This window comes from Carettochelys insculpta, chromosome 17, assembly GCF_033958435.1.
Source record: "Carettochelys insculpta isolate YL-2023 chromosome 17, ASM3395843v1, whole genome shotgun sequence".
Classification (NCBI taxonomy): Eukaryota; Metazoa; Chordata; order Testudines; family Carettochelyidae; genus Carettochelys; species Carettochelys insculpta.
The window spans coordinates 8,471,708-8,739,188 of NC_134153.1; the positions used below are offsets into that span (position 1 = coordinate 8,471,708).

At 44.1% G+C, this 267,481-nt stretch overlaps 1 protein-coding gene across 1 annotated transcript; it reads right to left on the minus strand.

Moving 5' to 3' along the window:
• Positions 1–65,641: 65,641 nt before the first annotated feature.
• Positions 65,642–184,089, minus strand: NTSR1 (neurotensin receptor 1). Its single transcript, XM_075011969.1, has 4 exons — positions 183,400–184,089; positions 92,502–92,703; positions 73,298–73,388; positions 65,642–65,891 (listed from the first exon to the last, which is right to left on the minus strand). Exons 1-4 carry the CDS (start codon positions 184,087–184,089, stop codon positions 65,642–65,644), a joined length of 1,233 nt encoding a protein of 410 aa, XP_074868070.1.
• Positions 184,090–267,481: the final 83,392 nt, after the last annotated feature.

Here is a 267,481-nt window from a genome sequence, read left to right on the forward strand (position 1 = left end):
CACTCCCCGTGGCAAATGTTTTTGAGGCAAGGAAATGTAACAGATCTCCTCTGCAGTACTTTGCTTACTGTCTGATCCCTGCATATATATAGGGAGCTGAACCAAAAGGTGGCAGTATTAGGACTTGCCTGCACTGTGTTTCTGCAGGACCGAATCACTGTACATGTTTTTGATGCCATCTGTACTGCTGTAAGTCTGAAGTAACTTCCCTGAACCCAGCGGAGTTCCACTGGTGTAAAACCAAGTGAGTGAGATCAGAATCAGGCCCTTTGTGAATCTGAGACATTGCAGTTGTCCTCATGAGTCTGGGCTAGAGCCATCATGCCAGCAGTAATGCTTCTTTCTGATCTCATTCACTAGCGTAAACTGAGTAACACTGCTGGTGGCAATGCAATGACGCTGTTGGAAAGCTGGTTTAGCAAAGAGGAGAATCAGGCCTTTGGAGCTGATACAGGATCCTGGGCATTTTGCTGTGATTTTTAGCGTCTACAGAGGATTCTCCCATAAGCTTCAAAATACACTTTGCTGCTGTTAATGTCATAAGCAGCTCTTCTCCATGTCCACAGGGTCTGTATTTCCTCTCATTTGCACTAGTGCAAGTCAGGAGTAACGCCACTGAAGTCAATGGCCTCATACCATGTACAACGGCCACGTGTCTCGGGTTTTTAAGCAATGTCTTTGGAGCACTCAAGGCGCTGGCTTTCAGAATTGGAAAGTGGGGCTCAGGATATCTCCAGATGACTGGAGATGAATTTGTGCAATGGGTCGGCAACCTTTCCGAGGCGGAGTGGCGAAATTTGACCTCTAAGTCATTAATAGTCCTACTTAAAACAGCTTCATTAATAAATAAATTGGTTGGTAGCATTAACTGGTCTTGATTAATGCACGGGTGGCATGGCTTTGAGCAAGCTCCCAGCTGCATGGGGGAGGAGGAGTGGGGCTGAGCGTCAGCCTCATGTGCCGATGAAAATTGGCTTGTGCCCCCTCTTGGCACCCATGCCAGGCTTTGCTGGTCTCCAATATATAATATCTACACATCACACTGCTCAACTCTTACTTCGTTAGATATTGGCTTAATCCAGGGGTGGGCAATAAGAAGCCTGCAAGCTAGATGTGGTTCTCTAGAGTTAGCCCCTTGCAGGATGCCAGACACTATTTACCTGAGTGTCCACAGGTACAGCCTTTCTCCTGGGTTGGTGTTGAATGCCCCTAGGTACTCATGGGATTCACTAGATTTATGCACTAAATTAACACAGTACAAGACTAAGTAGTACATCATCTCACAGCACAAGGATACCCACTGAAATGGCACACATTACTCTGCGATAAAAGATACTCAATAACAGAAGAGGCTCATCTGTCTGAGGCGAGTTAAACCTGCTTAAATCATGCTGATGTGGAGCTGTACACTTGAATGAAGATGTTACTAGCCCGCAGAGTAGGAGCAAGTGGGCAGGAATCTCCCTGAATGCTTTCTCAGCAGTTGCTGTGGTCAGCAGCTGATCATGAGTGGATCCAAATAACTCTGCTGCTGCCAGAAAAGTCACGATTTTCCAAACTCTTTCACTGCTTTTGTTTTTTTAAGCTGTGAAAGGCTGGCAAATGAAATCTCTTTCTTTGCATGTGGGGTAGGGCAGGAAATAGAAAGACCAAAACCTTGTCTACGCTACAGATGATTTGCCAGGATAAAAGTATCTTTTAGTGTAGATGTAATGTACACCAGCAGAAGGCATTTTGCCATCAGCATGGTAAGCCCCATCTCCTCAAATGCCATCAGCTTTGCCAACAAAAGCAGTCTTCTGCTGGTGAAGCCACATCTACAGTGGGATTTGTGCCATCATAGGTAGAATGGATGGGGATGTGCAGGTTTGTTTTTTTTTTCTCCGCACCTGATTGACATCGCTCTGATGACAAATCTTTGTACGGGTTCCAGCTCCCAAAACCAGTATTCTTTGGTCTGGCAACATTGTGGTAGGGCAGGACCATGGATGTTATTGGGCTGGGAAGCTGTAAGGAAGGGAGACTAGTAGAGTTTCTTTACTGTGGCTGGCGCCATTGGGGCTGGGCCCATGGCCAGCAGCCCAGCCAGGGCTGGAGCCAGACCCCCTGGGCTCAGGCTGGGGTTGTGGCCAGCAGTGTAACTGAAGCTGGAGCCTACCTCTGCAAAGCTGGTGGCTGGGGCCCAGCAGCATCTGGGATTGGGGCCAGCGTAGACTGGGCTAGAGGTCAGGGGGCCACAGAGGCTAGAGGTGTGAGGGGGAGGGCAGGGGCAGAGGCAGGCAGGTCCTGGAGCTGGCAAAGGGAAAGACAGTGATCTGGGGTGCATGGAGACCTCCCTTCATCTGGTAAATTCCTTCATTGGGGGCTGGTCACGTCCCCAGGGTGCCAGATGAGGGAGGTGCAATCTGTAGTATACACCTGGCCTAATTATAGTTCTCCACTCCACCCAAAACACTCCCTAACTTTCCTCTCTGGATGTAAGGCAGGGGCACCATTTCAGATTTTGGTTGGTGGGGGCAACTTTAACCATGATTCCAGGGGCCTTTTAGGCACTTGAAAACACTAGTTTTTTGGCAGATGATTCAGCAGTTAGTTGAAAGGAGACCTGTATCTAATACCTATCTAAAAAGAAAGGCAAATATTAAACCCACACGGTTCTTATAATATGTTCTGACATCTTGTGGCAAGTCACATAAGGGACACTTAGATTTAGAATTTTAATATATCGTCTTACTTTGTTACTAACTCTGCAGAGAGAGAGAGCGCGAGCCTACCAGAACTCCTGGTTTCTAGCTCAGGTCTGGGAGGGGTTAGCGGGTTACAGCAGGCAGATATATCTGGGCTCTACGTAAGAGCATCAGAATGACCATACTGGGTCAGACCAAAGTTCCATCTACCAGTATCCTGTATTCTGACAGTAGCCAAATGCCAGGTGTTTCAGAGGGAATGAACACAACAGGCAATCATTGAGTGATTCGTCCTGTCACCTACTACGTCCTACTCATTTCTGAGTGACTGCAAAGAGACATTCTGCCACCCTTTCCCTGCTTCTGGCAAACAGATGAGGGACCTACAGAATGTGGTATTGGATCTCTGCCCACACCGGCTAATAGCTTTGTGAACTTGTCTAGTTCTCTTTTGAACCCTGCTACAATCTAGGTCTTTACAACATCCTCTGGTAAAGAGTTACATGGGCTGATCTGGCAGATGGAGATGGCAGCACAGTAGAGATCCTCTGGCCACACCCACTTTTCATTAACCCCACCCCTTTCCATGGAGGGGCTAGAGGGGAATAGCCTTAAAATCCATTGTGGGTTGTAGAGTGTAAGGCAGCTTATAAGGTGTTTTGCTCAGTCTGGAGTGGGACAAGGCTCTCAAGTGCTACCAGAGCATTTGATGCATTACTTCTCACTACAGGCTGACTCTCTCTAATCTGGAACTCTTGCACAGCAACATCCATAATCCAGCATGATTTTTACTTAGCTGGATGTCCATTTATCATGCTTGCAGCCAAGTTTTCCATGGTCTCATAAAGTTTGTTTACAGCCCCTCATGTTCTGTGCTTTTCTTTAGCTCTAACTTACCCTTAAATGTCTTCTAAGAGCCCAGTAAGCAATGGAAGTGTTGGCAGTGCTGCTAGACAGTACCAGCCTCCTGTGGGCTGGCAAATCCTCTCGTTTAGCACTGGTAGGGTCCTGAAGGTGCCAGACTAGAGAGGTTCAATCTGTAACAGCTTCATTGTACAGCCTCCCTTTTGTCATAATATTTGAAGTAGTGGGGCACATGGAGTTAAGAGAGAATATTCCATTTCCTCTAACAGCTTGATACATTTGTCTGCTGCTGTCAGTTACACTCACATCAGTTAGCATTTAACAACATTAATCCTACACTGGGATTGGACTTGATAGACAGGAAAATGTTTAGATGTATTCTGTTTACAAGCCTGACAGAAATCTGCATTAACTTCTACCCTGTAGTTTTTTTTCCAGGGTTACATACGCTGTATACTAAATAAACCCCTGTGGCCTGGGGTTTCTGAAGAAAGGAGTTAGCCTGAAGTCTGTTCTTTTCTGATGAAACCAAGAAAAAAGAAGATCCAGAACTTCATCAAGAAATGAGAATTTAAACTCCAATAGAATAAACACCTTCCAAATACACCCTTTCTTATGGACTATATTTACAGTGATTGCCTAGGATAAATAGTTAAGGTTTGTGACAAACTGCTTGACTGTCCCTAAAGGGTCCTCTACTTCCAGGTGGCTCCTTGTGGGTCTCAGAGAGGCCCCCTTCATTGCCCTGGAGCTTCCTGGAGACAAGGATCTCCCTTTACCAAGCCATGTCCATCATAGGCCAGTCCGAATTTGGGGTGGAGGAGGTTCCCTTCTCCTCCTGCCTTGAGCTGTTCTGGCCCTACCCCAGTCGGTCAGCCCTTCCATGGAGGGAAGGGAAGGGAAGGGAGGCAGTCCAGTCCCACCCACTGCCCTGGACTCCAGCCCAGGGATCTTAGGCAGGGAAGGAGCCTGTGGAGCTTTTTGCCCCTGCTCCACAACAGCTCTCTCTCCCTGGGCCTTTTCACCCCACCACCACCTTCTGAGACCTTTCCCCAGTACCATGGTATGGTATGGTATGGTATGGTATGGTATGGTGCGGTGCGGTGTGGTGCGGTGCGGTGCGGTGCTGGGGTCTGGTCTGGTCTGGTCTGGTCTCCACACCTGCAGCCTTGCTCTCTCTGGACACCATGCCCCTCCTGTTGCCTGGGGAGAGCCTTTTGTAGAAGAGCCTGAGAGACTTTATTAGTCCCAGGTGCTTTCACTGCAGCCTGATGCTGCCTGCCCCTGAGGAGCCCCAGCTGCCTATGCAGGCTGCAGGACTGCTCTGTCTGGGAACTGACAAGGGGAACAGAAAGAGGTTCCTCCAATGCCCAAAACATTCCCTTTCCCCCAGGCACCTGTTGGCTGCAGACTGTGATCTGCCCCAGGTTATTTCAACTGTTGTAAGTTTTTCTCTGCTTTGCTTACGACAGAGAATTTAGGAAACACTGCAAACAGTCCAGCAATATTATTTCATTACTGAATGTAACTAGCAACTTTTTAAGGCTGCTCAATCTATAAGTATTTTCAGGGGTATGCGAGACCTGTGACAGTGGGAGTCCTCAGTGGTGCAGCATCGTGTCAGCAATGTGTGCATTTATTGCATGATTGTCTTTTTGTGAAAAAACAGCAAAAGCTATTTTGTTTCTTAACTCGACTGTAAAACTTAACTTAAACCCTTGTAGTCTGCGTGGAGCATAGGTCATCTACAAGTCTCCTCCACTTCACCCTGTCTCAGGACAAAACTTCTTGATGATCCCAGGAGTACCCCAGTTGTTGCCATTCAGTCTCAGTAGATCTTCTCCACGTTGTCCAAGATCTTCCTCTTTCGTGTTTTCCTTGTTGATTCCATTTGAGAGCTTGTGCTGGATGATGGTTTTCTGAGTGTGTGGCCTAGTCATCCCCACTTTCTTCTCTTGATTTGAACGTCCAGTGGTTCGTCTCCTGCTCTGTTTCAAACCTCCTCATTTGTGACCAAGTCTTGCTATTTGATGTGAAGGATGTACCTCAGGCATCTGTTTATGAATGTCTGTAGCTTGTGATATGAAGACTTTTTAGTTTGCCAGGTCTATACTCCATTTAATTCTGACACATGACATTATATTCACATGCATTTTAGGCCCAATCCTCCAATGTACTGGGCAAAGCCCAGAGCCACTGAGTGCTATCAAATTCATGCATGGGTATTTTCCTGTGTTTTGCACCTTCAGGAGTTGCTCAGGTCTATGCAGGATTGAGCCCTTTGCGATTAAAAAAGTGGAGCAAATAATTAAACCTATCAGTGAAAATGTCTAACCAAAGCATGTGGAAATGGACATCTGACCCTTTACATTTGTGCTGACAATTTATCAAATAGATCATAACAGTAGTTTTTCATTATCATCTAGGCAAACTGGAATGCAATAATATTTTAATAAACTGGTTAGTGTGCAAACTGTATGTAGACCACTGCTTTCTAATGGGTGCATTCAAAACTGCTCACCAATTTGCTGTAGGTTTGTATTGCTGACATCTGAGGAAGACTAGATGCCATATAAGAACCTAGGTATATTGATTGATTTTATTTTAGCTCTGGCAGTGTGGGTTGGATTTGGGAGTAAGATGATCACTTTTCTGTTGATGTGAAATTCAAAGCTGTGCCATAGGGTGCTCACAGAAACAACAAAGTGTCCGTAGCTCTGTTACAGTTAATCGTACACAGTAAATATCAACCACTACATTTTAAAAGTGTGTTTTGTGTCAGGGAATTTTACTACACGTCTAAAGGGCAAAATTCTAATCTCTTGTGCTGGGTGCTCATAAGTGGTATAATCTTAAAAAAAAAAAATAAAGTGCATTCCAGAACATACTCCCACACACTTGAAATTCAAATCTGAATGACAAAATTATATTGGAGAGTTTTGGACTATTGCTTTTAAATACAGCCTTATTGTCTTTTTTAAAAATTGTTTGCTGTTAGCGAAATGCTGACCAAGCTTGAGGGGAAGCTGTTGTTCATCATTGTGAAATGAGGTCCTAATCCGTCACAACATCAGAACGGCTAGTGCATTTTCGTGAAGGAGATAAAAAGTTTTGAAATTTTGAAGAGACCTCAGGTTTTCCAGTGAGGAAATGTGGCCTCCACGAAATCCTCCAGCTTCCTAGTTCTGTCAAATGAAGTTTCAATATGTTTCGTTTAGTCTCCAGATATCTGGAAAATTGCATCTCATAGGACCTTGCATTCATGGGTGCCAAGTTTATGTAATTTTTGGTGGTGCCCAGAACAGGTCCAATATAGGCCTGGGAGGGTAGCTGGGGGAGCAGTGAGTGACCTGAGCCCAGCCCACACTGCTGCACCAACTCCCAGTGTCACTAGAGGAATGGGGTGGAAGCTGAAAAGAGGCAGGGCATAGTTAGGAGAAAGGATGGCATTGGGAGTGGAGCAAAGGTGGGTTAGCTGGGACTGGGTAGCTCGCTGCTGCCAGCACCAGGCCCCCCATTAGCCAGCCGGGACCGCACATCCCCCTGCAGTGTGAGGCCCCAAAAAGCAAAGCCCAAGGTGGTTGCCCTGGTTCATCCCAGGGATGGGATGGCTATAAGTCAAAACATCATTGGAACTGGGCCCATGTGTCTACCTGGTGGTGGAGAGTTGACACCATGGGCCCATACAACTCACTGCCTATAACTGCATTTTCTCCAACTTGTGCGAGGCAAACATGAGCTCTGACTATGCAATCATTTTACTAAGATGACAGCCATGCCTGCTGTGCAAATGTAAAACGAGAGACGGTAGGGTGGAAGAAGAACTAACAGAGATTAAGCCCTAAATGTCAATGGGGCTCCAAATAGTGAGTTCCTTGCAGGAGCCGGGCACTAGCAGTCAACAGCATTAAAAAGTGTTTAAATTGATGTAAATATATATATAGCCATTCACCCAAACGATAAGATTAAATTACAAATTATTATTATTATTATTATTGTTATTGTTATTATTATTATTATTAGGGTGGATTATGAGCCTCATATTAATTTCCAGGATTTCCTCATTTCTCTGGTAGGGTAAACAATTCCAGTGGAGCTAGAAATGTAGCAGGTAAGTACATAAGTAAAGGTATCAACATCTGGCCTGTAAGCTTTCAAATACTATGGTGATGGGGACCATTTAAGTACCTCGCTGGCTACTTAGCATTACACTTCCCCCTTGTTATTTTATGTATGCCCTCTGTATTTCTAAGAATGCCTTTGAAATGAAGAGGGCATAAATCAAGTGAAAGCTGTGTTACATGAGTCCTTCCTTTCCCTAAGGCTTCAGGAAAGATTAGAACTAGCGGCACTTATATGACACTTTGGCATATAAGAATAACTACATTCTAAGAAAAAAAAAATGACTTCTAAAGGGATTTTGACTGCTCTCTGTTGCAGGTGGTAGTAAGTTCATCAATAATTAATATAGTGCAATTTAAGTGCTAGCTTGAACAGGGAAAAGTCTCTAGACATTTAAATGTGTCAGTTTTCCATGTCAGACCTGGCAGATTATTCCATATGATTTTATTTCTTTCTTTATATATCAGAAAGTGTGACTTTGCTGCCAATTTGAAAAGTGGGTTTGAAATCTTAGTAAAGTATAAAACTATTCAGAATGGGTGTCAAACAGGCACAGTTTTGGGGTGGGGGGGCAGGAAGATATCTAAGGCACAGGTAACTTCTGAGAATGAACAGACCCATTTTCAAGCAAAAATGAGCCAACGATGAAACACAATTACACCTCGGAATCACGTACAAGTTTCCAGTTTTTGCATGTGTTCAGTGCTAAAATAACCACACTGACAACATTTTACATAACAGGAAATGGGAGGAAGAAGAGGCTGAGACAGAAGGTGTGAATGAAGGCTGGGAAATTGCGTGTGAACAAACAACTACAACTTATCAAACAAGAAGCGTTTAGAATATCACAGTTCTACAGTTCTAGCGTATATTTAGCATGAAAGGAGTTTGACAGATACATAATTTTATACTGCTATTTTCATTCTGCTGTTTACTTCAGGACATGGGAATAGAAGTTAATGATGGCTATGAACCCTCACACATCAGCTGCATCTACACTAGCAAGTTCTTTTGAAAGGGTTATCAAAAGAGGGGGGCTCTTTTGAAAGATCCCATGGAGCGTCTACACACAAAAAGCGCTTTTTTGAAAGTAAATGAAATGAATGAAGTGCTTCTTTCAAAAGCACTCCTCCACTCCCATTTCAGGAAGAAAGCTTTCTTTTTAAAGCTTCTTTCAAAATAAAACATGTGTAGATGCTCTGCAGGGACCTTTCCAAAGAGCAGTCCTCATGGCACCTGATTTTTCTATCCTTGGCCTGTTCTTTTGAAAAAGCAGGGGCTGTGCGGACATTCTCTTTCAAAGGAGCAGATCACTCTTTTGTTCTGCTTTTCTGTGTGTGGCTGCTCTCTTTCAAAAGAAGTTCTTTTGGAAGAGATCTTTTGGAAGGGTTTCTTTCAAAAGATCTCTATACTGTAGACATAGCCATTGTTTCATAACAATTCAGAAATGGAATAAGTACCCCAAAAGTTACTTGAGTAAAAGTGCAGCTACTTTTTACTTCTGGATACTTTAGTACAATCAAGATGTGACACGTGCACGTGCACGCATGCACACACGCACACACTTTACTCAAGTAGTTTTCTAGAGGGGAAACAGGTGACTTGTACTTAAGTACATTCCTCCCTAAGCAGCTGTCCTTGTACTCAAGTCAGTTTTTGGATGCTTTTTCCACCTCTGCGTAACACAGCATGCAGCTTCTCAGCTGTCCAGTATGAAGGCCTTCAAATGCCAAAAACTGTTCAGTTAAAAATGTATTGTTGCCACTGTAGCACTGAAATGCCAAATCACAACATCCTGTGGAAAGCCCTGTGTGAGGGATCTGTGGGAATGGAAAGGCCAGTAAGCTTTCTTGGCAGATTTCCCTCCAAATAACTCCATTCTACACCCCTTGAGTGAGCTGCAATTCTACTGCCACAGTTCTACCTCCAGATGATCCCCAGCAATCTGATTAAGGTCTGGTCTACACACAAAACGATTGTCTACTTGGGGACATACAGGAAAATTAATCTGATTAGTGACTTAGTTAAACCCTGTTAAACCTCTAATTGAACAGCATCATTCAGAATTAAAGTTGGCTTTCATTCATTTTAGTTTAATTCACTTCCAAATTGCATTAAACTAAACTGAAAGAAGGCTGTTTTGACTCTAAATAGCAGCATCCACACAAGTATTTAATGTGGCTCGACTAATCCACTTTAAAGTTGTGCCTTTAATTCAGATTAATTTTCCTGGATGTCTCCACCCAAAGCTGCACTACTCGAACTAAAAATGTGATTTCAAAATAGATTTAGGCTTGGTCTACACTAGGAATTTACTTTGGTATAGCCTACACCAGGAGTGTAAAGAAGTCCACACCCGGAGAGATGTAGCTACATGAGCCTAACCCTAGTGGTAGACCAGCGCTAGGCTGATGGAAGAATTCTTGGGGAGCTGGTTTACCTCTGCTGGAGGGAGAAGCCCTCATGTTGGTGTGGGTAGTATCCACACTGAAGCACTACAATGGTGCACATGTGGACTGCTGTAACATTTCAAGTGTAGATGAGCCCTTAGCTAAACAAGGGAAATTTTGTATGTGAACTTGTACCAACCTGTCTTATGGATTTTTGGCTGTTCCAGTAATTTACCAGGGAAAGCTAAATTGTTATACATTAGGGTAAAACCAATCTAAGTTTCTCCGCACAGTGTGTGGACTGATTTAACTAAATAATTTTTTAAGTTTACTTAAATCAAACTGGAGCAATTTCAGTGCACATACAAGACCTAAGATGCAGGGCCAGCTGCATTGTTACGTTATGTTTCTGCACTGGGCTCAGGATGTGCATCCCCTCTGAGTTCCAAGGAGTGATCATTGTTGGCTGGGTCTCACCCCACCAGCTGTGTTTTTGCCCCGGAGTGCTCCCTTAAATGGAATCTGCCCAGCATGGAGCAGTATTATTTCTTCCAGGTTAATCTTCATGTGGCTCTTGGTGGGAACAAAGTTACTTCTCCTCAACCTGTGCCCACCCAACCCTGCCATGTCCATTCTCATCCTCCACTCCCAATGTTCCACCCTCTCTGCTGCACAGTTCCTGACCCCCTACAGAGAGTTGTCTGTGTGGGCAGGATAGATCAGAGGGGATAGATAATTTCTTTACCCATCTTGAGGTGAGACCTACATAGGGCCCAGTATTAGAAAATGAAAATTCAGAGGTTAATTTTTAACCCTCTTTCAGAAGCTCACATAAAATTAATGTTTTGTGTTATCTAATTCAATAGGATTTTTCCCTCTGCCCTTGGGACCAGTGCTGCTTTTTTAAATAAAAAATGTTAGTGCCACAGTGTGTCATAACAAAACAATTCATTGCTCCATAGACATGCATCATTTCTCTCCACTAGTGCAAACTCTGTATCTATTTAAACTTGTGATTTCTTTTTGCTTTCATCAGTCAGCTTTATTTTCCCACTACAGCATTCTGCTCCAAACAAAGGCTTGCACCAGCATACTTCTTCATGTCCTTACACAAACATTAATTTATTTCCCAAGGTCCTGATGGTTTTCAGTTCTCAGAATCCCATTGCTTCTTTTGTCCTTTTTATCAGAAGCAGCTTAGAGTCAGAGATACTCTTTAGAGGGAACTTGTGCATCAGTCAAGTGGATTATCGTGGGGTTGCCATGTTTGCAAAGCATTATGAAAAATCCTTCTTCGGGAGACAAATAGTTCTCTGAATGGGAGACCCTGCAAAGATGAGTTTGAGAGGAGTTGGTGGTTTCATATAGTTTAATAAGTTTCTACTTAATTTTGCTGGAACTATAGACAACTTATAACTCTAATGAGGAGAAAGTGTTTCCTTTTAACAATCTTAATATTCCATGAATTAGAAAGAGGCACTAAATATTAAATGGAGAGACCACATTTGCCCATTATTATTCTATAAACCTTTCCTTTCCCAGGGACTCTTTAAAATACTAATTAAGGAAATAAAAGTGGCTAATGCATTCACTCAGCACAATGCACCCTGATACTCTATTTTCAACAACAGCACCAAGATTCATTAACATTGTACATTAAGCCGATGAATTCAGTGTGGGATAATGCCATCTGATTAAATATTCCAACCCACTTAACGGTTGCCTTAGTGTGCATTTGACAGACATTTTAAACTCCCTGGAGATCGGATTTTTCCATTTTTCATACCATATGCCAAAGGGCCAGATTCTGCCACTTTTCTCAGATTAAGTCATAAGTGAGTCTGGGGGAAACCTGATTTAAATGGGACTGCCTGCTGAGTGAGGGGCACTTCAGGGTGGTTAAAGGAAGATAGAACAGGACCTCACGGACAAAGTCAGTAAGAACAGTTAGAATTTTGTTACCAAACATGTGCCATGACAGTGAAGAACAGTCTTGTACAAGGCACTAGACAGGATTTGGGGGCTCTTGGTTTAAGGATATATGGAATGATCTTAGAGAAATTGCTTTGTCTCTATCTGTAGATTGGGGATAATTATTCTTCCTTCATCCCAGCCTTTGCCTTTCTTGTCTCTTTGAACTCCAGACACTCGTAAGCTGTCTTTTTTTCTCAGTCATTTGTATAGGGCCCATCACAGGTAGATGTTACTGTAGAACAAATAATTAGTAGAGCACTTGAACCTCTGCAGTCTGACACTCTCTGGTCTGGCAACATCCGTCGCCTAGCGTGATTTTAGTTAGCTGGATGTCCACTTATCATAAGTGTGACCAAGTTTCCTGTGATCCCACAAAGTTTGTTTACAGGAACCAGTCCTGGCTCTCAGTGTTCCATGCTGTTATTTAGCTGTAATTTACTCCTAAATATCTTCTAGGAGCCCAGTAAGCTGTGGATGTGTTGGTAATGCTGCTAGACAGTTTTGACTGGCAAAATTCTCCATTAGGCACTAGTCAGATCCCGAGGGTGCTGGACTAGAGAGATTCAACCTATAACTACTACCCTGGCTGTGAAAGGCTCAGATAATTTGGTTATGCTACCTTCTTGTTTAACACATATGCTTCAGTATACACTTAATTCCCATTTTGGATCAGATTCTGACCCCATTTGCTCAGTGAAATACCAGACTAATTAAAACAAAAAGCAGTCAAGTAGCACTTTAAAGACTAGCAAAATAGTTTATTAGGTGAGCTTTCATGGGACAGACCCACTTCTTCACTGGTCTGAAGAAGTGGGTCTGTCCCACGAAAGCTCACCTAATAAACTATTTTGCTAGTCTTTAAAGTGCTACTTGACTGCTTTTTGTTTTGATAGTGCATAGACTAGCACAGCTTCCTCTCTGTTACTATTGAACAGACTAATTAACTTACTCTGGACTCACAATGGCAGAAACAGAATCAGAAGCTCGCCCAGTCTTGTGTTATAGTGCCTGGAAACCTGCCATAGAAACAGGGCTTTTTGTTGAAAATGTTATATTTGTTGAAAAGGCAACTTGTCCTTTGCACCATGAAAGTGTTTTTTCAACAGCAATGGAAAAGAAGATCAACGTGTATCATAAGCATTTATGAAGAGTTTCAGCTAAGTTCTGTGTATGTCCTTGATTTCCTTCCACAAATCATTACAAGCCAGGTCAGGATGAAAATGGTGTGTAGAATCTTCAGACTTTGCTCACTTAAAGAAATATGTCAGAACTTTTAACAAGGACATTGCTTCATATCAGGAATCATGGATGGAGTCCCAAGTTGGAAAGATTTCAGTGGTATTGCTACACACACTGTGTTGTTATGTAAGAAGGGAGTGGGTTAGTCAACTTGATTGATTCTCTTTGGTTAGCATCCAGATCCGCCCATAGAGTCTCTGTAAGAGAGGAATGGGTTATACATGCATGAAGCAAGGAAGTTCACAATGTTAACTCCAAAACTAGATGTACGGTGAAAAATGAATGCTAGGAGCCCTCTAGCTGGAAAGGGAGCAGTATTGAGTCTGAATACCAGAACATGGTGAGAAGTATATTGGTTTGCTTACATCTCTCTGGGTCTTTTCTTTTCTGAGTTAGATGAATCTCCACTGGCATGGCCCTGTTAAAAAGATCTAACTTCCCCCACTTGTCTCTAATAAACAAAACAGAGATATGAGTCTTGGAATCCAACTCAGCTGGTAATGGCAGGATGAAAGTGTCCTCATATTATAGGGATCATTACCTATAAAGACCCAACCAAACCCCAGTCTGGACAGAAACCTGCCACAACTACCAGCTCAAGGTTACAGATAACAAGGGCATAACAACTTAAGAGAGTCTCCATTCTGCTACATGGAGTTTATTACTATGGCAGAGACATAAACAGGAACGTTTACTTGTGGGCAATCGCTATGCCACTTCAATCAAATGTACAACTAGGACGGCATTTGTCATTACACTCTATTGTTTATTCTGCCACTGTATTTCTATGTTGGAAAAAAAAATAACCCAGATTACACGTACTACATGATGGGGTCAAATTTAGCTACAACAGATCAGGAAAGGGATCTTGGAGTTATAGTGGATAGTTCTCTGAAGACATCCACGCAGTGTGCAGCGGCAGTTAGTAAGGCAAATAGGATGTTAGGAATTATTAAAAAAGTGATCGATAATAAGACAAAAGATATCATACTTCCCCTATATAAAACTATGGTACGCCCACATCTTGAGTACTGCGTGCAGATGTGGTCTCCTCACCTCAAAAAAGATATATTGGCATTAGAAAAGGTTCAGAAAAGGGCGACTAAGATGATTAGGGGCTTGGAACGGGTCCCATATGGGGAGAGGCTAGAGAGACTGGGACTTTTCAGTTTGGAAAAGAGGCGATTGAGGGGCGATGTGATAGAGGTATATAAAATCATGAATGGTGTGGAGAAAGTGAATATAGAAAAATTATTTACCTTTTCCCATAATACAAGAACTAGGGGACACCAATTGAAATTAATGGGTAGTAGGTTCAAAACTAATAAAAGGAAATTTTTCTTCACACAGCGCACAGTCAACCTGTGGAACTCCTTGCCCGAGGAGGCTGTGAAGGCCAGGACTCTATTAGGGTTTAAAAAAGAGCTTGATAAATTTTTGCAGGTTAGGTCCATAAATGGCTATTAGCCAGGGATAAAGTATGGTGCCCCTAGCCTTCAGAACAAGGGCAAGAGATGGATGGCAGGAGATAAATCACTTGATCATTGTCTTCTGTTCTCCTTCTCTGGGGCACCTGGCATTGGCCACCGTCGGCAGATGGGATGCTGGGCTGGATGGACCTTTGGTCTGACCCAGTATGGCCATTCTTATGTTCTTATGTACTTCATTGTGGTGTTTTGCTGTACTTCCAGGGAGTATAGTAGTGGAGGAATAGCTGGTGTTTGTAATAGCATTTCTTGCACCTGCTAATATTAGTTCTTTGGCCTGAGTGGTTAAGCCAATATTTGAGGCTTTGCAGAGTTGTTTGGATTACGATGAGGAATGATGTGTGGCTGGTATATTCTCTGGTAATATCTTGTTTGTTTACAAAAACACATATACAAAGTTCTGCTGAATACAGTAGAAACAAATGATGACTGGCAGTTTCCATGCTGAGAAATCCCCAAGTCTAGCAAGGTCTATGTCCAAGGTCCTGCCTCTTGGCGTCTTCCTGCAGAGCCATAAATATAACTTCTCCTTTAAGCTTTCTGCCTCCAACACACACAGTCTACAACCCAGAGTCCTAGCCCCTACATCTGCAGGCACAGAAACCCTGTACGCCACAGGTTTTATATCTGTCTTGCCATATGCCTTGGGCAGTCTCTTTTATTTATAGCTCTGTCTACTATATTAAGGGGCTCAATTGCACCTTCTAGTAAAATGAAATTGTGCATGGCATACCCATGGATCTTTAATGAGATCTGTGACTGTCTTTGGATCAAAGACTTGCCCTATGACAGCCAATAGCTCCTTTCAACATAGCATGATAAAAGGAATGCAGGAAGTCAGCTACTGAATAAATTACGCTCTAGTTGTGTACCATCACCATGATATCTGGGTGCTAACAAAGGGCCTGAGTACAGGACAATCACAAGTTGCACCAATCCAGCCAGAGTAGCCGCTAGAAGCATGATCCAGACACAACTCTCTTTATTGTAGAGGAGAGACAGGTCGGCTGTCGTTAAGACCAGTTTTCTTTGTAGTTTCCTCATTTTTCACTGCCCATGAATGGACTAAAATAAAGTGTTCACTTTTTGGGTCTCTTCGTATGTTTGCCAAGGTTTTAGACTATTTTGTTGATAGGTTAACATTTGCTTCCTGGCTCAGAGATAATATTGTCAAGGTTTTCTGCGCTGTGCATGAATATGCTTATGCATTCATTTGAAGGGAGACAGCTCCAATGGCAAAAATCCTTGGCTTATCTGCTGGGAAAACTGAAAATGTGCCGTTTTTGAGATATGACAACACAAGAGCAAAGGAAGGTTGCCCAGTCAAGTAGAAGATAAGCTTCTGTTTGTTATGACAACTGCTGGAAAATACAATGTCAATACAGAGCCATATGAATCTTCTACCTTCTTCAGAATTACATGTTTCAAGATCATGTTTATTTTAATGTGCTGGTCTATCCAAGATCCTGCAGATAATGAAGCGTTGCTGTGATAGTGATAGGGCTGACTGTGCATAGCTGATAAGGTCTGCTCAGACATGTAGTCCTCTCCAGACTAAGTCTTGATCCCCTGACTTCCAGAGTCTTCAACACACAAAGCAGTAGAAACAATTAAAGACAAGAATTGGGACAAAGGAGAAGAATAAATATTGAAAGGTGCATATATTCAAATAGATTTCTGCAAACAAACAAAAACAGGTAAAATGAATAGTAACAGACATCACCTTTCTGTCCAAGTGCAAGAAAATGGACATTGTACCCAAGGGACTGACAGTGAAAAACCCATTAAAATCAACGTACTACACTGACAACAGTGAGCATCTATGCAACATGCTCTCTAAGAAAATGAGGAACCACTTGATCAAAATCCTTTACAATAAACAAAAGATGATCAAAAATGAACTCTCTGAACTTGAAATTATCATCAACAAACAGGCATCCACGCAAGACCCCACAGTACTAGGCTTTACCAGTGCCAGACAAGATATTTATAAAACACACTTCCACTTCCTATAAAAAAGAAAAGAGAATAAATTTTCTTCATTCCTTCATTCCTCAGGATACTTTAACCACAATAACAACAGCTCAACCAACAACATTGTTAACCTTTCAAACTACCAACTCAGCCCAGCAGAGGAATCTCTCTTATCCCAGGGTCTTTCCTTCTGCCCTACCTCCTCCACAAGGTAAAATGAAGTTATTGGGACAGCTTGTGTTTCTGAAATGAAGCTTGTATGAGGGGTACTTAGTCCTGCCTTAGAACATGGAGTAGGAGTACGTGGCCTCTCCAGCTCTGACCCTGTCCTACATTTCTGTCTATGATTCTGTGTAAGCATGTGCAGGATCAGGCCCTAGCATCCAATATATGTAAGGTGCTTTACTAAATCCTTGCCCCAAGGAACTCACAATCTAATATTAACTATTATCTAAAAGTGGGTCCACATTGCCAAATTTCAGTGGCGCAGTGTTCCTGTGTCTAGAAATTCTATTCAGTAGGCCCATGTCTCACTGTATACTGGATTTCCTGCTTTAATCATTACCAGTCTCATGTCTTCAATCAACGAGTCAACCTGTGAAGTCTTGCCTTTTTGGTATAATCTAGGTAACACAGTTAGTTCTCAATATAAGTCGCTGATGTAAGTTGTTTGGCATTTACATTTTTGCCTTATAGCATGGTCCGATGCATCTACCTACGTGCCTATGTGGCCTATGTGGCCTCCCCAATGCAGTAGCTTAATGCCCCACAAATATTAATACATTTATTATCATCATGCAACTGTGAGGTCAGGAGATACTATCATCTTGATTATTATTATTATTCATGCTGATGGGAGATTGTATAGGCTCCTGAAAGGGGGAGGCCAAACCCAAACTGTCAAAAATCCCCTGTCCCCTTTACATCCTCCAAACCAACTCTAGGCCAGCTGAGTTCCTAGTTTTCTTATTGTCCCAGGAGCTGGGCAGCCCTTCTTCCTTTTCTGTAAGTAGCAAGTCAGGTGAGGAGCTGTTTAATCCATTCCACAAGGACCTCACCTCAGAGCCTTGCCTCAGAGCAACCAAAGTAAGAATCAGCAACATGGAGTCTCTGGGGGAAGGCCTGTGACCTGTTGCACTGCAACCTGTGGCAGCCAGCCTAGGATCTGGTCCCTCTTTCACTGTCTTAGTTTCCTTTTCCAATTTATATGGCTCAGCCCCCAGGGCAAGGCAAGGTTCTCCTTGATTGAACTGGAGCTGTCTTGGCTGTAAGCTGCAGACTGCCTCTTACAGTGCACTCTGGCATGCCCGCTCTCCAGATCCCAAAACACATTCTGTTTTCCAAGTTGGAGGAAGGAAAGAGGAGCATTGGGGGCCAGAGAAAGCAATTGAAGGACATGCTAAATGCACACATGAAAAAATGTGGCATTGGTGTTGATATTTGGAGAACCATCCTCAGTGGAGAGTAGTAATCTGTGAGGGGGTGGCACAGTTTGAGAAGTCCCACTGCAGTGCAGATAAGGAGAAGAGGAGAAGGAGAAAAGAGTGGCAAAATCTGTCCCACGCCCCTCCAAAAGCTACCAGCACCTGCCCTTTCCATGATAAGACCTGTGACTTCACAACAGGGCTGGTCAGCCATCAACGGACTCACAGATAGGAGGATGACATGAAGACATCCTACTCATCATCAAGTGACCGCCAAGAAGATGACTCTGACACAGAAAGAATACAGATTTGTTCATGGTCTTACTGAAAGTTTCGCGCAGAGCCAGTATCTGGAACTTGCTCTTCTGATTCTCGGTTCAGTGTCTTAACTACAAGGCCAGCCTTCCTCCTGATGTGCTGGATGAACACCCTCTCTGATGAGATTTTAATGTATTTCGTGCTGTCTTTTCAGTCTGTCCCTGGATCTTCCATGGAGTGGACCACACAAGTGACTGGGTCTGTTGCAGCATTATGTCTACGGTATAATGGCAGTGCCTTTACTACCTACCTCATCTCTGTCTGGTTTTCAAAGCTCTGCAGTACATTGTGTGATAGGAAACTATTGACTGTATCGTAGCTGTCCATTCTACTAATTCCAACTACACATAAAGGTCTTCTAAACCAGTGATAGGTAGAGCTTAGATAATTCAGAGATCCAAGGATCATCCAAATGTTTTTGTTCTGGAAGGAAGATTGAGAAAGACAATGACATTGGCTGAAACTTTACTTCCTTGCCATAATAAATGGCATTTCCCCTGTAGTAATGTAAACCCATTGTTACCAGGCCAGAACAGCTAAATTAGGGTATTTCTAAGGTGTACCTCCATGACTGTTTATTGAGGGTATTTCTAATTTAAGAAAGAAATCTGACCCATCCAGCATCAAAAAATGAGAACTGTGTCCTCTAAAATCTGGAACCATTGAGAGAGAATTCGCTTTTCCCCATTCTGAAATCCCTTCTTTGCTCCTCTCTTGCCATGAATAGCAAGTGGAAGCCACTGCTTCAGCCCCAGTGGATCTGTAATGAGAATCAATAAATTTAATTATTTCCACTCTCTCCTTTTGTATTATGTCTGTAGCAATAGCCTTCCTCTTTCAAACAACCTTTGCTGACAGCAGCCCATTATTGTAAGATGCACATACACTGAGTACAAATTCAAGTTAATAGGTTGTGATACTGTATAACTGCGTTCAACTTAATTTAATCTGATGTGATGTAGGTGGCACCAGGGCACAACTCCATACTTTAGCATAGGATGTATTATATTGTACTCAGAGGATTCACTTAAAGAGACAGAGTCTTTCCAATGAATTAGGGCCCCTCTGTGCTTCCCAGCCAGTGTAAAGAGGCCATAACTTAGCTGCAGATATCCAGAAGAGATCTTCCCTGATGTGTATTGCTGCTGATGTAACTGTGTGGCTGGTGGATCCTGTGTTGTCAGCTGGTGCCCTCCAGCACTGAGGGTGTGTTAGGTGAAGGAGACAGAGCAGTGTTTACTTATTCCCGTCTTCCACTGACAAGCTCCAGAGATAGCTGTACTTATCCCCTTCAAAGCCAAATAGGCAGCCCTGACATCAGGCATCTTAAGGACAGCAGCAACACTGCCACTTCCATTCACGTGGCCATTGATGACCATTTGCCAGCATCTCCTGTCCCAGATGATCTTTTCCAGTTCTGACCAGGTGTATGCCATCTTTTTCGTGTCATATTCCCTTGAGACAAGGGCCCTTTTTCTCCCAGGAGCGGACTCTGTTGAACTGTCATCAGTGTTTCTGTTGCAAGGATTGTTTTATGGAATAAGGGGGCTAACTCTATGCCCAACCCTCATTCTTTCTCATTTGAGCTTGGGGCCAGCCATGGAGGAGTTAACTTAAGGACAAGGGGGACTTTAAAGGGGTAGAATTAAAAATGGGAGATCCTAGAGAACACTGCACCTGCCTACCGGCAATATATTAAATGAGAGGAGTAATATTAATTTGGTTGGGGTGACAGAGGGTGGTCAGAAATGCTACATGAACTCCCCAAGCCCATGTGCACTGCATATGCTTTGCGAAGGAAGAGGAGCTCCATGGGTCTGGAGAACTGTGGTGGCTAAGCCTAGAAAAGAATATCAAAAATGCTTCGGTTGCTCTCAGGCTACACCTAATACAGCAAAAGATTTTATTCAAATTATGCCAGATGCTGTGAGTTTGTGCGAGACAGGGGCCTGGGCTTTCTGATGTTTGTTGGTACTCTAATGGAAGAGTAGCCTTGTGCCCAGCCTAGAGGAGCCATACTTGGACCTTTCTGAGCCACAGGCAACAAAGCACTAGTTTATTAACAGAGAGAGCAATTACAAGAAATAAAACGATTTTGGAGCCTGTTTCTTAGTACTTTTGGATAAAGAATGCCAAGATAGCTCAGATAATGCCAGCCTTCTATTAACTTTGGCCTCTCTGCTTTTTCCTCTCCGTGACCACCCTCCCATCACCACTGTCTTTTCTTTTCCTTTTTTGGCATATTCATACAGATGTATTATTATTATTTTTATTATTACGATTATTATTATTATTATTAAACATCGGAATCAGAAAGGCAGCTACGTTTTTGGCAGACTTACGAAACGAACATGGAACAGTCCCATGCTGACAGTGAAAACAAAGATACTAATCTACCAGGCGTGTGTATTGAGTATCTTGCTATATGATTCTGAGGCATTGCCCACCCACCTGAACCAGGAGAAAAAAATTTACAGCTTCCATCTTCACTGCCTCCACAGAATTATTAATATCATCTGGCAAGGTAAAGTTTCAAATGCAGATGCCCTGTCAAGATCTGGCATACCCAGCCTCATAGCGTTCCTCAACAGCAGAAGACTACGATGGCTTGGTCATGTGAGAAGAATGGGTGATGAATGTCTTCCCAAAGAAATTCTCTTTGGTGAACTGTCATGTGGGTTGAGAACAAGAGGAAGACCAAAGCTATGATACAAGGATACATGCAAAAATGCCATGAAAAAATTCAACATCTATCCAAAATCCTGGGAATCTACATTATCAGCTCGAAATACCTGGTGACGATTGCTATGACAGGGCACATCATCCTTCAACAGTACATGTGCAAGCCATGCAAAAGAACTTTGTCTTAGAAGGAAAAACACAGACTCAATAATTCGGAAATAGACTGACGTGTGGTTATTGTAATTGACCGTGCAAATCCAATATTGAATGGATAAGCCATGAGAAAAGCTGCAGACTCAAACACTGCCCATAGATCCTCACCACCACAGCTAACCACTGTCTCTGGCGATGAAAAGGGGCCATACCACTACTACTACTAATAATTACCTCAGAATAACATGTTACATCATCTGGTTTTGTAGTGCCTAGTCTTGCAGGTGTGATAAGTTTTAAAGCTGCACAATGGCATAATGCTACTGGATATGCTGTAAAACGTGTGGTTTTGGGTAGAATCTGTAGGTCATTTATCATTTTGTATTTTCAGTGTTCCTTTATGAAAATTAACTTTAAAAAATCACAGGAAAGTCAAAGGCGTGAGCACCAAAAAAAAGAAATCCCTAGCAAGCAGCTTTCTCACATTTGCAATGATAGCAGCTAAGACCTTAATTAAAGCCACTTGCTGTTGCAGTGCAACCCACTTTCATCTCACAGCTATTACATCCAATGTGATGCTCTCTGAGCAATCAGAATGGGCCATAACAGCATCTTTTCCCCTAGAGGAAACAATAAACTCACATATCCAGGCACATATGGTGAGGCACGGTGTCTTTGTTTCAATCTGAATACCCTTTGCTATGTTTTCCCATTTTCCTTTGAAGGGGGAAGACATAGACCCAATCCCAGGGCTTTGTCCATTAGATTCTGTCTTTCAGTCTCGTACACCCCTTGAGAAGTCTCTGCTGTCCCTGTTGATTTTATTTAAGGCATGGGGAAATATATATGGAAACATACAGATGACTATTATAACTCAACCTCTGTCTTTGGTCCTGAAACAAACCAGATTCACAGCTACTGCTCCACTCACTTTGTGGGGCTTTGGCATATTCAGTTAGATCTACGCCTCTCACTCTGGGACATCAGTAATCCTAGTCTGGTGGAATGGCCCAGGGATATTCCAGCTGGCACAATTGAGAGCTGCTCCAGTCAGATGTCCCTTGGATCCAGGAGTCATGGGAAGGTGGCAAGATGTCACCTATCCTCCCCCAACTTTTCTCAGATGTACCACTGAGCCTGTTCTTAGGATTGAGTTGGATGGTCACTAAAATATTTTCTGATCCCCTCTGTAGAGCTCCCTCATTGAGAGTCGTGTGCTTCTGTGAGCATTGCAACACCAAGGTGTTCTTCATACTGGAGAAGTTATAATTTAAACTGACAGATTTCTAAGCCCTTTTCAAGTTCTACGTTAAATAATTTTGAGAGACCTGGACCGTTATATTTACAATGGCACAGAACCATCAGCATTTTCTCAGTTAAACTGCCTCCACAAAGTCTCCCCACCTCTTCTTGGTTCAGAATCAGACCGAGGCTGACTAAAAATAATATGTTTCCGAGGTTTCTGGATCTCATGCGTACTTCAAATAATTAAAAATGTTTCCTACCCACTCGTTGCCCCAGAGTAGGTTCAATGCATATGATTTCCCATATGGTATAGAGAAGAAGACTGCCTGAACTTCTGGGCACAGATGGTAGGAAGAAACAGCTGTAGAATACACAGATCCAGTGAGTAAATAAACAAATGAAAATATTTGCAACTTACATGCAGTGTCATAGCTCAAATCCCATAGGTAACAGATCCTTCAAATTCATCTGATAATCCTAATGAGTTCATGAAGCAAGAGAATGTGTCCAAATGGCACTTTGGCCTTACATTTCTGCCACACTAGCTGTGTAATTTCCTTTTGTGGGAACCAGCAGCAATATTTTCAGCGCTGGGACAGTATCACAAATGGTTTACAAGAAAGCCCATTTCTCTCCAAACGAGCATCTCACTTCACTCTAACCATCTAACTGCCAAATGTGCAATTAATTGCCCGTGTCCTAGCTTCCCAGAGACACCACCATATTGCTCTTCCCTCATGTGTGAACGACATCCTTCTCCAAAACTTCCCAGTCAGTAACAACATAGAAAAAATGGGTTTAAAATGGTAGCACAGAAGAAAGATTTAAAGAGCCCCAGGAACTGTATTACCCACCACAAACCACATAATATCTCCCTAGTGTTTTCCTTTCAGTTAAATCTTTGATAAAGCTCAAGGAAATCCCATAGATTAACAAGAAAATAAGCAACAAAGGCATTTCTGCTGCTGAGATGCAGCTCTGGCTGGCTCCATACACACACCATTGCCTGCATTATTATGAGGAGGGCTGGACAAAGCTTTCTATTCCAGTGAAAAGATCCTATCCTTTAGGCGTGTATACTCCTACGTGAGAACAATGCCGAAGACAATACTGGATCGGGTGAGGGGGAATCCCCTGTACATTTCTATAAAGAAGTGATAGCCTGCTGACCCCAGCAAGAATCAATTGTTAAATTGGCCACTATCACAGTCAGGCTGGGTTTCTGATGTAGCGGTTCACATTTGGTTGAACCTGTTTTTGGTACCAGATGTTGCTGCAGTTCTGCTAATCGCCTTGATTATAGCTAAGGCATTATTTTCTATTATGGAGTTGATCCAAATACCTGTCTGCTGCAGTAGCCTGTTTGAATGTCTCCTGGTGCCTATGAAACCATTTAGTGGTGGGCTTTAGTATGGATGAAATTTTGCTTCCCCAGTCATTCTATTTCCTTCCTATTGCCATGTGGCTGATCAGAGGCCTGTGTTGAAATGCTCTCTATATCCAAATCCATGTTCCTGTCAGCTTTCCTTTTATCCTCATGTGTCACTTTTGACTGATTCACAAAGTAGCTCTTCTTCATTACACAGAAAAGACATGTAAAAATGTTGCAGGTGTGAACCATAGCACATCAACCCAGAGGGTGCACAGACTCCCAGAAGCCACTCTTGCGATAGTGGCTTCAGCCTAAAGGGCAAGGTAGCCATCACCGTTGACCATGGGCCAGACTTTCTGGGCTGGTTGAGCTCTGCCTGGCATAGAAGCTGGGGAGAGGCAACTCATGGAGTTGTTCTGTGTTATATCCAGCTTCCTGTGGCTTATGAATGCTGTACCAACAGTGAAGGAAAAGCAAGATGCAGCAACTTCCTAGATGCAGCTGTCCCTCTAGCCTATCCACACGCACTGCCTGTGGGGCTGTGAAAATGCCATTATGACACCAGCGGATGCTCCTATGCGAGGGGAATCTACTGCTGCCTGGATCTGCTTGAGAGCAGACCAGTAAAAAATTGCTGCATCACAGCCAGGACTCAATGTGGAACTCACGTAGCTTGTGTATGGCTTGTAATGGAATTACAATAGCTTACCCTCATTGGTCACTGAACATCAGGGGCCGCCCATGCTGGCTATCTAAAGTGCCAGTCAGAGCTCCTCAGTGCAACAGCTGCCTGTCTCCTTCCCCAGCAGGTGCTGTGTTGTGTTCTTGGATTGAAGCCTAAAGCTGCTTCACCTGAATCTGAGTCCATCATCTTCTTCCATACCACGAGTGCTCTCCCTGAGATGGGTTGTCCACTCCTCCCTATTGTTACCAGACCATAGGCTGACAGCCACCGAGGGCCCGAGGGCAAGCTGGGAGGCGGCCTGGCTCCCTGCCCCCGGAAGAGGTGGGGCCGAGGGCAGAAGGGGCAGGGAGTCAGGCCTCAGGCAGTCACCCTTAGTGCTGTTCAGACTCTAGAGCTGGCCCCAGGCCTCCCTCAGAGCTGTACAGCGCAGTGGAGCAGTGCTGTCATGGAACTTCAAAGGGCCCTCAACCTCCGGCCACTGTCCAAGGAGCAGTGGTACTGGCTGAAGCTGTGTGTCCCTCAGAAACGCCAGGCACTGGGGAAACTGCCCCCATTGTCGTTCCCCTCTCCCACTGCAGTGGCAGGCCTGTTAGGCCAGAAGAAGCAATAAAGCAGACCCTGTACTGGCTGGTTTTGGGACTTGAATAGAAGGCCAGGTTCCCCTCTCCCTTACAACAGTTTGGTAGTGGTTTAAGGCCATTGATGTCAGAACAGTCACTCTTGGTTTCGACCAGGGTTGGGCTCAGACTCTCCAGCTAGAAGCTGAATAGCCAACTCCTCCTTGTGGAGCCTGTTTTCGCAGAGAGAGGGATTGATGATGGCTGCTGTCATCCCTGTATTTTTAAAGCAGATTGTTCATTTAGACAATACATTCCATTCAGATCCAGACAGAGCGGCAGGGCGTAGCAGAGCTGACAATCATTCCTCTTGCAGAGACAGACCAAGAGACTGACTAAACAAAAGACACCTCCTCCTAAAGTTTCATTACAACTTAGTCTGACAGTTGCTAAGAACACCTCCGACTGGGACAATGGGAAAAGGAGCCCTATGCCTGTCTGTTACAAAGCTTGTGCAAAGTGAATTGTGTGACCCTCCTGGAATGCTGGTGGTTTGGAAAAAGTGGCACCCAAAATGATGTGGTTCAACCAGACTCTTCTAGTTTTTCTTCTTTCCATTGCATGGCAGCTGTTAACCTTTATCCACTACAGCAGCTGCTGGAAAAAAGCGTCAAAGGATTAAAGGCGAGAGACAGCCTGCTCCTTTGGGCAAGGAGCTCAGGGTTCTGCTGTTGACCCAGCTGCCTGACCAAGCCTAAGTCACTTTTCCTCTCTGCATGGTTCCCCTCTTTTGTCTGTCTTGTCGACTTAGGGGGCTGGAGCACATGAACTACATGGAGAGGCTGAGGGATTTGGGCTCATTAAGTTTGCAGAAGAGAACAGTGAGGGGCAATTTGGGTGTGCTCCAGCCCCCTAAGCAGCCTCAAACTTCCTGAAGGGGGGCTGTAAAGGGGATGGAAAGGGGCTGTTCTCAGTAGTGATGGATGGCAGAACAAGGAGCACTTGTTTCAAGTTACGGAGGGAAGTCTAGGTTGGATATTAGGAAAAACTATTTCACTAGGATGGTGGTGAAGCACTGGAATGTGTTACCTAGAGGGGGTGGAATCTCCATCCCTAGATGTTTTTAAGTCCTGGTTTGACAAAGTTTTCGCTGGGATGATTTAGTTGAGGCTGATCCTACTTTGGGCAGGGGGCTGGACCCGATAACCTTCTGAGGTCCCTTCCAGCCCTAGGATTCTATGACTGGAAGCTCTTGGAGCAGGAACTTTTAATACGTGTTAGTCTATCAGCTGAGGCCCTAATCTTTGTGCGGGTTCTCTGGTCCTACTATAACATAAATAATAATAAAAAGTGGAGCTAGGTTCTCCCTGTCATCCAGCTGGTGGGGGTCCTTAGCCCCAATCTCCTCTCTTATTATTAGCTTGACCAGAAAAGAAAAGGGAACTCAATCTCCCTGGCCCATTTGCTCCTTGGCCTCTCTGCTGGGACTTTCTTCAGAAGTATCAGTTAGTGACCTTGGCTGTGTGTATTTGTGATGTGGCCACCAATTCCCCAGGAACTGAATGGTCATTAACAGCAGAAAAACACAGAGATGCATTGAGGGCATCACAGCTGAAGAAGACCCAGTGCCTCTACTTTGACCAAAAGACCTTGCTGCTTTCAATAGGAGAAAAGCCAAGGACCTGTCTAGATGTGTCAGATTATGGTGGTGAAGAAGGAGATACACTGAGGGTGCATCTACACTAGGAACTAACTTCAAAGTTAACTTTGAAGACAGGCACTAATTTGAAGTAGCCAGCAGATAGTCTACACACTTTCCCTTACTTCGAAGTTAACTTTCAAGTAGGGAACCCAAATTCGAAGTTGTTACTCCATTCCCAGGAGTGTGTAGATACTCAGCTTCCAAATTGCTTACTTTGAAGCTGTAGTTCAAAGTGAGCAACTGCGAAGTTATTTTTGTAGTGTAGACACAGCCTGAGAGAGATAAGGAAAGAGTACATAGTGTAGAGGTTTCATTTTTCTGGATGAAGTATCAGATTCCTCCACTCTCTGCATATTGATCTGGCGTGGTTGTAGGGTGGCCTGTGACAGACGTTGTCCTGTGTAATACTTCCAGCAAGTGCTGACCCTGATGGAGAAGAACAGAAGGGGAAATGGAAGAAAAGGTGGCTCAAAGAACAAAACATCATCTCCAGCCCTCTCTGCTCCCCTCTATAAGCCCTGTTTAGATTTAGAACATAAAGCAGTGATCTCCCTCAATCCACTGTAAATTCTAGTCTCTTTTATTAAAGTTGCAAAAAGCTAAACGGCTTTATCATCTTGGAGGGTCAAATGGTAATGCTTTTTTTCCCTCCATGCTTGCCTAATGGATCAATCTCATGTCAAATAAGCCAAGTGAATGGCAGAAAGCTCCAGGGTTCAGTGACTCCTGCTAAGAATGTCACTCGGAATCTGAGAAAGGCAACAATGCTGAGAGACAGGCTGATAGATTATAGAAATTTTAAAGGGCAACTTTTTCCACTAATGCAACCTGTCCTTTCTGGGCCCACCTTGGTCCCTGTAACTCAAATCTGGAAATTTTGTAACATGCAGCACAATGTTTTCATTCTATTTAGTGATTAACTCTTTTTGCTTTGTAACTTTTGGAGTTTTAATCTGTGCAGTTAGAATATAGAGCTGTGGCTCAGATAGGCATTAAAAGAACAATAATAATCTGCAGTCACACAGGCCAGCCCCAAGATCTGCTTAGTGGAGTAAATAATTGTGAATTAGGTTGGATTTAATAGATGAAGACTTGACATTTGCATATCATAGGAGACCTGATGTCGTGGCCACTGAAGTTAATGGGAATACTGACTTCAAAGAATATTGAAATAGTCCTTGGTGAATGGGTTTTAGACAGAGTTATGGTAGCAGCAGATGTTTTTAAAAAAACAAACAATTAATGCTACAAAATGTTTTAGTACAGCAATATTATTGAATCTGTACATGGCAGGAACTATTGGGGTCATCAGAACTGAGGAGGCAGCTGGAGCCAAAGATATATTTGGCAAACACTTTATTTTAGGGACACAGATTCAAAACTGGGGCATTCACTTGTCTCCACACCACTTTGCTCACAGAGCACTATCTCTGTGGCAAACCCAGAACCTACAGAAATTAAGTGACACTGGGTTTTATGCACATATTTGCTGTTATCTGCATGAACTGAGTGTGCAAAAAGTGTGTGCGGAAGTAAGTGACAATGAGTTGTGTGACCCCAGAGGCGGACATAAACCCCTTTGACAATTTGGTCTTGATCTCTCATCTGTGCAAGTTTTGTCCTCCCCTTCCCAATACAAAGCGTGCATATTGAGGAATCACTAGTGTACATGAGGTGCTGAAGGATTTAAATAATGACCATGTGTTAGACAGAGTATGGTGGAACAGAGTAGCAAAGAGCTTGGAGGATCTCGTCAGAGTTGTGAAAGTGCAGCTGTGAAGGCAAGGTTGGTAGTCAAATCAGTCGATAAGTGTAAATTACAGCATACTGGACAATCTTCCCAATTTCTCTGTGCAGCTAGATGGACAACCTGTCTGGGTCAACAAGGTCATGAAAACCACTTGGTCAGTTTTTCAAGGACAGAACTGAAACCAGATCACAACTCACTACAGATGTAGAACATTGACACAGTATTTCTGTGACTAAAATGCTACAAGCCATATCATGTTCCTCTTTCTTTTTGAAGTAAGTCACATTGATTATAAATCAAGCATCTTTTTTTTGCTCCACTTGACTTTTGATGTTTCTAAAGAGCCACACTAACACACATACGAGCACACACAGAGTCTAAATGCAGTTTTTCTACGGGAGCACAGCTGATAACAATTTGCATCTTGAAACAATGCTACAGACAACAGAGAACATCAGGTGAGACCCTTCACTAGGTACGAAATATAATGATGGGCTGACTGGAAAAAAAATTGGCTGCTGTCCTAATTAGCAAGCAAATCCTAACTGATGCTACACACTGAGTTGTCATTTTGCCCTGTAACTTGCCAATTGCCAGAGACCTGACAATATAAACTGAGCTTGATCTAAAGCTCATTGAAGCTCATGGAAAGAAGCCAACTGACTCCAATGCGCTTTGGATGGTGCGTTTTAGGAGCAGGTCTTTTGGAGGGCTACAAATTGTACTATTTCAGACAGCACCAGTCATGCCTATATATGACATCCTAACATACTGGCTCCAAGTCTAACTCTGTAGTTGTTAATAAGTAGAAGAACTGACACAGGACTCATTATATGTTTGGGTGCCATTCTGAATATGATCTAAATAAGCACTGATATTACTATTCCTGTGTTGCTCCTTCCAGATTCTTATGCTTGAAATGGTATAATTTTGTGGTACAGAGCTATCAGTCACTTGGCTATGGGCCCTGGCCGGTAAGGGGCTGGGTAGAGAAAGTGAGCAGGAGAGAAAACAATAATAACCAGGCAGAAGACAGGCATAAGGACACAGCGCCTGAGGAGAAACTATGATAATACCTAACTCTAATATATCCTTCCGACACCCAGCTATTATTCCCATTTTACAGATGGGAACTGAACCTAAGGACACATTTACATTGTAAAAGATCACCCGGCAGGGAGTCGCTGAGCTTGAGTCAGCTGACTCAGGCTGAAAACAGCAGCTTAGATGTTTGGCCTGGTACTAGGTCTCTCAAACTCTGTGAGGTGGGACTGGTCTCAGAACCGAGACCCAGGCCGAGTTTGAATGTCTTTACTGCTATTTTAAGTCCTGTTGCATGGATGAGGTGAGCTGGAGTCAGTTGACCTGGGCTCTGAAACTCACTGCTGTAGAGTTTATTTTGCTGTGTAGATCTACCCTAAGTGAGGTGGAAAGACTAAGGCCATGTCTACACTACGCAGTGGATTGATGCCACAGTGATCTATCTACTAGCCGTCAATTTATCATGCCTGCTTAGATGAGATAAAGCAGTCTCTGAGCATCCTCCTGTCGATGCCAGTTCTCCACCCAGGCAAGAAAAGCAGCCAGCATCAATGCGAAAGCAGCCTCTGTCAGCCTCATCACACTCAATGTGACACAGTATGTATGTATGTCAAATTCATTGATACTTTATGCAGAGCTGAAGAGGATCGACAGAGCCGGTAAGTGTAGAGAAGACAATGCCTGAGCGGGCACTGAAGACCAAGCCTGGCACAACCTAATGCCCTGATTATTGGGCCATCCTTCCTCTTCAGGGAAGCAGGCTTAGAAAAATAAGCAAAACTAAATGTTTTTGGATCAGACTGTCTAGCCACAGTGAGAAATGACTTTTATGAGCAGAACCTCCCACATTTCCCGTATGCAGCATCCTGATGTACCAAAATATTAGTTTCTTCAACCATGATAAAATGTTATTAGTTAAAGATGTAGCTTGATTTTTTGCATGGATGGTGCAAAAAAGGTGGTGTTTTAGCAGCCTCACCCCAGCATTGCTTTGCCATTCCAGCATCCCTTTAAAAGATCCCCAAAAGAGATACAATCTAAGGGACAGTTGGGGTGGCAGAGAAGAGAATATGGTGTTCATATGTGTGCCCTAGGCTAGGATGGGGAGAGTGAACAGAGCTGATAAAGGATGCACTTAATTAGATCCAGGGCATGGTAAATCAGGTAAAGAACAGACCTTGGCCCTGAAGCCTTTATTGTTGTTGGAGAAAGGAAGAGAGATTTGATATAATTCAATGCACTGCTGCATTTACTCACTTTTCTGCTCTTCACCAACAAAGACACGCATGCCAGCTGTTTCAGCTGAAATAGGAACATGCTAATCGCATTTGCTATGCACACCAAAAGTCAAAATTCTGGCATCTGAGTAACAAAAAGAATCAAAATTGTCTGTTCCTTTTCTGCATAATTAAATTCTAAGTTTAGAAAGCTGACTTTTTCACCGAATTTCCCCCAAGGGTGGCCTCCAGCTGGTTGTTATAGCAGTGCATGCATCTCAGATAAATTCTGTCTCTGTGGCAGAAGTTAATTAATTTCCCTCCCCACCTTGTTTGTGTAAAAATAAAGCTACAGAGCAGTGGGTTTTTCACTCATACTGCACCCGATCCTGTGCCAATGGGATCTGTGGAAATTCAGGTCTACTAAAAAGCTGCTGCTTCCAATGGGGCCAAGCAAATTGCTGACTCTCTGTAAAAGGCTAACAAATTATTGAGCTATCAGTTCATGAGCTAGTGTGTTGTTGACCCGCTGAGAAATCATCACACTCAATCAATGTACCAAAAGTGATAAAGGTTGTGCTGGATCAAAGTACAGGTTGAACCTTTCTCATCTGGCACCCACGGGACCTGACTGGTGCTGGATGACAGAATTTGCTGGATGACAGGAGGTCAATATCTTCTAGCACATTACCAACATTTCCACTGTTTACTGGGCTCTCAGAAGACATTTAGGAGTAAATTACAGCTAAATAACAGCACAGAACACTGAGCCAGGAGTAGTGGCTGTAAACAAACTTTATGGGATCACGGGAAATTTGGTCACTCCTGTTTAGGTCATCCAGCTAACTAAAATCATGCCAGAATACAGAGTTTGCCAGATGAGAGATTTCCAGATTAGAGATGTTCAACCTGTAGGAATATTAGATAACATGCATGTTCTATTTTATACCTGTACACAACTTTCCTTAGTGGTTAATGTGTTATTGTCCTTAAATATATGGCAAATAAGTGGTGATAGATAACAATGGTGTACTGTCCTGGTGCAATAATCTTATACTATGATGTTTCTCCAGTGATGCAAAACAGTAGCATCCCAGTCATTTTCCATGGTTTATGCAGTACATACTACAAGGGGCAGCATCCCATTCATTTTATATGACTCCTGATAGGTTGACATGCCACAAAATATTTAGAACTGTTGCATGAGGTTTTCTAACAGGCACACAATGCTTTCACTGTTTTCTGCTACGTGTGCTGCTGGGTCACAGGACCGCAATGCTTAATTGACAGTGTTGATGATTAGTTACTAAACTTTCACACAGTGCTTGAGAGACGATAGATGAGCCACAGTCGCTGCCTGGAAGCATACACTCTAATTCCACTGTCCATCACACTGAACAATAGTCTCGCATTGTTTACTTGTATCCTCCCATCTGTCCCATCTTGTTTTGTACTTATACTGCAAGCCCCAGGGGGCAGGCACTGTTCTTTTGTTCTATGTTTGTACAGCACCTAGCACTAAGGATTCCTGGCTCATAACTAGGGTTCCCAGGTGCTACTGTAATGCTAATAATAAACTACATACCATAAATATCAGTGGAGTTGCTGCTGATTTTAAAAGCTTTCTTGGAGCTAACCCTCACTTAGCGCTCAGAATCTAACTACTGTGCTAATCACATAGTGTCATCAGTGGTAATTTTAGCTGTGCAAGGACTGTTGGACTGGCCCAGGTAAGGGCAAAAATGTAGTGGATGATTGCCACTGGTGAAGCCTATGGTAATGCAAAAGATTTTGTTTCTTTCATACAAGTTATCTATCAGACCATTTCCCAGAGCTAATGACAACTACAGATTGCTACAGATTTCAACAGTAGATAAGAGCTAAAGGAGAAAGCAATGGAGTACCGCTCGTGAGGGAGAAATGTCTCCAGAGCCAATCTGAAAATAGATGGAGAAACAATTAAACTTAAAACAATTTTATGTAGCGTCCTTCGCAGGGAGCATCAGCAAATGTTTGGCTGAATCAGTGTGCAGTGATTTATGTGCTTTACCTAATGGATTCCTTAATCATTTTTTGTCTTTGAGTGAAACCAACAAACTTCTTATCTGTGATGCATTAGCCACTAGGCCTACGTTCAGGGGCATCTGGATAATTGGGGGGGCCCTAGAAAATTGGGCACCCCCCATCCTGACCCTCTCTGTCCAGCACTCCTGCCAGGGAACTTGGGTCCAGGCTTACATTGCTCTGCCTGCCTGGCACTCCCACCAAAAGCAGGAAAAAGCCCCCCATACCTTGATGCCACTCTGTGGCAGGTGCACTGGATGGGCAGGGGATGCCCCTGCACCAGCACCTTGGCAGCAGTACCATGTCAGTACCTTGGCACCAACCCCATTTCCCCAGCAAGAGCACCAGGGAAGAGAGCAGGAGGGGACTTCAGACAGAAGTGATGGAGAGGGGACCCCATTTGCTCTGGGTCAGGACCCCACAAACACCTAATCTCCCTCTGCTGCCAATATAAGTCACCCCCCAGGAAGGTTAAAATATGCAGCCAAAATATGCTGTGTGGAGCAAGTAGCATGTAATTAAATTTTCATATTTAGGGGAATCTGTCAGGAGTATGGTTTCCATTTTTCCTTTCATGAATTCAGCTCAAGTACTAATTCCAGACTTCAGATTGAATTGGGAGGGCAGAGGAGAATGCTCCTGCAGATACAACACAATATTCATGTGAAAGTTGCACAGCTCACAACTGACACAGCTTTTCATTTTGGCCACAAACTAGACCACCAGTTCTCAAAACTTTTGCAACCTGAGGATCCCTATTTTGACTTAATATTTTGCAGATCTCAAGCTGACTTCTGTTTTTCCAGGGGGTGGGTGCTCCACCCCTGTATGCCCCCAGGCTCTGCCACCACAACTCCACCCCTTTCTCCCAGGCCCCACCCCCCATCACACCTCTTTCCTCTGCCTCTTTCTTACCCCTTCTCAGAGCAGCCTCTGTCCCCACTCCTCCTGGTGCCTCCCAGCCCATCCTGCACGCTGCTGTACACTGTTCTGTGGTGTGTGGGAGGCTCTGAAAGGGAGCGGGAGGAGTTGATCAGTGGGACCTGCAGCCCTAGACACGATTCATGAACGCTTTGTGGTACTTTGGGGTCCTCAGTCTGAGAACTGCTGCTCTAGATCATGGTGAGTCACCACTAAATGCTCCAGAGAAATGAACAATCACCTGCACAAGAAAAGGGCTAAGGCTTGCTTTTCTTTTGGAGGTTGCTATTTGCTCCTTACATTAGCATCCACCTTTTGGTGCCTGTGAAATGAATTGTGGGTACAAATTGTAGGTCTTATATCTCTGAGTGCCCCATTTGCTAATGCTGTCTTGGTAAAGGTGAAGCCAAATAAGTACACCTGGAACTCACTGGCATGCTACAGTGTCTCTGGATATTTTCTCCCACACCTCTGCTCCTTCTCCTGGCCTTTAAATGTCTTACAACATCAGCCCATCACATGGGGACAGTCTGAGTCAAGGCACACTGTTTCCAGTTTCATAAGGGAGGCCAAGCTTTTCCATGCCCATCTGGTGTAGACTCCCTGGGAAAAGAGCGAATAGCTGGCACAATACACTGGGTTCAGAGTCTGCCTTCAGGAATAGCTTAGAGCAACTGGCAAGGTTTGACATCTCACTTTGAAGATACCTTATACATGGTAGTACTATGGTCCATATTCCCAATCCCTTCCCTAAACCATCTTAGTTTTCTATAAGGGCTCTAACTGGAGTTTAAGGAGTCTTGTGTTTGACTGATGATAATCTCCTAATTCATCCACTTTACACAGGTTCTTAGGCAGGCCTATAGATGGAAAGTTAGTTCTGACTTTCATAGCTTGTGACTTACATCTGAATCCCTTTCTACATGGAGGAAGATCAGGGTTCATACCTTATCATGTAGTGTACAAGGTGGTGGTGGAGGTGGGGAAGCAATCATTACAAGACATTTATCAGCTGTTACATTCAGGAGCACCAGACTGACTTACTGAAACCCCTGAGAGGAGGGAAATGGGATAAAATTGCGTGAGTATGGACTCTGAGACATGGGCAAATACGACCTCTTGTCAGTCATTATTTGACAGATCCGTTCTCAGGAGGCAGTGGACAGAGTGAACCTGTGTGACTTACAAAGAGGCTGGAAATGTCAGTAGTATGGTGCAATGCCAAGTGATAAATAGGAACTAAATGAATGTGCTTTGTGCTCGAGTAGGGGACAGGCATGACAACAATGAGATCTTGTTATCCAAGGTGATGGAGATGGATTCCATTCGACAAAGCAGCTGAGCAGGCTCAGGTACACAGAAGTTGTGGGCAGGGAATGCTCAGTGGGCACACATCTAGGATAGCAGTTTCATAATTATTAGACTGGCATCGCTAATGGGCTTGTGAGTGAGCATGGATCCCTTGGCAGGGTGCTGAAGGGTGGGAAAGAAGGTCATGGCTGGCACTCCGGAATCCGAAGTAAGACAGAAAGGCTGGCAAACCTTTGAGTTCTTGTGGGTGAGATCCCTGGAACTATTTGCCAAAAGAACCAAGGACATTTTTTCTCTGTCATATTTATAGTCGGGCTTTCTATGTCAAGAGATCTGTCGGCTTTCCGAAGAGTAATGAATTATAGCCCCAGGAGCATTCTTAAGAAGCTGTCTCATCGTTCTCATTTGATTGATAGAGAAACTAAAGGAGTTATGTGGTTCACCCAGAACTCAAAGGAAATCTATGTTTAATCCAGAAGTACACCCCCAGGACCAGGCCTGTAACAAATGTGCAAGCCCAGATCTCTTTGACTCCCAGGCTTTTACTTTAGTCACATGACTCTGCCTGCCTGTTCCACATAGCTCTTGCTGTGAGGGAAAACCTCATACAGAAGGCAGAGGCCTGTCCACTCCTGCTTGGTCAGTGTAACAGCTGATCCTGATGGTATCTATCTTTACCATGGAACACTGAACAGAGGCCATTTCCGTTCCTCTCCGGTGTGTGTGTGTTGGGGGGTGGGGGCTTGTGTGGTGTGGTGTTTCAGGCTTCATTTTTTTTAAAGAGTAAGTGACAAGCTTGATTGCCTGGATACCATTACCCTGTGCATGCAGAGTCCCATTCTGTGGTGATCTGAGTGCCCTCAATCCACAATGAATGGGAATTGAAGACATTCAGAATCTTGTGGTGAAAACCCCCCAGAGAGGTTTTAAAACACAAGGATGGGTATGGTTTGTGTGTGCTGTCCCAGTAATTTCACACACAAGCTGCGTCTACACGTGCACGCTACTTCGAAGTAGCGGCACCAACTTCGAAATAGCGCCCGTCGCGTCTACACGCGTCGGGCGCTATTTCGAAGTTAACTTCGACGTTAGGCGGCGAGACGTCGAAGTCACTAACCTCATGAGGAGATAGGAATAGCGCCCTACTTCGACGTTCAACGTCGAAGTAGGGACCGTGTAGACGATCCGCGTCCCACAACGTCGAAATTGCTGGGTCCTCCATGGCGGCCATCAGCTGGGGGGTTGAGAGATGCTCTCTCTCCAGCCCCTGCGGGGGTCTATGGTCACCGTGGGCAGGAGCCCTTAGCCCAGGGCTTCTGGCTGCTTCTGCGGCAGCTGGGGATCTATGCTGCAGGCACAGGGTCTGCAACCAGTTGTCAGCTCTGTGTATCTTGTGTTGTTTAGTGAAAGTGTGTCTGGGAGGGGCCCTTTAAGGGAGCGGCTTGCTGTTGAGTCCGCCCTGTGACCCTGTCTGCAGCTGTGCCTGGCATCCCTATTTCGATGTGTGCTACTTTGACGTGTAGACGTTCCCTCGCTGCGCCTATTTCGATGTTGGGCTGAGCAACGTCGAAGTTGAACATCGACGTTGCTGGCCCTGGAGGACGTGTAGACGTTATTCATCGAAATAGACTATTTCGATGTCGCAACATCGAAATAAGCTATTTCGATGTTGGCTGCACGTGTAGACGTAGCCACAGTGTTTACAAGTATCAGAGAGATAGCTGTGTTAGTCTGTAGCTTCAAAAACAACAAGAAGTCCCATGGCACCTTATAGACTAACAGATATTTTGGAGCATAAGCTTTCATGGGCAAAGACCCACTTCGTCAGTTGCAATGTTTAGTTGCAAGTGCACATGACTTTGGCACATACAACTGCATACTCAACCAGTTTACAAACCAGGTCTATGATGGCTACCGTGTGTGAAGTTCTGTATCCAGACATGTGCCCTGTAGTCCACATAGTCATCATTTTTACATAGCTGTGATTTTTTTTCATAATGCATGCCATTTCTGGTACCATGGAAAAGGTTATGAGCTGCTGAAAGCCATTGTTCTGCCTAAATATATCACTAATGCATATGAAATTATGAGCTTGTGTTGTATGGTTTTCACTGAACTATGTTGTACATTTGGGAATCACCCAGATACTAGATCCCCAGACACAAGAATAAGGATCAGCCTGACCAACCCATCAATAGCCATTGTCCAGCAATGGAGTTACAGTTCAGTGACTCACTTGCATTAGGTCACATCAATGGAATTGCTCCACCTGGGGACTCAGAAGTGCCCACCACATATGTCTGTACTTAAGTTCCAAACACACGGAAAAAGGGTATAGAACAGAACGCAGTGGCTCCATGCTTTGTCCTTTCTCTTCTCTCCCACCTATGCTGACAGCAATGAGAATGCTGGAGCTGAGAAGGCTGGTTCCCAGGATAAGAGGAAAAAGTCTGCTTATGAAAGACTGTAACCAACCTTCAATATCCAGTAGGAGCAAGGAAAAACAGCTTAACCTAGAGATTAAGCTGCCTGCTTATGTTTGGAAACCACTCTGACTTTTTGTTTGTCACTTGTGATCTTTTAATATCTACCTATTGTAATAAATATACTTGTTTCATTGTGTGTCTTTACCAGTGAGTTTACCTGAAGTGTTTGCTAAATGTGCTTGGCTTACTAAGGTGTTTGAATACACACTTTCCATTGATGAATTGGTGAACCAAATAAACCTGCGTTGGTCAAGAACGGGTCATGAGCACCGCAAAACAGTATATTCCTAAGGTACAAGTCTGGGAGTTGGGGAGATATGGTTGGGACCTTTTTCTGTGTGATTCATGAGTGCTTTTGGGAGCATCCATGCAGCCTCACTGGGTGTGGGGGCCACATGAGGGTGTACTGAGTGGTAATGACATCTGGAGGGGTTTGCTGCTTGCCATCAGTAAGGCATTGTGAAAGACAACCCAGAATAGTGAGTAAAGAAGGCACATTCTGAGGTTGCACCCCGGGATCACGTCACTCTGCGTTTATCTACCCAGCTGCTGCCCCAGAGCTAGTTACTGGGAAAGTTCTTTTAGAGAGGCCTTGCAAAGAAGGGTCCTGTCTAAAATCCATGCTCTCTCCTGGATGACGAAGGAGCTCACCCTCTCATCTTGTGCTGAGACTGATTTCAGATGCCCTCGTCAGGGGGTGGACTTGCTGACAGGTCTTCACTCTCTGGCACAGCAATTACAGCTCAGATCCTTTACAACTTCTGATCTCAACTGAGTTTTCCAAAGCAAACTATGCCAGCTTGTCTCACTTATCCTTCCCCTAGGTGTGTCCCCTGGTATATATCATGACGAGCCAACAAGAAACAGCCTACCTCATCCTAGGGATACCTTAAGACTTTGATTAGCTTTCCCCAGGAAAGACTTAAGGAAAGTGATTGAAACTAACCACTGTAGTCAACATATTGATGGGAACACCTACCAGTTAACATAGGCAGGGATGTGGGGGCGGAGAGGGAGAGAAACGTGTAAATTCTCTTCCCACAGCAGCAGGGCAGGTATGAGCAGGAGGGTTTTAATTGGTGTCAGCTTGTCAGAAATGTCAATGGCAAATGCAGATATTTGAAAAGAGAAGAAATTCTCTCTCCACCTTTTCTTCCAGCCCATCTCTGAGGGTTGACTTGATATTTGAGCATGTTTATTTCAGCATTTACTGTCAGCAGGCATGGAGGCGTGTGTGAGGACAGGCATCCCACGGCCCAGCTTCCTAGTTTGTGTTTTTTTTCTCTGATTTATCTAAGGGAGACATTTCGTTCTAATGCTTCTAAAATATGTCATTATTCATTTCCAAAGACACATTCTCCTGTCGCTTCCAACTAGGACAGGTGCTTTAACTACAGCTTTGTCAATATTGTACCAGCGAGGCAGGATAATCCATCAATCTTAAGAAAAGTCCCAAACACCAATAGCACATATTTTTGTTCAGTGTCTTTAATATGGAAATATCAGAGAATACTAAATGTAGCAAATGTAGTTACTGCAATATGCATAGTTACAGTATTTCTCACTTACAGATTCCATGGATACAGTAATGGGATTAGCCAATGGAAGCCAAGTAAAGCGGGATGGCTCATACATTAGTAATTATGTCAAGCAGAGATAAGGTTAGGAAGCACAGATTGTTATGTATATAGCTCTGATCTGATTCTCTTTTCCCTGCTCTTAGTAGGTGTTTGTCTGGCTACATACTGTGGAGCAGAGCTGAAACTTTATGTTTGTTGTTTTTTCCTTTGCTGTTTTACTTAATTTAAAAAAACAAGCCATCTAATCTGGGAGTCCCATTATGAGAGGGAACGTTATGAACCAAAGCCAGAAGATAGATGGTGAATCTTGACATGGCCTCTGAAAAGAAGGAGTATGACAAAAGCAGCAGTTATATTAAATCAGCATATGTAAGATATCAATGATATTTGTCATATACAGTTTTCTTTGCACAGCAAGTGAGCGAGAGCAGGAGAGAAGAACCTTCTTGGGAAAGGAACTCTAGCACTTTGATGTAAAACATACAACAACGAAGAGCATTTTTAAAATGATGTGTTGCACAAGCTGCCAAAACAGCAACAGCAACAAATCTAAGCAAAATATTAGAGAAATAACCCACAGTCACTGCCCTAAAACTGTTTGACATTCTCCAGTTTCTCCATCTTCTTATGGAAGAGTTAGAGGAAAAACAAATAAAAAACCTAGAACAGAATCAAGTCAAATCCCATAGAGGACACCTGGAAAAAAGAGGAAGATCTTCTTCCTTAAGTGGTGCATCTCATAAATACACTTAGAAGTATTTGGGTTTTTTTATTTTGACATGTGAAATTGACAATTTGTGCTTTAATTTAAATGCAAAACCAAGAAGATAAATTCACATTTAAAATTTAAACACAAGTGTTAGGCCCTAAGTCAGGAAAGCATCTCTGCTCAGTACAGTACTTAAGCATGAGTAATGGGAATTAAGGATATGTTTAAAGTATCTGCTTAAGTGCTCTCTGAATGATGGATTTGAGAATTTAGGGCCAGATTTTAGAGGCAGTTATGCATTGTGTGGGATTTTCAAAAGCACCTCAGTACTGAGCTCAGGTACCTATTTGCATCTATAGGTGACAAATACATTTAAATATAGGCCTATGAGTTTTCCTAAGCTGGGCCTTTAAGTAATTACAGTTTGCATATTAAAAACTATCACTGTGTAACCTGGGCTGTATTTTTCAAGATAGAATATGTTGTGGAGCTTTAATTCAAGGACATATGGTAGAACTTCTGTGCTTTCTGAAGGCACATGCATATTACACTGAGAGGTCATGCTGGTGGGAATCCACCCAATTTACTACAAAGCAATAGTAAAACCTGAAGCAAAGTTCAATTTTCCCCATCATTCTGGTCATAATCAGAAAACTTCAAAGAGATAAATTTATAAATTGTTCATAGTCTTGGGCTTCAGGGACATGTAATCTTTCCTACAAAATCATTCGCCCCTCCATTGCTTGGAAGAAATCTATAGTCCTGTGAATCAAGGAACTTACGGCTGAGATGTGAACTGCCCCTAAGACGAGAATGCTTGTGTAAAGTGAAAAACAGGACTGAGGCAGACATGGTGCTTTGGAGCTATTGCCTATGGTGAAATTGTTGTTTAGATAATCTAGTAGCCACTTGAGCAGTGGAACAGGCCACTCGGATAGGTTTCATAAGGTCATTTTGCCGATGAAGCTGCTTCCCTCATTGAATTCTAAGCTTCAGACTCTACAGAAGTAAAGCTGTCATGGAAATATTGTATTTGCCTTTGCCCATTCAGGTGGACATATCATTTAACATTTGTATTAATATGTATATTATTGGGGTGCCAACAGACTTTCAGGACCCCTGGGCAAAGCTGTGGGTGGGGCCTTGGGTGGTAATGGTGGGCTGGGGTTAACTGCTCCCAAGCACTGTCTGAGCTGTTTGGAGCAGTTTCTCACAGTTCTGAACACACCCTCCTAGTCTTGTACTAATTACTGGAAACTTCAAGGTGGGAAAAACCCATATTTGGTAGAAACAAAACGAAAGCAGATCACAACTTTTAGACTGAAGGGAAAATGCTCTTGATAGTCAGTTGGTCTAGTTACTAAGAAACCAAAATTATCTTGTCTATCAATGATATCTGAGAGTCTTCTACTCAATGAAAATTGGCCAGATCACTGAGACAGAGAATATATCAGCCCATTTTGTGCTCCTAGTATTTCTAGGTCAAAAATGTCATTTTGAATTAAAAAATCATAAGGCACAAGCAGTACTGTTTACAGACAGGCGTCAGGACTAACACATCCCCTTCACAAATATTTGTATCAGTTTTGAATCCACAATGGAAATAAAGGCTAAACAATTACCTTCTAAGAGTAGGTCTGTACAGCAAAGTTATTTAGAAATAACAGCTGTTATTTTGACATAACTAACCTAGCATCTATACAATGCAACACTATTTCGAAATGAGTTCAAAATAGGAGCCATCTTATTCTGAAATTGGTAAACCTCATTTTACAGGGAATGGCACCTATTTCAAAATAGTTTTTTTTAATTAGGTGCAATTAAGACAGGGAATAGCACCTATTTCGGCATAAGCCATAAGCCCAGTGGCTCCATTTTGAAATAGGTTCTATGTGCGTAGAGGCTGGATTTCAAAATTGCTAAGTGCTGTTTCAAAATGCATTTTTGTGTATAGCAACATTATTTCAAAATAAGCTACTTTGGAATATCTATTCCAGAATACCTTGTTTTAGAATAAGGATGCTGTGTAGACATACCCTTATATGCTCCATCCTTTTTCATTAATGTGGGTGTGAAAAGCAACTCAGTTATCTTTGTCTTTACAGTTGCACCAAGGTTTAGTAGATATTCATCCCCTCTCCAAACAGAGTAGTCAATTTTTATTCCCATATCTGTTTGGAGTTAAAAGCCTGGTTGGCTCAAGGTGGTTAGTACATTGCTGCCAAACACAGAATGGGCTCCTTCACTCTCTTTTGTCCATTAGCAGACTGTGCACAGAATATCATCTCCAAAGGCAGGAACTGTATAATTTGTTCTAATCACAAATCCCCATTGGTTTCAATGGCATGACTTTCTTACAAATAGATGGGATACTGTGGCCAATGGGAAGTTTCAGATCTGGACAGCCCTCCTGCAAAAATAATTGTTTCTATAGGGAGTTTGGATGTAATCCAGGCCTTGCATTTTGCGACTATTCCTCGTCACTGGCACGTGTTTTAATCTATGTGTACATTAGGGAGAACATCTTGCAACCGGCATGCCCTGGTTTCCTAGCCAGCTTCATCAACCCTGGACAGCTACAAAAAAGCAGTCCTGTAGCACTTTAAAGACTAACTGTGTAATTTATTAAGTGATGACCTTTCATGGGACAGGCCCACTTCTTCAGATCTGGAAAATCCATGGACAACTAATGCATCCACGAGTTATCACTTCACTGCATCATTGATCTTTCCTGTTTGAAGAGTCTGTCTCTGGAAGCTAAGGGTCTTGTTCTGCAAACACTTGCACATGACTTTACTTGTGTGAGTCCCATTGCCTACAGGGGAACTCCTCTTCATAATAATGCTATGGTCTTAAGTATTTGTAGCATTCAGTTCCAAGATTAGGGCTGGTTCTAGGGGTGGGTGAGCAAAGTGGCTTCCCTGGGTGCCAACCTACAGGGGGCACCAGTGGGGAGGACAGCCACCCTGGGCCTGGGGGCAAGGTGGGATAAGGATCTGTCTCCCAGCCCCCAGAAGAGGTGGGGCCCAGGGCAGAATGGCCATGGCTTAGGGCAGTCAGCCCTGCCCCGCCTCGCTCCCTCAGAGTCACTGCCATGGCATCTCAGTGGGGCCTAGAAGGCTAGCCACCACCACTGCTACTTTGGCTGTGACATTGGTCAGCGCTCTGGGTCCTTTTGAAAGGCTGGGCTCTGGGGCAACTGCTCCCTTCGCCCTGCTACCCATCTGCATCATTAAAGTACTTTTATAAGACTGGATGCACAAATATTTTAAATGAAAGACAAATAAAGTAGCAGCTGAATACCAATCTCTTTTCCCTGCTGCAGAAGGCAGGGCAATTGCAGTTAAACAGCATTTCAGTGAAAATGTTTGTTTTATTTGATGGCAGATTTCTTTGCTTGGAGGAAATGTACTTTTATTAAATAAATAATTTACACATTACCAGAGTGAATAGGTGAAAAACTGCGGGGAGAAAATTGGCTGATGTTGCGTCATCTGCTTTCCTCTGTTACTTTGACTCCTGTGATGCTCTGCTCCTTTATCAGACTTTAAGCAATGAGTTTCCAGCTTTTTTCTCGCATACCTGAATTTCCAGTGCTTTCTTCCCCACTTCAGCCACACCATCTTCGGAAAGGGTATTTGCTGCATCTCTCAAACTAAGGACTGGTCTGTGCTAGGGACAAAAGTTGATCCCTGCTACGCAATTCTAGCCATGCCATTTGCATAGCTAGAATTGACGTATCAGGAACAACTTTCTTCCCTGGTATAGATCGGGCCTCTTTGGGCTCGCATTGACATCCCTTCCTCTACACATCAGTGTGGAGTACCAGGTAGATGGCCTACTCCAGAGAGACCAATCTTGCCACGTCTTCACATACATGGCAAAATTGATTCACAGATCAATTACAGTGCGCCAGGCCCCTACCCCCTGAGTAAGTATAGACAGACCCTAAGAAGGGCTTGAGGCAGTCGGTGCTTGGAGGCAGACTGACAAAATTAAAGCCAAGCTCGTGCAGGTGACTGAGGGTATGTCTTGACTACCTGGAAGATTGACCCAGTCAGGGCCTATCTTTTGAGGTTTAATTTCATGTGCGTAGAGGGGATGTAGAAAATTGAACTATTGACCCCTGTACTCCTCAATATTGTGAGAAATAAGGGAAGTTGACAGAAGAGTTTCTCCTATTGACCTCCCTGTGTGAGGAGGGCCAGGTAAGTTGATTGTACATAAGTTGATTCCAGCTATGCAATTTCTGTAGCTGGAATTGCATATCTGCAATTGACTTTAAGGTCTAATGTGGACCTGGCCTAAAAAAGCAACATTCTCAGTTTTCATGTATTAACTTTCTGTACATAGGCTCTTGTAGCTGCTCTGACTGAAGTCCACAATATCTATTCTTTTTGGTGGCAACGCACTTCTCCTATATAAATGCCAAAGTAATCAGGTTCTGCATGGCGGATGTGGGGAGATGTATTCCACCCTCGTAGTCTCAGCCTCTTTCTTGCTACTGACATTGGATATTGGGGGGCAATGGGTCATTAAAATTCCCACTTTGGTAAGTCCGTTCTTTTCATGTTCTTGTGTATTCATGTTTGCCTCTGTAATTTCCTCTCTATGCATCTGATGAAGTGGGTATTTGTCCATGGAAAGCTTATGCCCAAAAAAATTTGTTAGTCTTTAAGATACCACAGGACTCCTCGTTTTTGAAGATACAGACTGATATTGCTACCCTTCTGATGTTTGGTGTATGGGGGCCTGGAACCTGAATTCTGGGCTAAGTGTGGGAGAATGCACCCCAGGGCAGGTGAAGATAGGAGGTGATATATCTTGAGCTGTCAGGGGAGAGGGATGCTCTCAGAGGGATCAGAGTGTTTGAAGGTGTAGTTGGCGTTTTGACTGTACCAGAGATGAAAAAGGATGCTAGAAGAGGAGATATGAGCTCTGTGATTTATATTCCTGTGACAATTTATCCTCAGCTTGAAACCAGCCTGACTGGACCAAACACAAAAACCAGAATACTGTAGCTGGAAAAAGGGAGAAAACTAGAAATAAATTAATCAAAGTCTCAGACTTGTAGTAACGTTGAAATGTGGTTTGCAAAAATTTTCTGCTACTCTGTAGCCTATCCAATGATGACACATGTAACCTGAAGCAAGGAAAGGGGAGATAAGGTTTGATTTCTGCGGGACCCCTAGCATTTTTCTCTCTTCTAGAATAATTCTGTGCTAACACCCAGAACAAATTTGCTTTGGGAGGATATTGAAAAATACCATTTATGCCATCTGTTTCACATGCCAGCTACTACAGAAAGAAGTGTGAATATTAACTAGAAATATATAGGTAAACCAATAACTTCCTGAATGTAGAGCAAAACACAACCAATGAATGAATTACTGTTACAGAGCACATCTATAAGAAATCGGTATCTTGGTAAGTTTTTCTCTGAATGACATCTCTGTGTCACAGAGCTTCAGCATGGCTGTTTATTAGATCTTTACAGCACTTAGGTCATCTGAGAAATCCACATGGACACTGGTATAGTTGGTTACTCAATCTGTGCCTGCAAACACAATATTTTTGATGCACCAGCAAGATACACGCATTTTTGCAGTGCAACTATTGTGTTACGCTTTTGAAATTTGGCCCTTGAAACACAGGAATATGTATCTTAGCAACATAGAGCAGTTTAGCTGAAGCTAGGGACTTTAGCAATGAATATTTATGTGACATCATATTCTTAGAGTTGAATTGTATTTGAGATTGCACTTCATCTAGTGCAGTTAGATAAGAGCGTGGCAGGCAATGTAATAGGAATTTTGTTTCTTTTGAGTTTAGGCCCAGTGAGGAAAATATCTGCAGTCAAATACACAGTAGTTTTCATTTTTTAAAGAAGTTCCCTCCAATTTGGTTTTTGGAAGAAGGAGCTTTTGTAGTCCGGGGGGGTCGTTTTGAAAGGCCCCCAGGTACACAAGTGGTGTGCATTCCGAAAGCGGCACTTTTGGATTGTGCGTGGCTGCCATGATGCTAATGAGGTGCTGCATATTCATGTCAGTGTCTCATTAGCATCTTCCAAAATCCCTCATTAACATTCCCCATCTGAAAGTCTCTGTGTCCAATGTGTGACAGCCATCTTGGACTGGCTTACAGCTGACATGTTTACATATAAAGGTGTGATAAACAGAAAGCCTTCAAGTCACATAGCTTCATATGTTCATTAAGTTCCTGTCACAAAAACAAAGACTGTCCAGGTAATCAGTGAGCTTACTGATTGTGAATTACAAATGGTAATCGGAAACTGCTAAATATTTTCTATGAATATTTCAAAAGAAAATAAAAATGCTATTTTTAAGAAACCCTCTTTTTTAATTTTCTGTTTTTAAAATGGAAAAATGGGATTATACATAGAGAAATACAAGAAAAAATTGAAATTTTTTGTTTAAAAGAAAAAGGCAATTTATTGTAAAAATAAAAAATAAGAATTACCCAGATCTATTATTACAATTTATAACTCAGTGATGGGCAAATTTAGAGACCTCGCAAAGTACATGTCCACACTGGAGTGTAGTTGGAGTGGAATAGGTTGAGGATATCCACCTCAGTATATACCAGGGGTCTGGAAGAATTTATACCCAGTCGGCAAGCCTGAGCTGATGCCCAGCTACACTGCTATTTTTAGTGTGCTAGCTTAAGCAGACCCAGCTCTTGTCTATCTACCCAGGCTGGGACGAGTCCTCACAGCTGCAGTGTAGATATATTCAATGACTAGATGCTTATCTTAATCTTTGAAGTTCTCTCTCCCCCTTCCTAGCGGGCCATCCTTCTTCCTCCCTCCTCCAAAACTAACCAGACCCTTGTTCCATTTCGCGGTCCTTTTGACCTGCACACTGATCTTCTCTTTTCTTTGTGTCCCAATCCCATTTTTTACCACTTACAATGTAACTTTCTTCTGGGTCATAACAAATGTCATGAAATTACCTGTAAGCTCAGTACATTTCTCTAGAGACCAAGAAGTGATGGAATGCTTCTAGCTGGTCCAAAGAGATATTGTGAAGCTGAGCAAAGATAAATTAAATCTGAACAGTAGGAAAAAATGTGCTTTCAGTCATATCTGTTGGGTTGCAATAACAGTGACAGAAGAAACACATTGGTCGAGCCATTTAAAACTAGCCTGGACACAGTGCTATGAATGCTGTTGGGAAACATCTTGAGTTGGTTGGGAGTGGTGAATAGTCTGACCAAATGGACTTTTTCTTCTGTGGTTTAATGTGTCTCTTTGAGCACCTTTGAGTTCATTAACAGTGGCATATAAAGCATGAGGCCTGTGTTGCATTATCATTGTGTGGAATGATGATGGATGGATTTTAATGCTCAGGAAGAGAAGGGACTAAGAACAATGATTATATATGTGCACAATGCTGCAAATGACCTTGGGAGTTGTCTCTGGAGAGCATGACCATCCTACATCGTTCTGCCCTGAAGTGCCAGCTGCTTTTGCAGTCCTGGGCACTTTTGTGTCCCAACCTCCTTCTCTCATGTTGCACGTTGATCATAGTCCTATATTCTTTTTCTGTCAGCATTCAAGAGCTTCCGTAGATAGCTAACTTCTCTAAAATAGGGTTTAGGTTCTAGCTGCACCCCATGAAATAAACATGAGCAAATAGAGAGGATTGAAAATAAACAGACTAAAGGCTCATCATTTGCATTTCCTGCCCCAATCAAACATTTTATCTACCATGTTTGATTCAGTATTAAATATCAGTCCTACAGCTCATTGTTTGTTATGACTTTGATGCAGATTGCCAGAGAAATATATCCACATAGTTGAAATCTGTCAGTGAAACACACACCTGCCTGCCTTCCATAAAACAGTCTTTTCTTGTCGATCGAGACAACCAAGGCTAAGACATAATGACATCTAGTAGATGATGAGTATGAAAGAGTGACCCGTAGAAATGATCTGAAGAAAATGAATAGTGCAGGCGGATAAAGTATTTTAAATGAGTGGAGGAGAAATTTCAGCTGGGGAGATATTTCATTTGATTAACATGAATCTATGAAATTGTGGGAGAAGAATGAAATAGGAAGACAGTGTTTCTCATTAGAGGAAAATACTGGTAACCCAGCTGTCCTTTGTGCTGGAAAAAGCACCCGGTTCCTCTTAACAATAAAATGTATATAGGAATATTAATTAAAAATAAGTAGAGTATCTTAATGCTTCTGTTTATCCCTAGCTTTTCTCTGACAGCACTTAGAACCCTTTGCGATTTTGTCACGCTGTATAGATTTGTGTAGCAAAATATTTCCTGATGATGAGCATAAAAAGAATCCAGTTTTCAAAAAAAACTTTCACCAGTCTGCAGATTTTCTATCCTGACAGTAGAAGTAAGCCTCTACCATTCCTACATCTTGGGGTCTGGCCCACTGATGACCTTTCGCCATAATCCCTCATCCTGGGCAATCTTTTCAAGTTCTGACCATGCATATCCTGACTTTTTAGTGTCTGTCTAGAACATACAGTATAAGTACCCACACTCTCTTTCTCATACACATTAAAAAGAAGGCAACTGGCTTCTTCACTACTGTTGTGGCCTGACAAGCACTGGGTTTTGTACATGACCTGTGCTGATGGAAGTGCATATGGCCAAATTATCTTCAAGACAGTGAGGAAACGCAAAGGAATCATAATTTGCTTGTAGTGCTCCAGTTCAGAGTCCTCCTTCTGGGTGAGGAACCGTCATTGCAGGTGGCTCTTGGGTGACCCATAATACCAAGGAAGAGGGCAAGGGGTTTGTTGGGGTGAAGAACAACTGTGCCATGCCAGTCCTCAGTTTTACAGGTTGCTTTAACTCACACAAGTGCAGATTATCCCATGGGATCAGGGAGCCATCGCTGGCTTCCTAACAAACACCATCCCTACTCCTGTCACTCTCTTGTCTTGAATTTGTCTTCATGGAGCACATGTGGCCCGTAAAGTACAAACAGAATTATATTTGACTCTTAGCTGAATGAAAGCTTATTGAAATGCAGTGAATAAGATAGCTTGGACAGTCATTCCACTGTAGTATGAATGGCTTCTCTTTGTACACTACTGTCAGGTTGCTGTTATCATTTTAGCAGTGCAGCAAATGACAGACATTTGCTTGGACAAAGCACTCAAATGTTCTAGAATTATCCATCACTGGTAGGTTGATAGGCTAGTGCTAGGTCTTTTCTCTCTCCAGTTACTATCATTAATCTGTTTGCCTGCCAGCAATACAGTCCAGAAGCTACAAAGCACAGACGCAGTGGGATAAACAGCAGAGCCAATGTTTTCTTTCCTCCCAAGATTCTTCCTCTTCTTAAACTCTTGTACTCCAAGTGGAGCATAGATCATCTACAAGTCTCCTCCACTTCACAGTGGATCTTCAACACAAACGTGAAGAATATGCTCGTGTATGGATGTGAGGCCTGGGGTACTAAAAAGGCTTCAAATCACAAGCTACAGACATCCATAAACAGATGCCAGAGGTATATCCTTCACATCAAATGGCAAGACTTGGACACCAATTGCAATTTGCGTTCTCTGCGCCTGCTTTGTACCCTTTAAGCATTTTGGGGTGAAGGGTGGTCTGCCTTTATTTTGGATGGAAACATTAGGCAAATAAGTGCCTAACTCTCTTAGGCTAGGTCTACATGGGCCCACAGTTATAGTGGCCACTTGCACATCCCCTGAACACTAGGCAATCTGTTACTTCTGAGGATGGAATAAGCCCAACCCTAACTGTGTGACCCTGCCTCCCCTTGGTGTGACTTCTCATGAACATAGCATGTGAGATTGTGGGGACAGGACAGTGCTCTCTTCAAATGGCATCCCCTATGGATCCAAACATGGTTTTGTCCTGGACAGGGGACCAACATCAGAAAAGCAGGACTGTCTGAAAAACAGGTCAGATTCTGGGGCGGTGGCCAGGGGTGGTGATGGCTTTGCAGCTCCCATTGATGCTCTGCATTGCAACTACACCTTGTGGATGCTCCTGGCTTGAACTGAGAGATAGGTAGTTTGTGTTAATGTGATCTTCTTTCAGCCATATTCAAGACAAGCCCTTAGGCTGTGATGAAGTTTGCAGCCTTTATGCCATGAGCAACAGTGAACCCAATATTGCTCTTTAACAAATAAATCTCAACAACAATCAGGGCATGGGAGTCAAATATCTGGCATGTGAGCCTTTCGTATTTCATTATAAAAAGAAGGGTATTGATTTTGGGTACATATTCACCTTATCCCTCACCAAGAGATCAGTCTTGATAAGGTGATTTGGCAGCGCAGGAACAGCAACTATTTCTCCAGCCCGGTCTCTTAAAATCAATATGAACTTACTAGAGCAATGAAACAATACAAGGAGACAACACATTATATTAAAAGACCACTGAACTGTGCGCTGATAAATGATCTCCCGCTTCCTGTTGTAATGCACACAGTAGAGGGAGGGAGAGCAGCTCCATTCAGTCAAACTCAGGACTGGAGTCTTTGTTTCTTCCAAGCACCAACTACAAAATGCAATTTCTGTTTTAATCTGGTAAGTGCTTCCAGCATTTAGGAACGCAGCAGCACTGCTAACATAATGAAATTTGTCCTTTTTCTTCCTAAATGGTATTTTTAAAAAAAAAAAACCTTGAAAGAGGAGCAATCAGAACTAGACCAGTTTACTAAAAGAATTGTGGGTTAGATCACCCAGCTGATAGGCACTTATTTACAGCAGCTGTGGACCTGGGTCTGTATCCTACCAGTGCTCTAAGCTGTAACTATTTTCTTCCATCCCAAGACTCCACTGAGGCAAGGGCAGGTATTGCTATCCTGAATCAGCAAAGCGCTTTGAGTCTGGGCTAGAAGGCAAGCATGCGCTCAGATGCATTGCTGAATCAGGGCCTCAGGAAGATGCTGCCTTTAGTAGCTAAGGTAATTAACAAACCTGTTCACCTGCTTGGTACTAGTGAAAGGTTTATTACCTTGCCCTTTCTCTTCTAACAACCCCATACTGAGGGGGTCAACCTGGTATATACTCCGTGTCCAAGAGACAGTCACCCTGCAGCAGCCTTTCAGAATGTCTCAGTGCAGGCACAAAATCTGACCAGACACTCTTTACTATCTGTGTAATCAAGAGAGACAAGCAATGTGTTGCTCACCCATAAAAACCCCAAAGTCACCCTGCCTGGAAGAGTTTACTCACTGCTGGTGTGGCACCTTGTGGCTGGGCATGGCATAGCAGACTCTCGTCATCTAGTGCCCCTTACTGACAACCACTAGAATCTTCAGTAGCCTGTCTCTTCTGGTGTCTCAGTCCTCTAAACAGGTCACTTATACTCCCACTCCTTTGGAGATCACTGGCAGTTTAACACTTTTAGAGCATGTCAGTGACCTCTGACTCTGGGCCTTGTGGTCCTCACACCATCGTGTTCCAGGTCTTTCAAAAGTCCTTACTCCCTTGTATCGAGGGGCTTCAAGCCACCTTCCCCAGCATAAGATACAGTTCATGGGGCGGGGTCGAAGTTGCAGCAGCATATGGAATATTATATGTTATTACAGCATAGCTTGCAAAGCCAGGAGCTGAGGGGGAAGTGGAACATAGAGACTTCTGAAAAGTCGGGGCGGGGAGGCAAGTCAAGGTCAGTGGGAAATTGCCCCTTTCCACATTGCAAATGATGTCCCTGTTTGGAAGCGATCAAACGTCATGCCAATTTTTTCGGGTTACCACCATCAAGCTGATTTTGAGGTACTGTAACAGATTGTTTTGGAGAAGTGCTAGGATTTGAACAGGGGTCTTCTCAGCCTCTGTCAGAGCTGCAGAAATTGAATGTGGGTCTTCCAGATTCCTGGTGGGTACTCTCACTATTGAGATACACGCTACGAGGTAGGCAGTGGCAGCAGCACCACCTTCTCCTCTTGCTTAACTCTTTCCCACAAAAAACACATTGGGCACCTGGCTACGCCTCCACTACAGCAATCTGTCAACAGAAGGGACTGTTGGAAGAGATCTTCTGGCAAAACTTCTGTTGACAGATTGCGGCCGCACACAAATGCGGATCAAAAGAGCAATCTGCTCTGTTGACAGAGAGTGGCCAGCCTGCCCAGCCACTCTCTCAACAGAACAGTCAGCTGAAAGCTCAGCAAACAGGGCTTTCAAGTGACCCAGAAGCCCCGTCTGTTGACACAGGACCCCCCCCCCCAGAGCATCTACACAGCTTTTTTGTTGACAGAAACTGTCGACAGAGGTGTTATTCCTCGTTGAGGGGAGGCAGAACGCTGTCAGCAGAAGTGCCACACTTTGCTGACAAACTGTTGACAAAACACATTTTGTGGGTAGATGCTCCATGAGTTTTGTTGACAAAATCCCAGTTTTGTTGACAGAACTCTCTAGTACAGACATCGCCCCTGAGACCAGTCATCAGGATCCTATTGTGCAGCGCTAAGCAGAGCCAAGTGCCTCCCAGCAGCCCAGACTTAGGGTGTGGTCTGACAGCGGGGTGCAGGCTCAGCACCGCCATCTTCTGCTTTTCCCATTGGGTAGCTCAGACAGCTCCTTGCCGCATAAAAGCCAGCATGCTGGGCACCTTCCATGGCACCAATCTCTCCCCATTCATCGTATAGGCAACCTGGGTGTCTAACTCAGGCTTTGCAGACCCCAGAGGTGTTCCTGTGATTTTTTTGTCTAGTCACCTAAAAATTAGGCTCTGTGATGTTCAGCCTTACAATGGCTAAATCCCTTTATGGATTCCACCCAACTTGACTGAGGACTGTAATAGATGTTGATTATGCTACTGAAGCCTGAATTCAGATAGAGATTCTTATTAAAAGCAAAACGTACATGTATGGATGTTATACTCCAAGAAGCCACAACATGAGAGCAAGCATATTGGATCATTCACACTTTACAACAGGCCTTTACATTTTTATAGTGAAGAAGGGGGCACTGCTTTCCTGTCCTTCAGACATTAACATTTTCACTGACAAGCAGCCAAGCGCATTAAACGATGTATTTTTAACTAAAAACAGCTGAACCAACTAGTTTTTTCAAGCAAAAGGAAGAAGGACCCAGTTGTGGGACTGAAATAGTATCTTGAGTGTATTACAAAGTTTAAGTATTTGAGTTAAATGCATTCTAATGGGAGCTCTGACTGACTTGCAATCTTGTATACTAACCACTATCTTTACCCTATCTTTACACTATCTTTATCTTACTTTAAATAAGAATTAGGCACTTAATTCCTGAAGACCACCTTGCAAATTCCAGGCTTGAAGTCTTATGGGAAGATGGCACTATAAACACAGCAATGATAAATATGGGGTGAAAATTTGTACCCACCAAGATGCTTAGTCCCATGGAAGACCATGGAACTTAGCCTTGATTTCAGGTGGGGTTTCACAAAGCACATACCAGGACAAAGTTTGTTCCAACTGTGCTGGGAACACAAGGGCTGCAGTAGAATAATTTACAGTGATATCTAGTCAGTGAGATTCACCTGAGGTTCCCTGGGGTGAAAAGTTTGCAAGACAGCAGCAAGCACTACACTTTCAGGAGACTGAAGGGGGAAAGCACAGATCTAACAGTGAGTAGAGCTCACCTCTACCCCTTGACTTGTCTGTGAGTGGGGCTCCTAAGGAACTGTAATGATAAAGCTCCTTTGGAATGTAAGTTCCTGGTGGAATACCATTCCTGCTTTTCATTGGTGGAGACTCCCAGGGAAGTAGCAGGCAAAGCACACCTGCAAGGTCCGTCCTAGCCAGAATGCAGCAGGCCAGCCACATGCACATTCAGTCTGTATATCTCTGCATCAGAGAGAATAAATCAAACATTTTAAAAGCTGAACCAATTAACCCTCATAACCAAGATGTAGATAATATTGTGCCCATTTTCCAGATGGGCAAATCAAGCCAAAGAGTAGTTCAAGGACTTGTCCAAGGCCATAAAGCATGTCAAAAGTAGGGAAGGGAATAAAAGATAAAGCTAAGTTGCTTGCCTGATATAACAGATAATATGTTATTCTTGGGTGATTCCCATTAATTCATTATGTACAATACATCAGGTATGATCAACGTTTTTGTGTCGGGCCCCACTTTTTGTCCCTGCAGTTAGCAGCCCCCTCCAACCTGTCTAAGGTAATCCAAACTGATGGAAATTTCAGTTACACCCATATGAAAAAAATAAACCTTTTGGCAGTTGTAAGAAAATATGTGAACTTTACAAAATTAATTAATTGGTATATAAATGTGAATACACATACTTAAAACAGTAACATATTTCAACATTTTAATGAGATGCATGAGCCTGAGACTCAGCAGCCGATTATGCTGTGCTCTTCCTTATGAAATGTCATGCCCCCCGCTTTGCCCACCCCTGCAATACATATAAAATCACAGTATGTATCCTTGATAAGGTATTCATTGTAGGTATTCACAACTATCAAAAGCATTAATCTGTAACACAAGAAACCTGAAGGCCTGGATCCTGCATCAACAGCTAAAGCACGTTGACAGAGTAAGTTAGCATAAGTGACCTTTGTCCTAAATAAAGAAAAATGCTTATTCTGTTTACTGCTCCATAAGTTCTGGGGGACCAGATAAGGGAACTGGCCCTCAAAACTGTGCTGGTTCATCGAGTGCCAGAACTAGTTGGTAGCTGCGTCCCAAAACATCAGGGTGGAGAAGTTTTCAAAAGGGTCAAAGTAATGGTTTCCAGATGAAATAGCCTTCAGTAATATGTAGTAATAAGCTTCATAATGGACTAAACTATAAACTAAGGGTACCTGAGAATTTCTCAGGGTGAGGAAATGAAATATGAGCATAGTAGGCTGGTTGGAATTAAGTGATGCCAAGACTCTATGAATATATAGGCTTTTGACTGGAGGTTTGATTAACGTTTTCTGTTTGTGTGAGGTTTTCTCCTGCAAGTTTTTTGGTTAACTCTATGTTAGTTCTTTTGTTCATTGTTCACTTCTTCTTCTTCTTTATCTTGTATCAACTATTAGCTGAATTTTATGGTATGGTGTAGCCACCCAACTTTCTACTTGCTGAGACCTTCAACTTCCTTGGGCATGCCAGGAGTGAGGCTGGGCCTTCATCTTTTAACATCAGGTCTTCAGGAAGGGGTGTGGGTATGCCAGGCTAAGTAATTCTTTATAGAATCATAGAATCCCAGGGCTGGAAGGGACCTCAGGAGGTCATTTAGTCCAGCCCCCTGCTTCAGGCAGGATCAACCCCAACAAAGTCACCCCAGCCAGGACCTTGTCAAGCCAGGACTTAAAAACATCTAGGGATGGAGAATCCACCACCTCTCTAGGCAACACATTCCAATGCTTCACCACCCTCCTGGTGAAGTAGGTTTTCCTAATATCCAACCTACACCTCTCCTTCTCTAACTACAGATCATTGTTCCTTGTTCTGCCATCTGTCACCACTGAGAACAGTCTCTCTCTGTTCTCTTTAGTGCTCCCCTTCAGGAAGCTGAAGGCTGTTATTAAATCACCCCTCAGTCTTCTCTTCTGCAAACTAAATAAGCCCAAATCCTTCAGCCTCTCCTCATAGGTCATGTGCTCCTGCCCCTTAATTATTTTTGTTGCCCTCCATGGAAACTGCTCTAACACATCCACATCCTTTTTATACTGGGGGCCCAAAACTGGACACAGTATTCCAGATGTGGCCTTACCAGTGCCAAAAAGAGGGGAACTACCACTTCTGTAATAGTTTTTATGCCAGTAATGTTACCAGAAGACGTCCCTGGATTGTGTTATGTTGTGGTAACCTTATGCTTTCTAATGTTTGTTACTCTTTCATGCATTTTAAAAAAAAGTTCAATAAATTGATATTGTCCTGAGTTTGGATGCACTTGCTGTGTGCCCCAACACCTGCCTTGTGAGACAGCTCTCTGGGTCCTCTTTCTCCATGTGACGTGAACTGGGATAAGAACCTAAATATCTTCTGGGCAGGTGTGGCCGATGGGAAGCCAGAACACCTAGCAGTTGCTTGCTCATTCTACCAGCTATGCTCCCTCCTTGGGACAGGCTGGCATTAAAGTTACGCCCACAGGTGGCGCATATCTTAGCTGGCAAATAGCATTTTATACAACTCAGTAGCACTCTGGGTGGTACATTTCTACAGGTGTTTTACACATGAGTGCGCAAGCTCACTTTGTACTTGGTTTCATGTTTCACAGCCGATCCCAGGCCTGCAATAACCACTTGTCCAAGACAGGCAGCCTGGCCTGGCATGGCTTTATGGTTTAAATAATTTATTCCAACCTGATCTGCAGCTCAAATAATACATTCAATAAGGCAGAGGGGCATTTAAAAGCATTGTAAATAAATTAACTTCTTGATGCATGCCTATTATATTTTATGGAGCCGTTTAAACACTATAGCATTTGTTTCAAAAGGACAAGGAAAATTTCCTCTTGTACAACATGAACATTTGATAATTGAAATGAGAAATAGAGCCCGATTCAAAACGTTCCTCACTCCTTGATACAGATTTTTTTTCTGTCTCTATGAAAAGAAATAGCAATTTTGATTAGCCTTCTGGTTTCCTTCACTTTGACTAGCCTGATTCTTGATTGTGTGCATTGGTAGGGGAGAGGTTTGCGTATTATTGAGCACTGTCCTGTAGCTTCCATGTATTTGGTATTTAATAGAATAAAGTGGCTGTGCTGAACCACAGTTATATGGCACTGGTACAAAAGTAGTATTTTCAAGGGGGCATGAACCTGCTAGCTATCAATGTACATACAACTTTGCCCAATGCAGAGATCCCAGAGGCTGCATCCTTCTCTGTCTGGAAATTTAATCCCATTGGGAGAGAATTTTTTTTAATATGCGAGAGAATTCTTAGAAGAATTTGCTGCTAATTCCTTGTGCATTGCACCGAGCATTCATTTTCTTAATAAATCCCCAAACCCAGAACTGATTGGACATTAGAAAAATTGATTTGTCTAATAAATTATTGACCCTTTAACAACTGATGATATTGGGGAAACAGTTGCTTCTTGTTGGCCTCATCATAAAGCAACTGTAAAATGTGTTCTTCCAGTTCCAAGCAGCTGCTGAATTCAACCATGATTTAGATGTAAATTTGCCAACCCTGAATGCCTCCAGATGTTAATAAGATTTTTTTTATGCTTCCAATCAAATTTTGTTGCACACAGAACTCAAATCGCTAGGATTGATTGGCTGAAAAAAAAAGCAGCCTTTTCAGATTTTTCTCATGCATATTTGAGGGACTGATACCCGCTTTTGGTGAGATGTGACAGAGACAAGGCCTGTAGGGTACTTAAAGTGGAAAGTTGAATGTGTGGCATTAGGTTTATGGGCACTATTTTGCATGTAGGGAAAGAAAGGAGTGCTTTACTGACATGGAATAAATGTGTGTTACAAAAAGTGCCATTGAAAGGGTAAAAACAGAGAATGACATTGGGAATAAAGCAGATTAATCAAATAACTGAAAGAACAAGGGACATGAGGATGAGCTGGTGCTTAAGGCACTAACCAGAAACAAAGAAGGTCTGGGGCCAATATCCACAGAATTCTTGTGTAACTTTAGGCCAGTTACTCCATCTCTCTGCAGCGCAGATCTTCACCATTCCCATTCAAATCTTCCGACCCACTTGATGCCTGCTTCATTTAGCATTCCATTTCTGGCTGCTTCTACATTTGCCTACTCCCATCAGAGAGGGCATGGCAATGAGGCAATTCGAAGCAGGCTAATGAGGCTCTAACGTGCATATTCAGAGTTCATTCGCATAATGGTGGCTGCACAGATTTTGAAGTGCAGACTTCAAATTGCAGCTTGACTGTGTAAATGAGGGCAATCTGCAATTCAAAATCTGCACTTAGAAATTTGCATGGCTGCAATTATGCTAATGAGGCACTGAATATGCACATTAGCTCCTCATTAGCCTGCTTCGAATTGCCGGATCACCATGCCCTGTCCAACGGGAGGAGGCAAGTGTAGAAGCAGCCTAAAACTGTCTCTGTTGAGTGGCCGGCACTTGAAAATTTGGAATTTAGGGGGTTTGGACTTGTCTTTCCCTCAGGAAGTTACTCCATCTATAAAGTAGTTCATAGATTCATCAATTTCTAAAGCCAGAGAGCGTAACTATGGTCATCTAATCTGACTTCGTGTATGGCACAGACCAGAGACCTCCCCTGTTTGAATTAGAGCCAATTTTTGAGAAAAACACCCTAGCCTGTGTTAAAAATAGCCAGTGCTGGAGAATTCACTACAGCCCTCGGTAAATTGTTCCAGGGATAAATTACTCTCACAGTTAGAAATCTGCCAGTTATTTCTAATCTGAATTTGTCTGATTCTCATTGCCAGTAATTTGGTTTGATAATACCTTTGTCCACTAGACTGAAAAGCCTATTAGGCTGTGCCTACACTACAAAAATAACTTTGAAGTTGCTTACTTCGACGGACAACTTTGAAGAAACAGACGTCAAAGCTGAGCGTCTACACACACCCTACTTCGAAGTTAACTCCTGGGAATGGAGTAAGGACTTGGAAGCTGGGTTCACTACTTTGAAGTCAGCTTTGAAAGAAGGGAAAATGTGTGTAGACTCTCTGCTGGCTACTTCGGAGTAGTGCCTAACTTCAAAGTTAACATTGAAGTGAGTTCCTAGTGTAGGCACAGACTTACTGAATGGTATTCTTCATGTAGGTACTTATACCTCGCAATCAGATCACTCTTTAAGCTTCTCTGTCACTGTGAGGGAGGTTTTCCAATTCGTTAGTTGTTCTCTGAATCCTCTCCAATTTAATAAGTTCTTCTTGAATTGTGGGCTCCAGAACTGGATGCGCTATGCCAGCAGTGGTGCATCAGTGCCAAACACAGGGATAATATAACATCCCCATGGCTATTTATACAGCCTAGAATCATATCAGTCCTTTTGGCCATAGCACTACTAAGGGAACTCATGGTTAGTGACCTGTCCACTTCTTATTATTACTCCTCCACTCCTTTATTTTCATCATTTGCTATCATAATCAGTAATTATTTAAGGGGATTTTTAAGTTCTTTAATAAAAATGTTAACAATAGAGGGATACATCCTATGGGGCTCCCTATAGGGCCAACAGCCACTGTGGGCCCCAGACAAAGTGGGTTGGGGGCCCAGATCCATGCCCCTGGAAGATGCAGGGCCAACAGCTGTCACCCTTAGCACCATCAGTCAGCCTCAGCTGTGGCCCTCATAGCTGTGTGGAATAGTTCTATTGGCACTTCAAAGGGGGCTGGAGCTGCAGGCCCCATTGAAAGGCTGGGCCCTGGGGCAACTGTCCTATTTGTCACCTGCTATCGGCAGGCCTGGAGTCCCTTCTGGAAACATACCTGTTTAATGAAGTTTCCCTGTTTACAATTACATTCTTAGTCCTGTCATTTAACCAGTTTTTAAATCCACATCATATGCTAAACTCTTTCCTGTCTGGCATTCTATCATTCAGAACTCCCAAATAACTGGCATTTTAACCATGCGTAAATTTGAGCTACATTTTCCATAAGTACAGTACGGTGAAAGTAAACACAAATAAATACAGCAAATGCAGTATAAGTTTACAGTGTACAATACTGCTGTTGATAAATAAAGTACTCTGCATGCACTTTATTTCTTAACATCTAGTCTTATTTTTCTTCAATGTTCTGCATTAGTAGGAATACCTCTCTATTATCCCGATTATTTGAATATCTGGCAACCTCTCCATCCTGGGTTGCCAGATATGAGTTTACTGTATATAAGTGTATCATTCCAGATTTTAATCACACTGTTGTGTGGTAGTAAGTCAAACTCCTTAAAGAAGCCTAAGCGTATTGTGTCAACACTATTACCTTCATCAACCTAATTGATAATCTCATCAGAATGAGATATCAATTTAGCTTGAGGAGATCTATTTTCCATAAATCCATATTGATGAATATAATTATGTTAGCTTCCTTTAACTCCTTAGCTGCTTCTGCACATGCCCCTTCTTCCAGAAGGGGCATGATAATGAGCAGCCCGGAAGATGCTAATGAGGTGTGGATGTAAATTTCCTGCATCTCAATAGCATATGGCCATATGATTCTGAGTCCAGAAGAAGCTCTTCCAGACTCCAGAATAAACATGTAGACACGTGGCTCAGAAGAAAGAGCATGTGTAGAAGCAGCCTTTATGAATAAAGTCTTATACCAGCAGTTCCACTGTTTTGCCTGGGACTGATGTCTGGCCAAACTGCTATGTTGGGTTGAAAATTAATTGAATTTCACATGCCTAGACCAGAGCTGAATGGTCCTCTAACCCCTAAGCAAGGTTTGTCATTAACCCAGATCTGCCAGTTAAACATGAGCCTTCAAAATCTTAAATTTGATTATTTATTTTTTAAGATCAATGAATTAAAAAAACCAAAACAAAAGATCACCATACAATACAAAGGTTAATATCAGAAAGTATCCTTTTCATTACAAGTTTGGTCATAAAATACAATATAAATAATAGCATGTTACATTTAAATAACATTTTAGATTGCTACATAAGGGGATTTCACACCCCACTCCCTTCCCTTTGCCAGAGTATCTGTTAGAAATGAGATTCTGACATGCTCTTAACATTCATTGTTTCTGACACATGACAGGCCACATAAAATAAAGCGCATACAAATTCTCATTTTAAAACAATGCACTTTTGTATTTTCACCACAAGTACAACATGTCAAGTTGCTCATCTTACGGGATTCTTGAGCACAAAGCCGGGATATCATAATGATATTTTTGGATTTGTCATTTAGCTGCTAAAAAAACATCCAGACTAAGACAGACAAACTTGTGCAGCTGCAGTTTCATAAAGGGAAATAATTTTAAGCAACACAATTTTTTTCTAACAGAATTACCATACAATTCCATAATCAGCAAAATAATATTCAAATCATTGCACATACAAACTCTGCGCTGTCATGCTGTATGAATGTGTCATCTTTTCACGAAGGGTGTACGCTCTGGTAATCAGCCAAGCTGAAGGACCTTCAATATAAATCTGTAACACAAATCGCCTGCAGCAGTAACATACCTTTCTTTTGTGTTTTGTTATACGTTTGATGCTATAAGTGAAAAGGTCCAATTTTCTAACCCCGCCTAGATGATGCTTCTGTTTTGTTCAGGTTTTCAAAGGGCGAAGTCATTGAAGCGAAATCTCATGAACCTTACAAAAAGACAAGATCAGCAGAGCATTAAAATATTGATGAGTGCTGGATCTTTGGTGATAAAGTCCTATCGAAGGGATATTTCTGACTAGCAGAATGACACTGGAAATGTGATTTTACACACTGACAAAATGGACGATGCTGTTAAGAACACTGTGAAGATAAAAGAAACCTTAAAATTACATTTAAAGAGGTTGCCTGGTGGAGTCTCATTAGACTTGAGTCACTTTGAATCTAAGCTGACATTTCAGGTCTTTGGGTTTTAAGGCTTCTTTGAATAGAAATGAGCGTTGTCCATTGCTAGTAGGAAACTCATAGATCCAGCATCTCAGATGTGCTCTCTCATCTGCTCTTATATATAATTTAGAAGTAAACAAGTATTACAAATAATATGATACAAAAATAAGGATGAGTTGATTAACTGTGCCCCATGTCAAACCCATTTCATCTTTGTCAGTTGTAGAGTTCAGTTCATCCCCAAATCTTAGGTTAGCCTCAGCTGTAGTTAAAAAGGAGCAGAAAGGGAAACAGAAAAGTTCTAATAAAGTTCATTTGCCTGTCCCATACAGGTTGCACCATTTTCTTGTGCCATCCAGTGTTCTCTCTTTAATACACAGTGAGAACATCTCTCCAGCTAGAAGAATGCATGGTTGCCTTAACATGAGTGTTCGAAACTGCCTGCTCACTCCCATGAGTTTCCATAGAACTGAGGGACCTGAAATCATGTTCCAAACTGGATATGGTCAGCTGAAGAAAGACTTGGGCTGCAATTACTCATCAGGGCTTTTGATTTAGTCCCGTCTCTGTTTTCAAATGCAGGAACAAAAATTGGGCAAGATCACTTTTTTTTTTTTTTCAAATCTCTGCAAGGTTAGTCTGTCCAAACTCAGAATCCTTAAAGGTCTTTCCTAGACCAGGTCTATACTAGGTAGTACGGTTGATTTTAGATGTGCAAGTCTACTTACAGTAATTGCATAACTAGAATAGACATACTGAAATCCACTTACCTGATTGTCTTCACTGAGGGAGGTTGACAGGAGCATTTCTCCCATCGACCTCCCTTACCCCTCACAATAGCGAGGAGCACAGGGGTCAACTGCTGACCCCAGACAGACTGATTTTGCACATCTCTACCAGAAATGCAAAATCAAACTCCGGAAAATCAACCTTGACCGGGTTGATCTTCCTGGAAGTTTAGATATGCCCCTAGTGATGAGCTTTTGTGGGCAAAATCCACTTCTTCAGATGAAAGGCTTGAAAACAATGATTTAAATGAAAACTTGTTTGAAGCTGCACACAGAAATGCTGTAAAGATTAATTATGCGGGGTAAAATTTTCAAAAGTACCTTGGGAAGATGAGCACCCAGCTTCCTTTGAAAGTCCCTATATATCTCAAAGCCAATGAGTTGATTTTCTTTCTTTTTTTTTACGTGAACTGGCCCTGTTTTGCTTTAACTGTTTTTGAAAATCTAATTTTTTTAAAAAAACTAAGCATTATAATAGAATGTTTCTTCAAGTATCTCAATATTTTTTTGAACTTTCATAATTTTTCTTTACCTATGATGGTGACACTTTATATTCATGTTACATGTGCAAATAGATAATAAAGGGTTAAAGAACAATGAATGGACATTTTAAGAAATGGCTGGTTGATTACTAAATATTATTACAGAATCCAAAAGAGGAATAGGTTGCTTATCACTTTGGTTTATAAACATCTCTGATGCCTTCTACTGATGTATAGCACATACTGCTCAGGTCTGTAAACATGTTATAATATTTGTTGATTATTCATAATCTGTTTATAAATGAAACATTCATGTAAAGTGAAATCATCCTACCTTTTGATTTTTCTAGGTAAATTTAATAAACTGTTTTTATAACTAGATAGAAGTGCACTGTATGTAAACAGTTTAAGATGATAATTCAAAAGTAATTCTTGTACTGCTTCTGGGATTACCCTGGGAATAAAATAAAAGAACACAGAGCAGAGCTTACATTTTGGCAGAGTCAAATGAAGCTAAAACCACAAAAATTTCCATTTCACTCTGCTCACTGGTATGATACCAGAGATACTCTTTTAGCTTGTTATATTATATGGGGTCTGTGTTTTTGGTGTCTTGTATTGCATTACATGATTGTCTGGTAGAAATGGGAACATTTATTCAATCCCTAAAGTAACACAGCCCTTTAGAATAAAAGATTTGTAATTCAAAATCTAGAGTTAGCTCTGCTCCAGGTCCTGCTTTTCATCTGACTATCGCTTAGGTTTGCTGTCTGTGTGCAGCCAGGGTTCAATACAGATTAGCTGCTCCCAGCTAGGCTGAACTTTCTATATTAAGCACTCATTTAACACAGAGGATTTATACCCTATAACAATTTGTATGTATGCCCCTTCTGTTGGACTGCAACAAGACCAGCCACCTCCTGTGCAGCTCTTTGTGGCTAGACCTCACTCAGTGGTGCCTGACTACCAATTTCTCTCCTATCCAGGGCCTCTTAAGAGCTCACCAACCACAGGTCATTACAACATTCCCCTCCAGGGGTCCCATTTATTGAGTCTTCACACCTTTGACCTCCTGGTCTCAACATCATGTAGTCACATGCTCCTAATCAGGATCTCCAGTAGGAGCTAAGCCCATCCTCCCAGACTTTGCCTAACTGAACCTCAGCTTCCCGGCTCTGGCTTTGAGGCTCAAACCCTTCTTTCAGCCAGGGATCCCACCAGTAGCCTCAGGATTATGGCCTTTTCTCTCTGTCACAGCTTTCTTAGTTTCACAGTTTTTCTTAGAGATTTTCCATTCACTACCATTCCCTGCCCTACCAGTGCTCTTTCTACGTCATTGCATCCTCTTGGTGCTCTCTATAGTGTTTGAAACTGCCTGCATCATATTCCCCATGTATTCCTCAGTCTGTAATCAACATTGGCTAGCTCCAGCCCTTAAAAGGCAAACCATCCTTTTACAGTAGACTATTCAGACCCAACAGTTTTTTCTGCTGCCCCCTCTAGTCTATCAGGCAGGGACCAGGTTTTGAAACTGGGAGGCTATCTTGTTTTCCGTTAATTCTTCAGTTGTGTTGCTTGTGCCTAGAGATTGGTAAAGACACCAGTTAAAAATGACAGGAAATATGGCTTATTAAGTTCATACAATAAGAAAACTCTTCTAGAGTTTCTCTGTGATCCTTGTACATCACACATGAGCTTACCTTTAGGGATATCAGAAAATGCTCTAATCAAAAAGAAATTATGCAGATTGAGAAATAATGGAAAAAGAATGTCAAAGAAATCAACGATCTGTTCTGCACAAAATTCAGGATATGCTGTTCTTTGTCCCTTCTTCATCCATTACTAACCTCACTCATCACAGTGCAGGCATTTGCCCACCTCTTGATATGGCTCGACTTTTTACCTATTTCAAGTGGTAAAAATGGGATTTGGCTAAGAAGCAAAGGTAAGGTTGCCTCTTGTTTATTTTTCACAATTCGATTTGCCTCGATTTAAGCATTCACAACTTTGTCATTATTATTATTATTATTTACAATGTTATTTATTTTTGTCAGAGCTGGCGGTGGGTGGGGCCCAAGACAGCCTGCTGATAGTGGGGCACGGCCAGTGGGCTGGTGGATGCTATTTTCAACTGAAGCACCAGGTCCTGAAGGTATAAGACCCAAGGCAACTGCCTTGCTCACCTCGCCTTAAAGCCAGGCCTGGACTTTGCTGAAAGGACCTAGTAGGAACTGAGGCCCCATCATACTAGGCACTACACATACACCTAACCAATAGATGTTCCTTGCCCCCTAGGAGCACAGACCGGTTTTCTCCAAGAAGACCCTTGTTGTCATTCTAATCTAGGTAAGGCATTATTGTTATTTCAGTATTTAATTTAGGGACACTAAATTGGCTTTCCAGAGCAGCCTGGTCTAATTAATCAGATTTCAGAACGAGTTCTGTAAATAAGTGCCTTACTCCCTGAGTGCACTATTCCCTTCTGAGACCATTACTTCCATTCCTCTTTCTTTTAAAACCTCTCAGATTATTACTCCAGCCCTCAGAAAACATCATCTCTCTCTCCAAAGTGGCTTGCTCCTCATTAATGTCTCAGCTCAGTGCCAAGAAGAGAAGTTAAATTGAGCTCATAGACTTTAGCATGGCATATCTGAATGGAGAAAAGGATGAAGCACAATATGAGTTGCCTAAGCTTGACACTTATAGGCTGAAGAAGTGCTGTGCCTTCCCAGATAACACTGCATCTGAATCTATGCCAGACTGAAGTTACAAAATGCGTAGACATTATTCACAAGAGACAAGGCCAATGCTTTAAATTAACCCCAAAGTTACTGGCTGAAGGAAGCCTATTTGTTCCAACAAAAAGGACTCTGTTAAACACATTCTTGCTATGGTGAATTTAGAGACCATGCATGAAGGTCCCAGAGGTCTCTCTCACATCCTAAATCCACACTGAAACATGTTCTCCCTTCCTTTGGCTTCTCTTGGGTCTCAGTATGTAGTTTCCCTTGTGACTTGACTGGAAAACGTATGGTTGCTAGAGATACTGTTGGACTTCCTGGTGAAGTTGGGTCTCTTTTTCTTCTTCCTCCATGGCAGGCATAGGAACATAAGTGTGGAGAGGAAGATTTGGCGGAAGTTTGCAGACACCAGGTTGTAGAGGATGGGGTTGATAGCAGAACTGACATAGAAGAGGACATTTGTCAACATGTAGAAGTAGTGGTAGAAGTTATAGAGGAACCTGATGGAACAGAACAAAGAGAGAGAGGAAAGTGTGAATAACTTACAATTCCAAGGCTGGAGAAAATGGGAGCTCAATTTTCAATGGCTGGACTCCTTAGAAACACAGGTTTGCCATACTAGATATGATCTGTGGTACATCCACTACAACAGCGGCCAGCACCAGATATTTCATAGGAACCTTAACCCTCCAACAGCCACCAACGACAAGGTGGGAGGGGGGTCTGGCTTCCTGCTTTGAAAGGGGTGGAGCCAAGGGCAGAAGGGGCAGGGCCTAGGGCAGTTAGCCCTTATCATTGCTCAGATGGTGGTGCTGCATCTCCCCGACCCCATCAGAATCACGTGGTACAGCACTGCCATGGCATTTCAAAGGGGCCCAGAGCTACAACCCCTTTGAAATCCTGGGCTCCTGTGCAACTGCCCTCTTTGCCACGCCCCCGGCTGGCAGGCCTGACTCCTCCCATCCAAAACCCCTATTATTAGATAGGTGTCGAATAATCACCTCCTCACAAACCTCTCAGTTTAGTCCCCAAATACTCTGAAACTGGTTTAAACCTCAAACCATGTGATTTTTATATCACAGTCGTATTTGCTGCATCTATAGACAAACTTGAAATTAAAAGGGCTAAACTAAAATGTTGCCCTACTGATGCACAAATATGGCCATGTGTCCCAAAAAAGCCTTATAAGTGGGGCTGCATCCCCTGCAGTATCCATGGCAGAGCTGAAACATAACATATGCTGCCACCTTCCCAATGAGAACAGCATTGACTTACTGAATCGGTCTCTGTGGCAGAGTAAGTATGTATGGGTGACAATAACAGGATTTTTCAGTGAATTGTAGACGTGAAAGGTACTAAAGAGAGTAAGAGGGTTACAAAATAGAGCTGGTTGAAGTTTGTCAGACTCCAGGGTTTTTTGGTTAAAAAATTGGACTTTTGTGGAAAGGCACATTTTTGTGTATTATTAGAAGATGTCCAGATTTTCAGTGAAAGGCTCCACATTTTTCAGTTTTCAGAATTGGAAAAATGTTTGCCTTTTGGTTGTTTTCAGTTTTCAAATACTAGAAAATATTCTGGTTTTGGTTGTTTTCAGATTTTGAAAAACAGAACATCTTTCGTTTTCCTTTGAAAATCTCAACATTTTCCTTGAAGTTGTTTTCTTTCTTTTTTTTTTTGGGGGGGGCGGTGGGGAGACAGGGGGGAAGGGCTGGTTCCCAAAATGTATGTGCACAAAATATATGGTGTTTCCTCTCCACCTCTGTTAAAACAAAGTTGTACATAAAGTGCATGATTCAAAACCTATTAAGGTCAATAAAATGGCTATTGACTTTAAGGTGTGTTGGATGTGGCCATTGGGAACAACAGTGCTATCTGATGAGGAGCTTGTGTAATGGTAATAACATATAGTTTTGGTCAATATTATTTGCAAAATTTGTTGTTCATGTTTTAAAAATGGGTCTTTTTTCTGAAAATGAAGCTTCTTGCTGAAAAACTGACAGTTTTTTTATTTTTTTGCTACTTTTTCAGCATTTCTCATCAATATCTTTACTGATTTATTTTTAAAGAAATTATTTTCACTTTTACTTAGCAGAACACCATCTCTCACCTATCCAAAGTTTTCACTGATGACTTTGAAAACACTTAGGTTTGCAGTTGTAGCTGTATTGTTCCCAGAATAGGAAAGATCAGGTTATATCTTTTGACGTAGCAAATTCTACTGATGGAAGAGACACCTGAATAAGAGCTCTGTGCAGGTTGAAAGCTTGTTACTTTCTGCAACAGACATTGAGTCATTAAAAGATATTATCTCACCAAACTTCATAGTGAAATTGTCCACCTGCTTTTCAACTAGATCTTACTATAACCCACACAGACGTTCCATCCTGTTCCCCTTCCATTGCTTATAGGTATGTAGGTTCAAGACAATGGCTGGGAACTCATCAACTTGATGATGTTGATTTTCATGTGATGTGCAAACACTGCAGAGGTAAAAAGCACAGAAGTGTTTACAGACTGAAGACCTGTGTCCCTCATACTGCAACTGTTCTCTCAAATTGCTTTTGAGAGCTGCCATAGGTATATTCCAAGCTTTGTAAAGTCAGGATGGTTATTTTTAGTGACATGGGAAGTTGTGCACCATTCTAAGGCTGTCAACATGATACTGTAGCATGAATCCCAGTTGAAAGGTATTTTTCCTGTGCAAAAAGTTTTGAAGGGTTAAGCTGCACAGAACTTCACAGAAGAGCACAGTCTATTGCAGAACCCACATCAGCATCTCTGATTTAATGGCCACAGATTGCTAGGATATGGTAGCAGCTCAACGCAGCCAGAGGTGCAGTTGTGTGGGAAAGTGCACATCTCCCGAACTGAAAGAACTTGTCACTTAGTTACCGATGGTGCCAAAAATTACAAAGAAAATGTGAAATTCTAGTAGCCTGCTGTGCTGGTCTCCTTTGTTCTGGCCAAAGGAAGTGCTGTGAAAGTAAGCACCCTTTCAAGCACTTCCTTTCTAAAAGTTCTTAAAGAAAGACAAGTGTTAACTTTGATCTATTCAGTCCTCTGGGCTCACTTTAACAGATTCTTTACTGTGGTTTATCCCTACAGAAATGTAAGAGATTGCTGATGCCCCCATACAGAAAATCTTCCTTGGTTCCTGTTCACTAAGGTTTCAGTGACTTGAGATTTTAGGCGCCTTAATTTTTGGTTGCCCAACTTCAGACATTACAAAGAGGCCTGTTCTAAGGTGAGTACCCACAAACAGGTCTCTTTTGCAAAACCCCTGGGCTGTGTCTACACTTGCCTCAACTTCAAAGGGTGCCTGGTACTCAGGGACATGAGAGATTACTAATGAAATACTGTGGTGAATTACCAGAACTTCATCAGGCTAATTTTCCCCCACGGCAACTTTGAAGTGGCAAAGTTCGAAGTGTAGGCATGTGTGTAGCTGTGGGTATTTTGAAGTTCAAAAATTTTGAGGAGTAAAGGGACTTCAAAGTAGCACGGGCACTTCAGAACGCCCACGGCGACATGCAAGCCAGCTTCCAAGTTGCTGTAAGGGGAAAATTAGCCTAATGAAGTGCTGCATATTCACCGCAGCACTTCATTAGTAAGCTCCTGTGGCCCTGATTACTACGCTCCCTTCGAAGTTGGGGGCAAGTGTAGACACAGCCATAGTCTCTAAAAACAAGGATGCTGCTTAGGGTCATACTTGATGTTAAGATTCCCTTTGTAAAGGGAGTGGAAGAGCGCTCTCGAAAGGACTGCTGCTTTCCTTCAGTTTCGTCTCAAAAGAACGCGTTGTGGGTACAGACGCTCCCCTAGGTGTTTTGAAAGAGCCACTTCTTTCAAAAACTATTTAGAAAAAACTTGCTAGTGTAGACATGGCCTGTGTGTTAAGAACTGGCAGCCCCATTCCAATCATTCCAAATGCATCCTGGATCTGTAGCTATGAAATGTTAATGCAAAAGAACAAGATATACATTTCTTAATTTTATGCTCAAACATTATCAGCAATTAATTAACCAGCAATATAAATAGCTCCCCCTTCATAATGTAGCCATGATTTCAGAACCTTCTGAAAATTAATCATGGCTTTTGAAAATATTAAAATGCAAATGCAAGACATCACTCTTTGTGAATTGCTGACAACACTGTCTCAGTGCAAATGTTATTGTTACGTAACTGCTTGCTGCTTTAAGTGCTTTTCTTATAGTAGAGTAAACAAGACATAATGGTTTGCTTCAATGCATGCCCAGAAGTCTGTCTTCACAATTACATGTAAAGCCTGGTTCCTTCCAAGGCAGGATATATACTTTGTTCCGGTGGACTGTTCTACTGTAAACCACTGCTTCTTGAGTTTGGAATTTATGAAATTTTAATAAACTCTTAGTTTAGCTGCATTTTAGCATTGTAGAAGTTTCCTTCACTCCACATCTATCTCATTCTGTGCAGGAAACAGAAGTATTTTTAGAAAAGAAAGGATATAATATTGTACAAGAATTACCTGAGTAATGGTTAGATTTGTCACTGAATGTATCTCTGGCCATCTCTGCCTCAAGGAATCTGAGGCTAAATTTTCAGGAAGTTCAGACATGAAACTGCATGTGCAAAATGTATTGTCTATTATGTACCTTATTTGTATGTGCACTTGCCATGAATATGCGAAAAGTTGGATAGTTGCAAGTGAATATAGTTAATAGGATGTATTTACATGTGCTGTTTTCATCTTTTATGTGAGCAATGTCAATACATGCGTATGAATTGTCCACTTTAGCTGTCTGAAGCCTGGCCTGTGGCCCCTGTAAATCAATGATAACCCCTCTATGTTAATTCTGGTCTTTTACCACTCACCTTAATAAATAATCTACTATACTCTTACAATACACTGTTGACTGTAAGGCCAGAAGGGACCATCTTGCTCATTCAGTCTGACCTCCTGCACGCTGGCCACTGCCCATGACCCTTAACTTGCTGCCAGAGCCCAGGGACCTATATTCTGGGGTGACACTGAGAGATGGTTGGTCCTGGCCCTGCCCCTTCCCGGAGAGCAGAGCCACCTCCCTTGCCCCAGGGCTCAGCAAGTCTATTGGCTCCCCCAACTACAGGATACAGAACGTGCCCCCCACACCTACTTCTATAGTAAAAGCATAAACTTTGGATGAGTCATGAAGTTCTCAGTCAATTAAAGATCTGAAGTCACAGAGAATCCAGAATTTACTCTCGTTCTGACCAGCCAGTGGTTCTTGCCCCAAGCTGTAGAGGAAGGTGAAGAAACACCAGGATTTCTTCCAGTCTGACCTGGGGAAAAATTCCTTCCCAATACCAAATATGGGATTCCTTTAGACCCTGATCATGTGAGCAAGACCCAGCAGTTGGATACCTGGGAAAGAATTCTTTACAGTAACTTACAGTTCTCCCTCTCTAGTGCTAATGGCAGTCACAGATTTCCCACAATGACCTGTGGCTCACCATCCTTCCATAAACTTATCAAGCTCAGTCTTAAAACAATGTTTTTGCCCTCTTTACTTCTCTTGAAAGGTTCTTCCAGAACTTTATTCCTCTGGTGGTTAGAAACCTTTGTCTAACGTCAAGTGTAAATTTATGGATGGCCAATTTACATCCTTTTGTTCTTGTGCCAACAGTGACTCTTGAATTACTCTTCTCCCTTCTGGCTTCTTATCCCTCCAGAATATTTATAGAGAGCTATTCTAGCTTCCCATAGCCTTCATTTTGTTAGGCTAAACTAGCTAAGCTCATTGAGTCTCCTCTCATATGATAGGTTCTCTAGGGCTATGTCTACATGGTGCCCCACATCAATGCAATGCTCCCATCATTTTAAAATATTTTTCAAAGCAATGGGCATGGTATTTTGACATCCCTGTACACTTCATCATAGGAGGAGTAAGGGATGCCTCAAAATAGTGCTTTATTTTGACATGTGGTGCTGTTTAGATAGTGCCACAGGCTGAAATAGCCTATTTCATAATTGACTCGAAATAAGCTATGCAATTTGCATAGTGCAAATTGTGTAACTTATTTTGAATGTGTCATGTGGATATAGCCTGGTACCTCTTCTTTGCACCTAGTGTTGCATAAATTCATCTTTCTCAAATGTGGGAGATCAGAATTGCACACAGTATTCCAGATAAGGGTTCTCCTTGTATAACAGTAATGACACTTCCCTATCTCTACTGAAAATACCTCACTTGATGAGTCTAAGGATGACATTAATGGCTTTTGCGCAGCCACATCACATTGTCAGCTCTTAGTCATCCTGTGATTGAGCAATCCATCCAGGTCTTTTTTCTCCTCTGTCACTTCCAAACAATACATCCTCACCTTATAGCAAAAATTCTTGTTGTTCGTCCTTGTGCTGATTAAGCCTCAACTGGAGCATTGTGTCCAGTTCTGCGCACCACATTTCAAGATTTGGAAAATGTTGAGAGAAGAACAACAAAAATGACTAGTGTTCTAGAAAACTTGATTTATGAGGGATGATTTAAAGAATTAAGATTGTCTCTTTTCCAAATTAAATATTTTGAAAGGGGACATAACAACTTTAAAGTACCTAAAAGGTTGATACATGGAGGAGGGAAAAATACATTCCGTAAACTCTGAGGATAGGACAAGAAACAATGGGCTTATATTGTAGCAAGTGAGAGGCAGGCCTGACATTAGGAAAAACTTCCTAGCTATCATGGTGGTTAAGCAATGGAATAAATTACTTAGGGAGATTGTGGAATCTTCATTGCTGGAGATATTTAAGATCAAGGAAGATAAACATGTGTCAGGGATGATCTAGATGGTGCTTGGTCCTGCTGTGAGTTCATGGGACTGGACTTGAAGACCTCTTGGAGTCCCTTCCAGTTGTAGTATTGTATGATTCTAGGTACATGACTTTGCATTTTTAAATTTTATCCAATGTCTATTACTTCAGTTTTCAAGGTCATCCAGATCTTATATATTCCAATCCACCTCCATATTGGCAATACCTTCCAATTTTGAGTCATCCACAAATCTTATTCACTCACTCCCTTTTTTTCTGCCAACTTCATTAATGGAAATGTTAAATGAGATTGGTGCCAAGACTATTCATTGAGGAATTCCACCAGTGGCCTCCCTCCAGCTTGACATTTGACTTTTCAGTATGGACAATTGTGGTCCCCCTTTTAACCAATTCCTTATGCACCTGTCATTTGCCATATTACTCCCCATATTCTCCAGTTTAACAAATAATTTCCCCTGTGGAACTGTGCCATGCTTTATTGATGCCCACGTGGATTAGACCTACTATATTTCCTTTATTTAAAAAATTTGTTATCTTCTCAAAGAAAGATCAGGTTGGTCTGGCATGATCTACTTTTTCAAACACTAAGTTGCATTCTTATGTTGAAATGATGCAACTGGAAAATTTAGTGTTTTGGAACTAAATCGTATTTTGGCATGAACTGCTCCATCTATTATCACTGTGTCTTAGATACATACCAAATATCCACTTAAAATAAAAAACTGGTCCCATCAAGGATTTGTTAGGGAGTGGCAGAGGTGAAAACTGGTCACTGTACCAGTAACAGGTGGAATTTTTAACTGGTGATTGTCAAGATGAGATTATCAGATACTATTCAAAGATAAGCTAATGTTTTTCCGTCATTGGGATCCAGCTGTTAAAATCTAATAAAAAATTCAATCTGAAGACAATTTTGAGACCTCCTTTAGTTCATATTTCCCTGAAAAATGTTGGGGCCAGGTTCCTCCTTCTTAAATATCACCATACTCCCTATTGACTTCAAAGGTGCTAGTAATTGTATAATGTGGAGCTCAACAGAAGAAAGGGGACCACAGCCTGGCCTTTAGACTTCTGCAGTGGCATAGTACAATTGCATTCTACTCAAAAATAATGACTCACTCTGTCCAGTGATCTGATGGAACATAGCAAAACATGAGACGGCGTACATGATAAGGAAGCCAGCAGACCACAAAGGCAATTACAACAGCACCTGCAAGGTACAAAAATTTCCATTATTTTTAGCAAGTGTTGTGCTCTTCTTTACTACAAATAAAACCCAAACACTTATTTTGTGCATGGTAACAGAGAGGTAGCCATGTTAGTCTGCACTCCAACAAAACAAAGCAGCAGAAGTTTAGCACTTTAAAGACTAACAAAATGATTTATTCGGTGATGAGCTTTCATGGGACAGACCCATGAAAGCTCATCGCCGAATAAATCATTTTGTTAGCCTTTACAGCGCTACATATCTACTTTTTTGGGGTTTTGTGCACGTTTAACACTGTTTTACCTTTAAAAGCACCAGAATGCTTTTAAGTGCCATTGTGCAAATCAATAACATTCCAGAGGGATAAACATGGCTTTTAACTTTTGTGGTAGAGCAAGAAAATGGAAATAATAGAAATTGGTTACAACCTATGGGGGAGTAGCTGGGTATAAATAAAAGAAAAGAGATATAATGCATGAGAAGACAACAAAGGACACCTCACATTATCCATTTCAGACTCTGCATCAAGCAAAATTTGTCTCCACACTTATATGTATGTTTTATCTAAATGGAATAACCACAGCATTTTTCTATCCAGTAGCAGGAATACTATGAGCAGGAATACTGTAGTATCACCCAGCAGCAGGAATACTATGGTAGCAGTAGTTCATAGCATATACTTGCATCCCATTTGTATAAAGCCATAGAATTACCAGGAGTCCCATCGTGTTAATGATCATCAAATGACTTCTAATGAAGATCTGGCTCTTGGAAGTGGGATCCATCTTTTTGTGCTGATTGTACATCACCTAGTGGTCCTAGTCCATGGCTGGAACTCTGAGATGCTATCACAATCCAAACAATGCATATTACTATTACTAATAAAAATCAGCAATCAGGTGTTTCTACCCAAGGCAGTTTTATTCCCAAGAGACACCTTTTCAGCAGGAGTTTGCAATATACCTGTCAGCACACACACCATTAGATTTGTCAAACTATAAATTTGACAGTTCTGGTGGAAATCTTCTGACATGAATGCAGTGGCATGGAGGGATCGGCATTTTTGCACAGAATCTATGTTAGGGTATGATCCTTTAGTACCTATTGTGGCAAGGTGTCCCCTCCGCTTTGGCTCAGGCCCCTTCCCTCTTCCCCTAACAGATCTGCTGGCCTGGTTTGTAGAGGGGAGGGGAGCCCACTGCTCCTTCCTCCCCAGCCTTGCTGTTGGCACCCTCTTCCTGATATGCTCTTGCTAATTTTACATCCCTCACAGTGTCTCTCCTACTCCTCTACCTTCTCTCCCTCCTCTTGCTCTGTTTGTCTCCCTGCTTTTAAACCTTCTGTCACTTAGCTCAGCTGAACCTTGCTAACTGATTACCTGTACCACAACCTATTGCCTCCACCTGGGAGCTTAATCAACTCCTCCTGTCTTTTCTCTAGCTCAGGCAGGGTTCTGGGCTCCCTTCCACCTGGGGTCTGCTGCCCTGACTCTGTTACATTATGCAACCAACTGCTGAGGGCCTGAGCTTATCAGGTGCTGTGTGCCCTCTGCTCACCACTTTGAGGCACTGAAGTCAGAGGTGGAGGCTGGCAAGGCAGGAGCCCAAGCAGACGTATCAGGGACTGATGGTTGCCAGTGGCAGACTGGAAAATTGCCTCCCTCTTGCTGTGCAAACCAAACCCTTCCTTCATGCACTCTTCTTACCTGCTGTTTTCCAGCTCTGACCACACAACTTCCCTCTCATCAGTGCTTCTCCTCTCTTTTGTCCTTCAATCTACTAATCCCCTCCCTAACCCTAGTCTCCAAGAATCATGGAACATATTCCCATCACTCTCTGTTTGTGTGTTCTACTCTCAGCACCCAATGTCTTTGTTTTGCCTATTGGTAAGCTCTTCAGGACAATGCCTGTCACAATGTGGCCCCCATCTTGGTTGGGCCCTAGTCACCTGCATAATAAATGGATTAATCATGTTCAAAAAGTGAGCCGGGAAAGAGCCTCCCCCCAACCCCCAAGGTTTTAGCCAAGATACAACAGAAAATAAAATGGAACATGAACAAATCATGGACAATAAGGCCCAGTGGGGACCTTCATTAGTCTATATTTTGTTAAAATTGGGGATTTGAGGGAAAGATTTTTTCCTTATAACCTGTTTCCAGCGCTGTAAAAAATGGCAGGTGCCTGGCAGAACCCCAGCAGGAAACTGCAGTCAAAACAGCAAAAAGTAACAGTCATAGAAAAAAGTCAGAGCTAAATATCACTTTGCATCCCAAATGTGCTTCACGGGTGGTAAAGGCAAATTGTTCTCGGTCTTAATGTGGACTTCTGTGGGGATGGTAGACAGGAAAGATCTCTTATAACAGCCAGGTGGGGTTTGTAGCCCCTGTATTCAGGGAGGCGCCACTTCTCCCTAGGTGTGAACAGTACCCCAAAGAGTGGGGAGTTGTTCTTAAACTCTTTCCCTCTTCACCAAGAGGGCTGGTGCACAGAAGGGAGTAGGCTGGGCCTCATGAGATGGATAGACTATATTCCTCCTGAGCAATGGAGTGCATAAGGAGTTCTGCCTTCAGAATATAGATTAATTCTCCAGAAGCTGCTCCATTCAAAACACCCTGTTCTATGGGTGTATAGAGAGAGGTACAATTGGGCCTTCAGCAACTAACTGTCTTTATGCAAGCAAGAAAGTAATGATACCTTCCTGGAATGGGTAGATAAAATGAGGTGGAAGCATCTTGCCCAAAGCCATCGAGAGAGTCAGAATTTGTGCTGGTATCTGAAGTCAAGACGGATGGGCACTCCAAGCTTTAGGAAAGTGGCCAACGGCTGCACATTTCGGTCGAAGTGGTGTGAGGCCTGGGATGGAGTTTGGGTGCAGAAGAGAGCTTGGGTAAGGGATTGGGGTGCAGGACAGGGTGTAGAGTTTGAGGAGTTTGGATGAAAAGGGGGCACGAATTGAGGTGACCTGAGGCAGGGTGTTGGGGTGCAGGATCCAGAAGGGGGCATGGGTGCAGGAAAGGATTCTGGCCTGAGGCAGAAGGGATGGAAGGGAAGAGGGTTTGAGTGATGATCGGGGGCAGGATGGGATGCTGACCTGGGACAGGGAGTTGGGGTGCAGGAGGAGGTGGGGTGTCCAGTGCAGGCTCTGCCTGGGAGGCGCTTACCAATGCAGCTCCTCAGTGGGACCCTCAGAAAGGTTCCCTTCCTGCTGCTGCAGCCCTAGGCCACTCAAAGCAGCTGGCTGCTGGGCTATTTCCTTCAGGGGTGTCTTTTTAAAGCGTGAGTCACAGTTACTGCTACGCTCCCACAAGTTTCCCAGTCCTTCTCGATGGTAGCATTCTGCCAGCAGCAGTTGTATTGTGGACTGCCCTCTTCAGAGCAGATTGAGAACTGGACTACAGGTGTCCTCAAAGCCTGTAACAAGGTGGATGGAAATTCTGTAGCTAAGTGTCCAGATTCTACCGTTCACTGATGTAGCTGACTGGAAATTTTGCATCAGCTCCTCTGAATAAAACCAGAGCCTTTTTATTGCATATGAAAATAAATGATTTGCTCATTTATGTATCCTCTGTGCTATTCATTTTGATATTTAATTCAATGAATTTATGCTGCCCCCCTGTCTACTAACACTATGTAACTGCACTTTAGAAGCAGCCAGGAAGAAAACAATTTTTGTACTGAGTCTCCAAATGCTGTTACTTGCATGCATGTTTTTATACACACACACACACACACACACACACACTTTTCAGGTGTTAACAACGTGCTTTAAAAATGGTTTCCAGTAGATTCTTTTGGAGCAGAGTTTAAGACTTGTGCATGCAATGATTTTGTACTTATTCAGAGACACTTAGGCTATGTCCACACTAGAGAGTTTTGTAGACAAAACTGGCATTTTCTTGACAAAGCTTGGAGCATCTACACACAAAATGCATTTTGTTGACAAACTGTAGACAAAAAGACTGTGTAGTTGCTCTGGGGGTCCCTTTTGTCAACAGAGCGAGTCTAAAGATCGATCCGCTTTTATGTGTAGACTTGATACATTGACAGAAATTTTGTCAAAACATCTCTTCCGCCTAACTTCTGTAGACAGATGCTTCTAGTGTAGTAGCCTTCGGGTTTGACTTTAAATCACAGACACGTGCCATCTCAGAAAAAAAAATGCCTCTGCACTGCTATTTATGATGTGTGACTTTGTGCAGCTCAGCTGAGAAGCACCTCCTTTGTGTTTGTCACCTTTAATTCTCATTTAGCTTTACTATCAACTGGCTCAAGAATACCGAGGGTAACAATCCAGCCCATCTCTATCCATTCTGTGGAGTCCCATTCCGAACAGAGGCATACACCAGTCTTCATCTAAAAACATTAGGTAAAAAGCCTCTTCTTTTAGCTCACTCTCTTTCAGACCCCTCTAATGCTCCTTCTTTTTTCATCATGCCTTGCGGAGCCAGATTCTTACTAGGGAAAAGATGTTGTTGTAAAATGAATGCTGGACAAAGGAGATATTGAAACTATTTCTATTAGACCAAAAAAGCTACGTACAGTCTTTTGGGCTCATTCAAGGACTGCTGCTTGAAGAGGCAGAGGTCGTTAATTACATGTTGCAATTCAGCCTGGGGGAACCCCACTGTGTTGTTTTCTTAAAGAGACACAGTGAGAGAGTTCATTCAAGATCACAGCAGACTACAAAGGCCAGAGTAGGGCACAGAGGGTGACACTGCCATGGGGACTGATTCAACAGGAAAAGTTACCCTGATATCCATTAAAGTTATTCAGCAAACTGCAATTTGGGTGTGATGAAGAGGCCCCAGTCTTGCTCCCAATGAACTCACGGGCTGCTGTTAAAGTAAGTTTAACAGGTGCAGTATTTGGCCAATTAACTGCTGATATTTCACAGTGGATAAAAACAGGATTCAACACCTGGAAAGAGAACCATAGGGAAGCAGGCTGGGAGAACACAAACACATTCCCCCAGGAACTGATAAAGACTGCAACAGATTCTTCCATTTGTTTGGTCTGTTATTTACTTTTCCCTTGTTTCTACATCTAACTTCTTATTGCAAAGCTTTTCGTTTCCAAATTATTACAGCTGAGGTTTTCTGATTTTGTTAAACTTATGACAGCTTTATTTCTCTGTTTGAAATGAATTACAAGAGCTTAATACTGTTGCTGCAATATTAGCTTTTAGCCATAGTTTTGCCTTGGGGTACTTCAGCTTATTTATGAAAATTAAATCTGCAGTTCTGAAAGAAACCTCACAGGATTTAGAGAGTCAATTCTGATTAAAATGAATTACACCCCAAACCGCTACGCAGTTTTATAAAAGCTCAGTCTAAAAGTTTATTAAACCTTTCAAACAAAACCTGAAATGAACGCAGAGAGTGCTGCATTTGACAGTTTGCCTGAAGGTTTAATAGAGCAGGGGTGAGCCAATTTTTTATGTGGGGCCCCATTTTTCATCCCTGCAACTAGCAGGGGCCCCCAACATGTCTAATGTAATCCAAATTGATGGAAATTTTCATTATGTTCATATAAAAAAACCCCCCAACCTTCTGGCGTGTGTAAGAAAATAAGTATGCAGAATGTCAAAACTTTATTAATCTCTATATAAATGTGAATACACATACTTAAAAACAGTAACATATTTTAACAAGCTGGATAAGCCTGAGAACCAGCAGGTGATTGTGCTGCACCACCCCTTATGAAATTTCATGCCCCCTGAGATGGCCTGCCCCCCCACATTGTGCCCCCCCGTAATAGAGTACAGGAAGTCCCCAGCTTGCACACAGGTTGAGTTCTAAACTTTCGTTAAGTCAGTTGTTTGGAACTCAGAATGCATTTTCCCATAGAGATAATGTTATAAACGGTATTTAGGTTCTCAGGCTAGCCCGCAAAAGCCTAGTTAGCCCACAATGTAGCTGAACTACTGTATACCTGCAACGAAAAATAGAAGAAATAGTTTTTTTATTTAAGTTTGAATGCTGTCCTTGAGGAAGGGAAGGTTTAACTAGAGGAGGATGAGGATGTAGGATGAGATTCTGAAAGGGACTTTTGGGCATCTCCCAGCCACCTGCGCCACTCCAGGTGTTGTGTCCGCTCCTGCAGACAGCCCCATGCCCTGGCCATGATCCTCTCCCCACCTACCCAGGCTGAACCCAGTCTCTGCTCATCAGCAGGCAGTAAGTGGCATGAGCACTGACTGGCGGTCTCCAAAGGAACTGGGGAAGATGGTACAGTCAGTGGCTGGAGGGAAGTGTTGGTTTCCACTTCAAAATAGCACTTCTCTCCAGCTGCTATCTGCCAGACTGCCTCCAGCTCCTCCAGAGTTGTCCGGCTAGCACTTGTGCTGCTCTTCACCCCCTGTGCCTCTTGCATGATTTCCAGCTGCAAGGGAGCTTTTGTTGCTATGCACGGATGTTCCTAAGTCGGCTCTGCCCATATTGCCAGATAACAAGTGCATTCAGTGGATGAATGCATCCAAAATGTAGCAAACCTTTGTTTTGCATTATGGAATCTAAACTGTTTAAAGACACAGTTGGACATTCTATTCTCCACTAGAATTTTAAATTTGTAGTGTGGATACCCAGCCCCAAATGGGAAACTGACACTGTACTCAGAAGTATCAGTTGTCCCTTTGACATACCCTAGTAGGCAGTCAGGCAAAGACAAAATCAATTAGACAGAAAGAAAGAAAGAAAGAAAGAAAGAAAGAAAGAAAGAAAAAAGAGAATTTATATGCAGAGGAATCTAGAAATTTTGATGGACATTTTTTATTTTGTAAAAGAAGATTTAAAAGATTCCATTTTTACTTTCTCAATAACATGCTAAACTAGATATGAAGACAATTTAAGGACATACTGGTATTCGTTTACATACAGGATTTTATCTTAGCCTACGTTTATCCTGCAGCACCTAGGAGATAGTCTAAATCATTTTTTCTTAAACTTTCTGAGACCATGGAACACCATATAATATTTTTATGCTGAACATGTATGAACATTTTCTTCAGAAAACTATTGTCAGACAAAAGAAAAAAACAAACACCAACATATGCAGCAAAAACAAAATGAAGTAATTGAATCAGATACCATAGCAATGAAGAAGTAACATCATATTTGTTTTTTAATAACAGAAAATATAGACTATCAGTGTATCAAAAAAGTGCCAGACACTCGTGACACACATGCAAGTTGTTCACAGAACAACAGTGTTCTGCAGAACATAGTTTAAGAAACACTGATCTAAATGACCTAGCAAGTTGTTTCCATGTCTAAGTTCTAAGAGTGCGCACATAGTGTAAGTATAAACATGGGAACATGAATCGTCTCTAGACTGGCACCAACCACTGTTTAATGGCCTCAGTTCTCATTGAATGTGCTGACTGAAGGAATTACAAGAGGAAAAAGGCTCTTTAAACCACCTCGGTACTACCTGTATTTTGGGGCCATCTGGGAACTTGTATGGTCCCAGCCTCCCAGGATTAGTGAAAGCAGCCCCTGGGCTGTTCTAAGTGATGCTCTGCACCTAAGGGGAAGAGGAGAGTTGTTGGAGAGCAGTGTATTTGGCTGCATCTCCTGACCTCATCCTGCCATTCCCAGCTCAGTTGGTCTTCATTCTTTCTGGGGGCCAAAACCGCACCCTACATTTACATAAGAACATAAGAACAGCCATACTGGGTCAGACCAAAGGTCCATCTAGCCCAGTATCCTGTCTGTTGACAGTAGCCAGTGCCTGGTGCCCCAGAGGAGGTGAACCGAAGACAATTATCAAGTGATTTGTCTCCTGCCATCCATCTCCCGCCTTCGACAAAAGGCTAGGCACCACACCTTACCCCTTGCTAATAGCCATCTATGGACCTAACCTCCAAATATTTATTGAGCTCTTTTTTAAACTCTGTTAGAGTCCTGGCCTTCACAGCATCCTCTGGTAAGGAGTTCCACAGGTTGACTGTGCGCTGTGTGAAGAAAAACTTTCTTTTATTAGTTTTGAACCTGCTACCTATACTGGGGGTGTTCCCTAGAGCTTGTTTTTGCCCTTTTAATGGCCCTTGGTGCCATCAGAGTGGTCTAGACAGGCCTTAAAGGACTCCAGATCCTGCCTCCATAATTTTATTCTTTACTCTCCATTGCTGCTAATGATTTTGTAGGCGCTCAGTGCTAGTTTTCTTTACTGATTCTTTGGCTGATAGCGATGAACCAAAATTATTTTCTTCCTTTGTTTGTGAGTGGCGCTGAAATGACTGTGGTTGGTGGACACTGAAGTACTGTGGCTACACAGCTTGTTTCCCAACATCATCTGAATGAAGCCTCTCAGCCCCTGGCGAGCCAGTCAGTAGCCACTGGTCCCCAGCCCCACACAAGGAGTACGTACTCTGTTATGCAGTGACATCTTCTCTTGTGTGATGTGGCTTACATTAAATCACTGGGCCCCAAGGCAACTACCCACTTTCTCCCTGCAACATTGGTGGCCCTGGCACAGAGTTAGATGTGCAGCATACCAGGCAACAAAGCGGCACAGAAATGTCATACTTCTTGGAACATCGTTCAGAGGTAAAGAGGTTAATTTTTTCAGCACCATTTAATAATTACAATTAATCATAATTAATAATCAGAGCACTGGAAGGATAATTTATGCAGAGGGGATGCAAAATTCCATGCATTCTAGCCACGGAGATGTAGAGTGAATGTGCTGACACACAGAGGAAATTACCCAGAACTGTCCCCATAAGATACTGGAAAGAAGCCAGCGCTCTCAGCTCTTGGAATTTTGATTTTCACACCCACACTGGCAGCTGGGTAGAGTGACTATGAGAAATCCACACATTCAATGAGGTACCAGTCTGGTTTACATAACAACCCAACTTATACATCCTTTGGCTCCAAACATCCTTATTCTTTAGGACAACTAAAATTAAATGTAGCCAAGAAAGGAGGTAAATGTCAGCAAAGACTGTGAATCATGTTCTAATTCTTGGGCTAGTGTTTCTGAGTGCCATCGGCCTCTTTTGGTAACATACTGCTCTAATTATTCTGCGGAGTGAATTCGGAACTAGTCTAAAGTCTAGTCTACGATATTTCTGAGGGTTGAATGAAAACGTGATTTCTGACCATGTTTAGGAGTCTTAAAGCAACAAAATTAGAACATCAGAATGGTCACACTGGGACAGACCAAGAGCAGATGTAGTATGCCTCTAGCTCCCAGACACCACCACTGCTGCATTAGCAGTAGCAGCTAGGAGCTCCCACCCCACTTTAAAATGACACAGGAGCATCACTCCACCACTCCACATGTCTTCTGAGGGCTGGGATGGAGAGCCCAGTACCATGCTGCAGGTGGTCCCAAGGGTCGTGTGCCCTTGGCCCCTGCCCTTTTGACTGAAGCTGGGCTCCTTCCAAGGGTATGGAGATGCTCCCACATCTTGCCCTGGGCTTGCGACGGCTGTTGGTCCCACTGACAATCACTGAGTTGTCCAGTCCCAGCTTGTGACAGCCAGAGATTTAGGGACACCTTGCATATGGAGTAGCATCACTTGACCAGCTTGGGTAATTACATGATGTGAAGAGCAGCGACAGGTCTCATTCACGGTTTCCCAATGAACAAGCAATATAGGCATTGCTGTTGGTGAAAAGCTGTAGGATGGCAACTTAATGGCACATCAGGGAGGTGGGAAACATTGAAGAGGCGTGCATGAGGTATAGCTTTTCTCAGGAAGGAAAATGCAAATATTGATCTCTGTGTCAGAAAATAGGCTGCAAAACCTGGAGTGGATTCAACACACTCCATAGATCAGGTGTGTCTGGGGTTTTGGTTCAGCCCATGATAAAGAGAGAAGCTGCTTGCAAACTCCAGACCTAGGTTTGCACTCCCCCAAAGTCTACAGTGATGAGATCATGGGGTTTACCCCGGGCACCTCTCCAACTGTATTTTTCTTCCTGGGTTTCTGTTCTTCGGACCTGTAGGGACCCTGGACAACAGCACAGAACTTTTTCTAGGGCCAGGTTGAGGCTAGAGGATAAGTTTGAATGAAGATATGCATTTCCAGTTGTGTTAATTGTGTAAATGGAGTCAACATAACTTGATTTGAACTTTGGCAGCATCTCCACAGTGCCAGGTCAATCAGAGAAATGCTCCTTGCAACTTCCCTTTCTACTTCAACTCGAGGAGTACCAGAATCAATGGGAATGCCCTCAACATTCAATTTAGCACATCCCTACTGGAAGCGCTAAGTCAAACCCTAGAAGAGCAAAGTCCAAAGTGTCAGTCCAGGCATAAGAAGAGACGTGCCCTTAGATTGTAGGGATTTACTGATTTAGTTCAGCCAAAAAGGTGTATTGCTGACATTGGTGGATGTGAAATATGGGCAACAGTAAGACAAGCTCCACCATGCAGCCCCAGTCCTATGTGTCCCATGAGCTGGAACTGTCACCTCCAGGAATAGCAAAGTCATTCACCCTCCTTAGTCCATTCAATCATTGGCTTCCCTTTTGCCCTCATTAGTAAAGCTGTCATTAATATGCAGTGTAGTGGCAATTTAGGTGATGTTGTGTCCACTGGGGGTAGAACTGAGAGTAACCATTTATTTCACAGGGTTTTAGAGCAGGTTGGGATTGTGTAATTTGTTAATGGTTACTTTTTTGCTGCTGGGGAGGGAAGGGTTATCTTTCATGACAGAAAATCTAATTATTTACAAAGGCACCTGAAGCTTTTTACAGCAGCATTTTTAGTTGCTATTTGAATCTAAATAAATCTGTAGTCTAATTTTTTCCAGGGTAAAACCATAACCAGCAAACACAACTTTCCACAGTACAAATTGCCAACTTACTTTCCTGAGCAAACCTAACTTTTCATGTACTCTAAACTAATCCTTGCATCATGCCAACACTGCAGCAGCTAGGTTTATTTCAGAGAAATAGACACCTCACTGCCTTCTTGCCCCCAAAGTGAAAAGACAGTTGCCTGCCTATAGACCTGAAAAATGCTTCCATTTATTCATAACTCTAACTTCAGCCCAACTTCACTTGTATAAAGAGGGTTTTTTTTTTTTCAATTTACACTGTCTGCCTTCCATAGGCTTTTGCAGGCTGGGTGCACACTTTCACTTATGACAGAATCTAGGTAACCACTTGGATGCTTGTTTATGTTTGTTATATTTCCGACAGCTGGAAAGCGTGGTTTGTAAATGAAATACTAGGATTGAGAGATGGAAACCAATTAATCAAGTAAACCCCCAAATCACATAAAGGGAATTTTAAATTCAGTTAAGCTTATTGATTAAAAGAACCTTACAACCATGGTGTCCAAGTCATTAGCCACTAGCCACATGTGGCTATTTAGCTGGTTGAGTGTAGCTAGTTGACTTGGTCAATAAATATATTTTTAGAATAAACTGGCTAGCTCACAATATCACTAGTGCAAATAGTGCACTGTAGTGGCTACTGCTTCAAGACAATAGATGTCATAGCACCCAAAGCGTTTCAGCTTCTATCAAAGCAGTGACATGAGTGGGCTGTATGAACAGCTATCAGACCACTGGAAGGCTATGTCTAGACTAGAGGGATTTGTTGGCGAAAGTTTGTGTCAGAAGATTTCTTTTGACAAAACGTCCGCCAACAGATCACGTTCAGACTGCCAAAGAGTATCACAAGAGCAATCTGCTCTGTTGACAGAGAGCATCTGGACTGCCTGACCGCTCTATCGGCAAAACAGCCAGCCAGAAGTACAGCAGACAGGGCTGCCCAGTTTCCTCCAGGCCTTTTCTGATGTCAGAAAGCCCCTAGGAATGTCCAGCCTGGCTTTTTCTTGACAGATCTGTGTCAAGAGTGGCATTCTTCCTTATGGTGAGCAGTGTACAGCTTTCAACAAAAGTGCTGTGTTTTGCTGATTTACTGTCCACAGAATGCACTTGGGAATCTGGACGCTCAAAGGCTTTTGTTGACAAAATAGCCATCTTGCAGGCAAAACTCTCGAGTTTAGACATAGCCCCACATTCATGGTACCTTATGTCCTTATTAGAATATTTTCTGTGCTGTTTTTGAACTTATTCCGTTTTACAATCCCCCAGTTTGCACTTCAGATGCCTTTGCTTTTCCCTTCCTTGTCCCATTAAGTTAAGACATCGAGTCTGCCATAGTTTGTGGTATTTCTAGGTTCAGGATCTTTGATTTGACCTGTGTCTGAATCACAGCTCTGCACAGAAGTAGAGAGGACAAAGCAATTTCTGTACTGCCTGAAGTCTTATTGACTAAACCTTTTCCCATTAAAATGCTGTCAGCAGTTTTGCTCTTGGCTTCATTTATAAACTCTGCCGCCAAGAGTGTGTACATAGGAACACATGTATTGAATAGATTTATGGACTCTGTGCAGCAAAGTAGTAGATAAATTGTGTTAACCACAACAACACAACAATGAGCAATCAGAAACTCTCAGCATCACTTCAGAAGGCACCCACAATAGCCTAATTTCTCCAGGTAATTATCATGAATGCACCTGCAAATGACAGCTTTGACATCTTACTTAGGCAATTGTCTGTGCAACTTCAATAATTGTGTGCAAATGCAATTCCATTACTGCACATGAAAATTTGCCTGGGTATGTTTGCAAAAGCTGGACCTGGATGTCTACCTGAAACATATTTAAATTATTCAGACCTCTAGCCACTGCAAAATGTAGCTGGAAATTGCACAAGCTTTTCTGTGAGATTTCTGATACATCCCACTTTAACGTGGCGGTAGAAATTGTCTTTTTTCTGGTGTTTTGGCTGGAGCTGCTGAACAGCATCTGCAACTTAATCAATCTCACTCTGCAAAATCTTGTGGGACCAAACACAGGGAAACCTAGATTTGTTGCATATATTGCCTCTCCTGGAATGGTTCCCTGCACCCATTGTGGATTCACCCTAAGAAAAAAATCACACATCTTGTGGTTTCTGCAAGGGGCTAGCCCTAAGTTATACCAGAGCCTCTCTCTTGGTACTCTGACTAGACAGCCTGCTCAAAGAATGCACCGATTCAGCACATCCCCAATCTACTGTGATCATACATTCTGTTTGTCTTCTACTGCCTGCTTATGGGACAGTGCTTCCCTGTGGCACAGGGGAAATTGCCACTCCTTTCTATCCAAGCATTCTGGATATGTCATAGTTTAAACAGAAATTATTTCATGGAAGTTCTATGGCCTGTGCCAGGCAGAAGGCCACACGAATTGTTTACGCTGGTCCATGTGGGCCTCAGAATCCTCGTTCCTGTGCCAGTGGCTCCCAAGAACAGGTACTCAGGTGGAACCAAATTCATCCTGGTGTAACTCTATAGTTAGCTTATGGAATCCTATTATCCCAGATACTGTGTCCTCACCAGATCTTTTCCTGTAGTTTATTGAAACTCACAGTTTATTGGAAGTTTCCCTATATGGTCTGAAATGAGAGTAGCTGATTTTCTTAGTGTAGTGGTAGAAGTTCAGATTGCGCCTTTCCTGTGTATGAATACACAATATGAGCTGCAGGAAAGGGTGAATAATACAGACACAAATGCAATCTTCATGCTTGCCTGAGTGTGTGGGCTTAGTGTTTTCCCTGCTCTCCAAAGGGAGCAGAAGATAGGTAGGTGGTGAAGATAAGAATGGTCATACTGGGTCAGACCAAAGCTCCATCTACCCCAGTATCCTGCATTCTGACAGAGGCCAATGCCTAATGCCTCAGAGAGGGTGAACAGAACAGAGAATCTTAAAATGATCCCTCTCCTGTCATCAAACAGAGGCCAGAACCACCATTCCTACTCTTCCTGGCTAACAGCTGTTGAGGGACCTATCCTTCATCATCATCATTATCATCATCAACCATGGGCTCAGCGCCCATTGGCGTCCGATGCCTCCCTTAGTATGTCTCTCCACCTTTTCCTATACAGTATGGAATGGCTTAGCTTCCGTAGACTAGCTCTGCAACAATCTGCTATATCATCTATTCATTCTCTGTGGTGTCTGCTTCTCCTATTCAAACTGTTCCTTATGTTGAATACCAGGGTCTTGACTTTTCACTCATTGTTCACTCTGCAGATATGCCCAAATATCTGTAACTTCCATTGTATGACCTTCTGCACTAAGTTATCTTATGGTGGTATCTTCCTATATAATTCCTCATTGGTGATCTTCTGCATCCATCCTATTCTCAGGATCTTTCTATAACAACTCTTGAACATCTATACACTTCTCTTCAAATCTTTTCTTATCACCCATGTCACATCTGTACAACATTCTGCTGAAAGCACATGTTTTGAAGACGCTCAGCTTCATTCCTAAACAAATCACTTTTCCAGATCTTATCCATCACCATCAAACTCACTCTTCCTTTTGCTATTCTAGTCACTATATCTTTCTTGCAGTCTAGATCATACATCATGTTGCTCCCCAGATATGTGAACTTCTCTACGTTATCTAGTTTGATATCATCTAAACTGATCTTCCTTCCTACTTCCTTATCTCCAAATACCATTGTCTTCATTTTATCAATGTTCATAATCAATTTGTGCCACTTCCCTTCCTCATTTAACGCATGCACCGTTCTCTCTAGCTTCTCTTCATCTTCCTCAATGATAACTATCTGCAAACCTCAAGTTGTTAATTCTCATCCCATGCACCAATATCCTTTCGACTGCCTCCTTGATCTTATTCATTGTTCTTTCTAGGTGTATGACAAAGATACTTGGCAGTATTGGATCTCCTTGTCTCATACTTCTACTCATTCTAAACCAACTTGCCAACTCTCTGCATGTACTCACCACTGCCTTTGCACTGTTGTTGATATCCTTCAACAACCATATCAGTCTGCTATCCACTCAGTATGACTCCAACACCACCTAAGTCACTTTCTGATCTATACTGTCAAATGCCTTCTGAAAATCGAAAAAGCAAATATAGATGTTCTTGCTCTTTTGTTGAGCTTTCTCTGCTATCAATCTTAGTGCCAATATCTGCTGTATGTTACTTCTACCTTTCCTGAATCTCACTTGCTCATCTGCAAGATGCTCTTCTATCTGTGATCGCAGTCTCTCCATCAGTACCATCATCAGCACCTTGCCTAGATGACTTGTGAGGGCAATCGTTCTGTAGTTCTTGCACTCTACCATGCTTCCTTTCTTGTATATTGTCACTAGTATAGATCTTGTCCATTCCTTAGGTGCCTTCCCATCTTTCCATGCTTTATTACATGGTCGGTGTATTTCCTGAATCATATTTTCTCTGCTGTATTTGATCACCTCTCCTGTGATCTTATCATTTCCAGGGCTCTTGTTGCTGTTTAGTCATTTCACTGCTCTTTCCACTTCCTCCTTCAAAATATCAGTCTCGCTTTCGATGCTCAGTGGAGATCTCTCTTTCGGCTCTCCTCCATGACTTTATCTAATTCTTTTTTGGATCCTGTTAAAGCCCTGGTCTTCAAAACACCCCTTGGTAAAGAGTTTTACGGGCCTACCATGAACTGCATGAAGAAAAACTTCCTTTTGTTAGTTTTAAACCTGCTACCCATTAATTTCATTTGGTGATGCCTAGTTCACCATCACTTAGTACAGGGGTGCACAAAGTGGGGAGGTGAGCCCCCTCGGGGGGGCATGAAATTTTATAAAGGAGAGGAGCAAAATCAGCTATTAGGTCTCAGGCTCTTCCATCTAATTAAACATGTTGAACTAGATTACAGCTTTTACATATGTCCTATATTCACATTGCTATATCAATTAATACAGTTTTTACATTCTGCATACTTATTTTCTTACATGTGCCAAAAAGTGTTTTTGGTTTTTTTCATATGAACATAACTGAAATTTCCATTGGTTTGGATTACAGTAGACAGGTTGGGGGCCCCTGCTAATTGCAGGTTTGAAAAGTGGGGTCCAATCTAAAAAATTTGCTCATCCCTGACCTAGTAAACCATCAGGTGCTGTCCATGACACATAAAAGGGGTGTCCTTGGGAGTTCTGGAAGATGCACTAGTTTGGATGGCCTCTTGGATATCACAACTCAGCAAAACCTTCAGTGTAGGATGGTACCTATATAGCACAACTGCACTCTGAGTAGCATTAGAGGAAATGTGCAGATGGAGCCATTCCTGATGCTTTACAATGCAGTCCTTCTGTCTCCATCCTGCTATCGAGTGAATGCTGGAACGCTGTGCGGCCACAGATCCCATAGACAGGACCCCAAAGTGAAACCTCAGCGGCTAAAGTATTTTTAATAATGTGGAAGGTGCTGACTTTGATAGCTATTCACCACTGCCAAGGAGGAGAGAGAGGTCATAACATTATCCAATCCTTCCAATGGAATTAAAAAACCTAATCGGTCTTCAGGGACTTAAACATTCTCCTTTGACTCCTCACATCAGAAAAGCAGAAGCAGTGAAAAAATGGGCCAAGTGCATTTGTGGTGAAATCAGTGGAACATAATTGTTTCAAAACAAAAAAGCAGTCCGGTAGCACTTTAAAGACTAACAAAATAATTTATTAGGTGGTGAGCTTTCATGGGACAGACCCTAATAAATTATTTTATTAGTCTCTAAAGTGCTACTGGACCACCTTTTAATTTTGCTAGTATATAGACTAACACGGCTTTCTCTCTGTTACTATTCATAATTGTTTCAAAGGTGCTGTGAAAGCACAAGCCAATTTTTGCAGGTGGAAAAATTTTTCATCAGATGTCTGAATGCATGAAAATTTGTGATTTTATCCAAAGTTTAGGAGTCTGTCATTTTCAATGTTAAACTCAGGATCAAAGCTGTGAATAACTGTCAAAGACAAAGCAGGTGAAGTGATATCTTTTATTGGACCAACTTCTGTGGGTGAGAATTAAAAGATATCTCCTCACACACCTTGTCACTATAATATCAAGGGACTTGTACAACTGCAATAATGCAACATACTATATCTGTCAAAGTCTCTTCTTACACGCATATGTGTTTTAAGTGAAAAATTGATTCTTTCGTACAGCCTCAATACAGTGAAGAATATTTTCACAACGGTTACAGATTTTATTATGTGATAAGGAAAATAAATTGGATGAGGAAATACTACAGGATGGGTTTTGAGAAGATGTTCCATCCAAAAACTGTTTTGCCTTTGCATGCACAATTATGGTGACTGCACACACAGAAACCATTAACTGTATATGCAATTGAGATAATAGTGCACTTATTTTATATTCACTCTATTGTGGCTAGGTCAACGGTTTTCAACTGGTGTGCAGTGACACACTGGTGGTCTGGGAGAACTGTTAAAGTGCGCCGTGACATTTCAGCAATGGTGGCTCGTTGCAGAGGATTTCCTACTCTCTGGAGCTGCCCTTTCTCCCCTGCCCCACAGGCAACTGGGTAACTCAATTAAACAGCATCCCTCGCATGACACTTTTCCACCTTTTTCTCAACCTGTGGGAGATGGTGTATTCTGTGGTGGATATAAAACATTAAAACATTTAATTTTTGGTTAGCTTGTTGTGTGCACTACTATGTTTGCAAACCTCTCTAGTAAGACTGTAACCATAGTAAATGCGATGTTTATGAGCAGTTGATTCAGGTGAAAAAAGAGTGTGTCCCATGCAATTTTTTGTCTCATTGAAGTGTGCCCTATTACTGAAAAGGTTGTGAACCACTGGCATAGGCTATCCAAAGTACAGATCCAAATCTTTGACTGTACAGGTTATTCTTAGCATCTTGCTGCTTAACTCATGATCTGTTGGTAAAACCACTAGTTATAATTAAAATGAATTTAGTATTCGGGCAACTGTTTGGGACGGCACTTTAACACAGGCTTAACTTTAAGTGCATGCTTAAGTGTTCTTCTAAATAACTACTGACTTAAAAATGTTCTGAGATGCTTCTACAAATTACTTTGCAATTAAAACCTGATCTTTCATAGAATCATAGAACAATAGAGCTGGAGGAGACCTTAAAAAGCCATCAAGTCCAGCCCCCTACCCTAAGCAGGACCAAACCCATCAAACCCATTTGTCATCTACTAGATAGTAATGAGACACAAAACAAGTAATGCATTCAGCTACAGTTGGCCAAAAGCAAGAAAAAAAATTCTGCAGGAAACTCAGAAGTTGTTTTCATTTCACAGAGTTTGAAACAGAATATTTGCTTTTTTTTCCTACTTTCAAAATTTTGATTTTTAACTCTGAGCACAAGAAAAGAAGTGATATCCAAGAGGCTGGTCTTCCATGTTACTCCAAGTTTTCTAACTTCTCTAATCTTGAATACCTATGGGAAGCACAGTCACAAAATTTTATTTTTCTGTTTGCAACTTATTAACTTTTCCAAGGTGGAAGACATGGAAAAGTCAGTGTGTGGCAAAAGAAAACATAAAAAAAGAAAAGAATGAAAAACTCTCAAAGGCCTAAATAGTATTCATTGTACTGCATTCATTGGCAAACACTGGAAAAAGGGGAAAGGTAAAATGAAAGGACAAAACCAAAACAAAATAACGTCCCTGTGTCTACATGAGCCCCTTCCTTTCGGAAGGGGCATGTTAATGAGTGGGTTCGAAAGATGCTAATGAGGCACTGCAATGAATATGTAGCACCTGATTAGCATAATGGCAGCTGCGGTGATTTGAAAGTGCGACTTTTCGAATCGCGCGCTGCCCGTGGAGACGGGACCTTCTGAGAGGACACCTCCCCAGTTTTCGAAAGCCCGTCTTCCTATCTGCTGTTAGGAAGACGGGCTTTTGAAAACTGGGGGGGGTCCTTTCGGAAGGTCCCGTCCCCACGGGTGGCACGTGATTCGAAAAGCTGCACTTTCAAGTCACCGCAGCTGCCATTATGCTAATCAGGCGCTGCATATTCATTGTAGCGCCTCATTAGCATCTTTCGAACATGCTCATTAACATGCCCCTTCCAAAAGGAAGGGGCTCACATAGACCCAGCCTGTGTGAGATTTGTGAATGTGAGATTTAACAAAAAGCTAGAAAAAATTGTAAATCTAAAAATTTTTTGTGGATGTTTTGAGCTTCAAAAGAGGCCATTTTTAATTAAAAATAAGATCTGGGGGAATTTGCAACCAGATCTAATGTTGGTATCTGCAGTTCCACAAGGTAGAGCCCAGAAGATGTGTCTAACTCATTCAATGTTTAACATCACAGATACATACGTAGGACTCTCACTCCGTGCTTCAGAGCTTGCACACGGCTGGGCTCCATAGACATGCTGAGCATCGTCTGCTGTCCTCCAATAATGCAGACCTGGTTTTCTTGTGCCGCTTGCTTGAACATGACAATGAGCTGGTTTGCGATGATACTATTCAGGACAGAAATGACGACCATTGGAAACACAAAGGAGATGAACGTGTTCACCTGCAGGAGATACAAATGGCAAACCCAAAGGCGATTTCAGTCAGGAGATCATATTTTATTTCACAGGATATCAGACAAACAGTCATCTGCTTAGTTCTACACAATGAGCTTTTGGAATGTGGGGCTTATTTTACAGGGGGCGACACAACCCACAGTGAAGGAAATTCACTCAGGTGGCAGAAAACTGGATGCAGAAGGCTAAATCAATATTTCTCCAGTTATGGTGTCTTGCCCCTATAACAATAAAAGGTATCGATGGAAGTAAGTTTATCCACATGCCCAGCAGGATACTTCTCAGCATTCATAGTACACAGTAGCTCTTAGCAGCGTTTTCTGTTTTTATCATGGGCAAATCTTGGGTTCATTTTTCTTCTGTCTATTTCCGAACACTGGCCTTTCCTTGTAGATGTAATGAGAGATTTTTGCTAGCTGGTGATCAAATTATCCAATAACCCCTGTGTTCTAAAGGATTAAAATGGATCAGAATAACAAGTGGAAGTTGTATTGTTTTTAAGAGAAATTATTTGATTCCTGGGGTTTTGATAAAATTGAATGGGAGATTAAATTAACTGGTGATGGAATCAAGTGGAAGGCATTGTTAACATCAAACGGAAACATTTGTGAATTCTCACCAGGCCCAGTGATGGAAAGGTGGGGCAAAGGGGACAATTGAACAGGGGCCCAGCAATTCAAACGGGTCCACTCTGCTGCTCTGAGTGGCACTCAAAGACAGGTGTGGGAAAGGGTCCTGCACTGTTCTGCGGGTAGTTCTAAGGGCTGACTGTTCTTAGCCCCACTTTCTCTGCCCAAGTCTCTGCCCCCTTGCTTCCTGGCCTACAATGGCTGTTGGCACCACTGACTCTCACTGTGGTATCTACAAACTCAGCCAGGAAGTGAATTTATCAAGCAACAGCTTCAAGAAAATTAGAAGCATCTCCACCTTGAGAATGCCCTTTTAATTCATGCCATGGCTCATTGTGATGGGGTCACAGACCCTTTACATGGCCTCTCCCATGTCTTAAAATTCTGGCTTATCTGCACCAGAATGAGAGAAAGTACAGTGGCCACGAAGATTTGAGCTGAAACCAGACAAGTGTATATCAGATTAAAGAGCCTCTGCGTCCTACAGATTTGAACCAGAAAGCTCATTATGTATTTCCCACCATAATTACACACCAATCAGTATAACTTCTGTATTCAGGAAGACAATGGCCCATAAAATAAAATAATCAATTTTCAACCATCTAGAAGATTATATGGTGATAAACAATTGTCAGCATGGAGTTATCAGTTAACCCATCAAACCAACCTGATAGCTTTCTTTCACCAAGTAACAAAACACGTGGCTAGAGGGAAGGTGCTAGATGTGGTAAATCTTCACTTTCGTGCGGCTTTTGATACTCTTTTGCATGACCTTCACATAAACAACCTAGATTGGGGCAGGCAATTTTCTATGTCTAGATTGGGGTGGACCTCCTGAGGCCCCTTCCGGTTCTATGAATCTATGATTAGTAGGGCCTGATTCAAAGTCCATTGAGGTTTTATTACTCCTAGACTATGGAGACTTCATATTTGTTGGAACTGAAAGTGATATAGTTCTAGGGGTAGGTAGTTAGCATTTATATTGAACCCTACATTGTTGGCAGTACTGCAAAAGAAACATTTAGCTGTTCAGTGCCTGTCATAATTGGCTCTTTTGAAATCTTTGTCCAGAAGGCTCAGATTTCTACTTGCTCTTTTTTATTTGGTGACAAACAGAATGGAAGATGAACTACAGTGGTTGGAAGGAAAACATTTAAATGGGGGGTTTAATTGTTATCATAAACCACAAGAGCAGTGCCCGAGTAGTTTATGATACGCATGTGGAATTATTTCTGTCTTAGTGTTCTGTGAAGCATCCCAGCCTTAAAAAAATTAATGAATCTAACAGTTTGAAAATTTCAAAACATTTATCATATTTAAATCTTTTGCTACAAATGACTGAAAGGATTAAAACCATTTAATTAAGACTGAAAATTATAGGGATTTTTGGCTGTGTCAGAATTAGAATTTTAACAGAGCTCATTCTGACTTAATTTCCCAAAATGGTCAAGTCTCCATCGCATCTGAATGGTCTAAAAAAAGAAAATCAAAATACATGCTTTGAAGGGCAAACAAATGGATGTTAACCTATTAAAGAGTGGTTTCATATGCTGTTATTTCCACCTGCTATTGCTCAATCTAATACAGACATGCTGACTACCCATTTGGATAAGGAGTGGATTATAAATGTCATGAAGGGATGGATAGATACATACCAGTTAGTTTTATGAATTATTTATACGACCAGTAATGCAAAACAAAGTACTGCATGAACATTCAAATAACAGGTACAATGCAGCTGGTAGTACAGTAGAAGCTTGATTATCTGGTATCCCTGGGAAACAGGGGTTGCTGCATAATCAAATTTTCCAGTTAGTTGAGTGGGACTGCTGGCCCCACTGCTGCTGGCAGTAGGGTAGTCGGCCCTGCTCAACTGACCCTGTCTGGGAAGCCAGCCCCACAGTAGCTGGCCCTGTCTGAGAAGCCAGCCCTGTGGCATCTGGTCCTGGCCGAGGAGCTGGCCCCACAGCAATTGGCCCTAGCGAGGCAGCCAGACGTGGAGTAGCTGGCCCCAGGAAGGCTCCTGGCCCTGTCAGGGCAGCTGGTCCCAGTCAGGAAACCAGCCCCATGGCAGCCAGCCCTGGCAGAGCAGCTGGCCCCATGGCAGCTGACCCTGGCTGGGAATGTACAGTTAACAGAGTGTGCCAGTTATCCCAGTGCTGGATAATACAGTTTTTACTGTATTCACTTTTTGGATTCTTAAATTTAACAAAGACGTACATCTTATTGTGGAGGAGAGAGAAAGAAACATTCTTACATACTTTTCTTTAGCTAGACCAAAACCCTGTATGTAATGCATAACAATTTGCTCCAGAGCCTAATGTACTTGAACAAAATAACCAGCCCCCTTTCATCTCTGGACATCCACACAATAAACTCTTTCTTGGATAATGGTAGCAATAATAATAGAGTTCCTCTAAAGTCAGTTTCTTGAGGAAACTCCTACATAAGCCTCACTGTAGACTATATGCTAATTTGTCCTCCTCTAAATAATAGTCATTTTCTAAGGAGGACTCCTGGATTTCATCTTCTGAGGCTTTAAAAATGCCTCTGCTTTGGAAACCTGCCCCTCCCCCCACCTCCAAATGCATATGCGTACTAAGGGTCAGATAAGAGTTTCATCTGGTTCAACCTGGTACAGTTCCATGGAAATGAATGGAGCTGAGATGATGAACATTCAGTAAGCATCTGGATCTCGTTAGATAAGCCTCACAGTGCACCTCAGTGGTAGGGACATAGAAAGCTAAAATGACTTGCCCAGATTCACACAGTCAGACAATGGAAGAGTTAAGAGATGATCCCAGGCATCCTGACCCCCATTCCTGTTTCTCTAGCTGCTGAATACATTTCTTTCTTACCTGATGTATAGCTACTGCAGCCAATAAATGGAAAATACTTTACCCACTCACCTGTGTTTCAGTGTTTATTATCTTTATGCTAGAAATTTTTGCTCCTCCCATAAATTGGCCATCCACAGATCAATCACACAGGAATCATATAATTCTTGCTTACACCTAATTCTTTGGTACACACTTCAGAAAGCCTGTGCGTATCTGGAAACTTACTGATTTTCCATTTAAAGAATTATATTGGCAAAGCAAGAATATCAGCTACTTGGCGAAAGGCAATTTACTTGAAAGACGATTTTTCCCACTTGATTTATGCCAAAGCTCTGATGATTTAGAAATTATCGACAGAATCAATGCTTCCCCCAGAGGCAGAAAATTTTAATTTCTGTCCAAAATTATTTACAAGCACATCCTCCTGAAAGCGATGAATGCTTCTAAAAGTCCATTTCCTTCATCCTTGCCCTTAAGTAGTCCGTAGTTTTATTCTAATTGGGTTTCTTTTTAATCACATTTTATGAGCTCAGCCTCGAAACTGAGCTGAATGCTAGTCCAGCATCATATCCCTTTCGGGGGAGAGAATGATGTTACTCAAAATGCCTGATTCTACTGCCATTGTGGACATGGGAAACCTGCCATTGTCTGTATGTATTTGGCTAAACTCACCTGCATGCATGCTGGGGTCTGTGCATCTTGTGCTTTGGGCATGGAGGGTTGAAATGCAAGGAAAGAAGCCTCTGAACATTTGGCTATAAGTGATTTAAATATTTTTCCAAGCACACTTCTTCTTCAGGGGCATGATGCCACTGTTCTCATTGACTCTGACAGAGGTAGGAATAGCCCCATTATCCATGACAGTGCTGAATGCACACAAAGTTCAGACTAATTCTTATGCAGGTCTGCTGAGGGGTGGGGGCATAAGAAGGCAGTTGCCCCCTGGCCCAGCCTTTCAAGGAGGCCCAGAGATCCTGTTGTTGCTGCTGCCAAAGTAGCCAGAGCGGATAGAGCTTTGGGCCCCTTTGAATTGCCACGACAGTGCAGCACCAGCTGGGGAGGCCCAGCAGGGCAGACCAGAGCCACAGTCCTGGCATCGCTAAGGGCCAAATGCCCTAAGCCCTGCCTCTTCTGCCATTGGCCCTTCCCCTTTCAGGTCGTGGAGTTGCCCCACACCTTGCCCCAGAGCCTGCGGTGGCTCTGGACAGCACTGCTCTCATGAGCAATACTGAGGCAGCATTTGTAGCACTCTTCCTCAGTGCTGTGTAAAATGCACCAGCAATTCAACTTCCATAATCCCCTACCTCTGCTAGCTGGTGTACTAAAGCAAGCACTCTTATTTTATCTGAGCAAACACAGAAGTCTCTCCTTCAGGACAGGAGCAAATAAAACAGACCAGGACTACCAAGTTTTGAACTCAGATTCGATTTGGATCCAATTTGCTCCCATCTTCGGTCTCAGCCTTGTTTTGGTCCCTGAGCAAAACAGGACCAAGCTGAAATATTTGGCCCTCAGTATGAACTCCCTCAGCCTTCAGGTGTGCGTGGATCTAGAGCAGGGGTGGAGGACTCAGTGTGTGCTGGCTGCATGTGGGCTGGTTCACTTCCTGAAGTTACATTGGCTATGAATTGCAAACCATGGCCACTGGAAACTGTGGTGGCCATACCTGTGAATGCTCTGGTAAACAATGCATCTGGTAGCCTAAAACCCTACTGAACTCCACCTGGTCTGCAGGCTGCAAGTTTCCCACCCCGGATCTAGAATGGAGGTTCACAGACTGTGTCTACCATCACCAGCAATCTTCTGAACAGATTCTGCTCTGGCTTACATTGGTGTAAATCAGGAACAACTCCAGTGAAGCCCATGGATTTTTGTCAGTCTGGGATCAGAATCATACCCAATGTCTGTAGCCAGTAGCACATCCTTGGGGACATCTTAGCTATAAGGTTTTGCACAAGCACAAAGCAGCATGTAGAAAGTGTCCATGATGGCTTGCTCACTGGCAAAAGAAACCCTGGGCCTGAGAACTAAATCTCCATTAGAAAAAGCCAACGCATTTGCATGGGTGAGAGAGAATGAACCACTAACCCACTTCCAAGCAGAGCATGACTGTTTCTAGCTGATTCACAGATTTGTTTGTCATCTTCAAGCTGAGCTATGTGTTAATTATTAGCCCGCAGGAGGGGTAGTTTTGTGAACTGCCGAAGTCTGTAGCATGCTGGTGTTTTGGAAAATGCTTCATTTCTGAGAGCAGTTGTTGGGGGAGGAACAGCTCAGTGGTTAGAAAATTAGCCTTGAACTCCCACAGTTGTGAGCCCAACCCCTGAGGGGGCTTTTTAAGGTTTTGGGGAAGGTTAGATTAAAAAAAAATGTCAGGGTTGATGATAGGTCCTGCTGTGAGTCCAGGGGACAGGACTTGATGATCTTTCATGGTCCCTTCCAGTTCTATTTGTTGTTGTAATTATCATCGAGTGGAGATTTGAAGATTGTGGTCTATGGGAGTTGATTGTTAAATTGGGGCTCTGGGGCATCTTTTTATGTTTTTACTTAATGGATAAGCCTAAACTCAAAAAGGATGTGTATAAGAAATGGAAATGTGGACAGTTGACTAAGAAGGAGTATAACTATATGGCTGGAGAATGCTGGGCAGTAATCAGGAAAGTAAAAGCACAATTGGAATTGCAGCTGGCAAAGGATGTGAAGGGTAAAAAGAAGGGTTTCTACAGGTATGTTAGCAATAAATGGGTTATCAGTGAAGTTGTGGGGCTGTTACTGTATGAGAGATGTAATGACAGATGATGTAAGAAAAGCTAAAATACTCAATGCTTTCTTTGCCTCAGTCTTCACGGACAAGGACAACTCCCACACTATGGTGCTAGACAGTGCAGTATGGGAGGGTGGAGGGCAGCCATTGGTGGGGAAGGAACGAGTTAAGAGCTACCTAGAAAAACTAGATGTACACAGATCCATGGGTCTGGATTTAATGCACCCAATGACACTGACAGAATTGGCAGATGTCATTGCTGACCCTTTGGCCATTATCTTCGAAGACTCTTGGAAATCAGGAGAGATCCCAGATGACTGGAAAAAGGCAAATGTAGTGCCCATCTTTAAAAAAGGAAAGAAGGACAACCCCCAGAACTATAGACCGGTCAGCCTTATCTCAATCCCTGGGAAAAAAATGAAGGGGATCCTCAAGGAATCCATTGTGGAGCACTTGGAAGAGGGGAAAGTGATCAAGAATAATCAACCTGGATTCACACCAAGGGGAAATCATGCCTGACCAATCTGATTAGCTTCAATGATGAGGTAACAGGCTCTGTGGACATGCGGAAGTCAGTAGATGTCATATACCTTGACTTCAGCAAAGCTTTTGATACAGTCTCCCACAACATTCTTGCCCATAAGTTGAGCAAGTATGGATTGGATCCATGGACTGTAAGATGGATAGAAAGCTGGCATGACAATCAGGCCCAAGAGGTCGTGGTCAATGGCTCAATATCTGGATGGCAGTTGGTTTAAACCAGTGTCCCAAGGCTCAGTTCTGGGGCCGGTGTTGTTCAACACCTTTATTAATTACCTGGATGGGGTTACATCATCAGCAAGTTTGCAGATGACACTAAGTTAGGGGAGAGGTAGATACGTTGGAGGATAGAGATAGGATCCAAAGTGACCTGGATAAATTGGAGGATTGGGCCAAAAGAAACCTGATGTGGTTCAACAAGGAGAAGTGTAGAGTCCTGCACTTGGAATGGAGAAATCCCAAGCATTGTTATAGGCTGGGGACTGACTGGCTAAGCAGCAGTACAGCAGAAAGGGACCGAGGGGTTATGGTGGATGAAACACTGGATATGAGTAAACAGTGTGCCCTTGTAACCAAGAAGGTGAATGGCATATTCAGGTGCATTAGGAGAAGCACTGCGTGCAGATCTAGCGAAGTTGTTGTTCCCCTCTATTTAGCACTGATGAGGCTACACTTGGAATATTGTGTCCAGTTTTGGGCCCCCCGTATAAAAAAGATGTGGATGTGCTGGAACAGGTTCAGCGGAGGGCAACAAAAATGATTAAGGGGCTGGAACACATGACCTAGGATGAGAGGCTGAGGGATTTGGGCTTATGCAGTTTATAGAAGAGAAGACTGCAGGGTGATTTAATAGCAGACTTCAACTTCCTGATGGGGAGCTCTAAAGAGGATGGAGAGAACCTGTTCTCAGTCGTGACAGACAGCAGAACAAGAAGCAATGGTCTGAAGTTAGAGAAGGAGAGGAGTAGGTTGGATATTAGGAAAAACTACCTCACCAGGAGTGTGGTGAAGCATTGGAATGCGTTGCCTAGAGAGGTGGTGGATTTTCCATCCCTAGAGGTTTTTAAGCTTCCATTTTCAGCACTGCAATTAGCTGGACCCCTCCCCAACCTGTTGGAGGACCACCGAATGGGATGTGAGGGTTGACAGAGTGCTCAGGAAGGGGGCACTGCAGCACAGGCAACTGCCAGCTCTATATGCACTCAGCAGTCACTCCTGCCTTAGCCTCCACCACCTACTCAGCCATGCTGACATCATGAGGCCCAGCCACTTGACTCAGGGCCTCTGACTATTTCGATTGGCCCAGTGGAAGGTGGGCATCTCCCTGACGAGGCCACTGGCAGAGGCCATGAGGGAGGAAGCAGAGGGCTGGGGAGGCAGCAGAAACCACGGGGGCAGCGGGGGAGTCAATCATGCTGCACCTCCCCTACAAAATGTCAGGGCCTCTCTGGGGGTAGCACTCCCTCCACTTTGCACACTCCAGTTCTAGGGTACAGGGAAGGAGTCAACTGAATTGCTTTCCTTGCAATGCCACCTTTACTCTCCTGGTTACATCCCTCTGTCTTCCATGTAGTTGTGCTTAAGCAGATTTCAATTTTTTCTTCCCTTATTTAGTACAAGTTGAACCTGTCTAATCCAGAACTCTCATCCAGCAACGTCCATAATCCGGCATGATTTTAGTTATCTAGACAACCATTTACCATGGGTGTGGCCAAGTTTCCTGTGGTCCCATAAAGTTTGTTTGCAGCCTCCAGTCCTGGTTTTCAGTGCTCTGTGCTGTTATTTAGCTGTAATTTACACCTAAATGTCTTCTAAGAGCCCAGTAAGCAGTGGAAAGGCTGGTAATGTTCTTTGACTTCCTGTGGTCTGGCAAATTCTTTCATCCAGCACAAGTCAAGTCCCAAGGTGCTGGACAAGAGAGGTACGACCTACAGGATCGTCTCTCTGCTCATTGTGTCAAACTTTGTTGTCACCACACTAAAATTTAAATCCCAAATCGCACCATTGAAATGAATTTATTCTGGATTTACAGTGGTTTTATGGATAGCAGAAAGCTGGGCCCCTGAGGGGCTGATGGTAGGATCTGAGCTGTGGAGCGTGCATTAATCCTTCTCTGACTGAGAAAATACTCTTTATGAAATGCTGAAGGAAAATATACTGACTAGCAGAATAATTCTGAGCAGGAAGACAAGTCTAGCACAACCAGCCTGCTTGCAGAAGGACAACAACTTCTTAAACACAGTGGTGAATATCTGATTATCTGATGCATACAGATATCTGACAGTCATAGTCATTTTGACTCACTGAACTCCTAAAAATACTTCCTTCTGAACAGGGCCATGGCCTGGGGCAACCCCCAGCCAGTGCCCCAGGCCCTGTCCCTCCCCTGCTCTGCCCCCTACTTCACCCTCTTACTCTCTCTACCAGCTATGGGGCTGGGGAATTAGGAAATTAGCTGGGGTTAGGGGTTGCACATGACAGCGACAGTTGCAGCAGAGGATCACCTCCCCATGCCTCACTCCCCATGCAGGCAGCTTGCTCCGCTCCACCACCCTCCCATCCACCAAAATGAACTCAGACTTCATTGAAGTTTGTCTGAACTCTGTCCAGGCTGCTGTGGCGGTGAGTTTCTTATAATAGAGGAGCAAACCCACAGAGAAACTAAATCAGAGCCCCATCCATCTCGCGGGAGGGAATTTTTCTATGACTGTTGCTTTAATTCCCACCCTCCTGTACTCAATACAGAACCTCCACCGGTCCCTGCTGAGGTTTATTTTGAAGTGTTATTCTTTTGCATAGTCTTCTCCCACACTGCTCGGCTCATGTGGTTTCCCTGGGATACCATGGAGGCTGACTTGAATTTACTTGTCACATCAATCGCTAAGATTGACACATCACTGAGTAACTCTAGGGAGGGCTGAAATGGATTCTGTAAATTAGAAGCCTGAACGTTTATTATGTGACGCACGCACCCGTTGCCCCCCAGTCCCAGGAGCTGTAATAGCAGGGCCACTTTGGGAGCATTCTGCTTTTACATTGGAGAGCCCCTCACACTAACTCTTTGTTGGGCTTTTCTATTTTTGAAGGGGAGGGGGCTGAAGAAATCCCTTCACTTGGACATATTTTATATGTGTGCGTGTCACGGAGAGAGCTGTGCATCGCATATCTTTGCCTAAGGTAAGATGCACTCATCTGAGCAACACTGGGAGTGCATGGGAACCTGACGCTGCATTAATGGGGAGTGCTTCGATGTGGTTACCGAGATACATCCCCCTACCTGAAGGCAGAACTAAAACCTACAAAAAGAGTCAAAACACAAAGCAGTCAAGTAGCACTTTAAAGACTAGCAAAATAGTTAATTAGGTGAGCTTTCGTGGGACAGACCCACTTTTTCAGACCATACCCAGACCAGAAGAGACTCAATATTTAAGGCACAGAGAACCAAAAACAGTAAGCAAGGAGGACAAATCAGAAAAAAAAGATCAAGGTGAGCAAATCAGAGAGTGGAAGGGTGGGGGAGGAAGGTCAAGAATTACATTAAGCCAAGTATGCAGACAAGCCCCTGTAGTGACTCAGGAAGTTCACATCCCGGTTCAAACCACGTGTTAATGTGCCGAATTTGAATACAAAAGCCAGCTCGGCTGCTTCTCTTTGAATAGCAGTGCGAAAGTTCTTTTTCAGTAACACACATACCTTTAGGTCATTGACAGAATGCCCCATTCCATTAAAATGTTGACTAACTGGTTTGTGGATCTGGAGTGTTTTGATGCCTCCTTTATTACTGTTTTTGGTTCTCTGTGCCTTAAATATTGAGTCTGTTCTGGTCTGGCTATGGTCTGAACAAGTGGGTCTGTCCCATGAAAGCTCATCTAATAAATTATTTTGCTAGTTTTTAAAGTGCTACTTGACTGCTTTTTGTTTTGATAGTGTATAGACTGGCACAGCTCCCTCTCTGTTACTACAAAGAGAGTGTGTAGCTAAGCACGCTTCTAGCATCCCTGTCCTGAGAGCCACACTCCTTTTGTTTAAGGAGTTAGAGACAGGCACATAGCATATCTGAGCATTTCTGTTGCTCAGTTAAAATACTACCCCTAGTGCATAGCCTGACTCACAGCCACACCTAACGGAGCGTACATCTTTGCTTGCTGGCAGATCGACCTGATCAGGGTCAATCTTCTGGGGCTTGATTTCATGCACCCAGTGGGGACGTGTGAAATTGAACTATCAGGGCTCGACAGTAGACTCCTGTACTTCTCATTATCATGAGAAGTAAGAGAAGTCAAGAGGAGAGATTCTCCCATTCACGTCCCTTAGTGAGAATGGCCAGATAAGTCGATCCTAGGTAAGTTGATTCGAGCTACACAATTGTTGTAGCTGGCAATGCCTCAATAGGATTGGCTTTCAGGTCCAGTGCAGATGTGCCGTTACACTGGAATGGAACAGTCTTGCAGAAGGACTTGCAAGGATATTTTCTCTACGCCAGTCACAGGGATGACAGCTCATTTGCAAGATATTTGGCTGACTGCCTTAAGCAGCAAAGGGACCAAGCAATGACGGGCACCCTGAAAAACACTGTCAGGACCATTTGTGACACAGGCAGTATGTCTACACTACATCCCCCTTTCAAAAGGGGAATGCAAATGAGTGAGATCAGAAATGCAGCTGAGGAATGGATTTACATATCTTGCATCTCATTTGCATATTCTTGCATGATCTTGCTTTTGGAAGAGCCTTTTCCAGACGCAAAAACAGTCTGAAAATTTTCAGGTTCCAGTGGTTGTGGCTAAAAGAGATGTGTTACTGTCAGCACTGAGAATTAACCAAAATAATACAAGAATTTGGAATGGAAGAATATAATCTTGTATGATTCTAGTTATCTGGACAACCCCATATCGTGGGTGTGATCAAGTTTCCCATGGTCCCATAAAGTTTGTTTCTAGGCACCAGTCCTGGCTCTCAGTGTTCTGTGCTGTTATTTAGCTGTAATTTACCCCTAAATGTCTTCAAAGAGCCCAGTAAGCAGTGGAGGCATTGGTAATGCTGCTAAACAATATTGACCTCTTGTGGTCCATCAAATTCTCTTGTATGGCACCGGTCAGATCTCAGGGGTGCTGGATTAGAAAGGTTCAACCTGTACTTCATTTTCCCTTTCAACAGCCTGCAGCCACAAAACCTCTTAACTGTCAGTCCTGACCATTGAGCACTTTTCCCATTGATGCATCAAAGGGAAATTCAAAGCTGATATTCAAAGCAAAAGGCATTAGCAGGTAGCGGAGTTCTCAGCTTTCACCTTAAGCCATCCTCCTCTTTACGATTGAGACATTTGGTGACTGCATTTATTATAGTAATAGAGAGATAGCCGTGCTAGCCTGTACTCCAACAAAGCAAAGCAGCAGAAATGTAGCACTTTAAAATGATTTATTATAAATAAATCATTTTGTTAGTCTTTAAAGTGATACATTTCTCGTGCATTGTTTTTCTGTTATTATGTTTAAAGAAGGACCTCCTTGCCCTACAGCTGTTTCAAGAAATGTAGATCACCTGATGGGAGGAAGATTGTGCATTCTCTTTATGGAAGCTTGATCACAATGTGACGACCTAAGTCACCTGAATTACATTTAAGTAACAACAATAAAGAGTCTAGCGGCATTTTAAATACTAGCATCTGCCCCACCACACCCACTCTCTGATGTATAAACCCCGGATTCTGTCTTTCCGCTCCAAATCCACCTGAAAAAGTAGGTTTTACCTACAAAAGCTCATGACCTAATAAATTTGTTTGTCTCTAAGGTGCCACAGGATTGTTTGAAATTTATCAGGGCATAAGCTCTTGTGAGATACAACCCACTTCCTCAGAAGCATTAAATTTGTTAGTCTTTAGGGTGCCAGTGGACTCCTTGTTTTTCCTGAAACAGACTAAGATGACCACCTCTCTGAACCCTTTCATTTAAGTGGCAAATTCCAGAATTTCTTTACAAGCTTGATACAATTGTGAACAGCTCCATAGGCCCTGATATAAAATTACCCACCCCCCACATGGGTCTGATAAGCCAACTCATAACATAAAACCATTTTTAAAAAAAAAAAAAAGATCTGAAGTTCTTTACAACTTCTGTTTGGCTGAGGACCCTGATTATTTAGAGGTCAAGCTATCCTGATATCATTTGGACATAGAAAGCTGAGGCATTCAAATATGGGTGGGAAAAGCCAAGAACCATGAGTGCAGAAGCAAGTTGGCTTGAGCAGAAGTATACTGAAAATAAACAATTGCAAAACAGACCAAGACAGATGGTTAATTAGAGCCTTGAGTTATGATAACTCTATCCTGGCAGAGACTGAGGCTCCTATCAAGTCTCAATAGCAAAGTTCAAGTGTGACTCAAGAGAAAGATTTTTTAACCCCTTGCTGCATGATGAAACATGGAGGTCACATCAGAGGCAAATATTTCCGATCTGTTATGCCAAAACTATACCTTCTGAGACAAGGACACAGTCATCTGCCTTGTCAGCTGGCTGAAAAGGAAATAGGGACAAGGAATGGGAAACGGTCAAAATGAGAAATGACTTCCAGCAGAGAATTCTGAGACTAGGAGAAAGCCAATTTTCTTTCCTCTCTGAATGTGGGAACTCTGATGATTGAAATAGAATACAGTGCATAGGAAAACAGTGAGCTGCTAGGAAAGTGTCTAGACAGGCAGCATTTTCCCACCTGTATGTCCTCACATCAGCTATCCCTTCAGGAAGCCATCTTCAGGTGTGAGGGTAACTTTGGCTGTGGAACTCTCAATGGAGCTGGTGAGGGGATTTTAGCACAGAGGTTTTCCACCAACCACTGTTGTATAGTGGATAGAACACAGGGCTGTGGGAGACTTGTATTCATTTCCTTCTCCAATAACAATATCTAGTGTAATTCTCCTATATACTCTCTGTCTTTTAGTTTCCATTCTGTAAAATGGGGATAATCTTGCTTCCCTACCTCACAAGGGTGTTGTGAGGATACATGAAACAAAGAGTGTGAGGTGCATAGATATTACAGAGATGGATGTCATATAATACCTAAGATAGATAAGCCCCCTTAGCCGCGTCTACACGTGCCGGCTACTTCGAAGTAGCTGCGCCAACTTCGAAATAGCGCCCGCCACATCTACACGTGGCGAGCGCTATTTCAAAGTTGAAATCGACATAAGGCGGCGAGACGTCAAAGTCGCTATCCTCATGAGGAGATGGGAATAGCACCGTACTTCGATGTTGAATGTCGAAGTAGGGCACGTGTAGCCGATCCGCGTCCCGCAACATCGAAATAGTGGGGTCCGCCATGGTGGCCATCAGCTGAGGGGTTGAGAGACGCTCTCTCTCCAGCCCCTGCGGGGATCTATGGTCACCGTGTGCAGCAGCCCTTAGCCCAGGGCTTCTGGCTGCTGCTGCTGCAGCTGGGGATCCATGCTGCATGCACAGGGTCTGCAACCAGTTGTCGGCTCTGTGGATCTTGTGCTGTTTAGTGCAAGTGTGTCTGGGAGGGGCCCTTTAAGGGAGTGGCTTGCTGTTGAGTCCGCCCTGTGACCCTGTTTGCAGCTGTTCCTGGCACCCTTATTTCGATGTGGGCCGCTTTGGTGTGTAGATGCTCCCCTGCAGCGCCTACTTCGATGTAGTGCTGCCCAACGTCGACGTTGAACGTCGATGGCACCAGCCCTGGAGGACGTGTAGATGTTATTCATTGAAATAGCTTATTTCGATGTCGCTACATCGAAATAAGCTATTTCGATGTGGCATTCACGTGTAGACATAGCTCTTGAATGCCAAGAGCACCACTTATGAAAAGATCATTAACGTTGCTCTGTTTAAGAACTTCTTGGAAGGTCTGAATACGCGGCTAGAAACTTTCAGCAATCCAAAGAAGCATTTACCTTTTGTTTCCTAGCAAACCAATTAAACTATATCTCTGAGATCCAACAATCTGCCACCCACATTCCATCAGCTCACCTAATTTCCAGAGGCAATTAAAAGTAAATTATTCTCCTTCTGATAGTGGAGATATTTCTTGTTACTGTATGTCAATCAGAAATGTACATTTTCCAAGATCAACATTTGACTGCTAAGAATATTGATAATTTGACTAAATGAACTTTAACAAAATTTCCAATTCTTGCCCATTTGTCTTTTTTTTTGAACTGGTGATTGATTATACTCAGACCTTATTAATGAAAACAAAGTGCAATATCTCAGTCTATGACATTCAGAATATGGCATGCTCCAGAAAAAAGAAAATTACAGAGGAATTACAAAGGAAAATTCATTTGAGAGGGTAGCGATTGTCTCATTTCAACTGCATAGTTGTTACTGGGGTTTTTATTGTAGTGGATGAGGTACATCCGATCTTTTGATGGGTGTGGAGAGGATCGATGGATTTTGAAAGATGTATTGTGGGGGGTGTTGATCACCAAAGGAGCTCTCACAGAAAGATGGTAAAAGACAAAAGCACCTGAGGTGAATTCTGTTCAGAAAGTGATTACTCCAGCTCTGATCTCTCAGTACTCGTATTCTATGGAAACCTACACAACACCCTCAAACAATGAGCCAAAGAGCTTAAATTCATAACTACAAATCATGGACTGAATTTAGACATTGGATTTATGGGTTATTGCAACAATCTATCACCCACTTCCCCCCCTCCACACACAGTCTCCCCCACACTTTTTGTGCTCTGACTGTTTAGGTGTTAACTGCCCAGGTCACCTTGAATGGGCTCTTTTTGTATGTTCTAACTCTTGTGCTAAACAATCTGTTCCACCATGTATTTGGCTGTGACACTCTGAGAACCTTTCCCAGACCTGAAGAAGAGCTCTGTGTAGCTCAAAGCTTCATCTTCTCCCAACAGAAGATGGTCCAGTAAAAGATATTACCTTACACATCACTTCTCTCAAATGGCAATATGGACCATCAGGAACCTTTAGGATGCTGCTTCATTATTTCTTCAGCAATTTGCCTGAGGCTTATTTTTGGACTTTTCTTTATTGAGCAGTATGTTTTAGTACAAATTTGTCAGGCTTCATTGAAACTGTGTTCAGATCCAAAACACCCATTGGAAAGGCTGAAAAAATGTGGGAGTTTCACAATCTTATGGGAGAAAATTTGTAAACAGAGAAGACTGAGATAGTCAAGCACAGCCTAAGAAATACTAACAGGCACTTGCATAGCTGAGGGCAGGTCTACTCTACAGCTGAAGGTCAAATTAAGGTACACCGTTCCAGTTCATTAATTTCATAGCTGGAGTTGATGTACCTTGATATGGGCTTCCACTCCATCTTCACTAGGAAAAGTCAACAAAACCATTCACTGCCATCAACTTCCCTTACTCCTAGTGAGGGACAGGAGTACCGGCACTGACACAGGAGTGCTGTCAGTTTGATTTAGCACATCCCTACTAGGTACAATAAACTGAACTCTGGAAGACTGACCTTGGCAGAGTTGATTTTCTCTGTAGTGAAGATGTACCCTGGGGGTATTGGCATTAGTCTCAGAGCCTGCAGACCTGTATTCGAATCCTTATAGGTTAGAGGTAGAAATGCAAACAAGTCCCAGAATTTGCACAGGGACTCTCAGCTTTAAGGGATGGTTGGATTTAGATTTTTGATCTGAACCCATCTCTACTTATAATTTACATGCATTTGATTGTCTTGTTTCTCATATATACTTGCCTGGTATGTCCAGACATTTTAATGCAAATTGACGTGATTGTCAATCTCTGATCAATACTGTCCCAGGACTATTGTAGGCCAGGTGTGTTGTTCATGGTCATTTATTGTGCATACGGAAGCTAAATTTGGATAATCTGGTTCCTATCATTGCAGTAGCAGTAACGGAGATACTAACAAACATGGTTGATTACAATGCCATTAACACACTATGCTATTACAAACAAAGCAATTAACAATGTTTATTGCTAATTGTTAATGTAACGAGTTTAGCCAAAATATAGAAACAAAGTGAAAAACACAAAGTTCTGTGGCACAGACATTTTGGAGCATAAGTTTTCGCAGGCAAAGACCTGCTTCATCAGATGCAAAGTATTTCACAGTCAGGTAGCGTTTCCCTGTCAACTTGTGATGCTGTGTAGAAACACACTGGTAGGAAACATTCAGAGCTGGGACTATAAACAATTTAAAACCACAGAACATAGAATCCTATCTCAGCATGGGAAGGTGAACTAGGTGATCTCTTGAGATTCTTCCAGCTCTACTTTTCTATGATTCTATTCCCCACACCTTTTATGAAACTCACATAATTCTGTCACTACTTTGTTGTTGTGTAAAAAAAACACCCAACAGCTTCATGCCTCAGTCTTCCCCAGTTGTAAAACAATGGCAATACCACTTTACCATCTTTTTAGAGCACTTAGAGATAGGGCTGCAAAATATCATTGTTAAAATGATTCTATAGGTACTAAGATACTACATGTTTAACTTCTCTTGTGCAGCATCCTCAGGATCTGATGGGTGCCGGAGGAGAGAATTTCCTGGAGGATGGGAGGTCAATATTGTCTAGTACATTACCAATACTTTCACTGCTTACTGGGCTCTTAGAAGACATTTGGGGTAAATTACGGCTAAATAACAGCGCAGAACACTGAGCACCAGGACTGGTGTCTGTAAACAAACTTTATGGGACCACAGGAAACATAAAGATAAACATAAACATAAACACCCATGATAAATGGTTGCCCAGCTAACTAAAATCATGCTGGATTACACAGTTTGCTGGATGAGAGAGTTCTGATTTAGAGAGGATCAACTTGTATAACTAAAAACTCCACAACAATAGTGTCCATATTTTCAATCCTATAAAAGACTCTTCAGAGAACTTGACTTTCTTTACAGGGATCTCAATAATTCCAAAGAGGTCCCCTAAGAATATATCTAAACTACGCAGCTGTTGACACAGCCCTGTTGCTAGAAGTCAGTGTATGTGAATGCTCCTTCTCGCAACTTTTGCTGACAAAAAACCTCCACCCCCAAGAAACAGGTTTCACTTTGTCAGCTGTGAAGTGCTCCTGCCAACCAAAGAGTATTAACAGGTGCACTTGCCACTGCAAAAGCTTGTTGTTCCCAGGGGGTGGGGAGTGAGGGAAGCATCCATGAATGACAAAAGTTTTGTCCAGGAAGTACAAGTATAGTCACAGCCTAATTGTTCTGTTCTGGAAATTATCTGTATAGACCAAGAGGGTTCAGGAGCAACTTAACTCTACTTAAGCAAAACCTTTTTCAACCAAGTGTAAGATATCATCGGGGGACATTTAAAAGAAAGGTTATAATGATGTGACACATTGTTCACATGCACAGCTATCTATTGTCAAAATGTTACAGTTTGCTATGAATTGCAGATGTAACCTTTGAAGTTAGCATGCGCACAACCATGAGGATGGGGGGTATATGACGACATCACACTACATAGCTTAATAAAGAGACAGAAGGGGGAAATCAGCATTAGGGTTTTTTTTTTCTAATTTTATCTGTAGGAAGTAGTTAAAGATCCGCTACATAATTATATAGCAGCCGACAGAAAACATATTGAGGGAAGCTAAAGGCCTGATTCTTCTATCACTTGCACCCAATGAGGAGTAATGAATCCGCTTGAAATCAGTGGAATTATACTAGTGTAAAACTGATGTAAATGAGAAAAGAATCAGGCATCTGATGTCTACATTCCAAGAAGAGGAAACTAAGCAAAATGTGTGTATTTCCCGTCCTCAGCTAGACACATCCTCAAAGCAGCAGGAGTGGGAAAGCTCAGAAAGAACAACACGTTCATATGCTGATTCAGAGCCACTTCACTGATGTAAATTGGTGTAAGTTAAAGGAGCAAGTGGATGAGTATGTATAGCTGTACATCTTACAGTTCAACAGCAGTACCAGTGGGTTATTTTTTTTGTGCTGGTACTTGCTGGTACTGAGTACTGGCACCTCTACAGTGCCAGAGCCAAAGGATTGATGAGGATGTGATGGGGGGTGGGGTCCGCCTGAGTACTGACTCCTCTTTTTTTTTTTTAACAGAAAAAAGCACTGAGCAGTACTACCTTTTTAAAGGCTGTAAGCTGCTAGCTAAGCTTTCAACATTAGACGTATTTCTCTGTACTCCTGCACCGGACAGTTTGCCTAATATCCTGACACAGGGATCGATACTGGCAGTCACATCCCTGCCACTTCTACAGAATAACTGAGCAAAGCTTGCCAGTCGCTGTTGATAGAAAGCAAGGCTATGGAGTAAAATGCAACACGTATTGCGCTTCAGCACACCCTACTGATCAGTTTGGGAATGGCATACACTCCAATGTCAAATCAACTACCGGAGGGGTAGCCGTGTTAGTCTGGATCTGTAACAGCAACGAAGGGTCCTGTGGCACCTTATAGACTAACAGAAAAGTTTTCTGTTAGTCTATAAGGTGCCACAGGACCCTTCGTTAATGTCAAATCAGTACTGCTGTGTGGAACAGAAACTTGACGAACAAAAAAAGAGGAACGTCAAAAAAAAATACAGATATGTAGCAATAACTGCCTCTGTAAAATCCCCCAGATCCACTGGCCATCCAACAACAACCAAGACCTGTGGCAACTGACTTGCCAACTTCCTGACGAAGAAGAAATCAGGAAGAGAAGATGCTGATGGATTGAACACGTCCTCAGAACCCAACTACTAAATCACAGGGCAAGCCTTAAGCTGGAATGCACAAGGGAAAAGGAAAAGAGGGTGCCCAAAAAACACCCAGTGTAGAGACCTGAAGGCAGACACTAAAAAGATGGGATACACCTGGTCAGAACTGGAAAAGATCACCCAGGACAGGGGACAAGGGTGAATGGTCATCCCATGGCCTGAGCTCCAAGATGGAGATGTGTTAGATGCTTACTGTTGCTGTCCCCAGCTCGTTAGAGGCGTCTGACAGGCTCAGTCATGGAACAAGCAAACTAATTTTAATTTGTATTTGCACGGGGGAGGGGCATCAGAGTGGCTTAGACAAAGGATGGAACAAAGTGTGAAGACAACTTCCAAAATTAGCTGGCAATCTGGACACATCCTAGTCTCAGGGATTTTAATGGAATAACTCACACTGGCATCAAAGCACATAGAATTTGATACATTCTTATACAAAGGTAAGTGAAGCTTTGTGATAGGTAACTCCATTTGCCAGGCTCATTCTGCTCACAGTGAGTGAGTGCCTCAGTGATGACTCAGGCACTGACAGATTGCTAACATTTTTCCAGCTGATTTTACATGGTTTCTACCACATTAACAAGTACTATCTGCATTAAAGATGGAACTTCCTCACTGGGTTTTATTAGAGAGGATTTGTTGAGCCTGCTTAAAATATCTGAAGTAATTGGTTTTTTATGAGATTGAAGATGTACTGTATATTCACACTGGTTGTTTGCTTATATTAATGGTATTTTAGTCTCCTTTTGTTGGTTGGGTTTTGTTTGCATTAAAAAATCTGCACATCTCTGAGGAGTTTAATGGCATTGTACAATATTTCCAAATCTCACCTATGGGCTGTGAAACCTATAACATGGAAGAGAGGACATGCTGCACAGTAGGCCTGGTTCTCTATCACTGACTCTGTGGATGGTTAAACAACGCCTATGGCTGAGCTCATCATTCAGATATCTACTCTATTGTCTTCCAGTTGCTAATCCTAATGACAGCTCTGCCTATGGTTTGCACACAGCTATGTAAGTGTTCCACCAGAGTACTTGAACGTGAAAGGACTGGGGGCAACAACATGGTCCAGTGGATAGAGCACAGAGTTGGGTGTGGGGTGAACTGAATTCCTTCCCTAGATATGCTACTGGCCATCTGCAGTCTGTGATTTTGAATGAAGCACTTTATCTCTCAGATTCTTCTGCAGAAAGGCTACGACCCTGCTTTGTAACATGATGTTATTATTTAAGGTGTTAATACACGAATGCAAAAAGCCTGGGAAACAAACAGCAGGAATTAGAGGTCCTAGCACAGGCAAAGAAGTATGAGGTGATTGGAATAATGGAAACTTGGTGGGATGACTCACATAACTGGAGCGCTGTCATGGTAGGGTATAGACTGTTCAGGAAGGACAGGCAGGGGAAGAAAGGAGAAGGAGTTGCGATTTATGTGAGAGAGCAATATGATTCCTCAGAGCTCTAGTTTATGGAGGGAGAAGAGACAGTTGCGTGTTTTGGGGTTAAGCTTAGAAGCGGAAGCAACAGAGGTGATGTAGTGTTTGGTGTCTGCTATAGGCCACCAGATCAGGTAGATGAGGTAGACAAGAATTTCTGCAGACAATTAAGAGAAACTTCCAAATCCAAGGCCCTGGTTCTCCTGGGAGACTTTAATCACCCAGATATTTGTTGGGATACCAATATAGCAGAACATGGACAATCCAGGAAGTTTTTGGAGAATGTTGGGGATAACTTTTGGGTATAAGTGCTGAAGAAGCCAACCAGGGGCCATGCACAGCTTGACCTGCTGCTCACAAACAGGGACAAAATAGAAGAAGCAATAGAAATGGGTGGAAACCTGGGCTGCAGTGATCATAAGATGGTAGATTTCAGGATTCTGACAAGAGGAAGAATGGTGAACAGTAAAATATAGACCCTTCATTTCAGAAGAGCAGACTTTGACTCCTTGAGAGAACTGATGGGCAGGATCCCCTGGGAAGCTAATATGAAGGGGAAAGGTGTTCAGGAGAAGAGGTCTTATGGAAGGCACAGGAACAAACCATCCCAATGTGCAGAAAGAAAAGCAAATATGGTAGGTAACCAGCTTGGCTTATAAGGGAAATCCTTCGTGAGCTTGAACTCAAAAAGGATGCATATAAAAAGTGGAAACTTGGACAGATGAGTCAGGCAGAGTATAAATATATGGCTGGATAATGCTGGGGGGTAATCAGGAAAGTGAAAGCACAATTGGAACTGCAGCTAGCAAGGAATGAGAAGGGCAACAAGAAGGGCTTCTACAGGCATGTTAACAATAAAAGAGTTATCACGGAGGGTATGGGGCTGTTACTGGATGAAGGAGGTAAGCTGGTGACAGATGATGTGGGAAAGGTTGAAGTATTCAATGCTTTTTTTGCATCAGTCTTCACAGATGAGGTCAGCTCCCCGACTATGGCACTCAGTAATGCAGTATGGGAAGGAGGTGGGCAGCCCTCAGTAGGAAAAAACGGGTTAAAAGCTATTTGGAAAAGCTAGATGCATACAAATCCGTGGGTCCAGATTTAATGAATCCAATGATAGTGAGGGAATTGGCAGATATAATTGCTGAGCCTTTGGCTATTATCTTTAAAAACTTGTGGAGACTGGGAGAGGTCCTGGATGATTGGAAAAAGGCAAATGTAGTGCCCATCTTTAAAAAAGGAAAGAAGGACAATCCAGGAAACTATAGACTGGTCAGCCTCACCTCAGTCCCCAGAAAAATCATGGAGGGAATCCTCAAAGAATCCATTTTGGAGCACTCGGAAGAGGGGAAAGGGATCAAGAGCAATCAACATGGATTCACCAAGGACAAGTCATGCCTGACCAATCTGATTAGCTCCTTCGATGAGGTAACTAGCTGTGTGGACATGGGTAAGTCAGTAGAGGTGATATACCTTGGCTTTAGCAAAGCTTTTGATACAATCTACCACAATATTCTTGCCCATAAGATAAGGAAGTACGGATTGGATACATGGACTGTAAGATGGATAGAAAACTGTCTTGACAGATGGGCCCAACAGGTAGTGGTCAATGGCTCAGTGTCTGGTTGGCAGTTGGTTTCAAGTGGAGTGCCCCAAAGATCAGTTCTAGGGTCAGCACTGATCAATATCTTTATTAATGATCTGGATGAGGGGATGGATTGCATCCTCAACAAATTTGCAGATGACACTAAGACAGGAGGTCAGATAGATACATTGGAGGGTAGGGATAAGTTCCAGGGTGATGTAGACAAATTGCAGGATTGGGCCAAAAGAAATTTGATGAGGTTCAACAAAGACAAGTGCAGAGTCCTGCACTTGGGATGGAAGAATCCCAAGCACTGTTACAGGCTGGGGACTGACTGGCTAAGTAGCTGTGCAGCAGAAAAAGATCTGGGGATTAATGTGGAGGAGAGGCTGGATATGAGGCGTCAACAGTGTGCCCTTGTAGCCAAGAAAGCTAATGGCATATTGGGGTGCATTAGGAGAAGCATTTCCAGCTGATCTAGAGAGGTTATTATTCCCCCCTACTCAGCTCTGGTGAGGCCTCATCTCGGGTATTGCGTCCAGTTCTGGGACCTCCAGTATAGAAGATGTGGATGCACTGGAGTGGGTTCAGCAGACGGCAACGAAAATGGTTAGGGGTCTGGAGCACATGACCTATGAGGAGAGGCTCAGAGATTGTGCTTATTTAGTTTGCAGAAAAGAAGACTGAGGGGTGATTTGATAGCAGTCTTCAACTTTCTGAAATGGGGCTGTAAAGAGGATGGAGAGAGACTGTTCTCAATGGTGACAGATGACAGAACAAAGAGCAATGGTCTGTAGTTACAGAGTGAGAGGTATAGGTTAGATATTAGGAAAAAACTATGTCACCAGAGCTGTGTCTACACGTGCACGCTACTTCGAAGTAGCGGCACCAACTTCGAAATAGCGCCTGTCGCGGCTACACGCGTCGGGCGCTATTTCGAAGTTAACTTCGACGTTAGGCGGCGAGACGTCGAAGTCGCTAACCTCATGAGGGGATCGGAATAGCGCCCTACTTCGACGTTCAACGTCGAAGTAGGGACCGTGTAGACGATCCGCGTCCTGCAACGTCGAAATTGCTGGGTCCTCCATGGCGGCCATCAGCTGGGGGGTTGAGAGATGCTCTCTCTCCAGCCCCTGCGGGGCTCTATGGTCACCGTGGGCAGCAGCCCTTAGCCCAGGGCTTCTGGCTGCTTCTGCGGCAGCTGGGGATCTATGCTGCAGGTACAGGGTCTGCAACCAGTTGTCAGCTCTGTGTATCTTGTGTTGTTTAGTGCAACTGTGTCTGGGAGGGGCCCTTTAAGGGAGAGGCTTGCTGTTGAGTCCGCCCTGTGACCCTGTCTGCAGCTGTGCCTGGCACCCTTATTTCGATGTGTGCTACTTTGGCGTGTAGACGTACCCTTGCAGCGCCTATTTCGATGTGGTGCCGCGCAACGTCGAAGTTGAACATCGACGTTGCCAGCCCTGGAGGACGTGTAGACGTTATTCATCGAAATAAGCTATTTCGATGTTGGCTTCACGTGTAGACGTAGCCCAGGAGAGTGTTAAATGACTGGAATGCATTACCAAGAGAGGTGGTAGACTACCCCATCCCTAGAGGTTTTTAAATCCCAGCTTGACATAGTCATGGCTGGGATGATTTAGATGAGATTGATCCTGCTTTAGGCTGGGGGCTGGACTCAATGACCTCCTGAGGTCCTTTCCAGCCCTAGAATTCTACGATTCTATAATTCTATGTGAGGTAAGTTCTAATTTTTGTTACATCCTATGGAGGCTGCTACTGAGCATGTGCAGATGTGGGCACAACCGCTTACTCAGGAGAGAAGCATTTTTGATGCCAGAAATGAAAGATACCATAACAGCATTAGAGCCCAATCCTGCCCCAAGGATGTTGAAATTCAGTTCAGAGCAACGGACACTGAATGCTGGCTACAAAGAGTTTGCAAACAACACATTTGGTGTCTGTTTTCTATATGACTGCTCCACACACATTAATGAGTCTGGGGTCTGCTTCTGGGACATATAAATTACATCTTCATCAGTATGGCTCCAATGCAGTGTTGTTTTACTGGTTACTATAGCTTATTGCTTCATAAAAATGAGCAATTAAAGACTGAGTGACTGGTTGATGCCATTTTAGATGCCATTTAAGAATACACAATGTGGAGTCCTTAAAAACCCTATGCGTCCTACTTGATGAGAATGCAAAGCAGTTAGTCAGGAGAAGGCATCTGAATTATACACACATCAGGAGTTAATTATACACTGAGCCCATAAAAATAAACTCCTCTGCCATCAAGGATCCAACATGTTGATGGTGCATACATTCTGCCAGCCTTTCCAGTCATAAATCCCCCTTTATGGAGAAGTCACTTGCCCATATGAAAGAGCAGCTGATGCAAAACAACTCAAATGTACCTTTTGCTAAGTAATGGATTTGCAAAGCCATAAAGATGCAGAGAAGTGGTAGCATTCGTGGGCTTGACTGAATACCTGTGGACATAATTTCCGTGCATGGTTAGGATTTTGAGGTCTAAAGCAATGATCTCAAGTTGCAGTGAAGGAAATCTAGGTTGGATATTAGGAAAAACTGTTTCACTAGAAGGGTGGTGAAGAACTGGACTGGGTTGCCTAGGGAGGTGGTGGAATCTCCATCCTTAGAGGTTTTTAAAGCCGGACTTGATAAGGCCTGGCTGGGATGATTTAGTTGGGGTAGGTCCTGCTTTGAGCAGGGGGTTGGACTAGATGACCTGCTGAGGTCTCTTCCAGTCCTAATCTTCTATGATTCTATGGCACTGACAATATCTACATTGACTGTGACTTTACTTCTCAGGGTCTTGTTTTTGAGAAGCCATTTGCTTACATTTGCTGCATTACTTTTGGCTGAACTGGAACTTAACTTAAACATTTTCTCCTCGGTCAATGGAAGCCTTTGTTGCCACCAATTTTTTCCCATAAACAGCCAGTTTCTAATATGTGGGAGAGAGAACATCAGCAGATGTTGATATTAAACCTTTAATACTTTAAATGGTTTCACTTTCTATTCTTTAACAAGAAGGTAACAGTATTTTAATGATAACAAGCAGTCCAGTGGCACCTTAGAGACTAACAAATTTATTAGTCTTTAAGTTGCTACAGGACTGCTTGTTATTTGTGAAGCTACAGATTAACATGGCTACCTCTCGGAATATTTTCATGGTAGACATGTTTAACAGGGTGCAAGGCAATAGGCAGGCTGAAGACTCTGTATGCCAAACTAAGGGGCTGACAGATGTACCGAGACTCTGGGCAAGTTGCGGGGCTTGTGGGGAGGAGGGAAGCTCAAATGGCTTTGACAAAGAGTAGGGAGGAAAATGTCAATGCAACATTGCTTAGGACTTTTAAGACCAATTTTTAAAAGGAGGCTTATGGTCCATACATAATTGTGCTCTTACATTTGAGTGATTACTGTGATGAGGGTACAAAACAGGTGGCTGCACATGCAAATAGGTACTCAAGTGTCTGTGTATCACTTACATGTGAAATACCTCTATCTGCATATGCATTTGAGATAATTACCCATGCAAATGTGCACAGACCTCAGGCTTACTTTTTAAAAATCTGCCCCATTGGTCTGTCATAGTACTGTAAATGCACTCTCTGCAGCTGCTACGAAAGAACCACAGAAAGCATCAACCAGTGTCTGGGTAACTCCTGAAAAAGCTCTACAGCCATAGAGACAAGAGATAGTTGTGCAGAGGCACAGGATTTCCTTTGATTGAGGGTTACCTACTGATTCCGGAGCTTATTCTCTTATTGAAATCATGAACAAGAAACTCCACAAGTAATCTCGTAGGGAAGCAGAAGAATGTGCCCTGTGATTGGAAGAACTTGCTCACTGAACTGGGAAGAAGTAGAATGTGTGTATGTGCGCATGTGTGGGCACATGTATAAGTGTGTTTTTTCAGACACAGCAGTCTTAAACTTGGCCCAGACTAAGGCTTGGTCTACACTAGGAAATTAAGTCAATTGCAGATACACAATTCTAGCTACAGCAATTGTGCAGCTAGAATCAACGTATCTGCAACCAACAATATGAAACAGCAGAAATGTAGCACTTTAAAGACGAACAAAATGATTCATTCGGTGATGAGCTTTCATGGGACAGACCCACTTTATCAGATCAATCTCATTTCCAATACAGACTGACACCTATAAGTACAGAGAACAAAAAAAAAAAGTTCAATAAAAGCTGTCAAATACAAGGAACTAAAGGAGGGGTTTGAGGGGATGTTAATTGTCCTGCCTGAGATAATGACGAGCATCAAAGAAAGGGAAGCAGTCCTTGTAATGCATGAGGTAATTGATGTCTCTGCTCATACCACATGTTAATGTGTCGAATTTAAATATGTATTCCAACTCATTAATTTCTCGCTATAATCTGTTTTTAATTTTTTTTGCTCAGCACACAGATTCTCAGGTCTTTAACAGAATGGTCCACTCCATTGAAGTGTTCACTGACTGGCTTACATGTATTGAATTTCTTGATGTCTGCTTTGTGTCCATTTATTCTTTGGAGAAGGTTTTGCCCAATCTGGCCAATGTACATAGTGGCAGGAAATTTTTGGCACATGACGGCATATATAATGTTGCTGGAATTGCTTGAGAATGTGCATTTTTGCACACACCACATGATCCATTGTTTATAATCAAGCCCTTAGATACAATCACATCTGCTCTGATCCTTCTGACAGAGACCAAAAACTACAACACCTCTACCAAGCATTCATAAAACTGACTTATCCACTGGGAGAAGTAAGAAAAACAAACTGACAGGGCCAGACAAGCCCAGAAACCAGCTACTTCAAAATAGGCCCCAGAAGATCAATAACAGAAGACCACTTGTAATCACCTATAGCCCCCAACTCCAACCCCTGCAACGCATCATTAAAAACCTACAACCTATTCTGGATCAGGATGCTACATGCCAGGGGACCGTAGGTGATCGGCCTGTTCTTTCCTATAGACAACCTTCTAACCTAAGAAAGATTCCCACCAGCAATCACAGGCTGCACCACAGTAATACTAATCCTGGAACTTTTCCTTGCAACAAACTCCTCTGCCAACTTTGTCCACATATTTATTCTGGGGATACCATCACTGGACCTAACCATGTTAGTTATTAAATCAAAGGCACATTCTTGTGCTCTTCCAGCAACATTATATATGCCGTCATGGACCAAAAATTTCCTGCCACTATGTACATTGGCCAGACTGGGCAAAACCTTCTCCAAAGAATAAATGGACACAGAGCAGACATCAAGAAACTGAATACACGTAAGCTGGTCAGTGAACACATCATTGGAGTGGACCACTCTGTTAAAGACCTGAGAATCTGTGTCCTGAGCAAAAAGAATCTAAAAGCAGATTAGAGTGAGAAATTAGTGAGTTGAAATACATATTTAAATTTGACACATTAACATGTGGCATGAACAGAGACATCAATTACCTCATGCATTACAAGGACTGCTTCCCTTTCTTTGATGCTTGTAATTATCTCAGGCAGGACAATGAACACCCCCCCACCCCTTATCCCCCTCCTTCAGTTCTTTGTATTTGATTTGCCTGTTTTTATTGCAATTTTTTTTTTGTTCTCTATACTTACAGATGCCAGTCTGTATGAGAAATGAGATTGATCTGATAGAGTGGGTCTGTCCCATAAAAGCTCATCACCGAATAAATCATTTTGTTAGTCTTTAAAATGCTACATTTCTGCTGTTTTATTTTGTTGGTGTACAGAATAATGTGGCTATCTCTCTGTTACTTATCTGCAACCAGTTTACCTGGCCATCTTTACTGAGGAAGCTTAATGGGAGAAATTCTCCTGTTGACCTCCCTCTCTCTTCATGATAACAAGGAGTACAGGGGTTGACTGCTGATCCCTCATAGGTCAATTTTGTGTGTCCCTATCTGGCATGCAAAATAAACCCTGGAAGATCAACCCTGAGTGGGTCAATCTTCTGGGTAACGTAAACATGGCCTGAAAAGCATATAGACTGGACAACCAAGCCGGGGATTGGAGAATATTTCTAATTCTCATAATGAGGAGGAGACAATGTTAATTATGTGGTTAAAAATCTCCTGCATCGAAAAGATGAGTTCCAGTGGGACTCAGCCAGGTGTCAGAGCTATAGATATTGATGTCTTAACAAGTAGGTAGAGGGAGTGTGAAAGAAAAGCGACAGCACTGGAATCCTTGTGAGGTTTGAAGAAAGCTCATCATCCTTGAGGTTAAAAACACAAACCCAGTGCAAAACTAACACCAGGAGCTGTAGAAGGTCTCAACAATTAGCTGCAAATAATAAATAAACCTTAGATAATAACAAAATAGGTTTTATTCTGCAGCCATATTTCCCCTCTCATTTTCCTAAAGGAAATGCCCTTCCCCGCAAATGTAATGTATAATTAACCCGTGGAACTCATTGCCACAAGAAATCAGAGGGGGTGGGGCAAGAAACTGGAAGGTTTTAAAAACAGATCAGACCCACATTATAAGATACAACATTTATAAGAGATATAAACCTTCATGCTGCAGGGAATAATCTAGTTGCTGACTCTTTGGAGTTAGGAAGAAACCTCTTCGATGTGCAAGTTAATTCTCACTACAGAATTTGCATCTTTCTTTGAAGCCGTTTTGCACCTTACTCGAAGAGTGACCATTGTCTAAGATGTGTACAAGACCACATGGTTTACTGGTCTGATCCAGTATGACATTTCCTGTGGCCCAATACGTCACTGATTTCAATGACAGAAGTTCAACCGACTTCAAAGATGCAGAAATGGGATCTCGTCAGAGAAAATGAAACTCGCTTTTCCTAAATTGGTGTTAGTTTTTAATGTGTTTAAACTAGAGATGGAGCAGACATTATCTTCTGGTGGCAAACACAGCCCAGCTTAAGTAAATTTAGAATCAGCAGCCACACATCACAGCTAGGGCCATCCTGAGGGGAGAGCACAGCAACCATGCCACACTGCCCCACGCGTGGGGCTCCGGGCAACACCCCTACTACCCCCATGCTGCAGGCCCTGCTCTTCTCCTGCTCTGCCCCACCCTCCTCCCTTACCCCATCCCCAATCAACCAGGCTGGGGACTACCGGGGCAGGTGAAGTAGAGGCAGCAGTGACAGCAGCAGGGGCTCACCAGCCCCCAACCCTCTCCCACACACAGTACACGGTATGAGCGACATCCAGGCCTGCCGACTCCCGCTTCTCTGCGGGCGTCGGGGAGTGGGCGACTGCTTCCAAGTGCCTTGGAGAAGTGGGGCTCAGTGGACGGGAGGGCACAGAGCAGCAAACTGAAGCAGTCTGCTGCTCATGCTGCCTGTGTGGTGAGTGTGGGGGTAGGTGACCCCCTGCTACTATTGCTGCAGGTGAATCACAGGTAATCGTCTCCCTGTCCCGTCCATTTGATGGCTGAAGTGGCTTCTGCAGGGTTCCCAAAAGCATGAGGGCCTGCGGCGTCAGCCCCACCTCATCTATGGATGACACAGCTCTGAGTGCTGCTCATGCTTGTGTGGAGTAGCTGTCGGCGCTATATGAAGGTCTGAAGTACAGCTGTAGTGAACGTAAACCATTCTCTATTTGGCAAAGTGGTGTGCAGAATAGACTTCAGCTCCTTGCAGGTTACAGAAGGCCCTTATTACTGCACATAAAGCAACATCCATAAAACAATATTCTTTTCAAAGGAAAGCTTTAATGCACAGGTTCATCGCTCAGGCATCGCCCAAAACAGGAACAGATGCTGGCACAAAATATTCCTCCCAAAATAGTCTCGGAGACAGAACTCTTTCAGACAGGAGGTGATCTAGCATCATCAAGTATGCAGCCAGGTTCTTCCAGCTAATTAGTTAGCTAAGAAATAAGCAGCCAGATTATTTTTTAATAAAATAATTGTCATCTTCCTAAAATAGCTGGCTCAAAGGGGAATTGAACAAAAATGTTATTGTGCTGGGGAATTCTCTGAAGACCAATGAGGCTTATTTTCTAGTGTTATGATGGGCAATCAAGAATCTTTTCTCTGATTCATCCACAAAAGGTAAGACTTTACACTATTTATGACATTTAAATTACTCCAGATTTGCAAGTCCAATATTGTCAGAAATATTCATAACCTCAAATTGACTATCTAGCAGGGGGTTATTTTTAATTTATTTTCCCCAACTAACAAATAACTTCAGGGCATGAAATGCAAAATGGAAATGCCTTTGTTTGTTTATTTGTTGCCCCACAACAACCAGTGAGCAAATTACATGTATGGCTTTTGTTATTATTTGTTAGTTTGCAAGCCAAAAAATTAATGGTGACCACTTCCCTAATCCCCTTCATTACGGCCATTAGTGATAAGCTTGTGCTGTTTGGATGTTGCTGGATAGCTTCACTCTAATTTTAGTGTTTGTCATATCCATTACTGTGGGAAACAAGAGAAATTCTGTGCCAATTTCTGCCAGCTACAGACGCACGTCAACACACAGTAGATAGCAATCAAGGAGACAATCACAGCCACTGGCTATACAGTGGATGGTCCATTCTATTTTTCACTGTTGGCCAGTGATAGCTTGTTTACCTCCCCATTATGTAAATGAGGAGGCTTTGGATTTGGCAACACAGCCTTTGTGGGCACCAAATGGAGCTTGGCAAAGATAATTGACCATATTTTTGGAAACTAGAAACTGTGCCACAGATATGGTTACAAAGGAACTAGCAAAAGAGTACTTAAAACCTTTGAGGTGTAGCTGTGTTAGTATGCATCTGTAAAAACAACAAGAAGTCCTGTGGTACCTTAGAGACTAATAGATTTATTTGGGCATAAACTTGCCAGGGTTAAAAATACTTCATTAAATGCATGGAGTGGAAATCACACACACACATATATATATATATATACACACATATATATACACACACACACACTAGCACATCAGAAGGAGGGAATTCCTTTTCAAGTGTAGGACCAGCGTTAACAAAGCCAATTCAGTCACAGTGATGTGGCTCACTCCCAGCAGCTGATGAGGAAGTGTGAAAGTTTTGCATCAAAGGATAAATGGACACAAATCAGCCACCAGGAAAGGTAACATACAAATACCAGTAGGAGAATGCTTTAACCTCTCTGGAATCAACACCAGATTTAAAAGTAACCATCCTGTCAAAACAAGACAAAAGACAATGGCAAGAAACTGCAGAGCTGCAATTTATTTTTAAAGTTAACATGATCAAATTAGGATTGAATAAGTACTTAGAATCACCACAAAGGCAATTTTCCCTCGCCTCATAGTCATACATTTGACAAAGTGGTTTCAATCCATGAAAGCTTATGTCCAAATAAATTGGTTAATCTTTCAGATGCCACAGGACTCCTGGTTCTTTATTAAAATCTTTGACAGTTTACATTTGATGCTAAACAGTGGTGAAATTTGCATCCCCCATTAAAGTCAATGGAGATGCATTTGCAAAGTGCAGCTTGACATAAGGACTTTTCCACACCTTCCAAAGCATTTTATAAACTCCAAGCACAGGCCTGAAGTCCTAGGGCAATCCGTAGAGCTGGGTCTATATGGCGCAACCTTCTCAGCAGGTCCATGCCAATGAACGGCCTTGACATTGCAAATGGCTGCTCATTAGCATGGCCCCAGGGCTCATTAGCACAGCCGTGTGAGAGCTCGGTCTCAGCAGAGGGGGGTGCTGGCAGTAAAGAGGCAGTGTGGACAAGCCCTGCTGGCAAAAAGCCCCTCTGTCGCCAGACCCTTACACCTGAAGTTTTTCAGGTGTAAGGGTATGGCAACAAAGGGTTTTTTTTGCCAGCAGGTGCATGTCTACATGGCCTCTTTACTGCTGGCACCCCTCTCTGATGAGACTGAGCTCTCGTGTGGCTATGTTAATGAGCAGTGGGACCATGCTAATGAGCAGCCATTTCGAGGCTGCTCATTAGCATGGACCTGCCGGGAAAGCCATGCCATGTAGACCCAGCCTAGGACTGTTGCCCAGATAGGGATTCCAGGATGAGCCCCTTACTCTCACACTACCCTGACTTACAGCTGAGTGTGGACAGGCTCTGCATCTGCCACATGCTGTAGTTTAATTCTGTGCAACATGGCTCAGTTACGCACCTGAGGAAGGAATAGGAGAGTGGGAATATGATCTGCTGCCTTTTGGTTCCTCTGGCTCATCGGGTATGCACATATGTTAATCAAAGGAGTCTCAGAGAGTGTAGCCCCGGGCTCCATAATTGGAAGTAAAGGGCTTTGATGAGCAGCTGTGTTCCCTCTTAATTTTTTTCATCCATGGGCAGAATAAATTTTATGTGCACTAAGGCATGTGCAGGTATGCACCAGCAATAGAAATACAGGCTGCCAGCTGTGGGTGGCTGTGTGTGGTCTGCTAATCAGTTGGGCAGTACTTGAATTTCTCTTGGGCAGCTGCACAAGTGCTCATCTTACAGGGAACACTGGTGAGCGGTGCTTTGGGCTATTTGCTGTTTGTCTTCAGGAGGACTGCTTGGCTGGGGTTTTGGACCCCTGAACAGTTCAGGTGAGGAAGGTCTGTTTGCTCATGTCTCCACATAGCTAGGAACCTGTGGTCTTGGATCAGACTCAATGTTTGCAACCCCTGCATGGTTAACCCCTCCCTTGTGGTGGCAGGGTGGAGCTAAACAGTGAGACTACTATTAATAAGTTGCCAGGTGAACCCTTTAAAGAAGAAGCACCAAATAAAGGGTGTTTCCAAGAGGGAGTGTGATTCCTCTCATTTAAGTATAGCTGCATGCCAGACAATGGATAAGGACAGTGGGAGAAAAGCTGCTGTAAACTGTCTTGATGTGCCAGGTTTTCCTTTCTCACAATGTATGAAGCACAAACTGGTGGCCATATTGGAGAAATATACGGTATGGAAACTCAAGTTTCACCCCCATGTAGCACTGGAGAAAACACAGACTTCTTGGACAACCAGAGCTAGAAACTTTTGCCCCAGATGCCACAAGAAGAAATATCAGTGATACCAGAACTAGAGAGAGTAGAAACTAAAGAAGCAGAATGGGGACTTGTGACCAAGAGGAGAAAGAGCACCAGGAGGCATGAAACCCACCTGCAAGTATCAACTAATTATCAGATATCCAGCAAGTCAACTACAGCTGTTTTTGGAGGAATGGAACTGAAAGACATAGGGGTCATTCTTCATAGGTGTCAGAGTCAAAGCATGTAGCTACCAAAAGAGGTTCTTCAACTATCTCAGAATAGTAGCCACCATTGGCTAACTCCATACCAAGAAGAATGGACAGAGAATTTCGGAAGGGAGACAAGGAGCTGCTGTTTTTCTGAAACAAAAATAAAAGCTATACTGGCAAGATAGGGTAGGTCTGTGAAATCATCTGATAAGCCAATAGTGGAAATGATACATGCCATAACTGATTTATGGCATCATGTGGAACTACACAGACCACAGAACACATCAAGGACCATGGAAGGGACCTGAAGAAGAGGAAAGTCCAAATGGATCTTCTTCCCCGTTTAGTTCCGTCAGGAAGACAAGGCAGAAGATACTGGTAGTGAACCATTGTCTGCACAAATGATGTAAAGCTGAAAAAATCAGCTTTGTGGAATGCGGACCCATATTCCAATGAACTAGGGGATGTATGAATGGGATTGCTTGAATCTTACAAGGGAAGGGCACTAATTTTCTCAGTTGGAGACTAGCTGGGGAAACCAGATGTACCTTAAACTAGTAATGAAGGAGGAGGGCCCTCAAGTACCAAATGCAGTACAAACTCCAGTGCAGAAGGTCACAAATAAATTGAACCCATGTGGAAAAGAACGCAAAGAGAAATTTTTCAGTTGTTTATATTCCAGTGCTAGGAGGCTGTTCAATAAGCAAGATGAATTTCAAATGGTCATCGATGAGAAGAAATTGGATATAGCTGACATTACTGAATGACTTTGGAATGTTTAAATACCAATCTATAACCTGCACAGAAAGAGAGAGTGTGTAAAAGTGGTGGTCAGGAGGGCACTTTATATTAAAGGCACCATTACAGGCTTTACTGTTACTGATGACATAGAATCCTGAGATTGTTAATGCACATGAATCAATGTGCTAGTTAATGAAGCCCAGGAGAGCGTAGTGAAAGGAATCTATTTCAGACCATTCAGTCAAGCAGGATTATTTACTCCTAAGCACCTGTCTGTAAAGTAGAGAAAGAAAAATTACATTGTTATGGGTGTCACAGAAAAGTTCAAACTGGGCAGTTTGCAGCCATCTCAAAATCAGCAGCCATTGTGTGAAAGCGAACACATCACGTACACAGCAGCCCTGAACTTGTGAACCGCTCCCCCTTCCGCAACCCTGAAGCAGCTAAAACCAGCCTCAAACTGGTTTTTGTTTCTATCTCTGCAAAAGTGATGTTTTGCAAGGATTCTGTTAACTATCAATCAGGTAACGGCTAAGTGCAGCCACTGTATAAAAGATCCCTGGCTCTGTATCCAGGCAGAGTCTTTGTACCAAGGTACTTGGCTCTCCTTTCTTTCTGCAGAAATAAAGAAAACTTCCTTATCCCTGTCTAGTTGTTATTGGCTCTCAGCTAGGTGGACCGAATTTTCGGTAACATGGGGACTTCCATTTGAGCAATCTAGACTGGAGGCCCCAGGGAGCCAGTAGTAAAAAAATCATTAGTTTCTAAAAATTGTAGACTGTTTTATAACACAAAAGGTATTAAACCAAAACCAAGGTAATTCTCTTTTGGACCTCACTATGACATAAAGATTAATTAATCATTGTTGCAGAAGTTAGTAGTTGCCTAGGGAGTAGTGATCATGATCTGATTCAACAGGGCTAACAAGGGACAGTCCTAACTTGTAAGATATATATTTGGTGTATCACCCAAACCTTGATAATATCTTGATGTCTTCAACTGGACAACTTTCTGAAAGATGTATGTTAGCCTAACACAAGTTGTTGGACTTGCTACAAATGTAACTGGGTGAAATCTAATGTTCTGTGATATACATGAGGTCAGACTAAACTGCCTAATGTTCCCTTCCAGCTTTAAACTCCATGAATTTAAGAATTCATCCCACCATGACATGAGGGCACAGAAATGCCAAGAGATACTGTACATCCATTGAATGGTACAAGTGTCTGTATATAAAGGGATTTTATTGCCACTCCTGTGTACCAAAGGCAGGAGGTCGTCTGCAGCGTGGAGCTGGAATCATTGACTGGGCAGCTGTTAGGTGAGCTGTCCACATGGAGCAATCAGGAAATGATGTTTCAAAGATTCTTGGGGCTTTAAGAGAGGAGGGACTTGTGGCCATGTACCTAGCTGCCAGGCAGCAGTATTCAAAATGGTGACCATTGTGGGCACAGTGAGGCATTGTGGGATATCTCCTGGAAGGCCCCTAAGTTCGACATAAGCAACTGTGCCACAACACCATTTCAACTTAATTACCTTGACCAAAGTGCCACATCTCTCATGGTCATGAACTTATTAAGACAACTTAGTGCAAGGGTGGGGAACCTTTGACACTTTGGCTGCACGTAGCTTGTCAGAGTTAACCTCTGGTGGGCTGGGAGATGCTCTGTTTATCTAAGCGTCAGCAGGCATGGTGACTGACAGCTCCCATTGGCTGCAGTTTGCTGTCCCTGGCCAATGGGAGCTGCAGAAAGTGCAGCCCAGCTTGCACCACTTTTTGCATTTCCTGTTGACCAGAAATAGTGAATCGGTACCACAGGAAGCTGCGAACAGCTGTGCTTGCAGATGCTCAGGTAAGCAAAGCATATTATTGCCTACCATTAGCTAATCCTCATGACACATGTCCAGCCTGCAGGCTGGAGGTTCCCCATTCATGGCATAGCATGTGAGTTAAATCAGGGGAAGCCACATTTTAGAGTAGATGGTAACAGAATTAACACAACATAGTCTCAACCAGTCCAACAACACCACCATCACACTGAGAGGGGATGACCTGGAAGATGTGGAACAGTTCACTCACCTGGGGACATTATGGGCAGAGATGGAGCAACAGACAAAGATATCAATGCCAGAACAGGGAAAGCAACAGCTACATTCAAGACTCTTCGACCCATGTAGAGTTCACATATAATATATGCAAAGACAAAACTGCATATCTTCAACATAAATATGAAGAGTGTACTCCTGTATGGGTACAAGACCTGCATACTAAAAAGTTTTCAAATCACAAGCTACAGACACTCATAAACAGATGCCTGAGGTACATCCTTCACATCAAATGGCAAGACTGTCACAAGAGGAGCTTTGGAAAAAAGCAGGACAAGAACCACTTGACTTTCAAATCAAGAGAAGAAAGTGGGGATGGGCTAGGCCACATTCCCAGAAAACCATCATCCAGCAGAGTCTGTCAAGCTTTCCAATGGAACCTGCAAGGAAAACACAAAAAAGGAAGACCTCGTACAATGTGGAGATCTACTGAGATTGAAGGACAACATCTGGAGTACTTCTGGAGTCAGCTAGAAGACAGAGTGAAGTGGAGGGGATTTGTAGATGATCTGTGCTCCCCTCGGAGTACAAAAGTTTAAGTCAAGTGGGTCAAGCTGCTGCATGTTGATCTAACTTTGTAGCATAGACCAGGTTCAAATAACCAAATAGCAATTGCTGTAATCTTATGAATAATTCAGCACTGCTTTCCTGTATTTCTACTTTGACTACCACATATGTCTGGCCTCTTGTGCCTTATGTCAGTGACCAAAAATGAGCTGTATTTCTTATCAGAATATTTGTAAAATGAGTTCATTTTATTCTGTGTTTTAGGAGACCTGGAGTCACTTTGCTGCATGTCAAGTGACAAAGAATTCAGCCTGAACTGTTCAAAATAGCGAGACATCTATTTAAACTCTGTTAAAGGCAGTCCAAGGGAACCTGCTGAGCAAATACCTTTGTACATATATGTCTCAATAAAGTGCGAATTGGTTTTCCAATGAACCATTCTTCTACTTTTCCTGCCTGATCATTGCCTCAAATTTCATTGTCTCATACCTGTTCAAATGCAATTAATTTCACTATTTTTCTTCCTCAGAATAAGGCAGGAATGAAAATTTGGCAGGTTACATTTTCATGTATCTAAAATATATCTGTTTTTCAATAGGCCAGTAAGTTGAAAAAAGAAACAACATTCGTATTGTCCCCTACTGCCCTTAAATTGAGCACTGATTTTGAAGGGTATGTCTACACTGCAGGGAAGATTGACCTTGCCATGGTCAATCTTCCAGCATTCAAGTTAGCGGGAACTTCCTAAAGTGGATTTACAGGGCGCCCCCATTGACCAAGGTACTCCTGACCCCCGTTATGAGTAAGGAAAGTCAGTGGGAGCACAGGCTCCCATCAACCTCCACTAGTGGAGATGGTGCAGAAGCCTGAAGGTATGTCAACGTTAATGGCCTAATTAGTGTAGCAGAAATTGCATACCTTCATTAGACCTTTCTTTGTAGTGTTGACCTGCCCTCAGCCTAAAGACATATTGCTGCTAGTAGGAATTGTCAGTGCTTTAGCTAACACAACAGACAAATAGTCAAGTGCCAATGGATTGCAAAAACATTGTAAACTAAACATTTATTCTTCCCATTTCACAATGAATCACAAAACTAATAATAGACAACACTTCTTCAAACTGGATCCTGGTTTTGCTTTGGGTACTGAGACTTCCACACTTTAGGACATCTACTGACATGGACGTATGGATTTAAGTCTCTCTCTGGCCAAAACCAGGACAGGTTCATCTGGAATTCTTGGTTCTGCTGAGGTCAATAGCAAGTTTCTCATTGACTTCAATGAAACCAAAATGTCACCCCTGGAAAAGGCTGGTTGGCTGGTGCCTGAGAACCTTTTATAAATCAGAGAAGAGTTTCAGGCAGCTTTTTGAGCTAAGTTTGATGAAACTCCTTTGACAAATTTGGGTGATTTGGTCAGAATTTCACATTGGGCATTTGGATTCATTTGACCTGTAAGCTGGAAGGAAGGAAGGAAGGAAGGAAGGAAGGTAGGTATCAATTGATTTCTGATGATTTACACCCACTTAGGATCTGGTCCAGTGTGCACCCACACAAAGCAATGTAACAGAAAAGGTTCTGAGAAGAGCAACAGAAGCTTTTAGAGGTTTAGTTGAAAAATCATTGTCTGAGCAGAGATTTCAACTCTTGAGGATAGACCAGCTAGATACAGGAGAAAACTGTCCAGCACTAATGATTGAAGAGCTATGAGACTTTACAGGATTAGAGAACATGCTTAATGATGATAGACTCATGGAACTTAATTTATTTAACTTAACAATCAGGAGGTTGATGGGTAACTAGATCAGAGTCTATCTACAGGGAGAACAAACAATGAGAATAGGCTGTTCAACCTAACAGACAAAGGACAAGAGTCTAATAGCTGGAAGTTGAACCTAGGCAAATTCAGTTAGCAAATAAACTCTAAATTTTGGACAGTTACGGTATTAACCATTGGAAACATGTACTGAGAATCCTGGTGATTTCTCCATCATGGGCTATTTTTAAACTCAAGTTTGATTTTTTTCTTTTTAGTGATATGATCTTGTTAAAACATGTTTGATTTGGGGAACTTCAATGATCCGTGTTATATAGGAGGTCAGACTAGATGGTCACAGTAGTCTCTTCTGGCCTTGGGATCTATGGACATAAGTGTGCACTTCAGGGTTTTGCTGGATCAAGGTCCTTATGTGCCTAAGCAGACTCACAGTGATCCAATTAATTTGATCACTGTGGTTTGGGCACATTTTGATCACCTTTTAACCCCCAATCTTAATGCTTCTCTCTGATTTGAAGAGCCAAAATGAGATGTTGGCCTTTCAGATATAATGAGAAAAGTTTGTTTGGGTCTGAACCACAAGTTTTACTTGAAATATTAAAGATGCTCATTCAGAACTTTCAGGGATTTGATTCCATCTGTTTCCCAAGTCAACATATCCTGGAGTATAGTAAGAAACAGACCCCAGAGCCAATTTTCCTAGAAGAACATTACAACCCCCTTTAATTTCGGATTCAGTAAAACATATGGACAGCCTTTCAAGTGACAAGTTTTCATAAATAATTCTACCTAATGGAAGATATTTTTGTAATTGCAGCATTTTAATTTCAGCCTTCAAGGGTGGAAAATTCTCATCAGCTCACATGTCCAGACGCTAATAAATTATTGTAGAGGATATGTAGGGAATGGAGATAAAGGCTGAATTTATCCAGCTCCTTTGGGACATGGATTTCCAAGGATTTCCCACCATTAATTAAGCAAGTCTCACCACTTCCTAGGAGTGAGATATATATTATTATTCCATTTCTCAGGTGGAGAATAAATTGCGGCACAGCTAGCAGAATAGAACAAGCTCTGGTCAAAAATATTTTTGTGCAAAAATTTTCACAATTATCGTCTCTGTTTTTTGTAAAAATTTCATTTGAAAGACAATTTTCCAATTTTAAATATGGGAACCCTGAGTCTGAGAGTCTTGCTCTAATCTCTGGGTAGTAGAGTCCTACTTAAGAGCAAGGAAAAAGCTAATAGTGTAGAAAAAAATGTGATACAAGCAGGGAAGTTGATCATTCTGATTAGACACCAAAGCAAAGACAAACGTGTGCCAACCCATGGGATTTTTATTTCGTGCATGCCACATGCCTGTAATGCAATTAATCACCCTAATCCTAAAATCAGAATTAAATGCTAAAGCAAAAGCAATGAAATTTTTCAAAAGCAGGAGACCTATTTTTGGCCCATCATAGGACATTCACAATCCCTGCCCTACCTAAATGCTATCATATGGGAAAAAGTGGGAATGACGCTTACTGTAAAAATAAAGTCAGCTTCAACCCTCTACAATTTAAGAATAAAAATAAGACCCTGATCCAAAATACACTGAGGTAAGCAGAAAGACTCCTGATTTTGGTGGGCTATGGATCAAGCTGCTGTATTGCTGTGTAACTGGAATACACGGCTTGTGCATTGGTTTGTTTGTTTCTTCTATGCAAAACAGGGTTTTGGCAAGGAAGGACCATAGGACTGTTCATACTAATAAATCTCTCTAACTTATGTATATAGTAGAGGCAAGTGCAAGGGTTTGGTTGTCAGCAGCAGAGAAACATGAGCAAAGAGAACAGCACACTAAGAAGGGTATTTTAAACAAAAATTATATAACATCAAACACAGAGTAGATTGCCCACTAACTTTTAAAGTACATTTTGTACCTGTTTCTACTTAGTTAATACTCTTTTGGCAAAAATACATTGTTAAAAAAAGAACTTGACTCCCTTTCTCTCTTATGTTGAGCTGAATGACAGGCCACACCTGAGCTCTGGGATGCAGCAGGAGACAGGAGTGAAATAGAACCTGCCCATGTCTTTAGATGATCTACCTGTATTAGGACATTTCAAAGGAGAACGTTGCATCCCCTAGTGTGAGGTACAAATGGGATTATCTATCACACTGGAGGCTTAAAAATACAAGATCTGACAGTCACACTTTATGGATTGAACCCCTCTAATCCAGAACTCTCTCATCCAGCAACAGCCATAATCCAGCATGATTTTAGTTAGCTGGAAGAGCACTTTTCATGAGTGTGGCCTACTTTGTCATAGTCCCATAAAGTTTGTTTTCAGACCTCAGTCCTGGCTCTGAGTGTTTTGTGCTGTTATTTAGCTATAATTTACCCCCTAATTGTGTCCTACGCAACCACTAAGCAGTGGAAATTTTTGTAATGCTGCTAGACAATATTGACCTCCAGTGGTCTGGCAAATTCTCTTATCTGGCACCAGTCAGGTCCTGAGGGTGCCAGATTAGAGAGGTGCAACCTGTATAAGGACAGGTTAATGAAAGGAGTGGTTCTAACTGGCATGGTTAATCACAAGAGGAAATTTTTTGTTACCTAGACTCTGAATTGTACCCACATGTGCCTTGTACACCAATGATCAGAACATGTTATGGGGCATCCTTATGCTCTCTCCAAAGAAGGGTGATTTTGTTCCTGGCACCAGCTACAAAATCTGGCTGTTTGGCCACAGCTGATGCAACTAATGCTCTTTTGTTTTGTTTTATTCTGGCTCAGTCCCCCATGTGCAAGCCAATACTGCGGCCAGCAACAAGACCTATTAATTGTGACTTGATAGATTGGAAACTCAGCATTCTCACATGTTTAGGTATGTGGAAAAGCTAATGGGTGGTGGGGGAGATGCTGACTCTGCACTAAATAAGTGTGTGGAATGTTAGGAACCCAACGATTTTCATGGATGCATCATGGCATTTCATCACCAACCCTTTTGGAGATGTTCCTACTGTAACCCTATTTCAGTATTTCATCCTTCTTTGGCTTTTGGTAGGTGACTGTTGAAAGAAGGTCTCAGATTTGGGAAGACTTACACATTCTCTTTACATTGAGAATTACCCTTCAAATGGAAAAAGCTCTTAGCTATGAAGCTTGACTCTTGGGCTGTCTAATTTCCTGGAGAAATCTAGCATAAACAGACATAGCTGAACTGCTCTAGGGTGACTATAACTGGGAAAGCCTTAAAACAAAAGCCAGGACGAACTATGACAAAAGCCAGGAAAGAGAACATCAGCAATTAGCAACAAAGAATACTAAAATTTGCGGGGTAGGGGTAGGAGGATTCTGTGCCCCACTTTCTGCTCTATTCTACAACAGAACCATAATGTTCTGAATTAGAATTAAGCAGAAACTTCTACAGAAGCCTCATACAAACAGTTGACAGTTAACTTCTGACTAAGGATGGCCTTACAGATCATCATCACAAAAAATGTTTAATAAACGAGAAGTAGTATGTTTCATAAGATGTATTTTGCTGATTGAAGCATCAGGCTATCTTAAAGGTATAATATCTCCAGTTAGATCCTCCTACTTATAAACCTCCAGAATTTCAGTATTAAGCCCTTGTTGATGGCAACCCCACCTGTGTTCCTCTCACAAGGCAACACTGAATTATGCTAAAATATTCATGCCAAGTTTTGTTTGGTTTGATTTAATTTAAAACATGATATATATGACACAAAGAGGTGATCGCTCAGTTTAGTTCCTAAAAGAGGCAGCCTGCACATCAAAATAATCACAACCCAGCCATCCACAGTCCAAGTCATAAAATCCACCCTCACAATTCATTGTGTCATTGGATGTTGCAGCTCAGAGTCTAAAGATTTACTGGAGCCATGCATTCAACTATCTCTGCAGCTCTCGAGATACTCCTTCTGAAGCCAAATTATGGGAAACTAACAATTTACATTCATCTTGTTTCATGGGCGAGCAATCTGGCGCCTTTCACAGCTGCTAAAACCAAATACAAATGAAGGGCCACGATTTTTTGAAAATTACTTGAGATTTGAGATACTGCAATTTGTGAGTTACAGTAGAGACTAGTACATTTACTAGTTCATGAGCTTTCGTGGGTTAAACCCACTTCTTCAGATCTACCCACAAAAGCTCATGACCTAATGAATTGGTTAATCTCTAAGGTGACACAGGACTGCTTGTTATTTGTGAAGCTACAGACTAAAATGGCTACCCCTCTGAAACTCAATTTTAGAGTGCTTTTGGTTAGACCCAGTAAAGAGACATGACTACAGAGGTAAATCAGTAGTGACTTCTGAGAATCTTGACCCTAAAGAAGAAATCAACAATGACTAGAAGAAAAAACTGTATCTGAAGTAAAGAAGAGGACAAAGAAATTTGACTTGTCCTTCTGAGGGGTTCTGAGGAGGTAGGTCCTTTCTAAACTTCGTGGGTTACAGACATTTTAAGACTCATTAGTTATGACATTGAGGATTGTGTAAGCACTTTCCCACGTTACCTGCCTGCTATTTTGAGAGCAATTATTTTCTGATATTATAGCACTTCAGCAGCTCCTGGAATTGTCTTACCTACTATAGAAAAGCCCTTTTGTAATTTTACAATTTATGTGGTGAATTTAATTAAATTTGACTCAATTTGGTACACATGAAAACAAGAGGCTGATTGCATGGCACCTACTGCACCTGATTGAAGCTCCTTGGCTTCACAGTCATGTCCCATCCCAATTTAGTGCCACTCTGGCTTCCTTTTTCTCCATATTGGGTCCTTTTTCCTCACCCCAGCCACTGCCTTATCATCTACTTCTGTGTCCTTTTCCTAGTCTCATCTCCATGCAGACACCAGTTCCCTGCCTCTATATCTCCTCCCTCTGCTTCATGCCCATCCTCAAAGGCTAAAAAGTAAGGAGAGGATTTGCTGGTGTTTTAGGAGGTTTATAAACCTGGTCCTCCACTCCTAGAAGCATTCATAGAAATTTAACGAATAAAACCCATACCCCTAAATGTATATGTGATATGTCACTGCTTAGTTACCTCTCACTGCTGGCCATTACCCCATCCTTAGAGCCAACTCTGCTCTCACTCGGATAGGAATCTGGAGTAACTCCAATGGCCATAATGGAATTATGCCAGATTTACACTGGATTAAGTGAGAATATTATTTAGCATCCAAATTCAGTCTCTTTAGATAATCACTTTTCTGGTGTTTGAACCCCTTTCTAGGAACGTTGTCTCTAAGTAGGAAAATTGGGACTGGCAACTCTTCAACAACTGGAGCAGTGCGGGATTGGCAGGGGTGGAGCTAGACAATAGGGTGGAAAAAAAATAACAAAACACTCGAGCATTTGTCCATATTCAGCCTCCTCCACAGTTGCCCTGCTGGAGATGTTCATATTTCCTAGCGACAATGTGAACAAAGCCCACTTAGCAAACGCTTGCTGCTCTATAATGAACAATGGGCCAGCAACAACAGCAGCATTGGAAGGAATCATATAAACTCTTCCTGTGAACCCTGGGTGAAAACACTGGCCCTATGAAATCAGTAATGATTCCACTGACTTCAGACTCTAGGAGAAAGCCTAGCATTGCTGAACTAAAACCCTTAAGCACCTCACTCTCCCAGCCTACAGCCTCTTCTGATCTGAGATCACCCATTGTGCCAAGTGATCAATTTTTTAAGCTTACACTGACAGACATCCAATGGAGCTAGGTTGAAACCTCCCATCTGTGAAATAAGACAATGTTGCAGCCAGCTTTATGGAAATTGTGAGCTTTATGAGCTAGGTTATTCAGTCACACAATCTGTATTCCCAGTACACTGTTTCTTCCCATTCTTTGTCTAGTACCCAACTCAAAAGAATTATTTTAAAATAGTAGTTAATGGCAAAAACATCCTGCTGGTCTCTGCAGAAGTAGTCAGTCACCAAACAATTCAAGCTGAAAAATCTGGCATCTTTCAAAAAAGCAGGGACACTGGCCTGTATAATAAAGGACATGGGTATATAACTAGAGACCCAACAAGCTAATAAAACAGCAAGGAATTTTGTCTCATCTTCCTGTCAATCAGCAGCAAGGCAGATCTTCATTTAGACATCCATTCATTGCCGAGTTATTGCAACAAAGGAAAAAGTGATAAAGGAGGTTTGGAAGATAGGCCTGAAAAATGGGTTTTATTCACGGCAGGCTGATGGGAAAAGAGAAAGTGCTGATTATTTCTGGCATGTGACGGTGCTGATGTTGGCTTCCAAGGGCAGGAAATAGCCTGTATTATCAAAAAGTAATTACATAATAAAGGGAGCCAAATGAGAACAGAACCTATTGCAGAGCATATGAGACCATCATTATGGTCACTAACAGAATGATGGAAAGAGGCAGCACAGTCTTACAAAGTGAACCAAGTTCTAGTACTCAAGAACTACTAAGTCCTGCCACTGATTCCCTGTGTGGCCTTGGTCAAGTCACTCAACTGCTTAGTGCCACAGGTTCCCTGCCTGTAAATGGGAGTGGATATGGTGTACATGCCTGTGAGGTATCGGAGGGGTAGCCGTGTTAGTCTGGATTTGTAACAGCAACGAAGGGTCCCATCTGATGAAGTGAGTCTGTGCTCACGAAAGCTCACGCTCAAAACTTTTCTGTTAGTCTATAAGGTGCCACAGGACCCTTTGTTGCTGATGCCTGTGAGGGGCACTGTGAGGATTCGTCAGACACAGTGCTTGTAAATCCCTCTCAACAAAAGAAGCCAAATCTTCAGCTGGTGTAAACTGGTGGCATCTATGGAAATGTCCAGTGGAGCTATGCTGATTAGCACAGTCTGAAGATGTGGCCCATAAATTGCCGTTCGTATGTGATATATTGTAACCTCAGCAGCAGAGACAGCCAGAGCATCCCCACCTGCCATGGAGCTGACAACAGACAGCACCACCGACCAAAAGAGTCCAGTTCCCTTCCCCCTACACACTCTTTCATAGTACACCCACCTAACAGTGGAGAGATAGCTTGTTACAATATCACTGGGGGTCTTAGAAACAGACTTTCAGCAAGGAAAGGTCTCCTCCCTTACTCAAACCCTCGGTTTATAGCTAACATTTTCAGACTGTGGCATGCAAATCTAACTTCCTAGTTTGCCTCTGCATTTACGAAAACTATATGGGCAGCTGCAGCAATTGCACATATCAATGACAGATTACTGATTAGCATTTCTTTAGGTTCATCGCCATGTTGTGGGCCCTATCCTCCAAGGAACTTTAAACATCCCAGTCTTCTCTCCAGCTCTGCCAAGAGCCTTTTTCGGGCCCTGGGAGGAATCAGCTCCAGATGTGCCCCCAGAAGAGGCGGGCCCTTGGACAGAAGGGGCAGGACCTCAGGCAAAAGAGGCAGGTCTGAGGACTAGCCTCCCCCAGCCAGTCATTCAGTGCCACTGGGACCAGAGGGCACAGAGTGCCTGGGATCCAGTGACGACTTAAAAACCCAGAGCTTCAGCTGCTGCCACTTCCAAGACAGTGGTGGTGGCCACGAGCCCCCGGCCCTTTTAAATTTTAAATCATTGGGCCCCCAGCGCAGCTGTCTCCTCTCCCTCATTTCTTCCTCTCCCATCGGTGGCTCTGTTTCTCTCCCACCTTGGGCAAACTGAAGACAAGTTACACTGCAGTAGCACAGCAATGACATGATGAGAAAGCACAGCTAGATGAAATTGGTTTTGCTGATGTCATTGTCCTGCTTCGTTCAATATATTGCTTAATGGAAGAAAATACCCAGTTTTTAGCAGACACAGCAAAGCATTTTGCTTTGTTCTTCAACAAGGGGAAGACAAAATATATGGCTGTCAGTCTCTCAGAAGTAACCGTTAGTTTGGCTGAAGAAACACTAGAAGGAGTAAATCATTTTAACTACCAGGGTGCACGATACACAATGATGGCGATATCATGCAAGATATCAACCAACAAACATCAAGAGCAGAAACCAACTTTCATGAACTGGAAGCTATTTGGAAAAATAGGAAGAGTGACACTGACACAAAAATTAATTTTTAATGCCACCAGAATGTTTGTCTTCCTTTATGCAGCAGCATCATGGGACTCAACTGCAAACGTTTATCAGAAAATCAATTGATTCCAAACTAAATGCATGTGGACAATCTTCAGAGTCCATCGGAAAAAGTTTCTTGCACAGTCAGAAGTACTAAATAGAACAAAGCAATGTAAAGCATCAACAATGGTAAGATGATGAAGATGGATATATTTAGATTAGGCTTTTAGAATGCTACCAACCCAGCTTCCATGGGAAGTAATAATATTGACACCACCTGGTAGGAGGAAAGAGGGACCACCTAGAGAAACATGATGCAGAACAACAGAGAAATAAGTCAGATCCTTGAACAGAGCAGCACAATACTGGAAGAAATTTGGATTCTCTGTGCACCTGAGTGTGTGGGAAGAGACTGTAAGAAGAAAGAAACATGGTATTGGTCTGTGTCACCCTGGAGCAGCCTCCTCTGGCTGATTCAGGAGTGAAGATGGTAGACTTAGGTGGGGACATGTCTTCTCCTTTCCATTAGCAGAAAAATGGTCAAACTCACCAGGCTCCAAGGGCAGCAAGTAGGAAATATGAGAATGTCTGGGGCTGTAAAAGGTGAATCTCCAGGAAGGGGGAAGCTCCTTGCAATTATGGAAGAACACCATGGGGGAGCTTTAAGGCATCAATTTTCAGCAACTCTAAGCCCCGTTCTCTAATCTCCCCATCTGGGAGTGTAATTCAAGACCAAACATGAACGGCTGGTTCAGTTGCAAAGATCAAAGCTTGCAATTCATCTGCATTGCACAGGGGGCAAACCAAACGGAGACATGGCCACTGAAAGATGGCCCCCTCCAGTTCTCTATTTCTCCTTATTCTTAGCTCCATCCATGTGGCTTCCATATTTCAGATCCTGCCCCCCCCATATTCTTCACAAGTCTGCAGACCTAGACTCAAATTCAGGCACTGCAATAGGCGCCCAGTGGGGATAACATTATGACTCAGATGGACTCCCACAGCAGCAAAGGATACAGAAAGAGGCAGATTAGAAGGCATTATATCAAGTAATAAGACAGTGGGACAAGATTCCGCACTCCATTACTGATTGGCCATGCAGTGTTCTCTGCCAAAAGATGCAGGCTTAACAGAGACATGTACACAGACCATCCTTGCTGATGGTCTCCATCGCCATTTCTGTCTCCCTGTCTCCATGCAGATCAGCTTGAGGTGAGCATCAGTGCAGAGGTGGTGAACAAAGAACCAGTTACCTAAAATGACAACAGAGACAGCTGAGGGAAGTGCTGTGCGAACACTGTCTTTCATGAGATGGGTAGCTAGAATCAGATCATTTCAGTTTCTCCTTGCTGCTCTTCCAGGTGTTTCTGTAGCCCTGAAGCATGTGTGCTTTCATAGGGTATTTTTAGCCAGCTTAAGTTTACAGAAGGTACAAGAGAAGCAAAGCATCTGCATCTGGAAGAAGTCATTCCAATTCCAGTCTGGCAGGAGTAACACATTGACTTATTCATGAGTGAAGCCAACTTCCTTCTCTCTGTGTCTATCACCCTCTCTTTGAACACTTGCCGAACTAATTGGCATTGTCACCAATTATTAAAACTCAGCAACTGAGGCTCTGGGAGACAAGAATCATTCTCTGACCATTTCTTCTGCCACCCCCACCATGCTACACTGTTTGCAGAGTCTATCTGCTGCATTACCTAAACCAATTTATCATTTATCATTAAAAGGACAGAAAGGAAATCATTTTAAATGCTGGTAAGATCATCATTCCCACCACTAAGCCTCAGGGATTCATAGGCGATTCTAATGAGAGACAGCAGTTGTGGAGGCTGACGGAAGAAATCTCACAGAACCCTGGCAGTCCACAATTAACATTCTTTCCTGCAAACAGATTCCACTTCAAGGAGCCGAGGAGGTTGGGTGCACAGACACTGCCCTGCAATTTTAAGAAACCTGATGAGATAACATCCTAAGAGTTTGAGCGCAGCAGAAGTTTAGTCCATTAGCTGGAAGCTGCTGGTGTTGAGAATAGCAAGTCTATTGCCAAAGATCACGGGACCATAGAATCCTAGGGCTGGAAGAGATCTCAGGAGATCATCAATTTCAGCCCACTGCCCAAAGCAAAATCAACCCTAACTAAATCATCCCAGCCAGGACTTTGTCAAGCTGGGACCTAAAAACTTTTAGGAATGGAGATTCCACCACCTCTCTAGGTAACACCTTCCAGTGCTTCACTGCTTTCCTCGTGAAATAGTTTTTCCTAATATCCAACCTACACCTCCCCCACTGTAACTGGAGACCATTGCTTCTTGTCACTACTGAGAACAGCCTCTCTCCATCCTCTTTAGAGCCTCCCTTCAGGAAGTTGAAGGCTGCTATCAAATCACCCCTCACTCTTCTCTTCTGCAGACTAAATAAGCCCAAATCTCTCAGCCTTTCCTCATAGGTCATGTGCTCCAGACCCCTAATCATTCAGATGCCCTCCACTGGCCTCTCTCCAATGCATCCACATCCTTTTTACATTGGAAAGCCCAGAACTGGAGGCAGTGCTCCAGATCTGGCCACACCAGTGCTGAATAAAGGTGAAAAATAACTTCTGTATGATACCAGGATCTGGAAGGTGAAGATATTTGACCCACCCTGCAGTGTGTAGCCATCAAAGATGGTGGCACTTCCTCAGTAAGCTTGAAGGATGAAGTCTATTACCATGTTTACTGCCTGCTTAAGTCATGTCCAAACACCATAACAGCATCAGGGAAGGCTGTCAGAAGAAATGCTGAGAATTCCCTGTGTTACTCTGCATTAGACAAGGGCCAGGCTCACTCTGAAATGCACTGTTGGGGAGATGGGGATTTTGCATGTCTCATTCTGTCACCCTCGCTCTCTGGTTTGCCACAGACACAGATTGCTGACTGCCCATCATTGTTGATGGAGCTCGTGGTTTTTATATGGATGTTTGAGAGCAGTCCTTTTTTGTATGGATAGAATTTGCAGGCCTTTGACAGTGAAAAAGCAGAAATAGTGAAAGAAACTGACTATTGTTATTCTCACATCTTTAAAATGAAAACTAACCAAACAAAACTCAGTTCACTTTGGGTTGATGATCAGGTACCTCCCTTGAGTTCAGCCAGCAAGTGCTGCAGCAACAACCAAAATGGTTCTGCCTTTCCTCCAGTAGAAATGAACTAAACGAATGATTAACATGTCATCAGGACCCAGCCCTCTTTCTCCTCGTTTTGCAATTTAATATCTAGGACGCATCAAGCCAAAGAAAACATAACATGGAACTGACAGTCTGATTATTGTTTATTCTCACTTGATACTGTAAATCTGACTAATCTGATACTATTCCTACTTCTGAAACAAACTTGGGACTTCAGCCTCGCTTGCTTTAAAATCCCAAAGAAATGTATTAAGCAATAATGTTTTAATTAAATGGAAATGAAACAGCTACACAAGAGTGATGGTGTTCTGCCACAGTTGGAGGTTACCTAGCCCTGAGTAATTACTTTGATAGATAATGCATGAAGGAATGGTCAAGCATCACTGCTTCCCAGACAGCATTTTATCTCTTCCACTCGCTCCCATCAGTGTGAAGCAGGAGAATCTAACTTCAGAAGAAAACAGCTACCACTGCTGTGAAACGCCCTGGGAAGCTCTGACTCAGCTTTACCCTGCAGCTTTATTGTATTGTTCAAGGCTGTCTGTCCTTGTTCAAAAGGCACAGCAAGTTCCAGCTGTGTTATAAAACTCATGTCGGCAGAACAAGGCACAAAACCCTGAGACTACATCTACATGAGAAGCTTCTGTCAGCAGAAGTCAGTGTTGGAAGGAATTTCCAGGCAAGACTTCTGTCGACAGATTGAGTCCACACATAAAAGCAGATCGAAAGAGCAATCTGCTTTATCAACAGAGAGCGGTCAGATTTCCCAGCCCTCTCTTGACACAATGGGGAAGCTCTGCAAACAGGGCTGTCTGATGAAATGGAAGCCCTGTCTGTCGACAAAAGGGCCCCAGAGCATCTACATGGCTGTTTTGTTGACAGAATACTGTTGAGAGAGGTATTTTACCTGAACGAGGAGAGATGTAATGCCACCAGTGGATGTGCCGGTTTTTTGTTGACAAACTGTCAACAAAGCACATTTTGCATGTAGACGCTCCATGCTTTTTCACGACAAAAGCCCAAATTTACTGGGAAAAGCCTCTCATGTAGATGTTGCCTGAGAGGTCTAGAAAACCCTCCTAGATACTGGATGAAAATCAGAGAAGCACCAGATTCACAAAAGTGGATTCCCTTCTCTGGATATGGAAGAAGGGGAAGGGACCAAGAACCAAACCTGAACTTCATAGTCATAGTCATCATCTTTCTTTATAATGGACAGCAAAACACTGGCTGCCCTTCAAATGGCTACTCCACACAGAAGTGAGTCCGTTCACTACCAGGCAGACCTTTCTGTTTTTTGGTGCATGAGGTGACTGGTTCAATCTCTGCTGACTATTCCTAGCAGGGTCTTTCTGCAGACACTGCAGAATTGCAAGGAAGCTTATATCCGGTCAGACACAATAGCCACATTTCGTAAGTGGGGCCCATTGCCACCACATTGAATATAAAAATATGAAAACCTATTTATTTCTGACTCTTGGTAAAAATGACAAAAGAGAAGTTCACTGGCTTTCTCTCCTCAGAAGGGCAAAAAAAGGTCACACATTAATTCAGTTTGAATACTAAGCATTTCTCCTGTCTAAACAGCCCTAATAACACACAGGCTGATGGGCTCTCTGTTTATTTTATCAGTGAGTTTTCACTCTGGAATTGTTTTGTCAACCTTGAAACAGTATAAATGTGTAGCTTTAAATAACCGGCAGCTGTGTGAGACTGAAAAGCTGGAATGAACTGCTTCCATAACTTCTCATGTGTATTATGGGGTGGCAGAGCCTCGGTACAGTAATCATAGACGAAATGGTAACATACCAATTTTGAACTGGAAGTTACTACAGGTCTAGCTTGCTCTAAGACGAGAGGAAAAGCTGTGCTCACAGTGGGGTAATTCCTGGAAAATGGTGATTTTTTAAAAATGGCAATCAATGCACTTTTTAATATTTCCTAAACTGTACGTTATCTTTTGCAGCCCAATCAACTCCCCTGCAGCCAGATTGCTGACAAGTCATGACTGGAATTATTAATGTAAGCAAAAGTGATTCTTATTTTCAACCATACGTCTGGTCTCTAGGGATAATAGCAATGCTTTTTCCAAGAAGCCACAGCAATTCAGTCTTCATGATTCACTATATAAAAAGCAGCTTTCATTGTGATTAGTTATCTTCATCTTACCTTCACAGAATAAAAAACAGTTGTATGGAAGCACAATATAAATAAGCATATCCTTGTGTGGAAATAAATTTTCCAAAGCTCATTCATTAGTATTTTAATAAAATAAACCTGCAGTCATGCAGCATTTTAAAGACTAACAAAATAATGTATTAGGTGATGAGCTTTTGTGAGACAGATCCACAAAAGCTCATCACCTAATAAATATTTTTTTAGTCTTTAAAGTGCTACATGACTGCTGTTTTGCTTCATTAGAATACAGACCAACACGTCTACCTCTCTGTTACTATTCATTGGTATTTGTCAATACTAGTTACTAGTTACTAATTACGATACTAAAACTCTGAGTTTTGTCTCCAACAGCATCCCTGAGTATCAGTGATTGCATGTCTATACTTTGTATTGGTAATTCAGATTAATCTGCTTGCTGTCTGTGTTACAGATACATTTACAATAATGCAGAACTTATTACTTTGGCAATGCTGCCAGGAGGTGAAGTGCCCACAGAAGGATGGATATTTTATCATGGTTACAAACTGCTAATATTTTAACAACATAAAGACAGGGACAGTCTCAACGTCTCCTAGTCTACTTCCTTGTGCTAGGGCAGAATTTGATTCATTCCTGGGATGTGCTTTTTAACCTCTTCTTCAAAATCTCCAATGCATGAGGTTCTACAACCTTCTTCGGTAACTTGGTCCAGTGCTTAGCTATCCTAATACAATAGTCCCTCGAGTTACAAGAGGGTTGAGTTCCCACGCATCCTCGCGTAGCTTGAATTTTGTGTAAGTCAGGGGGTGCTTTTTTCCTTGGTGGAATGCATGTTCTGCAGCCGGGGAAGCAGCAGGAGCACCTGAAGCACCTTTTGAAAGGTAAATCCTGGGGCTGGGGGGACAGGTGGGGAGAGTTAAGCCTGGCGGTAGGTTGGGACCATGGGAGGAGTGCAGGGGGTTAAGATTGGGGTGGATTAGGGCTGCAGGGGGCCTGTGGGTGGTAAGTTGGAGTTGCATGCGCAGGGTTGAGCTGGAGCCTTGTAGGGAGGAGGGGGTTGAACCGGGGCCGGGGTTGAGCTGGAGTCATGTGAGGGGGGGTTGAACCAGGCCTGGGGGAAGTTGAGCCAGAGCTGCATGCAGGTGGTTTCAACTGCGGCCAGAGGGGGGGTTGAACCTGGGCTGCATGAGGCCAGGGAGCATTGAGATTTTGAGCTGAGCTTAACTTGCATTAATGCTAGTTAAGCACAACTTGAAATTGCACATTTTAGCTACGTCTACACGTGAACCCTACATTGAAGTAGCCTATTTCGATGTGGCGACATTGAAATAGGCTATTTCGATGAATAACGTCTACACGTCCTCCAGGGCTGTCAACGTCGATGTTCAACATCGACATTGCGCAGCACCACATCAAAATAGGCACTGCGAGGGAACGTCTACATGCCAAAGTAGCACACATCGAAATAGGGGTGCCAGGCACAGCTGCAGACAGGGTCACAGGGCGGACTAGCGCTTCCGGGGCAACAGCTAGCCGCTCCCTTAAAGGGCCCCTCCCAGACACAATCAGCCTGCACAGCACGCGGTCTGAAGAGCCATAGGCACGCAGACCTCGGGCGACGCAGTCATGGACCCCCAGCAGCAGCAGCCAGAGGTCCACCCAGCCGCCCCTGCAGGAGCAGGGCTCGCCCTGCTCCATGCCATGCGGGAGGCAGCTGAGCACCTCCTTGCCACACCAGAGGAGGAGCGGCCCGCAGGGGAGCAGGACTCACCCCCCAACCCTGCAGCACCCCGACCCCCCCCGCCTCACACGCTGCTGCCTGTGGAGCTACCCCACCAGCAGCGACTGGTGGGAGCGGCTGGTGCTTGAGGAGTGGGACCACGACCGCTGGGTCAGGAACTTTAGCATGAGCCGGCAGACATTTACGGAGCTGTGCCAGTGGCTCACCCCCGCACTCAGGCACCAGGACACTGCCACGCGGCGTGCCCTCCCAGTGGAGAAACGGGTCGGCATCACTGTCTGGAAGCTGGCCACTCCAGACAGCTACCGATCCGTGGGACAGCAGTTTGGCGTCGGCAAGGCCACCGTCGGGGCTGTCCTCATGGAGGTAAGAGGACCCACGGGGGGGCAGGGGAAGGCAACCCTGGCAGGGCAGGGCAGGGCAGGGCAGGGGGGCCCGGGCAGGGCAGGGCCACGCACACCCTGCTCACCCCTCATTGGTGCTCTCCCATGTGCTTCCCCTGCAGGTCGTGCATGCCATCAGCGCCATGCTCCTCCACAGGCTCGTGAGGCTGGGGGACCCAGATGCCACCATCGCGGGCTTTGCCACCCTGGGCTTCCCCCGTTGCTTCAGGGCTCTGGATGGGACTCACATCCCCATCCGCGCCCCGCAACACAGTGGAGGACGCTACATAAACTGCAAGGGCTACCACTCAGTGGTCCTCCAGGCCTTGGTGGACAGCTGGGGCCATTTCCAGGATGTTTATGTGGGCTGGTCTGGCAGCACCCACGACACCCGGGTTTTCCGGAACTCGGGTCTGTGCCACCAGCTGGAGGTGGGGACCTACATCCCCCAGCGGGAGATCCCTGTGGGGGACACCACCATGCCCCTCTGCGTCATCGCAGATGCGGCATACCCCCTCCGGGCCTGGCTCATGCACCCGTACATGGGCCATCTCTCTGCCAGCCAGGAGCGCTTCAACCAGCGCCTGAACCACGCGCACCAGGTGGTGGAGCGCTCATTTGGCCGCCTCAAAGGGTGCTGGAGATGTCTCCTCACCTGCCTGGATGCGGGCCCCACCAACATCCCCCAGATTGTGGGTGCGTGCAGCGCCCTACACAATCTGGTGGAGAGCAAGGGGGAGGCCTTTTTTCAGGGCTGGGCTGTGGAGGCCAGCAGGGCCGACATGCAGCCACCCGCTGCCCCCAGTTGCCAGGTGGACCCCGAAGGGACCCGGGTCCGGGAGGCCCTGCGGGCCCACTTCGATGAGGCCGCGCGGTGAACTCTGCCAGGCCCCCCACTGCGTCCCCCCACCTTCTTCCATAACACTCCCTGCCCCTACGCACACACCAAGGAGCACCCAACAGCACCCCCCCCTCACTTTTCCTGGACAAATAAAAGCACGCACTTGTTTGTAAAATCAAACTGGTTTTCTTTGAACTGTTGTTTTAACTAATACCAAACTATATCCAAGAACTTCTAACTATTATAAGTGAAAAATTAAAAAGTATGCATATATTTACAAAAAAAAACCAGGGATTGCAAGGAAGGGGAGAACTATTTACATGGGGGGGACGGGGCAAATGGGGGGCACAAATAAATAAGTCCATACTATATACAAGTGGGGGGCACGTGCTGGGCCCCACGCCCCTATAGTCCGGCACTGGAGGTGGGCGGCCGGGAGCCCCGCCTCGGCCGCAGACCTGTCCAGGGCTGGCTGGCGGCCGGGCAGACCGGAAGATACGTCCGGCGAGTCTCAGCTGGCCCCAGGTCTCCCTCGGCGGTCCGGCCCTTGGTGGCGGGTGGCGGGGCGACGGCGGACGGCATGGCGACGAGCGGAGCAGTGGGTGGCACGGTGGGTGGAGCACTCAGGGCGGGCGCAGCACTCAGGGCGGGCGCTGCGGCGGCCGGCGCGGCATGGGGGGCCAGGTAGTCCACTAGGCGGTTGAACGTGTCCATGTAGGCCCCCCATGCCTCTTGGCGCCAGGCCAGCGCCCGCTCCTGGAGGTGGAGGCGGCGTTGCTCCACCCACAGGCGCTGCTCCACGCCCTCCAGCTGCTGACGATGGATGGCCAGCAGCTGGGGGTCCGTCGCCGTTGGGTGGTGGTGCTGGGTCCGCCGTCTTGCCCGCCGTGGGGCCAGTCGGTCCTCCGCTGAGGGGCTGGCCTGGAGCGATGGCCCCGGAGGGGATTCCGGGACCATTGAAGCCTCGCCGGTGCTCTCCGGTCCTTCCAATGGTGCAGCTGCGGAACACAGGAGGGGGGGAAGAAGAGTGGAGACAGGCGTTAGTGTGGGCCCCGAGCCATGGCCCTTGTTCCCCCACCCCTGTGCTGCAGGTTCCCCATCCCCGTCCCCGGGAGATGCTGCTGTGATGGGGTTCATGGGTCCCCCTGCACTGCACCCCATCCCCCGGCGGGAGTGACTCTCACTTCACTCAGCAGGGTCTGACAGGAGAGTTTTCTTAGGCCACAGATGCCCAGTTTCTCCCAGAAGTGACAGTACAGCAGTCAGAGACAGTCCTTCCAACCCGTCCTGGGGAGAAGAACCCAAGGGGTGTCCCTCTAGGGTGTAGCTTTCCCCCTCCTCAGGCTGCCTGCCTTCCAGCTCTCCCTTCCCCTAGCCTCTACCTGTGGCCCCCCCCGATTCAAACCCAGCTCGGCTCCTCCCGCCTCTTTGTTCAGGGCAGAGGTGTAACCTGCCAGTTGTAGCCCCAGGATCATCCTTTGCCCCGGGAGCTATTCAGCTTGTTGCTCATATCTAGCCTGAGTCTCGCATTTGCACTCCCCACACTCCATCACATGTTGCTGCGGCTGCTGCTGCTGCTGCTGCTGTGGGGTGTCCCACCCCCTCCTCCCGGGGGACCCTAGAGGTTCCGCTCCCCCCTGCCCCGGGGATGGGGCATGGCACTGTCGTGCTGGGGGGAGGAGCAGGGGCTGATGCACTGCTGTGAGGGACATGGCACTGCTGTCCTTGGGGCCATGGCCATCTGGGCATGTGGAGGGCCCTGGCCACATATCTATTACCCCCGCCCCTCAACCCCGGGGGTGTACACCTGGGGGGGGTACATACCTGTAGGTCCACTCCCACGGTCCGGGGACACCCGGGGGGCGGATGCCCGGCTGCTGCTCCGGGATGGGAGGAGGATCTGCAGCCCCATCTCAGTGGAGGAGGAGTCCCCCTCTTCCTCCTCCTCCTGCTCCGGTGCCCCAAGGGTGGGCTCCGGGGGGGCCCCTGGGGTGCAGGGCTTACCTCCGGGGCGGACTCCAGCTCCGGGGCTTGCTGGGGCTCCTCAGCCGAGGTGTCAAGAGTGGCTGGAGGGGAGGTGGTGTGCCGGGGGCCCAGGATGTCCCTGAGCTCCCTGTAAAAGGGGCAAGTGACGGGGGCGGCCCCAGATCGGCCGGCCGCATCCCGGGCCCGGGCGTAACCCTGCCGCAGCTCTTTCACTTTACTCCGGACATGGTCCGGAGTGCGGGCAGGGTGACCCTGGGCGGCCAGGCCCTCGGCCAGCCGAGCGAACGCATTCGCGTTCCACCTCTTGCTCCCCATTACCTGGAGCACCTCCTCCTAGCTCCAGAGCCCCAGCAGGTCCTGAAGCTCGGCCTCTGTCCAGGAGGGGCCCCGCTGCCGCTTCCCGGCCTGGCTGCCAGCCTGGGAGCCCTGGCTGCCCTGGCTCCCCTTGGGGGGACCCCCTGGGGGCGCTGGGGGGGGCTGCCGGGCGGCCATCACAGCTGGGGTGGCTGTCTGTGCTGGCTGTGAGGCGTGCAGGCTGGCCGCGTGTCTGGGCTGCCACCTGCACAGGAAGGGAGGGGGAGGGGACCTTTAAGGGGCCGCTCCACGCGGCCACCATTGAGCTGAGGGGCTGGAGAGAGCGTCTCTCAACCCCTCAGCTGATGGCTGCCATGAAGGACCCCGCAATTTCGATGTTGCGGTACGCGCAACGACTACACGGTCCCTACTTTGACGCTGAACGTCGAAGTAGGGCGCTATTCCTATCCCCTCATGGGGTTAGCGGCTTCGACGTCTCGCCGCCTAACGTCGATGTTAACATCGAAATAGCGCCCAACACATGTAGCCGTGACGGGCGCTATTTCGAAGTTAGTGCCGCTACTTCGAAGTTGCTTGCACGTGTAGACACGGCTTTTGAGGGTTTACTGTAGTTGGAAAGTTTTTCTTAATACCTAATCTGAATCTTTGCAAAATGAACAGATACTGGAGGAAAGATAACCTGTTACAACTGGTTTTCTAAACCCTCTTTAGTATAGCATTAAGTTTTGACTCTTGTGTTCCTGTCAGTTTTGCATGATACAAGATTATGTATAGAGGCAGCATCAGGAGGGACTGTGCTTTGTTAAAGTTTGCGCTCTCCTTTGGGCTCTGGTTAGAGTCAACCCTGGAGACAGAGCTGCTCCCTGGGAACTTGGCATTGGTTTCAGGCTTAAATTCCTGAAAGATAAAACTGCCCTGAATGGTGTGTGACCAGGGCCGATGGGTAGGGAGTGGAGGGGAGCACAAGGGCCATTTGGCCCAGGCCGCAAGAGACCAAGGGGCCTCAAATGCTAACAAATTCATTGTCGGAATTTCCAGATCTGAAGAAGTGGGTCTGTCCCATGAAAACTCATCACCTAATAAATCATTTTTTTCGTCTTTCAAGTGCTGCATGCCTGCTTTTTAATTTTTCCCCAAGCCATTTCCATGTATTATACACCTTGCAGTTATAACAGAGATGACAAAAGGAGCCATGTATACCTGCAAAAAATTATTTAAATTGCTGTGGGACCTCAGGCCTTCTCCAGTGTTTCAGTCATACCTGAGTTTTCATCTGCGTGACTGGACACGGGAATAGCTCCCATGCTTAGTGACTCTGCATTATGAACCACTGTTCAGTCTTTGCATAGTTTAGAAGTTTTGAAAGTTGTAATTAATTCTGTTACTGCAAAGTGATTTTGCTTGATCTGAGGGTGAGTTTAACCTTTAAATTAGATGTTTATCTCTGCATAGGAGATTTTCATATTCCTGGCTATATATCAATAATTATATTGGGCTCAGCTGTAAGCTACTTCTTAGTTCAGTCTTAGATTCACCTTTAAAGGCTTTTTTATGATAGTAAACATTTAACTCTAGTCATTTAATAAACTTTATAAAGGTTGAACCCCTCTAATCCTGAACTCTCTTATCTGGCAACGTCTCATAATCCATCACGATTTTTGTTAGTTGGATGACCATTTATCATAGGTGTGGCCAAGTTTTCTGTGGTCCCATAAATTTTGTTTTCAGCCAGCAGTCCTGGCTCTCAGTGTTCTTTGTTGTTATTTAGCTGCAATTTACCCCTACGTATTTTCTAATACCCCGGTAAGCAGTGGAAGTGTTGGTAGTGTGCTAAAAATATTGACTTTCCATGGTCCAGCAAATTCTTTCCTCCAGCACTGGTCAGGTCCTGAAGGTGCCTCACAAGAAAGGTTCAACCTGTATCTAATCTGCAATCACATAGTGTTCATATTCATAATAATGCACCAGTTACTAGAGAATTTAGCAATGGGAACATGTTAGCAGACAAAATTTCAATACTTTGAAATAAGGCAAGAAGGGCTGTAGTAAATAACACCCTCAAACTGTTATTGAAGTATATACAATTACATTTTTGTATAATCAGTAGCCTTTAGCAAATTAATTTACTGTGTATTACTGAGTTTTAAAAAAACCCTTTATAAAAATGAAGCAGCATGTGCCTGCTTCCCTTCATGTCAGGTCAACAATGGGATGGCCAGCATGAATGGATGGTGTTAAACCAATTGCACAGCATCTGGACTCTGTAGCCATTTCTACACAGGTCACTTTCTTCGAAAGTGGCATGGTAATACATGGCCCAAAATATGCTAATGAAGCACAGATGCAAATTCCCTGTGCCTCATTAGCATATGATCACATGATTTGGAGTCCGGAAGACTGTTCTTCCGGACTCCATAATGCCGTTTAGAAGCGTGGCCCACAGGAAGAAGGGGCCTCCGGAAGGAGGACTTCCTTCCGGAAGCTCCCCCGGGGCCACACTTCTATACAGCATTTTGGAGTCCGGAAGAACAGTCTTCTGGACTCCAAATCACATGACTGTATACTAATGAGGCGTGGGGAATTTGCATCCGTGCCTTATTAGCATATTTTGAAGAAAGTGGCCTGTGTAGAAACAGCCTGTGAGAAAGGCTTTAAGTGAGCTTGACTCTCTTACAGCACAGGCTCGCACTGAGCTTGTCAATTCAGAAGTATACATCCAAATTTGAATGCATTCTAATGTCATCCATGTGGATGCAGCTGTTAAAAATGATCAACAAAATTAATCTTGTGATTGAAGCATACAATGCTGCATTAGCTGTTGAGCGGGATAACGCTCAACAACTTCTTAAAGATATTGCAAAGATTCATGATCAATGGGATGCAATCCTTTCTGAATCCAATCACATGGTACTGACATTTCATTTGAGTTTTCCACCCATCACAGCCTAACATCTCAGTCTGATGCAGAAAAGCACTAGCAAATCAATTTTTTTTGTTAGTATTGACTCCATCAAATTGGGCCTTACCCATTGATTTGAGTCACTGTGAGAAATTTGTTCTCTTTTTGGATTCCTTTGGGAGTTCAGAGAACTAAGTGATGAAATTCTATATTTAGCAGCTGAACACTTTCAACAAAGGTACAACACTGAATTTCAAGAGATCTCTGTAATGATGATATCATCTTCCTGAGACATACACATTCCATCACCTTTCAATCAAACTGCAAGCCAAAGGAACGGCTTCAAAAATATTCACACTCAGCCTGTTCACTGTATTCCTATTATCACAATTGCAGTATTTATTTTTGTCATTCTTCCTGCAACAGTGACTTCAAGCAAATGCACATTCAACATATTAAAACAAGTAAAGAACTATCATCTTTCTATAATGGGACAAGAGCATTTGAATGGGCTGTCACGGTCCAACATTAACAGTGATGTTGCATGTAACTTAGATTTTTCTTCAGTTATAAATAAGGTTTTTTTTTTCCACAGCAAAGCCAGAAAAGCATTCCTAAAATGAAGAGTTTTGTTTGCAGTAGAAACTCACAATTAAAGTTACATTTCTAATATACATATGATTGGTATAATTAATTTTTAATTTTTAATAAATAAATGTCTCAGGTGTTCATTTTCATATATTCTTTTGGTTTTAGTATAACCTTGTGGATGAGAAGTGAGATACATCAGGGGCCTAGGACTGAACCCTGTAATTCAAAGGCTACAGTTAAACTAGCGAATTTTGTAGACAAAACTTGTGGAGCATCTATACACAAAATGTGTTTTGTCAACAGAAACTGTCGACAAAAAGGCTGTGTAGATGCTCTGGGCACCCTTTTGTTGACAGAGTGAATCAAAAGATTGATCTGCTTTTACGTGTAGACATGATCTGTCAACAGACTGCTGTAGTGTAACTGTAGCCAAAGCGTCCTGGGACTCTGCCATTCTCTGAGGGGGCCTGTCTTTGAGCACCTCATTTCAGGACTGCCATATATAGAACCATAGAATACTAGAATTGGAGGGAACCTCAAGAGATCATCAAGCCCAGTCCCCTGCCCTCATGGCAGGACCAAGCACCATCTAGAATCAGCATCCCTGACAGGTGTTTGTCTAACCTGGTCTTAAAAATGTGTAAATATTTGTAAATAAAGCAAGTTGCCTCCAGGAATATACTCATATTCTGCATCCCTGATTTTTCCTCCACTGGGGAGCTGACCATGCCAGTCCCCAGACAGCTCCACTACATTGCATATGACGAAGTGGGTCTTTGCCCATGAAAGCTTATGTTCTAAAATATCCTTTGGTCCACAAGGTGCCACAGAACTTTGTGTTGTTTCTGCGGATGCAGACTAGCACAGCTACCCCTCTGATACTAGTCCCCAGACAGACTCTACTTCTTGACACAGGGGCTAAGGCTGATGTCAGAATGGGATTCTGGAGCCAGATGGGCAATAATGTGCATATATATATATGCAGGATGATTGAATAACAAGTGGCCGTCATGAAATCTATGGACATCTATGACATGGTGATGGTAGAACAGCACCTAATTAGCCCTTGCCTCCTCAGCTCCAATTAAGAGGAACAGGTAGGAAAGCCTGATGCCTGTCTGAAGAGCATTAGGAGCCAGAAGCTGTACAGGCTGGCACGAGACCCAGAAGACTGGGAGAAGTCTCTCTCTTTTTCTCTCTCTCTCACACACAGAATATATTCTCTTAAAGCCTGTGTCTGGGTGGGTCAGTCACCAGTAAATGTGAAAAACGGGTTCCCTGACAGACAAGAGCTCTATATGCATCTACCTGTTTATCTCTAAGTTCAGTATTACCTCAGTCACAATAGGTCTCCCATCACCACAAGGAACTTAATGCAAATGAAGGATTACGTGGACTTCAGAAAGAATCTAACCAACGTGAAAAACAGAAGTGGGAATGAGGGGAACCCTGCAGTTACTAGACTATAACTGATGGGGGGTAGAGAAGACTTCCAGGCACTCTTCACTGAAGAAGTTAAGGCACAGAGGCTTTGCTTCATCATGAAATAGAGGTCTCAGTCAGCTTGGGCTGAAATTACTGACAAGAACTTTTAGTGAGAAAAACTTCTTTAGACAGGAGTTAAGTTTAGTCTCTATAAAGCATGTTATGATTTTGCTTGCTATGTAACCATTTTCAATACTCTGTCTCATTCCTGAATCTCTCAAGTTACTGACAATAAGCTTTTTCTTTTATTACAAATGTGTCTAAGTGCTAAGATAAATGTAAGAGCTAAGCTGAGTCTTAGGAACTTGTGTGCATTATTCCTTTGGAACTGCAAGCCTGGTATCGCAGTGTTCAGTTGTTAAGGGGCTGGACACAGCAGGGAACTCACAGAGGAGCCAGGATTGGCATGTACCTTTTCCTGCCTGTACAGAAAAAGCAAAGCCCGCCAGGCCCTGGAAGGTAGTTCCTGTGCAGCCAGAATCTGGTGGTTTCAGGGACCAGATCCAGAGCTGCTTCAGACACAACATATTTATACCCCAGGCAAGTAGTGGTAAGGTGCCTTACAAGCCCGGGTGCCCTGGCAAAGCACCACATTCAGTTTCATCCCATTGCCTCTAATTATACCTTCCCCCATGATGATTTGTCTGCCTACTGAGTATCAACACATCATGTTCTGGTACCTCGTTATCATTGCGGCAACCTGTATCCTTGTTGGAGGGAGGAGAAGGGCTAAGCAAGGGGTAGAATATGGAGGAGGTACTAGGAAGTCAGTCTGTGAGCACATGGCTTGAATGCTCAACCACAGCTGATTTAGTAGACAATTTAGTTGTACAAGCTTGTGCTATTGCTCAGCACGCAGCCATGAAATTATCATGTCTTCCACATCTTAGTCAATCATTACCTGCTTTTTTAACAAATTATCATTTTTAAGAATTTTTTTCCTTAATTTCAGTTTGCTCAGTACTTTGCTGACTCAATTTGCCCTCCCCCCCAAACACACCCGAAGTGGTCCAGAGAATGTAATAGCAATCACTGAGGTTTGGCAATCACTGAGTGTTAGCTGATGGAGTTGATCATACAAGAACTACATTAAGCATCAAGCCTTTAAGCAGAATTGCATCAGAGGCAGTAATTAATATATGGCATTTGGTACAACAGAAGGTGATGCTAGATTGAACATGAATTAGCATGACTCTGGAGCCTGCCTTGATTAAAAACCAAAGTGTTCTGAACTAAAATGATCTGCTGCAGATTGGCTTCTCTTTATATTACTACATCTTCAGTGCATTAGTAGTAGCAGAAATAGTCCCTTTTTTAAGTGCACATAATAGTGGAGAAAATTTTCCCTAGGCTGAAATTTCTCATGCTTATTTTCATTGTGAAGGACAATAGTGTTGCATCTCTCTACTGCCCTCTGGAGAAGCTGAGACCGGACTGCTTATTACATCAGTGAGAGGCAGGTCAATTTGCCAAACCTACCCTTTGCTGAAACTCAGTGACGCAGCTCAAACCCCTCTACCCACAAATAGTTTCTCAAACATTTTTCCCCATTTTACTAATGTCAGCAGGTTAGAAAGTGAACCAAAAGCTTACTCTATTTTCCCATATAACTGACTGCTCTGTGAACACTTCTCAGCAAGCATGTTTAAAAGCCCTATTAATGATTACAGTTTTACATATTGTTTGCAAGAGAGGGGAGAGTGTTGGCAAAAGAACTTCTGGCTCAGTTCAAAAGTTTGCTCTCAGGAAGTCCTTTAACACTCACTTCCTTCTACTTAAGGAAGCTTACCCTGGTTAGAGAGGCTAAATTTATAGACTGCACTGCTAACTGATTGGGAGAGGCTGTATTGTAGAAACTCAGAGAATTCTGGGAAAGCAGCTCTCTAGAAAGGAAAAGGTGTTCACACCTGTTTTCAGTGTTGCTCTGATTACAGGAGGGATCAGTTAGTGCTAAAGTTAGAAGAAGACTATATAAGTTTATCTATTCTGGTTACAAAGTTGTTTTATGTTTTCAGCTGAAACAGCTGTTTGGAGGTATTTATGAATTTTTCTTGCTGGGCTGAAGGGGTAAATTGCAGATAACTAATCTGCAATGATCCACTAACTAGAAATGTCTGTGTGCTTTCTGCAGTGCCCAACAAGGACTCATTAGGTGATAATTTAATAGGTCTTTTCCACTACTAAGTTCCATGATTCTAGGATAATTGCCCAGAGAGTTGTCTAATGGTGTCTCATGCGGTCTGGTAGGACAGTATTTATCTGGCGTGCTGTTAAGGTAACATAAGAAGAGAGAGCTCTTCTGTTGTGAGCTGATTTCACACAGTATCCAGCAGACCAGGACACTTCTGAGTCGTGCCAACTGCTACACAGGTGACTTCAATTCAGCAGCACGATACAACCAATCTAGGGCTGAGTGTCTGGGACTGAGATGGCAGTGGTCTGTGAGAGACTTCCTGTTCTGGAGGTAGAGGAGGAGGGCTAAAACTACCTTCTACTCTACCCCACTCAGCTCTGATGCAATCCAGGGCCTTGAAAAGAGACACTAGTGGCCTGCCTTTCACCCTGTGGGGAAGAGGAGGCTACTATTAGCCATACCCCTCTGTAAATAACACTCAGGGCAGGGCAGTGTATTGCTCCACTTGTGCAGAAGAGAAGGGAAATTCTGTGGTGTGAATTTTGGCTGTATTTCTCACTGAAACACAGGGGAAGCTCCTGTGATACAGTGGGCATCACCCCAGGGACGCAGAAACATGCACATGCTCTGAGGTTGACTCTGATCTCTACACCAGCTCATTCATCTTGGCTGAGCCTCAGTTTCCCCATCTGTGACACATGCCTGTAGCGCTCTGGTTGTGAAGCAGTGATGCTTGGCAATGGTGAAAGTCAGGCAGTGCACTGGTAGGACAAGAAGGAGCTGGTGGTCCGGGGTACTCAGCTGCATGGTGTACTCCAGTCTTGGCTCCCAGGGCAGTCCTGCAGGCGGTCACGCTAAGCAGCAGTCAGGGAGATTCAAGGGGGAGGCTCCCCCACGAGTCTGGGACTGCTCCAGCCCTGAGCTCCCTCCAGGGGCCATTTAGGGGAGCAGAGGGGTGAGACTCAGTGTTCCTATAAGCTGAGTGCTCAGGCAGATGCCCAGAAGAGATGCTGAGGCTACCCAGCTGAGTGCCCCCAGCGGGCAGCATGCGGTTGTTAGGGGTGGTGCACATGCCTTGGTGCACAGAACACAATTGATTCTGCCCATGGATGGAAACAATTAGAGGGAACACCGATGATGCCCCCCCACCCCCGAGGTTCATAGGGGGATGTTTCTTGTTGTTCCCTTTTCCATCAGGGAGCGAGAGGAAGCCACTTGGCATGATGAACCCCTCTCCCTCCTGGCTGGGGAGGGGAAGGGGCAGAGGAGTGAGTGACCTTCTCTTCTTGCTACCTGGGAGTAATGAAGGGCAAGGGTGAGCAGTGTTCTGGTAAGAATCTCAGCATAAGAATCTCAGGTAAGACACATCCCCCTCCCTCGACAGTGCCCTGGCTCCCCTTCACTCTACCCTAAACACACCTACTGCAGCCCCCTGCCCTGAGCCCCCACACCTCCAAACCCCAGTCCTGACTCCTGCATCGCTCCCCTCACAGCTCCACTCCTGGCTCTTGAGCCCTTAATGTCTTACAGGTAGTGTCCTAGCATGGACTGCTCCTCACCAACCTCCTGCCCCGGGGACAGGAGGGCCGTACAACAGTGTCAGTAAGAAATTTCAATTGATTTCACCTCTGACCTAGGCATTAATGACAGAACGAGTCTCTGCATATCTTAAGGCACGAGCAGCATTGCTTTTTTGATTATTGAGGCCTGACTCCTGCACCCTCCAGCCTTTGCTCTGAGCTCTCTACCCAACCTCGGGCCCTACCTCTGCCACCATCCACTCCCTTCTCTGAGCCCCACTATTTAAATAAAGTCTGAGGCTGCTCTTCAAATAAAACACGCATGTTTTCCATTTAATTAAGAAAAATACAGAAAATGTAGTTCAGTGAAGGAGCTGAGCCACATCAGGTCCATCTGCTTATAAAGGAATATGTGTTTTAGTTGAAGGAGCAGCTTTCATTTTAGCTACTGCCCCTGTGTGCTGGGTTGGGTGGCTTTTTATTTCAGGGCTGCATTTTGATGGGCAAACTCCAGTGAATGAGGCAAAGAAGCAGCAATGCCAAGGTCTGAGAAAGGCCCCCTTCTCTCAGGCAGACTTTGTGTGCTGTGCTGGAGAACAGTCCAGGGTAGAGCAGGGTACAGTAAGGCCAGGTGAAAACACCTCCTGTGGACCGCGAATGGATTTGGATGTGTTCCTCCCACACAACGCATTAATGTACCGTGGCCAGCTTGAGCAGGGCTTTTTTGCAGCCCCCACAGCACCGTGGAATAAAAAGGATTAACAGGTCTAATGGAGAAACCCACACTGGTTATGATGCTTAGTAAAGCTTTGCCTCACCTAGCACAGTCCAGCAAATGCATTTTAAACTGTTTAAGAAATGCTGAGCTGGTGGAGAGTGGTAACACACTGGGACAAGAGAGGCAGGCTGTGTAACAGGCAACCAGAAACAAAGGTAGGGAGGGGGGAATGCATGCACTTGTAAAGAAGAGCTGATGCTGAGCACCATCGGGGAGTGCTCAGAACCTCACAAGATTGGGCCAAGGACAGGAAGCTTCTGCATCTGTCTCCCTGGCTAGGTTGGCATGGTGTTTACCAAAGCAGGATTATAGCTGTGCACGGTGTCCTGGATTTCTTTAGTTAAAAGCCACACATGCAGTAATGACACCCACATAAAGTAACTGCCCACATACAGTCCGGCTATTAATAGGCCCCTTCTCCCCTGTAATGTCATGCCTACTTGTTATCTATGGGTTCCCAACCTGGGGATCAGTGAGAGTATTGCAGGGGGTCCATGGAAAAATAAAAAGGGAAATAAAAATGATCACAGAAAATAAGTTTTAAATAAATTGCAAAGTTACAATCAATTATTATTTTTAGATTAGAGAGCTTCCACTAATGTTAGTAATTGCTGTTTGAAAATCTTTGTTGTGTTTTTCTTTTTCATCTAATAAAGGGTACGTGGTGGCTTGAGTTGGCTTTGGTGGGGGTCCGCCAAGGGTTTGGGGAGGGGGATTGGTGGTCTGCACTCCTGAAAAGGTTGGGAACCACTGATCCAGTTCCTTTTGCAAACAGCTTACTGATATTGTCCAATCTCTATCAGGTGCAAAAGCTGTTAATGAAACCAGAACGAGGTGATGAGATCCCAGAGTTCTACCTTACAAACTCATCACATAGTAAAAAAGTGCCAGGTAATTGCAGGGCACATAAATTTGATCAGTGTCACCGCAGATTAATTTTCCTGACAGCTTGTATAAACTGAAAATGGACCATATATTTAGAGATGAAGCCTACATTGATGGCATATGTAGGGATCTGTCTATTTCGCTTTGTTTCCCATTTAAATCTCTCCAGGGTTTAGGCAAGGGGAGAGATTCTAGCACTTCAATGTACTAGCCAGTTTGGCTGGGTTAGAGCTGTTTGGCTGTATACCAGACACTGCAACAACGCTAGGGCTGTGTCTAGCCTAGCTTCCAACTTCGAAGGGGGCATGGTAATTAGGGTGTCCGGAGATTAGTAATGAAGTACTGCGGTGCATATGCAGCACTTTGTTAGGCTAAATCTCCCCTGGGGCAACTTCAAGCTGTGAAACTTTGAAGTGCCGGCTTGCGTGTAGCCGCAGGTCAGCTGTGGGTACTTCAAAGTGCCTGTGCTCCTTCAAAGTCCCTTTCCTCCTCAAAATAATAGGTAAGTAGGTAAGTAATAATAGGTAAGTAATAGATAATGTAAGTAATAAATAATAGGTAAGTAATAGATAATGTAAGTAGTAAATAATAGGTAAGTAATAGATAATGCTCCTTGTCTCTGAGTATATGAAATAATAAATAGCTTAGGTGAGCATTTAAATGTCAAGTCAAAGCTGAGGCATTTCATTAGGGTGGAGGGGAAAAGGCTGAGTATTTCTGCACTGGGAAGATGACATTCTTCTAACAAGATGGGGAAAAAACGAGTATCCTTCAGAGGTGGGGTAGGTGCAGGGGACCAGAGAGGTTGCAGTAGAATTAGGAAGAGGGGACTTCAGCACGTAGCCTCCATTTTGTAGCTCAGGAGCATCAGGCTGATTTTTCAAAGGCAGCAGCAGTGAGATGTGCGGGATCTTACAGGTAGTCCAAGAGCAACCAGACCAGGGGTCAGCATGGTGGTGAGAGCACTCTGTCTCCCCAGCCATCCTGGAGTTGAGTGCAAACCTTTGGCTGAAGGTAGGTATTGATTGCTGTGGTTTGTCACAAAACACTGCACGTCTGTGCCCTACTGACCTGGCTTGACTAGAGTAGTATGTCTGGTGATCCCCAGCCAATGTCTTTGTCCCTAATGGAAGGCTCTCCTCACTGGAATTCAGAGCAGCACATAAGTCATTAGCGCCTGTCCTGGATAAATAGAAAAGTGCCTCAGTCACCGTGCTCTACCCACTAATCCGCCGAAACCCCTGAGCAGCTTTCAAACACTGCTGTTGTGTTTTGACCCAGACTGTCTGTGAGGGGGAAAAAAGATGAAGCTTTTCCTCCTACAGTGTGGAACTTCTGCACAGTCTTGGGTGAATCTGAAAAGCTGCATCACTTTTGTCTTTGTCAATGAAAAATTCTAAGATGACAAATAGTGCCAAAACCCCATCACTTTTGAGAGGGGTCAGAGTCCTTCTTAACTGCCCTATTTACGCACACTGCTGTTGTTATATGAGTAGCTCTCACTTTGCTCCCCTCTCCTCCTTGTGAGGCACAAGAGGGCTTGTTAGTCTGTCACCGTAAGTTTGAGTAGTTTAAGGGCTATTTGCTACTAGGAGATTGTGTATGAGCATCACATACCAGCCATGTGTATGTCTCTCTCCTACACCACACCACAGGAGGTGGTGGTGTAAAACAGACTATTATGCCTCTGTGCCAGTTATGAATTCTCCACGCTGAGAAATCCTTAGTCCTAGTGAAGGCAAATTCACAGTCCTGCTGTGGTGCAAAAGGACAGATGCATGTATCAAAATTTCATGCTTGCCTGTCACTTGCAGAGCATACATGTAATTCGTGCATTACATACCATCCTTTCCTTCCATTTTAAAGTCAAGTATCAGAGGTGTAACTGTTGTTGGTTGGTATCTGCAAAAACAAGGAGATGTCCTGGGGCACCTTATAGACTAACAGTTTTTGGATCATAAGTTTTTGTGGGCAAAGACCCGCTTCATCAGATGCATGTCATACATCTGACGAAGAGGGTCTTTGCCCACAGAAGCTTATGCTCCAAAAAGTCTGTTAGTCTATAAGGTGCCTCAGGAATTCTCATTGTTTTTACCTTAAAGACAAAGATCCAACAGCTAAGATTTATTCCTCTTTCCTTCCCAGGATAGAAATGGCCTTATCATACTCCAAGCACATCATAAAAGATGAATGCCAGATCTTGAAAGATAATTCAGTTTCAGAATTTCAGGGTCAGGACAAATGGATCAGAGGAGCAGGATGGAGTGGTGATAAAATGAGATCAGGGTGAGGGTTTTATTCCCCCCCTCCCCCCAATTGCTTTTTCTCCTCAGTTTGTACATTATAATTTACCTGCTTCATTCTGTCTTCAGAGGGGAAATTGTTCCTCCAAGAAGAATCATTAAAGGAACATTAGCAGTAAATTATGCTCTTTCAGAGTCACTGTGAGTCGCATTTAATAAGACAGTTTCCCAAAACTCTTAAAGCAGCAGACAAAACAAAATGATATTAGTAGGGTTAGCCTCAAACGGTCTTATTGTAGTATAAACTGACTAAATCAGCACTTAGCCTGGATAGGGTACATTTCCCAAAAGCATGTTAGGTACGAAATGAGACTTCAGTTAGTTAGCACCATATGTCCATATTTTTCTTTAGCTCAAGGTAACTCCTTGGAGCCCAAATCAAAGAGCAGATTCCATTAGTGGCTACCTGGTGCTTAGCACAAAGCTGTTATAGCGGGAAAGGTTAACGATGGCCATCAAACAGGTCTTTGACCTATGGCTCAATCATAGGCCTGTTCACAGCAGATCAGTAGGCATCGTACCCTTCTGCCTATATGCTATGAGCAATTTAGCCCCTTTAAGGAGTGAGATGGTGGGTGCTACGGATTCCAGCTGTCTAAGACAATGGATCATCAGACAAGGCCTGAGCAGAAGCTGAACCATGGGGACTGATATGTTCTCTGATTGTAAAGGATGTGGCTAGGGAAGAAAAGCCAGAAGACAGTAAGTGAAGTAATTATGAATGGGGCCCTGAGAGGGAACTGAGGCAGAGCTTCAAGGGACACAGACTTGGAAAGTGAGATCAGAGAAACTGCATCCCACTATTTGATTGATATAGTGTTCAGGGGAACAAGATTTGGTGTACATTCTCTGTAACTAAACTGTGTTGTACCAAAGACTATGCCCGACTCAAACCACCCTTTTCTTTTCGTAATGGAAACAATCATTCAAGGCCTGAATATTGGACAATAATTTAGGCCCCACAGGCAATAGAATGTATAGGGGCCCCATAACCATTGCCTCTGACCATCTCACAATGTTTAATGTACCTAACCTTACAACATAAATATAAAGAGGATACTTCCTGTCCTGTTCCAGGTGGTGAAATGAGGCACAGAGAGGCTAAGCGACTTGCCCGAGGTCACAAAGTAAGTCTGTGGCCGAGCAGCCATTTGACTCTTGCTTTCCCAAGTCCTTGTCTACCATCCTCACAGCCAGACAAGTGATATTCAGACCGCCAAGGTTCAAGAGCAAAATGACCAATCAGCATTACTCAAAAAGCCACAGTCCTGTGAATTCACTGTTTCATTTACTATAGTACTGGGGCTGTCTTCATGTCATGTGCTGCAAAGTAAAGAGCCACTTGCAGCTGGACAGCCTCAGTCTGAATATCGTAGCACTAGATTGTCCTTCCTATCCCATGGATAAGCCACATTGTACAGGATGGAACAGCCTGATGTATGAAGACAAAAGGTTTAGGAATGTGAAGTAATAGCAGAAAAGCCAAATTCCCAGCTCTTCACTTGCTTAACCAATCCTGCCAGTGGATGGCTCTTCTTGAAAAATAGACGTAGGATTTGAAAATATGACTTGCATAGCAAAAGTAGCTGAAATGACAACATTTTAACCTGGCTCAATATTGTCAAAAATGCAAAAGAGTGAAATGCAATCATGGAATGGGAATTTCCCAGCTGGAGTAGACTAATGCTATAGTCTGTCCTCTAACCTTTCTCTGACATACATGCTTTGAGACAGATTTGAGATATCCCAGAAGAGACAATTGGTGTTCCCCTAATTTTTTCCATCTGTGGGCAGAATAAATTTTATGTGCATCAAGGCCCTGTGTGGGTGTGCAACACTAATAGAAAAGCATGCTGACCACTGTGGGTGCCCTTCTAAATCAGCTGGGTGGTACCTGAATTTCTCCTGGGTGGTTGCTCAAGTGCTCAATTTGGCCACGTCTACACGTGCACGCTACTTCGAAGTAGCGGCGCCAACTTCGAAATAGCGCCCGTCACGGCTACACGTGTTGGGTGCTATTTCGAAGTTGAAATTGACGTTAGGCGGCGAGACGTCGAAGTCGCTAACCCCATGAGGGGATGGGAATAGCGCCCTACTTCGAAGTTGAACGTCGAAGTAGGGCACGTGTAGACGATCCGCGTCCCGCAACATCGAAATAGTGGGGTCCGCCATGGTGGCCATCAGCTGAGGGGTTGAGAGACGCTCTCTCTCCAGCCCCTGCGGGGATCTATGGTCACCGTGTGCAGCAGCCCTTAGCCCAGGGCTTCTGGCTGCTGCTGCGGTAGCTGGGGATCCATGATGCATGCACAGGGTCTGCAACCAGTTGTCGGCTCTGTGGCTCTTGTGTTGTTTAGTGCAACTGTGCCTGGGAGGGGCCCTTTAAGGGAGTAGCTTGCTGTTGAGTCCGCCCTGTGACCCTGTCTGCAGCTGTTCCTGGCACCCTTATTTCGATGTGTGCTACTTTGGTGTGTAGATGTTCCCTCGCAGCGCCTATTTCGATGTGGTGCTGCCCAACGTCGAAGTTGAACGTCGACGTTGCCAGCCCTGGAGGACGTGGAGACGTTATTCATCGAAATAGCCTATTTCGATGTCACTACATCGAAATAAGCTATTTCGATGTAGCGTGCACGTGTAGACGTAGCCTTTATGGGAAACTTTGGAGACAATCCTGGGGTAACTTGCTCATAAAGGAAGCTTCTTCCTGATCACAGTTCAAAATTCATTGGTTTATGCTTGCAGTCATGTAGAGTCTCCAACTCTTATCCCATCTAATGATTAGCTTGAAAGAGCTAATTTTTAAACCTTCATGGCTGGCCTCTTTTATATCTTGTGGCAGGAAGTGGGGACTGTATTGCATGGAAAAGCATTTCCTTTTATGACCTGTGAATATGTTGCATTGTGCTGAGCTTAGTCATTTATTCCAGTCAATGATGTCGTCACATTGCTAAGTCCTTTTCTGTAACTAGACAAAAGAGAAGAACAGGCATTCTAGACTAGACTGTGAGTAATCAGTGACGTTGTCTTGAAGGGTATAAATGACTGAACAAGATGCAAGGCTTGGAAGGAACTGAGTCAAACTGTGTCCAGAATCCAGGCCATGGACATACCCACAAATTGATCTGAAGACTGAGTGGGTTGTGATCAGCATACAGCAAATCCCAGCCTTCCCTTCAAAGTGAAAGTTAGAATCAAAGGTCTGACTGCAGGAGCAAGAAAATCTTCTAAAGCGAAGTAAAATCATCTGCTAAACTGTGTGCTCACTGTAACAGCAATGGCTCTGGTAATTGTACCTGGCATTCACAGAAGGTATTGGACAGAAAGGATGGTAAATGTTGCAGAATTCAAATTACTCCCAGTCTGGTCCATGATGCCCATTCTTCTCTTTTATATAGTTATAGAACTGGACTTGGTGATATGACAACTGGAAGGCTTTATGAAAGAGATTTACAGCAGAGGACACAGGAGTTGGGAAATGTTAATCCCCTGTCTGGGTATACATTCTGAGTGGGGAGAATGCAGGCAGTGATACTCTCAGTGCAAATGGTTTCTCTCTTACAGCCATTATGTTCGACAGCACTGGGCCTGTCTCTCTTGTCAGCTACAGCCACGTGAATTAAGAGTAACACTATTGAAAACAATGAGATGAATCCTCCCTATTGCTGTACTGACTCCCTCAGAGCTTTGATTTACACCAGGGGAGGATGTTGTAAGAAGACGAGGGCCTAAAACATAAGCTCATGTATCACAGGCCTAGTGTGAGGCCTGAGGCCTAGCCCACAATAGTCAAGACTGCTAATGTAAAGCTGAAGTGAATCTGTGAACGAGAGGCCGGGAAGAAGAAGAGGGTTGATATTACAGAAATGCTCGTACCTGAGAGGTACTAGGCACAGGACATAAACACATTCCAGAGGGTGCCGTACACCTCATTAAAAAACATCTCAGTACCAACACACACTCCCCAGCTGACAGGAACATACTGACACAGGTTAAGGAGAGGGTCTAAACCAACAGTATGATAGTGACTTAACCCCCATGTACTAGGTAAGGGGTGGTAACTAGGTAATGATATATCAGGAGTTATGTGTAACTTATTTTGTACCTATGTATAAAAATGTACTCCAAGATACTGGCTTTGTCCAGCCTACGGCGCAATGAATAATCCTGTCGTTGACTGAGCTGAGTCCATTGTCATGGAGTATGTATGTATAGTGGTTTGGCAGAATTTGATGACAATTATCACAATAAAATGGTTCATTTAACAATAATCCTGGCAAGGCGCCTTCATATCTTATCTGATTTTGTGGTCTTTGGGGCTCTCTTGGTGTCTACCACATTAGCCAAACGTGCAAGGCTACTGTGAGATACAGAGGAAGCATACGCATGCAACCAAACAATTACCATGATTGGACAGGTCAAGAGATCAGTCAGGACACTACATCAGTGACTTCTACCTACCATGGAAGAGTCCCATCCATTTTATGTTCACATCTATGTTTTACACCTAGAAAGGCTTCAGATATTTCCATCCAAATGCTTAACAGAGAATAGTCTTTCTAGGAAATGAGAACTCTTGTGGACATTTCCAGTTTTCACTCAAACATCCCAAACTGGAAATTTTACAGTGAAACGAAAAACACTTCAGTTGCAGAAAACTGTGGGGAAAAAATAAAAAATATTGACCATCTTTAAAAAAATGTTTTTGCAGGAGAAACTTTTTCTCCCCAGCCAGCTTTGCTCACTGTATGTAGCACTAAAAATTAATGGAATGACACTGGTGTAATGCAGCAGGAGAAAAGAAGTAGGTCTTGAGTATTTATGCAACTTGCAAAGGATTATTTTCTGAGCTATTCACCTTTAATGCACTCTGCCATCAAATTTCTCCCTTTCAGAGTGCTACAAAATGCAGCAGTAAACCCCTAGTTTTTATACCTGTCAGATCACTATAGAACCCAAAAAAATCATTTCACTGACTTTGCGTGACACAACAACATTAAAACAGCCATATTGGGTCAGACCAAAGGTCCCTCTAGCCCAGTATCCTGTCAGACAACAGGATGCCCAAGAGGGAATGAACAGAACAGGTAATCATCAAGTGATTCCCTCCACTGTCACTCATTTCCAAACTCTGACAAACAGAGACTGGGGATGTCATTCCTATCCGTCCTGGCTAATATGTGTCGATGGACCTATCCTACATGAATTTATCTAGTTCTCTATTGAACTGTGTTAAAGTCCTGGCCTTCACAACCACCTCTGCCCAGTAGTTCCACAGCCTGACACTGAGATGCATGAAGAAATACACACCTTCAGGATGGCTCTGGCCATGCTGGTGCAGGAAGAACTTGGTCAAGGATGAAGTGCAAAAAGGACAAGTATCTAATTGAAGGCTATTTTCCCTGAAAGGGAGTGGGGTTTTTTAGGGCTGCAGATGTTGCATCAGCCACCAGGGAGGTGGAAAACATCTGAGAATGCCCCCTAGTTAAAATTCTCCCAGGACAAAACTAACCAAATGCATCTGTTATTTATGACAATTGTTACCCTAGCGATCAAATATGAACTTCCTTCAGCTTCGCTGCAGCTTTCATGCTGCTCCCATTGCAGCTACCTGAGTAAATCATTTGCATTGTTGTTGGCTTTGCTGAGCTGCACACAGCTGTCAGGGAACTGCAAGCTGAAATCTACTTACGCCTCTGTGAAGGCAACAGAAAAGCGTCCTGCGACCAAATCTGTTTCAGACCAAGAGAAAACCGGACTGCAGGAGTGGTAAAAGAGAGCTGCAGCTAGGAACCAGCCAGCCAGACCACAGCAGATTAGGTGAAACAGGATCTGCGATATTGCAGAGTTAGGGTGACCACATTGCCCTATGGCAAATACAGGACACCAGCCTTCTGGGGTTGGGGGGGCTGCTGTCCCATGTCAGGGCTCCTTGGCAATGGGGGCTGCTGCCTCATGGGGAGCCACTGGAGATGGGGGCTCCACAGCCTTCCGATGGGAGGGAGTGGAGGATGGGAGCTCCACAAGTTCCTGGTGGGGGAGGTGTGCCAAAAATAGGGACCCTGCAACCTCCTGGTGGAGGGGGAGGGACCCCTGGCGGAAGGGGCTGCCATGCTGGGGAACGGAACAGGGTAACTGCCCCAGGAAGGAGCTGCCCTCCAGCAGGAGCTGCCTCCTCAAGGCAGGGGATGCTGGGGAATGAGGCAGCCACTCTATGGCAGAGCTCACTGACAGAGGAGGCTGCCACCATGGTGTGCTGAGGAATGGGGCAGCTACCCCTTGGAGTAGCTACCCTCCAGGAGAAGCTGCTGCCCCACAACAAGAGGCACCAGGGAACTGGGCAGCTGCCTGCAGCAGAGGCTGCTCCCCTGAGACACCGGGTGTGGGGGAACAGGATCACTGAAAAATATGAGACAATTTGCCTATTTTCTTCAAAGTTGGGATGCCTGTGAGACAATTTAAATAAGGAACCGTCCAGGGAAAAACAGGACGGATGGTCTCGCTGTCCACAGTTGTGTAATGAGAAAGTGGCCACCCAAGGTGAAAAAAATCAATGTATGTTGACTTGTGCTCTACTGAATGAATGAAAATCAATGGACTTCATTTGCAAGACTCTTACGTATGGAACACAGTGCCACAGAAGTGCATTAGGACAGTGAACTACTGTGAACTGTTAGCTTGCAGGGAGGAAAGAGTTAAGTCCGAACTGAAGTTCTACAAATGCCTTCAAAATATTAGAACAATCATTAGGAAATTGTGAGTTGCAATCAAGCGGCTGGGGTGGGGGTAATTTTATGAGGCTCAGCAGAGCATGTGTTAGGAGTTCCAGCAAGTCCATTTCTTACATCCCTATCTCTCTCAGTTAGTTTTCATGAACAGTTTGGCATTCACAGCCAGTGTGGTCTCCTCCCAGGTGCCACAACACAGCGTGTAACTCCATGCAGCCCAAGTACCATAAGCAATGGCTTTCAAAAGGCCTGTTCACCATAGCCATAGCCTGCTTTGCTACCATGGTGTTTATAACTCAGAGAAATCCTGCCTCACCACTGAGCAGCACCCAGCCTGATTTCCAACTCCACCTTGGCAGTGCCCCAGGTGGGATCAAATGAGAGATTGAAATGGTGGTTAAACGATGCACTCATTATCTGTTTGAGAGAGAAGCTCTGCTTTTGGGATGCACGTTTGTCCCTAACCGTGACAGAGACCCTCTGTCAGATGAATGCATGATTAGAAAGCACAAACTTAAATCTAGACTGTCATGTGACACGGCAAGGGTAGGGTAATGCTTACGGGGAACATTGAAAGCCCTGCAGCCGGAGCATAGGATATGAGAAGCTGGAGATTTTCCTAAGGTCCTGCAGTTTCTCTCCTGTTAGTGGGAGAGTTGAGGTAAATGCTCAGAAACTTGGCAGAACATTTGGAACAAACAGGTGGTCCAGTGTCTACTGCTATTGACAGAAAGGCCATTACGCTTCACCCAAAACTACAACTCTCACTTTTTTTTCCCTGAATAACTCATCAGGTCAACTGATTGTATTACAAGTGTTTTAATCCATTATTTTGGCCCTTTACAATGAGATAAAGAGATTCCGTCCACATAAAGCAAAGAGACAGTGGATGGTTTTCACAGGAAAGGCCATTTAGAGCATGGGGCAGAAGCTGTAGGTTCACCTCGGGTTTTCTCACGAGGAAAGCTCTCTGTAAAATATCAAACGGTCATGCAAAATCATAAAAGGCAACATGTAGCATGGTCTGAGCAGACAGTTCTACAAGAGCTTGTTCTCTCTCCACAGTCAAAAGAAAGAGAGGAGCACACATGCCAAATGTTACATTTGTCGCTTAAGGTGCTTCTGGAAAGCACTCAACTATGAAGATGGTAAGAGTGGTATTTGAAGCTGAGAAAAGAACCGCAGGCAGAAAAAGTAGATTGAAAGGGGTTCTTTTTTCAAGCTTTGTGAAGTTCTAAGAGAAATGGTAATTCACACCTGGGCTGGATTTTCACATGCTCATGTAAAATTGCACAGGTAACCGACCAGTTACATGCCTAACAAGTCATTTGCATGTGCAAATTGTGTGTGCACAAATGGGGTTGGATTCTCCACTGTCTTGTGGTTTGTGTTGCCATTTAGATCTGTGCAAAGCGGCACCCAATCAGACAGAGTTTTGCATTCACTCTGAAGGAGCTTAAATGGCGATACAAAAAGCAGGATAAAGGAGACTCAATCTGGATGGGGCCCAGAACATTGGGAGCACTACCAGACAGCTAGGAAGATTTGACATATACCAATGAAAACAGAGGCACCTGGAGCCATCATCTGGTCTGATTCATGCTGAAATCCTTGGAAAGTCTCCTATGGAGTGAAACAGGAAGTGGATTGTACCCTTGGCAAGGGAGCAGCATTACAGGACTCATGGGAGGCAGCATGTTACTGTGAGGTCTGAGGTGCTCACATGAGCTGTGTTGCAGCAGCGTTCCTTCAAAGAGCAGGTGTGATGCTTGTTCGTGCAACTCAGCCATACGAGACACTCAAGAAGGGGACTGAATAAAATCCTCCCACATGCAGAACCATCACCAATATTATCTGCCTAGGGAATATAAGAGTAGGCTGATCACCACCCTGTGGTACCCCTGCATGGCTTCTGCATGGCAGCAAAATTACATGAATGCTTGAGGCTCAAAAGGGCCCTTTTTCCCCCAACACAGACCTCAAGATGTCTATGTCCTCTGCAGGGCTAGAACGTTCTGTGGACAAACTTTCAAAGCAAGAAAGAAAGGGCAACTCCTTCTGCCTGGCCTGGAAAAGAAAGAATGTGAAAGATTTCAATATGAGGGAGATTTAGGTTGGACAGCTATGGAGGGCTTCACTATGCAGCTAAGAAACAATGTGAAGAGCTATTACCCTATTCCTATACATAACAAGAGGGAGACCCCTGAAAACGAAATTGGGGTCTCTTTGGCCAAAGGAGGCCATGAAGCTGCAATGCATATGCCCGTGGTAAAGCCAGCAGTGCAAAATATCAACCCAGAGCACTGCCCAGGAGTCCTGCTTCTTCCTAGCTTAGAAGTGACATGGCTGGTGCACTTGTGCTGGAAAGAGGACTGGGCACACAGATGGCTCTCTCTGCTGCACTCATCCATCTCTTGTTCAACTAATGGACACTCTAGGGGCAGCAGCACACAAGAGTTGCTTTCATGGTTCAACCAGAGTTATAATTGCTTTGATTCCAAAAAATCCCCCAATTGTTCCAGTGCAGGAAAGGGCTGGAAAAACCAATGGCTTTGTAGAGCAAATATGGTGTAAGGCCAACACCATCAGCAGGAGGAACAAACCTGTGACCTTAGGAACTAAAGCCATGTCCCTCTACAGCATAAGCTGAAAGTCCACTGCCTCTCAACTAAGGCTGTAGAGAGGACTTTGCTCTCCCGTATAAGTGATCTCTCTGCCTCCAGGGTTACAATAGCATCACAGCTCTTGCAAGACAGGAACCACTTCTCTGCCTGGGTACCCTCTTCAGCCTGCCTCTTCCTTTCGGGATGACTGTAATTCATTGTGGCCATCTGCACAGTCATTGACACAGGTGGATGTGCCTTGCATTTGTACAGACAGCTGGGGCAAGTCCCCTTGTTAAAACACACAGTGACAAACGCTGAGCTTCAGGGAAATGGTGCCACCCTTCAGCTTTAAGAATCTGGCCTACACTTGGCATTGTTGAAAAGGTGCCAGGCAAAGTGGCTGTGTTCCAGCTGTGCAAACTGGGGCAAAAAGCTGCATTTCTTAATCTCTGCTGTGCTGAGACAAGAGTTACGAGGTGAGACTCCATCTCTCAGAACACACACATGTGTGTTTTTACCACCTAATTCTAATCTAGGGAGCTGTTCTGTGACTCCTCAAAAGGTTTTGGCGGGCAGTTATAGTAATGCAGCTCTTAGTCCATGATCCTTGTTTGGAAGTTGTTTGCCTAGCCCTCCAAGTCCCTTGTTTATTATGTGTCATGGAGTCTGCAGACTGTTAAGGTACTTGGTGCAGTACACAACTCGCCCTATGAAAGAACTGACTGCATAACTAACCATTCTGTTTTATTTCCACCTACTTGCAAGTTTATGCCTGTTCCATGGGAACTTAATAAGTGGAACTGGAAAAAGGAAATCAGGTTTCAGGACAGAATCACTAGGATAGAATGGTTCTCAGGGTTCATCTAGTCTAACCCCTGCCCAGATGCAGGATTTGTTGTGAATTAACCATCCAACACAGATGCCTCTCCAGCAACCTTTTGAAAACCTCCTGTGAAGAAGATTCTACAGCATCCCTAAGCAGACTATTCCATTGTCCTACTGTACCTAATACAGGTTGAACCTCTCTAGTCTGCCACCCTCAGGACCTAACTGGTGCTAAACCAGAGAATTTGCTGAACTATAGGAAGTCAACATTGTCTAGCAGCATTACCAACACTTCCACTGCTTACTGGGCTCTTAGAAGACATTTAGGGATAAATTAGAGCTAAATAACAGCATAGAACTCTGAGAGATAGGACTGGTGGCTGGAAACAGACTTTATTGGACCATGGGAAACTTGGCCACACAAATGATAAGTGGACATCTGGCTAACTAAAATCGGGCCAGACCATGGACATTGACAAATCAGACAGTACCAGGCTAGGAAGGTTCAATTTGTAACTGGAAGTTTTTTTCCTGAGATTTAATCTAAATCTGCTTTGCTGTAGTTTGGATGCATCTGGCCTTCCCTCTGTAGCAAATGAGAAAAACATTTCTCCATCTATTTCTCTGGCAGCCTTTCAAGTATCCAAGGACCTTTGCCATATCCTCCCTCAGTCTTCTCTCTCCCTTCAGCCTTTGCTCCTGTGGCTTGCGTTCCATCCCTTGGATCCTCTTTGTTGCTCACCTCCAGATCTTTTCTACTCTTTCTACACCACTAGAGAATCAGGAATACAAGACAGGACCAGTAAAGCTTCTACCTGTGAGCTTGGCCTCTCAGTCGGTTACGATGTCTGCAGCCCTCTGAAATTTACCTCACTGCAGACCTTGCCTTATATAATTTCCTAACAAAGGGGACAGGCCAGGATTTTGAGCTGCCACAGATCAGGAGCATGTGCATGCACTGTGGGGGTATTAGCAGTTGATACCCTCAGCTCAGAGGAGCCATTCTGAAAGCCAGCAATAACAAGGGACTTCCAATTTTTCCTCTTCCCTGCCCTGTCCTGTTTCCCAGTGCTCGCAACCAGGACAGGAAGCCTTAGAGACAAGCTCTGGGGTCTCTACACCACAGCTGGGCAGGAAAGTTTTTTTTTTTTTCCCCCATGCCAAAAGAATGATTGCCGTTAAAAAAATAAACCTTATTCTTCATTGGGATAAAACCGAGACCTTGTAATTGTGTCTTCATGGGTCACAAATGAGAGCACCACATTCAGGTGATGCAGCTGAGAAATATGCAAGATACATCCTAAAACGATGCTGATTATTCTCCTGTGAGGTATACCAAACCAGCCAACCACAAAAGAGAACTTCTTTCTCACCACACGGGCTAACAAGAAACAAAAAAGCAGTTCTGTAGCACTTGAAAGACTAACAACATAATTTATTAGGCGATGATCTTTCTTCCATTAGACCCACTTCTTCAGGCCCATGGCACTGCTTTTTTGTGTAGATACAGACTAACACAGCTACGTCTCTGTGGCTAACAAGAAGTAATACTAACGATGAGGCATTCCCATTTGTATCACCCCAGATCACTAGATTTAAAGGTAAGAGGGTCTTTTCAAACAGTCTAATCAAATAATTAGATTCTTCTGATCTGAAAATGACAGCCATATAGCCAGGTCTATATATAACTCAGTATATTACCTCCAATTTATGCTGTTGCCAATCCTTCAGTGTCTAAAACTGAAATGTTTATTTAGAAGACAGAAGGAAAACTGAGAGTTAAAATGGGTTAAAGGAATCAAACACATGCAACAATTATAAATTATTGTACCCGTGATGGAATAAACTGCGGCTTAAATCAAGTCTCTGGTTGCTTCCAATTCATTGGAAGGTCCTCAGTCCTTTGCTTAGAATGGTCGCATTTGTACAAGTCCGTAGACCAGAGCAGGGCTGGGTAATACATTTTGATGGGGACCACTATAAGATTTTGGTAAATTGCCAAGGTCTGCCGCTTTCTATGGAGGGAGCCAGAGTGAAAGTAACTTAACTTTCTTACAAGGACTGTTGTATCACAACCCTCCCTGGGTGGGGGCTGCTCAGGCAGGAGACTTGGGGGTCTGATACACTTGTAAAAAAATTTAAGCATGGGGTTGAGTGGGGGGAGGGACTCAAGGCAGGGGTTTGGAGACCAGTGGGGTGGGGTGGGGTGGGCTGGGGGCTCAAGGAAGAGGGTAGGAATTTGGGGGGGGTGCAGAAGACAGGGCAGGGGTTGAAGATGTGGGGGGACTCAGGGCAGAAGCTTTGGAATGTGGGAGTCAGGGTTGAGGGGCGTGAGGAGGGGCTCAGGGCAGGGACTAGGGATGTGGGGGGTACAGGAGTCAGGATTAAGGGGTGAGGGGGGCTCAAGGTAAGGAGCTGGGGCGGGGGAGAACTCAGGGCAGGGGGTAGTTGCATGCGTGTGGGGCAGTAAGCAGGGAGGGCAGAGGGTCTGAACCCCACCCCCCACCGAGATTCATACCTTGATGCTACTTGCTCTTGCCCCTCCCATCACTGTCAGGGAGTGAGAGCTTATTATTTACACGACCAGTCTGTCAGCCCCATTGGTTAGGAGTCAATTTGTTTTCTTTTAACTGAAATAGTTACACCAATACACCTCATAACATGGATGCAGTTAAACTGGTATAAAGCTACTAATATCCTGATATAACTGTGTCTAAACTAAAGGGGTTGCACACTTTAACTAGTCTGCTACAGGGAAGGAGGTACAACTTTTGTGTACAGCCAACCATGGGGCTTGATTCTTTGCTGGCTTGTATCTCATGTGGTCAAGTAGATTCTGGTTCAGGACAGTTTTTAAGCTCCTTTTTAATTTTAAGCACGTGCTTAAGTCTCACTGAAAACTTATGTGGGTGCTTAATTGCTGTGCTGCCTTGGGAGGGGCCCCAGAACTGTGGCTTTCCATCTTGCAGCAAGTCCCCAATGGGGACAAAACACCATTGTTGATACAAAGTGAGAATTCTGACTTGTTAGTATTTTGTGCTTACTGGCAGGTTTAAGTCGTCCTGCAAAGGGCAGGACCGTGGTGAATCACGCTCAGTTATCAGAGTTCTTCCTTTCAATGATGAACCATTTTGTTAAGCAGAGAATTAAACATGTGAGATGTTGGCTTCTCAAAACAGCCGCCTCAACAAAGGCAGCTGATCTTGGTTGCCATGTGATACATTAGCCAAGAATGACTAATCCTAGCCCCTTTGTGCTGCAGCCGTCCTTATAGCTGGATCTAAATTAAATAAGATCAAGTTTTCATCGTTTTATGTAACCACTCAGTTTGCTGTAGCGGGGCAGGCCTTACATGATATTTTTGTATTGATTTTAATTCGTTTGATTTCTCTTTTTCTGAGATGTCAGCTGTGGGGAATAAAAGACCAAGGAAATGTTGTGCCAGATCAATTTAGCTCTTAGATTTTCCTCCTACTGTTTACAAAAAAGTGGAAAAGATTAAATTAATCTACAGGCTCCTCTACAAAGAAGAAAGAAAACCCTGCAGTTGGCTTTAATCTTCTGCTGGATCATTTAAAACAGCTATGTAATTGTCTTTCCCCTACCCCTCCCTGAAAGGATTTTACTACGGTCTCTGCTCAGCATCTGCTTGAGCCAAACAGATGGCACTTTCACTTATTGTCATTTAGAAATTCTCCTCTTCCCTCTGTCTTGGGCATGTTCTGATGCCTATCGAAGGGGTAATATTTCTGACATGCACCCAGGTTGATCTATACAGATCTGACGTGGGTGCTGGATTTGCTTCCATCCAGCAGTCTTAAGCTGTGTCTACATGTGCACGCTACTTCGAAGTAGCGCCACTAACTTCGAAATAGCGCCCGTCGCGGCTACATGCGTCGGGCGCTATTTCGAAGTTAACTTCGACGTTAGGCGGTGAGACGTCGAAGTCGCTAACCTCATGAGGGGATCGGAATAGCGCCCTACTTCGACGTTCAACGTCGAAGTAGGGACCGTGTAGACGATCCGCGTCCCGCAACGTCGAAATTGCCGGGTCCTCCATGGCGGCCATCAGCTGGTGGGTTGAGAGATGCTCTCTCTCCAGCCCCTGCGGGGCTCTATGGTCACCGTGGGCAGCAGCCCTTAGCCCAGGCCTTCTGGCTGCTGCTGCCGCAGCTGGGGATCCATGCTGCATGCACAGGGTCTGCAACCAGTTGTCGGCTCTGTGGATCTTGTGTTGTTTAGTGCAACTGTGTCTGGGAGGGGCCCTTTAAGGGAGCGGCTTGCTGTTGAGTCCGCCCTGTGACCCTGTCTGCAGCTGTTCCTGGCACCCTTATTTCGATGTGTGCTACTTTGGCGTGTAGACGTACCCTCGCAGCGCCTATTTCGATGTGGTGCCGCGCAACGTCGAAGTTGAACATCGACGTTGCCAGCCCTGGAGGACGTGTATGCGTCTACACGTGCACGCTACTTCGAAGTAGCAGCACCAACTTCGAAATAGCGCCCGTCACGTCTACACGCGTCGGGCGCTATTTCGAAGTTAACTTCGACGTTAGGCGGCGAGACGTCGAAGCCGCTAACCTCATGAGGAGATAGGAATAGCGCCCTACTTCGACGTTCAACGTCGAAGTAGGGACAGTGTAGACGATCCGCGTCCCGCAACGTCGAAATTGCTGGGTCCTCCATGGTGGCCATCAGCTGGGGGGTTGAGAGATGCTCTCTCTCCAGCCCCTGCGGGGCTCTATGGTCACTGTGGGCAGCAGCCCTTAGCCCAGGGCTTCTGGCTGCTTCTGCGGCAGCTGGGGATCTATGCTGCAGGCACAGGGTCTGCAACCAGTTGTCAGCTCTGTGTATCTTGTGTTGTTTAGTGCAACTGTGTCTGGGAGGGGCCCTTTAAGGGAGCGGCTTGCTGTTGAGTCCGCCCTGTGACCCTGTCTGCAGCTGTGCCTGGCATCCCTATTTCGATGTGTGCTACTTTGACGTGTAGACGTTCCCTCGCTGTGCCTATTTCGATGTTGGGCTGAGCAACGTCGAAGTTGAACATCGACGTTGCCGGCCCTGGAGGACGTGTAGACGTTATTCATCGAAATAGCCTATTTCGATGTTGCTACATCGAAATAAGCTATTTCGATGTTGGCTTCACGTGTAGACGTAGCCTTAGTGATGGAGAATATTGGTGTCACATTCTAGCAGTGAAAAGCTCTTGGAGTTGTTTGGTATTGAATTGTGTGGAATGTAATTCTGACATTTGCACCCTAATACTGACATCTTCACACTTCTTCCTGCTAAACACATGAAATTCTCATTTGAGCATTGCTTTGAACATCACAGACTCACAGAATACTAGAACTGGAAGGGACCTTGAGACATCATTGAGTCCAGTCCCCTGCACTTACTGCAGGATCAAGCACCATCTAGACTATCCCTGATAGATGTTTATCTAACCTGCTCTTAAATTTCACCAGTAATGGAGATTCCACGACTGCCCGAAGCAATTAATTCCAGCATTTAATCACCCTGACAAATACAAATTTTTTCCTGTCCCATCTAAATCTCCCATGCTGCAATTAAATCCCATTGCTTCTTGTCTTCTTGCACAGTATCATGAAATAATTGTCCTATTGTGAAGATTAATGGACTCTTCTTTTGTAAACACTGAAGGCAAAGTGGCTTTGAAATATTGCAGTGCAGGTAAATACAAGACCTGATTTCTGACTTAGATATTCACCTATGTGTAAAAATGTTTGTGTAACTGTGTAATACATACTTGTAATTAGTGCTCATCAAGTGTGACTACAAGTTTGCATGCAATCACACCAGCCACCTCTGCATTTGGCACATGATTTTATATATATATCTTTTCTTTATGGAGTTACATGCTTCTCCTGTTCAAAAGTCAGGCCCATGGTCAACAACAGTGCCATGAGCTAGCCAAAAGCATTCTGGGTATTAACATGCAAAATAAGCAAACACTCCACTCCAAATCTCTTCTTCCTGTTCCCACCATGGTGAGTAGATTTAAAAACCTGCTCCAGCTGAAGCGGCATTAAAACATGAACTTGCTTGTATGGAATGGCTTTGAGAGGTGCTTTAGTTTATGTGAAAAATTGGCAGCTATGTCAGTGATGGGATGGTTAAAGTATTAAATGGACCTAAAAACATAGCTCCAATGTACTTAATGCCTATTGACGAATTTAAGTGGAGGCCAAAATGCAAAATAGGCACACTGGCTTGATGAGTAGACTGAAGGCTGGTCAGTGAAGATACAGGGCTGATTATAAGAAGCTGCCGCAAAGATGGTGATATGCAAAACTGGGAAACATTGCTATTCTGTAAGATTAAACATCAAAGGGCCTGCAGAGCTTACCCCTTCAAGGCATGATGTGGCAATGAGTTTAAAGTTCTGCATTAGAACTAATTCAATCCCCCTGCCTACCGTTATACTAGACAGTTTATCTAATGCATTAGGTTAACTGCATTCATGATTCCTTAGAACTTAACAAACATTTCTGAATTACTATAAAAAGATTAAATAATTAACCTTCAGTAACGCCTTCTTAATTGAGGTGCATTAAAGCATAGGGCTAAAGACCTGCCATGAATATTGGTTCAACATACAGACTCACGGATTTTAAGGTCTGAAGGGACCATGGTGATCGTCTAGTTTCACCTTCTGCAGATTGCAGGCCACAGATCCTCTCCCATCTACTCCTGTAATAGACTCCTAACCTCTCCCTGAGTTGCTGAAGTGTTCCAGTCAAGGGTTAACAATTTCAAGTAGCAGAGGATTCACCATTTTTCATTAGTTTAAATCTGCAGTTGATGCCTGTTCCATGAAGTGGAGGAAGGCAGAAAAAGACCCAAGGTCTCTGTCCATCTGATGCAGGGCAAAATTCCTTCCCAAACCTAAATATGGTGATCAGTTAGACTTTGAGCATGTGGGCAAAACCTACCAGGTGGACACCTGGGAAAGATTTCTCAGTACTGACTCAGAGTCCTCCCCATCTAGTGTCCTGTCTCCAGCTCTTTCTTTATGTTCATTAATATTCTAATTTAGTTGTGGGACTGTTCGCCAAAAATTGGAAATTGTAAGCAAACATTGATGAATGTGTTGCAGACACCAAATTTTTAAAAAATGCATACCAATATTCACTCTAGAAATTGATTCTAAGCCTGAAGTATATTCATCCAGCTGGGAAACAGAAGCAAGGCTGTACCTAGGTGTATAATAAAAGATACTCTGTACAGCTTAAACAATCTTTGGTTTCACATCTGGATTGAAAGCAGTTAATTGAAACTACTCCACAGTCAGAAACCAATTGGCAACTTATATCTGAGAATCAATTGAATCATGAACTAGTTCAAGAAAATCATAACTGTCTTGCAGAACACCTGCAAAAGCAAAATTGTTTTATTTAAAAGTATTTATCCAGCTCTGCTAAGTGCAGTATTCTTATTTCCTTTTTATGTGTGCAAAACGGATGCACAGAGGTTAATTGACTTGCCCAAGGCCACAGACTTGTGTGCTGAAGAGAATGCATTGTCACCTCCTACGCTACTCAACTCGATTAATGCACTTCAAGCCTGACTTGCAATATCTCTATTTGTTCGGTGCTGGGGTTTTTTTCTGCCACTAGCTTCATATTTGAAGAACTCTGTTAAAAGGAACAACACTTCCATTAAACCAGTTTCTTGCAGGAGCAAATCAGCATTTAAATCTAGGTTTCCAGCTGGGGAAGCTGCCATGCCACCTCACATTATGTATTCCCATGATGTTCTCTCAGGTTTTTTCAATGAATGCACAAGTGGAATTAGAAAACCATGAGACAAAATGTAAGTTTTTCTATACAGATCAGTTAGAAAAAACTTGCATTTTGTCTCATGGTTTTCTAATTTCACTTGCTTAGAAATGTATTTCATCAATAATCTCTGAAGATGCCTATTAGGAGATAAAACTGCCTTCTGAGCCCCACAGCTAGTCATTTTTAATCCTAAACAGAAGGTGATCTGAAATACAAAATATTTGGACTTCAATTGCACTTGTCTCCTATTAGGGATAGCTTGCATCTATTATCAGCTGCCTTCCAAAAAATGGGCTGTTTGATCTGAAACTGAAAGTTTGGTACTATATGCGGCCTTCTCAGCAGACATATCTCAGCCCTCTTCAGCTGACAAAAGGATGCTGAGCTGCTTTCGTTTAACTGACCTAATTCCTTCCTAGGTACTAGTTGGAGACCTATGTAAAAAGAAAATATTTTGTGGACATACTCATTTACAGTCTAATTGGCTAGATATTAACTCCCCTCCTACCCCCAAAATTCCTGACTAGAAGCTCCAGAAAAGTTTTCAGACATGAGACTGGCATCAACAGAAAAACTACAGAGGCTGATTTCTCTCTTCTTCACATTCATGCCCAGATTTCTGACATTTTCAAGCCTATTGCTCCAGTGCATAAATACCTTTGGAGAATTAGAAATGCCTCCAAAGTAAAATGTACATAAGAAAATAGAACACTGGCTAAACTGTGTTATCCTGTGTGCTATTCTATACACTCTATAGTGTTACATCTTCAGCTTGTGTAAATTGGCATAGCTTCTCTGAACTCAAAGGCACTACTATGATTTATTCAAGGTGAGAATTTGGATAATATACACTCCCTCTCTCTCTTTTTGGCTCTCTCTCTCTGACACACTCACTTTTTGTGCTTTAAAAGCATCTTTTTGCCTTGTACATTAGTTCATTTTTAATGTTTATATTATGACATGCACCATAAGTTTGTGAAATTGTGTTCTGTTGCCGTAGGGAGGAAATACAATGATATCAGTAGATATAATCTGATGATTGGGAGAAAGGAAATGTATGTTTCCCTGATACTATGACAAATAGTTCTATGTAAATTCTCTTGCACTTGCTTGCTGAGGAAAGTCAGAGTAAAAAGGGGGGGATTTGATTTATTCCAGTGGTGCTATAAAGTGAAAATGTATAGAACACATGAGACCAAGTTTTCATTCAATGGAATTATGCCAGTTCATACCTGCTGAGGGGCAGGTGGGCCCCAATGACTGTGTTGAACACTGGGGACATTATTAAAATGGGGAACTGGCCTTGTTTTCCCCTGAATTTACAGAGAGCCAACTCTCCAGGGCATACTTTTGAAACTCTTCCTGCCACTTGCTTAAGTGCAGTGGAGAGACACTAATTTGGCCAAAGCAGACGTTGGACTTTATTTGGACATCCCTAATATCTGAGTTCCCTGGGTGTAAGTCCGTCAGTTTCAGAGGAGTTACTCCTCATTTACACCAGTGCAAGGTCAGGCTTAAGCACCAGGACCGATAAGAAAAGACCTTTGCTTCTTTTTTGCACAAAAATTGCACAGGATGGGCAGATGCTTTGGTTCTCAGAAACAATCTGACTTCTAGATAAATTACACTGTTGAAGCTGGAAAATGAGCGGTATGTCAGTTACACTCCTTTTCCCACTCTGCACCCTCTTTGGCTGTGAAGCAGCCTGCCCTAAAAGTAAGCACATGTTCACCTGGAATCCCACTGCCTTCTGCTCTGCAGAGACCACTTCTCCAGATTACCCTTGGTCATATGAATGCAAAGGGTGACTAATACTGAGCCTTGCCCAGAGCAGACTGCAAAGTTTTGCCAGCTTCTCATGTCCACTAGAGCAGTGTTTCTCAGGTGGGGTACCTGTACCCTTGGAGGTATGCAGACATCTTCCACAGGATACGCACCTCACGCAGATCAACGTTTCTCAGTCTGGTGGGCTGTGACTCCACAGAGGTGTCACAGGCTGGCTTTAGGGGGATTACACATGCAGGACCATTTCAACTGCCTGGCAGCCCACACCACCTGTGAAGTTAAGTTGCATGCTCACAAATGAAACACAGGCTTGAGTGGCACACTGCAGTGCAAGTAGAACATTTTCTGTCCATCAAACTCCATTATACTTATATAGGAAAAATGAGAAGAGGAGCAATTTTTTCACCAGTCAGAGTGTGCTGCCATGTGTGTGCATTTTAGGTCTGATTTGGTAAGCCAGCAGGTTTTAAGTGAGGTGAGACTTGGAAGAAGGCAAGACAAATCAATCCTGAAAGGGGTACAGCTCTCTGGAGAGACTGAGAACCTCTGAGCTATAGCTGCTGGCTTGCCACACCACCAGGTCCCCAGGAAGTCACTGAGGCTACGTGTCCGGATGGTGGGTGCTATTTCGGGATATGGTGGCATCCCAAATAGCTGTCCACATCTATGTTTATTTTGTGCTTAGGGCACCACGTAGACATAGCCTGAGTGACCAGGCTCTGTAGGACTGGTGTCAGCTGTTGTGCGCTAGAAAAGCCAGCTGCTGCTAGGCAAAAAACAAACAAACAAACACACTCTCAGTCCACCCAGACACCTTCCTGCTCCCTGACCTCCAGAGCAGCTCCTTGCAGCCTCCCAGTGCGAGCAGAGAGCACAGCAAAGAAACTCACCTGGATGACCGTCTTCAGCGTGGACGCTTGCACGATGGTGGTACAGATCAGCGAGTCGGGCTGCTGGTCCCTGCCGTAGATCTCCCCCATGGTGAAGATCATGGGGATGGCCAGCAGGAAAGAGGCCACCCAGATGCAGCTGATGAACTTCTTGGTCCTGCTCCTGGACATGATGCTCTTGGCTTTGAAGGGGTGGCAGATGGCCATGTAGCGCTCCACGCTGAGGCTGGCGATGTTGAGGGCGGTGGCGTAGGTGCAGGCGTCCCGCAGGAAGTAGTAGCCCTTGCAGACGGCGCCGCCGAAGGCCCAGGGGTGGTGCACCCAGATGAAGTTGTACAGCTCGATGGGCATGCACAGCAGGAAGATGAGCAGGTCGGAGAAGGCCAGGCTGGCCAGGTGGTAGTGCACCGTGCTCTGCAGGTTCTGCAGGGACTTCTTGCGCACCAGCGTGTAGGCGGTGATGGAGTTGCCCACGGTGCCCACCAGGAAGAGCGCCAGGTAGATGACCGTGACCATGACTTTGGAGTAGATGTCGGTGTTCACGTCCAGGTCCTCCTCGTCCGGCCCCTTGGAGTAGAGCTCCGAGCTGTTGGAGAGGTTCCCGGCTGCGGGCGGCAGCGCAGAGCCCGTGGGCTGCAGGGGGCCCAGCCCCGGGGGCTGCTGCCCGGCCGACGTGGCGTTCAGGTGCATGGCCGGGATGCGCGGCGGAGGCGGCGGCCCCGGGTGGTACCCAGCCAGAGGCGCCCGCCCGCTCCGCCCGGCGGCAAGCGGCCGCTGCAACCCAAGTGGAAACTTGGCTGGTGGAAAGGTGCCGGCCAGGGTCCGCCCCGCCGGCTGGGAGCAGCCTCCAGCGCCTCGCGGGCTGGGCTGGGCTGGGCTGGGCTGGCGCGTCCTCTCCGTCCCAGCGCGGCTCGGCTCGGCTCGGCTCGGCTCCACGCTGCGAGCGGCGCGGCCGCGGTTTCCTAGGGCCGGGCGCTCTCAATCCCGCAGCCCGGGAGCGGGGGCGAACAGACTGGAAAAGCCGGAGCCGGGAGGATCCCGCTCATCTTTATCCCCTTCTCTCCCCCCCTCCCCCGGGCCCGAGTTGCACCGTCGCAAGAGAGAGCCCCACCCCCACCCCCAGGCATCCCCTCCCCCGTATCCAGGACGGGGGATGCTCCTGCATCCCGCACGGGTTCAGCCCGAGCTTGCGAACGCTGCCGGGTTCGAACCGCGGAGCCCGCCTCCCTCCGGAGCGCCCGGACAGCCCCGGTGCGCCGCAGAAGCGCCCATAAAACCCGGGACCCCGCCCCTGGATGCAAATGGGTAGTTCTGGCCCCAAACCGCACCGTGTACAATCTAAGCAGGGAATGTGGAGCCACAGCACTTCGTGGGAGAAAGCCGGACTGCAGAGCAGCTTGGCCCCGGTAGGCTGGAGCCTGGGTATCTTTTGTCTTAACAACCCCTTTCCCACAGCAGGCCCTAGTGCAGCCAGAAAAAAACCAGCTTGTGTTGCAAACGGGTGGCGCCCCACAAAGACACAAGTCCCGCGGAGGCTGCAGGATCTTACCGGGTTTTGCTTCCCGATTCCAAAAGCAGGCCAGAAAAATCCAAAGTCCAACACAACCTAGAGCCAAAGCTGCACAAATACACAGTGTGGGACAGCTGGTCTTGCTGTGCCCCAGCACAGTTTTGCCCAGAAGCCAGTTCATTCCACTGGATAAAGCCATCAAGTGGTGTGGCTGTGAGCCCTGCTATTTAATACAGTTGAATGAAACAGAAGCAGGGCCCAGTGGATCCAGTTTTTGCCCTTCTTCAAATTAATTTGTGACCAGCCCAGCATGAATGAAAGATGGGGATTTATTTTCTGCAGCCAACCTTTTCCCAAGGCATCCTGGCTTGGGACTATTGCAAAGCCTAGGACTGAATTGGAGGATGGATGTGGGGTGGGTGTAGGGGTTAATTGCGGAAGAACTTTGTACCTGGCAATTTAGGGGTGTGTTGGCAACACACTCCCCCATATCTGATGAACCAAGAACATGACTTAGGAAAAATCAGCGCTCCAGGTAAGTGGTGGTGCTCATGCAGCAGAACATAAAGGGAGGGGAACAAACGTTGTAATCTAGTGCAATCAGCTGTAACAAACACAGGAAACCAAATTAAGGAACAGAACAAGTTCTGATAGATCAATAACTAATAAAGAAATACCTTACCTGGTAATAAGTGACCTACCGGAATTGCATAGCAAGGCAAGAAAAAAAAACAAAACAAACCACATACATAAGGCAGCACAGAAAGTATGGCAATTGGGACTTCACCAATGGGCCATGGCACTGGTTTCTTAGAAGACTAGAGAACTCCTACTCATCTGCAGCTGACCTGGGTTTCCAGCTGCTGCCGGGACCTAAGAGCTGCTTTCCTGTCATGCTTTTTAGTTAAGGAGTTTTGTTAAAACTTGTCAGGGAATAAATTGATTGTGTTTGACAGACACGTGTGCAGAGTGTTTTGTACTGAGAGAACCCAGTGTCAAACCTCAATTACTCTTGCCTGTAGCAGTGGGGAGGGATAGAAACCACCAGTGCTTGAGATCACCATTGGAAACAGAACCATCCACGATAGGGCCACAGCACACAGTGTGATGGACATTCCACAATCAAAATATCTGTTACAACAGCAAGCCTGGAAAAATTATTAACAGAACAGCCAGGGCTGGGGAAAGGAGCTTGCAGCCAGCATGTCAGTCCCCTGCCACAGCAGGCTTAAACGGCCCATGCTGCTCCCTATCTAGTGTGAGAAGAAATAAACAAGGAAGATAGTTGTGGAATTATTGGCTTTGGTCTTACTGGAATAGGCAGGATAGCATGGCTCACTTATCTGGGGTATATGCATACATCACTCAAAGAACGTAACTGAGCAATCTGTCTGAGGCTGTCCATGTGCTTCGCAAAACTATTCTATCATGAGAGGGAGCCAAAAGTATGATCTAAAAATGGTTGTTTCATTGTGTACGGTCATATCAGCAGCAGGATATCGCACAACTAACATACACACACTCATGTTTATTTCTGACTTCTCCCTATCCTATACCCGCAAAGTTTCAGGAGTTGCCGTATCCGAGTCCATACCTCCCTCCAGCAGCTCCATTTCAGCGACAGGTTTGTGGAGAAATTAGACAGAGTAAGGCACTAGAGGCAAAAAGTCTCCTCTCCTGCCATACTTCATGAAGCAGACATGTCTGCCTGCTGCAGTTTGTGCTAATATAGCCATTTTCAGCAACAGGAAAGTCTAGCTCAGGGGTTCTCAAACTGGGAGGCATGACTCCCTGAGGTGATTACAAGCTTGGCTATATGGGCTGTGTGTGTCTGTTAAATTAAAATGCTCCCCTTCATTTTTATTTTGTGGGTGGGGGCGGGATTGAACTCAGAGGCTTACTGTGCAAAAGGAGTTACCCATACAAAAAGCTTGAGAACTACTTGTGTAGCTGGAGAGGTCTGCAATGGAATGGCCTAGGCTTTCCAGTCCAATATACTGAAAAAAGGCAGAGCCCTTGTGGCTGTGATGAAGGATTAAACTGATTATTGTAAGAGCAGCACACATCATTTTGTCAAACAAGTTTACCTCAGCTTTACACTTTTCTGGGCTTATTTCAAGGAGTTATTTGTTGAGGAATGCTGCAGTATGTCAGGAGGGTGCCCCTGAGTAGCTGTTATGCCTATATAAATATTTAATTTGCATTTATTATTGGCTGGCCACATAGTAACATTTCAGGTACCTGACAGGATCAGCAAAGTCCTTCAGTCAGATTTCCCTCCATAAAACTCCACAGCAGTGTTACCACCACCTCTCTGCCCTCTAAGATCAACTGACAGAATAAAACAAAAGAGGGATCCAGCTGAATCTGCACAAAGATTCTTGCAAATTGGTGTGTAGCTTTTTCTTTTTTTTGGTAGCACTCAACTACAGTGATGCATATTGGCCAAAACCAGCATCCCTTTAATTTTAACATTTTGGAGTCTTTTCTTACAAAAATCCCATTAAAAGGAAAATATCTTTTTTCCCTGAGCAGTGTTTTCTGTATTTTTTTCCCATCCAGGGGCTGAATAAATTTTGTTATGTGCCCAAGCTATGTGTGGAGAAGCACCACCAATAGAAACAAGCTACCATCTGTGGGTGGTTATGGGTGATTGAGTGCTTGAGCAGCACCTGATCCTCTCCTGGAATGCTGCCCAGGCACTTAGCTTCCAGGGAACACTGTCTCTGGGTGTAGTCTGTCAAGGGCTGGAGTTTCCATCCCCCACAAAACCACCCCCCCGTTATCATTTCCTTCTGGCCTCCAAAAGAAGTTCCTGGGTGATTTCTTGCACAACATTTGGAACGTTTAAGAGGAGCTAAAGAAAGCAGAACATGAAACAAATCATAATTTGTGAGGTCAGTTCCAAGCTTCCTCCTCATCATAGTCCTTCTAATTGGTCTGAGGCACTTAAAGCTATAGAGCTCAGCTGATCGAACAAGCAAACATTTCGACCAACGTAATATTATAGGCCCTGATTCATAGCCCACTAAAGTCAGTGGAAATTATCCCATTTCAAGAGAACAGAATCTTCCAATTAATCCACATTTGTTCAGATAGGCAGTAACCAGATTGTTTTATGATCACCTCATGGTAGAAAACTTGTGTTCCTTCACATTTATTTGATTTCATGTTAACCATGTAAGAGTGAATTGGTCACCTTCAATCACAACTCTCATATCCATTGGGCTGTACACAATATGGAATGTCTGACAGCATCTGTGTGTGTGTGTGTATAAAATTCTTACTTTTAGAGTATGTTTCAAGTCCCTGTGCACTGCAGATCCCAGATATGTTGGATTACTACCAAAAGAACACCCTGTGTCATGTTCTCACATCTTTGCAGGTGTCACTGAGAGCTCACTGCACCAGTTTCTGTGCTTTATCTCAACTCTGAATACCACCCAGAGTTGCAAAGACAATTACGAAAGTGATGGTTACCAAAACGAATCCCTTCCTGAAATATCAACTCAGCTGGTTCAATTACACTATCTCAAAGGAGCTGCTGGTGCTGTTGATTTAAAAATCTGGAGTTTTACAGGCCATTATAGTTCATTTTAATTTCTGGAGCTTTCAGCTCAGGAAGGTACATCAGAGGAATCTGTGTCCCTTAGTGAACAGCCAGTACATTCAGAGCATTCTCTTTTAATATCAGCAAACACCTCCATAAGATGTCTATAAGCTAATTGATTTAATATATGCAATTAAATACTTTGAGAGTCTGCTCCAGCCATACATGGCTGAAGCATTTTTGTTAGGATAAACAGAAGCTCCCACTTTACACATGGACCCTTGCATCTCTTTCACAAGGCTGGAGCTCTCTCTCTGTGCTGGCCTGAATGAAATACAGCAACTCACCAGTTTTGGGGGACAGGAGTGGTCCTGAGATTATCTAGTAGTTCAGAAAAACTAAATAATGGAAGCAGAGTTTCCTTTGGATTTCTTTGTAGGGGGCAGCAGATCAGAACCACTATTTGAGATGAAAGGAATCTGGAACACACCTTGTTAATTATAAGGGGCTTTATCCTCCTGCCCCTTAAGCATGTTTGTGCACAGACTAATAAAATGTATGTGTAAAACAATGGGGCCAAGATTCAGGCTTTGGTAAGATTTTAAAAAATTATAATACCCCCTGGGGAGCCTACTATCTACTTTCTGATATTTACTGATATTTTGGAACAGAACTTTGTGACATATTTTGTAACACTCTTGATGCTGGAGGCAAACAAATAAACTGTACAAACTATGGTTGGCTGCTCATACCAGGAATGGATAGTGCTCACCCAGATGGGGTTTGGTCACTTTTTATGGAATACATTGTTATGGGGTCTATATGTAAAGACTGAACTGCCCTTTTAAAAGCCAGACAGGAAACCCCAACAAAGCTCCATTGAGCCAAAGTCAAGATACAAGATCTAGCCTGCTGCAGCCAAATGAAGAGAAAAGTCAAAGGTGGAGTTCCTTCATTTAAATTTGAGAGTTAAAAAAGTCTGGGGCACACCTCTAGATGCAGATGACAGGAGAAGTCTCAGAAATCCTGACCTCCGTCCCTGGCTTCCACTGCTTCTCATCACATCCCTCCTATAGAGTCTTGAGTCATTAATTAATTCCTACAGTTGATGCAGACTTGAGACCCAGCAAATCCCTGCTCTCAGGCCAAGCAGCTGTGGCCTTTCTATGGCCAGAAGGAGAAAAAGTTAACTCCTTCTTTGCAATCCTCCATGTAAGCTCTGTTGTGAACACCTTAAAAGGTACCAGGTTCTATCGTTGCTAGGAAGCCAGATGAATAAATTGGCATAGAAAGGCACTGGCTTGGTCGGGTTTCTTTCTGGTAAATGGATTCTGAAAGAAAGGGGCAAAGGCCTTTTTCCTGCCTTTCCTTTCCCCCCCCCCCCTGTGAAAGTCCTTCAGCCATGCAGTCTCCATGCAAAGAAAGTCAAGAGGATTTGAAATGAAATGTTCTCTCCTCATACACCTCCACCCTAAATCCCCACTGTTTGCTTCTGAACTAGGTGACCTTTCAGCTAAGCTAGCCCCCTTTTTAATATATTTTGTGTCTGTGTATCTGGGGCTTAAAAGAGAAAGAATCATGAAACCGAGAGATGACTGACCTCAAATGTTACAGCAAGGCATTTACTTATCTCATTCAAGAAAATGTCACCCCAAAGACTTTGCCTAATCAATCTACCTGGGTTTTAAGCAGAGTTCCCATTGAGCCTGAAAAAAAGAGCTCAAAGATTGCCGACAGAATCCTTCCTATATTCTTTTCATGTTGACTGAATGTGATGCAATAAAAATATCAGAAACTATTAGGAATTTTTATTCTCATTAACCCTCCTGCAGTCTGGTTTCCTGAGGCAGCCTGCCTGCTAAAGAGTCTAAACGCTGCAGAGGTAAAGCTGCGCAGAGAGCAGGCCTTAAGAGAACAAGGCTAGTATTGTTTTCCATTAAAGTATGTCTCTAAGCCATAAACACAAATCTGGCAGATTTCTGACTCACTAGGCTGGACTGGTTTACACATTTTAAATGAATTTGCAATGGGAACGCTCCCCCTTCTTCAAGAGTCCCTTCCTGGATTGCAGGAGCTTGTGAGCTGAGTTTGGATTGTGAATTCACCCAGGACATGTTGCTGCTATCTGGAGAATATTAGATGTGCAGAGTGGGCAGTGAAAGAAATGCCAGGGGACACCGGGACATCTAAATGACCAGTCCCAATGGTGCTATTGGATGTTTGATTACATATGTACTTGAAAACACCCCTGCTGCCACTATACTGAAAAAATAAAATATGGATCTAGCAGTATGGATGGTGAATAAAGGTTTTCAGCCATGTTGTATCTAATTATTGACTAGAATAGACTGAAGTGATTTAAGGAGAGTATTGTGAAAGCAAAACATCAGACAAGTGCACTATATGGGACGTGACTTTCACCTCCGACAAAAGGTGTCACTGGAACCCTTTTAGTTTCAAAGCTTTCCAGAAATTAAAAAGAGAGCAAAGAGGATTCGCATCATCAGAGCAGAACAATTGTCCAGTTAGTCCAGTATCACACCTCCCAGGGTGACCAATGCTGAATTCTTCTACCTGCCAACCTCCCCCAACACTCTCTCTCTCTCTCTCTCTCTCTCTCACACACACACACACACACACACACACACAGAGGCTTCTCTACTCATGATCAGCTTAGCTTCCTGGTTTGCATGTGGCAGCCACAAGTTTACACTGCTGTTCAGTGAAAGATAAGTAAGATACATGATGGAACCTTATAAACACTACACTTGCTAGGCCACATTCATCTGTGGTGTATCACCATGGAAATTGGAGCACTGCAGAAAGGTTGATCTTCCCAAGAGACTGTGAGGGGACTCTAAGAGCAGCAGGAGACATTTTTGGCTCTACTCGTCTGCCCTATGAATTCAGGGTTGGGTAGTGACCAAGTCCCGCAGCTGTAAGGGGCGGGGCAGGGCAGAGACAAAGAGGGGGCCCTGCCATGATTTGGAAAAAGGAGAATAAATTCCATTATTTTCACTTAAAAACAATGACTTTTAACATGTTGGGATGTTGGGGGTTTTGCACATGGGTTGGTGGGTGTGATGGTAACCACTAAATAATTCTCACTGAAAAAAAAAAATCAAAAGTCCTACTAGTTTAAACCATAGGACACACTGGAAGGGCAGGAACACGTGGTGATGCTGCACAGACATGGAGGACCAGACCAGTCAAAGATTTCATTCCCTCAGAAGTGGAGAGCTCTCTTCTTCCCTCACATATTGAAGGATTTTGGAAATCCTTCTTCTGAACCCTGATCAGCCATAACTACATCCCAAGCCCTCACAGCCCATAGGATGGGATTTAAATAGCACTAGATATGTAGTGATTATGCATATTGAAGGTCACTCTAATGGCTGACAGAGAGACCTATTTTTCTTTCAGAGCTGAGAATGTATGTGCACCTAACTAGCCATAGTGACATCTAAAAGGAGGACTAAGTGCTCACGGATAGCTGAAGTCCTATTCAGCCTCAGATCAGGCAAATCTCCTTTGAAAGTGAATGAAAATATAAATACTAATCAACTAAAAGCTGCAGTATTGGGTCTAAGATTTCCATGTGGCTACTGAAATGTGGATGGAAACAGTGCATCTGACAAAGTGGGTCTTTGCCCATGAAAGCTTATGCACCAGTGTATCTATTGGGCTTGTATCCGCAAAAATGACGAGAAATCCTGTGGCACCTTATAGACTAACACAGCTACCCCTCTGACGCTTACCGGTAGGCACTCAGATTGGAAAGAGGGGCGCACAGTTTCAACTCCTTTATTTTCATAGAAAACTGATTTCCAGATCCCAGAAACTGTTCAAGTAAGAGACACAGTCAGACTCTTTGCCGAGTGTACCATATAAATAATTGTATGCACAGTTGCATGCACATACCCCCACCTTATGTCTGGCCAAATTAAAATAATCAGTTTTACCAGGCATACAAACTTTATGAAGGGGAGTGAAAAATTCCAGCTGGACCGGGAGAATTTCATTGCATTCAAATTGCAGGCATTGCTAGAAATGAAGCTTGTGTTCGCATGACTGCTGACAGTTGTGTTGTTGCATGTTGCTGTTCATAAGCATTTCCTTCATTGCCAAGTCGTTTCTTTTTCCTTCTTTTATCTGATTCGCAGGCGTGGGTGATTACCTGACCCATCCCTGCCTGTGCTTTTGTTGAACTACTGTCAATAGCACCACTTAGTGGCTTGTTCCACAAAACACACCATGGTCCATCTGTTGAAAACATTCCTATTGAGAAGGCACTTGGTTTCTCATGCCGAAGGGTCTCTTCTCATGGAATTATAACCACCATTTTCACAAGGGCTCAGCACCCACAACTAAGGGATGGTTTACAAGAATGATCAGCCCTTGCTGATGTGCTAAAAGAAGTGGACAGATTTCAGTGCACAGTGTACTGAGTTCTTTTGAGAAGATGGGCATAGCTGTTACAATAGGAGTTGCTGGGCACTGAATGTTCTTCCAATCTGGCCCCTATAACTTTCTCATGCATATGAAGCACCAAAAACAGCACAGAAGCAGCATTTCCAATAGCAGTCGTGGGGACAAACAACCTAACTACCTGTTCTTCAGTTTGGGGAAGGATTGCAAAAGAATTTGGATCAGCTGGTGTTAGAGATCTTCCCCCCACAGGTCTGATGTAGATATGGACAGGGATCTCTCTAATATGATAAGGGAAATAAATACTCTGTTGATTTGTGTCGTAGGAGGAGACTAGCTCCCTGGGTGTAGACTGGAGAAGAAATACCTCTAATATTGCTAGGACTCGGAGAGTGATTGCTTTCTTCATTCCCACTGAACTGCTAGGGGTTTTTTGCTGGCCTGTGACTTACAGGGCAGAGTAGATGATCTGGTGGTGTCTTCTGGCCTTTAACTCTAATTATTGAGGAACTAATTATTGAGGAAAAACATCTAGCTTGGAGGCCCTCTTAAAGCAACAGGCCAAGGTCAAATGGGTCTCCTGCCCTTCCCCACCAACTTTGATTGTCCCTGTATCTGTGAAAATTTGACACCATCAATATAGGATTAAACAGAGACTGGGAATGGCTGGCCAACTACAAAAGCAGTTTCTCCTGGCTTGGTGTCCACACCTCCACATGAGCTGCTGGAAGTGGGCCAGATCCTCCCTGACTGAATTATCTCCTCAACTCTGGACTCCCTCCTTTTCATGAGTCTGTATAATTAGGCCCCTGGAATCTCCACTACATTGCATCTGAGGAAGTGGGTCTTTGCCCAAGAAAGCTTATGCTCCAAAATATCTGTTAGTCTATAAGGTGCCACAGGACTTCTTGTTGCTTTTGCGGATACAGACTAGCGCAGCTACCCCTCTGATACTTGTCAGCTTTGCTACATGACCTTTTTCCTTGAAATAGCACTATGTTACCTAATATTTGGGAACTCACAGGCCAGAAGGATCTACTCTGGTCAGTTAGCACACAACACTTTGGTGCACTTTAGATCACACCATTTCGTGCACATTGTTGCACTGTGTAGAAAAGTTGGGAGAACACAGGGGAATCCACATGCACAGTGAATCTCCAGGGCAGGTGACTGGTGATGCAGAAAATGTCAACATGCTTTTTCTGCACTGGGATATGTCTCTGGAGGAAGCAAGGGTCTGATAGAAGTGGGATTGAGATAAATTACAAAGGGGCAGCACCAAGAGGCTTTTGATTGTTCTGCTTCTGAAGTGACTTATGGCAATGTTTGTGTTAGGACACAAAGATATACAGAGGACATACGAAGGCTGGCTGCTGTTTAGCTAACTGCAGCCTCCAAGGAAAATGGCATCAGTATTGTTCCTTTTAAGAAGTCCTTTGACTTATACAGTGCTGCACATTCTGACAGGCACCAGAGCAACAGCCACACTGTCTCCTCCAGCCTTTGGAGCAGAGGGGAGTAAATTTGGCCAGATAACTCCTATGCAAGAGCCTCCTGTCTACGTAATTGTGAACCCAAAAGTGAGTAGAAGAAACACCGTAGCTCTCATGGCACCTACCATTCCCTGTAAACTCATGGAGAGAACTAAGTAGGGACATACACAGGTTTCCCAACTTCCTTTAAGGACCCCCATACCTGAAGGGAGCTGTGACCATTCAGTGCGTGGCAGCAACAGAAGATGTGTTACCTTGGAAGATGCACAGTAGGGCTAGGAACAGATGTGGAGATACAGAACTTTTTCACCAATAGACTGAGACTTCCTTCAGTGTTTTAAGGTCTGCCTAGAACCCCATAAATCCACAGATTTGAGAAGCCAACCTCCCTGCCCCTCTGCCCCTATTCTGTCATGCTAGTGTAAGGCTGATGCATCTGGGTTGTCAGCAGGAGAGAATGAACCTGCAACATTAGGGGCTAAAGCCCAGTGCTCTACCACATGAGCTAAAGGCCAACCGGCTGTCAGCCAAGGCTGTGGAGCAGAGACTTCACTCTCCCTTGTCAGTGGTCTCAGTGCCTCTGGGGTTACACTAGGAAACACCCCCCCCCATCCAATGGAACCATTCTGAAGAAACTCTGCTGCTAAGATCTTGTAGAGTTCCCTGTCCTCTACACAGCTTTCCTTGGCACATACAGGACAATCTAGCTTTATCAATACAATAATCCCACCACTTTGTGCCACTAAGTGCAGCTACCTCCATCTAATGAAGTCAGTTCTGCAGACTCCGCTGTTGCGGAAGATTTATCTCTAGAGAAATCATGTGAGCAGGTTCCAATCCAGTGTTACAAACCTCCCAAGCAGAAAAGTCAAGTATAATCAGAGTGTAAAATCAACTCTCAGTGAACCAACTCGGCCAAATCTTGACTGCAGACAAAGTGCTTTGTGTTACTCCAGCAGTATAAAATAGCCCTATATCATTTTAAGTAGGTGGGAATTAATTTCTGGGGTTAGGGGAATCCCAGAGTGGACTCCATCATAGTGAGTATGTTGGTGGGTACACACAGGAGAAAGAGACACAGCAGGAATGCACCTACATTACCCTGATTCCCAGTTGCAGAAAGGCCCCTGGGATCTAATACTTTCGAGCAGCCCTGATGATCCAGGGACTAAGGAACAAATAGATGAGCTGAACTCAACTTTTCTTCTCCTGTGTATATGTCCACTGCTGTGTTGAGCAGACCTCTGGTGCAGCTGAGGTCTGTCCTGGTATTTTGGAGAAGTAGGTTAGCAATGGTGCAGTCTGGTTTATATGAATTCATTTTAGTTTCTAAGATAACTGAGTCAGAGAGAGATCTGGTCTAATCCCTTTCCACACTGTGACATCTAAATCCTCTGGACCAGAATTTTAGGCGGGTGGGACCTGATTTACAAATGAACTCCAGGCTAGATTTCCAAGTGGTGAGCATTCAAGTGCCGAGGTTCTCAAAAGACCTGGGTATTCACCAGCTCCTGTTATGACACCTGTCCAATTTTGTAACATGCTACCAATGTGCTCAGTGCTTTTGAAAAACAGGTGCTAACTGCTGGGCTGTTTGGAAGTTTGAGCAACTGAGTTATTTGGTACCTCTAGCCTTTAAGAAACAATCCTTTGGTCAATTTGAAAGAAAGATTTGTTTTACTAACTATGGGGATCTCAGACAACTGTGCCTTCATTTTAAATCTTTTCATGCCAAAAAAAAAAACAACAAGAGGGGTATTCTGACTTTGAAGGATAAATGAGTCCATCTGCTCAATTGCAAAGAAAAGTGCATCTCGAATCTGTCCTCATGTTGTAGAAAACAGTGTCTTTTCTTTGAATAAATATATTCTCCCACTTGTTTTCAGAGGAGAGGTGTGGGGTATTTTTTTTATTTTAACCTCTACTGGTATACAATATTGTAAAGACTGACAGATTTAACACAAAAGAATTAGCTTCTTTTATGATGCTAGAGCTTATGGTACAGCTTATTTTAATTTCTTATTGATTCCCAAAGCAGACTAGGATCTTGCTGTGAGTAGAGATGTCATGTCTCTACAGAATAAGAGTAACATATATTGTACAGAATACCAGGAAAACGGTGGCTCACAGGAAAAACAAATGTTTAGCTTTCCCAAAGTGTCTTGTAAATGGTATTTTGGGGCCCCAGAATCATGTTATTTATCTATATCCTAAAAGTCCTTAGTTTTCTTGCTTTTTTATGGAAAAAGTTAGAAGAGGGAAAGAACCTCTTCCTAGCTTATTGAAATCACAATTCTTTTACTGGTTAAGAGCACATTTGAACAACAATTGGTCTGTAGATCAAAATGTTTCCAGACGTTAAAAAAAAAAAAGAAAAAAAAAAATCTATAAAAACATCCTTGTTCTATCATGTGTTAATCTGAGTGCTGAAATAGTTTATTGAGATTTCCTTGTCATCATGCCTACACAGATGCCAATGTACTACATTTAACTCATTATAGAAGAGTCATGTAGCACCTGAAACACTAACAAAATAATACATTTGGTGATGAGCTTTTGTGAGGCAGACCAACTTCTTGGTTTGTTTGGTGAGAATACAGACTAACACACCTACCTCTATGTTACTAGTCATTATAGTCCTGTGACACCTTATAGGCTAACACATAATTTGGAGCATAAGCTTTCATGGGCAAAGACTTCGTCCACAAAAGCTTATGCTCCAAATTATCTGTTAGTGTCTATAAGGTGCCACAGGATTTCTTGTTGTTTTTGAAGATACAGACTAACTTGGCTGCATCTCTGATGCTATTCATTATAGAGGCTTCTTTCAGGGAGTGCGGATGAGGTGGGATAGGTGCATCTGAAGAGGTGTGGGTAGAGAAGAGAGTGACTGTGACACAGTTACCAGAGAGGTAGCTGTGTTAGTCTGTATCTTCAAGAGCAACAAGATGTTCTGTGGCACCTTATAGACTAACAGGTACTTTGGAGCAATGCAAATGAAGGACTTCTGTTGAGAGAGCTACCTCAGGACTCAGGGGCTGCTTACAAAAGAAGGATATTGAGGTTCAAAGACCAAGAACACTATTCAATGCTTCTGGAGCACCTGCCCACAGAGGAGCTTAAAGCACTTTTCAGCCATAATAGAGGGAAGTCACGCTATTTTGAGATACAAAGGTATCTCAAAATAGCTGTCTGTGACTATGCAACATTCCCATTGTCTCAAAACTGTTTTCAAGATAATGGGTGTGTTCTTCTGGCATCCCTGTAAACCTCATCACATGAGGAGTACAAGGATGCCTCAAAATAGGGCTTTATTTCAGCATGTGGCACTGTTTAGACAGCGCCACAAGCCGAGATAGCCTATTTGGAAATCTACCAAAAATAAGCTATGCAATTTGCATAGTGCAAATTAAGTACCTTATTTTGAGGTTAGGGCACCATCTAGATGTAGCCCTTCAGTGCTGTAAATAATAGGGTAGATTTTTAAAGCTAGGCACGCACCTCTCTATGCATATGGCCTCTCATGAGCATAACTGCATGCTTTTATCTAGGAGCATGCATGTCAGTTAGCTCATGAGAGGCCATATGCATAGAGAGGTGCGTGCTTACAAAGCTCTTGTACTGATGTGGAAAGCAAATCCTTTTTTAAAAATGAAATACGTGACTTTAGTGAAGTGCTTAAAATAGAAAATGCTGCCTACTATCCAAGCTTGAACACTGTAGGAAAATGTCTAGAAACTGATTTGGGGAGATGGATGCATTCATATAAATAATTGCTGAATGTCAACTAAAGTAGACTAACAATGGGGGACGAAAAGTAGGCTAGGAAGAAAAAAATCCAGATTGAGCCTTCCTTTCAAAATAATGATATCAACAAAGCAAGCCAGCAAGACGTGCTTCACTGCCTGATAAACATAAAAGCACTAGCAAAGATAAATGGTACAAAAGTAACTCTGAGGAGGAGGGCATAGATAAACATTCATGTTGTTCTCCCCATTAGTACCATGCCTGGCTGGGGAAGCTAATGATCCAACCAAAAGATCAAACTAGGTGGTGTATCCTGGGGATGTGCCACCTGAGACATGTTGTCCATATGCTAAGAAGTGACCCCACATGGGATAGGGGAAGGCTACACATTACCAGGGCCTGGAGGTCCTGGCCAGTGGGCCCAGCCCAGATGGCAACCTCCATTACTATGAGGAAAACACTGAGGCTAGATTGTCAACCATGAATGAGGATATTTATAGAAACTTATTCAGGCATAAGGGGCTGGCGACAGAGGGGGTTTTTGCTGGAATAGGCATGTCTACATGGCCTGTCTACTGCCAGCAGCAGCGTCTGCCAGCAGCGAGATCTTGTGCGGCTATGCTAATTAACGATGTGATTATGTTAATGCCTGTCTGTTTGCAATTGCAAGACTGCTCATTAGCATGATGCTGCCGGCAACACCCCTCCATGTAGACCCAGCCAAAGAGCAAAGGGGAACACTTTTCAGAAATGTAGTATAGAGATAGTAATTTCAGAATTAACACAACTTTTTTTCGTGGCTCATGAGCCAGCCTGTGTTACAAGTTTGTACTGGACCTGAATAAGTTACGCTTGGGCCTTAATGCTAAGACGACGACCCTGAGGTCAACTGATGTAACTTGTACAAGCACTAATCATCTGGGGGCAGAATCTAACCAGCAGCCTCTGGTGCTTAGTGAGTCTGAGCCTCTACCACATGAGGTAAAAGCCAACTGGCTCTTAGCTAACACTGTAGAGCAGACTCATTATTCTTTCTGTAAGTGGTCTCGGTGCCACTAGATGGGACAGTCCACCCCACCCAGAAGGTGTGTGAGTGACACTGGCACTGGGCAAAATAGAGTTTAATTAACTTATTTCTTTGAACTTCCACTCACTGGGCATCTGCTTAGATTTCTCAGGCAACTGCCTATCAATTTTTGCATCTCTCAGTCTGCTAGAGAGTGTTGGGTAAGATGTATCAGAGAGGCAGCCATGTTAGTCTGCATATTCAAAAACAACAATAAGCCCTGTGGCACCTTATAGACTAACAGATATTTTAGACCATAAGCTTTCGCGGGCAAAGACCCGCTTCATCAGATGCATCTGACAAAGTGGGTCTTTGCCCATGAAAGCTTATGCTCCAAAATATCTGTCAGTCTATAAGATGCCACAGGACTTCTTGTTGTTTTGGGGTAAGGTAGATAGTTCAGGAGTATCTGGCGAGAGTCATAGGCATTGTTTTTCATGATGTTAGACAAGCCGAAGGATCTATATGACTGAGTGTCACTGAGCCGTCAAGCAACAAACACAAAAAGGATTCCAATGATGAAAACTCAACATGAATGCAAGTGGCAGAACCTGCCCCAGATTAGCCTGTACGCTTTAAGCTCATGTAAACACTTGCATACGTGCCTGTGGATGCATGTATATCACACCTCCTTTTCACCAACGTGGTCTAATTTTTAGAATTACCCCAGCAGTCAGAATTACTTCTCCAGCATTCCTAGCGCTTTGTATTTGACTTTTGCAATCTAAAATTGCCACTGTTGAGGAAGAGTTACTTACATGTAATTTTATGAGAGCTTCATCTTGTGCCTACCAGCAGTTACGGGATAGGGTCTCATTCATGGCTACAGTGCAGTGTCTTGTTGGAATGTCAAACGTAGACACTTGAGATACTCTGATAGAGAATCACAAGCAGAGGCAGAAAAGGGTAGTTATTTTATTTAAGCAGTTGCCTTTTTTGTAAAAAAAAAAAAAAAAAATGCGGTGCCTATACTCAGCTGGCTCCCTGCCCCTTCCCTGCAGCCAATCCTAGGGCTGGGGCTGCCAAGGTGCCAGTACTCAGTACCAGTAAGTACTGGCACAAAAAGTAATGGAGAGTAAGTCTCCCTCAGTAACTCATTCTTAAAGATGGTTTTAATACAAACGAGAGCTTTTGCCTTTGCATCCCAATGAGGCAGGCACAACCTAGTGCCTTGTGACATCAGCCTCTGTTGCCAAGGGAATGACTTAAACAGGAGTCTGATCTCCAGATACAGAGGCTGTAATGTGAAGTCCAGGAAAAGATTGACAGCAGGAAATAATTGGGTATCTCCAGGAAGAAGCAGTGAAACTCTAGGAGGCCTTATTAGGGTGGTCAGAGTGAAAGGCATAGATAGGACGAGAAAACTCTTTGTGTGACTTCTGGGTAGGTCACCTAAGCTTGTTGTGACTCAGTCGCCTGGATCAAAGGAAGGAACTTGAATGGAAAATGGGATACTGCCTGTGTGCTGACCTTTCATGGATAAAATACCAGAATGAAAGAGCCAGTCGGAGGAAAGTCAATAGCAAACTAATGTGTAATGTGAATTCTAAGTAGGCAGCTCCCAATCAAGGACAACAACAGCAGCAACACACATGATGAAAGGCTGCTTTGGCCCATACTGGTTGCTTTATGGCCTTGACTTCACTGTATTTAATACTTTGTTCATAATCATTACAAGTCCTTAGCCCACCCTCGTATTCTGAGGCCCAATTGTGCAGCTGCAATTAATTGGGCCATCGGTGAATTACAAACACAGTTGACTGTCCATATGACTAGTTAGGTGGTAAATTCACTTGCGTAGTTGAATGCTAATGAACTATGAAGTGTGCCTACAGTTAATTGTGGCTGTAAAGTGAAGCACTCTAATTTCTAGTTGCAATTTCTCTCAGATCAGGCCCTTTACTTTTAAAGCTAAATTTAACAGGTTTTGCACATCCATATGGCACTCAGATGCCATGGCAATGAGCTGGAAGGATAAACAGACAATCAAATTTTTGCAACCTATGTATGCAAACCAAGCATACAGCCAGACAAGACAAGCACAAAGAACAAGACACAAAACTGCATCTACCTGCCCTTATTTAACCACTTATTATTCTACCAAATCATGATTCAACGACTTGGCCTTTATGAGCTGTGCATTTTGTATTCATTTTGGTTCCTTAGGAGATTGAGTATAACTGGCATAATAGTAGATTAAACTGAATCTCATAAAAATGACTCCATGGGGACATGTATTTTCATGCGTTTTGAGGTTTGTACTTTTCTCCTTCTCATATCTGTAACTTAATGGAGTTCTTTGCTTTCCTATGAATCCCTTAAGGGAAGTCATCAAAATCTCTTCAGGGACTGTTGTTGACTACCACCTGAGAAGCTTACAGAAAAGTAAGAAGCAATGGAGAATTTGCCATATACAAGAGATTTGAGAGGACTATTTCAAAAAGTATAGCCTTGACAGGAACTAAATAGAATTAGTTTTGTAGTCAGCTACTTCCACCAGTTTTTATTGGAATATGAAGGAATTTTCAGGTGCAAGTTGCACCTCCTTTGTCTGGCACCCTTGGGACATGACTGGTCCTGGATAAGGGAATTTGCCGGACAAAGGGAGGTCACCTGCTCAAACCACTCTGTCTGCTGCCTGCTCCTCTTCCACACACACCTCCAGCCCTGGGGCCCCATTACTTGCTGCCCAGACCTTGGCTCCTGCTGGGACAACACTGGCCTGGCCACCTCAGCCTGACATCTGTGGAGGCTGGTTCCAGCCCCGGCCAGACTGCTGGACATGGCTCCGGCCCCAGCCACGTGAGCACCATTTCCATCCTGACTGAGGTGCTGGGCTGCTAGCATGTCCTCAGAGCCACAAGCGTGGCCCCAGCCCGTGCTCTGCTAAGGCCAGCTCCATCCCTGGCCAGGGTGCCAGACACTGCCCTGGCCCCACAGGTGCCAGCTCCGGCTGTTGAGCTGCCAGCATATTCCTGGCCCCAGCCTCCAGCTCTGGTCCCGACTGGGCTGCTAGCTCTGGTCCCGACTGGGCTGCTGGCATGGTCCTGGCCCTGCAGGCACTGGGTGCAGCCCTGGCCCTGCCTCTGGTGAGGAACACTGCCCCTGGTGACTGGGCTCCCGCTAATAACCACCCAACCTGTGGTCTCTGATCCAGTAACATCTATGGGTGTAGGACTATGGGTGTTGCCGGATGAGAAAATGCCATATGTAGTGAATAAGCTACATGAGGGATCCCATATTGGTCCGTGAGTGCAATGAAAAAAACAAAACAAAACAAAAGCCTTTGCTTTAAATGGAGTTCTACCAGGAATGAATTTAACACCATGGAAAATGGGATGTAATTCGTCCCCAGTTCTCAATGGTGAAACTTTCAGAAGCACCTAAGGAAAGGAGGTACCCAAACCCCACTCATTCCTTAATCCTTAGCCAAAGCCAGGGCACAAACACTTCCATTTCGGTTACTGCAGTTGTTCCTTTCTCTCACCCAACACCTACACATGGTTGGTCTCGATATAGAAAAGCAATAACAGAGGCTGGCTGCATACGTGGCAATGTGCATCCCTGCTGCTTCATTTGGGCTGTGAACCACCTGAAGGATTATTAAGAAAAGGGGAAGGTCGTTCCATTCAGGTAGCCCAAGCAATCAGTCTGTGCATGAGCCGGGGCTCCTTTTCTTACTCCGCTGTTTCCTTGTTTTCAGGAGGGATTTAGGGCTAAGTAATTCTCCTGACTGGAGGAGCTGGAGTACTGCATGGCTCACGGCTTTCCGGGTGGCACTCATCTAACAAGAAGTAAAAATAAAATAGAACAGGGAGGAGGGAAGGATTTTCTGTAGATTCTTCATTTGGAAGAACAGCTATGTGGCATCTAGTGTTACTGACCCCATCTGGAAACAGAAAGAAGCAAATTCCTCTCTTTACTTAGCTCTCCTAAACTACTAGATGGATTATTAGTTCCGATAGTTCTCTGGTGAAACAATTATATGTTGAATCACTTTCCCTTAACAAGCTCCTGCACATCCTCCCACCAGTCTGAACTGTAACACTTGAATCTGATAATTTCTCTTAGGAGGTAGAACTACAGTACTTGGTTCCTCTGATCTGGCAGTTGATGACACAGAATGATCATAGAAGAGTGAGACTGCTTTGTTCCATTTCCCCCCCAGCCATGAGAGGCAACCGTGGTAAAGTCTCCCAGCTGCATATTAGTGCCGATATACACAGCAGTACAACTTCTATTACCCTCTGTATTGTATAGGAGCTGGAGAATTTTCTTCCTCACTCTTTCAGCTCAGCTGCTGGACAGCAATTCCTCTGGTGGGGAACAGATGAAAGGAAATGCTGGCAAAGCTGAACAAACAAGATTTCAAATAGAAGCCATAATACCTCTGAGGAGCTGAGGGTGGGTGTTTATTGGAAGCTTTGTTAACTTCCACTGATTTCCTAAATATCTTTCAGGGTCTGGGACTTCCCAAGTGAGACACTACCAGTGATGGTTCTGTGGGGAGTAAATATCCCATGATGCTTTTCACAGACATGAACCTTGGCCATGCTGTCTTGGTTGAAGTCTAATTTGGTTAAGTGTATGTTCCACCTACCTAATTGGGGTACCAAGGCAGAGAGTAAAATTTGACTACGTACAGTCTGAGTGTACGTTTAAAGTCACTAACAGTCCTACTTATAACTGCTTCATTACTAAATAAAGTAAGATGCAGAGCTGTACCATTGAGGTGGTGGTTGGTAGCATTAGCTGGTCTTTTCTTAACCCTCAGGCATGGCTTTGAGCAAACTCCAGGCTGCATGGGGGAGGAAGAGTGGGGCTGAGCTCCTGCCTCACGTGCCAATGAAAATTGGCTCATGTGCCGCTCTTGGCTCCCGTGCCATGGGTTGATAACCCCTGGTCCATTATGTAGTAGCATCCGTGATGTTAATTACACTCATGGCTGCATTTCATTGTTGGGAAAAGAGGTTTGTGTTCATTTACCAGGTGCTGCAGGAACAGAAGGTATTATCCTTAGCAGTGCGAAAGGCAGAGGGAAGAGGACTTGTATGTTTTTCTTACACCACATTTCACAAAACAATGGAATGGTTAAAAAAAAGACTGCAAGGATGAGGACATAAAGGCGAGAGCGGAGGTACTAACATTGGAACATCTGACTTTGCAAAGGTGATATATGCTGTTTCTCTGACACCCCCACTTTCATGGAAAGTTAGGTGTTACAGAATTACCTCTTTTCCAGGAGGTGGGGAGGAGGGGCAGCCCACAGACAGGCTGCCAGGAGAACTCCCCACTTCCTTGTGACTCTCACTCCTCGATAACTTGGTGTGTGGTTTGTAGGCACCAAGGGGCAGTATATCTGTGATCACACAGATCCACCTGCCTGAGCTTTCCCTGGAAGAGCGGGGCCCTGGAGAATTACAGCATGTGGGTTCTGGACTGTGGTGTATCCTGGCCACATGCTGAGGAAAAGTTTCCTTCCCCACCTTCCAACTCCTATGGGATTCCCTCTCTGCTGGGAAATGACACAGGCGGGAGAAGACAGCTAGCAGCAAACGTGTTTCATATCTGAGCCGGGACTGTAACTGCAAAGGGCGTGTTTGCATCTGCAGTGGTAGACACCGAATGGATGAATGCAGAGCAGATGTTGCATTTCTAGGGAGAGACAGACAAAGTGGATCATCCCTGCGGGAAAGCTTTGCTCCTGGAAACAAATAGGCAAAGAGGATCAGCCCTATGTAGACGAAGCTAATGAATTCAAGAGAGAAATCTCCCGTTCATGGGAAATGGATGCAGAAAGCCACAGCTAGGCTTTATGCTTTCTTTGAAGCCATCTGGAAAGTTGAAATCCTGCAAAGTCAGAGTCTCCCTGACCCTTTTCACAAGCCAAACATCCACTTGTGAAGCATTATTATTTAATGGCTAGAGCCAGGGGTGTGTGCAGAAGTTTGAATATGACTGCTTTGGCGGGACAGGTGCATTAAATACATTTATATTGTACCATATCAACCCATGCACATACATCAGATGCAAAGAAATGTACAGCAGTGTGGTCATTATTTCAATGAACTGTAGCTATGACCAACTCAAATATAAGCTCCTTAGCTCTGTGGGGTAAAACCTGAACACCAAGTAGGCACATTACAGGGTACACGTTTGACCTCACTGAGTTTGCCTGATGCATGTTAGGAGGAAAGGCCACAGAAGATAATGGGACAGAAAGTTCCTACAGACCCTGGGGGGCCCCAGAACTCCTCCCATCTAGGGGCTGCAGTGGGAAGAGTAAGTACATATTGAACGTCTTGTGGCAAGCTGGCCAGGCTCCTGGGCTCCAGGTCTCTGTTTAGTCCACTCTCCCACGGCCCGGACACCGTTGCCCTTCCTGAAGAGGGGGAAAGAGGGAGATGGTGGTCTGGAGGGAAGCCAGGCCCCACCCACTTGTTCCGGGTTCCAGCCCAGGGACCCTGTGTGGCTGGTGGTGGTGGTGGTGGGGGAGGGCTCCCCTCGTTATGAACATCACAGCTCTTCCCTGGGCCACTTCCCCAGACAATTCCTCCCATCCCGCCCCCGTACCTCCTCCAGGTAGGGGCGGCAGCAGCAGCAGCAGCAACCTGTTCCCCCTCCTAGTTTGGCTCCTCTTGTGTGTTCATCCTGCTTGGCCTTACTCCAAATTTCAGGTCTCCTGGGCAGGGGCTTTAGCCCCTGGTGGCTGAGCACTCCTCTCCTTTTGGTGCCTCTAGAAAACTCGCTTTGCTTCACTTCGCTCTCTCTCTCCTGCCTAGTGGGCAAGGGTTCTTTTAAAAGCAGGCTTAAGTGGGACCAGCTGGCCCCAATTGACCCAGGACGTCTTCCTCCCCAGCTGCTCACACTCTGCTTGTTTTCCTGCCCTACTTTTCCCTCTTGTTCTTACCCCCTCCCAGCTTTACCTTGTCACACTCTCTAATCTGGAACTCTCTTGTCATCCATGGTCCAGCATGATTTTAGTTAGCCACCTGACCACTTATCATGGGTATGTCCAAGTTTCTCATAGTCCCATAAAGTTTGTTTACAGGCACCAGTCCTGGATCTCAGAGTTCTGTGCTGGTATTTTGTTGTAATTTACTGCCACAGGTCTTCTAAGAGCCTAATAAGCTGTGGGAGTGTTGGTATAATTGTGCTAGACTTTATTGACTTCCTGTGGTCTGGGAAATTCTCTTTTCCAGCACTGGTCAGGTCCAGAGGTGACAGATTAGAGAGGTTCAGCCTGTACCTCTTGCATCCAGGCCCTAGTGCAGGATACAGACCTCCTCTGACCCCAGGACAAGTGGGGGTAGGGGCAGAAAGAACAACCTTCTCAAGAGCTGGGGCCCTGAGGAGCGGTGTAGAACACAGCTTGTCCCTGGAAAATGGTGGGGCAAGTGACTCCTCCTGCCCCATATATAGCACTTTTCAATATATTTCAAGAAACTTCACAAAGGAAAGTTAATATCACTGCCTGCTGCCTGGAGATCAGGAGACTGAGACACGAAAAGGTCAAATGACGTGTCCTAGGTTACACACTAGGCCAGTGGCAGGGTTAGGACTAGACCGAGAACCCACACTGCCTGCCTGATGACTGACACCTATGTTTTAGAGATCACCACATCAGAAGTTTGTGATTTTTTTTCTGTAGATAAAAGTATTGTTCTGCATGGGGCATGCCTTCATTCACTCTGAAAGTAGCCATCTAACCTGCTGGGTTAATGAGCAAATACAAGCTGGTATTTTCTTCTGGCTTTCCAGTGACACCTTGTATAACAAAATCAGCAGGGAAATGACCTTCCAAAATGCAATCAGACTTCAGAGCTCCAGACTATTGTCTATAAAGATAATTATCCGAGTACCGTTCCCATGCTTCATTCTCTGGATTCGTCAGCATAGAAAGCATCAGCTGATACTAGCCCATTACAGGTTGAACCTCTCTCGTCAGGCACCCTCAGGACCTAACTGGTGCCAGACAAGAGAATTTGCTGGACCATAGGAGGTCAATATTGTCCAGCACATTACCAACACTTCCACTGCTTACCGGGCTCTTAGAAGATACTTAGGGGTAAATTGCAGCTAAATATGAACATAGAACACTGAAAGCCAGGACTGATGGCTGGAAACAAACTTTACTGGACCGTGGGAAACTTGGCAAAACCCATGACAACTGGTCATCTAGTTATCTAAAATCATGCTGGATTACGGATGTTGCCAGAGGAGAGTGTCCAGATTAGAGGGGCTCATCCTGTATTATTTTAGGTTTGAATTTCTGTGTATTTAGCAAGCAACTCGTTAAATATATTTAACATCACCTGCCTTCTGTACTTTTAAGAAGTTACACAGAAGTGAGTAACAGCCAGATACACATATAATACATAGATAAAATCGCCTTTAAGCTTTTAAACAGACCTTTATCACAGAACAGGCAGTAAAGCCTGCTGGGTTAGTTATCCTACCAAGAAAGGTAAGTGAGGTAAGTCTTAGGTGTTCAAATGCAGATAGCTATACTCATATGGCACACAGCAAGGGAATGAAGTAACAGCTCACTTTATAATAGAAATGTATGTAACCCATTATTACTGTTCGAGGCATTGTTCTTAGAGTCAGATTTGAGAGAGGAGCATGCAAACCAAGTAGGCTCAACTTTATCAGTGCAGTAAAGAATATAATTAACTATCTCTGTCCCTGTTCTTCAGTTACAATCTTCCTAATTACATGTGACTCCAAACCAAACACAGCACTTGGAGTGTGCATATTATTTTGTTATTTAAAAATGTGTAGTGGAGACGTCTGGTACTTTAGCATAGACTTCTCCGAGCATACAGAAGACAGGGTGAGCACAATATAGAGGCACTCATGTTGGAATTTGAGTCCAGTCCAGAGATAACCCTCTTTTTGAGCCAACTGAAGTATGTATTCTGCAGAAAAAGGATCTAAAACTGTCAGTCTGGATTACAATTCTACAGTCTGCCCTGAGGAAGGGCCAGAGTGTAGCTGCCAAGATCCTGGAGAACACTACAAAGTGAATTGTGCAAGGATCACAATGCCTCCCCGGTTCTCTCTCACTTGGAGGTAGGGAGTAAAGCCCAGATCTTGGAAAATATTTAGGAACCTGTCTCCCATCAAAATCAATGGGACTTAGGCACCTTATACTTTTGTGGCAATGGGCCTCATTTCATAGCTTCTCAAGGCCAGCGCAGACTATCACAGTGCAGTCAGCAACAGGTGGCTCTAGATCCACATGCAGCTCTTTAAGGAGTCATTTGCAGCTCCCTGCCCTGCCGCTGCTGAAACAGTTGACCTAATTTAATTGGTTTAAGGGCTGGCATGGCGACAGCAGGGATCTAGCCATTAAGCCAACTAAATTTAGTTCCATTATTTCAGTGGCAGCTGAGGCTGGTTAAGCCAGGGAATGGGGAGCAGGTTTGGAGCAGAGAAGGGTTAAGCCTCGGGACGGGTGGGGGCAGGATTGAGGCTGACAGGGGTTAAGCCTGGGGATGGGGGTAAACTTGGGGATAGAGGTGCAGATTGGGGGCTGAGGGGGGTAAAGCCTGGAGGTGGGGGGGGGTTGTGGGCCACGGGGGGGTAGAGCCTGGGAATGGTGGGGGGGCACATGGAGGGTTGATGCGAGCTTTGCTCCTTTCTGCTTAAGAGACTATCCCCAGGCACAGAGTTTTCCCTGTTCTCACTTGTTCTTCAATCTGAGGGTGAAAGTCACCAACTTTCTAAATGGTACAAATCATTAAAACAGGGCGTATAGTTTGACGTTATTTATTTATTAAGGACAATCTTGTATTCACATGCATTATGGCTCTTGAAGTATTGATTTTGTAACTGAATTTGAAAAAAAATGGCTCTTTTCACTATTTTGCTTGCAAACCCCACATAACCCAAGCTGTAAACCTCACCCAGTAGTTGCGGCATCAGAAAAATGGAGCAAGTTAACTCTCTGCAAGGCACTCAGCCATCTCTTCAGATGTGTAAAGAAGGAGGCGTTAAACCAATAAAACTTTATGTGTGGATGTGGCTTGAGGGTTGGACCATACAAGGAAGTCAGAGATAGTAAACTGCCCTTGTAGCCCTGCGTGGACTGCCCAGACCCTGAGACCAGACTCACAGGAGAAAGTAAGATTATATGCTCATTTAATCATGGAGCATGTGGGCGTGGAGGTTAAAGTCACTGTCGTAGTTCCACCCACTCTGTTCACTGGTCAGAGACATAATCGAGCAGTGAATATTTTCCCCTGTCCCCACAGCAAGGAAGAGGCAGGCGAGGGCCCTGAGCCTTGAAGTGCAACTCTAAGGTACGGTGCTGTCCAGGGCTTCTCATGGTGTGGTAGATTTGAAGGCCCACTGTTTGCTCAGGGTTGTGCTTGACAGCTCGGTGTAATGTAACCCACACACCTCCTCGGTGTGGTTCACTTCCCACGTAGTGGCACCTAGACCACTCACAGAGAAAAAGAATGAGTCTCCTCCACAGCCTTGGCCGAGAGCCTGCTGGCTTTTAGCCCCAACTGTAGAGGCTCCGGCATGAAGCTCCAGAGGTTTGAGTTCACCTGTGGGAGGTTACAAGTGGGGACTTGTCCGAGATTTCAGCTGGGTCTCTGAAGTTCAGGATGTACTTCCTCAGCTAGGGGAAGACTGTAACTCATGCATCTCTTGGGTGCAGTCAACTGTACATAGGTCCCAGGTTTGAGTCTGCCTGTGAGAGCTTACACTGGCCCTTATCTAGCAGCTTGTATGTGCCAAAAGATGCCAACAGGAGCTGTCTTTATGGTGAGCCAGATGACGTGTTAAAAAATTATTATGTCTTTAAAAGCTTACGGTGCAACTGAACAAGACATTTCTAAGCTTCACCCTTCAGGAGCTGCTGTGCCCTTATCTAATGACACCCACCCTTCTTTGTGTACAAAGACACAGCGATGACTTTGCTCCTGAAAGCCATTGTCCTCTCACGAGAATGCACATTATTAAAGTTGACCTTTGGCTCTGGTCCCTGCCAGGCCCAGTGTGATTTGTTTGAAGCTCCCTGATTTATTTTTCTCCTGACCATTGGAGAAAGCCGGAAACTAGATGGATAAAAGAATATTATAAGCTGAGAGACAGCTGGTATATTTTCTTTTAAGAAGGCCAGCAGGAGAAAAAAAATCACTGCTTGTATTTAAAAAAAAAAAAAGCAACCTGCACACTATTATTTCTATTGTGCAACAGGGGTGCTGGCCATTGTATAACCCACCAGTGTGTGATATGATTCTAACTCTGCACTGATCCACATAGGCCAGGAGAATTGTAGACCCAGCAAAAGAGCCTTAGTCCATTCTGTAGCAGCTTGTGTTTTTAACTCTGGAGAGCCCTGGCAGTGGGGCTGAGCTGCATCCCTCACTCCCCCCAAAGCTGGGGCTGACTTCTGTGACCCTGATGCTGACAGTGGAGTCCCTATGGCCAGCTGCTGAGTGGGACCCCAGACTGGCGGCAGAGCCCCTTGGCATGGGCACAGTGGCTGAGCAGAGCCCAGGGCCAGCAGCCAAGCCCCCAGGCAGCGGCAGGCCTAGGATTCTGGGAGACTTGAACCCCAGGAGGCCAAGATGCAGAGCTGGGATTCTGGGAAAATCCCCCACCCCCTACACTCCTCCTTCCCATGCCTGTGAACCCAGCTGCCATTCTTCACATGTTAACCAGGACAGGTGCATGGTATTGCAGACTGAGTAGCATGGCAAGGTTCTTCTGTGTCTTGCCAGGGTCCCACACCTCTCCTTGTGGCTGGAGGGTTTAGGTTGCACCCACCTCTGTCTGTCTGGGCCAGATGGTCAGTCTTTCCCCCCCCAACTAGCTATAGCCAGGGTTTTCAGTCTCACTGGGGAAGTGGAGCCCAGGCATTCCCCTGGTCAAGCTACTCCCTCCCCAACCCCCACTTTGTAAACACTACTGGTCTCCTTACCTGTCTTGCATCTTCTTATCTCACTCTCCACTCCTTCACTACCTGGGCCACCTCCTCTCTCACTATCCCTGCCCTTCCCTGACTTGGATGGCTCTTTAAAAGACCTAGCAGCTAGCCGGCTCTGAGATCAGCTGACCCTCACTGATTAATTGCAGTCCCTCCCTGCTGCTCCCACCTGGGTGCTTAACCAGCTCTTTCTCCTCTCCCCCGTTCCTACGATGGCCTGCTGTCTGACTCTGTTATAGTAGGTATTGTAAGCTATTGCTTTAATTTGTAAGGGATTTCCTGGTTCTGCTTGCAGGATAACGTGCTTCATAGGGAAGTATGTGATCAGACTCTGCCTGCAGCAAGATGAGCTGAGTCATGCCCCTCTGCCTTGAGGAGCAGCCTGCTTGGTCTCTCTCTGTTTTGGGGTTCAGATACATTAAAGTCCTGGATCCTGAGAAATAAAATTGTGTCACATTGCAACCTTCCTGAACATGTGTTATACATGTTTATCTAACTTTTATTTTAAGCCATGCACATAACAAAAGCAACTATCACACCTGCTCTAGACTACCACTGAGATCAAGCCACTCTATGTTAGGATAAATATCTTGTTCTATGGTGAAGGAATTGTCCTTTGTTCAAAAGAATTTGGACTTTGTAACAGTTTGTAACATTTTGTGTAAACTAAATCTATGACTGATGCAAGAAATGGACCTGAGCTGGAACCCAAATCAGGCCATAAGTCATGATAACAGCAGTGACTGGACTTAGCAAAGAAAGAGGAAGAAATGAGGAAGGAGGGGAATTAGACATGAGCCAACAGTGGAAATGTCCAGGATCTGAGAAGGTGGTGATAGGGTGCTGAGAGTGACAGGTGAACATATGCCCCTTTGGTTTATGTTTTGGGAGTGCTACATTTTGAAGCTTGTTAGACCAAAGGTCATTACTGACTAGGGTTGAAGTCAGAAAACAAAATCTAGGGCCATATAGTAGTAAATGTTAAGCTGGAGCTCTCTCTTCTTCTGCTCAGATGTGGCTTATATATGGGCAAAATTGTGCACCCTCAAAAATGCACCTGTATGTTGCCATCGCAAACACATACTAAAACTTGTAGCATTTTAGGGAGCTTTACATGTTCTCCAGTGTCAAGGCAACAAGGGCAGGGTTTTCAAACACCTACCTTGCATAGGAGCACAAATCCCACTTAAAGTTAATGAAACTTGTGCTTCTAACTTATGTAGGTGCTTTGGAAAATCTCACCCTAAATTCCTACAGGCAATCTGTATGTACTGTAAACTGGACACATGAGAGACAATGAGGGCTGCTTAAAAAGTTTTGATTGAAACATTTTTCCTTTGGAAATGAGGCATCATTCAATCTAAAATTGTCAATGGAAAAGGTCAGTTTCAGCAGAATTTTCATTCAGGAAAAATCAAGATAAAATCTTTTTTTTTTCAAGCTGACATTAATATCCGCTGAGCTGCTACACTGTCTTATGGGAGTCTCAGGAGTTCCCAGTCCCTCATTCTTCTTGGCAGGACTACATCTTTCATGACGTGCCATGGTCCCCCTGGTGTCTGAGTTGCTGCAATGAATTGTGGGATTCCATACTTTGACATTTCCAAAATCAAATTATAAAGAACTTTTTGGGAATTTGCTTTTTTTTTTCTCGTTCCAAAGAGTGTTGATGTTTTGACATTTCTTCCCACCTTGGGATGAAAACAAGTGTTGAAATACCTGAATTTCCTACAAAATGGAAGTTGCATTTTGCATAAGTTCTGGCTTAACATCTGGAAAAAATCTACATTTGTTGCTGGCAGCCCTTAATGAAACTGAAAGAGCAATGTGATGTATTAAAAGAAAGTGAAAGGTAGAAAACAAACCAGAAATTGGAAGGTTATTTGAACTCACCAGTGATAGACAGGAAGCGGCATGAACAGCAACAGATTACTGGAGATGGTTCTGATCATATCATCTGCTACATTACAAGAAAGGATTGTTTTTTCATAAGTTTACCAAAAGTTTCCAGTTTAATTTTTTATCTTTTTCATCCTTCTCAGTTTTTTATGTTGTTGCAAAATACATGCTGAAAATAATTTTTTCCATAATATATTTTTTGGAGAAAAGAGTGATGCAATATCTTTTTGAATCAATTTATTAATTATTTCACAGTTGGGAAATTGTGTCACAGAGAGATTCAGTGACTTGACCATGACCACACAAGAAGCCTACGGCAGAGCAAGGAATTAAACGTAAATATCCTGAATCCAATCCAGTGATGTAACTACAACACTAGCCTCTTTCACTAACCAGGGACTTGTCTAGCTGTGTCTTTCTGCTGCTTATGTACTCTTCAGTGTACATATTTTCATTTCTTTTATCATTCATTGATAAAGCAGAGTTTAGCTGTAATAAAAGCTCACATTCTTGTGTTGAATAAAAGGCTTGGTGGCTTGTATCAAGATATAGATTGCAGGAACTCGGTGTATCAACATCTCCTTTCCTCTCTCAATGGGCTGATTAAAGTGGCCTAATTTGTGTTCAGAGACTCCACCTGATTGCATCACACTACCAGTTATGAAGAAGGTAACCTGCACATTGTAATTTATCACAGATATTTTGTAATGGATCCTTATATTTCTGTGAAGTCAGATCTGCTGTTGCTGGACTTCTGGCTGAGCATCTTATAGACAAGTAGGGCCATATGTGTCTTTTGGACTACATATTCTTTCTTGTTATGGGGTATAAACTGGAGTTTGATTTCAATACTATTTTGGCAGACAGTCAGTATCTTACAAGAATAGACAGGAAGTTTCCAGCATTCTGATGAACGAGGCATACATGCTGTGTTTTCAAAGTACTCCTTGAACAGTGAGTGGGAAGAAACTGAATTGGATCAATTCGTTTGTTATAGAAGTTTCAGCTCTCGGCCTGGATATGTTAAGTGAAGCCATCGGGTCATCACTATTGTGTCAATGGAGCTATTGCATGTGTCCACTAAATCAGTGGTGGGCAACCTGTAGACTGCATGCAGCCCATTGGAATTCTATATGTGGCCAGCAAGACATTTTGTTTACCATTGCCCTTGCTGCAGGGTTGCCATATTCTGCTGGATTTTGTCTGCGTAATTTTTTTTCCCCCTATGGCTATTACTAAAATGACATGCATGTAAAGCAAGGGCTTGCAAAGCGAGGTGTGTGCTGACTACACACAACATTGACTGCGAGCTGTGCTTGTACTCTGTCTCCAATCAAAATGCTGCTACTGTTCCATCAGTGCAACCTGCAAATTCTAGGTGCACAAGCGCAGTTAGCAAAACTATCCTGTGGGCATAAAACAGACATAAAAACACTCCTGATTCACAAACCTGTCAGCCAGCACTTTAATGGAGCGGTTCATTCAGTTAATGACCTGAAAATCTCCATTTTACTGCAGAGGACTTTTCACAACAGTTTGGAAAGAGAGGCTGCTGAACTCTCTTTTATATTCAAATTCAACACATTAACACGTGTTTTGAACCGGGTTGGGAATTTCCTAGCTCATTATGGGGCTCTTTTGCATACTTGGGTTTATCTAATTCTTGACTCCCTCCCTTCTGCCCCTCTGCTCTCTAATTTGCTCACCTTGATAATATTTTTCTGATTTGTCAACCTTGACTAGTATTTTTGGTTCTCTGTGCCTTAAATGTTTTGTCTGTTCTGGTATAGCTATGATCTGAAGAAGTGGGTCTGTCCCACGAAAACTCATCACCTAATAAATCATTTTGTTAGTCTTTAAAGTGCTACTGGACTGCTTTTTTGTTTTTATCCTGCCCTGGGAGATTGTCTTGGTTACAGCAATCTTGCAGCTCACTGAAATAAAGGAAGGTCACTCATGTGGCCCACTCACTAGCCTCGGTTGCACATCCCTGCAATAAATGCTAATGCTTCATTAAGAAAGAAAAGAATAAGGAAAGCAAAAAGTTATAGTAAGATCTGTGAGGCTATTTCAAGACAGCCTAACCATCCAGAAAGAAAGAAAACTTCTTTCTGGCATGTGTTATAGGAGTGTTGTAAGCAAGATATGAGAAGTAACACTTTCTCTACTCTGCACTTTTTAGGTCTCAGAACTGTGTCCAGTTCAGAGTACCACATTACAGGAAAGATGTGGACCCATTGGATAAGGTTTAGAGAAGAGTTATTAAAGGTCTAGAAAACATTAAAATTAATGTTATAATAATAATAATAATAATAATAATCATAATTATAAAATTTAAAATTATTAAAGGTCTAGAAAACATGACCGATGAGGGAAGATGGAAAGAAATGGGTTTGTTTAGTCTGGAAAAGAGAAGACTGAGAGGGGACTTGATAAACAGCTTTCAAGTATTTAAAAGGTTGCTACAAGGAGAAGGGAGAAAAATATTTTCCTTAGCCTCTAAAGACAGGACAACAAGTAATGGATTCAATTGCAGCAAGGGAAGTTTAGGCTGGCCATTAGAAAAGAATTCCTAACTGTCAGGATGGGTAACCTCTGGAATAAATTGCCTAGAGAGGTTGTGGAATCTCCATCATTGGAGATATTTAAAAGCATGTTCAATCAACATCTGTCAATAATGATCTAGATGGTTCCTATTCCTGCTATGGGGGCAGGGACTGAACTTGATGACTTCTAAATGTTCCTTACAGTTCTAGTGTTCTATGAGTCTATGACCTCTAACCTGAGAAGATCTGAAGGGAAATATGCACTTTTGTGGAGCTACATAGCTTTGACAGACATACATTATGTTCTTTTATTAGAGGTAAGGGCAAAATTCAGCTTTGGTGTAAATAAGAACCGATCCGACTGACTTCAGTGGGTATGCACTGATACCAGGACTGAACTCAGCCTACAAATTCCAGGGCAGGGGAACCTGATGGGGCTGTGGGTTTCATGACAATACTGACATTTTTAATGTGGTTTTAAATTTTGGGTTTCACAAAAGTTTTACTCTTTTTGAGAAAACTTTGTTTCTCAGATTTGAGCATAACAGCCCTGAGATTATTATAAAAGCCTCATCGCGCTTAGTCCCAAGTGGCATTAGAAAGGAAAGTGACATCTGATGCAGCATATGGCAAGTTTGTATTTAGAAGCACGGAAAATAGACAAAACTCGTTTGGGGTCAAGAACTAATCAGACAATGTATGTTTTAGGTACAGTGATGATACCACTGAGGAAGAAAAAATATTAACAACTGTATTATAAACAGGACAAAAACCAGCTGTGTTCAAGAGGCTGGACAAAAATGATGGGGAGGCAGAGAAAGAGTCTGGTTTTTAGCATCTTCTCTTCTTTTGCCTCACCAAAGTAACGTCAGTGGACTTTATATAAATTCTTTATATAAAGGATTGTCCCTAGTTTCTGTGTAGTCAAGTTCATAATCAACTTTTTCACAGAGGAAAAGAAAGTGCATTGTTAGGATTTATTCTGCCTAATTCAGTACTTTCTATATTTGGAGCAGATTCAGATAATGTCATTTTAGACACAGAGGAAATTCCTTTATTGGAGCAGAAGAAGGGCCATAAGTAGCAGCATCACTTTTACACAAAACCTTACAAGTGTCTTGTGGCACATAAGAAATTGGTGCGTTCTCCATGCAGTGTTCCAGAAAGAGCAGGAAATCTTCAAACACAAGACATGCAACATTGACAATATTGTCAAAGCTTGGGTTCGGGTATAAAAATGATGGAACTTCAGGAAAACCGTTTCACCCTTATAATATCCTTCCAGTGAGATCACATGTTCCCAATCCCATTGCTTCTACTTGTGTAACACGTCACTCTGAATATGTATTTATAACTTTCTGTTATTTCAGGATGCAGAATATAATGGACCTGGTTGTAATCTCATAGAATCATCGAATTCTGGGGCTGGAAGGGACCTCAGGAGGTCATCTAGTCCAGCCCCCTCTCTGAAGCAGGATCAATTCCAACTAACTCATCCCTGCCATGTCAAGGTGGGACTTAAAAACCTCTAGGGGTGGAGATTCCACCACCTTTCTCAGTAATGCATTACAGTGCTTCACTGCCCTCGTGGAGAAAGAGTTCTTACTAATATCCAACCTACGCCTCTGCCTCTGTAACTTCAGACCATTGCTCCTTGTTCTGCCATCGGTCACCACTGAGAACAGTCTCTGTCCATCCTCTTTAGAGCCTCCTTTCAGGAAGTTGAAGGCTGCTATCAAATTGCCCCTCGGTCATATACTGTAGTATAAGTCCATTATAAATCTGGGGCAAGCAAACTCAAAATCAACACATCATAATCTTTCATTGAATCTGGTTATCTTTGTTTCAGTTCTAGAACTGAGTCCAAGACAGGAGCATAAGTTATGCCATGTCTATACTTACCAGGAGATCACCCCAGTCAGGGTTGAACTTCTGGGGTTTGATTTCACATGCCTAGTGGGGATACACAAAATCAAACTATCAGGGCTCAACAGTCAACTCCTGTACTCCTCATTATCGTGTAAGGGAGGTCGACGGCCAGATAAATTGATCCTAGGTATGTCAGTTCCAGCTACGCAATTGTCGTAGCTCAAATTGCATCTAGGATTGACTTTCAGGTTTAGTGCAGACTGGCCTTAGACTGACAACATGTGTGAATTACCTCTGCAGCTCAGCCCATATGGTGATTCTTCTTTGTCTTCTGATACATGTTGCTATCATTCTACCAGAGAAACATTGCCAGATGCTCACCGTGTTGCACAGAATTCCTTCTCTGCTCTCAGCACTGCATGTTAATCTGTTTTCCAGCAGATTTTTAAACACACTTTAGATAGCCTCTAGCTCACCATAGGACATTTTAAAGCTTCATTAACTTTCTTGTTTGACATCAGCCAAGATTTGATCAAATATTCATAAAATCTGCCCTCCTAATTGAGTTGTGATGAGGCACCCAGTTTTGATGAACTGGGATGAAATAATTAAGTTAGAGATGGTGATGATTCTCCATTCTATTCCATATTTTGTGGACATTCATCACCTTTTCATTCAATAACAGGTTGCCAGAGAGCTCGTATGCAGGCCTGCTGATAGAGGGAGGGGAAAAAATGACCCAGAACCCAGGGCTCCTGGTCAGTGCTGCTGCTACTATGACAGGGATGGTAGTTGGAGCCCTGGCTCCTTTAAATCACTGTTGGAACTCTAGGAGGTGTGCTCCTGGATGGCACTGCAGGCTGAGGGGGCAGAAATGACAAAGTCTGGGTGGCACTGAGAGCTGGTGGCCCTTGGCCTCATCCCATGTGCCTGAAGCCCTGCCCTTTTCAGGTGCTTGGATCCAGCCCCACCCAACTTGCCCAGGGAACTGAGAAGTCTATTGGCTGGCCTGCTCTTATGGTGTGGACTTTCTAAGCGTCTAGCCCAGTACATGTTTAACAGGAAGCACATCATTCAAGCCAATGGGAATATGCACATGCCTGAAGATAGGCATGTGCTTGAGTGCTTTGCTGGATCAGAGACCAAGTGCATGCCCAATTCCTGCCAAAATGCTGGTGCCTGCAGATCCTAACCCCAGTTCATATCAGATTCTAGATTTAGGACATCTTCTGTGGTATTAATAGTTGAAAAAATAGTGAGAGTATTTGATGCAACGAGGAAAGTCCTCGGCCAGGCATCACCCCACTTAAAGACTTTAGGAGACAAAGATTACAAATTTCATAAAGATCATGGTGCAATGGGAATTTCCTTGCATAAGGACCTAAGGATCAGACCAAATGATTTCAGAGCAGAGAAGTCATCCAGAGCACAGGAGCTCAGTACCTGATGGTCCTCTTAAGTCAGAATGCCCAGCCAAATTGCTTTCATCCGAGGGTCTTCAAATTGCTGCATTTATCCTTGGAGAGGTCAGTGCATGGAAAAGTTGCTGATGTCATTCCACCCTACTGATGGAGTTCAGGATTTTTGAGTTTATTTCTGTTTTTTCTAAAGATATAAGGTGGTTGGCTAAGAGGTGGAATTAGCATAAAACTGAGCAGAAAGCTGTCTTTGGATGATCACCAGTACAATGCAGCTTTCTGTTGAAGGTAGCCAAGCTAATGAAGTCACAAGATAGTTTCCCACAAAGCTGTGTGTTGATGAAAGAAGATGAGCCAAGTCAGTGAGAAAATGTTGGCACCACTTCCGGACAGTCATGGAGTCCTTCAGCATCTCTGTGTATGGCTATATATTGTCATAGAAAGACCATATTTTTATCACTCATTGTCAGTAAACATTAATTTTACCATATACACACACAAACTGGTGAAAAAATATTCCCATTGATGTTTGTGGAAATTTACCCATAGGAAAATAAAAAAAAAAAAGCTGCTTGTGAGCTGATTAGAGTTTGATTGAATACTATTTACTTTGTGTACAGTATTTTGAGGCATGATGTTGACCATATGTTTGAGTGGCTATAAAATCTCAACATCTCCTGTCATTAAATAATTATTATCTGACCCTCCCATAATTTCCCAAAATGGCAAAAATTTAAACTGATAAAAACAATCCAACAAGCCAATAAATAAACTGCTTTTATCTATCAAAATTATTTAGAGTCCCTTCCACCCAAAATTATATCGGCAGCTTGAATCTTGGTTCATGGCTCAATCTGTGTATTTTCTGGCTTACCAAGGCTTACTGTCTTCAGAATGGTGATTTAGTTACTAACTTCTACCCATTAAGAAGCATGGTGCCATTCTGAGAATGTGAAATTTATTTCCATGCCAACCCTTATGCAAAAGTGGTGCTCTGCATTAGCAGCTTATGTGGTGCTGACAGCCTTGTGTGAATGCATTCTGCTCGCTCAGTCTGAGACCAATGTCTCATAGTTTCAATGGACTATGGAATTATACGCATATTACTGGGGCCCAGGGCAGTAGCAGGTTAATGCATTCATATTTCATACCTCAAACCCTGGCTTAAGCCATGCAAGGGGAAGCTGTTTGCTGTCATGCAAATCTCTATTCCAGGCCTGCTGACTGGGGTAGGAGTGGGGGTCACAGTGGGCAATTGTCCCCGGGCCTCGGGATTCAAAGGGGCTCAGGTATATCCCCTCTAATTCTTTCCATCCATGGGCAGAATAACATTTGTTGTGTGCACCCAGGCATGTGCAGATGTGCACCACCAGTAGAAAAACATGCGGTCCCTGTGGGTGGGTGTCAGCAGTCTGCAGGTCAGCTGGGAAACCCCTGAATCTCTTTTGGGCAGCCACCCAAGCACTCAGCTTACAGGGAACACTGGGGCCTGAGGCTCCTGGCTGCTACTGCTGCTACTGTGGAAGTGGCAGAGGCCAGAGCCCTGGATCCTTTAAATCACCACCAGAGCACTGCTCCACATGGTTCTGAGGGCTGGGGTGGGGCACATCTCGGTGGGCTGGGTGGAGCTGAGACCCTGATCCTTCCCACTAAGGCCCCGCCCCTTCCAGGGGTGCAGTGCTGCCCCTCCCCCTTACCCAGGGACCCATAGAAGCTGTTGCCTCGCTCTCCCCCTGCCCCCTGCTCTATTCCTATATATCACAATACTACCACATGACTTGATGTAACTGCTGGCTGGGTGCAGAACTGACCCTGCATTTGGAGAGTTCATGGTGGTAGGGTTCCAATATTAAACCGAGCTGCTTTGCAAAAGCTGAGTCATCCAGTCCTCAATTCAAGGAATAATTCCAACGCATGTAAAACATACAAAAGAAAGAGACTCATTCTTGGTGCTTTTCGTAGGAGATGCACAAATACTAGAGCAGCATTTCCCAAAGTGTGGTCCGCAGCTCAGTACCAGTCCTTGGAAAAAAATATATTGGTCCTTATAAAATATACATATTATCATGCACAATCCTATTAATTTAGTACATTTCGTATTTTCCTGCACAATTTAGGTAACAGCAATAAGTTAGGCACTTAAGTGTTTTATATCAAGATTTATATTATTATGTATTATTATTATTGTGAATAAACAGTGAACATTTATTCATTTTTCATTCTTTTTTTTTATATGTGTTTATATTTTTGGGCCACAAAAAAGGTAATGAAAAAAAACGGGTTCCAACTATGTAAAGTTTGGGAAACCCTGTACTAGAGGATTATCAGGAGCTATTAAAATGCACTTAGCTTTATTGTCTAGCCAAGAGAGCAACTGAGTGAAAAGGGAAAATCTCCAATTCTAACTGAATTGAAGACTCAGTTATAGAATCACAAAATTCTTAGAAAGTGCTTATGACTTCTATGAGCTTAATAAACACACACAAGCTAATAAACACATTCAGAAAGAGACATAGCTCTTGCAAGTCACTGATGATTTGGACATTGCTAGTGAAATAGGCCCCTGCCTTGCTCTGCGTTAACTGTACAGAATGTTAGACTGTGGCCTTAGAATATCTTCTTTTACTCAGGTTAGCTCCAGATGAAGATGTCAAAGGTTGTGAGTATCTGCTGAGTATTCAGTGAGAGAGGTGGATGCTCAGGATATCTCATTTTTGCTGTAGTTGTAAACTACTTGGTTTCTGGCCCAGGCTTTATTCCCATAAAATTCTTTTTCACTGAACTCCTTGGTAAGTCGGCTTTGCCAAGATTCCCTTTCATCCTGGGCAAATTCTCTCTCTAGATATGCAGTGATCACCCTCTCTGTACACTATTTAATGTCCTCCCTTCCCCCTTCAAGATCCTCATTTGGTGTCTTCAGGTTTTCCTCTGAGGGCTTGTCTATACTACATGGAAGATCAACCCAATCAGTGTTTGATTTTGCACGCCTGGTAGAGATGTGCAAAACTGTATTATCTGGGGTCAGCAGTCGACACCTGTACTGATCGATATCACGAGGAGTAAGGGAGGTTGATGGGACAGTTTTTTCAGTCGAGCGCACTCTGTGAAGACAGCCAGGTAAGTTGATTGCAGATAAGTTGAATCTAGCTACGCCATTGCTGTAACTAGAATTGTGTATCTACAATTGACTTACCTGCCTAGTGTAGATCTGCCCTTATCTGGGATTAAAAGAACACAACCAAACGACTACCATGCAGAAACCTATGCTCAATATTACTCATACCACAGACCAAAGTATATGCACAAAGTTTAGTTTAGTGAATTCAGCATTTTTCTGCTATGATAAGGAACTGTCATTTCATTTTAAAACACGCTGTGCATTCGCTGAGGTTCAGCGACTGTGGACGGAAAGAAAAATTCAAAGAATTCATAGGACTGATCTTAAGCACAATAATAATATTGCCAAGGCAAGAAGGCCATACCATTAAGTGGCTGAAAACTTGCACAGACAAAGCAGAAAAGCAAAAAAAGCTGTAAGTAGAAAGATGGGAATTCTTGACCTTCATGAATGTGTAATTCCCACTCTCCCCATTTCTGGAGATCTCTCTTTTTTAAAAAATAATTAAGGGTTAGCTGAGATTACGACCCTCATGCTCAGATGTGGACCTGGTCCTTGTCATTGTTATCCATGGGTTTATTTCAAGATTAGACTATTGCAATGCACTCAACATGATTTTGTACCTTAAAATCATCCTTTTACTGTAACTGGTGCAGAACGAAACAGCTTGCTTCCTGAATAGGGCAGCTGGCTGAGTGCATACGACACCAGTGCTCTGGAGCCTGCACTGGCTGCCCATGGGTGGAGTAAACCGTGATTGTTATGGCCTATCAAGTCCTAAATAGCCTCTCTGAGTGATCATCTCTGTGCCCCGGGCATATTGCCATGGCTGTGCTCAGTAGCATGCCTCAGATGGGGCCTTCACATTAGAAAAGAAAGAGGGCACTGGCAGGATGTTCTATGACAGAACCACGACTCTAAATCTTGCTCCCCTGTTGGCATGAAATAGCCCAAATTTGGTGACCCTTCTGGGGATGTTGGAAAAGACACCTGGTCGACAGGACTGTTGGAGAGGGCTAAAATCATGCTTTCCCAAGCAACAAAGAGATAGAAAGGAGTTTCTGTAGGAGGTGGCTGGCTAGCTAACTTCCTGCTTTAATGCTGCTGGGATTTATTGTATTAACTATGTTGGAATATGTCTACACAGCAAAGTTATTTTGGAATATCAGCCTCTATTCTGAAATAAATTTGCTAGCATCTACACAACGCAACTACTTATTTCGAATTTGGTAAACCTCATACTATGAGGAATAGCGCCTATTCTGAAATAGATATTTTGGAATAGGGGCTGTGTAGATAGGGAAGAGGGACTTTTTCAAAATCAGCTATTCTGGAATAATTTTGCTGCATAGACATACCAATATTAGAGTTTCCAGAACCTTGAGAAGACACCTTTTACATGATTTTAAATCCAAATAAATATAAATAAAGATTATTCTGCTTATGAAAGGTGCTGGACAGACCTCAAAACAGAGATCCCTCTTTTATCCAGGGACCAAGTATGAGCAGAGGAGACTTCCCCCACACTTTTACATACAAGAGGGAAAGAGAGACTCCGTGTGTTTAGATCACATCCATTCTTCAAACTTTTGTTGGCATAGTAGTGTTGATTAGGAACATGATTTTTAATATTTTGAGACTGGGAAAGGCCCTAGAAGTTGATGGAGTGATACTGGCAAAGACATGCTTTAGCTGGGAGAGCTCACTTCGTTTGAAGAGTTGGTGCAAGCTGCGTCTGTAATTCTACAGCTACACTGCCAAACGGTTCCTAGTGTGCAGTGCCTTAGTACTTGGCCCATTTGCTGAGGCTGCCAATCCAGTTAACAATTGTCATTTACAATCAGCACTGTGAATACTAAATGGATTCACCATGCAACAGTCAAGAGATGATAGCCAATCTCAATGGCTCAGAATCACAGATAGATTCAAACCAGTGACCTGGAGGTAAAAGGCTTAGCATCAGGTTCACACTCCCTGAGTTAGCCAGCCCCCATAACTGCCGTCCACTTTGAAACACATATGCTGATTTCACAGTTTTTCTGCTAGCTGCAAGATCCATGGGACAAGGGAGTTGAAGTTTGCTTCTTACACAGCACTCTGGGTAGCACAGTGTTACCAGAGAAGTCTCTTTATAGCCTATAATTTCAGCTAACCACACAGTTAATAATCACAGAAAATCTGTAAACACCAAGTGAGGTGGTTTTATATTTGAGCATGACCTGATACACGCAGTAAGTTCTTTGGCCTCAGAAGGGGATGTTTATGAATGTCCCACATTGTATTCAGCTGGTAATCCTGGGTAGGGAAGCCCAGGACTGTCCAGAGATCAAACAACATTTGAAATAACAGTCTGAGGACATGAAGGAGAACAGCACTTTTGGTGCGTGACTAGCTCGGAAACAACAGGCAGACGGACAGTGCACACAAGTGCAGTAAGTTATTAATAAAATCTTTTGCAAAAACACAGGGAGCAAATCAAGAGGCACTTCACAAAGCCTCGAGTAATTCATTGCAGAGACATTCTTCATCAGGTGGTGTTTAGCATTTTTTTCCTTTGCCATTTCATTATTACATCTCCTTAAATTTTGCCGCTTCATACTGAGGCAAGTAACAATTAATTAGTTATGAGAAGGTTTTCTAATTAAGAAGGTCCCCTCTGCAGCTAAGACTCTTTCACTGGTATTCATGAAGGCTAGCACCAGAAAGCCAAGTGGTAGAGAAGTCTATTCTTTAATCTGCTTTCTATCTTGCATCCATTTACATACATCAGTGACTACAGGCTAACAGTTCTTCTCTAGCAGGGCAGCCAACCAGCCTTCGGCAGGCCCCGAGCAAGGTGGATGGGGAGCCCGGCTCTGCCCTCGTAGAAGCGGGTGGCGTCTCAGGTGAAGGGGCAGGACTGAGGCATCCAGCCCTCTGCACTGCCTGAAGTACACTGGGGCCCTCCCCCACGCTCCCAGCCTTCAGAGCCGCATGGAGCGTGAGGTAAGGTGCTTTGGTAGTGATTCAAAGGGCCCGGGGTGACAGCCACCACAGCCACAGTACCAGCGGTGGCAGCCGGGAGTCCTGAGCCCCTTTGAATTGCCAGGCCCTGGCACACTGACCCCTTTGCCTTACCCTCCTTCCCTCCAACCCTTCCACTTCTGGTCAGCAGGCTTCTTCTCTAGGTAGCCCCTACTTCTACTAAAGAGAATGCAGTGAACATCATCTTCCAGGACTAAGGCCCATGTTAGTGCTATCAGTGTCCCTAAGTAATTCTGTCCAGGTGGCCTTTGAAGATTAGATTGTAAGCTCTTTGGGGCAGGGGTCATCTTGTTGTTATAGATATGTACGGCACCTATGGAGCCTTCACTCCTGACGGGAGGGCTCCAGGGACTAAAGAAACAGTCTATTGAGCCTGACTCTGATGCCACATTGGTGTAAATTGTCACTCTGTGGCTGTCAAAGGCATTACACTGGCGTAACACCATTGTGTCTGAGACCAGATAAGTCCCACTGCTAGCATCAGGAATGCTTGTACAAGTACAGGTTACATGTTTGTCAAGATCATCTACATAAGAACATAAGAACATAAGAATGGCCATACTGGGTCAGACCAAAGGTCCATCCAGCCCAGCATCCCATCTGCCGACGGTGGCCAATGCCAGGTGCCCCAGAGAAGGAGAACAGAAGACAATGATCAAGTGATTTATCTCCTGCCATCCATCTCCTGCCCTTGTTCTGAAGGCTAGGGCACCATACTTTATCCCTGGCTAATAGCCATTTATGGACCTAACCTGCAAAAATTTATCAAGCTCTTTTTTAAACCCTGATAGAGTCCTGGCCTTCACAGCCTCCTCCGGCAAGGAGTTCCACAGGTTGACTGTGCGCTGTGTGAAGAAAAATTTCCCTTCATTAGTTGTGAACCTACTACCCATCAATTTCATTTGGTGTCCCCTAGTTCTTGTATTATGGGAAAAGGTAAATAATTTTTCTATATTCACTTTCTCCATACCATTCATGATTTTATATACCTCTATCATATCGCCCCTCAATCGCCTCTTTTCCAAACTGAAAAGTCCCAGTCTCTCTAGCCTCTCCCCATATGGGACCCATTCCAAGCCCCTAATCATCTTAGTCGCCCTTTTCTGAACCTTTTCTAATGCCAATATATCTTTTTTGAGGTGAGGAGACCACATCTGCACGCAGTACTCAAGATGTGGGCGTACCATAGTTTTATATAGGGGAAGTATGATATCTTTTGTCTTATTATCGATCCCTTTTTTAATAATTCCTAACATCCTATTTGCCTTACTAACTGCCGCTGCACACTGCGTGGATGTCTTCAGAGAACTATCCACTATAACTCCAAGATCCCTTTCCTGATCTGTCGTAGCTAAATTTGACCCCATCATGTAGTACGTGTAATCTGGGTTATTTTTTCCAACATGCATTACCTTACACTTACCCACATTAAATTTCATTTGCCATTTTGCTGCCCAATCACTCAGTTTGCTGAGATCTTTTTGTAGTTCTTCACAATCCCTTTTGGTTTTGACTGTCCTGAACAACTTGGTGTCATCTGCAAACTTTGCCACCTCACTGCTTACCTTATTTTCTAGATCATTGATGAACAAGTTGAACAGGATCGGTCCCAGGACTGACCCCTGGGGAACACCACTAGTTACCCTCCTCCATTGTGAAAATTTACCATTTATTCCCACCCTTTGTTTTCTGTCTTTTAACCAATTCCCGATCCATGAAAGGATCTTTCCTCCTATCCCATGACCACCTAATTTACATAAAAGCCTTCGGTGTGGGACCGTGTCAAAGGCTTTCTGGAAATCTAGGTATATTATGTCCACTGGGTGCCCCTTGTCCGCATGTTTATTAACCCCTTCAAAGAATTCTAATAGATTAGCTAGACACGACTTCCCTCTGCAGAAACCATGCTGACTTTTGCCCAACAATTCGTGCTCTTCTACGTGCCTTGCAATTTTATTCTTTACTAGTGTTTCTACTAATTTGCCTGGTACTGATGTTAAACTTATCGGTCTATAATTGCCAGGGTCTCCTCTAGAGCCTTTTTTAAATATTGGTGTTATATTGGCTGTCTTCCAGTCATTTGGTACCAAAGTGGATTTAAAGGATAGGTTACAAACCACTGTTAATAACTCCGCAATTTCACATTTGAGTTCTTTCAGAACCCTTGGGTGAATGCTGTCTGGTCCTGGAGACTTGTTACTATTCAGCTTATCAATTAACTCCAAAACCTCCTCTAATGTCACTTCAATCTGAGTGAGTTCCTCAGATTTGTCACCTAAAAAGGCTGGCTCAGATTTAGGAACCTCTGTAACATCCTCAGCCATGAAGACTGAAGCAAAGAAATCATTTAATCGCTCCGCAATGGCACTGTCTTCCTTGAGCGCTCCTTTTATATCTTTATCGTCCAAGGGCCCCACTGCTTTTTTAGCGGGCTTCCTGCTTCTAATGTATTTAAAAAACATTTTACTATCGTTTTTTGAATTTTTGGCTAGCTGTTCCTCAAAATCTTTTTTGGCTTTTCTTACTACATTATGACACTTAATTTGGGAGTGTTTATGTTCCTTTCTATTTTCCTCACTAGGATTTGACTTCCACTTTTTAAAAGCTGCCCTTTTCTCTCTCACTGCCTTTTTAACATGGCTGTTTAGCCATGGTGGTTCTTTGTTAGGTCTCTTACTGTGTTTTTTTATTTGGGGTATACATTTAAGTTGGGCCTCTAGTATGGTGTCTTTAAACAGTTTCCATGCAGCTTCCAGGGATTTTAGTTTAATTACTCTACCTTTTAGTTTCTGTTTAACTAGCTTCCTCATTTTAGTGTAATTCCCCTTTTTGAAATTAAATGCCGGAGTGTTTGACCGCTGCAGTGTTCTTCCCAACACAGGAATATTAAAAGTTATTATATTGTGGTCACTATTTCCAAGCGGTCCAGTAACAGTTACCTCTTGGACCAGATCCTGCGTTCCAGTCAAGACTAGATCGAGAATTGACTCTCCCCTTGTGGGTTCCTGTACTAGCTGCTCCAAGAAGCAGTCATTTAAGGCATCAAGAAATTTAATCTCTGAATCCCGTCCTGAGGTGACATGCACCCAATCAATATGGGGATAATTGAAATCTCCTATTATTACTGTGTTTTTTATTTTGATAGCCTCTCTAATCTCCCTTAACATTTCAGCATCACTATCACTGTCCTGGTTAGGTGGTCGGTAATATATTCCTAATGCCATATTCATATTAGAGGAATGAATTGTTATCCATAATGATTCTATGGAACATTTTGATTCCTTTAGGATTTTTACTTCATTTGATTCTATATTATCCTTCACATATAGTACCACTCCGCCACCCGCACGACCTGTTCTGTCTTTCCGATATAATTTATATCCCGGTATGATAGTGTCCCACTGATTGTCCTCATTCCACCATGTTTCTGAGATGCCTATTATGTCAACTTCCTCCTTTGATATGAGGTACTCCAGTTCACCCATCTTATTAGACAGACTCCTAGCATTAGTGTAAAAGCACGTTAAAAAACTACCACTATTTATATGTCCGCCTTTCACAGACGCCTTGGATTTTTTCATATGCGATTGTTTCACATCTGATCTTGCCCATATATTATTTCCCACGTTCCCTATCTGACTAACTTCTAGGGAATCCCCATCTATGGAGCCTCGTGTAAGAGAAGTCTCCGTCCGATCCAGGTGCTTCCCCGCACCAATCGGCTTTCCCCCACCTCTTAGTTTAAAAACTGCTCTACGACCTTTTTAATCTAGTCCAACCTCCTGCACATCTCAGGCACCAGAACCTCCCCACTTCTGTAACAAGACCCTCACCTCCATATGAGTCACTGAAGCCCTCAAATCTTGATTTAAAGACATCAGAGAAGTTGCATAGAACCCATTGTTTATTCTAGTTCAAACCAGCAAATGACCCGAGCCCCACCCTGCAGAGGAAGAGAATCCTCTTCCCAGAGTCTCGCACACATAAGGGCTGTAAAATACTACGACATGTTTGCAGTGGTCAGGCAAGTGCAGGTGACAATCAGAGCAAAGATGCAGACTAATGAGAGCTGGGCTTCTAGTCGCACTAGGGAAGCTTGGCACCCATTGAGTCCAAAAGCCAGTTCCTCAGTTGGTGTGATTTGCCATAGCTTTGTTGAGTTCAGTGACACTCTACCAGCTTAACATCTCTTCAGCCCATCAGCTTCGTCTTTCCATAGCTCCCTCACAACACAGAAGGAAGACCAGGCAGTTAGTCATCCACTCTGGGTTTGAGGGATGGCTTATATTAGAGAGAGTGTAAGTCTGACCAAGTATGACCTGAGTCACCAAGGAGGACAGGATCCATGGGCCAGCCCAGCAGAAGGAAATGGTCATTGGTTACACATATACAACAGGACACACCTGAGATTGGCTTTAGAACTACCAATGCCGGAATGTTATTTCTGGTGTCCCACTGTCAGGCCTGCCAACAGTAGGCTGGAGAGGGTCAAGGGGACACTTGCACAGGGGCCTGGCTTTTCAAAGGTGCCTGGAGCACTGGTTGCTGCCACTGCTACGTCAGCAGCTCTGTGCCTGTTTGAACTGCCGCAGCAGCACTGCTCCACATAGTTGTGAGAGAGAGGAGGGGCCCCACTCCACCATCCAAGCCATGCTAAGGGCTGACTGCCCTCTGCCCCACCTCTTCTGCCCTTGGCCACTCTGTGCCCCCGCCCACCTTGCCCCGGGGCCCATGGTGGCGGTTGGTCCCCCTACCCACTGCACTGTCTCCTCCAGCCCTGCTCTAATGAATTTAATCAAATTACATATATGGAAGTTATATACAACTATTGGTCTATTTAAATTTAGTTACTTAGTAATAATTGGCACTGATCAGAGAAAAAATACAGTATCACCAGCAGTTAGTGCTGTAGTGTTTTAATCTTTCAGGCTCTCATCCATGCATTTTAAGAGTCAAGGAGTTAGCTGATGTGTTAAATACTCCAGGGAACCAGCAGCCCCACTTCTATTGCAATGGAGCGCAGGAGACACAATAGAGTTTCCATATTAGGATTAATAAAAGGTGTCCCATCATGGTTGTCTTCTACTTGAACAGTGTCTTGTCCAGTGTCATTCGGCATGGCATTCTGTAAACTACCAGGCCAGATCCTCCTAGCAATTTATGGTTCAGTACAGAAAGGATACAGCAGGAACAGGCTAAGCACTTCTGAGATTATGCAAAAAGAGTGGGATTTTCAAAGCCTGCTCAGTTTACTATAAAGTGGGTGTGAAATTCGCTTTGAAAACCTTGGCCTCAAATCTTACCTTATTTATGCAAGAGAATTGCAGGGGTGGGTTGCTTTGAAAACCTTCACCTAAAATTCCAATAAATACAACCAGCTTTTGTGTGAGCTGAGATCTGATGAACCTGGGTCAAAGAAAAGCAGTGTCCCTTTTCCAGGCAGCAAGGAAAGAAGAGTTTATCCTACAGGTGAGTGATTTGTGTTGATTTGTCAGAAGAGCTGCTCAGATGTCACTGTATTCCACACAGTCTTCCTGAACAAAAGCTAGATTTGTACACAAAGAAATCTTACCTTTCAAAATAGAAGAGAAAATCGGTAGCTCAGGAGTTTCAATTTGATGTTAGAATGTTCACTGAGCTTGGGAATTTGATTGCGAACGTTTCATTACCAATCGAGGTAACATCGTCAGTATGCAATAGGTTTTTAACAAAAGTCCTCCCAGACCAGTCTTGACATAGGGTTATATATAATAACCTATATTATAATATATACATATAATATAACCTATATTATAATATATATAGTATATAGGTTATTATATATATATATAAAACCCAATATAAAGGCCAGTCTGGAAGGACTTGTCCCAAATATGGGACAGTGAGTTATGGGGCAGCTCCTTCCAGCTGCACCAAGCCCCGGGGAGCTGGCGCCTGCCCCCTGCCAGCCCTGGGGAAGTGGCGGCCATGGGCACTCCCACCCACGCTCCCGGCCCCACCCCCAGTCCCTGAGGGTGTAAATACGGGACAACTCATCCCTTTAAAAAAAAATAAGTCAGGATGCCTTTTTGGAATCCCAAATACAGGACTGTCCCACTCAATATGGGATGGGTGGTCACTCTCTCTCTGTGTGTGTGTGTGTGTGTGTGTGTGTGAGAGAGAGAGAGAGAGAGAGAGAGAAATCTCTTGTTGAATATATCACCCTGTGAAATGTGCTGAACAAAGATAATCAGGTCTAAAATAGCCTTCAGGACTTATAATGCAAAGTAATCAATCTTGATATTCACACTGGAAAACAGCAAGTGGTGGTAAGGCACTGAATGATAAGGCTGTTTGCTGTATGCTGTCTCTAAAGAATTAACTTAGAAAGCAAGGGTTTGGGTATTTTTTCTTTTTTTATAATCATGGATCAAATAAAAAAAAGCAGTGAGAAAATGTAATCATACCTCTTTTGCTATCCGGCACATCAACTGGTACTCTTTTCCTTTATCCCTTTTAATGAGGGTGGTGGTAATTATCAAAATGAGAAAATAGAATGGGATGCAATGTATAGTATCTTATGCAAATTCACAGAAAAACATTGCAAAAAGCTATGAGATAATAATCAGCTGAGTGAGGTGAATGAATGTTATGTGAGTGGCTAGTCTTGCAGTGTTGCTTGAAACTTGAAGGAGAATTTTGGAAGTCCTTGTGTCTTATTAATAGGTTAGGGGATCCCTTGGGCTGCAGAAACACTCCATGTAAACACAGATTGATCCCAACATGCGCGCACACAGTTGGAATAACTCAGTGTGTAAATGAGCAATCTGATTTGCCATTTGTTGGCACCATTAGCTGACCCTTCCGCATGATTGCGGTAAGTAGACATGCAAAATAGTTCTACTAATGCCCACATAAGCTTCTGAAAATCTGGCTTCATACATGAAGATTTTCTTAGTTACTTGCTGAAGATTTTCTTAGTTACTTACTTACTAGGGAAGATTGGACTGAAATTTGCACAGACAAGATGCCCATTTCACTGGATAGAGTGGAAGGTTTTCCTGAATACATAGATCAGCATCAGCCCGTCTCCTGACGGGTGCTCTTGAAAATCTCATCCCTAATGTGACTTGGGAACACAAGCACTTGTGCTGCTAGGACCTTTTGAAAATTCCACGCTATGCTATTAACTCTTATCACCTGTCAGTGGAAAAACTGCTGAGCAAAATGCATAGCCCGGGGGAAGACACCTTTGGGCCAGTCCAGTGGCACAAGCAAGCCTTGGAGCCATTCTATCACAGGGAAATCCTGTGGCAGCAAATGGCCATGTTCATAAGGGATGTCACTGCATGGCAAACCATGTCACCAGGAACTCCTGGGTTCTAAGCCCAGGTGAAGAGCTGTCCTGTTATTTAGCTCCCAATTGGGCTCTAATACCCTTTGAAAAATCTGGTCTCCCTCCACTGAATGCACTAAGCCTATCTAAAAATCTCGTCCATAGTGACAACACAATGGTCACTGAGGGAAGGGATTGCTCATGGACAAAAGGTTATGGTTCCAGGTGAGGAGCAGCAGAGGGACTCTTGATCCTGTATTCATCCAATAACGTACATTATTAGATAAATAACTCTGTTGAGATACATCCAAAACTTTGTGTCCTAGGAAAACATGCAGCTCCTTTTAAAATATTTTCTAAGTGTCTAGGGCCAAAGGTGAATGCATCGGAGCTACAAAGATAACAAGTTCTGCTCTCTCTTTGCCGTTGGATTCACTATCCACTGCCAGGGTGGACGACAGCTTCCACAGGCCCCTAGGCAAGGTGTGGGGAGGGCAGCAGGGTCTCAGGCAGAAGGGATGGGGCTGGAGATATCTAGCCCTCAGAGTCATGCAGAAAATGTGGAGCAGCGCTCCGGCAGCTATGTAAAGGACTCAGGGCTCTGGCCACCGCCATAATCAATCCCACCTTCCCTGTGATTACTATTGTCCTGAGACCAATTATTTAAGTTAATCACACACATTTTATGTTAGTTTAGTGAAAGGTAAGCAAACTCTTCCAGCTCCCATTCTGAACTTTGTAGGCATTAAAATTTAGAGGTTGACCAAAAATTGATCCATATCGCTGATGTAATTAAGCAAGTGCTAAACTTTAAGCATGTGTTATTCTCCATATAATAACATAGTAATATATGTTTTTAAATCCCCTGAACTACGGAAGGGTCCAGATTGAGACATGCATCTGCTCATGGGCTTAAAAGTAAACAAACACTGATACGTTTTGCTGGATCAGGCTCACGTTCAAGTCTGAATCCAAACATGCCGAAGTTCGTTTGGAGTTGGCTCTGATGTTTGGTTTTGAACTCACGTTACAGAGATAAATCCAAATCATTTTGCACTTCCCCAAAATTCAGGTTGTACCCACACCTACTATGCTGATTACTGAACCTTGAATTTTTCAGGTACCTGTTACGTGGTGTAGCAAAGTGAGTCAGGTATTTAATTGACACCTTAGCTTTAGTCTCTTTTTATTTTGATTGGAAATGGAGCTCCCTTAAACCCAGTGTAATGGCAGCTTGTGGATTATTTAACTTTTGTGCCTTGGAAATTAGAGAGGAGTAATACTTTAGTCAGCAGCTAACTCTGTAAAGCAGTGGAAGTTAAAGAAAGCCACACTTATGCCAATATTGCTATTCCACTGCGAAGAGGAAAGCTGAGCATGAGTGATATCTCTCCAGTGCCTTATTAACTGCCTGCTTTCAGTTACAACATTTGATTTGCTGCAGATTGGAAGTGATGTATTTTCACTCCTTGCAAACAGCTGTTCTGAAGTTTTAATTACGTATACCACATAAAAAGAATCCCAAATCAAAACACTTGGGGGGGATTATTTTTTTCTCCCCCTTTAAAAGCCACAATTTGTGTTTAGATTTCTCTCTATAAACAGGATATTAGAAAAGCAAATGTGATAACACTTATTTTAATGAGTGTTTCATGTCTAATCCATTTTAGCATTTGGATGTTCTCAGCTGGCTTCTGCAGTAATTACATTTCCATTATCTTTAATTCATAAGTTGATCTTTCATTACAAGCAATTTCTTCCTTTTCCTTTTTTTTTTTTTTTGTTGGTTTGTATTTGGGCCTCTGATACACAGTGCTAGGGGAAGTTCTAATTATGGATCTAGTATTCACAGCGTTCTGGAAGGATTTGTCGAGAGTGAAAGAAAAATGCGGACAATTTGCACCATGATGCCTTTGAGGAATGATTCCGTTACCTTGAAGACCTCCTGCACGCTTTTCTCCTCTCAGTCTGTGAATCTTTCATTCTACATACATTCAGTTACTAATGCAGAAACACACATGCACAGAGGTTTCATTGTATAACAGTGTTAGGAGACAAATTTCTAACGTGTTCTTTCGGAAATGAGGAACGTTTTTATTATATTATGGGCTCAGTTATGCAGAACCAATTATCTCAGCACCACTCAATAAAAAATCCTGAATTTCTGCAGACCTCGTGTAGCTGTCAGAGTGCTGGGAAAAAGCTGATTGGTGAAGAAGTGATTTTATTTTTGTTTTGGAACATTCCTCTGTGATAAAAGACTATGGAGTTTTCTGTCTTTATATTGTGATACGTAGCTGCAAAGTCTTGAGTCAAGATCTGAGACTAAAAGAGAGCTGTTTAAAGGAGCTGTAAGGAGTTTAAGTAAGTGTCATTTCAAGTGTAAACCTTGATTAGCTAATACAGATTTAACCTCTCTAATCCGGCACTCTCTCATCTGGCAACATCTGTAATCCAGCATGATTTTAGTTAGCTTGATGACCTCTTAGCATGGGTGTGGCCCAGTTTCCCATGGTTCCATGAAGTTTGTTTACAAGCATGAGTCCTGGCTCTCAGTGTTCTTTTCTGTTATTTGTCTGTAATTTACTCCTACATGTCTTTGAAGAGCCCAGTAAACAGTGCAAGTGTTGATAATGTGCTAGACAGTATTGATCTCTCATGGTCTGGCAAATTCTCCTGTTTGGCACTGGTCAGGTCCCAACATTGCCAGGTGAGAGAGGGTCAACTTGCATATAGATATGGGATCAAGTGAGTGAAGTCACAACAATCAGGTCTGGATTTCTGGCTGGTTTTCACAGTACAATTTCACTAAAATCCTTGCATTCTCTTGGGGGAACTCTGATCAGTTCTTGGTGCAAAACCTTGAGTGAGAGCTCGGAGTTTCAAAAACTCTCTTGTGTGTGTGCTTACACTTGTGGAAGTGAGAACAAAATCCAGGGAACAAAGAGAGGTGGCCATGGAAGCACAAAGACAGAAGTGAATTAAACTTCATGCTGGAGAAAACAGATTAAGAGAGCTGACGGCAATGAGTTCCCCGTTCAACTTGCCAGCCCGAGTGGAGTGTATTATTTTGCTTTCACCAGCATTGGATCTGCTCTGCCAACTTTCCCTGCAATTATATTCAGCAATTCAGGTCAATGCCAGAGCAGTTTGCCCTGCTAGCTTGCAGTCAATACATAAAACTTTTTCATTTGATAAAAAAGAACTATGTCAATGTCATATTGCTTAACAATCAGCATACAATAGAAAACCTGCTCACATATAATGTTGTCATGGTGATTGCTTCCCATGGACAGTGAATAACAGGAAGTTTAGAGATTAATGATTTCCAATCTCCCTGAGATTTTTTTTTCATTTAGAGGTGGAAGAAGGGTAAAGGCCAATTGATGGAACCATCATTTCCTATGTTGCTCCTGGTGCTAGATGCTTGAGCAAAGTGAGTGGGCAAAGGATTTGGAGAGATCGTCCATCTGCCTCCAGTTCTTGAGTTCCTGACCTTTACGGGGGGATCCAGGAGCTCTGAAATATCAGCATACAGGGTCTAAGCAGCTTGTATCGATTTTCAATCCACCGGTGGGATTTTTTTATAAGAATTCTTGGAAGTCTAGTAAATCGCTCAGCATTCTATTGTGCACCTAAAGAGCCTTAAAGGTGAACAGAGAAGATTTTCTTTGCAAGATGCAGGCAAAGTGCCTAACAAGAGGCAGTGTCTGTTTACACCAGGGCCAGCAGCCCATCCCAAGGCCCTTTAGCTCACCCACAGAGGTGCAAAGGAGATTTGAATCTGGTTAAGTATTTAAGGCAGCATTCTGCCATAGACAAAGTTATAGCTGGACATGACTTGCCTCTCCTAGCACAGCTCGTTCCTTCCTAACATGCTGGGAGTAGGGATCTGTCAGGAGGAAGACCAGGGCAAATGGGTTTCTGAGGCCTTGATGGATACAGCAGTTGTTTGGGATTCTGCTCTAACTTGTTGTGGGGTCAGTTCAGTCCTTGGAAGACTCTAAGACAACTGGATGAGGAAAGTATTGTGAAGACACTTGCACTGAGCATTGTTCTAGATACCTGGGCTTCTAGGCCACAACTCTGTTTTTAAGTTATAAGTCGGACCTTCAGACATGCTGAGTTCCCATTGACCTTGGGCTCTGGAGCCATAACAAGAACGGATGACAGACCAAAGGTAAGCACACCTCAATGCTAGAATGCCTTTGCAACAGAATGTGTCTAGAACCCACAAACTGGGAAGCTGTCTTCTTCCTGCAATTTAAACTAAAAACAAATATAACACCCGGGCAGGGAAGAGTTAAAAGCAAAGCTAGGGAAAAGGGAGAATAAATAAAGGTAAAAACAAGTAGAGCAGCCTGGGAAACTGTGATTCATTGAACAGTTGATGTGAGATGCAAATCGTAATGTTCCAAGCCCTGGTACCTTTTCCTTGGCTTCCGACAATGCATCACAGTCAATGAATGCAAAAATAACTCTACAAATGGGATTGTTTGCAAGTGTAATTGGAAGTGCTTTGGGAACTGGCTCTGCTTCAAGAAAGAGAAAATAATCTGGCGATAACTATTATTTTCTACATTAAGTCCCTTGTGTCTGATATTATCCGTTTGGCTTTGCAATGTTTATTTTTGGACAAATTTTGGCTCATTCTTAAAAGCAAAATTGCCAATTAGTCCTTCATGTGGATGATTACTGGACAGAGGAATTGTTAAAGGGTACGTCCAGGAAGCACACACTGCATGACACACTGGTCAGTGTGTGTTATGTGTCCCAGTCTGTCAGAGCCCCATAGAATGTGCTATAATGACCCCTTAGGGAAGCTAGTCCTCTAACTCAGTTTTAGACAGTGCTGCTTTTAGCTCTGCAGGTTCCCAGTTCAAGCCCCAGTGATTATAGTTTCTGTGGGTGCAGCAGCATTGATCACAACATGCAGGTGCTTGTCTGTATTTTCAGTTACATGTGGAGTACATAAGAACATAAGAACATAACATAAGAATGGCCATACTGGGTCAGACCAAAGGTCCATCGAGCCCAGCATCCCATCTGCCGACGGTGGCCAATGCCAGGTGCCCCAGAGAAGGAGAACAGAAGACAATGATCAAGTGATTTATCTCCTGCCATCCATCTCCTGCCCTTGTTATGAAGGCTGGGGCACCATACTTTATCCCTGGCTAATAGCCATTTATGGACCTAACCTGCAAAAATTTATCAAGCTCTTTTTTAAACCCTAATAGAGTCCTGGCCTTCACAGCCTCCTCCGGCAAGGAGTTCCACAGGTTGACTGTGCGCTGTGTGAAGAAAAATTTCCTTTTATTAGTTTTGAACCTACTACCCATCAATTTCATTTGGTGTCCCCTAGTTCTTGTATTATGGGAAAAGGTAAATAATTTTTCTATATTCACTTTCTCCACACCATTCATGATTTTATATACCTCTATCATATCGCCCCTCAATCGCCTCTTTTCCAAACTGAAAAGTCCCAGTCTCTCTAGCCTCTCCCCATATGGGACCCTTTCCAAGCCCCTAATCATCTTAGTCGCCCTTTTCTGAACCTTTTCTAATGCCAATATATCTTTTTTGAGGTGAGGAGACCACATCTGCACGCAGTACTCGAGATGTGGGCGTACCATAGTTTTATATAGGGGAAGTATGATCTCTTTTGTCTTATTATCGATCCCTTTTTTAATAATTCCTAACATCCTATTTGCCTTACTAACTGCCGCTGCACACTGCATGGATGTCTTCAGAGAACTATCCACTATAACTCCAAGATCCCTTTCCTGATCTGTCGTAGCTAAATTTGACCCCATCATGTAGTACGTGTAATTTGGGTTATTTTTTCCAACATGCATTACCTTACACTTACCCACATTAAATTTCATTTGCCATTTTGCTGCCCAATCACTCAGTTTGCTGAGATCTTTTTGTAGTTCTTCACAATCCCTTTTGCTTTTGACTGTCCTGAACAACTTGGTGTCATCTGCAAACTTTGCCACCTCACTGCTTACACCATCTTCTAGATCATTGATGAACAAGTTGAACAGGATCGGTCCCAGGACTGACCCCTGGGGAACACCACTAGTTACCCTCCTCCATTGTGAAAATTTACCATTTATTCCCACCCTTTGTTTTCTGTCTTTTAACCAATTCCCGATCCATGAAAGGACCTTTCCTCCTATCCCATGACCACCTAATTTACATAAAAGCCTTTGGTGTGGGACCATGTCAAAGGCCTTCTGGAAATCTAGGTATATTATGTCCACTGGGTGCCCCTTGTCCGCATGTTTATTAACCCCTTCAAAGAATTCTAGTAGATTAGTTAGACACGACTTCCCTCTGCAGAAACCATGCTGACTTTTGCCCAACAATTCGTGCTCTTCTATGTGCCTTGCAATTTTACTCTTTACTAGTGTTTCTACTAATTTGCCTGGTACTGATGTTAAACTTATCGGTCTATAATTGCCAGGATCTCCTCTAGAGCCTTTTTTAAATATTGGTGTTATATTGGCCGTCTTCCAGTCATTTGGTACCAAAGTGGATTTAAAGGATAGGTTACAAACCACTGTTAATAACTCTGCAATTTCACATTTGAGTTCTTTCAGAACCCTTGGGTGAATGCCGTCCGGTCCTGGAGACTTGTTACTATTTAGCTTATCAATTAATTCCAAAACCTCCTCTAATGTCACTTCAATCTGAGTGAGTTCCTCAGATTTGTCACCTAAAAAGGCTGGCTCAGATTTAGGAACCTCTGTAACATCCTCAGCCGTGAAGACTGAAGCAAAGAAATCATTTAATCGCTCCGCAATGGCACTGTCTTCCCTGATCGCTCCTTTTATATCTTTATCATCCAAGGGCCCCACTGCTTTTTTAGCAGGCTTCCTGCTTCTAATGTATTTAAAAAACATTTTACTATCGTTTTTTGAATTTTTGGCTAGCTGTTCCTCAAACTCTTTTTTGGCTTTTCTCACTACATTATGACACTTAATTTGGGAGTGTTTGTGTTCCTTCCTATTTTCCTCACTAGGATTTGACTTCCACTTTTTAAAAGCTGCCCTTTTCTCTCTCACTGCCTTTTTAACATGGCTGTTAAGCCATGGTGGTTCTTTGTTAGGTCTCTTACTGTGTTTTTTTATTTGGGGTATACATTTAAGTTGGGCCTCTAGTATGGTGTCTTTAAACAGTTTCCATGCAGCTTCCAGGGATTTTAGTTTAATTACTCTAACTTTAATTACTTTAGTTTAATTACAGCCGTTGCATGCTTAGCTAGCAATGGGGATAGCAGTGTAGATGGTGAGATGTGGCTGAGCAGAGAGTGCTCTCTCTGTGCCTGAATCCTCAAGGTGTATATGCTGTATGGGCTCTTTACTTTCCCAAACAGTTCTTCCTGCATCTATGCTGCTATTTTTACTGTTCTGTTGCCTCCGTGCTGCTGGAGCCTTTTCCTGCCAGCTCCTCCCTGGTGTAGCCTTTCACTGCAGTGCTGCTACATGTCTAATGCCTGTACTCTACTCACCACCATCAGTGTAGACATAGCCTAGCTCATGGTGATGGCACAGTTTGCACCTCCATCCCCTTTCTGGTCTCTCTGAGGATGTGTACAGAGCAACTCTCCCAGCCCAGTACCAGAGGAGTAGCCATGTTGGTCTGTATCTGCAAAAACAACAAGAAGTCCTGTGGCATCTTATAGACTAACAGATATTTTGGAGTATACGCTTTCATGGGCAAAGACCCGCTTCATCAGATGCAATGTAGTGGACATTCCAGAGGCAGGGCTAATTATACAGGCTCCAAAAAGGAGAGAGTCGCAGTCCAGAGGAAGGCCAGAGCTAATGAGGTCAGTTCAGTCAAAGAGGATGTGGCTCAGTTTCAGCAGCTAATGTGGAGGTGTGAACACCAAGAGGGGAGAAACTGCTTTCCTGGGCTAGCCTGGCCCATGCCAGTGCTCTCAAAATAGCCAGAGAGAGGTCGTGTGGTGAAATTGTGGCTCAGGCTCTGTAGCTAAGGTGGTGACCTCTGAGTACTACGTTCCATCTACACCAGCACTTATGACCATGCAGGTTTGACTAGACTGCTGGCTTTTCTCCTCTTTGGGAACTGAAACTGACTAACATGGCTGCAAAACAGCCTCCTGAACACAGGCGTGATTTAGCAAATAAACAAAGCAGTAGGAAAATAGTTTAAAATGAATATTCCCATGGTGATATCTATGCTAACCTAATTCTGTGCTTCCCTACAGTAGCTGAGGTTTCCTCTTGAGTTCCAGGGAGAACAGGCTAAATATACATACACTATTCTTGTAAGCCCTTTGGACCCACTCTGGTCTCAGTTTTATTCCCAGAAAGTGTGTCCCCACATTCGTCTGCACCCTTTTTCAAAGGTCTACCATCCCTTGCTGAGCCTGAACTAAGGTTCATATTGCTCGATAGTCTTTGTAACAGGCTCCCATTTGGCCAGCCATGCTGTCAAAGGGATAATTCAGTGGCCAGATAATTTACGGAATCTGTCAGTACAGCTTATAGATTCTGGTTAATTTAATGAAGTGGTTATTATAACAGTGCTGTACTAGGGAGTGCGTCCATGTAGATGTGGAATCCACCACGTACTGATGGAGCTGAAAGCACATTTCTTTCAGGCCAGGGACAGTGACTAATCTTAGAAACTGTATTCTGACCAATGCTAAAGAGGTTGTTTGGAGCTGGGAAAACTATTTCCCTGCACTTGTCTGCAGGGAGTTAGTAAAAGGAAGATGGGTGTGGGACGGGGGAGGAACCACCAGCAGACCAAAGAAATGAGGTGTCATTAAAGAGCACATATAAACTTGAAAGACCGACTCAACAACAGGAATTTAATGGGCTGGAGGTAAGATATTCTCTGACTTATTCTCTATCCCCTTTTTAATGAATCTTAGCATTCTGTTTGCGTTTTTGACTGCTGCACCACATTGAGTGATGTTTTCAGAGAAGTATCCACAATGACTCCAAGATCTTCTCTTGAGTGGTTATAGATAATTTAGTCCCCATCACTTTGTATGGGATTATTTTTTTCCAATGTGCATTACTTTACATTTCTCAACATTAAAATTCATTTGCCATTTTGTTGCCCATCACTTAGTTTTGTGAGATCTTTTTCAAGCTCTACACAGTCTACTTTGTTCTTAAGTATTTTGAACAGTTTACAGAATCATAGAACATGAGACTGGAAGGGACCTTGAAAGGTCATCAAGTCCAGTTCCTCATGACAGGACCAAGCACCATCCAGACCATCCCAAATAGAGGTCTACCTAACCTGCTCTTAAATATTTCCAGTGATGGAGATTCTACAACCTCCATAGGCAATTTATTCCTCTGTTTAGCCACCCTGACAGTTAAGAAGTTTTTCCTACTGTCCAACCTAAACCTTCTTTGCTGCAGTTTAAGCTTGTTACTCGTCCCATCGTCAGAGGCCAAGGAGAACAATTTTTCTCCCTCCTCCTTGTAACCTTCTTTTAGGTACTTGAAAATACTATCATGTCCCCTCTAAGTCTTCTCTTTTCTAAACTAAACAAGCCCAGTTCTTTCAGTCTTCCCTCATAGCTCATGTTTTCTAAACCTTTAATCATTCTTGTTGCTCTTCTCTGGACCTTCTCCAATTTCTCCACATCTCTCTTGAAATGGAATGTCTCTCCTGAAATGTCCAGAACTGGACACAGTACTCCAATTGAGGCCTAGTGAGTGCTGAGTAGAGCAGAAAAATGACTTCATCAGCAAATTTTGCCACCTCACTGTTTACCCCTATGTAGAACACAAACTGTGAAAATCTAACCCCACAATTGTTTTCCCTGAATTGGGGTATATTTGAGAATGTATCCTCTTCCTTTCCGAAGCTCTGCAGTCCTGGCAGCCATCCAGGAGAGATTCACATAATGCCCAGCTGACAGCAGAGCATGGCCTGCAGCATGTGTTTTTACTGATGGTGTGCATCTGCACAAGCCTCACTGCACATCACAAAATTTATTCTGCACATAGATGGGAAAAAATAGAGGGAAGCATTGTTCAGGCTCCATATAGGAGGGGAATCCATAGGACTCCTGATTCCATGCTGGTGCCCCAGCCAGCTCTTACTGGAGTAGTGTACCCAGGAGCAGCACCTGACTTTCACTTCTTTTACCACAGTGGTGCCAGGTGTGTAAAAGTTGGTAACTAGGCTCACTATGAAGAGGCACCGATGGGCTAGAAGCAGAGGTGGAGAATGTACCCCAAAAGTTACTTGAGTAAAAGTGCAGCTGCTTTTACTTCTGGGTACTTAAGTACAATAAAGATGTGGATGTGTGTGTGTGTATGTTTGTGCATGCACACGTGTGCTTTTACTCAAGTAGTTTTCCAGAGGGATACTGGTGATTTCTACTTAAGTACATCAACCTCCCCAAGTAGCTGTACCTTTAACTCAAGTAGCTTTTGGGGTACATTTTTCCACCTCAGGAGAGAAGAGGTTCATAAAGACCCTGTCAAGTAACAGCTTTTCCCAGCCTTAGAATATCCAGGGTCAGTTCTAATAAACAGGATACATGATGAAGCAGGAACATTTGATGTCATTGATACTTCCTGCCGCTGAAACAGATCCAGATCCAGAAGTAAAACAAATAATTATGGTAACAGACGGGAAACCCTTGCAGCTTTAGAGCCATCACACAACAGAGACACAGCAGAACTGCAGTGGAGTGGGTGAAGTTTCCCGCTAACAAACTAGTCAGGAGATCATCAAATATTAGCCAGGCCATGCAGAGGAAAGGGCAGTTCTGTTGCACAGAAGGAGAAAGAGTCAGGTGTGTTTGAGGCTCGGTGGCAGCCTGCAGCACGAGAAGCGTGGAGAGGTTGGAGTGCTGAGTCTGCTCTTGTGGGCCACGTAGATCAGGGCTAGAGCCTGTGCTACTCTAAGAATACAGAGTAACACGGCTACCTCTCTGTTACTCTTGGAGGTCATCTTCTCCAAGTCCTGGCAGTGCTGTTCCAGAGGGCGTGCTCTTCTCAGTGAGCAGGCTTCCTGACCCCACTCCAATCCCAGCCTTCCTCTGGGAACAAGCTGCTGCCGTGCAGGCCCTTTTCTGGGTCATTCCCAGGGAAGCAGCTGTTCTTTGTTTAGGGGATGCGGCACCTACAATCATCCACTGAGATAAGATCTCATTGCATGAGCTTTTCTCTCACTCAGATGCATGGAAGGGAGCATCCATCTCCTTCAGCCTGTCCTTGGGATGGGATTCTGGAAGGGAGTCTCTCTGGTACCACTGTGAGGATGTACCTAGGGTCTCACCTCAGGGCTTGAGCTACTTGATGGCACAGGCTTCCTCCTTGGCTAGTACTTCACACTACACCATGACGTGATGGTGGTTTTAGTCACCTCAGCGCCAGCATCACAATACAATGATGCCCCATAGTGGTACACAGCCTCTGTCCTGCAGAACTCGCTGTAAAATGTACAGGTTGAACCTTTCTACTCCAGCACTCCTTGGTCTGGCAACATCCATGGTCTGGCATGATTTTAGTTAGCCCGATTTCCATTTACCATGACCAAGTTTCCCCAGGTCCTATAAAGTTTGTTTCCAGCAGTGGCCAATTGTCTGCAGTCTGCCCTTATGCATAGAAAAGATCTCTTCTTCACCGATACACAGAGAGCCAAAGGCTAGCCCTGCTGACTTGAGAGAGCAGCTGGTGTAGAATCGATTCCTCTGGGCCAAATTAATACCTGGTGTAATTGCAGCTCTCAAAACTCCTTACCAGTCAACTGTTACTTTCTCTTTATAATAGGACCGCCCCTTGCAGATCCCATTGGCCAGGAACAGAAAACTGTGGCCAATGGGAGCTGCTGGCAGAGAGGAAGCAACATGTAGAGCCCTGCCGAGGAGATGCCAAAGCCAAAGGAGAGGAGAGGAATACTGTGCTACTGCTCCAGGAGCCAGTGCCCCCATCAACAGCCCCTCTCAGCCATGTGACTGCACCATCCCCAGCCCTGCCACCAACAGGGCTGCACAAACCTGGACAGGAGAAACAGCTGGGAGGAGCTGCTGGTGCAGGGCGCTGGCTCCCAGGAGTGATGGTACTGCATTCCTCTCCTTTGGCTGCAGCATCTCCTGGGAGCAGAGCCTGCAGATCAGCGGGTACCAATATCTATCTGCAGGTAGGTGCTTGCATAACCACAGGTTTCTAGTGTGGGGCCAGGGCAGACAGGAAGCCACTGGCAATAAGTGCCACCCGACAGGAGCTCTTGCCCCAGCCCCCAGGCCCTTTCCACCACACCAGAATTGCACCCTAACCCTGACCCCTTTTCAGGGCCAGCATCCTATACTCCCTCCTGAACCCTGCAGCCTCTCTTGCACTCCAAGCACTTGACCCAGCCCTAACTACTCTCCCCAGAGTCAGCAGCCTACACCCAGCTTGCACCCCAATCTCCAGCCCTGACCCACCTCCCAGAGCCAGCACCCCCTTCCCTTCCTGCCAGTCACTGTGGCCCCAGGTCAAGGTGGGATGGGGGCCTGGCTCTGCACCCTGGAAGGGGTGGGTGGCCAAGGCCAAAAGGAGCAGGGCCTAGAGTATTTGGCCCTCAGCACCTTCCAGACCATGACACTGGGCCCCACCCCCATCTATCACAGCCATGCAGAGTGGTGCAGCATTGCTGCTGTGGCAATTCAAAGGGGCCCAGAGCTTGACTGGGTGGTAAGATAGATCGGAGAATCCCAGGGGACAGTCTATGACTCCATGCTGAGGGTGTTGTAGTGCCTGAGGAGTTCATATCTGATACTTTGTTGGTGAAATCTGTGTTTAGAATTCAGCCCAATTTGGGTCGTGTGCCTTTATTCTTAACAGTCTGTCCTAAGGGTGGCGCTCATGCCCGTGAGTCACTCCGGGCAGCATGACAATATCAAGCCACTTAGTGTCACATATTATAGGCTAGATTTTTATTAAAAATTAAACTTCTTTCCTGTGTTTGTGGGTGTAGCTAATTGCCTGCATAGTCCATGTCTGAGCACTCTCAAATTAGGTGTTGAAGTATCCAATGACCTAAATCATGCTCGCAAACAATAGCAAAACTGAACCCACAAATCTTTGCAAAGGGTGATGCTGAGTTTAGGCTGAAAACATGAACTGAAGGCCCATTAAAAAACAAACAAACAAGAGTGAGTCAGACAATACGTAACTGATTCTTACCAACCTTGGAAAAAGTTTGTCTGAACTGAAAAGTGTTTGAGAAGAGTTTGGCAATTTCCTATCGAGACCCTGGCAATTTCCACACAATAAAATCAAAGAAATGGAAGGAACAGATAAAATTTGCATTAGGTTTCTGAAAGCTTCTCTCATTGTGTCTGTCATTTGTTTCCTGCTACATACACATAGATCAATCTACCCACAGGTATTTGCCATTTTATTGATTTCAACAGAGGTTAGGTGCATAAACATCCCTGATTTTTCCACCAGGTTTTCCAACTTGCTTAAATAGTAACAGAGAGGAAGCCGTGCTAGTCTATACACTATCAAAACAAAAAGCAGTCAAGTAGCACTTTAAAGACTAGCAAAATAGTTTATTAGGTGAGCTTTCGTGGATCTGTCCCACAAAAGCTCACCTAATAAACTATTTTGCTAGTCTTTAAAGTGCTACTTGACTGCTTTTTGTTTTCAACTTGCTTAAACTGTCAGAAAATGTAGTTCTTTGTGATGCGCAGTGAGTATAATTGGCCAGGGAGGCTCTGACCCCCCTGGTGCTCCCATGGCTGCTGGATCCCCAGCTGCAGGATTTGGGGGGGAGTTTTTGATTAGTTATTCCCATGCTGTTTCCAGGGTAGCTGAGGAGGTGGTATGTGTTACTGAGCTTCCTGGACACCAGGAAACCCAGGAAGCTGAGTGGCAAATATTGTCTCCTCAGGCACCCTGGCACTTGCATGAGGGACAGCAAAAGAGTCTTCCAGACCAGAGCCATTTTTCCTCAGGACAGGTTGGGGTTTGGGGAGGGGAGGCACGGTGCAGCTTGCTGAGGGCTCGTGGAGGCAGGTAGGGAGCGGTTCAGGGATTCAGGTAGCTGAGGCTCCTCCGGCTGAGGTGGGGGTGCTCTGGGCTCCTCTCAGAAGGGTGGGTGCTCTGGATGCAATGGGAGGCAAAGGATCTCGGGCCTCCAGCTGTGGGGATGAGGGAGCACATGGAAGGAGAGTAGCTAGTGAGGGTTTCACCCACCACTCATATCTATCATATTAGTTACAACTAGGAGTGATTACCACATCCGGCAGTTTGTGAGAACTGCAATTTTTGTGGCTCCTCTGCAGTGCACTTTTACTGCACTGACTGCTCTTGCTATCTGATACATATTTTATAATAGAATATCAAACATACTCTCCACCAAGAAACCGTTTGCCTCACGATTAGCATCTTCTACTAAACTCAGCCCCAGTGTGTAAACTTTTAGAAGATGTCTCAACACCGTCTACTAGGCACACTATACATGCCTATGGTGTTGCAGGGTCCTCTGATAATGATACGTACAACTCATGCGTGATCTGCAAATCAAGCATGGCAATCTACACATTTCCAGCAAGTCACATCTAGTATTCCCACCTCAGTGGCATGCCTCCTCCAGCACGGTTTCTCTTAGGCCAAGGACAAATACACAAAGCATCCTGTGCCTGTGATACCACATTGAGGCCGGTAAGTCAGCAGGTCCAACTTGGAAGAGTTCTCCTCTTGAGCAAATCTAGTACACTACCAGTATTCCCTATAAGCTGTGTGGCTACCTAGGAAAGAGTGAAATGCCACCCAGCTGATTAGCAGAGCACCCACAACTAGGCTTTTTGTTTCTCTCGGTGGTGCACATTTGCACGTGTCTTGGTGCACATAAAATTTATTCTGTACATGGATGGAAAAGATTAGCGGGAACATTGTGCTACACCCACAACTTCAAGGGATAAACCTGTCTCTGCTGTCAGGGCAACATTCTCCCCCATGGGAAGGGCAAGAGGAACCTTGGGAGATCAGTAACTTAACTGTGCTAAGGACTCTAAAAATTCTGTAGGGTGAATCTTACTTGTTTAAAAAAAGAGAGAGAGAGAACATTGAGACGAAGGAGGAAAAATGGTTTATGTCACCTCTGGCCCTCGGGCTGTCCAAGCTGGTGAAGATTGGCATTTTTTTGGCTGCTGAGGACAGTTGGAGTTGTGTCTTGATTCAGTTCCATGTATCATTTTATCACACGCCCACCAATTAACAAACCCTACATGTCCACTGCTTCCAGCCTCCAGCATTGGCGTTTTCCAAACAATACTGAAGCTGCCTGGAAAGATAAGATAATGGCATTTATTCCACTCCAAGTCCAATGCCTTAGCCAAAGGAAAAGTCAGGGTGTTCTGCTTTTTTGTAGCCTGCTGTACCAATTTCCTTTAAGTATAATACAATTCACGTCAGCTACACAATTACACATCAATTGCTGTACAACTACCAGTTCACAAAATTTGTCTAGTCCAAATAACCCATCCAAATTGCGATCTTGACCCTGCTGTATTTCTCTAGCTCTGCTTGGTTTAAAAGAACACTAAAAATAAGTTATTCATAAAAATCTCATTCTAAACCCAATGCAAAGCCTACTCTGTTCAATGGGATAGTTTCTGTTGAACTCTGTGGGCACCTGTTCTGGCCCCACATTATCATTTCTGTGCTCCAAAGTAAAAATTGGTATAATCTCAGGAAAATGATGGTTGTGCTCTATCTACACTGTAAATCAGAAGTTTCCTAATAAAATCTACAGGCTTGGTCTCTGACATCTGACTTCTCTCACATTATTTTTTACACCCAATAAGTCAGCTAAAGACCACTGAGGTATTTCCACCTTTAGGACTGAGAGAAAAATAGGTCCCATGATGCACAAGCATCATACTTTGCCTCCTCATCCCAGTCCTATAGTTCTGCTACAAAACAGCTTTGCCATCACCATTGATTGGTGCTGAAACCTTCTTCTTCAGAGCTTATTCCACAGTCATCTGCAGCCTCAGCTTGCCTGCTTGACCAGTTGTTTAAAAGTTGGAAACTGAAATGAGGTTATAAAATGGTGAATCGATCTTATGGCTGAAACAAAGTTGACATCTGCCATGTGAAGTCCTCGTGTTCCTCAGGGAGAGAAGAGGATGTGGTTGGGGCATTAGGGAACATTGAACCTCATTATCACACTCCAGTGAAGACCTCACAAGGATGAGTAGAATGATAGCAACCTGACCCCTGTTTTTATAGATTTATATCAGTACAAAACTCCCTCAGACACCTGCTTGGATGGGATGGCCAGAACAGAATGTAAGAAAGAACTCTACATCTTCACAAATAAGATTGGATCTATGATAACCACTTTTCATATTTTCAAGAAGCCCAGTCATGAAAACCCTGATCACAGTACTAACCCCAGCCTGCCAGAGTCTGAATCCAGCATGTGATATCAATGAGCAGATGCATCTCTCAGAATATTCCCATTGTACATGCCCTATTGCCTGCCTTTCTTTTTATCCCATGGGAAAGATTTTGTCTCAGATTTACTGCTCCCGGACTCTTTTCTGTATCTGCTGATGTTCTGGCTGAACTGGGCTGGCTGCAAAATTCCAAATTTAACATCAAATATTTCTCTGGTGTCATTTGAGTCTCCTTCTCTCATCATTCATGCTTTCTCCAAAAAATGCCTTTTTCATTCCTGAGGGCCAAAGACAGCTCCAAAAGGCTCTGGGTCCATTGAGTTCTAGTTGCTTCTCCCGCAGAAACACTGCACAGATTGGTTTGTGGAAGAGAAACTGCAACACTATAACAAATATGGTTTTTCTATAACCACACTGAGAGGCCTGAAGCTCCTCTGCAGACAGAATAAAAAAAGCAGCAGCCATTAACTGCAGTGCTACAAGCCACAGACTCACATTACATCAACATTTCATTACAACTTTGTCACACCAAGCTGTCAGGAGCCTCCATCCTAATGTAACCTACCGTCATCAAATAGAGAAAGCAGACCCCAAGATGGGTAAAGAAAACTTAGTTCTAACAGAAACAGAGAGATAGCTGTGCTAGTCTACATATTATCAAAACAAAAAAACCAGTCCAGTAGCCTCAACATTTAAGGCACAGGCTACATCTACACGTGAAGCCTACATCAAAGTAGCTTATTTCGATGTAGCGACGTCTACACGTCCTCCAGGGCTGGCAACGTCGACGTTCAACATCGAAGTTGCGCAGCACCACATCGAAATAGGCGCTGCGAGGGAACGTCTACACGCCACAGTAGCACACATCGAAATAAGGGTGCCAGGCACAGCTGCAGACAGGGTTACAGGGCGGACTCAACAGCAAGCCGCTCCCTTAAAGGGCCCCTCCCAGACACAGTTGCACTAAACAACACGAGATCCACAGAGCCGACAACTGGTTGCAGACCCTGTGCATGCAGCATGGATCCCCAGCTGCAGCAGCAGCAGCCAGAAGTCCTGGGCTAAGGGCTGCTGCACACGGTGACCATAGAGCCCCGCAGGGGCTGGAGAGAGAGCGTCTCTCAACCCCTCAGCTGATGGCCGCCATGGCGGACCCCACTATTTCGATGTTGCGGGACGCGGATCGGCTACACGTGCCCTACTTCGATGTTCAACTTCGAAGTAGGGTGCTATTCCTATCCCCTCATGGGGTTACCGGCTTCAACGTCTCACCGCCTAACGTCGATGTTAACATCGAAATAGTGCCCAACACGTGTAGCCGTGACGGGCGCTATTTCGAAGTTAGTGCCGCTACTTCGAAGTAGCGTGCACGTGTAGACACAGCTACAGAGAACCAAAAATAGTAATCAAGGCTGACAAATCAAAAAAATATTATCAAGGTGAGCAAATCAGAGAGTAGAGGGGCAGAAGGGGAAGGGGAGTCAAGAATCAGATTAAGCCAAGTATGCAAGAGAGCACCTATAGTGACCCTAAGGTGGTGGGATATGATTGGTTTGGTAATTCTATTACAGTCAGTTATGATTGGTTAGTAAAATATTAAACTAATTGTTCAAGGTATAGCTAAGCAGGACTAATTTTTACTACTTAAACTGGAGTCCAAGAAGGAAAACAGAAGGAAGGAAAGAAGGAAGAACATAAAGAAGGAAAAATCTGGGAGGACTCACCCCCAAGACCAGAGCTGCCAGACTGTGAGGTGCAGCAACCAGAATCCAGAGAGACTGACTTTGTCTGGCCAAGAGGGAAAGTCTGCCAGCTTCTCTCAGAATTGGTGAGCATGATATTGTGTGCTTAGCATGTATTCTGCTTTCTTGTAATTGTAAATAAATAGGGAATAAGAATATTACTGTGTAAGGCTTTTTCAATGGCACAGATCTTGCATACCTGGAGATAATTCTGCCCTGAGCCTGAGCGACTGGGAAAGGGTGGGAGTTTAAACTTACAGGGTCGTGCCTTGAGCCCTAGGGATTGGGTAAAGCAATGTGTATCCCTGAAGTGTGGAAGAAATGTGTGCAGGTAACAAAACAGTGAAGATTTCCTTGAATTATATATTACCTCTGGATCTTGGACAAACCATGGTCCATGCCAGAAATTGCCAGAACAATGGGTGAATGCTATATTCAGCTGTTCCTGGAATGTAGCCTCCTTGGATAATAGGGAAGCATCTCCTCTTTATAGGACTAGAGTCAAGCACTGGCCCATGCAGGAGGTCCCAAGTTCCAGCATGGCTGAATAAAGTTGGAATCTCAGTTTTCAATTTAAACTGCTCTATTCTAACCCACATGGGTGTGAAGAAATATTTAAACACATGTCCAGCATGTAAGTGCTGCCAGGATGTCATCTCCTGAGTCTGCAGACAGCCTCTGACTATAAGAAAAACACCAGCTACGTGAGCTAGAAGGGAAGAGACATGGGCCTCACGCAGATCAGTGGAGCAAATCAGCTCCCCCATGTAGGCCAGGGATGCTGCCCTTGCTGTGGGGCCCAGCTGTCACCTCCCCATACTTAGCTGAGTAGCAGCCATGGGCCTTGCCATAGACAGCTTAGGATGGCAGGTTGCCTTAATACAGCCTTGTTTATTCATAAAACATATTTGCAAATTCTGTTTTGTATTATTCCTTCTGCTCTGGCGCTTTCACTGCTCCCAACAATGTAAGGACTTCTTCATCTCTCTCCTGGTACAACTTATTACTGCTTCCTGCTCCCATTTCCTTTCATTTATTAGCAATTTGCAAGTCTTATGCTTTTGAAGCATGCAGGCTACAGCCAGAGCTCTGCTGCCCTAAGCTTTGCACCTTTTTTTTTGGCATGCACATTAGCAATTTCACAGAGAACACAGTTTATATCTGCAAGCGCAAACGGCAGGAGCTGGTCCTAGGGGCACACTGAGAACAGGTCTAGGAGTCAAATGATCAGGTGTCCTGGGCATGATTTTTTCTGGGCATTTGTCAGAGAAATAAGCTGCCTTGTGGGCCATGCAATCTGGAGACATTTAAGGAGAGCAATTTGCCCACACTCTAAAAACAAGATGTCTATTTTTACAAGCAGAGTTGTAAGATGATTTCAGAGACTGAGGGTGAGCCTGACCACATGTACACCATGTAAGTTGCGAGTAATTCCATTAAAGACCCTGCAGTTAGGCCATGAGGATCCACATGAACTCAGAACTTGATGTCTGGTGTGTCATTTGGACAGTATCTGAAATATGGACTTGATCGTACATTGCAGAGAGCTCTGTAAATGACCTGGATGGGAGCAGGATCTGGCCCTGTATACCTACAGCCCAGCAAGGTTGTTATTGCTCCCAAGATGTTTCAGTTACAGTTATTCATCCACAAGAGGTGAACATCGAGCTTAACTCCCATCTCACTTGCCCTCATTGTAGAGAGAACGAGGCCCATCATAAGACAGCATAGTACATCAAACTCCATGGGACAGCAGATTTTCAGGCCCCTTCTTCAGAGTTCTCTCAATTGTGCAAAACAGAGCACATCAACTCCGTGGTAGAGCTTCTGCTTCTCTGTGCCAAATGCAGTGGTCCCTTATAACCTCCCAGAGCTAAACTTGCTGCCTGGCATGTCTCCCACCCCTTTCACAGCCAAGGCATCTGTTCCTGCTCCCTACAGGCTTCTCCCAGCTCCTCTCTCCTGTTTCTCCCACCAGCTTCTGGCAGTAGGGCTGGAACAATTTAAATAGTAGAGGTGCTGAAAGCCATTAAATCATTTCAAGCCAGGTGGTGGTGGTGGTGCTGTGCTGTGCTGTGCTGTACCCCACCCTGCCCTGCCCTACTTTTAGTTCCAGGGCCTCAGTGCAAGCTGCTCTTTATAACTTCTCCAGAGGTCTTGCGTCTGTTAATGGCTGCTGAGTCATCTGAGCCTGGCCTCAGAGCTCCCTTACCTGGGAGGCAGCTAACTAGGCACAGGTGGGGCTGAGTCCCAGCTCCTTGGAAGGGTGAGCCTACCCGGTCACACCCAAGGGTTGACAAATTAGTCCCACTTTCAAACTCTCCTGAATGTTAATGAGAGTCAGGTCTCATCCCAGGTCTGAAGATGAAAATTGCCACTTGCCACTAGGTGCCAGGTACACAAGGTGGGTGTGGGAGTGGTCACCCTGTTGTGGACGAGAAAGGGTTCAAACAGCCCTGTAAGAGGCTTGGGAAAGGAAACAGGAGGCAACCAGTTAGAGCCTGGCTGAGCTGAATAAAAAGGGTGTGAGGCTGGAAGGGGGGCTAGTCTGCCTCCTGCTGAGGAGGGAGAAGGATTTTGCTTGATAGGCATGTGTGTCTGGAAGACAGCAGTGCTGGGGAAAGGCAGGAGGACCTGGGGAGCAAAGACTTGCTGAAGCTCTCGGCTGAGGCCTGCCACAGAGGCCTGAGAAGATACTAAGGCGGCATTGGGGTAGCTGAGGTAGACAGCGGGGCCACCCCACTTGCTGATGATGAATAGCTACTTTAGACTGCAGTCTGCCCCTGAGAGAAGGGGCTTAATGAAGAATAGCAGTGGGTCACTAAACCAAGGTGGGCTAAAGAGTAACAGGGTTCCCTGGGATGGGAGGACCCCAGGTAGATAGGCAGTGCCCTGAGGAAAGAGCACTGTGGTCTGGGAGTAGATGTGGGGGCTGACATAGTGGAAAAAGGAGCCAGTAACAGCCAGAAGTACACAAGGCAGCAGAGGGTGCTCTGAAACTGAAGAGCTCATTTCCCGATGGGCCAACAGGAGGTGCTGTGGCAGTGAGCCCTGAGTCCCTACTAGGGGCTACAATCTCTGCTCATCCCTTCAGGTGGCTAGAAAGCTGCACCCAGCTTCTTGGGTGCTCTTACCTCTCGTGTGGTGAGAGGATCTGCCTTGATTGTCTAGCAATGGCAGACCTCTGGCAGGAGGCATGTAGGACCACACCATGCAGTGCGGACGCATCTCTGCTGCCAGATACTGACAACCATCTCTGGTTCCAACCTGCAATCCACGTGAGGGTGATGGTGATGGCACAGGCAGTAACTAGCCAGCATAAAAGCACAGCCCCAGCATGAAAACATTTTCCACTTAGTGAATCCCGGGAGCAAGGGCATTGTTTGTCCTGATTTGCTTGGGAAATGGGCTTGTGTTTAACATCATGAGCCACTTGCATTGTTATCCGTAGCTTGGAAATGCAATTCCAAGACATTCATTTGGCTGCTGACCTATTGACTAAGCTGACGGGAAGTTTATAGAAAACAGAACTGCAGTCAAGGGTTTAACTCGTCAGCCTTCTAAGTCCCCCAGACTTCTGTCTTCTGCAGAGGTGAAAGTAAGCAGGAGCACACTGGTGTACTACTCCGACAAGAGCTGGCTGAGTGGTGGCAAAAGCCAGCAGGGAGCTATTTAAAGAGCTGGTAGGGACACGGGTTGCAGTTGGGTAGTACCTGTAGGAATATGAAGTTACTTTTCACTCCTGGTCTTCCGCTACCATCTTCCCCCTTCTTTTATTGAATCTGATTCACCCAGGAGAGGAAGTCTGGGAAACCTGTATGTTTAGAGACACCAGGCAGGCTGCAACTCTGGGACGCATGCAGTGGGACCCTCACATGACAGGAAACATTTCCTTCTTAGTCTCTTGCCTGTTCTGTGATGTCATTCTAAATGAATTAAGGTTGGAGGGGAAGAGACTGGGCTAGCAAGAAAAAGCAAGCTAGAAAGCTTCAGATCTGTGCTCAGAGGAGCTGCACCTCTGTTGCAAGAAGAGGGTTTTAAAGTCTAGGTTTTGAAAATTAATTTTGCACACGTAATTCAGGAAGGGAGCTGCAACCAAGCAGCTACACTGAAAGGAAGTGAGGGTCTGAAATCTTGAGCACAGTGATAGAACCAGGGTTTATTCACATTCAACATCCGTGCCAGATTGCCAACAGCAAGTGTAACCCACATGCCTTGGGGTAGCATTCACTGCCCATGTAATTACATCTAGACCACTTACAGAGAGAATGAGTCCTCTACAGCTTAAGCTGAGAGCCAGCTGGCTTTTAGCTCAAACCATGTAGCGGGGTCAGCAACCTTTCCGAGGCAGAGTGCCTTTTGACCTTTATGTGCGGCCTGAACGCTGGTGATACATTTAAAGTCACTAATAGGTCTGCTTACCACAGCTCCATTAGTAAATACATTAAGATGTAGAGCTTTACCATTTAGGTGGTGGCTGGTAGCATGAGGTGGGCTTCTGTCAATCCACAGGTGGCACGGCTTTGAGCAAACTCCAGGCTGCACGGGGGAGGAGGGGTGGGGTTGAGCTCCCCCCTCATGTGCTGATGAAAACTGTCTCACATGCTACTCTTACCTGTGCTGGGGGTTGCTGACCCCTGCTCTGGAGGCTCATGCACTAAGCTCCAGAGGTCCCAGGTTCTAGTCTGCCTGGGGGTGGTTACAGGTGTTGATTCAGAGGAACATAGAGTCTTTGCCTGATTTAGCATCTCTGCATGAATGAAAAAAATTGGCAATAAAGCTGGCGCTTAGACTGAGTGGGAGGAAAATGAGTGTCCCAGCCAGAGCAGTCCATTTGAACATATAATAGATATTTAAAAGATGCTGAGAAGGGATATCATATTAACACAATCCAAATGAAAGAGGCTTGAGAAGCACTGCCAGTGGTCAGGTTGCCTGGGTGAAAAACAGGGAGGCAAGCACCACAGAGCAGCTGGTTTGTGAAGTCCATTTGAGAGCAGAACCATCTCCAGTATACTAATCCATTCAACTGTGGTTCCCCCAAACAGCAAACATTTCAGGTACCCCAGTACAGCAGCAGTAATTTAAAGGGTTGCCATAGGCTCCCAGTCATGGTTATACTCCAAGCTTTCATTCCATTTCATCCAAATCTCCCATTATATTGATGAGTTGTTGGTACAATTTCTGCGTCATGTTCATACTTCAGTCTGGAGAAAGCAGATTCCAGCTTAAGCCCTGTAAGTGGATTTATGGGGCAGGGATAGGGGAGTGACTCATGTATGTGTCGGAGGCTTTGTTCTGATACCCATCTTTCACAGGTTGAGGGCTGGTCAGACTTTGGGTATATAAATATATTGAGCTTTAATAGCTGACTGTTCCCTGATGGGTACTTTGGAAAACCAAAGCCTGTGTGCTCCTAGCTGCAGGCTGGTGTTGGTTATATTGCTGTCCTGTTACAAGGGATAATAAGAATGTTAATCTGCAGGGTATATGTACAGTAACACAGATGCTGTCTCCTCTTGTAGGGAGAGCAGATTAGCGTTGGAGAAGGGGAGGGAGAGATTGAAATCATTCCCACCCATCTCCCATCAGGCAGGCTCTGCAGTGCAGAGGAAGGGATGGGGTTAATAAATTTAGCAGTAAAGCAGTGGCTAAGCAAATGGAGATAATCTTTTGGGGCAAATGCAAAAGAAAAAAAAAGTAGATCAGGATTATGGCTTGTCTGCAGCTAAGCCTGGAGGAAGACTTGGATTTGATGCTTTCCATTGTTGTGAAGAAGCCAGAGCAGGTGCAAGGAGTCCCCATATTGTTCTGCATTCCTTCTCAGGGACCCGCTACGTCTCCTCTGAGTGCATCACTAAGAAATGTTCAGTGACTAGACCACAAACAGGAGAGCAGTAGGAACTTCTGGCAGGAAAACCACATGGTTTATTTCCATCTTCATCCTATGCAAAAAGGGATTTGTCTAAACATGTAACTGATCAAACGAATGACCTTTGGAGAGAGGCTGGACAGAGAAAGGATCACCAGAAAAACAATTTATTTCGGAACCATCCCATGTATGAGAAAACAGGAGTGAGGGTCTTACAATTGTAGCTATGCTGCTAGCTGCCCAGAGCACATGATGTGTATTGAGAACAAAAAAGCAGTCAAGTAGCACTTTAAAGACTAACAAAATAATTTATTTGGTGAGCTTTCGTGGGACAGACCCACTTCTTCAGACCATAGCCAGACCAGAACAGACTCAATATTTAAGGCACAGAGAACCAAAAACAGCAATCAAGGTGGACAAATCAGAAAAAAAATTATCACGGTGAGCAAATCAGAGAGTAGAGGAGCAGAAGGGGGGGGGGGAGTCAAGAATAAGTATGCAAACGAGCCCCTGTAGTGACCCAGAAAATTCCCATCCCAGTTCAAACCACGTGTTAATGTGTCGAATTGGAATATAAGAGTTCAGCAGACTCTCTTTCAAGACTGTTGTGAAAATTCCTCTTCAGTAACACGCAGCCTCTTCAGTCATTAACAGAATGACCCACTCCATTAAAATGCCGGCTAACAGATTTGTGGATCAGGAGTGTTTTTATGTCTGTTTTGTGCCCATTAACTCTCTGTCTCAGAGAGTTTGAAGTCTGAACTCTCTTAGACAAAGAGTTAGTGGACACAAAACAGACATAAAAACACTCCTGATCCACGAATCTGTTAGCCCCCCTTTTCTGTCCCTCTACTCTCTGATTTGCTCACCTTACTTTGCTCGTCTTTAAAGTGCTACTTGACTGCTTTTTTGTTTTGATAGTATATAGACTAGCACGGCTTTCTCTCTGTTACTATGTGAATTTAGGTTTGAGAGAGCCTTACCTACAAGCCCAGTAAATCAGTTTGACAGTTGGTCACTTGGAAGGTGCCCCCTAGAGAACTATCTTACCTGACTCTGCCACGTCAAATAGCCTGATACAAAGCCAGGCACAAAACAGCAGGTCTCGGATGGGCTATTGATTAGGAATAGCTCGGCCAAGTCACACATGTGGCTGGTGGGCATTAAACGTTGATACAGAAGAGCACAGCAGCAAGATTTTTTTTAAAGAATATGGAATCAGAGTTTATAAGTAATGAACCATGAGATTAATTTTCATTGCCTGGATGGGCTCAACACCAGCCTGCACGAAGGCTGTGAGTGTTGCAGTCGAGCTCTTTCCCACGTGGCAAATCTTGCTTCCTGAAGATGGTCTGAATTCACAGGCTGTGTAGAAAGAACCTAGGAGGAGGTAACCATTGGCTGCTCTTTTACCTTTCCCCAGAGGGTCTGGCTTACAGATTAGAGGTCTTAAGATCTGCTGGGCACACACCACCTTGGACTGGCTGCTCCCTAGCTCACACCAGAGGTGTGAGGTCTCACTATGCAGCCTGCCCTGCTCATCCAGGGAACCTGTACAAGTGTCACTGTGGCTGGGCTCTCCTGAAGTCTCTTGGCACCTGCGGTGACAAGATCCTTAGCCAGTCACTTCATGCCGAAGGGGAAAAAAGAGAAGTTATTCACCTGTAGTAACAATGGTTCTTCGAGATGTGTCCCCGTGGGTGCTCCACAATAAGTGTCGGGCTCGCCCGGCGCCGCAGATCGGAAATCTTCCAGCAGTTTCTCCTGGATCGCGCATGCGCCGGCGCGCGCCACACCCCTGTGCGCTCCCGGCCGCGTGCACGATCCGGTCCCCGCCAGTTCCTTGACCGACCACCTTGGATGCTCCTGAAAAACACTAGACAGAGATCCGAAGCGGGGAGGATGGGCGGGTGGTGGAGCACCCACGGGGACACATCTCAAAGAACCATCGTTACTACAGGTGAGTAACTTCTCTTTCTTCTTCAAGTGATCCCAGTGGGTGCTCCACAATAGGTGACTACCCAGTAGTAACCCAAGTAAGGAGGTGGGTAATCAGTTTATGTGCAGCTTGCCCCCGAGAGAACTGCTGTCGACAGACGGGTATCCTCTTAGAATACCCGAGGCAGGGCATAATGCTTGGCGAAGGTGTCATAGGATGACCAGGTCACCACTCTACAGATGTCTGTTAACGCGATGCCCTTGAAGAAGGCTGTTGATGCTGCCACCGCCCTGGTGGAGTGAGCCCTGGGCGGGGCCAGCAAAGGAGTCTTTCGAAGTTCGAAGCACATTTTTATACAGGACACAATGTGCTTTGAGATGCTCTGGGAAGAGAGACCTTCTCCTTTTGACCTGGGAGCAAGAGAGACTAGAAGCCTGTCCGTTTTCCGGAAGGACTTAGTTCTGTCTGTGTAGAAGGCCAACGCCCTCCTCACATCTAGGAGATGCAGGCGTGCCTCCTTGCCGGAGCTGTGAGGCGTTGGGTAAAACGAGGGTAAAACTATTGGCTCGTTAAGATTGGACTCCGAAGAGACTTTTGGAACAAAGGCTGGGTGCAGCCTTAAGGTTACCACCTCCTTTGAGAATACTGTGTAGTGCGGCATTGCCATCACTGCCGCAAGCTCACTCACCCTGCGGGCTGATGTAGTTGCAAGGAGGAAGGTTGTTTTTATCGTAAGGAGACGTATGGGAACTGTGGCTAATGGGTCAAAAAGGTGGACCCGATAGCGTGCTGAGCACCAAATCCAAATTCCACGATAGTGGAATCGGTCTCCGAGGCGGGGGTACAGGTTTACCAGCCCCTTCAAGAACCTGGTAACAATAGGATGGGCGAATACCGTGGGCCATTCCTCTGTATGCCGAAAGGCTCATATAGCGGCGAGGTGGACCTTTAGCGAGGATAGAGAAAGCCCGCCTCTCTTGAGGTCCAATAAGTATTCTAGTATTACAGGTATAGGAACGTCAAGGGGAGCTAACTGCTTGGCAGAACACCAGGCTCTGAATCGAGTCCATTTCTGCTTGTAAGTCCTCCTGGTGGAGGTCCTTTGGCTACATTCCAGGACTTGTTGTGCTCCCTCCGTACATGTGCTCTTTAAGGAGCTGAGCCATGGATTAGCCATGCTTGTAGGCGCAGACCCTGAGGGTGCGGGTACACTATGGACCCTTGAGCCCGCGTGAGTAAGTCCGGCGCCACCGGTAGAGGGAGTGGTGGGCGGTCCGACATCCGCAGAAGCAAGGGAAACCATTGCTGCCGATCCCAAGTGGGACTATGAGTATCATGCGAGCTCTCTCCCTTCTGGCTTTGTGCAAGACCTTGAGGATAAGCGCTGCAGGGGAAACGTGTAAAGTAGGGAGCCCTTCCATGAAAACATGACCAGGGACCCCCGCCCCACTCCTGCCCTGGAGCAGTACTGGGGACACTTTTTTTGTTGTACTGGGTGGCAAACGGATCGATCTGGGGAAAACCCCCATGTACGAAAAATGCTCTGTAGCAGATTGGAGCGGATCTGCCATTCGTGCGTGATTGCAAAGTGCCTGCTCAGCTGATCTGCATTCACGTTGTAAGCGCCCAGCAAGTATGAGGCTTTCAACGTTATGTTATTGGCAATGCACCGATTCCACAATCGGAAGTGCTTCCGCACATAGGGCACGGGATCGTGCTCCTCCTTGTCGACTGATGTAGAAACATAGTGGAGGTATTGTTGGTATTGAATCCCGACTACTTTGCCATGTAGGTAATCTTGAAAATGTTTGCAGGCGTTGAACGCTGCTCTGAGCTCCAGTATGGATATGTGCAGTGTCTGTTCCACAGGGGACCATAGCCCTTGCGTTACCTTGTTGCCGATGTGCGCTCCCCATCCCATGTGGGAGGCGTTGGTAGTAAGAAAAATAGAAATTTGTGGTTGGTGAAAAGGCACCCCCACTAGCAGATTCTCGGGGTTTTCTCACCACACCAGGGATCTGCGCACCTCTGTTGTGGGCGACACCACACTGTGGACAGTGTGGGATGCCGGTTTGTAAACGCTCTCCAGCCAATGCTACAGGCTTGACATGTGCAACCTGGCATTCCGTAACACAAACATTGCTGCCGCCATGTGGCCCAGCAGCCATAGGCACGTTAAGACCAGCACTGTGGGGCTGTATGTAATGACTTGCACCAGCGAACTGATTGCGCGGAAGCGGGCGTCGGGTAGGTACACCCTTGCTGTGATAGAGTTTATGCGTGCCCCTATAAACTCTGTATGTTGTGTGGGTTCGGACTTTTACTTTGCGAGGTTGATGACTAGGCCCAGCGAAGAAACGTGTCCGCTGTGACGCGTATCATGCGTGAGACCTCTGCCTTCGAGGTCCCTTTTAGCAGGCAGTCGCCCAAATATGGGAAAAATAAACACCCCCTGTCTGTGCAGGTAGGCTGACACCACTGCCAGGGTTTTGGTAAAGACTCTGGGGGCCGAAGAGAGGCCAAACGGAAGAACCCTGTGCTGGAAGCGCTCCTGGCCGACCGTGAAGCGGAGGAAGCGTCTGTATGCCGGGTGGATTGTTATATGAAAGTAAGCATCTCGTAAATCGAGTGCTGCAACCCAGTCTCCATCGTCCAGTGCCGTGAGTATCAAGGCAACTGTGATCATCCGAAACCGTTGCTTGCGCAAGTAACGGTTGAGGCCCCGAAGATCTAAGATGGGCCTCCGGTGTCCTGTTTTCTTCCCTGGTAGGAAGTAGCGTGAATAAAAACCTTCCCCTGGAATTATTCCAGCACTCTTTCCACCGCCCTTATGAACACAAGGTGAGTCACCTTCTGCTTGAGCCTCGCCTCGTGGCAGCATCCCTGAGGTGAGGCCTGGTGGGAGGCTTCGTCGGTGGAAGCGACTGGGAGGGGATCGCGTAACCCGTGGCTATGATCTCCAGCACCCATATGTCTGTGGTGATCTTTTGCCATTGGGAGTGGAACGGTCTGAAGCGATGATGGAACATGAGATGGGAGTGGCATTGAGCGAGGGTATTGATAGTGCAGCCCCCGACATACCCATCAAACTTGTTGCCTTTGGGCCTGACCTGAGGGTGTACGGCTTTGTTGAGAACGTCGCCTAGAAGTTCTGTACTGTTGCCGCTATTGATAGCGCCCTGGGCCGTAGCCCCGTTGATATTGAGCACGCTGTGGTTGTAAGCGTAGCGTCTTTGCTGAGGATAAAATTTTTCCCTCCTGTATGGGGGAGTATAAATGCCCAAGGTTCTAAGTGTAGCTCTCGAGTCCTTACTGGAGTGAGGGACCGAGTCGGTTGAGTCTGCAAACAGCTTTTGTGTATCAAAGGGAAGGTCCACGATCTTCGCCTGTAGTTCCCTCGAGATACCCGACGTCTGGGGCCAGGATTCTCTACGCATGACCACTGCTGTAGCCGTTGAACGTGCCTCCATGTCCGCCACGTCCAGGGCAACCTGGATTCCCGTCCGCGATGCTGCCCTCTTGAACAATTGCTTTTAACACCGGCTTTTTATCTTCCAGAAGTGGATCCATGAGAGGAGTAAGCCCGGAGTAATTATCAAACTTATGGTTTGCTAGGTGTGCCCATAATTTGCCATTCTCAATAGCAGGATAGGAGAGGAATATACCTTCCTGCCAAACAGCTCTAGCTTCTTAGCATCTTTGTCCGATCCCCCGATTTGTACTGAGAAGCCTTTGACCTTTGCTGGGACGACCCGACCACCAAAGAATTTGGTTGTGGGTGACTGAAGAGGAACTCCATGCCCTTTGCCGGGACAAAGTATTTCTTATCCGCTCTCTTGTTTGTAGGCAGAACAGAGGCCGGAGTCTGCCATATAGTAGTGGCTGACTCCAGAATGGCTTCATCCAGCGGAATAGCAATTTTGGATGAAGCCGGGGATCTCAAATTTTTCAGGAGTTTGTGATATTTCTCCTGCACCTCTGCCATTTGAATGTCTTGCGTGAAAGCCACCCTTTTAAACAGCTCCTGAAACTGTTTAAGGTCATCCGGGGGAGAGACATCCCCGGGGGGCCACGGCCTCATCTGGGGAGGATGAGGAGGAACCACTAAGGTAAACCTCCCTCGAACCCTCGGGTTCCTGCGGTCGATGATACACTTGCTCGCTGGAGGATTGTGAAGGAAAGTCTCGGGGTTCTAAAATTAACTCCCCTTGAGACAACTGTGTTTCCATCCCCAATTGGGAGTGCCCACGGGGGTATTGAGCGGCCTGAGGGGGACCTGCCCCTGGGTGTAGGCCTGTGGTTTGTCTGTGTCCAGCATGATAAGGACGACCATGGCAGCATGGGCAAGGGTCCGGGGATGGAGATCTGGACCACTCACGGGGTGTGTACCCCCGATGTCTGGGAGAGCGAGACCTCCGCGACAATACAGATAGAAGTGAAACTGGCTTGTGATAGTACTCCAGGGGATCCAATCCCAGAAATGGTGAAGGTGGCCCAAGCCATGGTGACATTGGTTGGAGGAACGGAGAAGGAGGATTTTTTTTTTCTTTTTCTTTTTTCCGGATGGGCCAGTGGAGACACAGGCCTTCGGTGCGGCATGTGTATCATAGGGGGAGGGCTTGGCACTAACAGCAGCGCAGCCCTGTCCAGAGATGGACTACGGTGCCAGGTTTTTGATGTTGCCTTGCCCCTCCGCTGCGGGGCCGGCACCGCCCCTTCCCGTGCCGGGGATCTCGGCCCCGCTGTCAGCGCCGCGCTTGGCACCGTCAGCTGCGGTGCCGCGCGGGTATCCCCCTCCGGTGCCTGCAGGCTCTGTGCCTGGCACCCCTGCACCGCTGGCACCGCAGGGGTCTGTGCCGCCTGTGGCGGTGCCATCGGTTCCGGCGCTTGCCTGGCTGACACTCTAGGTGCCGCGTGTGCCGGCTGTTGTATAACTGGAGGCTCAGCCTCTGCCACGTGCGCTGCCGCTTGCCTGAGTATGCAGCTGGTGGCTGTGTGCTCCGCTCGTCCTGCTCGCTGCAAACACATGGCCAGGATCGAGCCAGGGAGAGTTTCCTCCGTTTCTGCACTGAGGGGGTCAGAGAAAAACTGCCCTCCTCTTATGCAACCCAGCAGGCTGTTCTGGGTGAGGCATCTCCGGCAAGGTAGCCTGTAATTCTCCCAGGCATCGGATGCCTTCGCTATGCCCCACGGAGGCCGGCATAGCTTCACGGCATGACTCCCGCTTTGTAAAACCTGAAGAGGCCATTGCGGTGAGTCCTTTATTGTTAATAGGGTACTGAGCACTTAATCCGTGATCACCGGCCTGCAGCAGCAGGCGACCTAAATGGCCTTCACGTCCGCTCTTCTCTTCTCCGCTCCTCTCTTTTAGTTTTTCTCTTTTTTTTTTTTTTGCTGATATTCTCTGTCTTTGCTTTCTCTCCTTTTTTTTTTTTTTTGTTTAGTAACCGAAAACGACAAATTACACGTGGAAAAAAATCACTAAGTAATCTGACTCTGGCCTTAGCCTGAGTGGATTCCGTCTGCAGCCGATGGCAGTTGAGAAGGAACTGGCAGGGACCGGATCGTGCACGTGGCTGGGGGCACACAGGGGGGCGGCGCGCGCCGGCGCATGTGCGATCCAGGAGAAACTGCTGGAAGATTTCCGATCTGCGGCGCTGGGCGAGCCCGACACCTATTGTGGAGCACCCATGGGGACCACTCGAAGAAGAACAATGGTTCTGCTTTGGAGCTGAAAACAAAGCAGGCCAAGGTATGCAAAGTGGCTGGTGACTTGGGGTGCCTCAGCTTCGGCACACCCACATCAAGACCCCAACCCCCTGGATGGAGGCCTGACTTCTGGGAAGTGCTCAGCACACACCTTGTGAAAATCAGATCCCTGGACAGCAGCTCAAGTCAGTTCTCCCAAAATGGGGGCTGCCAAAATGGCTGGTTAACTTTGACCACCCCAGGGTGTATTTTTGCAATGGAAATCCCAACTTCCCGAGTGTATCTAGTTATTTACACTGTGATCATCACTGCGGTATCTGAGTCCTTTCACTCCCAGTTGCATGCATGGCCCTTCTGTTAGTCTGCTCTCACATTTTATTTTCTTCTTTTATCTCCAATGGTTGTTAACTGTGAGAAAGCTGTAGTACAGAACAAGCCAGTTACACTTCCTGCTGATGGCATTAAGCTTCATTATAAAGCCACTATAGTTACAGGTCCACTAACATAGTCACAAACAGCAGAGAAGAATAGCTACATATTTTCTGGTAAGATAGGCTATGGTGGTGCTGCCATTTAAAAACAATTTTGTTTGAATATTGGGGTTTTGTTTTATCTCTATTACACTGGGTTAGGTTTGCCTGTAGTCCTGTCCTTTGTCATCTATTCCACCTTCTTTTTTTAGAATATAATTTCATAAAAAGTGGCTATAACACAAATAAGGTGAATTTCTCTGAGTTGCCTTTTTTGATCACACAGAAATTTCTGTCCATAAAATGATTTTCTCCTCATATGAAAAACAAGCAGTTCTGTGGCACAGAGACTAACAAATTTATTAGGTCATGAGCTTTCGTTTTTTTTGTGACGCTACATCCTAACACAGCTATCCCAGAGACTTCCCCCACCCCATGGGCATCTGCCTGGTTTCCCCTTTTATTTGGTCAAAGTTGAACATGAATGTTGATTGATATATTGATTTTGAAACTGAAGAATTCCTCCAGTGACCAGATAGTAAGTGTGAAAAGGCGGGACAAGGGGGTGGGTTTAATTGATACCTATATAAAACAAAACACCAAATACCAGGACTGCCCCTATGAAACTGGGACATCTGATCACCCTAGGAACCCCCAAATTCACAAGTGAAAATCTGGAACAAAGCCTATTCATGTATGTTTGTATGATGCCTAACACAATGGGGTCCCATTCGCCATTGGCCCCTAGGCCCTACCAGAATACAAATAGACTACATCTACAGGAGAGGGTTTTGTCAACAAAACCCACTGAGTATCTACACACAAAATGTGTTGTGTTGACAGTTTGTTGACAAAACTTGGCACTTCCATCCACAGCATTCTGCTTCTCAGGGATGAGGAAGAATGCCTTTGTCAACAGTTTCTGTCGACAAAAAAAGTCATGTAGACGCTGCAGGGGACCTTCCATTGACAGACTGGGCTTTCCATTCACCTGGCAGCCCTGTTTGCTGAGCTTTGGGTTGGCTGTTCTGTCGAGAGAGTGATGGGGCAGTCTGGCTGTTCTCTGTCAACAGAGTGGATTGTTCTTTTGATCTGCTTTTGTGTGTTGACGTGATCTGTCGACAGAAGTTTTGCAGGAAGATCTCTTCCGACAGCAATTTCTGTCAACAGATCACTATAGTGTAGGCAAAGCCATAGAAAGTAATGGTAATCAATTAACAACCAGTGGATATCCCAAGAACAGTAAATATTTTGGAGCATAAGCTTTTGTGGGCAAAGACCCGCTCTGTCAGATTCATGAGTGTAGGGGTTTCAGAGGGGGGTTTAAAGCTTATCCTCCAAAATATCTGTTAGTCTGTAAGGTGCCACAGAACTTGTTTCTGAAGATACAGACTAGCTCAGCTACCCCTCTGAACCTGACCACAGAGCAGTGTTTCTCAACCAGCGGTATGTGTACCTTTGGGGGTAAACCAAGGTCTTCCAGGAAATACAGCAACTCATCTAGATATTTGCCTAGTTTTACATACTACTAGTTTTACATAGTCATAAATACTACTGATATGGGCCTTTTCCACCCTGACTGAATAGACCTTGTCAGCTCTGGCTCTCCCTTTTACTGGAACCCCATTCTTTAAATAACCCTCTGTAACCTCTCCCCCCTCACCACCACCCATGCATCTGATGAAGCGGGTCTTTGCCCATGAAAGTTTATGCTCCAAAAAAAATCTGTTACTCTATAAAGTGCCACAGGACTTCTTCTTGTTCTCAAAGCCACAGACTAACATGGCTCCCTCTCTGATACTTTTTTTAAGGGGGTTCTTGACAAAAAGGTGGAGAAACATTCGCCTAGAACACACCTTTTCTGGTTGGTTTGTACTACAGAATTTCACACAGATATTGTCTGTACTGCCATCTAGTGGCGCTGTGGCAGCATGGCAAAAATGTTGTGAATCAAGAAATAAAACTGAAGTTTCCCGTCAAAACAAAAAAGCAGTCCAGTAGCACTTTAAAGACTGGTTCCAATCAGTACTGCTATAGCAAACTAGCCATGTTATTCTGAAAATATATTGTTCGAGCTCCCTACCCAGACTCACCCAGCCAAATAGCGGCTACCTCCTACCTCCCAGGATGCTTCTACTATGGAAGCAATAAAGGAAACCATGAGAGAACTTTACATGCTCTTTTTTTTTCCCCTGTCCAGTAACAGTGGATCTGATGATACAGTTGGATCAGGCCTGAAAATCCAGTCAGAGGGCTCTCACCATCTGTGACACCTTATTAAAATAATGCCACGTACTGAGAAGTCAGAGAAGTCTGATATAACATGGAGCTGCCCCAATTAAGACTTTCAATCCCGGAATCTGGACATAGCAGCAGATTCAACATTTATACGAGGCTTGCATGTCTTTAATGCATCAAACTCCGATCCAAACATTACTAACTTGAGGTTTGGAGACCTTGAGAGGGGCAGGGGGGGGGAGGTTGTTTGAGAGAATTGTAATTTGGGTTCAAATTTTACAATTTAGGCCTGCCTCGAACTAAATCCCTTTAAGGAATCATCTGCAATATTGGAAAAGATGCTGTTCATTTTCCCATGAAACTTGTGTGGAGAGAACCCAGAAAAGGACACCTGATCGATCTATAAAATACTTTATTGATACCAATACAGAAGGGAATTGAGATGTAGTTAGTCTCCTTTAAATCCATAACAAATACAATAATGGAATCCCATAGTTCAACTATAGGCACAGTACAGAAACCTCCACAATGCGTTCCAGAAAATCAGCACCATGTCTTAAAAAAATAAATTGCAAACAATTGTCATTTAATATTTTATTTCAATGCACTGATACAAAACAATGCAGGCTTTTATATGATACATATGCACAAAAGGATTTAAAGACACTTAAAATGTGGTTGCCTTTTTGTCTATTAACATCACTATTTTGTACATTGTGGTTCACCAGTGTTGTGCTTTCAACGTCCAAGCACCTGGAGAGGGGCTGTGAACTC

Excerpts from the sequence above, each read along its gene's own strand:
- NTSR1 (XM_075011969.1), bottom strand. The coding sequence starts at position 184,089 with ATGCACCTGAACGCCACGTCGGCCGGGCAGCAGCCCCCGGGGCTGGGC. Across the intron at positions 92,704-183,399 it reads CGCTGAAGACGGTCATCCAG|GTGAACACGTTCATCTCCTT; the intron begins GTGAGTTTCTTT and ends TATCTCCTGCAG. Across the intron at positions 65,892-73,297 it reads CCATCAGATCACTGGACAGA|GTTCCTCTATAACTTCTACC; the intron begins GTGAGTCATTAT and ends CTGTTCCATCAG.